The sequence below is a fragment of the Colias philodice genome, chromosome 6 (genome assembly GCF_061535455.1).
Source record: "Colias philodice isolate Cphi_HAF_F1 chromosome 6, ilColPhil1 Martin Lab GWU primary, whole genome shotgun sequence".
Classification (NCBI taxonomy): Eukaryota; Metazoa; Arthropoda; class Insecta; order Lepidoptera; family Pieridae; genus Colias; species Colias philodice.
The window spans coordinates 8189024-8477381 of NC_143091.1; the positions used below are offsets into that span (position 1 = coordinate 8189024).

A 288358-nucleotide genomic window follows, 5' to 3' on the forward strand; every position below is an offset into this window, starting at 1 on the left:
ATTATACTATTATTATACCATTATTTTTGAATTCTCCCCCTATGATATCAATTTCTCCCCCGGTGATAATAAAAATTGCATTGCATTCATTGAAATATATTTAAAATACATATTATGTTGACCAAGATTTCAGAACGTGCCATATCTAGGAAATGATTTCTGTTAACATATTAATAAATTATTATAACATTAATTTCAAAAATAATTATACACTTAAAAAAAAGAGCGTGTGTGCCGAGCACACGTGTCAGAAGTGAAACTTCTTTGGCAAGATTCAAAAATACCAAAATCGTCACCTTTTTGGTCACCTTACACCATGACGTGACGGTATTGCCATGACGCGACCTTGAAATTTTACTCAACGCGCCTGAAGAAGTTTCAGAAGTTTGTTTTTTATAAGTATTATTGTTTTTATAGTACATAGACGATGTTTTTTTGTTAAGTAAATGAAATAGACCACAGACAAAATTTCCTGACGGACTTTTTTATTTTTATGCTTGCAGAGGTGCAAAAGATTTGAATATATATTATGAGTTGTGCATGATTATTTAAGGTACACAACACAAAATTCATTTAAAAACAAATGTATCGGATGAAAATGCAAAATCGAAACATCGGTTCCAAAAGTGTAGTATCCAGATCATTTAAAATTAATTAAAAGTTTAGCGTTTGATGGGCTGACGGCTTGACGCTATACAATGACAGCTGACAGTTATGAGCTAACCTACTAAACTTTAAACAAGACTGATTTTTATACATTTTTTGGATTTATGAACAGTAATATCAAAGTCTATGTAGATTAGTTTTGTGAATACAGTGATAAAATTTCACCGGTAAGTGATAAGAATCATTATGTCATGTCTATCTTGTCCGTATATTTTTATTGTTAGCTATTACGCCCGTATCTATTTTTTTCATGGAAACCGGGTTTTTATGTTAATCAATGGAGAAAATTATAGCTTAATTCAGTCTATACATATGTACTTTGTCCTGGTATTGTTCATAATCCATCCTAATTCAATTAAAATGTAGGCTAAATTAATCACTGCGGCAGATTATAATATTAGAGGGTGTTGATGTCGGCACGAATAAATATAATAATTATAATACGATAATTTAGTATACGATACATACGAAGAGGATGTGTTAAAATTTATTAAAAGGCTAACATTATTATTGAAAATGCAGTATTTGCATTGAAATTTATAATGCACCAGGGATGAATTTAATTCAGTTTCACTTGTAAATTTAATAAGCCGGGACTGTTGTTCTGAATGGAGTTGCTGTATTTAAATCTGATAAAAATATTTTGAAGAGGCATTTTCATTAAAAGTTTAAATATAAAATTTTGAATGAATAGTGAAAAATTCATGAGAAGTATAACTTAATAAACAGTACTTTTTTTATAGTTTTTGGACTGATTTATCTTTGATTGCATGGTTAATTAGTGGTTTTGTGTTTATTTAGCTTTACCTGTGGTGCATATAGATACAGGGATCAGGTGCTTATCTAACAGTGAAATAATTTTTGTACCATTTGCTGTAATGATTTCAAAACGTCAAGTTAAATATAATGAATACATCACATTTTAAATTTGTTAAAAAGTCTTTAATTTCAAAGTAGCCAGACCAAATAACATTGTGTATTAGAAGCAGACATAAGTTATCCATTCTTCTAGACACATTTACTTCACATCAGGTAGGGTCAAACAATTAATATTAAAGTAGTAATTTACAATACCATGTCTTTTTTGACGACGCGGTTGGCGCAGTGGTAAAGTAACTGCTTACTGAGCCGACGGTCCTGGGTTTGGGCAAATATTTGTGTGATGAACTCAATTATTTGTTCTTGGGTCTGGGTGTTATTATCTATATACAATGTGTCTGTGTATCGGTGTCGGAGACTTTAGGGGGGTGAAATATGGGGATTTTTATCGACAAATCACTATCCCAATTTTCTCTTGGCCCCTCCATACTAAAATGGCAGCCATTTTGTTTTTTTTACTTCGCAGCTCAGGCGCCTGCACTGTTTTAATCATTGCTATCGATGTAGACGTCTTAGGAAGACAAAAGAGGTGTCATTTGAAAGCTAACAATGTAGACAATCAGTTTATGATCCATTAAATTCAATATAATATTCAAAAAATAAGAAACACGAACTAATAAAAAAAACCTAATTTTATATTGCATTTTTTTTTTAGTTTTTTATCTTTATCTTGAAAACGAATCTGTCAAGCAATATTTTTTTTATTGTTTTTTTGTAATACAGGACATTTTCATTAAAATAATTTTTACATCAAGGTCCTAAGTTAAATAGTTTTGAAGCTATGATGATTGAAAAAAGGTAGTGTTTCTAACTATACTATGGGTAAAGACAAAACAAATTAAAACCATTAATCATTTATTAATGTAATCTTACTTAAACTATTACAACCACGATTCAAAATGTCCTCCATTATGTTGCAGACAAGCAGTTGCCCTAATCGACACATGTTATTAGTCCATTTCGTTAAATTGAGTCTAATCGCAATGCGACGAACACTCAGTTGTGGAGCTTGCGTTATTAACTCAAACACCTCTTCTTCCGCGGAGATACCAAATGAGTACGTTCATTAGCGGGTCTTCTAATTCCATATTCGGAGAGATTCGAGTGTAATCTGATGAACGTGCGAGCATTCAGCGTAGGTTTATTGGGGAATCTTCTCGTATACTCTCTCACAGCAGCATTCGCATTCCCGTTGCAAAATCCATAGACAAAATGGATGTTGGCCACGTCGTGGCTTGAAAAACGACGCTCTTCCATTAGATAGCGAAAAAAATAACAATGCACAGTATCTTTGACAGATGAGACTATAATCACAACGCTGGGCGAGGGACGACTGCCTGTCAGTGCGTCCTATTCTGAGTAGAACCGAAATTTTGTCTTACTCAAACCCTATACACGTCTCTTTCTAACATGTTGTCACAAAGCAGAGCTGTCTTAAGACACGCCCATTAAAATAATACTTGTAATCTGGGACCTGGAGTCTATTGTTTGACATGTGTTTTTTACTAACGTTTTTATAGGTCATATTTAAACCAACACAACTTTTGAACTATCTTACATATGGCTTTGAAGTAAGATTTATTTTAAAGAAAATATCTTATACTTTTAGAAAACGTTAAAAAAAATATTGCTTGACAGATTCGTTTTCAAGATAAAGATAAAAAACTAAAAAAAAATGCAATATAAAATTAGGTTTTTTTTTATTAGTTCGTGTTTCTTATTTTTTGAAAATTATATTGAATTTAATGGATCATAAATTGATTGTCTACATTGTTAGCTTTCAAATGACACCTCTTTTGTCTTCCTAAGACGTCTACATCGATAGCAATGATTAAAACAGTGCAGGCGCCTGAGCTGCGAAGTAAAAAAAACAAAATGGCTGCCATTTTAGTATGGAGGGGCCAAGAGAAAATTGGGATAGTGATTTGTCGATAAAAATCCCCATATTTCACCCCCCTAAAGTCTCCGACACCGATGCACAGACACATTGTATATGTATTTATTAAATATTATATTTATCGTCGCCTAGTACCCACAACACAAGCCTTAATTGAGCTTACTGTGGGACTAGGTCGATTTGTGCAATAATGTCCTATAATATTTATTTATTTATTTTATTTTAAAATATTACACTTATAAAAAGAGCCATAAAAAATAATAAACGACAATGATCAAAACTAAAGACAGCATAAATTTTAAACAAGAAACAGCTTAACTTGCAAATAATGGCTTCTATTGCTACCCAATCTATCTTTAAACCAAAACATTTGAAACAAAATCAGATCATACATATCAAAAACACAATATAACCATAAAATCTTTACCTGATATTGTGGAAAGATGACTAATAAATTATCTTGTTAGTCAAATAATCTACAAGAAACTACAAATACATAATATTAAATGTTGATGACTCTTTTTTAAAGTTAACCCAACATAAGGCTGTGATTTTTAAACATTAATTTGACCTGCGGTATTCCGGCAATCGTTTTGCAGAGTAATATTGGAGTATTGAATTTGTCGGATGCTCCCCTTATAGTCTGACTGTTTATAACATAATTATTCATACTATACTTTTTAAATCTATCTAATTAAATAACTTAATTATAATATAATTCAGTTATTAATGAAAAAATTAAGTTCACAAATAATACATTCAATCATTTTTTTTTTTCATATACCTACCTACATTAAATTAATTGCTTGTCAATGTTGCAATTTTAGATGGGTTCTCTTGTATACAGAGACTGTTAAACGATAAAGATACGGTATTAAATGAAACCATATATTCCGAAAACATAAAGCAATATGCATTAACTTAAATCAAATGAACACGAAACAATCTGCAATTTTCTCATCGTTTCATCTCTATAGTTTCTCTCTTTACATTAGATGCTAAACATTCATCTAGTAATTTTGCCACACGGTTAGAATTTTAAATTTTAATATCTGAAATAGGTTAATCACAGCCCAATTTAAAACGTATATTTTATTATTAAACAATATTCGTCGTTAATTAATTTTTCGCTTACTCAAATTCATACCGCTCAAGTTATTAAAAGACATCTCATTACCAGTCGCAAAGTTTTTTTTTATTCGCTCGTTTTATTATTACTCTTTTAGTTTTTCAACATGAAACTAATATGGTCCATTGGTCCTTTAAAAACTTTTAATCAGTAAGAGTTGATTTTGATGCATTTGATTTTCTGGCGGGCTTACTATAACTTCCGTAAAACAATCTAAAATCATATTCTATCATCCGCCCTAATTTTTATCGATGATTAAGTTTGTTGTCGATCTTCAATCAACTTATAAATTCTATTACGTGCCCCAAATATTACTTTGTGACTAAAATATTAATGCACCGTGTGTACACAAAGATTTGTGGGCCGTTGAGAGCTTTGGGCGCGGGGAGCGGATGGTTAAGGATGCGCCGGGCGGGCGGCGCATCCGCCCTGCGCCAGTCGCCCGCCGCCGTTCGCCCGGCCGGCCGCCGACAACCCTCAGTAGTTCAATATGCTTTACAAGTAAATGACGGCAATGAATTAAAATAACACAAATATTTGATAGTTGTTGACATAAACTATTTATTAAGGTTCTCATTATTAATGTTGGATTGTTACAAAGTTTATTCTATGTTAAACACGAAGGCACGTATGCTGTTTAGTTTCCTCACCTAATAATTATGTTCAAAAGTTGCTGTGCGCGACCGAACAAAAAGAGTAACAAAAACAAAACAAAATCTAATAGTATGGATTCCTTGAACAACTTGAAAGCTGACGAATGTGTAGAAAAATCCGAAAAAGATTTGTGTACCCAAGAAAAATCTGAGAAAGTTAATCAACCCGATAATTTAACTAAAATCGATTCAAATACATCGAAACTTGATACTGAGATGAAAAATACTGACTTGGAACCTGACACGATGTCTGTTGAGGCTGCGTGTGTAAAAGACAACGAAAACAACGAAGAGTGTGACCAACCAAAACCGGAAGAGGTAGAAGATGAGGGCGAAGAAGTTGATGAAGATAGCGTAGATGACGTTTTTCGCAAGCCAGATATAGTCAAAAAGCGATTCTCCGTTGATTATAAGAAAACCAGATTAGATTTTAAGCGGTATTCTGTAGATTGCAGTCGAAACGCTGCTACTTTACAGGAATTAGCTAACCTTGAACAGGAATTGGCTCGGACTAACTTCGATATTCGGCCTACCAGACGTAAATCAACGGGAATATTAAAATCTACGACAAGTAGTACAGAAATTCCTGTAACTACAAAAGATTCTTGCTCGGATGATGACGATGTTTTCGAAAAAGACGCATCTGTTATTGACATGGAAGGTCCCAGAGTACCACCCGCTACTCCTGTCGGTCGTGATGAGCTTGCTCTACGTAGACACAGATTCTTCTCAGATCTTGTTTGTGCCGCTAGAGCTGCGGTAGAGCATCGTGTAAGATTTGATCCTCTAGGACCAGTTGTAGCAGAATCAGGTAAGTTATCGCACTTTATGGGTGATATTGGCGACTCTATTTCTTTGGATCATTAATCACATATTTTAATACCACACCACGTCAGATTCAGTTTCGTCCATGTCGATCCCAATCGCTCTTTATGAACAATTAAAGCAATGAACAAAAACGCATAGGTTCATTGAACTTATAAATTATTTCGTGAAGTTTTCTAGTAAAATAAATTCACGTAAATGCATAGTTGCGTACAATAGCAAAAATCAATGCACTTGGCCTCAACCCAAGTGGCCGCTCGCTTTATAACTTGTTAATTTCACTACAACTGAAATAAATACATTAATGTTTAAATTTAAAACCTAATTTTATTGAGGTCATATGATAAAAAGTTTCGTTCAATACAATTACATAACCGCATACTAAATTGTATAAAATATTACCATGAATACGAACTTGTACTTTTACGGTATATATGTGAAAAGTATATTACTGTTGCGATAAATTGTAACATTATTAGTTTAAAAGGTATGTTATGGAGCGATGCCGCCTGTCCCTTGGGATTTTACGAAACCCGAAATAGTATTTTCTTTTTCAGTTATTATTAGAATGTATAAAATAAATGACGTTGCTTTGGAACAAGTACATATAATATTATGTATATTCTATATATGTAATTTAGTTGGAATCTAGAAAACTTTTGTAACGTCATTGCACGCAAACTTTTTCCTTGTGACAAAACTTTTGAACTTTTATTTCTTTATAAAGACTGCTTTAGGTTTAAAATTTTGTTTTTATTATAATACATTGAACTATTTTATTAAAAAATCATCGTCATTAATCATATTGACAATCGAGTAATAACGGTATGTGACTGTGACCGACGGCTTCAGAATGATTTTACCATGTAGGACATTTTAATGTATATAAAAATAAAATACTTACTTAACTTAAATTTAAAAATAAATCCCATTGAGAGAATGCTCAGTTACATTTTTTTTTTTTATTAGAGAAACAGTGGGAACATTGTCATGAAATAGCACAAAAATGTCGCTTAGTGAATTAGAATTAACGGTATTAAAAAACGCGTGTGGTGACTGGTGACCCAAAAATGTACCCATTTACTGGACAAAGTATATGCATAATATTTTAAGTATGTTTATCTTTTTCGCTACGAACTTTATCTTAAGCGTTAAGTCGGTCTCCGAAGGTTTTTGGCTCGATAAAATGTTAAACAAATTACATATCATGAGTACCTGAAGCGTATAAAATGACATGTTCTTATAACACTAACACAATAACTTCTGAACACTCGTTCACAGTTTTGTACTCACAAAAGCTCTCAAAGGTAACTCAAAAGTATCATTGTATTTCTAACTTACTCTGGTTAATGGACATTAATTGCTGCTTCTGTTTCTGAGAGATCTTTTCTTGTGAACTTGTAAAATTACATTTCATCGTTTAGTAAATGGGGAATTCGATTACTGTTACCTTTTTTGATCAAAATTTTTTCTTTCATTTGTATCTAAAATTTAAACTAATCTCATTAGTCTTCTTAATTATTCTAAATATACTGAGTTGACCATTTGAAAAGCAATTTATAAATGTACCAAGCCGCTGATACGCGCACATGTGCTACAAATTGAAGGCATATTATGATACAATGCTTCATTATGTTGTAAGTGCCCAAATGTTAAGTCTCCTAGCAGTTTTTCATGCAGAAATATAAAGTTCTGCGTCATAGCGGGTGACGGCACGGCTCGCTCGTGAGTCACCGACTTATGTGTACGGACTACGGAGTCTCGATCGCGGTAGAGACTGAACAGTGAACAGCCGGTTGGTTTGAGTCACAGTAACATCCGTCCTCGCCGCTAGTGGCAAGTGGTGATCGGCGCAAGCGCTCGGCTTTACGCTTATGTGCTCATTTTATCAGTGCATGAAAGAACGGTTTTTTGATTTAGTGAATTCTTTGGATTATTTGCAAAACTTTTGTTATTAACGGTGAGTTTATCTATGTTTTCTATAACATTTATATCTATTATAGTCATTATATGCTTTAAAATTGATTGCATTACAGTTCTTCAGTGTTGACGTTTAGTGATAAGAAGCATACATTGTAATATTTATGTAAATGTGACTAAGCGTTCAATTTTAAATTTTATGGATTATATTTATTATTATACCATCGTGTTATTTTCGTCGTTTCGTATTCACATATGTCACGGATTAAAGCACCTCTATTGAAAAAAGTGCATGTGTTAAAGCAGTGTTATATGTCTGCTGTTTTGATGTCATTCAACTTTATTCAAGTAGTGATATCTCTTTAATTATGTTCGCGAGTTACATTCGTATAAAACTTTACCGACCATAAAAGGTATAACTGTGTAAACACGTTATCCTGTTACTAAAATACAACAACATTAATTATGTGTTTTTCTTTATATTTTATAATTAAAAATAAAGTCCATTTTATTCAATTTATTTCACATGTAAATCTTTCGTACGATTTGAGCATCAAAACAGACGCTACAGCTGTTATCGGAAGCAATCACCCGGTACTCAATAATTATTTCGCGACGAAACAACAATAGACTGCCAATATAAACTAATTCTCATAGTGTACAGGATGTTACGGATGATACGGTATATTAAACACGCATTGTTTATAACTTCACTGGTCTGTGAAACTCCCGATAGTATTCAGCTATCCCAAATCAGCCAAATGATTCTGTTTTGTATTCTACAAACATACATGAATAGATTCTATGTTAATAATGTTTTATTCAGTTTAAGAAAACTATTTTCTGCTCCAAATTCATGTTAGGTCTGACCTGGCTGGCAATTCTCCCATCTAATACATTATATAAATTTAGAACAGAGAATATTACTGTAAAGCCAACAGTTCCTAACACTTCTCGTAATAACTTCGAGAGAGCTTTCATTGACGAATGCAACATATATTTCTAGGTCATGTTTACTTCAAACTTTTAGTATGATTAAATGTCAAGTACACTATTAGAAGTTTCATAATTATGCAGGTGCGGTGAAAATCATTTTTAATAAAGGTATAGAGGTTCATAAAAATGTAAGTACTTTTAAAAAGCGAAAGGATCATTTAGTATAAGTAGGGCAAATGTTAAGTGCTCTTATATAACCTGCCTCGATGTTTTTAATCCCCAACAGCTTAACTGCCGATATTTTATATTAAACACGAAATATTTTATACTGCTCAATTAAATATTTTTTTTTCTTTTAGGTCTATATTTAAATTATATCCATACTAATACATATTATAAATGCGAAAGTAACTCTGTCTGTCTGTCTGTTACTCAATCACGCCTAAACTACTGAACCAATTTGCATGAAATTTGGTATGGAGATATTTTGATACCCGAGAAAGGACATAGGTTACCTTTTATTGCGAAATATGTACCACGGGCGAAGCCGAGGCGGACCTCTAGTTCTTAATAAAAACGTACTGTACTATAATTTAACGCTTAAAGTTTCATTCTCAGTCTCATATTTCTTATTCTCGAATACTCTCACTATTAAATCTCTGGCTCTACTGAGGCTCAAAAGTACAAAAGTATTTACTTGTAACCTAAAACACATAATAAATTTATAACACAAGTTGTGGTATAATTTGACAGTCTGTCTCTAGTCGGGTCTACATGGCCTTTTAATGCCCTAATTGGTCGAGAGAGCAGCTCGAGCGTGACACACATAATGGTATCGGTACTATCGGAGCAGCATTGTTAGATTCCTATTATGGAAGATTCGAGAACATGATGTGAAACTTCAAGCAACAGATGGCCAATAAGTACCTGCTATTTATTTATTGCACGTAGATTTAAGTGAAGCATTTCCATGGCTAATTCGAAAAGCATTTTTGGTGAATCATAGAATCGTTGGTCTAAACATAGAAAGTAAAAAATACAGAAGTAATTATTATTAATTAGTAGAATTTGATTGGTTCCTCTTTTATTTACCTATTCATACAATTTTATCTGTTTTGTATTCCAAATTAGCTAATGAGATTTCAATTAAGATAAGTTCGCTCGTAAATAATGATCAAATTACAATAAATGGGTCATTATCATTATAGAATAACATTATCTGTATTATATATCTTCACGCAACCGCATTTCAAACTTGGTTTAAGTTGCGAGGAAGGATCTTACAACTATCAAATTCGTTGTCTTAACTTCAAATTTGCGGTTGAATTGTGGTTTATATTTCAAACAGATTCGGAGTTATAGACTTAGGTTATAATGATGTCAATGTAACTGTTTTAAAATCTGATTTAATATGACGGTCTCTATTCAGCTCCGTAGGAAGGTAACCTCATCCTCATTAAGAGCGTCTTCATTTCGCGGGTTTATTTACTCACTTATATGGGGAGGGTATCATTTATCTTCAATGGAGCTAGGGCCCTACAACACGCCGATATAATTGTTTATTCAGTAATGCTATATGCGCGTGCCGATAAGTCGGGAGTTCGAGACCAGGCGAGCGTGCAGGAAATAAATTGATTTGATAATTTTCAATTTATCTGCTCATGTGAATAACATCATCTCGAAACGGCGAAGGAAAACATTCAAAATCAAAAACTAGGTATAGGAAGCAGGTGTCCAGTGGGAACGTAACTGGGCTGATGATGATGACATGCCGTACATAATTCAAATCATAAATATTTGAACACGAACCATCACACTACTCGAAATACAGTTCTGCAATTAGATTACTTATCTATTATTTCAGTATCACTCGATACACATGGTTGATCGTGAATCGATGCTTGTAAGATTTTCCATCTCATACGCGTATATATTGATGTTTTGATAAAGTGTACATCGATAAAATGATACTGGAATGCTGGATAAAGACGAGCAAAGTTGCGTAACTCCGTTAGTCATTTAAAGACGGCCTTGGCCATGCAGCGTTACTAAAATAAATGTGAGTACAATGTGTAATTTTTACCATGTACCTTGAAGGAAAATTAGGTTTTCATTAAGAGTGTTTAAATGGTAATAAAAAAATATAACTTTCGAGAACATGGAATTTAATTTTGCATGAGTAATTTATTATATTTGTTGATATAAAGATTACTAGGTGTTTTACGTGCTGGATATTTTTATTCACTGTTATTATAGTTATACATAAATAGAATCATTAAAATAGAATTTAGATTCTAGAGCAAAACCGTTTCTGAAGCTTATAAAAAAATATTCATTTTAAAAAGTCTTATTGATTTTCCATACAACATGACACAATTAGTTAATTTTAGTTGTTATTCTGAGCTATATTTCCTATTATTTGTTGTTGTGTTCATACATTTAATTAGGAAACAAAACACGAATACAGTTTCCGCTTATCAACACTTAAGCTGCGTTTATCATTTGTCAGCTCGCCAATGTGTCATTGACTTGTAATTTTATTACATTATTTATAGAACCCTTGTTGAAAAATAAAATCTATTTTGTTTCAAATATTATTTACCTATTCTTACGCTATAAATTATACAGGATACATAGTCATTAACCATGAAAAATAAAAGTTTCCTTGTACCCCAATAGTCAGTAACTTCTGGAACGTTCATTCATCCATGACCTCAAGAATAGACAATCGATGTCTTGACAAAATGCCAAGTTATCTAAATATATGGCCGTGTTTTGAAAATATTTTGGCAAAGCGAGGAAAAGTTGTGGTTATGGTAGTGTTTTATGGTACCCCTCCAAAATACGCGTTTATTATCCTTTATAAATCTCATAGCAAGTATGTGCGTCGAAAGCGACGAGGAGTACGAAAAATAGCAAATAATAAATGAACAATCAAATAAAAAACGTTCATCTCTTGACATAATAATAGGCTAAAACATGAACCTTCATGAAACAACATCAAATGTGCGTAACAAGAAAACCCATTATAACTTTACTTATTTACAATATTTTCCATTTATAACTTCTTTGCATTTCACAAAAATAAATGTCTCATACATTGAAGATACGTCATGTTATGGTATCATATTTTTGCTGATTGCATTATCATCACTTTTGTATTTCTACAGAACTCACTATCGCGTGATATCTTCAGACTTAGTCGTTTAATAGTACTCAACCGGAAGGTTGGTTTTTGATTTAATAAGTGATTGTGAAATACAATATAATAGTTATTTACAAGTTTTTTTTTATTTAAAAAGTATACTTTATGATGGAGCAAGAAAATGCTAGTAAAAATATGAGAAATTCAATAAAAATGTTTGAGGCTCGAAGGAAAATGGCTGAGACCGCGGAGGGTGCGGTTAATGACGTTCTGCTAGAGAATACTCCAGAGAATGAAGGTGATAAATGTTCACATGGTATGGCTCTTCAAGTACAAACAATGTATAGCTTATGAAATAATAAAATCCTTTATTGTCCCGCACTAAAGTTTAGATGTTTTTATGAAAAGAAATATTATGGTCAGGCTCTTTGAGATTAAAATGTGTTACCTGCTTAATATTCTTTGGAAGTCGCTGCAGGGTGTAATTTGCCTTCAGATTTAAGTCCCTCGATTAAATTTACCAAGTTTAACATGAAAAATTCATAAATCTAAATAATTAGGGATCTTTTATTATATATTATTTATTTTACCATACCATACAATATACATAATATAGTTAATTGTCTATTTACATAATTAAAGATTTCTAGTTTCCACCAAATACGTAACACTGATAATGACTAATATGTAGGTTTTATTAATTTTATTACCGAGAACAGATTGATAAAATGCCATATAAAATACACAAACAACATCGTCGATTAGACTTCAGTACGTTCTATGAAATCGGCATACGTTAACATTGCTGAATTGGATATTCTATACATAAATCAACACAATATAGAAACGTAAATATGACAAACATGATGTATGTAAACACAAAACAACGTAGACTCGTAAAATATGACGAAGGGAAATCTCCTATAGGTATTGTAATATTCAGCTAATTTATAAAACCTTGTCCGCAGGCAGTGAAGCAGAATCAGCAGCAGCGGCGAACAAGCCAGCAGCTGATCTAGAAGCGCTACTAGACCGTTTGGAGCGTGTGACGTGCCGGCTGGAGCGCCTGCCGTGCCTGCGCGGACGCACCCCCACCCCGCCCAACTCGCCCGTCCCGTCGCCCGTGTGCTTTGTAACCCCGCCGCAGGAGTTCGTGCCGACTGACGATATGAGTGTCAACGGGTACCAGGATCTTATGCAGGTTCGTATTTTTATGCAGATATATTGTAGGTAGCTTTGAACAAAGAAGGTTTAGGAGTGGTCGGTTTGCTGAGCGGATAGCAATACGAAATTTGATTAGAGTCATGGTTGCGGTATTTAATTATTCGGTATCGAACCTAGAATTTGATTTGTGTAGGTATCTATTCATTGTTATTCAAAATGTATGCCAATTGTCTAACAATATAAGACGCTCTACGTTGGTAGGTACGGTACGCAAACAATATATTGTTCTGTCTTAACCTGTATGTACCTATATATATTTACCTATTTCCAAATGCATAATCTTAAATATTATAAGTGTTTATATGAATGTCGCGTTGATTCCGCGTATATAATTAGAAGACGAATTGACATACGTAAGAGCTATTTCAAGAGTATTTATGGTGTCATATAAATAGTCGCTTTAGAGCTCATAATACGAAATTACTCAACAATAAAGTTTGTGTCCATCGGCTTGATACGTGGCAATACTGTCACAGCGTGACGCCCCTCGTTTGCGGGGTGAAGCTCGCCAATCAATTACCCCGTTACCATTGTCTAAACAATGTGACTCTATTGCGTGTCATTGATGTTGATAAGCCGCGGTTTGGCGGCAATTTGGGGTATTACGATTGTTACGTTGTAGTTGATTGAGAAACCGAAGCAAAATAGATACCACGATGATAATAAGCTTTTTGATTTATCAATTTCCAAAAGACTAGATTGTTTTGGATGTTCAGGAATTATTTATTTGTTGTTTACCCTAACAAGCTACATTGCACTTGGACTTCAATACATTGTGCTTCTCAAAATTAAATAGGTTACAAAATAGACATCTTTTTTATTTTTCATTTGTTACATTCCATCGAATTCATGTTATACTTAATTGAAACATCACCCGAATAGAACTCGCAGTTAATAAGTCCCCTTTCATTATAACTTGATTAACGAAGTTGGTACTAACGAGGCTGTTTCAAATAGCTCTGTCGGCGTTCTCACAATATGCCACGGATGTAATAAATGAACCATTTTTAACCCAATTAAGGGAAGATAAGATGAATTTCGATTTTCAGATACACCCTTTAATTAAATATAATCGTAGCTTGCGTTCCTTATGTTTAGAAAGTATTGACAAACTCCATACTGTTTAGACACGTATTTGATTTACATTCATTATAGATAATGTTTTAATTTTGTTTTTATCCATAAAGAATATTAAAAGTAAAATGTTCTGTACAGGGTCCCCTGCGTACATACTTGGAGCTGTCGAAACAAATCGGCGGCGATGTCGCTACACAGGCGAACCTCGTCAACGAAGCCTTTCAGTAAGTTTCCTTTGACGAATAAATAAACAGCTAATTAACACAATTTTAACTTATGCAATTTCTTAGTTTAAACTTTAAAGTTTCTGAAGTCCTGCAACGTTTCAGTTCTGCTAATTACCACTTTGCAAAATTTTCCATCTTGAGTATACGTACTTAAGTATATTTCACAACCTCTTCAAAATAAATCTAGTAATTTAAGAAAAACATTTGATTAATCCTGGTGTTCTTGTTTAATAGGGCTCAATACGGCTACATACAACTAGCCGCGGCCAGGAGCAAGCCGTCCCAACCCGAAGAGATGCAACTGCTAGCGCCCACAAGTGAAAAGATATCCGCTATTCAGCAGTTCCGTGAAAAGAACAGGGCGTCTCCGTACTTCAACCACTTGTCTGCGATATCTGAGAGCATTCCCGCTTTGGGCTGGGTTGCTGTATCACCCACACCAGCTCCGTATGTCAAGGAAATGAATGACGCCGGCCAGTTTTATACGAACAGAGTGCTGAAAGACTGGAAGGAAAAGGACAAGACTCATATAGAGTGGTGCCGCACTTGGGTGCAGCTTTTATCCGATCTGCAGGCGTACGTCAAACAGTATCACACTACTGGTCTGGTTTGGTCTGGTAAGTAGACAAATGTTTGAGAATTTGTATAAGCTAGAAATGGGTTTAAAGTATTGCTAATTAGGATTAGATAAAGCTAGGGTACAATTTTTCCTGGATAAAATGGAGGCTCATAGTAGAGGTAATTTTAAAGAAAATTTTCTTTCTGTAACAAAAGTGGCGTTACAAATTAAATCTAATTTTATTATTCTTAAAAAATTGTAATATCATCTTGCGAATAAGTTTTCAAGAAATTGCAATTAGCTAGAGAATGACAAAGAAAAAATTAATTAAGAACGCACCAACCGTTAACTTGTTTCAAGAGCGGTATATTAGCTTTGAAACGGTACAAAGTAAATTTTGTTTAACGTATCGTTACTTGATATTGTTATTTATGGCGCTCGCGTTAAAGAGCTACGTGATGCGGTTTCAACAAACATTATTATAATGAGAATTCATATAAATTGCAAAAACATTAATTCAGGATCTAACGAACCACAAATGATAAAATTTACTCGTCTTTTAAATTAGAGAGATATTCAAGTTGTTTAATAATTTCTGTTTGTACTGGCTTAAGCTTTATGACTGATATTATGAACAAGTATTCCTCGTATTTCACTAAAACCCAATAAGATAGTTTACTGTATAATAATAACAGCTACAGACATAAGATGTGGGTTTGACATGAGCAATGAGCATCCGTACCATTCCAAATAGATTATCCAATATTCACATGTCTCATGATATTTACCAAGTAAATAAATAATAGAAATGGCTTTAGTCAGATCCAAGCTGCCCTCAATTTGTCAGACTATTCAAGGTATTGATCTTTTCATGAATATCGAGGAAAGTGGCTGTAAATCGTATATAAACGAACTTTTCTTATAAATGGTGATAAAATAACCATAAAACTGTGTAATAAAGTGCTTGTAAAAATAAATATAAAGACAAGGATCATGATTGATGGATTTGTTTACTAGTTACGTTTAAGATTTTCCCTGGGCCTCTTTCTTTATGATTGACGCATAGAAAAGGTAATGCTTTTCATAACTGATTGATTACATGGCCCTTAATTAATTAGGTTATTTACCTACATAACGACAGGGAAAAAATTCTAATTATTTTTCACGTCCATCGCTCTAGACATGGGTTCGATTTCATTTCTTTGGCTTCGAACTCCAGAATGAGAAACTTATTTGGTTAAAATTGTATTTTATCCTGTTTCGATATTTACGAGGGAAATAATTTTCCTTAAAACAATTCAAGTATGAAGCGTAAAAAGTTATTTCGAACGAATATAATGAATGAATCGTGAATCTTTTCCAAATTCTCAATTTCTATTACTATTGTCTATTTCGCACAACAAAAGTTTTGCTGAGTTTGAAGCTTCATTGTTCTAATTATTTGGAATCGTGCTAAGGTGGCTAATAGGTGCATTGGGGTAGTAGCGTATGGTGGGGTAATACTAATAAGTAATAATAAAGAAATTATATGTAGTTTTGAAAAATATATAATTAACCGTGCACACGACCCGTTTCTTATAATAAGTAAGACGGTCTTCTGAACTAAATTCACATTTCGAAATTAAAACAAGTACCCCACATTCGCACTTACCCCTACGCACTATTTATGATAGATTCATGCACCAAGTAATTATTTGAAAGAAAATAACGGCCACTAGGATGTTCCCTTGTATTAGATTTCACGTTGAAAATTGACCATTTAAATTAAGCAATTTAATTGCTTACATTGTGAAGGATAAACTAGTTGGCAAATGCCAATAACACAGTGGTGGCCATTATTTTTGCCCAAGTATGCTACCGTGCACTATGTAGACACGTGTGTATATAATACGGGGCACGTAGGCAAGGGCGGCGCCCCCCCTCCGCCCCCCGGCGGGCTCCCCCCGCCGCCCCCCGCGCTGCCCGACGTGGACTTCGCGAACCTGTCCGTGGACGACCGCAGCGCGCTGTTCGCTGAGATCAACCAGGGCGAGGGCATCACTAGCAGTATGTTCGCTATTTGCTATTTGTTTGGTGTTTTTTGCATGCTTTTTGAACTGAAACTTCTTTAGGCGCGTTGAGAGTAAAATTTCAAGGTCACGTCATGGCAAAACCGTCACGTCGTGGCAATACCGTCACGTCATGACAATACTGTCACGTCATGGCAATACTGTCACGTCATGACAATACCGTCACGTAAAGTCGAGTAAAGCCGCGGATTTTGGTATCCTTGAATCTTTCTAAAGAAGTTTCACTTCTGACACGTGTGCTCGCACACACGCTCTTTTTGCACGCCTCATAAGCGAAGCGTTGAGGTGGGTACTACTGTCACTTCGCGCAAAACATCTGATTTTTCAAACTTAAAATGTCTTTATGTATCATACATTGCACTTGTAAGATAATACATACACACACATATTAAGAAAAAACACTATTTTTAACGTTCATGATATTTTTGATGTCATTTTTGTTATTTAAACTAGTTAAAAAACAGTTTAAAAAAGTTCTGTCTTGGACGTCCGTGTGTCTGTATGTGCGGATCCTTTTTCTTGTTAACACGATAGCGACCGAAATAATTTACTAATCGAGTCTTTTTTTTTCTCTTACGCTTGAGTATGCTCAGGAATAGAACCCTTTCATTTTTCAGGGTCTGATTCGATGTGGTTTAATTGTTATTAAATAAACAAAAATAATAATTAATAAATATTTATTAAAAAAAAATTATGAGGCGTGCACTTTTGGATTTTCCAAATTATTTTATAGTGGTGGTGGTAAGAGTATTACAGGAGTTGTGATATAAGGACATGTTTCAGGATTCAGATGGCACTATTGGCTGAGAATAGTTCTAGTTCAATTTTAATGTTAAAAGAAGTGTAGAAAATAGGTGCGTAGGAGCTCAGAGGTGATTGTTGTGAAAACAGTTATTTATTTCAATAATAAAACGACAGATAGAAGTACATAGTCTAAAGCGAAGATGCACGCTATAGTTATTGGTTATTAGGATATCTTTATTTATGTGACAAAAAATTGCAATGGGCTTTAAAAACTTTAGCTTGGTGGTAATTTTGCGCAGGAATTGCACATGCTTAGAATAACTCTGTGTGTGACCTGGGTTTCACGCCTACTTAACGGAAATAGAAGAACCGCTAGTCATAAACCGCAGCAACTTTTGTGGTTGAGTTAGCGTTATTGGCGCATTAGATTTCTTCGTTAATATGACCCTTGACATCATTTGCAAGAAATATCAAAGACATTATCAAATTTCTTTCTCTAATACACATACTCCGGCACAAAATGGATTACGCTATCTCTAAGATTATTATCATGTTCACGAAAAATACAAACATTTTTCGTGTCTTCTCAGTGTCACCATGAATTTTTAAATTCCTCTCAGAGATATTACAAAAAAATAAAACAGAGCTGGTCTCAGCTGGATCGTAAATACAAATTACAATACCGCTACTTTATTATACCTTACTGTTTCAATAATGCGACTCAACAGAATTAATAACTTTATATTTATCTTGAAATGTATATGAATAGAGCATAATCTATGAGATTGCGGTTCCAACAATCCTGTGTGAATAAAACACGCAAACTTTATGCATTGTGTGAAATATCTACAGCAGATTGTAGATACAATGCCCTTCACGGCAATACGAGCGCAATGAGTTTAAAAAAAATATTGTTTGTTTGCTCGTTAAAATTTTAGGAAGCCTTTGTCTAGTAACTAGTTGAATAAGTAACTTTTAATTAGTCGTAGCCATAAAATATAATGCATGGTGCTTAATTTAATATTTGTACTAAGTAGATTCATCCCCGTATAATCCGAATACAATAATCATAATGAAAATTGTTCGGGCCCTCCGAGCTCAATTTTAACGAGGCATATCATCCTATCGATTAACATGTCGTACGTGAGCGTATCCGTCATGAAGATACCTATCGTATAGGCCTATTTGTCAGTTCTGAAGAAAGACAATATATGTTCCTATTTGTCGAGTGTTTCCGAGTACAGTAGGTAAGTAATATTAAATTAGACAGTTTGAACTCTTGGTAGTCCAATGTCCTACGTAATCCTTTGTGCGTACAATGTTATGTACATTGTACTTAATTGTAATTTCTCCTTGAAGTTAAATTAAGTCTTGGAGCCGTGGGATTACTGCCCAACTCTTGATGACTTAAGGGATTTCAGCATGGAAAATATTGATCACAACTCAATAATAACCGTGTAGCATGCTTGTACGTGTTGTGTTTTTTAAATTAGATAAAGTATAAAAATTATTCATTTCACAACAAATATGATAAATAATATCTGATTTTGAAAAATAAATAAATTAATAAATAACACAAATGATTGAACAGATTAAGACAGACAAAACGACAGCTCCAGTTCTATATCAGCTGAAAAAAAATGCGTGCCTAATTACATATTTGCATTTGTGATCTTACCGTAACTACAACAAATTTTGTAATAATGTTCGATAACTCCATGAATTCTAATCAAATAGAATAATTTTTATATTATTTTTTTATGTTTAATAAGTTCGTCAATAAATTGTACTGTTCATTCATCTTTAATAGCAACTAGACTCACATTCGCCTATTCTTATTCGTTGTCAAAAAATGTCCGAGCGGCCGCGGCGCTGTATGAACTGATTATAAAACTATTAGGCAGAGTTTTATAACGCATAGGTAGAGTTTTGCTTTGGACAGTTTTTGAGCGTGATTCTGAGTCTAGTTGTTTATTTTCCAGTGGTTCAACAAATTGTAATACTTGTATTCCACAGTTGCTTATTGTACGTCAATCAACAATCTACAAGCTGTAGTGTGTGTATTATATTTTCATCAATTGTTCAGATCAACAAATTGTATCCATATCCTATAGACCTGCGCAAAGTGACGTCCGACATGCAGACGCACAAGAACCCGCAACTGCGGCAGGGCCCCGCGCCGTTCAAAGCGGCTACATCTCGCGCGCCCGCCAAGCCTCTGCCGACACCCGGCGCTGGGGCGCAGGACAAGTCGCCCGTGTTCGCGAGGGACGGCAAGAAGTGGCTGATTGTGAGTATACTGCTTTATGAATGGGTTTAATATGTGTTACGTAAGATGTGGTTTGCGCGGAATGGCAAGAAGTGGTTGGCGTGAATACGCACCCTTACACACGCATTCTGTGGGTACACGATTTAGCCGCTGTTTATTGTTATCTTCTAAACGCAAACTATACATCAACTGCCGGTGGTTACGCGCCTGCAGTGTGTTAGTGTTGTAAGTATACCTACTATGCATTACTCATACTGGTGAGGTGACTGTAATGGTGCATCGTGAGTAGACCCCCTTATTCACGCATACTACGAGTCAAAAACTTCAGTGCATACAATCTTAGCTAAAAATACATTGAACCTTTTCAGACCTGAAAAAACAAAGAGGGAAAAGGAAAACAAACCCTCAACGTTCACGCGAAGTTCCTTTCATTCATAGCTTGCTTTTAGTCTAATTATTGTCAATGAACGGTGGTGAGCGAGCAATATACTCCCACTCAAATAAACTGATAATGAACATTACAAACGCCAAAATACCGCCATTTAAATATTTTATGTATTTGATATACCCAGAAACTCATATTAGACTATAGCAACAAGCGATTTTTCAGCAAGGTCATGGAACATGCTATATTACCTTGAACTAAAAAGAACTAAAATGTTGACTTTAGTATACCGCCGCTGCACGTAGTTGAATAAACCATTTCGATTTACTGCTGCAAAGTGAAACATCAAAAATGCATCAGTGTACACACAGTTTAAACATGTTTCGCTACATTTACAAGGAAATTTAAATATATACGAATACATTATATAGCTTTTACGTGGTAGGAAATTCGTCAGAGTTTTCAGAGATAAAATGAACAACTATATTTAAATTTCGTTACTTAATATGCCGTTCAGTGTACCACTTAAGATATTTTTGAAGCTTTTAACACGTTTAAAGTGGTGATCTTAACCGAAACAACACACAAGATGGCATCGCTAAAACGCTGACCCAGTAAAATCGCTCATTTTATGCAAAAATGTAGCAACATCGTCTCGGATAAGCTTTTGTCAGCTCGGGACGGGGATAAGAGCGTATTTATTGTGCTATAGCCTTTCAATTCAACCGTTTTACGTTATATTTTTATTCATAGAGAACGAGTGGACAATCGTAATATTCTCCCCTTTATAAGGGACATAATATTGTTCCTTTATTGTTGATTCATAACTTGAATGTGATTGCAAACAAAGAGGGTCGTTCACAACTCAGATATTAAATTAATATTGGTCAATGAGCTTTGTGGTTATAAAATAATTTACTTTGTTGACACAAAACATTGTTTGTGAACGGAAAATTGGTTGACAAATAACGACATACAGAGTAATTTAAAGTCAATAAAAAAAGAATATAATTACTATCTCAGTTTCAAAGGAACATGGTAATCTATAAAAAGACCGGACAATTTTCGCTCGCTACCATTCGTTTAACGACGTAATAATCGAGAAATTTTCAGATAAAAGCGGGGAATTAAAAAACAGCACTCGACGTTATAAAAGCAACTCTGGAGTAGGAAGCGTAATTAAAAAATATTCCAGTATACATACTCATTACGATAACCACTGACCACTCAGTCGTCGACGAAATATCTAATCGCAAAGCTTTATATTGTTGTGACACAGATGTCTACGGAATCGCTGGCAGGTGCAATTATAAATTATTCGCCCGACTGCCTTCCTAAAGCTTACCTGCCTACCTTCCAAGCCCCTTTGAATCCCAAGCTTTGACGTTATTTATCCAATGTATCAAATAACCAATTAAGAAGTTTCTTTATTAAATGAAGCTATAATGGCATCTTTGTTGTGAGGAAAGTTTGTCTTAATTTCAAGGTCGATAGAAATTGTAGTATAATAATTATTTGTTATTGTATTCTATTAATTGCCTTTTTATTATTAGAGTATTCATAAACAAAAAACAAATATTTTACATCCATTCTATCAAATTATAAAAAGAGGATGTATCCCTTGATCTTCTTCCGGACAAATATAATTTAACATTTTCTCAATATCATGATGAAAAGCGATATATAATAATCAATTAAGTACAAAATTCTATCCCTCGACGAATTCCCTTTTTATTTGATATCGCAAGATCAAAGCATGAACAAACATAACATTCACTAGGCAAATAATATGTATAATGAGATTGTTGCCTTTCTTTCCTTCTTTGACTAAAATAATGATAGAAAACATGGTATGTATAATATTCTTCATAATAATATATTTTATAACATAAGGGGAAGCATTTGTTTTGCAGAATAGTTTGCTAGACAAACAGGTCAATAAGAATATGGGGTACAACTTAAGAAGTCAATACTTCGAAAGTATCTATTCATAATGCTCCGGAGACAGTTTCGTAACAAATGGGTCCCGTAGTTTCCGTCTTGGTTGAACTTTAATTAATGCTTCTTTTACTTTATTTCAAACGTAAATAGAATACAACTTGATAAATAAATTATCCAGCATAATTTTTAATTCATGCGCTTGAGAAAATTGTTTCTCTCTGTAGACAGATGTCCTAAATTACCAAAGTGACGGAGGGTTTGTGATCTTTTTAAGAACGAATATTTTATTCTATTATACGGCATAGAAAATTAAAGTCAAATATTTCCTCTTAATTTCGACTAACGTTGAACAAGTTTTAAATTGAATCATTTGTTAAGCCAGTATTGCTTTTGACGTTGTTTGTGAATTATTCTGCGGTGTAGGTACGGGGCGATGCTCGAAAATGCAGGATTTTAATATTCGCAGCGGTAAAAGAGGTTGTTGGTCAAAGCCGACAACGAAATATTTACAGACTGCTGTATTTTGAGGACGACTTTTGTTCGAAGCTCGTTTTATGAATTGCAGAACTAGAATGAACTCTATTCCAAGTTCAATATAGCCATGCGACGTAAAATGTAATTGGAATGTTTTCGTAAATTAGTTTATTTGTCCTTGACTGTTGTTTACGATAGGAAGACCTAAAAAGGCCTTGTCAAATTAAAGTTGTTTATTACCTAACGAACAACGATCGATTTTAGCTACTCTTTTTAATTAAGAATTAACTATGAAGAATAGGGCCAAGTTTTTATTGATTTTTTATTTGTCAGGAATACCAAAAAGGCAACACAAATCTAGTGGTCGAGAATGCAGACATGAACAACATGGTGTACATGTACAAATGCCGCGACTCTGCGCTCACAGTCCGTGGGAAGGTAATTTTTTTTTTCATAAATTTTAATGTTTATTTTTGTCAATATTTGATCACAAAGTTAAATTTGCAAAACAAAATCTTACTCCTTTCTTTATTTGTTCGAATATAATTGTTTTGTTACGTGCCCAATAAATCTAATTATATTATTACTTTTTCTATAAGGCTTACTTTTTAAATACATACCATGTTATAAATCAGCTATGAAATAATTATATTTTACAAAATAAATGTTTTTTCTTCAAAGGTAAACGGCGTGATTCTCGACTCTTGCACCAAATGCGCCGTGGTGTTCGACAACCTGGTGTCCAGCATTGAATTTGTCAACTGCCAGTCTGTGCAGATGCAGGTAAGATTTTATAATATATTTATTTATTTTATTTATTTATGACACTTTATTGTACAATCTACATATAACAGGAATTTAAAATAAATGAATACATAAAATTGGAAAGTGTACAATAGGCGGCCTTATTGCTTAAAAGCAATCTCTTCCAGGCAATATAAGTAGTTTGTATTTATTTTTTAGGTATGAATTTTCAATGTGTACACTCTAATTGAGGAAAGTTTGAAGGTGTAGATTTTAAGTGTTTTATTGTACTTTTTTAGCAACATAAGGTTATTTCCAAAGAATTTATGTTTAAAAAAATTGTCATGATGCTATCAAAAATCAAAGTGAATCATTGATGCCGAACTCTCTTATCAAATTCAATCAGAAATTACTTAACGAGGCAATGTATCCAATGATCCGTGCACCGTATTACAGTAATTGAATGAGGGAAAATATAATATTCCATGTAATATTCGCAGCACTTTCATACATTCTTGAGAGTGCCGACAAACAGTTCAATATAAGGTCGTATTAGAGCAAACAAAGTAATGTTTTCCCATAAAATGAAATCTCCTACCGTTAAAGGTGAGCTCTAACAAAATGAACATTATTTTATCGTAGAACGGGTCAATTTACTTGCTTAATGGCTTCGTATATTAACCGCCGGTATTATAACGAAAACTAAACTTTTATTATATATGTACTGACGAGAAACAAAATTTCACATTCTAGGTCCCACTTTCTATTAGCAATGAAAGCTCATTAGATTTGGATAGAATAATAAACTAAAAATAAATTATAAAACGGTTACTTATATTATATTTTAAGTGATTTCTAAATTACTTCTTGATGGGATTACATATTAGATTATTAAATTATAACAGTAATCTGTACTAAAACTAGGAAAATTACTTCATACAAATTCATAACGAACTAGAAGTAAAACAATGAAAAAAAGTGTAGATTTTTAAACATTACATTTTAATTCATAATCTACATAGCTATAAGAGTCACATTGCCACGAGATCACGACAGTCGCCGTCTCCGCTCGCCTCGCTCCCCAACTCCTCTATCGCCATCTGACTCGTAGTTTCTTCGGGAACTACAACTAGATTACTGAGTTGCTTTCCGTTACAGTCACAAGGTTTTAGAGAAGGATATTTATCGTTAAAAATAACTGGATGATCGTATAGCTCCTTGGAGACAGCCGTTTCATAATCCTGAAATTGTTAAAATTTAGTTTTTGGCAAGCATAATAATTTAACATTTTGCGGACTTTTACTTACGTCGAAGTTGCAGATGCACATATTTTGCTGTTGCATATAAGAGTTTTGGGTCCAACTCAAACTGTACTCGTCTGGACCGTTATCAACACTATTTCTGAAATCACTGTCTGAATCCGAGAAATCTCGACAATTGGAATTAGAGTCACCCATCGCCTCTTGAGGCGTCATTTCTATATATTGAGAGTTCATGTTTAATAACGATAGCTTGCTATTTATGGCCATGTTCAGCGTCTTTTGCCAATCGTCTAGTAATTTTTTAATGCTGTCCATCTGAAAAAACGAAACAAAGTTTACAATAGAATTTAATGAACCTCATACACTGAATATATTGGAACGTTCTAATCGTTACCTTTTTCTTTAATAATGCTTGTTTATTAGCGCGTCGCAAGCGTTTCTGTTTAATGTAATGCTTAAGATATGCGACCTTGTACACATTGGTAACTCGGACGATCTTCACGTGACACTCCTTACTGTCGCTGTCGCTTATCGAGGAGTACACGCTGTTCTCTTGGCTCAACGGCTCGCCCGAATCTTCTCCGCACGTCTTCTTCGGCTCCCACTCTGCAATCTGGTCGCACTTCAGCTCCTTTAGTAATTCCACTATGAATTCGCTTTCTGAAAACGTTTCTATGAGACATAACGTGCACTATAAGCACTAAGGATGTTAATCGAGCGATTTAGTTTCCCGTTTTTATGTCAGCCTAACTATTCCTTTGTATTGTTACGTATGATACGAACGATACCTTCTTCGGGGGTGCAGTGCACGTTGATATCCGAGTCGTCGTCCCAGTTATTATTACTATTGATGTTGCGGCGCAAGTCTTCGTCCGCAGCAATAACTTGTCGCACTCGCGCACGCACTCTCCTCAGTCGTTCGACACTCCTCCTTAATTGTTCTACTCTTTCCGCAAATTCTGCATCCCGTACGCTTAGTTTTGTTGTTACTATTTGAACCTAATAACGGAAATCTAACATAATTTTGACGTTTTATAAATTCTATAATCATGCTAAGTAAAAATAATATTTCAATCCAACTAAGGAATGAATTATTTACTAAGTAATATTCTTGGAAAAAGCTTATTAAACCTGCAATTGAAGGTCTTCAAGCTCGCTTTGTTTCTGTTTTAAACGCTCCCTTGAAGTTGTGTAAATACTTTTAATGAATTTGTGCATATAGATTCCTGTCGGGACGCACTTAATTAAAAACATTATCTGGAAATAATTTCGCATTATCATAGAGAACCAGAGGTAATCACTAGTTTCATTAGTAATAGGCCAAATTACGTACGTTACTGTAGTTTGCTTACCACATTAAATAGAGTAAATCGTGCATATATTGCGTAACAAATGCTTATAATATATTGTCCAAATGGTATCCCGTATTTGTTTATTATGATTTCCCAATATTTATCAAAGTGTATCGTTTCTCCGTTTGTAAATTCTTCCTTGAGCACAATCGAATCTTTTTCATTTATCATTCTAAAGCAGCAATCGTTATCTATTCTTCAGTAGGTGTGGCGAAAAATGTATATCAAAGAAAATAATCATTAATTAAAATATTATCAAAAATTAATAAGAACATGACATATGCATGATAGTGGTTGTGACATCTGAATTATCCTCTGTCAACAAAATTCTTTGTTTAAATGTTGATAGCGGTAAAGAGAATTTAATATAACATTTATGTAAAATAATATTTCACAATAATAATATAAGAGCCCACGACGGCCAGACTTTCCTTTCTTTCGGAAAGTTGAAAGTTTCTCTGTATATGTCTCCGATACAGATAAGAACGACTAGCGATTATCAAGTCTGGGTTGTGGTTACTTTGGCAGGAAACAGGTAGTAAGGGTGTATAAAATTGTACCTAACTTTCATTATAGTTTAAAAGCTAAATTTTATATATGTTACTTGGGGACCTATAAAAAGACATTACCTTAAGAGCCAGACAGTTTTCATGGTTCTTACATCTAGCCAGACACATTTAAAAAATAACTAACATATCATCAAATTCACATAACTACCTAAAAGCGTAACAAATATGAAATAACCCACTAAAACATTAGTTAACTATAATTATTAAAAAAATAAAAGTATAATATATAAGTAATAAAGTTATTACTTATCTTTTACGGGGGTTTATGTTGATGAAATTTCACGTATCTCGATGACACAATAAAAAAGTCATCGGGATACGTGAAATTCCATCAACATAAGTCTAAGTAAAAGATAAGTAATAACTTTATTACTTATATATTACACTTTTATTTTTTTAATAATTATAGTTAACTAATGTTTTAGTGGGTTATTTCATATTTGTTACGCTTTTAGGTAGTTATGTGAATTTGATGATATGTTAGTTATTTTTTAAATGTGTCTGGCTAGATGTAAGAACCATGAAAACTGTCTGGCTCTTAAGGAAATGTCTTTTTATAGGCCCCCAAGTAACATATATAAAATTTAGCTTTTAAACTATAATGAAAGTTAGGTACTATTTTATACACCTTCACTACCTGTTTCCTGCCAAAGTAACCACAACCCAAACTTGATAGTCGCTGGTCGTTCTTATCTGTATAGGAGACATATACAGAGAAACTTTCAACTTTCCGAAAGAAAGGAAAGTCTGGCCGTCGTGGGCTCTTGATCTATAAATAAGTCACATAATTTATGAATGTAAAATTATGATAATGTGAAATATTTGGATAATAGGCTAAAACTACATATTTTCATTTAAACAATATTTACAATTTACATACAACATACGAATATGTTCAGATAGCGGTCAAATAAAGCTAAAACCTCGTGCTCAAATATCCCAATGGAACTCAACGATGCGTTAAATTGGTTTATCTCACCGACACTGATACTCTTCTAGTTTTACGGTGTATCCTGTGAAAAAGCATTTATGCATATTTTGTTTCCCGCTTTTAACGGTATTGAGGTTTTAAAATGTAATCTTAATATATTGCATGAGGATTTTCTTTATATACCTATATCTGTGAAGTTCTAGTTACATATTTAACAAGGTTTTATATTAATCACCTAATTATTGTTCTTGAAATGAAAATACCTACTAAGTATTTGTTTAATACTTCTGTATTTTCATGTGTAAGTCCCCAACACAAACATAAATAGGAATGTAGCATCTGCTATGCAAATGGCTTTAGGGCTTATTAAAGTAATTCAACTTAGTCCAAACATGAAACCGAAATTCTACATACGCTTTGTGTAACAGACTACAGTTGAGTACGGGTTTAATTTTGCGCTGTATTATTTGCTACGTTAAAGACAAGAACAATAACAATAGGTATTGCGTGGGAGAGTTCAAAGGAATTTATAAAGTATTTGGATGTCATTTTTTGTTATTAGGTAAAACTCTGAGATTTGGATGTCATTTTTTGTTATTACGTGAACTCTACTCCTTGTACAACACATTCTTACTTTTTTGTTGTACTGCTCCATTGCTCTTTTCTTCCTTGAAGGACCAACAAAAACGTAAAAAAAAATTGCCGAATTTTTTGACTTTGATGTCTTAGTGATTTCGCAATATATTTGGCGATTCCTTTTGATGTGTATAGATATTATGTACTAATATATAATTAAATGACTTTTTACTAAAACAAACCACAATTACCCAGGTACTAGGCAAAGTGCCGACCATATCGATCGACAAGACGGACGGCTGCCAGATCTACCTGTCGCCCGAGTCGCTCGAGGTGGAGATCGTCAGCTCCAAGTCGTCTGAGATGAACGTGCTCGTGCCCAAGGGGAATGGAGATTATGTATGTAGTAATTGTTTTATTATTTTTTGACGTGACAACGTCTTATAATTCGATAGAGCCGGCTGCACGCACGAAAAAACATGACTGATGCGGCGTTACCTCGCTCTGAGGCGTTCCATGTAAAGTGCAAGCGAGAGCGCGGAACGAGCGACAAAGAAGCACAATCGGACGTTGTCACGTTCAACTATTGTCAGTAAACCGACTTTACAGACAACCAATTTTTTTTAATTATGTGTGTTACAAGTCGTATGTACTCTTTTGGTGTATGGAGCAGTTGCGTTATATACTGATCACTGATCAATTTTATTAACAGACAAAAGATTTTTTGGGTCAATTTTAAAATTCTTTCCTTTTGTCTTAGAAACACAGAGACTTTTTGTAAAAGCCCACTGGGAATAGAACCCATGATCCTATGGTTTCACGCCCACACGGTAACTGGACACAAATATAATGAATAAAAGTTGATAACGTGTCAAAGAACCGATATGATTAATATTAAAACTTTGTAATTAATAGGCGAGAGAATTGCGTGATATAATCGAGATTATATCGTCTAATATCGTCATGTTATATTTTTGTCGTCCTTTATTACAATTAAAATTGTGTAATGTAAAGACAATTTATACAAATTGTCTTTATTATATTTTCCTTTGTCAGTGTTATTTTAGTCAAAGGAAAATAATAAAGTTAATTTGTTGTTTCGTCGTTTTATACAGTTTATTGTATTGTAATAAATTATACTAAAGTACAGTTATGTATTGATCTATACAAATATGTACTATAGTATTATATAAACGAGAAAGTACTGTTATTCTCTCCCGTTATAAAGTTTTAAAAGTCATCGTCGTAACACTTAACTAATGTTGCCATCAATATCGTTATTTTTAATTACAATCCATTATTGACACTTAATGTTAATCGTTCAGCTTAAGAAGCCCGGAAAATTCGATTAAGGATAACTGTAGTAAGAGGACTAAATATTCGTGCCTTGTCATTAATAATTATTAATGTTGTTTTTATTAAAATACATATGTTATAATGGACTTCATTTAAACTTTATGTACTATGACTGAAAGAAATTTTATAAATTACGTGTTAGCAGTGGAGTGGTTCTTTCTTGAATTAAACAGACTTGTATAAATCTATTAATAATTGATTATTTTTCTCAATATTAACAACAGATATAGATGGAACAAAATCACTATTAAAGATCATAGTCATCATTCTAGTCGTGGTTTCTTACCTTAATTTAAGTTCCTAAAATTACCCTTTTTGCTACATATCCTCTCAACATTACATCAGTACAGGTTACATTTCCAACTATCTTGTACTATATATTGATTAATTATTTTCAGACGGAGCACCCGATCCCCGAGCAATACAAGACGGTTCTGAACAAGCCCTCAGGCCTCATCACAACTCCAGTCGAGAACAAGGGTTAAATAACATGCATATAGAGCAACTGCTAGGTATCTCTGCAAGCTTATATTATTATTTTATTAATTTTTTTTTGTTTTGTAGTAATCGGGTGCCAAAGGAATGGGTATTTTCATGACAAGTTTTTGTTACATACTAATTGTATGCTTTTCTTGATCGAACTATTTTAATGAAACATTTTGATTTAAATTATTTTTTTTATTATTATATTGATTTTCACAAGCTTGCGGAAATACGTCGTCGTAAGCTCGTAAAGTAATAGCCCTATTTGGCTACGGGATACATACATCTCATTTTCTATCTTTATAGCTCTACTAACAAGCTCGGGACGAGATTATCGTTTAAATTAGTCATTATATGCATATTTTGCACGGTCTAGTTCAATTAGTTCACGGACGTCCCGAACTAGTTCAATGCACAAACGTTACTGTAAGGACGCTGGCTCCGGGACGCCATCTGCCCGAGAGCTACGAACTAACCTTCGTTTCTTGCTCATTTCGCTCGATACTAGTGTTAAGGTATAAATCTAATATGACGTAGATAACTTCAATATTTACTGGCCTTCATGTGTAATGTTCCTTATATTGGTGTTTTGATTTTTGACGTTGGACGGATAGCCCATATTGCTTGAGTACCGCTGTGTACGGAGTGTAGGCTTAGTTTAGTTTAAGCAGTGTGAATGTCTCGAAATTAACATAAGGATTCGTATCGACTCAAACCCCGGCGAGCGAGAACCATATAAGGGCTTTTCTAACTGTATTACGTACTACATAATCTGTAATTATATCTTGTGACGGTTTCTCAGTAAACATTTTAATCTAGGACATATTGTATTTTAAATCGATGTTTGTAATAAGTAATTTGTATTATGTTAAAGTATTATAATTGAATAATATGAATCAGTATAATTTGTGTTTTTGATATTCGATATAACGATCACTACGTCTTTAAGAACTGTAATTATTTATTATGCCATCATTATTTTGAAATATTATAATTTATTTGTCAAGAGATTAAAATACTTTTTAAGAAACGCGCGTTTTATTTTGGTGACCTGATCATATTTACTCTACATCTTAAGAATGTTCTTCCCATCTTATAAGTTTTTTTGTCAGGATATCTTTAATAGAGAATAAAAATCACTAGTTTGCCCTACCAGTTATTTTATATTATAAATACTAGCTTTCCGCCCGCGGCTTCGCCCGCGTTTTCAGAGAAAATCCCGCATAGTTCCCTTTCCCGTGGGATTTCTGGGATAAAACCTATCCTATCTCTCAAGTTGGATCGAACTGCACATGGTGTGCGAATTTTATTATAATGGGTTAAGTGGTTTAGGAGTCCATTGAGGACAAACATTGTGACACGAGATTTATATATATTAAGATTAAACGTATCTATACATATAATAAATCTGTAGAAGGGTCAATTCTGTACATTGAAAATATTGAAAAAATAAATAGCAGGGGGTGTTACTGGATCGATACCAAACCCAAATATGTGATTAAAAAAATTTTTGTCTGTCTGTCTGTCTGTCTGTCTGTCTGTCTGTATGTTCAGGCATCACGTAAAAACTAACGGTTCGATTTCGATGAAACTTGGTATAATTATACCTTATTATCCTGGGCGTAAAATAGGATACTTTTTATCCTGGAAAAATACGTAAAAAAAAATTAATCTTAATTTTTCAGTTTTATCCATAGACGTTGTTCTGTAGAACCGCGAACACACGTTGCGTATTATTATAGGCCTAGCCGTATTTGGGTCCAATAGATATTTATAAGATGTTATTGTCAGAGTTACTCAAAATGGAGAAATAAACCATCCACGCGAAGACCGACATCCGCGCGGACGGAGTCGCGGGTGGAAGCTAGTACATAATAATAGTCCGTCGACCAAGGGGTGGATGATGTTACAATCCTTGGTTAAAACTTTTTCGCAAAAAATGATACCTATAATAATTGTAGAGTTGAAAAGGAGTTGTAAAGTGGAAAAAAACGAAAAAATAAGCAAGTTTAATTAAGGTTAGCAAGAAGAATTCCATCATTCATCATCCTCATCATTATCATGGGTATAAATAAAACAACAAATCGTGTAGAGTCGGATTTTATTCATGGCTCACATCGTCCATTTGAAAATAATAAAATACGCTAGTTCAAACGGAAAAGGTTATCCATGATAACGCAATAAATAATATCTCGAAGCACTACAAAGTATCGGGCGAAAGTATAATATTACAGCTATATGTACAAAGCCCAAAGGTAAATATAGAATACAAGTAATATGAGATTCGGCTCAAATAATTACGTATCTAGTTCACTTAATCTACTTATAAAATATCAGTCGAAGTCGATTTTAATCTATCATTACTGGCTTATAAACTCTCAATCTGGATTAAATCTAGTGGAGTTAAGTTCTAATTGGCTACATTGCCACTCGTCACTGCCGTCGGAACATTCCAGAAAGCCGTTACACACGCTGGACGCTGGAAGACATTCTCCAAGAGGACATCTAAATCCTCTACAAGTATCAAACGTCTTCGTAACTTTAGGCCTTTTGTTCTCCGCAGTTTCCAAATCAGCGTAGAAATCTTCATCAGATTCCGTTTCGTTGCTTGAAAATGTCGTTTCGCTCTTTTTAGGTGTGTACATATCCATGACGCTATCGATCCAATCAATGTAGTTGGAAACTTTAGTGTACACTCCGGGACGATTCGCTCTGGCGCATCCGTAACCATTGCTCGTGACGCCATAAATAAACCACCGTTCTGATTCCTGAAAACATGAATTAATTTATAATAAATGCTTAATGTTTTAAAACAATTTATTGTCTTCAAATTTTTGTTATAAATAATAAATTACAATTTTCACAAAGCCTTTTCACGTTCATTATAATCGAGTAAAATAGATATTGAGTGTTATATTAGAATCTCATTACGTATTTAGGGTTAACAAATACAAGTGAACACTCGTTATTTATTATAACTAAAACAAAATACTCATCAACTTATCAATACTAACACCAACCTGACACATAAGCGGTCCGCCCGAGTCCCCAAGACACGCATCTCGACCGCCCCGCTCGTAGCCCGCGCAGAACATGTCCTCTGTCACACGGTATAGCGGCAATAGGCGCGTGCGACGACGACACTCTGCTGTTGATATCACTGGCAGTTCTACCTCTTGGAGCGTGTCCGCTGTTGGAATAATGATATATGATTTTTTAAGATTGACGTATTATTGTCATACTGGGAGTTAAAATAACTATAATTTAAATAACTGGCTTAAACGGAAAACGGATGTCATCTTTATACATTTTTTCAGTTCTCCGAAACGAAAATCGTTATGTCAATAAAATATTAAGAGAAAATTGAAAATAATTTGGAAAATCCAAAAGTGCACGCCTCATAATTTTTTTTTAATAAATATTTATTAATTATTATTTTTGTTTATTTAATAACAATTAAACCACATCGAATCAGACCCTGAAAAATGAAAGGGTTCTATTCCTGAGCATACTCAAGCGTAAGAGAAAAAAAAAGACTCGATTAGTAAAGTATTTCGGTCGCTATCGTGTTAACAAGAAAAAGGATCCGCACATACAGACACACGGACGTCCAAGACAGAACTTTTTTAAACTGCTTTTTAACTAGTTTAAATAACAAAAATGACATCAAAAATATCATGAACGTTAAAAATAGTGTTTTTTCTTAATATGTGTGTGTATGTATTATCTTACAAGTGCAATGTATGATACATAAAGACATTTTAAGTTTGAAAAATCAGATGTTTTGCGCGAAGTGACAGTAGTACCCACCTCAACGCTTCGCTTATGAGGCGTGCAATAGTTTGGAAAATCCAAAAGTGCACGCCTCATAATTTTTTTTAATAATTATTTATTAATTATTATTTTTGTTTATTTAATAACAATTAAACCACATCGAATCAGACCCTGAAAAATGAAAGGGTTCTATTCCTGAGCATACTCAAGCGTAAGAGAAAAAAAAAGACTCGATTAGTAAAGTATTTCGGTCGCTATCGTGTTAACAAGAAAATCCTCCGCACATACAGACACACGGACGTCCAAGACAGAACTTTTTTAAACTGTTTTTTAACTAGTTTAAATAACAAAAATGACATCAAAAATATCATGAATGTTAAAAATAGTGTTTTTTCTTAATATGTGTGTGTATGTATTATCTTACAAGTGCAATGTATGATACATAAAGACATTTTAAGTTTGAAAAATCAGATGTTTTGCGCGAAGTGACAGTAGTACCCACCTCAACGCTTCGCTTATGAGGCGTGCAAAAAAATCTCTCAAAAATAAGTTAGTAAAAAATACGTACGAAACACCCGTTCATGTTCATACAGCTGTCCCCAACCAACAACAGTGCAGTGTTGTCCTGCGGGCGGTTGCGCACGTGGCGGGGGCAAGCACGCGGGCCGCAATCTCGCGTGCAACGGGAGCGGGTCCACTCGTAACAGAGCTATATCGTTTCGGAAACCACGTGGCGCGTATCGCGGGTGTAGGACCACTTGGCGGACTCGCGTGATTCTTTCCCAAGGCCCACGTGGCCATGCACCTCGACGGAGAGCGCCAAGTCTTGCTACCCAGTGAGCTTCGGTTGCTCTGAAAATAAGAAATATTACGAATTACTCAAACCACGCCATTCTTAATTGATAGTTCAGTCATTTTTTTGCGTATTATTTGACAGAGTAAAATATTAAATCACATAAAATAAAGTTACATATCATCCAGCATCCAGCGTTTTCAATGGATGCTTGATAGAAATAGTTGCTCTCATAGTAAGATGCTCTTTAAAAGGTATTAATTAAATGAACCTCGCTTTCATCAAACACTACACAAAATATTTATTTATTTACTAGCGGTCCGGCCCGGCTTCGCCCGTGGTACATATTTATGTTTTCTCTACATAAGAACCATCCTGGTACTTCAAGGAATATAATAAAAAAAGAATTATCGAAATCGGTCCACCCGTTCTCGAGTTATGCGCTTACCAACACATTTTGCGATTCATTTTTATATTATAGATTTATTTATAATGCTTCATTGTACAAACATGAATGGACAAAGCAGAAAAAAGAACAAAATTTCAAAGGCATCATTTGTACAAAAGGCGGCCTTATTGCTGAACAGCAATCTCTACCAGGCAACCTGGTAGGAAAGGAAATGTAAGAAGGTCCTGGTAGGAAAATAATGTAAGTTGATCTGTTCAAAAACTCACTGGTAGAAACAATGGCTAGCAGACAGCAGCCATTCCGCCGATATAAGCGTGGCTCCACACTGGAAGTCCCCATCTCGATACAGCGCGGCCTGCCACGGCCACGCGCCGGCCGCCGCGCCGCCACCGCCGACCACCCTGCCCCACCGATGGCGATTAACATCCCTAACCAACACATACCAGCTGCCGATACTGACTAACTCGCTATAGCTTTGTAATCAGTGACCTTCAGCGATATCACTGGTTAGAACTTATGATATAATTTTGATATTCGTTTTTATGATAGAGCAAGCAAAGAAGCAGATGGGCCGCCTGATTGTGAAGTGGCTTTTATGGTCTTATTCCTTCTTGCTTTCGTATTATGTGAAATTTTTAAAATTAAAATTCAATTTTCAATATTTTCAATATTTAAAATTAGTATTAATATGTTAAATCAAGCTTACCTTGGTTGCTGCGCATCAGCATGAGGTCGTATACCGCAGTCCAAGTCCTTGCAGCGCACGCGCAGAGCCCGGTGTCTCGCGCACGTGGCTCGCTTGAACGTCAGTCTTGTGTCAGCAGCTCGCGCGTTTGCGTTATGCCACACCTCCCAGTACCCGACTGAACTGACTTTCCTGCCTTCCCTGGCTTCACGTACTAAGGGGGCATCCCTATAAACCAAACGACGTTATTTCATACATGTACTAAGTCTTTTAATAGAGCTAAATCTTTTTGATGCTAACCTAAACAAATATTATTGCGATAAATATGAAATGAATATATGTAAGGTAAGCGTTTCGTGTTTGTTAGGCAAGCGATTAAACTAGTACCAACTAACTTATTCGTTATGGTATGATATGAATAATTAGGTAGAGATTTTAATTAACAAATTGTATCTTACTGGAATGTCATAGCTCGGCAGACCGCTCGACCGAGATCAGGTAACTTCAAAGAGCTATGAGCTTCGTTCACAACGTCTTCAAAGCTTTCAACACAAAGGCGTCCCCAAACACCACGTTTTCTGACCATCACGAAGCCTGAAAAAACAAGTTAAATGATGTAATGATGTATTGTTATGTTGTTGATGTGATTTAAGTGGTTATTTTACGTCTTTAAAAATGGTGGAAATGGAAAATAAATATACCTTCTTCATTATACGGTATAACTTCATTATCCTCTGTCATTTCGTCCCCTAGGGCGACGCAGCTTTTTTCATCATCGCCCAGAGGACAATCAGGGTTACCGTCACAAACTTTATTCATTTCCACGCACTGTTGAGCGTTCGCACAAACAAACTGGCCTTCACCACACCATTCTGCACAACAAAATACAATTGAAATTATTTAAAAATAACGGCACATAAATCTCTATTATTATTATTTTGACAAAAGTAAATCTATCTATAATTCTGTATTGTACAGTTTATTAGTAGGTATAAACCAGTGAACAAATTTTGATGAACTATTATAGTATGTATATAGATTATTATCAATGACGTCGTTGTGATTATCCCTACTTGAGTAAGTTGCTTATAAAACCGTTGTTATGCTTGCGAGCAAAGCAACAGCCAGAATAATTAGTCTTAGTTGTCCATAAAATATTCAGTTTTAATCATGCTGGTTGAAGCTTTAAGTTTTGATGACATAATAAATTTTACCACATTTTTTCTCATCCGAATAATCCCAGCAGTCCACGACACCGTCGCATATTTTTGCCTGAGAAAACTCAGCTCGTAAATAGTCCGCGCACGAACACGCTCGCTCATCCTCTCCGTCCGGGCAATCTATGAGTCGATTGCATCTAGACGTTAATGGTAAACATGTCCCTGATGTACATCGAAAAGACGTTGCGTTATTGCATTCATCTGAAATAAATGTGAGTATTAAACAAATGCATACGGTATAATCTTGTGTATATTTATGCGGAAATAAGTAATTACCTTTTTCGATTTTTTCCTTTTCTTTATGAGGTTTTTCATAATAAGGTTTACTATTACTTTTTTCTGAATTATCAAAATTATTTTCGTCTTGCTTTGAAGGTTGAATTTTATTATAAGTTTTTGTTAATATTTTAAATCCTGCTTGATTGAGGGTATAACTAGATGGAATAGCTTTCGTTGATATAACCCCTCCAGGTGAACGGAATAAAGTGTTATTATTATAATCTGATATTGTAGCAAGACTTGCGAGTTGTTTTAACTTATCCACTGTCAGTGTACTTGTTTGGTTTACGGGTATCTCCAAAACTACATCAGGTTCTAATGCTAATTCATAGGACGGTAAAATTTTAGTTTTGTTTGCTTGTTTACTGCTAACGCTTCCTGTTACATGATAAGAAACTCTATACGTTCCTTGAGGAACAAAAGTTGTGTTGTTCTTATCAGTTCCAGTAGGAATAAATTTTGTGAAATTATCATTCGATTTTGGTAATCGATTGTTGCTATGAATATTTTGTGTACTATCATCAACTTTTATCGCGTCTCTGACGCTAGTCAAATAACTTTGTCCGTCATATTCATAACCTTCGTCCATATTTGTAGCAACTGTTATTATTTCAGAGGCTTCTGGAATAACTTCTTTGAAATCATTTAAATGGTCTCTTAAGTTTGGTTCATGGACGTCGCTGTAAAAACCACGAACACTTTCTTTGAATCTTGGTGGTTCAATTTTGGGTCTGGGTCTCAATGGTCTGTTCATACCAAGATTTGATTTCGCTGGTAGTAGTGTAATAACAGCTGGTGTAGTTATTTCCAGTTCTTCGTCGGATACTATCTCAACAGACCCAGTCATTGAATCATCATCATCTATATTGGAGAGATTCGTTTTTGAAGTCTCTTCTTTCGCAATATCAAATCTGCGTTCCGGTGGCTTTTCAGATGTAGTTTGAGTGTATTTCTTTATAATATCGGTCAAATTTCGAAGAATTGAAATTTTACTTTGAAATTTTGGTGTAGTATTTGGAAACGAAGCATCATTTTTTGTAATAATGGCTTGTAATGTGTCGTTGTAATACTTATCAGGTGCTGTTTTGTTCACCGAATCATTATTATTATTAGTAGAAGTATTTACTAATTCCCATGTGTGAATTGGTGCACTTGTGGAAGGAATCAATGAAACTTTGTTATTTGGTCGTTTCGTTGAATGTTCTTTAATGTGTTGTTCATCGTTTCTTTTAGTTGTCGAAATATTCAATGGTGTTTCACTTATATTATAATTATTGGTACTTGTACTAATAATTTCAATAGTTGTTGGAGTTATTGTACTCGTAGTAGATGTAGATGTAATATTTCTTTTTACAATAGATGTTCCATCGACAAATATTTTTTCCGTATCATTATCAATGCGATCAAATTGCATAACATTGATAGAGACTGAAGTTGTCTTATCTTTAGGCGGGCGCTCAATGGGCTTACCGTCATTATCATCAATACTGTGCTTTGACTCTGATACATCCTCAACTACTCCACTTATTTTGTCTACAGGCAAAGGGTGAGGTTTAGGGTAACTAGAACCTAAGGTTTCCATGTCTTTAAGAGGAGGCGCATATGTAGGTAATGTAAAGCTTGTATATACAGGACTTGGAATGTAAATATCTGCGGCTAGATTAGGATCTACATTATACAAACCACCAGGTCTACCACCTGGCTTTTCTTTATGTTTTGCAGGTGGTATTGGTGTAAGCATGCTCTCTAAAACAGAAATGTCTTCCACTACTTCTGCAACACCAATCCTCTCTTCAGGACCTTGTTCGCTTATTTCTTCTTCTTTAATTGGCACTTTGCTACTTGTTTCATAGTAAGGTCTAGTGATAGGGCGCCACGGTTCATTATCAATTACATGCGGCACCGTAAAAAGTGTATCAATCTTGGGAAGATCTTTATCGTGGTTTTCATTTGTAAGTAGGTCAAATAATATTTGAGATACATTATTTGTTGTAGTTAAAAATGTAGTACTTGAAGGAGTTGTTGTACTTGTTGTAGTAGAAGTTTTAGTAATCGGTTGTGATTTGCTTGTTGTTCTTTCAGTTTCTTTTTTTATCGTCGCTTCCGTTTTTGGCTTTATATTTAGTGCTGATTTTATTGTAAATGGGCGGTTAGATGTAGTGACTGAAAATTTTCTTGTTGTAGTTGTTTTAGCAGTAGTTTTCGTTGTAGGTTTTAATGTCGTAGTTGTAGTCGATGTGTTTCTTGGTGCTTTTGTAATTGAAGTGTGTTTACGATTGTATTTATCATCGTGCTTGGTTTGTTTATTTTCTGTTATATCAGCTTCTGTCTTAGTAATTTGAAAAGATCCAAAAGATCCTTGTACTACTGGTATATTTTCTGTATCAATTTCAGGTTCATCTGGATCTTTATTTTTATCTTGATTTGGTTTTACTGTTGTCTTACGTACAACACCTACTCTGCTTTGTTTATCTTGTCCGTTTTGAGTTGAAGATATTTTGGGGTGACTAGTAGCTAAGCTTTCATTAAGAGCTTCCTTTACATATTGCTCTGAGTGATATGTATGTTCTAAATCTCTTTTTATAATAATACTGCTTGGATCAATTTTTATTTGCCCAAAAGCAGAATGTTTCGATTGTATGTCTTGTATTATTACATTCTTCAATGTTTCTTCAATGTTCGACACGGAGCTGTAAAAATACAAACCATTTAATTGATACATTAATTAAAGTATACAATATTCATTTAACCCATTGACCACCGTAAGCCCCGATCGGGGCGCGACACAATAGATTTTCTATTGTGTCTGTGATTCCGAGGACTGATGGATTAACTTGCAGGTTTTTTATTTACCTCGGTATTTTTCTTCTATCTAAATATAGTCTGAAATGTACATCTAAGCGTCGATCACCAAAACCAGTTACGATAGCCCCAGCAAAGGCCTGTCGTAGTGGCGAGGGGGCAGCGAACACCTGGCGCAGTGAGACGCCGTACCGACGCGCTCTCTCCCTCCACGCGGGACTCCCGGGAGCCCCGCCGTACACGTCCCCGCGGGTCACTCTTAGCGTGCCTTCGAATGTCATTATGGCTGAAAATTGATAATAATAAATTTAAAAATATAGTTCTTTAACTTAGTCAACAATTTTTCTTTGAAAACTTTGAAATTTTTTTTAGATTTGAACTTTCAGAAGAAGCTAATTTCGACTATAAAAAATATCCATTCGATCATCATAAGGATGTTCAAATTTGGATGTAACTTATTAAAATTGTTTATTATAAGCTCTATATAAAGTTACCTACTTACATTAATTATAAATTTATAACCATACCTAATACAATACATTTTCTAAATTCGCAGTGATTAGAATAACTTACGTTCTCCATTGTCTGGTCTCAAAGCTCCCATATAAAACGCTAGAGCAGCAACAGCCAGGACTGCAACAGCGGCAAGTAGGGCTCCCCCAACCAGCGCCGCAGAGCAGAGACCACCTCCTCTACTACCTCCCCCGCTGCCCACTCTCGGGTACCCTCCACCAGCAAACCGGTATTCACTCTGCAAATAATCACCAATAATAAGATCAAACAAATGTAGCTTCCATTTACTTTTATTACGTCACATACGGAGATACGTTAATATAACCTTAAAGTTATTAAACACTAAACATTATTATTATTTAATAATACGTGATGCGTGGTTTTCAATTCGACATTGACCCGGCTCATGAACTTCAACATTAATTGCTTAAATAGCATAACTAAAACAAAAATAGTTGTTATTTAATTGAATATACATTACTGGTATGTAAATAAATTATGAGTAGTCTCATATTTGGGGTTCGTCAAATATCTACGTCGGGAAATGTGGCCAAGCAGTTTAACCAACGATTACCGTGCCAATGCCGCTGGGAACGGTCTAATAGCTCTCTGGGAAACGCCGCCGGTGGGCTGTATATCAATCTGATATATATTTAACTACAACATTTCAACGTCTATTTGGTCGATTTAACATGCATTGGCCTGATTTAGCTTGTTTTTAGTTCACAAATTGTCAGGGCGTTGCAATCTTTTTTCTAACGTTAATCGCATCTGCTGCTTGTATCAGTGTAGGTACAATAAGTGAAGGAGAAATGCAAACTTATAATATGTAGAGATAGGCTTTTAAATAATTGCTTCTTAGGCTTACATTCTCGCCAATATTTTTATAAAAGAGGTATCATATAAGGGATGCAGAACTCCAGTTAATCAATAAAGAGTGAAAGTAATATACATGTGAGTTAGCTGATTCATTATACTTAATACTCTGTACAAAGTGCCAATACACCATGTGACCTCAGCTTAACCTAAATGTTTCGTTTACAATTTGGAAGCATTTTTACAGCTCTGTCTTAAAAACGTAACATTAATTGCAATATTTTGTTCAAGTTTTACCATACATATTTCAATGTTTTTACAGCCTTTTCTTGTAAGTAATTATGTGCATAATATCAAATTATACAATCAGTACAAAGGCACAAACGCACCCGCTGTCGCAGCGGAAAATTTCCCGGAATGGACATTAAAAATATAATGGTGGTTCAAAAATTCTTTGTCCGTGTTATGACATTCATTTATTTATAAAACAATTTAGAACATCCCAGATATTTCAGGGACCCTATGCTATTTGCTTATATAATGCATCACTTTCAAGAAAAAGCTCCGAATTACGATGAGACAAATATTTCGGACTGATGAGTTTTTGCAGCAATAATTACCGCGTGGCAGCGGCATCATTAAAAGGTAGCATCGCATTTATAAAGACGAAGAACTGAGACGTGAAGATACCTTCCTGTCGCATCCAATAAAGAATAATACGGTAAAGTGTGACTGCAGTCATTAATGTTGACAGAAAGAAAGTTTCGTCAACTAATAATTCACTGATGATCCAGACCACCCAACCCAAATAATATTGAAAAATGTGTCTGATACATTTTAATCAACAGAAAAGTTTTTAGGTATTTATGCTTGAAGATGAAAAAGTGAGACATTTGAACTTTTTATGCTAAACAATCTCTTTTATTTGTGATCCGTATTGAAAATATTTAATTTGTTTTTTATTTATTGTCACTAAATTCATTTATTTTCAAATTAATTTAATTTCTGTATTCAACAATCTAGAAATCTCAAAATTATAGAAACAATTGAAATACCTCAAGCCTGAGCCGAGTTGTTATGCTAATTTTTATGTGATTATCGGATCATTGACGAGTTATCTCGTTCGACCATCGATACCGGAGTAACAACATATATTTATTACAGACATACAGCATACTTTATACTTATCACTGTACCGAACATTCGTAAGTAATTGAGCCAATTTAAATTATCCTTCGAGTAATGAGGCTTTTGAGTCTTACCGACATTTCGGAATCTTACCATCAGGCATCACCTGATCTTAATACAAAGAAATGTGTTGAAAATTTTGTGTATGAAAAATAAATAATTAAAAACGACATTGTAGAATATATGTATTTCGTCATACATAAACGTTAATAACATGTAATGGTATTGTGTATGCGAGAATTATGTATCTATTAGATACGACATCAGGTATTCATTGCATTTATAATTAAACCACGTTTTCAATGTACGGAGCATAATTTGTACAAAATAGTTCGTAGTTAGATATTGACTTAATAAATGTTTGCATGTTTATTCAATTACAAATTATACTTAGATTCTAAAATGTTAGAAACCGGCAAGTACTATACTATCTATAATTTGCAAATTGCATTAAGAAAGTAGCAAAAATATATAATCTAGTGACTCTGATATATAAAGTTAAGACATAAAGTTTAAAAAAGGAAAACAGAAAGAATCATCATATTAGAACAAAAGTCAGGTTCCACCGAGATTTGAACTCGGATCGCTGGATTCAGAGTCCAGAGTGCTAACCATTACACCATGGAACCGGCGATGTATCATCTCTAAATTGTAGATAATAAGTATTTTTACAGGTTATTATTTTTGGAAAAGCTTGACCTTATATCCTTAGGGTGTAGTTCAACGACGTCATAGTGTGGTTTGAAAGAGATGTCCATTACACAAGCATTGAAAACGTTGATTCAATAGATTTTATCATCATTTCATTATAGAGAGATACATTACGTACACCCTATCTAAACAACATTTTTTTTATTTATTCAGTATTAGTAAATAATATGTAATACTCACATTGGATTTTATTATTACAATGGCCTAGATTTCTGAGTTAATGTTAATCTATTCAAACAAATCTTTCAGTCTGCCGCCGTTTACTACTTTCCTTCGTCTTTTACGGCCTATCAAATTTGAATAGAACTGTCGTTCACTATGTTTTTAGGGTGAGATTCTTTAACACTGCCTTGACATGTTTATCATCTCGTTTTCATGGTAGATCATAATAATTTAAGTCTCTTGTAGATTATTTACATTTGCGTGTCACCGATACAGAACGACTCTCTCGGCAATTTGCCAACGCGAAGCACCGCTATCGCTAATGTAGGTTACATTATACATTTGATTGAATACCAAATGGCTAGACTGTTTGACACGTATCTTGTTGCACGCTTGTTAACGATATTCTCCACTTGATTCTTTTTATTTGATTCGATCCATGAATGGCACACCGGATGACCCAAATTTCATATTACGCAATTTAATTATGGGCTTCTTATTCTTATTACCTATGGCCCTTTATGGGCTTCGCTGAAGCCCCATGTGAATAATAAGGTTTTTGCTCACAATATTGGTATTCAGTTTATTCATCCTGCTACATTATCGAATCGAAGGAACAGAATTACGGAACTATTCTTTTTCCTATGTGTTAAGCTTACTTAATTTACACTTTTACAATTGCATGAAAACTTACGGCTTGTTAACTTTCACCTGCTACATGCATTGAATGTTCGTTTTCTTGTTATTTATTTTTAAGCCTTTGAATTAAAATCATTAAAATATACATAGGATAATAATGCCTTACAAATAAACCTCAACTTTATTGAATTACATACCAACTCATATTTTAATTCACAACCGGCTTTGGAATGCGTCCATAGCAGACACGATAAAAATAATCCGAACTCCATTAAGATAGCCCCTAAGGTGTAATTATCGTTATCTCACGAAGAGTTACGTGTTCGTTAGTCTCTACTTCAAGATGCACGGAGCTGCCCTTGCATACAGTGATACAGCGCACACTGGTCGGCCTTGTGGGATGCATGACCTCATGAGATCTATGCGAGTACCAGCTATAATACCTCCCTCAGTTTATCCTATTACCCGTCTGACATGTGAGACTGAGCATAGATGTCTGTTAATTGAGAGACACTAAAGTGCACCACTACCACATCATTCCTTATTATGTATTTATAGTAGCCCATTTAGATGGTGCATTTTTCACATTTCCATACTGTCAATTTAAAATATTAAAAGACAGGATTGTAGTTCATGCTCTACAAATATTATGTATCTTCTTAATTAGCTAATTATTGTTTTCGTGTAATCAGTCAATCGATCATTATTTTTAAATGCTGTTGTAAAATAAGTTTCGTTAAATGAATAATTGCTATTATAATAATTAAAGGGCAAGGCTTTAAGGTCATGGGTGAGCACTGAGCATGTACCTAACACTTCGGACACACTTACTGCCTTATCAGTCACGGCACTACTGCGTATTATTTAACACATGCAATTAATCATTTATCCGTGTTTCATTCACGCATAACATAAATATGATATAAAGACACTTTTCGTACAAATTCATTTGCAATCGAAGCAGATATTACGTATGTTTTTTCTAGAACATCTGTCTCTTGAAACTTCAATGGTCGATGTTTGTGATATTCATACGCTCATCATAAATGTTTGTACACACATATAAACATACATGTTATATCTAGTAGCCTTCTGAAATGATTACCTGTAATAATCATTATTATAACTACAATTCTACCATGCACGACAGGAAGAGTTTTTGTAACAAAACCTTCAATTTTTATATAATATCTCTACGTATCACAATAATTATTATTCTCATAACAAAAGAAGCTGTATGTTATTCCATGAATGACGTTGTTTTGTTTCATTTTGAGATAATCGTCGTCGTCGATTATTTGAGATAATAATTAAAGCAATTAATTCGAAATATAATTTCCTAATATCTGGATTAACTAAAAGGCTTAGAAAACGCATAGAGCTTCTGGCAGAAGCCTGTAGGTACTAAATAAGATGAAAAAAATCATTATAACCAATCTATCATCAGCTTATCATATTTTTTAGCAACTCATTCAAATTACATTAATCTGCATCTTTGATATAACAATGCAGTAAGATAAAGTTTTTGTTAACTGTAACAGAAAAAACTATAAGCAACAAACAATGCAAATCGTGTTCATGGTACATGATTGTAATAAAAAGACCGCCAACTGTTGGGAACGGTATAAGTTATGAATTATGATAAATCAGCTGGTCAGTATTGAGATCTTTTTATTATTTATCTCCGCCCCATATAGGAGAATAACTATTATTATATTGCAAAAATCATAAATAATGTTTGATAAAAATAATTAATGAGGCGGTACAGAGTTCGTCGAACCAGTAAGTGTAGACTAAAAAAATATAAGTGTAGGTATTTTATTTGCCCACACTTCGTTATACTCGTTAGATTCAAGTCAATAAATACCAAAATCATATTTGACATATATAAGAATTTTAAATATATTAAAATTCACAATACCTGCTGTGTATTTTTCCTATTTTGATAACAGAAGTTAGCGCTGTGTAATCAAAACTTTCTGCTAATTTTGCCAAGTTGTCCGATCTACCTCCGTAAATTCTTATACCAATTGGTCTACTTCGAAAGTTTTGGTTTATCTTTTAAACTTTATGCGCGTCTTTCAAGTTTCAAGTATTGTCTACTAGGTTTCCGCCTGCGGCTTCGCACGCGCAGTCAAAGAAAAACCCGCATAGTTCCTGTTCCCGTGGGATTTCCGGGATTGCGTCATTTTCCCGGGATAAAAAGTAGCCTATGTCCTTTCTCGGGTATCAAAATATCTCCATACCAAATTTCATGAAAATTGGTTCAGCAGTTTAGGCGTGATTGAGTAATAGACAGACAGACAGATTTACTTTCGCATTTATAATATTAGTATTAGTATTAGTATAATATTAGGATTCTAGTGTTGTCTTTAATTAAAAAAACCAAGAACAAAATCATGTTACATTTGTCGGTTACAATGTTGTGTTATGTATTTTTTCATCCATGATCTCATATTTAATTTAGCATCACTTTGATTGATAGAAACAAAGCACGGGGGCGACCGGTAAGTTTTGAAGTATTTATGGTACAAAAAAACCACATACAACACCTGACACAGTAAAAAATATCATGAGTTAGAGGCTTTGAACTGTATCAAGATTCAAGGTTAATTATTGTGTTGAAGATGGATTGTTGAAGCACTGAATCGTAATACCTCTACCTAATACGATGTAGGAGGAACGGCCGGAGTCACGAAGCTCTTTTTCCCAAGCGCTGCTGCTGCATACAAGGTAGTCGGGAAAATAGACATCACACACCACACCACACAAGTACTGACTGGTCACGGCGGATTCGCCTTCTACTTGAACAGATTCAAGCTGAAGGAGAATCCGTCGTGTCTATGTCAGCCCGGAGTAGAGGAGACGGTTCCTCACCTGTTACTCGAGTGCCCAATTTTTGCAAGCAATAGATATGCTATTGAGCAAAAATTGGGCATGGCGATGACGGGTGAGAATCTGCCTTCCGCCCTGGGGGACAAGTGTAGGGATACTTTCTTTAAATATTGTAAATATATTGTAGAAGTAGTCAATAAGCGTAAAAATGGCGTGTGATGTGATTCTGTGATATTAGTATTAGGATAGTTTCAATTTTTGTAGCATTTATTTTATTTACCCAGTATTTTAATATCTTTGACTTTGTATTTGTAATATTTTTAATTTAGTAATAATTTTATTTTTAATTTATTATGTGGCTGAAAATTATGTATTTGTAAATAAATAAAAAATGAAAATAATGTCTCTGGACAATATTCCAGAGGTGGCGCGAACACCCTGTGATGACGGGTGCCTTTTAAAAAAAAAAAAAAAAAAATACCTCTACCTATATCCAAAGCCATGTAATTACGAAAATATCTCCGCCTCTAGTTAAGTCTAAGTGGATATGTTTCATGTATGTAATTCTGTATTTCTCAGGATAAATTATTTTTCCGGTTTTGAGTGGTATTCCCTAAAAATATGATAACTAGAAGATCTTGTTTACGTCTCGGCGAAATTGAAGGATAAAGTGGATTAAGATGGATAACATTACCGAACTTGTAACTCAGATTTTCAGAATTCATGTGCGTAGGTATTTAGAAAGATAGTATGAGCATCTGGCTTTGCTTACGAACACTGGATATTCGTACTTTATATGCTTATTCTAAATAGGTTTCATTCATTATTTTAAAGTTTTGTATTCTGAGCAGAAACGAGCTTCTCCTATTTCAAAATGCTAAGGATCAAAATAAAGGCGTTTATGTTAAATTGTAACATACAGACAAAGGGAATTACTCCCGACATTATGAATAATATGATAATTCATCTTTAACTTCAACAATCACAAATATTTAAACGAAACTTAACATGTATAACGAAAATCATTAGTCACTGAGGTTCCAAAGATTCCAAGAGCAGATTTAACACAACAGTAAAACAAAAGAATGCCGGAAATACTTGTGATATTTGTTACCCGTCATGTACCTTCATAAGACTGATATTGTCATTGTAAAGCTAAGTAGAGCAACTACAAATAGGTACATGTTATGGTTGTTTTTTAAACGTAGGTGTTTTTTAAACATAGGTTTAAACTATGTTATATTGTGGAGAATATAATAAATGACATATGGATATTTTTTCTTAATTTTTAAAACAAAGCAGTCTTTTTTTATTTTTCTTTTTATGTATTTGAAAAAAAAAAAACAATTCTACAACATAAAGACTAAGATATTTAACCTTGTTGTAAGCATTGAAGAATGCGTTTTTGCAAAAAAGTGGAATGCACCGCGAAGAAGTGCTGTCAGAGTCAGACCGTTGTATCGGAGATTGAAGATCACATTGATTACTTTAATGTCTCGTCACATTCCACAATAGATTGCTCGTGATTTTGATTTTATGGACATAATATCAAACGACATCATTCTTATATATTGTATTTTCTAGAAACTGTATCACCTTAATCTATCGTTTGAATGTGGGAAATTAAAATCGAAGTTCGAACAAAGATTATGACAAAGCACTTTTCCACGCCTTTAACTCTAACACACATAAGCATTAAGCATTAGGATTAGACCTTTTACAATATCTATTTATATGGTTTTTTACTAAATGTAGAGCTACGAGAATAACGCCAGGTATTGATTTCTACAATTTAATAGGATTCGATTTGTGGAATTCGATGCTCATATTCGTAAGCGTATTCATGGAGAGAGCTGCAGTATCTGCCGCAAGCTTGCCTCGTCAGAGTGTGTCGAGTAACGGGACCGACGTCACGCCGTGCGATACGCCTCAACGATAAAGCTATACGCTCTGACTCTGATTAAGCTTACATTTTTTGTTATATTTTCCACCTAAAAACTCCAGAATTATCGCCTCATTGGCTATATGAATTAATAATGTTTATGCGTTTTTCTATGATCAGCATCGCAGCTACTAGAAGCTTCGTGGAACAAAGAGGCTATAGTTTACGATCTCCATATAGATAAAGAAATCGTTAACAAATACCAAGTACCTATTATTAAATATGTGATTAGTTACGAGGAATTATGACAATATGTTATCAATGTTAGAGGTATTTAATAATTATATAACGCATTATAACTCATGTTTGATACGAAGTTAGAAAATGTGAAATATGTATTTTCAAAGGGACTGGACTGGAGAATATAAGGTATATTCAAGTACAAGAAAATACTATGTACATTGTACTTAGAGGCAGCTAATGTGTTAACATTAATTATTCACGTATAGATGATAATATATAATTATCAAAGTATAACTTGTAACAGCTTCCATTTGGCTTCATGTCTGATATATATAATTTAAATATCTTGTTATGGGCATATTTAGAGCTATTCTTTTAATAAGGTAGTTAATATTGTATAATATATTGAAATGAATTGTCTACAAGGATTTCAAGGTTTTTCCAATAGGTCAAGGACTCGGTCAGTCACCCAGCCGCCTACGAGCCCATCTTGGAAGAGATTTAATGGTATCGATGGACATAAATATATCCACGCATGATATAATGAAAGTAATGGGGTGGCCTTGGCCCGTCTCATTTAAATTCCATGTTGCCTTTTTGGTCCAAACCAGGTTACTGAGTTATCGAATGGTCTACATTAGTTAATTATTTCTTATCGACTCCAGTAGGTATTCTCTTCAACTCTAATTTGCATTTTGGGCTTTATTAATTAAATAAATTTCTTTAATTTTGTTTAGAAATTGTTAATAATTTATTTTATAAAAAACAGAAGACGAAGCGAATTTAGTAAGTTAAGTTTAAAACTTTTTACAGAGGACTCCTGTTACATAACATGAAAACAAGAGAAAGTTTACTTTTTTTTGCGGTCAGACTAATGTGAAAGTCTAGTCTAGACTAACAAATTTGGTACGATAATATGTCAACATCCTTCGAATATAAGTTTCGTTTTATAGGAATGTATGGCATCCCCTTACAAAATATTTATTTTATTTATGAACACATATTTTCGCACTTCGATATAGTAAATTTTCAGAAGACGAAGAAAAGTTAAAGCTTCGTGCATTTAACTTTTCGGCGTAAAGCTTTCACCTAGGTATTTGCGCGAACGGGGCTACAAGGCCTCGGGGGTACAAGGCCTGGCTGTTAACCCCTGTCGCCGAAGATGAACGGTGGCCACCGTTGGGTTTTAGTGGGTATGGCTTCATGCGAGTTCCACATACCCCCCTCGTTCAGTTCAGTAAAACTGTAGAGGGGGATGCGTAAATGTATTTCCCAACGTAAAAAAAGGTATTTGCGCGAAGTCCCGTCAATGGATATAGGTACAATACAATGCAAGAACATAATGTATTTTTTCAACAAAATGATTTTTTAAATAATCGCTTTGTTTCAAGAGTCGTAAAGTAACTAAGAATTCTTGTATTTACGAGACACAACTCTACATATTTTGAAATTATAATGCAAGCAACCCTCACTAGTTACGGGCTACTCTTTCTGATGGGACCGTATTTTTCTTTTATTTGTAAATCCAACCTCAATCTACTATATCATTAATTTCCTTGACAATTTAAGGGTTAACTAATGGGAAATTACGATATATTGAAGCCCGAAAGTAAAGTTAATGATAAATTTCGTATAAGATGGTATAGCAACAAGTTTGATTTGCGATCCTTCATAATAAGAAGATTTATTACCCAATGATGAATGGGGAATAAATATACTTATTGGTGTATCGTAATTATGGTGGGAATGATTTAATGTCGATACACGAAAACACGTCACTTTTACCTCTTTTTATTAAGTTATATTAGCTTCATATAGTACTTTATTTTGTTTTATTTTTATCAACGAGTTAAACTGTCTTCTTTATTATTTATTCAAGATAAATTTAGCGGATGGTAAATTAATGTAAATGAGCCGCATACGTTCCGACTACTAGAAATGTAAGTAAATATTTACTCTATATTTCGACGCTCAGGTATAAAACTGAACAATTTTAATCAATCACAAGCATATTTGTTTTTTCAACGCAAATAATGTTTTAATTTAAGAACCTCTTATTCCTTATAATTCATAGGTAGGTAATAGGTATGCATATTTGTTATTAAGTCCTCTTAAGCTATATTTTATGCTGCAGAAATAATTATAGCCGATGATCTCTGTAATTATAACTTAGGAATAATAGCTGTTATTCTTTGCATTGTGCTAAAACACCTGCATAGCTAAGGGCACGCATTGTAAATAAATGCAGTTACTTTGTTCTGTAAATAATGACTTAGTAGAACCGATCAATACATAAAGTATTGTTTATTCGCACTTATCCATATACAATACATATTTATTTTACATTATATTGAACTATTACAAAATATAAACAAGAGTATGAAAATCGTACAAAAAAGATCAAACAATATGGAACATGCTTTCGGGCTTCATACTACAAGACATTAATTATTTATGATGTAAATAGGGCCCGGCTTTTCACGGCAGCCGGGCCCTATGACTTGGTTTTTGCAATTACAAGCCGCGAGAGTAAATCACACTTAACGTATTAATAAATGTTATAAATTGCTTCGTATATTATAATAAAATGTTTAGAATGTCGTTACAACGCAGGACCTAATGTGCAGGTGTAATTCGCAAAGTGTTTAATTAGCAAGTTCGGACTAGGTGCGTCGTTCGATCAATGAACCCAGTAAGGTCAAAACCCTCTCAGTACGAGATCTTCTACTCACAGCTTTTATTTGTTCTTATTCATTTCATTTCTGAAGTTTACGAGCGACTCGTTCACAGTTTCGTCCTTACTCCGAAGATCGTTTGTATTTTATGGCAGTCCTTTGATATTCTTATGTCCAAGCGCCAGACTCCGATATTGTGACTACACTCAACCGTCTGTTTGTAAAACGAAATAGGATGCTTCTGCTTGTGTTGAAGTCAATATAGTTTTTTTCTATCGTTATATTTTAAAGTTTCATTAAAATTGCATAGATATCTAATAAGTACTAGCCTGTATTACTCCAAATGAGAATAAAATTGTATATAAAAAGTAAATACATATTAAACAGAACACACACTGTATCTACTTATATTAATTACGCTATATACGCAATAGCTTTTAGTTCACCATAAAAATATAGAGGTGATTTAACAGTTCATTGTTCTCTTTACAGCATCTAAAGCATTGTAAGTATGTATGTATTTACGTGTATGTATGTATTTATTTTATTAAGTAGAGTAACATTAATATCTGTGGGAAAAGCTCTTAACGCAACCGACATCATATTAAACCACAAAAAATCAGAGCACGAATACATTTCTCTGTATCAAAACTAAGCCACTTTCATTTGCTATTGATGATATAAGTATTGTCTTGTTTGCGAGTGGAACTGAAATATTTTTTTGTTTTCAATCGCAGGAGAAAGGCAGGGCCCACTGACACAGTTGCGGTCATCACTTTCCTTGGTCACAATGGTCTAAACTTTAACCAAATATTTGTATATTGCATTTATATTTAGCCTACTCATGTATAACGCTTTAACGCTACAAATCTCAAAATGAAAACGAATATAAAATAAATTCATGGTACAATTTCTAAAGCTTTTTCAAATTGTTAGAAAATAAAAACTTTTCTTGGTTGAAAGATACCACCATATAATAGGTATTACAATAAAGAAGTTTATTGTAATAACCTATTATATGGTGGTAAATGTTAAAAATATGTAATGACGTTTCAAAAGTGCTTCTCGAAGAAGTCTAATTGAATAAATAAATGTTTGAGTTTGAGTTTGAGTATACTTAAAGGTTAATAAGTATTAGTATATTATTATAAGTATCGTTTATATATAATGCTTATTGCTCACTTAATGTTTTGTAATTATCAGACCAAAAAACAAATAAAAACAATTTACATTGGCATATTCTTTTAAAATTACTTAAATTGGAGTAAATATTCTAGACAACATTTTCCAAAAGAGACAAAAAAAAATTATTACTCGTACTAAAGTTATATCATAACTATTTAGATATCTGTGGTTGTATTAAGACTGAATTGTTTATTACTACGACAACTACTATTATAATTAAAATACTAATCTCTCATTGTATGTTACGTTTAATAAAAACAATTATTCATCATAACAACAATTTACTACAAAACAAATCTCCTTGAAAACTAAGGCCATTATTTTTTATCAATCATCGTTATATAATCACAATAATGAAACAACAATATTATTGCAAGCGTAATGTAATATTAACATCATGATAGTTGACATTTCAGCTGCGGCCGCTTGCGTTGTTCAAACCTGCTCCGCCACGGTCGGTTGTTGCACTGAAGATGATCAGCCAAGTGCAAGGCAAACTTCTCGGCAACGTAACAACATTACGATAATGACGAGACTATCGGACGCATTTTATACTTTTTTACATTTTTCAACGTCTATAAAAATAGAGCTGGTAAGCCTGATTGCGTTCGCGGTCTCAACGCGTTTTTCTAGTGAGGTATTATATTCAACGCAGCGTGAACAGACATTCGTTTTAATATTTACATGAATACAAGTCCTCCATATATCACTAATAATTGTTAAAAAAATATACAACTTCGATAAGTATGTGCATATGGGTTTGATTAAGCATATAGGTAGATGTGTAGAGCAATTATTTTAACGTCCAAGAAAATATTATTTTAATTTTACCATAAAAATTTAGTCAATAAAAGATCAAAAATTAAAAGAAAATACATATTTGGTAAAGCGTACTTTAACATTTTTAAGAACTCAACATTATTATCTTGTGGTACGAGTATCTTTTTATAATTATTTTTGATGGCTGAAGGAATATTTTTTGTTATAAATAAATTGTTTGAATAGATAATGACATAAGAATCATAAATAATGATAACTCTCATCATTGTTTTATTTTTTCCGCAGATTTCATTAAAATTAATTTTTAACTGACGCGGTATGCTAATACAAAATTTATATTTTTTGGTAATAACTAATTAAAATAATTGTAGTTTTTTATATCAAAATAATATAATTAAATAATAATTTGCTCACACCCAGTATTATGATTGTCATTGGTGTACCTTTTAATTGGCGTATTGAATTGTCACTTATAATACCATAAGATAATTTTGAAGCTCGTGTGGTATTCGGGAGATAATTTTTCCGTCCCAAATGTCGGCCAATAATTTCACAATAATTGAATTCAACCTGTCAGTTTGACGTCAACTACCAGAGAAAATTTTCAAAAAATTATCAGTATAATACCATGTAGGTTGTACCACGTGACGTCGAATGGTGCAATTCTATTGGTCGATATTTGGGTCGGAAAAATAATCAATGTTATATCTAGTGTATGATTAGCTGTAAGGTACCTCTACAAATAAATAAATAAATAATTTCTGGACTCTATTAATATTCCTCATCTCTATACTTTATACTAAAATATATAATATTTATGAACAATATAACATCATACTACGTAGATTCCTACCTTAATAATATCACATAGTTTAAGCAGATACTTCAATGTCCCTAATTTATAATTCAGCATAAAAAAGTCGATATAATACAGTCGATCGTGCGTGTTGTTCCACAATAAAACTGAAACAAGGCATCCTCGAAGGTCGGGCTGGTTAGCAAATTAAACAGCCACGAAGCTCGCTTTAAATTATACAATGTGACACTAACAAGATAACAATTAAGTGTTGTCTCACGTTCTGGATCTCACCTATACGGAGCCAAAAAGTTATGTTTAGGAATGATAGAATTCCTTATTATAGGAATTTCATTCAAGAACCCCACTTGGAGATGTGTTACGAATGGAATAAGATCGCTTCTAGAAACAAGAGTAGACGCGCAGATGTTAGTTAAAGGATAGGTGTAATCTAAATGCTCTGACAAGATTAAAGTTATACCTATCATAAAATTAGTATTCAACCTAGAGAAAAAAGGAAGAGTAAAAAGCACATTTAGTAAACACTCTATCTACCTATTTGATTATATTCACTGTTCGTTGTACTGTTTTTTATCGCATACAATTATTTAAGCTGACTATAACTTTATCTCCACACCAATTATTATACCGAAGCCAATTATCAATAAGATGCAACGGAAATGAATAATTTCTGATTAACATATTATAGTATACGCGACAAATTGGAAACCAGTTTATCGACAATAATTGAGTAACTGTAGTTTTATTGGGTCCAGAAAAACCAGTTCATAGATAAACCGTTGGTCAGAAATCATTTTAGTGGGAATGTAGATTTAGCTAACATAAAATCTGGCTTTGTTGGTCTACCGTTAGTTGACACCTGACCTCGCTAATATATTTCAACAGGGCTTAGAAAAACGTGCATGTCGTAAAAGTAAAATTTAACAGTAAATGCTTTGGTAATTATGATATTTTACGTTTCCCGGTTGAGAAGTAACGAGCGTAGTTTCTCTAGCATTTTCCCATTAATTAGTTTGTTAAACTTTAAGCACGGTAGTACTTGTATACGTAGTATATTATTATTAGTCTGTGGTAGTACTTATTTTTTAAACTAAAAAAGCGTAATCGGTCATGGAAAAATGTTAAAAAATATTTCAGAAAAGTATGTTAGGTTCCAAACTTTAACCTTATCCTTTAAAAGCCACTCCTCCTCCCACTTCCACTTGACAGGTACAGTCTTCACGTTTTAAACACATGCTATCGTAAAATTAATAAAAATAATTGCAAGTTAGAAGTATTCAATCAATATTAAATTCCCATCGAAATCACAATAAATCTTTATTACGGGTAATTAAAGAATATGTTGTGAGCGTTTACGGTCAGTCGCGTGGCATGCTACAGCGCGCGCACGGGTATGGTGTATAAGGCAATTAATAAAACATGCGGAAGATTATTCATTAACAGCATCTCGGGTAGGCTTCCTGGGTTTTTAGGTGCGGACCGAGCTGGAGCGTCGCGTGCGGGTTACGCTTGTGTGCCGCTGACGCATCAAATTACATCATTAGATACTGTTTAATTCATTTCGTTGTATATTATTAGTTACAGTCTATGATTTTATATTTAATGTTAACAGTACTATTGTTCCATTATGACATTACCGTTTAATGGTTACCCCAGTTTACGAGTTTAACAAAATCACGCCTTATGTGCGTAAATTATAAACATTAAACAATACGCAAAGCTATCATAACAACTTTCGTTAAATAAATTATAGTAATATGTTATTCGTGAAAAGTTCTTACCAATTTCGAATTCTCAAAATAGTTATGTCCTTCTAATCAAAACACTATCATTAATCGATTAACGAATTATGTAGCTAACGGCTGACGGCGGTCAACATTGGCCGATTCCTTCCGCCGATTTGAGCTGAACCGTCTAAAGTAATTATGAAATTGTAGCAATTTCACAGCTTCAACCTTAATCGGTTATATCAAAGGTTAACAACCGAACTACGTCCACGGATATCTTATAGACTAAACTTTGTTATACTATCTTCATTTTATGATATTATTATATGATTATATCGAAAACTTTAAAAGCTCAAATTTGGCTTAAAATAAGCTATTAATTTGTAGAACCTTTCTTCTTCTTCTTTGTTAGTGAATGACATAATTGAATCCTAAATACAAATTACCGATAAAACTACCTTATATGTTTGACTCTTTTTAATCAAAGAGTCGCATGGCTTAATTTAATACTCTTCAGCAATCGAAGTTATATACCGTTGCTAGTTGCGTCTAACGGTACCTTCCCACTGACCGGCCCTAAGGTCGCACCCGGATTCATTTCATGCAATGATATTATTATTTTTGGTTTAGGATTACTTTATTATGGGCACCTAATATTAAATTATATCATTTTAAAAAACATAAACCAATGAAACTTATCCAAAAGTTTACGATTATTATTATTAACGATATCTTATAAATGTCGTTTATTATAAATTGCCATAAAATATTTTATCGTAAATCGTACTATGGAAATTGGCAGTAAATTTACTGAGTGAGTTTCCATGTAAGCAGAATAGATTATTGCGATATAGGTACCTACGTACGATGCGTAAAAAATACTAATAACATTGTACCTACTTAGATAAAATCTTAATAATAAAACATGATTGGCAAAATCTTTCGGCACACAGAACGCCTTCGAGCTATGTTATCGATTTACCAAATTATCAGTGCGACCATGTAAATATGTAATTTCATATTTCAGTGAATAAATACGCGTGTAAATTCCAAGAAAAGCTCGTATTATGTTCTTACCTGAGGCCGTAACGTCGTATGTCTGGAGTAATAATCATGTTGGTAGAAGCTGGTCGGTGAAAGTGGTGGCCTGTACTTCTTATGGCCGTAGCCCAAGGTATCCATGGTATGCATTGTGATTTGTATGCTGTTCACACTTAGTCCAAGAACTTATGCCATGTCCTTACACGTCACATATTTATCTGAAACAAAATAAATACTTTTTTAAATATTTGATAACGGTCTTACATATGTACAATTTGAGTGTCAGAGACATAAGACATTATGCCAATTTCTTAGCGTGTGTACAGTTGTAGTTAACCAAACAAAACGTAGTATTACGTCGTCAGCCAGCACGCGGTGAGCACTGTTATAATTGCCATCTTGTTAACGGAGATTATTAGTAATTTACATGAGGTGGCTGCCCTATAACTAGGTTTATCAGAGCGTGTTTTCAAATAGAAGAAATATGTAGCGCACTGTTAATGGCTCTCGAAGTTACGGGAAAGATTATTATGCAGTAGGTATTGCATTAAGTTATAACTCTGAGTATAAGTTATATTATTTTGATAAGTAGGTATCGATATTCCAAGTAATATCCGCCATTTGCAAGCTATCGTCAGTACTGATTCATCGATAAGTTAATTTTCAGAATTTGTTTCTGTTAAGGCTTTCCTAATTACCATATATTTATATGAAGTATAATATGAAATAATAATATAAATGCCCGATAGTATAAATAATATATACCCGGACCATCTTAAGAAAGACCTAAAAAATAAACGCATAGTGTACCTCATTATGTACATTACGCTATCTAGGTATTCTTTAGTGGATAACAATTACATCAAAATTAGATAGACCAATCATGTAAATATTAATTTAAACATCTATGTAATCAATTTATAATTAACCTTAGAATATTCTGTAGCTTAAATTGGAAAGGCTATTTATATTTATGTCATATGAATCTCGGAATGCTTTCAATTAAGGCAGTGCCAAAGACGTAAACTTAACATTGAGTTATGTTGTGTCAATTAACAAGGCATTCCGTATTCTATCTTAGACGGGAATCAAACTTGAGAGTAAAGAGTTCGAAAAGATTCTTCGAAGCATTAAATTTAATTTTCCAGCGATAAAAAAAACAAATTTCGAAAATAAGTTTAAATTTTCATCAAATCATCGTAAATTATTCATTAATTATCGAAAATAATAAAATTCGCTCTATTTCTATCATAAAACTATTAATAAAACGAAAACGTGACCCAATAGTCAGATGTTGTTTCTCAATCTGTTACTAACAAGAAACACTGCAAAAACGAAGGAATTTAATTTTGCCCATTACCGAGATAGACCCAGTTAATTGAAAAATTTCGGGCCACACCAATCTTGCATAGGATTTCTTAGCATACATTTTTTGTTGGTTTTTCTCAAATCCATACATCTTCAGTGAAATGTCCCATACTCTTGGAGGATAACTATGATGAATTTTATATCAAATTCTAAAACAGTAGATATACTATGCTATATCTACACATGTAATGTTACAAGTCGTTTACTTTTATTTTAAACACAACGTAACCTACTCAATTCCTAACGGGATCGATTCAAAAGAAACGCAGTATCCGGTTGTCTCAAACTTTATTTATCTGCATACTTAGCTCTGACATTGATTATACAGCTTTTTTTACTGCGTTTCGAAAAATGTTAGGTCAAACACCTTACATTATTGAATATTATATGTCTCGTTAGTACGTAACTGTACTTAACCACATGTCATTGTGGCTCCTCCTATTTTGGTTGCATAATTGTACAAAAAAATGGTGCTTCAATAAAATGTAAATAGTTCTTAACATCAGTATAGGTGAAATGAAAACGTCAATAAAATATAATAGTTCTTAACATCATCAGTATAGATAAAATGAAAACTTGCTAATAAATACACGGAATAATATTATCAATTAGTATTAAACTACAACATTGATTAGAAAAAAATTACAAAAAAATAGATACTAGACAAACAAACTTATACACATAGGTAATGTTTAAAAATAGAATTATTTTTTGTAAGTTAATTACAATAATTAGCAGTAGAATAACGTACTGAATAAAATGTCGGTTATAAGTCGTGCTTCAGTTTTTCTATGCGTTTTTATTAATTGCGTACAATCCTATTAGAACATCCAAGCGTGTCGGTCTCAATCGTAATTGCTTTCAGGAAGACGCTGATATCATCACTACTCACTACCATTGTAACTAAATCCTCTAAATTATTGCACGCAAATTGAATCATATTTTTTACTCGTTACTACAATATATTATTGAATATTGTTGAACTTGAAAAGAGGAAAATTAATCAAATTTGATATCCCTATACAGGGTGAAAGGTAAGACGTTTGACGAATTTAGACAGGAGCTTCTACTCATGAAACTGAACCACTTTTGTTCTAAAACTTTGCTGAATTCGTAAAAAAAAATTGGACTTTGTAAGGAAACTTCGCTAATCAGCTGACCGATTTCCATACAAAGTCCTAAGTAATTTTTTTCTACGAATTCAGAAAAGTTGTAGAACAAAAGTTGTTCAGTTTCATGAGTAGAAGCTCCTGTCTAAATTCGTTAAACGTCTTACCTTTCACCTGGTATACCTCTTATAAAAATGAATAGCCAAAAACGGCTCGACCAATTCGGCACAAATTTTGTGAACGTTTTTAATTATTATGTAGAGAATATTTAAGTATTATGTAGATTATTTTTCCGACCCAAATATCGACCAATAGAATTGCACCATTCGACGTCACGTGGTACAACCTACATGGTACATATTATACTGATAATTTTTTGAAAATTTTCTCTGGTCGTTGACGTCAAACTGACAGGTTCAATTCAATTGTGAAATTATTGGCCGACATTTGGGATGGAAAAATAATCTCCCGAATACCACACGAGCTTCAAAATTATCTGGCATTTCCCTCAAGGTTCCCTGCAAACAAATAAAGTCGTCAAGTTTTTCAGGAAAAATTACTCGCGCTTCGCGCTCGTGATTTTTTAACCTTGACTAAAAACTTGACTCCTTCATTTGTTTGCAACGAACCTATCGGAAAATACCCGATAATTTTGAAGCTCTTGTGGTATTATAAGTGATTATTTTTCCGACCCAAATATCGACCAATAGAATTGCACCATTCGACGTCACGTGGTACAACCTACATGGTATTAAACTGATAATTTTTTGAAAATTTTCTCTGGTCGTTGACGTCAAACTGACAGGTTGAATTCAATTGTGAAATTATTGGCCGTCATTTGGGACGGAAAAATAATCCCCCGAATACCACACGAGCTTCAAAATTATCTGGCATTTCCATTTATCAATTTTGAAGCTCTTGTGGTATTATAAGTGAGAAAACACAAAGAAGGGACAATAGGGCAGAACGACCGCGACGTCTGCCGGGGCAGCTAGTTTGATACAATAATTACGAGTTGACTTAATTTCGTCTATCAGCCTAAATTATTTAGAGACAGTCTTTCTATCTATTAGATGCCTTCGCAGATATTAAAGATATCTTATGATCATTTATCATTCCTTTTGATAAGGCATGCCAAAGATTAAATTATGTTATACCTAATTCTAAATCTTTTACATTAATAAATATAAAATAATTATGCCTTTATTAATCCTAAATACAAAGTAGAATTTGTGAAATAACAAAATCGTTTTTACAAAAAGTTCCACTAGAATGTAGAATTAATTGAACTTTGATGTTATTATTACTCATTATGTTTGATATAATGTTCGCAATAACTGATTTATGATTATCTCATTATTTTCAAATTTAATTATAAGATGATATTATTAACGAATACACACAGGGCAGTTTTATTTACCTGTGAATAACAGAACCTGTATAGAGCACTAAGCTGTAACTAGAAGAAGGCTTCTATGACAAAACCTGCTGCATTACAAAAGTTATTTATTTTAAGCCCTTGTTACTCGGTAGAGCTACATAACTTTCAAATTTATTTATTTTTTAATCTATAGAGTAGCTTTTGTAATAATTTCTTACATCGAAGATACAAATCAATTAGTAGAATAGAAAATATAAATAATTCTTAAATTATTGTATAACTGCAACTTTTTTACTTACGTTCTCATCATATCAAATGAATGACCACCCTTATAATTGTATTCTTTATTAGCACGAGTTGTGCGTCACGCTGCGTTTGTTACTCCTCGTCCTGTCGTGCATGAAGTTAAGATCCAAGAGCTTTTCATAGAAGGTAATATCTTATACCTGGATTTAATTTATATGTATTTTTGTTAAAGTCTAATATTTAAACGCTGACTCTACTAATCTGAGACGACCATATAGACGACATTTAAATTGATTACAATTTTCTTAACCAATTTACTTAAAGGCGTTGCCGTTGTCGCTCGGCGATCGTCGCAATGCACATCACTGGCAAGTGACATCTATAAATAACGCCCTTAGATAATAAAACACTTAGCACAGTTAGTTTCTTGCTCAACCAGAGCGGAACCTTGTCCCGTCCACTTGACTCAGCTCACATCGTGGGAACTAATTGTTGATTGTTTATCAATGGACCTTCGCATCAGCAAATTAAAGCCACTATTGATATGCAATTAACTAATGAATGAGTCGAGTTGTTCAATGAATAATTAGTACATAACAAAACGTATTATCATGTAGGTATTATTACATTACAAGCTCCAATGAATATTTAACACTTGGTAAATATAAAGCAATAGATGTGATTGATATTACCTATTTATTTATTACTAGTTACTACTACTATTTAGCACTTTATTCGAAAAAATTAATCGCTTCCATTTAAATTTTAAACAGTAGTTTATGATTTAAGTTAAGATATTTAATAATTTAGAAATTTCGTCTCTCATAAAGGTTTAAAAAAAAAGCTTGCTTCAAGGGTGGCCTTTTTAATTTTTGCTGCATCCCTCGGCAATGATCTGTAAATGCTATAAAATTAAAGAAGTTAAGGGATTTCAAGTTTATTGGAAAAAAAGTCTTAATATTCAACCTTACATATAATTTATCTAATCTAACATTGGGTAAACAACTAAACAATGGGCCTTCAAAGTTCAATGCTTGTGTTCGTTGACGCGTGGTCCGTAGGGTCTCGGACATGCTTTTCTCAATGTCAATGTCACCTTACTTAGGTACCATGAGATATTGCATTACTGTGACAGCTGACCCTCGCACACCTTCGAAGGGTTTCTATATTATCTGTTGATGCTAAAATATACATCGTTGTAGTTCGATAAGGTAACTCTTAAGAGTAAACAAGGAAAGACACTTTTATCTGTACCTTTTGATGTGCTTATTTATATTGGTAATTTCTCAATAGTCTTAAAAATGTTTTCAATGTGTTTGTTTTTAAATAAAATAAAAATGTTTTCAATGTGTTTGTTTTCAAAAAATTAAGTAAATTCACGCTCACGTTAATTAGCCAATTTGCTGGTTCAATTTACATATAATTTGCATTAACCAAATGATTTAAAAAGTATAGGTCATGTGTGAAGGGATTAAAGATATCCCCAGTGTTTTCATTTGCAATAGGAATGTAGGTGAAGTAACGCGAAAATGACTCGGAATTCGGACGTGTACGGTATACAACACATGCGCTGCATTAAACATTATGTTATGCGAACAGCTAAATTTCATTTCTGAAAAAGATGATATTTGTTTTATTTGCTCATAATAATAAGTGTGTTTATGACTACATATTATCTACCTTTATTGTCATCGTATGTGCAACGTATAAAAGAAGTTTGGAATACTATAAAACAAATATAATTTGTATAGTATTTATTTTACATTCGTTCAAGGTATTTAACCCCTGAATTAATGATCAGTATCCTCGTACACCTTTCTTCATATTTAATCATTCCACACTTAATAAGAAGGAATGAAGATTAAAAAGTTATAATTATTTCACCGAAACTCGACCCTGCTCAGGGTAAACAAACTTATGTTAATTGGCAGACAACTTTTGGAGACGTACATAATATATATGGGCGTTTATATAATATAAGTTTATACATAGGGCATTCATATCTTGAGTCGGAGAACACACGTGTTGTAAGCTCGTTCATTTTTCATTCCATTCAAATATTATTGTTCAACAGGAGTTCAAAATATTATAATTTACATACTTCACGAAGTTTAGTAGTTCTAAAACTTGTTAATATTTTTTACAATAGGTACTTCATGTTTCTAACAATTAAAGAAACAGAATTATTTACTATTTTCTATAAGACGAATTTCATTGCGATTCTCCATATAGGATAGGTACAAATTATATTATTTACTTTGGGGTCGAAAAAATTGCGTCATGAATTTTAGCTATAAAAAATACTCTATAATATATTGCCATGATAGTGACGCCGTGCAGATTTATGTAAAGAATTTTATCGTCTCAGAAAAGCTACTTGCAATTTTACGTCGCACTTTGTCACAATCACCTTAGAGCTGATAACATAAACATTCCAATTTCCGATATGCAGTAGCATGACTATAGACATTCTTATACCTTATGACAGAACTATTTAGCTAACAGTAATCTTCATATATGTATTAACGTCACAATGAATAAAAATATAATGGCTTTAAGATTACGTATCGAGCGACGAGCCTATTCTTTATGACATTCTACTTCGATGATATGGTACAAATTACAATACATAGTGCAGTAACTGTATGGCTGGTGTACAATAGCCGTGACGTCACAGAAAGCAAAGTCATGGTGGTTGCATTAGTAGGAGCGGGAACGGTAACCGACGATGAATAACAGTGTCGTGAAGCCCTATGTTATCGGTTGATTGACGTATTATCAGCATGCGTAGTGACACTGCATTATATGTGACATTTCAATGTTATCAATCTGTTACATTAACCTAAATAAAACCTGTACTTTAATAATTGGGTATAAAGTTGTTATTTCGTGTTTGTTTATTCTGCATAAAACCACATTATTGTAAACAGAAGGCGAATTATTACTTTATTAAAGGGATAAAAGTATTCTTGATTTACTGATATTGTTAGTTTGGTCTACTTCTACATAAATACTAGCTAGCTGAAATTCATTCCCATAATTCAATTATGTGTCACGTAGAGGTTTGTTTCATTGAAGTATATAGATTAAATGTTTGTTGAGGAAAAATATAAGAACATGTTGATAACAAATGTAAAGGCTTTTGTCACGAACAATTATCATTTAAACAGGTAAATTACTAGATAATTGTATGTTATATAACTTTGTATATTATGTTAGTTATTAGTGACCTCCCACTATATTGAGCTCATGACCGAGTTTATTGTTAAAAATATTATTTTTTATCTTATTCAAGCTTATCATTATGTTAATGTAATGGCTCTCAAAATGGTAGGTATGTGAATAAGGAACAAGGTAAGAAATTTAAAATAAAAATATGTTACATTTTTGTTATATCAAAATATATGTTAAGATTTATGTAGAGTGAGGATTAATTGTATCAAAAAAACTAAGTAACATAAGTAAAATCAACTACATATGTATCAAAACGCTTCATTTCCTTGGTTCCACAACGTTGCTTATTATTAAATTATCATATTATGTATAATATTTACTTATTTAATATAGCGTGCTTTGTTTTATTTTGTTAAAATAATAATTACTAATAATAATTTAAGTCGTTCGTATCATTGTATATTAAAAAGGTAAAATGTGCAGTTTATTGTTCATCTGAGTGTTTGTAAAATACATTTTTTTAATATTTATTAACAGAAAACACATTGATCTATTTTTTTTTAATCTATTACATTCCCACTGAGTCCCCATAGTTGTACCAATCAAAACTTGATCTTGGTTCCTTAAGGTCGTGACATCTATTAAATGTCTGCAAAGCTTACAGAGCTGCAAGTTATCACATAATACAACTTGCGTGACTCACCGGATGTTATTAAATCCCTCGGAAATTTAAATTTTGCTGTCGTGTAACGGCGTTTATTTGTATTTATAGAATTAATCACACAATAGCGAATTTGGTTGGTGAGGTTCATTTATCATTTGCGTTATTATTCTAATTATGATACATTGTTTTGTGCAATCAAATTAATAGATTTTACGACAAATTCGTATTTTTGATAGAGGGATAAAAATCCTCATACGATAACATTTGTATAGGAATTTACTATTTTATTGGGCTACTAGCTTTCCGCCTGCGGCTTCGCCCGCGTTTTCTAAGAAAAACCCGCATAGTTCCCGTTCCCGTGGGATTTCCGGGATAAAGCCTAGCCTATGTTACTCGTGAATAATGTAGCTTTCGAATGGTGAAAGAATTTTTAAAATCGGTCCAGTAGTTTACGAGCCTATTCATTACAATCAAACAAACAAACAAACAAAGTTTTCCTCTTTATAATATTAGTGTAGATAAAAAATATTTCATTATACCAAATAATATTTAAAAATTAATTTCTCAGTTTCAAGTATTATCCTGTAAATAAAGAAGTTAGCACTTTGTTATAAAGTAGTTAATTTACGGTAGGTTATCCAGAAGTGGTTGACTGGAGTGACTGTCGATTAATTCCCTAATTAATTTACGAACTCATGGCCTTACTTGACCTTTGACTTTTCAAACAGTTATATTAATAAGTTTTGTATCCATTTTAAATTTTTAGTTCAAATTCCTGTTTGAAGCTTTCCTTGTTTTTACTGTTATAGTACTTCTTCTTCATTCTTAACTTACAAAACTTAAATAATTATATATGTATAATTAATAAATAAATATACATATATGTATAATGTATATAATAGCACACAAAATCGTGTATCATTCATTATATTTGAACTTGTATGATCGTATATCAATGCTAATATGTCGGCGTGCGTTGAAGTCTTTTCCTTGCAAGTTTAATTAATTTAATTGGTATTTTTAGAGATAAGTTCTTTAATACTTTTATAAGATTTAATTGAATCTGTTTATCGCAATCTATTTATAATTAAACGTATATCTTTTTATTTTATCAATTAAATTTACTCATTTAATGTATATCATTATAATACGTAAGGTACTTAGAATCATATTAAATGCATTACTTTGATTATATTATAAAAATATAATGAAAAAATATGAATTCGAACTTATAAATAATTGTTGACTTGACCTAAATTTGGTATCTATTCTATTAATCCAAAAAACTTTTGTATCAACTATAAATATAGAAAAATTACCGTTACGCATCCTTCGAAACGGGAACCTGTTCCAATAGTCAACAAACACTTCACTTTAGTCTGTTCGAATATAAACAACAATGAGACACCGCGGTTCAAATGTTTAATTTTTTTAAATGCGCATGCGCAGCCGAGCGCCGCAGCCGAGCTCTGGGGTGTGCGCGCTACCGACGTTACAACCCGACCGAGTTCAAGCTCACACTACACCAGCACTACTCAGAAAATACATCAGCCTCTTTAAACATAACGGGGTCATCTTGAGTCAAGCGATGGACAGACCACAAAGTACGGAAATTGTGGTCTCACAGAGATAGCTTAATCGTTAAATCAAAATTTATCGCAATCTACGATAATGTTATCTGGCGACTGTCCACCGATTTGCACTTCGGTCAAGCAAGAATTTTGGTTCCCAATAGTAAGATACCATACCTACCATATTACCTAATTTTATGACATCAAATATAAAAATATTTATATAAGTATAAATAACAACATGAAGATTTATGCAATCGAAGGTAAGAAACGCTAAATTACGGACCGTTACGAATGGCATTAAACGAATGGTGATTTCAAATTAAAATTTAAGCAGAGTCGTGAGGAACAATGGCCGTTGAAGGTTCGAACAGTAATAGCATCCTGCGATCCTAGCTGCGGCCGAGAGACCGGACGTCGAACCCGGGACACGACGCGCCTTCGCACTTCTAACACGTACTCGTACAATGCACTTATAATTTTATGTTTAAAACGATACGCCACGTCAGCGATTACCCTGTTTTTTTTCTGCATTACATTCGTACATAATACAATTACAGCCACATACAAATTTAATAATATTTTCATTTATTCTTATGCGAGCGCAATAATACCATCCTGTTATTTGGATGCAAATAAAAATTGATGGTCACTTTTTGTTGTGGACTTTTTGTGTGATTATAAATGAAGGATAAGTTCATTGTACCCTTGAGCTATAATAGTCGTTGTAGAGACCTATCTTTCTGCAGATATTTATGAGTTAGAGCCGCAGAATAAAATAGACCGAATCATTAAAATAATATCATTTATTACTTTGTTCACTAGGAACTAAAATTGAGCAAATTATTCCTTATACATAATGCGAATTGATTTATAAAATTACATGTAAATTACTCTTTAAACCCGATTTAAGGACTTATAACATTAAGTTCTATCAAATCGTTTTTAAAACTTCTAATATAGGGAAACAAGAGCGTTATGTTGACTTAACTTAAAATAGAGATGCTGTCGTTTCCTCATATTGAAGAATTTATAAAATGACTAAAGATTACTGCTCCAAGTAATGTTGAGAAATGGCATTCAAAATAAATTGGAACATAGTAGGGTTAATCCAACTTAATCCTGATGGCGTCTCTGACGGGTCCACACTCCTTGCTTTTCTACCGACGGTTCTCTCCAGGAAATAGTCGTCGTATTCCATGGTGTAGTCAGGCAATATAGGGTTGAATTTTGCGTAGTAAATAGCAGAAAAGCACGCGTACAACAGAAGGGCTGCAGTAAATAACTGAAATTGAAAATTATTAAATTACTATTATTATTTAGGTAAAATGGGTATTAATTAACATTGTATTGTTATTATTATACTCTACATGTTTATCAATGCGTTAAAATAATGTTACATATTCAATGTAATATACATAATATAATTGTTAGATCATACAATTAATTAATAATTGTTTATGAATCGGGAATGCAATTTATACATGCTTTTGATGATTTCATTAATAATACATGTCACGTTTTATTAAATATTCCACACATTGACTTAATTGGACATTGGAATATACCATACCTGTATAATAACAGATTATAAATCAGTACGTATGCTATACTTCATTATATTACGAGATAAGTAACATTATTTATAAAGTGTTTGATATAAATACAACCAAGCAGTTAACGTTGGGATCGATAACCGATTGCGAATAAATTTAAGAAAAAAACCATCGATTAAATATAAATTTACAATCAGTTTTCTATGTTTACAACTTGATAAGAAAACAACCGCAACATCGATTAATTAAAGACAATTCGCATTAACTACCGTTATTGTTCATTAACAATCAAAGCGGAAATGTAGGTACTACTATATACTATAATACTCTTGAATTATATGTGTTTATTTTTTGTCAGTAACAGATGGTTTACAGGCTTTATGGGAAGTTCAATAGCACGACCTGCACGCTCGCAGGCCGCAGCCTGCCACCGAAATATCACGGAGTACAACATAATAGCTCCTTTGACTTCTAACTCAATAAAGATGCGGTTAGCACGCCGCACAAATAATAATAAGGAAATAATATATGGACGTGATGGTTACGCAGCGTCTTGAAACAATAAAAGCTTTTTTGCAATTTGTCGATCCTAATACGAATATGTAATGAAGAATTTTATATTTAGAAAGCATTGAAATTATAAAACAGTTCAAATAATTTAATAAATTTTATGGGAAATTGAAAACGAACTGGGAAGATAGTTTGAAAATCTAAAGTGGATAAATACCATTTAGGTAGGGTAGGTATGTGAAATTAAAAATTACATGAACAGCTCAATTTATGAACATATTCATGAAAATTATTTCATAATTTTAGCTTATTAATAGTACGATTATGAAATTGTTATTGTATTGAATAAGAAAAATCAAATTCAAGGAAAGATTATGCAAATAATATTTGGTTGTATAAACAACAATGACTACTGCAGGTGCTCTTGTAACTAAATCCAAAAGGAAGACATGAAGATTACCATTATAATCCACTCAACAATAAGAAGAGACAAAAAATCCGGAACCATTGAAGTAAGAAGCACTTAAATTATGACCGTGAAAATAATATCACGATGGCTGACAACATCTCAATTGACGACGTGTTTCGATAACTACACCGTCATAACATATTATAATTCATGTAACGTGGGAATTCTATGTAATAACGACAATATGAAGTCACAATTGCTTTGTCCTCTGTCATAAGTGTCTCGAAGACGCAGTAAACAGGTAAATAGACAATAATAGCGCAAACAAGGCCCTAGGCAAAGCAATATTTCGCCCTGTGTGATGTGTTCATGTTGCGTGAGGCCATCAACACGAAGTGTGTCAATGTTATGAGTTTAGTTCGTCGCTAACTTTCGGTTGGACAGCGGGATCTTTGTTTTTGCAATCAGTAATTAACAACAATAATTTTTCGCTACGATGCGCTACAATGCGTTAGAGGTCATATCAATTTGTAACAATAACTTTGGCCTGCGACAAAGGATTCCGTTTAAAGCATTATCTCCAAAATGACATTATTAAATTTTACAAATGTGATCTCTCAATAGAGACAATTCCACCTTGGTTAAGTTGAACACTAATACATAAAAGCCTACAAGACTACTTGATAAGTCTATTTCTTAAGATATTAATAATAAAAAATCAATCGAAACTCACTTGAAACACGCTCCAAAATTTGAAAGAACCTTCATTGATGATCCAGTCATAGTATCCAGCCCACGGGTCGGTGTATCTGCCCTGTTTCATGGGTTTTGGCGTAGTCGTCGTTTCGATGTCGTGGTGGTAATGGTGGTCATGGTGCTCGTCGTAGTAGTCCTCAAAGCCTCTTCCACTGACAGCCGTGCCATTACTCGGCTTTCTGCGTCTGAGCTGAAAATTTATTTTGAAGTAATATCTTCTTTAGCGGCGTTGAGCACTTTTTCTGTAATGGGTATAAAATCTTAAACTCGCGTCAGGACACGTGACCTGATCGATAAAGCGTAAGACGGATGGAGAGTAGACAGCTATACTATACTTTTACTATTCTCTACTACGCGCGTTTTCACTTCTGCCAGCATTCCCAGAGTGCGACCCGTCTTTTTTTAAAGTTATTACACAATTTTCTGGCACACGGGTTTAACGTTAGTTCTTTAATTCTCCCGCCACTGCACATTAAGAGAGTAAAGCTAGCAAATTATTAGAAATAGAATTATTTTTAAATCATAATAAAATTAAAATATTTTGTGTAACAGAACATTGGCTTAAACAATGTCAGTTGTTAATAAATATTGATAATTATAAATTAAAAAGTATATACTTTAGGACAAATGCTATTCATGGAGGTTCTCTTATTTTTGTACACAATAGTTTAAAATGCAAGGAACGAACTGACATTGTTAGCCTTTCTGTAGAACGCACCATTGAACTGTCCTGTGTTGAGCTTGAGCGTTACATTATTGTTTGCGTATACAGACCTCCTTCCAGTGACTATAATTTGTTTGAGACAGTCATGGAAGAAATATTAAAGCGTTTAGGCAGGAGTAAAAAGAAGGTAATAGTATGTGGTGATTTTAATATTGATTTACTTTCACACACACAAACGGCAACACGAATAGTTAATTTGTTTCATTCATTTAATCTGTATAAACTTTTTGATGAACCCACACGAATAACACCTACTTCTGCAACTTGTATTGATAATATATACTGTGATTGCAAATGTTTAGAAAAATATATTCTCAACACGCTAACTTCGGATCACTGTGGCCAGAAAGTAGTTTTTGAATGGGATTGCATACCTACAATTAAAAGAATTAATGTTAGGCCTATAACTAGGAAAGGCATTCATACATTCAGAAATAATATTGATAATAAACTGCCTGACCTGAATGATCAATCCTTTCATAAAAATCCTTGTGAAATGTTTACAAATCTTTTTAAGTTCATTCATAGTGAATATGAAAAAATATTTAAAATTAAATCTTTAACTATTACCAAGGATTTACCATTCAGCCAATGGGCAACTCCTAGTATACACAGATGCAGGAACGTTCTTTACGAGTTATATGGTATGAAACAATATAACAAAGACTTGTCATTTCTTAGTTATGTTAGAAATTATTCAAAAACATTTAAAAAAGTTTGTCTCACTGCCAAGAGTTTGTATGTCAGAGATAAAATACGCAACTCTGACAATAAAGTTAAAACGGTTTGGACAATTATTAATGGTGAATTGGGCAAAAGCCAATCGAATGATAGTACCATAAAACTTGTCAATTCTGGTAGGGTCATTGACAAAAGTGCTGATGTTGCGCTTGCTTTTGAAGATTTCTTTAGTAATATCCCTGCTAGTATAACTAAGAATTTAAATTCGTCTTCAGCGCTTGCAGAGTCTTTATTGAGGGATCATGTTGCTGAGTGTAACAAATTATTTGAATTGCGACACGTGACTGCTGATGAAATTGTTAAAACTTTTAAAACATTAAATTTAAAAAAAACATGTGATCTCTGGGGTATGTCTGTAAATTTAGTAAATAATATCATAGAAAACATTGCCAATCAACTGGCGTTTATATTTAATCAGTGTTGTGACTGTGGTATATTCCCTGATTTACTAAAATTTAGCAAAGTTATTCCTTTATTTAAAAGTGGTGACCAAGAAGACAGTAATAACTATAGGCCAATTTCCATATTACCAACTTTGAGCAAAGTCTTCGAGAAACTAATTTTAAACCAATTAAGTAGTCATTTTGCATCAAATGGTTTACTGCACGCCAAACAGTATGGTTTCACAAAGGGGCGCTCTACCACTGATGCCGGAGTAGCTCTTTTGTCACATATATACAAAGCATGGGAAAATTCAAAGAATGCTTTGGGGATATTCTGTGACCTTTCTAAGGCTTTTGACTGTGTAGAACATTCCACTCTATTACGGAAACTAAATTTTTATGGTATCAAAGGTTTAGCTCAGGATCTCATAGCTTCATATCTTCAGAACAGGGTACAAACCGTTGTCGTTAATGGAGAGAAATCTCGCGGTGCGCCGATTAACATAGGTGTTCCGCAGGGATCTATCTTAGGACCGTTTTTGTTCTTAGTGTATATTAATGACCTACCTTATTATTTGGAGGATATGTGTGAAATAGTACTGTTTGCAGATGACACCTCATTAATTTTTAATGTGGATAGACATGACACAAATGTTGACGAAGTAAACTCTGCTCTTTTACGCATATCCAATTGGTTTAATACTAATAATTTACTATTAAATACAAAAAAAACAAATTGTGTAGAATTTATCCTCCCAAATGTAAAAAAGGTGAAAAGGAATATTATTTTAAACGGGGAGGTATTATACCCTGTGGAATCGACTGTTTTTCTTGGTTTGACATTAGATGAGAAGCTTCAATGGGGGGCCCATGTTACCACCACCGCTGCTAAGCTCAGCTCAGCTGCATATGCAGTTAGAAGAATAAGGCATCTCACCGATGAAGAAACGGCTAGATTGGTTTACTTTAGCTACTTTCATAGCATAATGTCCTATGGAATTCTGCTATGGGGCAGGGCTGCAGATATAGAAACTATATTTATATTACAGAAAAGAGCCATACGCTCTATATATAATTTGCGTGCTCGAGACTCACTAAGAGATCTCTTTAAGAATACTGGTATCCTTACTGTACCGTCGCAGTATATATTTAATAATATTTTATATGTACACAATAACGCTTACTTACACACAAAAGTCGGAGATAGACATTGTTATGACACAAGAAACAGAAATAAAATTGAAATGCCATTTTTCCGGCTAGCTAAAGTTAAAAATTCATTTATGGGTCAAGGTATACGCTTTTACAACAGAATTCCTCATAATATTAAAGAGTTTAGTTGTTCTAAATTTAAAACTTATATAAAAAATGTACTAGTTCAGAGAGCCTATTACAGTATTAAGGAATATATGGACGATAAAAACCCATGGAGGGTTGTCGCGTAAAAACCACAGGACAGTTCTTTGGCATATTATGTTAATATAATTATTATGATGTTACATATGTAATTTGTAAAATTGTAAAACTGATATGATTAAAAAGAGCAACTATGGAGTTTCTTGCCGATTCTTCTCCGTAGATACTGCTTTCCGAATCGGTGGTAAATGTTAAAAATATGTACCTAATGACGTTTCAAAAGTGCTTCTAGAAGAAGTCTAATTGAATAAATAAATGTTTGAGTTTGAGTTTGAGTTTAAAAAAGAGCATAGTAGAGCTAACTCTTTGTGAAGTTGCCTATGCATTACAGAGTTTACAGAAGTGTCGAAACATTTATCAAAAAATTTCCAGCTCGAATACGGGAAAAACTATGCTCCTTTTCGAAAAAGAAAGTTTTTAGGATTACAATATGCGTTCAGAATACTAATAACTTATGTACATTCAAGTCTCCCAAACCACAAAATGGACAAAGAAGTTAATTCATTAAATTGTAAGATAACACAAATCCTATGCACGAAACGCAAACAAGTCGACAGCATCTTGCAAAGTGCCACAACTATTTATACAAACAGGAATGTCTAAACTGGACAATTAGCGCCAAAGACACCTGGTCACCTACTTCAAGTGGTCCCGTTAAGATGACCTGGTTTTCACTTAACGAATTCTATTGTTACACTATATTATTGAACATATTGAATAAATAGTATCATTATCAGAATTCTATACCTATTATAATATTTGAAAAATATAATAATGGTATGTGCAAGACATGATTAATAATAACTTATTCGTGTTTCTTTGCTCATTACTGACACGTGGCAAATTACTAAATAATATAAAATTGTTTGTCCCTATTTCAATTGTTTGGTTTAAATAGGTTTACAAATAAGTTGAATTTGAAAATGAATCAACGTTACAGCATTACATCCGAAAGATTAATGATGCAAAAAAATCGTATAATTAGGACGATTCTCGGCTTATTTCTGTAATATTCACTAAAAACATACAAAAGAGTCTAATAATAATGAATTCTAATCAACTTCGTATCGATTATTGCCTATTCTATCATATTGTTATGAAACACAATATTTTCATTTAAAAACTGCACATACATCGAGTTAGGTACCTGTTTTAGCCCTACATAGAGATAAATAGACAAGATAAACTAACAAGATTATACAGTATACACCCTATCGGATCGAAGTTTGCATCGGAGCTTAATAATAGATAGATTCTCATTCTTTTATTCATTTATGACTTACCTTATTAATAACTGATGAACTTGTATTATTAGCAATAATCGGTGTGGTCTCCGCTTTCTTCTTATTAATATTCCTGACTATATCCAGGGCTGTCCTTAACGCTGTAAGTATCAACTCTGATGGAGGCATCCCTGACGATGCCGGTTCTTCACTTGGCGCTGATGGTGCATCCTCGACGTCACCGCTGTAATTATTTACGTATAATCCTAATGAAATAGTTGTATTGAATCGATGAACGAAAGCTTTAGTTGTTAAGACTGTATATTAACACAATGTATATAAGCTTTAAATATAATTATTAAGTTATTTATTACGCTTATTTTAAAACTCTACATAGGTACCTAATAGAATCAAATTAAAATGAGTAGGTATGTAGTCGAACATTAAAATTGATCAATTAATATATTTATTTCCGAATAAAATAAATAAAACAAATTAATGTTTTTATGGTATGTTTATGTTAACTTCACACGCTATCTACAGTAGCTGTACAACACGAAAGCTCACCAAAAGCATTATATTTTGTAGTAATATGATAGCCCAAAAATGAACTTGTATTACTATCAAGTCTTCAAATTCAAAATATAACCAAATAAAATAACTTACTGCAAGGGTATGTACTTGTATTTCGCGTAGGGCGGCGTGTAGGGCGTAGCGGTGTCGTAGTGCGCGCTCGCACCTGTCGCCCAAAACGCGAAACATATCGCACCGACCAACACTAAACCGTGGAAGGACATCACTAATATATTCTTAGCCATAGTCTTTTTTTATTTCAAATTTATTATGTATCAATGTGTACAGCTAGGTGATGTCAAACAGACTGACTTCTTGAAAATGATACATCTCACTTAACGCAAAGGGAGCACGCATGAAATAGATTCTGCAAACAATGTCGTGTTGCTGTCAAGTGGCTTGTAAATTTAATTTGCGTGTTCCTAACGTCTAGTAAAATTTCTTTGACTAGTATGTGGTACTTACTTTGCTTGTGTGGATTTAATATTAAGTTATTCATTTATACAGGAAATTGGTTTAATGATTGCATACACAAGCAACGACCTTATCGCTAAAAAACAATGGAGTCATACTCCATTCTTTTGTCGCTTTTTCGAAAGAAAAAGCGGCTTTTGATAGTTTCTCGCTTACTTCGTTCAACAAATATATCAATAAAAATATATTTTACTACGTTATAAAAAGGCGATGGTCTCTTTTATAGAGAAATGGCTCAATCGAACCTAGCCATAGTCCACGATATTCAGTTATCGTTCAGGATCTAATTGTAATAATTTACAAGGCGACGGTAAATTTCTTATGTCTGGATACTTATCACTTTATGTGGGCGGATTATTGAGTTTCTACATTTTTACTTTTTAATATAGCACACCTGTGACAAACGGATCAAATCTTATGAATGAATCTTGAAACTTGTTCTAGTTTTGCAATTTTAGTGTTGTTGGTTCAATTTTGATATCTAACTAGCTCAGGCGCAGTACGTACTACCAGTATTTAATAATTATATTAAACCACTAATGGCTAAACCTTATTTAAATCATCTGTAAATAGTTACCTAATTAAGCGTGGTGTAGGTCAGATATGTAATCTTAAGTTAATGGTATTGCTTACACACTTTTTATGAGATATTAAAGTAATCATGCCAAATCTATTACCGATTACTATTCACATATTCACTATTGTTATGTATTTTTTTTTTATTCTTTATTTATATTGTTATGTATTACAAAACATAAATATTACCATATTTGTCTATGATATTACTAATATAGTTTCCATATTTATTCAGACAGCAAGGATCAATAATAGGCTAAATGAGAACCTTTCTAAGAAGTAGTTAGTTTTTTTTTCACAAGTTCGATGCGTATAACAACACCTAAATGAACCTAGGGCCTCTTGGTTCTACTAAAAGAATTCAGTATCAAATTATACTAGTTTATATAAGCTCGTAGCATTAAATCTATGGTATTAAGCAGGATCATAACAATACAAAAGTGTGATATTCGTATAGTGTGTTTTATGCTCTATCAGGATATGAACATCTTTTATTAATTTGGGCTAATCTAACGACAATTATTGAGGCAATCGACCATCAATCAACTTTTAGGATAATACTAGGAATAGCTTCTGACTGTCACTGTGTACTCTAGATTAATCGGTAATATACAAATCATACAACCCTTCTTGAAATTTTGATAAAAGCTCAATGATGAACTATGCTATATACCCAGAGTAAAGTATTATACAAATAGTGGCAAAAATTTTATCTTCCATAGACTTGAATATGTATGTGTTGTTAAAATTTTAATTTTATAATTATTTTACGATGTCACATTACTTATATGAAATCGACATGAGCTGCAACCAGAAATGCTCCTATTCAGTGTTTCTACACGAATACGCAATGCTTCCTTATAATTTCTAATAATGAAAAGATTATTGCTAAGATTAATTTATATGCACAATTAGTATTTTCAGTACGCGTGGTAATGTTCATCAGGAAGTTTAGGTCGAAGTCGAATTAAAATAAATCATCATCATCATCATCAGCCCATATACGTTCCCACTCCTGGGACACATTCCTCCTATGAGGGTACAGGCCATAATCCACCACGCTGGCCAAGTGCGGGTTGGCGGATGACACATATCGTCGAACTTTTGATTCTTCGATATGTCGGATTCCTCACGATGTTTTCCTTCACCGTTCGAGCAGTGGTGATGTTACAACATGCGCAGATAAATTGAAAAATCAATTTATTTCCTGCGCGCTCGCCCGGTCTCGAACCCCGGACTTATCGATTCGAAGTCCGAGGTCTCACCACTGAGCCACCACTGCTCTAAAAAAAATAAGATTTAAATCCATACTAATATTATAAATGCGAAAGTAACTCTGTCTGTCTGTCTGTTACTCAATCACGCCTTAACTACTGAACCAATTTGCATGAAATTTGGTATAGAGATATTTTGATACCCGAGAAAGGACATAGGATAGGTTTTATCCCGGAAATCCTACGGGAACGGGTTTTTCTTTGAAAACGCGGGCGAAGCCGCGGGCGGAAAGCTAGTAAATAATAAGATGTATATTTAATATTTATTTATTGATTGCTCTACATTTTATTTTATTTTTTTTTTTATATTTATCATTTAAAAGATGTACACTAGTAACGATTTAATTATAAGTAGGTAACTATATAGGTACCTATCTGTATAAGAATTTAAACCATCAAAGACTGGAAATGAACGAATTGAATGGACTACAGTTTGTGCTCCAAGCTGTCTTATTACAAAATAAGTTTATGTTCATGTGTAATCTGATAATAATTGTATAAAATGCATCGGCATTTTATACATTAATAATTTAAATTAATAATTTAAAGGAATCTGGTGAAATGAGTTTTATAATCACAAAGGTGCTATATTTGTGTTACACCATACCTTCCATTTAATCAAATAATTAAATTTTCAAATAATTCTTTAAAAATATTTTTTTTTACCTACTAATCAAATTTATACATCCAATTTTACAATTTAAAAAGATTGTTGTGAAAACTTACAAAAGCTTAAATTTGTTTAAAAAGCATAAGCCATAAGGCAATTTAACATTACATATAGTATAAACCAGGAAACTGCTTGCTTTACACTCGACTACAATTTTTGGTTGTATTGGAGTGTGAAATTATTTATAAAAATATCAACAATCTATTTCATTTTCATTTTCGTATAAAGGTATAAAATGAAAACAAAACATTTATGTAAAACTCTATTTATTGACGTTGAGTAAATGAACAAATATTCAAAAGAATCATTTTGTTTTAAATATGTCCAGATCGCAACATCATATTGTATTCATAACCTAAAATTCAATATTTTTATATACACTTAATTATCCCACATGGAAATATTTTTTTAAATAAATTATTCAAGCTTTTTCTTTGTATTCATGTATTTTTCTGCGGCAGTTGCGATCGCGTGGGTTACTTTTCCAGCCATTTCATGAAGATTTTCGTTAGAAAGAAATTCGTCCACAGATCTCTTCGAGAAGAATGAGGCAGTTGTGTCGTTCGGTCTCCAACTGTTAGGATAGACAATTTTATGACGAAGGACTGCTTTTATTACTAAAGCTCCTACGTACACAATAAAATAAGCACTAAAATACAGTGGTAAGTAGTACAATTTTTTTCCTAAGTAGTAGTAACTGAATCTGTTCACTCTTGGCATTTCTGTAGTGGTAGGTTCTGGATGGTGATGATGATGATGGTAATCGTGATCATGATCATCAAAATCATGATGTAATTTGAAATCTCCAGGGAAATCACTTGGAAACCCATGAAAGTCGGATGGTGGTCCATAAGAATCTGGTTTCATGTCTGGTGGAGGCATCATACCAGCACCTTTAACATCACCACCACTGTCATCCCCCATATGTCCGTGATGCTTATTGAATATTAACTCTGGGTAATCTGAGTCATGATGTTCCGGTGGAGAATCGTCATGGCTGTAACTGGGACCTGAGTCAGAAGAACCATAACTTGGTGGTGAATCATATTCTTTAGTCGGTGCCTGAGGTCCTGAACTAGGTTTGCTGTAATCATATCCTTGAAAATCTGGCATATCATCCATTGACATAGGCGCATCGTTGCTTGGCATCGGTGGTCTATCATATGAGTAACCCTTAAATGGTTTGCTTTCTGGTGCTATAGTTGGTAAAAATTGTGGAGGCGATGGTGCAGATGGGGGTTTATAACGGTATCCAAGATCCATTGACGGTCCGTCATTGCTGCTTGGACCTGAATATGAATCGATTGAGTCGCTTGGTGGGGTATCAATAGGCAGTGAAGGCACGGGTGCTGGTGGAGAAGCAGGAATTTTTGCTGGCGGTGATGGAGCATCAAAATCAGGCCCAGAAGGTGCATAAGGTGGGAAAGACTCATAGTTGGTTGGTGTTGGAAAATCATTTCCTTTAGGTGGTGGTGGTGGTGGAGGAGGTACTAAATTGGCCGTGGCTTTTGGGGGTGAATAAACTGGAGGTGCTGGTTTTGATGCTTTACTACCATAAGCTGGAAAATAAGGCTGTGCTGGGTTGTAACGATCAACGGGTTGATTATTGGGAACAGGTTGATTTATAGTTACGGAACCAATGTCCTGAGCTTCCCCTCGTACGGGATTTTTCAAATCAAAGAAGTTATCTAAGTTGCTGTACAAATTATTTCCTTTTTTACTATTCGACAAAACATCTAATATTGGCTTCTTCAAAGATTTCATTTGGAATGGTTTCAAATTAATGTAGGGAAATCGAATGTTTTGTTCGGTACGGATAGCTCTGGATTCATTTTCAGCTGCGCTTCCAGGATTAGTAGCAAATCTAAAAGGAATAAAAAATTTGTAATTTAGTAATCAAACTTTAATCGACATATTATAAAAATTATTTATATTATGTTAATTAACTTTATTTACACAATTGGCTGTAATTATTTACACAATTATAATCTATATAGAATACTAGGTTTCCGCCCGCGGCTCGTGGGATTTCCGGGATTGCGTCATTTTACCGGGATAAAAAGTAGCCTATGTCCTTTCTCGGGTATCAAAATATCTCCATACCAAATTTCATGAAAATTGGTTCAGTAGTTTAGGCGTGATTGAGTAACAGACAGACAGAGTTACTTTCGCATTTATAATATTAGTATGGATTACAAAATATACGTACCCGGGCAAAGCGAAGTTGTCATCTATTTTCACTTCTTCATGGTTATCAATATTCTTGTCGTCACTTTCCTTTTCGTTATGATTATCGCTTTTTTCTGGATCATTTTCATTGGCATTATTAGATGTATCAACAAAGACTTCGTCCCAATCGCCAGAATGTTGATTAAATTTCTCATTGTCAATAATATGCCAGATATTTTCCACGTTTATAGGTGAAGATGTCGTCGTGGTTGTAGATGTTGTCGTCGCCACAGTTATAGGTCTTTTTGTGGTCGGCATATATTCAGGAACAGAAGCTTCATTGTAAAAGTTTTCATCCATGGAAAAATAATTATTGTTATTATTTTTAGGCTTTGGGGTCTCATTCTTTTCTTCTAATTTTGTAACTGGCAATCCATAATTAACAATTCGTGTAACTCTTTCAGTTTCTTCATCGGGAACATAAATTGGCTGTTGTGTTGTAGAAGTCGATGGTGCAATTCTTTCTTTTTCCAATAATTTCTTTATCGATTTCTTCATGCTTCCATCCGACTCGAATTCCGCAAATATTAAATCAGGCGTCTCCACTTTTGGTGTTGTTGTAGTAGTAATAGTAGTAGTGGTTGCGTTATTTTCTTCAGAGTCCATTCTGCGCATCCAATTATGATAATAGAATGGAGCTGAATTGGCACTATTCACTTGGAATGGTCGTGGTGACGGCGTGACAACATAGACTCGAGGGCCGGGAAAACTTAGAGCATGAACATTTATTTTTAAAATATACACTAAGAAAATCGTAAGTATCTTTACAGTTAACATTTCAACTGATTATAACTACAATTTTCATTTAATATTCGCGGCTGCGAGCGCTCAGCTCGAGGATCGATTCGTAAATGTACAATAAAATGAAACGTACTCATATGCAATATACTAGGAATTGTCAACTCTGAAATAAACTGTGATAATTGTTAGCGGTACTTTAGTAAGTGGAACGCCTGAAGCATGAGATGACCCGAACGCCGTAGCTTGTTAGCGGGATAATCAATGTCACTCGCAACTGAAGCTTCATGGAAAGTGTTACATATTTGAACATCATATTATAGGTAAATAGAGCAACTTAGCAACAGCAGAACGTGTAGTCAAGCGCTTCTTAATCTAAAACAGCATTTTTTAAGAGACTAATGGAAAACTTAAACTCTCTTTAAGTTACACACACATAAAGCATTTTCTTTCGGATCATATTCACTAATATTATTACATAAACGAGGATCAATGTAACAGCAGACAGAAAAGCTGGCATTGATGAGACAAATGTGAAATAATTTGGATCCATACACCTGGCAGTAATCGTCAATTTTAAACTAGATGTTTGCGTTTGAGCATAAATGCTTAAGAAGAGAAGAAGAGCTATAGTATAGCTACATCTTTGTGCAAGAATTTTGTGATAGGTTTGGCATTTTATATACAACTTTTCTTTTTCTTTTTTTTTTCCACTATGTCTTATCCTATATTCGTATGTGACAGTTATGTTAATTTAGTAGTTACTGACTTATTATGCTTAATTACTATTTACGACGTAGCGTTTGTATGAGATAATATATTACATGTTAATATAATACGTTGGTATAATTGAACATTTTTAGGTATTACTATTACTACACATAGATATTATTAAAAATCATTTAAGGTCCGAATACAGTGATTCTTTGTCCTCACGAATTGCAGCCAATGTCTAGAAGACTATATTTAAGGTAAATAAAGCTGAAGAAGCTAAAAGATGGAGCTATATAGTTCATGATTTGTCATTCAAACAATTATAATACCTTTAACATAATTACCTCAACTACAATAAAATCATCGGGCTCTATTATTGGCTCTATTATTGGATCTATTATTTTAAAACTAGTTAATACTTTTCTTGTTTCTTGATATATAATAAAAACAAATAATAATTAGCTATATATTCATTTCATGTCACAATGTTAATTTGTTTTTAATGTTAGGTTTTAAATAATACGACAAGTACCAATACTTTTTTTTTTCAAGTATAAGGGTATATAATTTACTTCGCTTTCAATAAGACCATTATTATTTATATTCACAATATTTATTATAAATAAACATCTTAACAATAACTTAAAGCTTACATGCGATTTAAATGTATGCTATGTAAATATCTAAAATTCACACTTTTTCTTTGCTCTCTTCTCGTTTCACGTTTTCAGCGGCTGATCCTTCGTGTTCAGTGTATGCCGGGTTTTCTACACCGGAGTCACTACCGCCATCTGTACTATCCGTGACTAACTTCAATCGGTCCAAGTTTGACATTTCATTAAGTTTCGACGCGTCTTTAGCGACATCTGTATTTACTTTGTCTCCGCGTATCGTTTCAACGCCCTCTACGTCCAAAATGTTGGCCTTTTTACAAGCATTGTTCTCTCGATCCTTTACCAACTTTCTTATGCAAAACCTGTTGAAGAGGAAGTATATGCATCCCGTTACGAGTGTCGCGCCGGCGAAAAGTCGATACGTAGTTCGTGTGCCGAAGTATTTCATCAAGTAACCACCGCTTAAACTTCCTGCACCTTTACCTGTTAATAAACAATAACGTACATTAATAATTATGCAATCACATTTTTCAATTATTTTAAAATAAGTTTATCAAAGGGAAAGAATTGTTATAATATTTTATTGATATGTATTTCTAGTAGACCGTAATACAAAATTTCGTTAATTTATACATCTATTATAATTGTGAATAGATCTTTGATATCTAGCGCCATGCCACTTAAGTATATCAATGCAACACAAAATCAAGCCTAGCGATAGTAAGCATTTAGGACTTTAGTAAATCTATTTCTGTCTATCTTAAAAATAATAACAGTACCATTTTAGATATAAGCAAACGATGTTGCTTTGCTGAAAATCTTTTCGAAAGTTGCCATTTGCACAAATGGATCCCACTTATACTTATCCATTATCCCTCTAAAACGAACGCTACATTTCCCTTACACTCACGAACATCGCATACCCAAAAACAATATACTAAATCTATAATTGAGGACAACAGTCACGCACCAACACCATAATAGAGCCCTCCGAGCAGCCCTTGTACGGAGGTGTCGGTAGTTGTGGACGACAGCAGCGCCGCGTACGTGACAGCGGCCGTGAACGACAGAGACAACGTCACCGACTCCATGGCCTCGAATATTAAACTCAGCCACGGATTGTAGATCAATGAGTACCCTGGAAATATAGAATTATGCTTAACCCTATTTAACCTTAGCGATTATGTATTGGCTTGGCCATTGTGCAAAAGTAATGCAAATTTTTTTATACAATAGAAACCAGCAAACGAGCTGTGACTAAAAATATTAAAACTATAAACTGCTATTACGAGAATATACTTAATATAGTATGTATATTGATCACTTACCAAAAAGCCTGATTGCATAAAAGACGAAACCAATGAAAAGCACATTGGAATGTCCAATTTTACTGATGATAGGGCCAGAGAGAACGAGTAAAGGCAATCCAGCCACACCGCCAACAGTGATTGTGATCCCCATGAGTGACTGAGAAGCTCCCAAATCTTGTAGGAACCAAAATAGGAAACTCTCTAAGTAGCCCCATGCAGTTCCTGAAAGACACGAATTAAAAAATTAAATCATCATGCCTACGGAATTTATTAATTTTGATCCAATATAAATATATATCAATAAAAATTCGATATCAATTATATCCCCTTAAAACATTATAACAACTAAAACTGAATTATGTATGTAACTAGTCTCTAATCTTTCATGAAACAAAGAGAAGTAGATACCACCTTAACCTTTGTGAACTTTTACTTCAAATGCCCCTATAAGTATAATACCCATTTATCGAGAAAACTTAAGATGGAGAAGGTTGAAAATAACTTTTAAGGTTTCAGTTTACAATGTGGTATTAAGAAATTAAATGAATTCTTCATTAACTAAAAAAATATGCATGTCTAATAATAATGTTACTTATATACTATATGTTAATGACAGCGCAAGTGAAGCTAGTATAAAATTAATTAGCAGTTTATTTAACCGTCTAATCTTTCAAGACAAGATACCATGGCAAATAATTAAATTAATTAGATGTCATAGTTTAAATGGCCCTCCAAGTAACTATTACAAGAAAATTCGCAGAAAATTATGCGTGTTGAGACTAGACTAGCCTAATGATTTATTATTACTCTAAACTACATATTATTTGAAAATGAAAAGTTGTTTGAAATATGAATCACTCAAATCTGAAGCGAACGAAAATGTGTTGCAGGTCTTATCTATCTTAAAAATAGACAACTTAAAAATAAAGAATACTTCTGAGTCGTTTTTCATAATAGGTTATGTTTTCTCCTAAACACACATTACCTAGAACAAACTTTTATATTTCTTAATAGCGAGAATTTAGTACATAATATTTACCCATGACAACACACGCAATAAGAAGGGCAAGAATTTCGAAACTCTTGAACACTGTGATAACATCTTTCACGAGAGTTTTGGCGGGTTTCTTGAACTCGAGGTCGAGGCTCAACATTAGAGCCCCGCAAAGGACCTTCAGTACTGCATACAGATAGAATGCCGGTCTGCAAGATAAAGATTAGGTACTTTATGTGAAATCTGCAAGAATAAATATTATTACGGTTTTTAATATCAAAATAAACGTTTGATTTAATGCTCAATGAAGGAGATATGATTACGATAAAAATAGCAAAACAAATAACCTAATATGGGATGGATTTTAAATTTTTAGGAAGATGCTGAATAGGAATAATTGTAGCAATCTTGAAAAAAAGGATTAAAGAAATTTTTTTATCTGCGATTCAAAGTTCAGACCAGACTAAAAATAACTCTTTTCCTTTCTGTATCGATCGATACTTTCGCATTTGCCTATTGGTAATCCCATCTCCTCGCATTTGCGACTTAGATGAAAACTACCCGATTTACATATCCTGGAAGCGAGGTCCCGATACGAACAACTTTCATATTATGAATCAACTTCCTCGTATCAACATAGGTACGATATTAAAAAATAAAATTAGCATACTCAGGTAGTGTCATGGTAGTGTTGTTTTATAAATATCAAAGGTGAAACACTCATCCACTGCAGGAGGAATTTTGTTTATGTTTAGAATGAGTATCATTGACCTGAACTTTTTATTTTTATTATAGAATATACGAATATAGATAATATTATCATGCACTTAAATAACGTTAAAATCACATATTTAACAATTTTTTTCTTTACGTTTGGGGAAACATCTTTAGCTAAGCTTTACCGGTACCATATTTGATAATAGACATTGCAAGGCAATATTTCCTAACACTTTTGTAAAGTTATGCAATACCTAAAGTCCCTGTATCCTTTCCCTCTACTAGCATAATCGATGAGCAATCCAGATAGGGGTGAAGATAGTATGCCACCGAAACTGCCGTAGACTTTCTGCAGCCCGTAGTCCGCGCTCTGTTCCCTGATGATGGCGATCACGGCGCCTTCGAACATCGCGAACGAAGTACCACCAATGATGCCCACGAAGACACGAACCTGAATTAATCGTTAAATAAACTTTTATGTTTATAAATATAGAGGTAACGAAATAAAGAGCGCCTGTTAGTTGTTTGCTACATTCAGTCAGACATCATTTACAAAGATATATACATATATCTATGTAGATTCAAAAGATACGATATTAACAGCCAATTTCAAGTCTAGTTCATCTCGTTGATGAAGCTTTTCAGTGTATACGATCTAGATGTAATCATAGATATTAAATCTCTTCATCACTATTGAATGCTGTGTTTCCATTTATTTATGTTTATTTCAATACGATGTTGAATTTATCTAGTAAACATAGCAATGTTATCAAATTTTCATTAATTTAATAAATTAGGTACCTAACTATAGATTTCGAAGTAGAGCAAACAAATAAAATCATTTTATTGATTGTAATTACTTAATTTAGTAGGTACATACTGATATAAAATTTATATTTAGATACCAAGAGAAATTAGCAAACACATAATGGAAGATATCACATACTAAAACAAGAAAAATAAAATAAAGCGGTTGTAGAAATCAATCATGTGTGCTTTAGAAGGAATCCGATATGACCACGAAAGGTAACTAGCGATATGAAATGAAGGCAATGGGTCGAGACTCGAGTGTATCTAGGTTTTACTAATACAATTATTATAACATTCAAAATAGAAATGATTCATTAATGCACATCTATTTTTAAATGATTTCATATGCAATATTTAATTTTCTCATTTAAATTTTGATTTTACTTCCAGAAATCAGTAAATAAATTGCGAATAGGTATATGCGCTACAATTTACTTGAATCTAAAATTAACTCGAAGCATGTTTACTAATTTAGTAGTTTTTGAATACATGAATCAAATACCAGTTTGGATTAAGTTCAAGATCTGCAAGCGCTTATGTAATTATCGTGTATATTTTTACATACAGCCATGTAAGTCCAAAATGTTAGAGCTGGGTCGATTTCAACTTGCTCTTGACTGTTCTCGCAAAGGCTTGTCCTTGGAGCGGTCGCCGCGCAAGCAGAATAACATTTTGAGAATCGTTTAGAGTTAACTTGCACCCACACTGAAAGGTCATCCACGTTCTCTGTCTGAAAACATACATATTTGTAGTTTTATACATAGCACTAGATTTCCGCCCGCGGCTTCGCCCGCGTTTGCAAAGGAAAACCCGCATAGTTCCCGTTCCCGTGGGATTTTCGGGATAAAAACTATCCTATGTGTTAATCCAAGTTACCCTCTATATGTGTGCTAAATTTCATTGTAATCGGTTCAGTAGTTTTTACGTGAAAGAGTAACAAACATCCATACATCCATACATCCATACATCCTTACAAACTTTCGCCTTTATAATATATATACATAGCATTATACCTACATATTTAACGTGTTGCGGTTTGCGCCATACCACAGATTACTTAGTAGTTTCTACGTAAACTACACTCTAATATCACCCCATATTTACAACTAGGTATGTCAAAAAAAACAATAGACAAAAACAAATTACTATCTATTACTGATAATAGCTAAACTGACCTAACCTAATATTGGCCTTGAAAAAGAATAAGTCAACAGAATAAAGTGCCTAAAAAATAGTTGCACAAGTTTTAAACTTATATGGGTCAACCCAGGATGAAGGAACTTTTCAAGGAATATATTTTAATAGATCTGAACAAAACTCGATGTAGTCGATAAAATAAATATACGTAAAAATAGCAGCATACATATATTAAGTTTTCAATTAAAATCGTCGTCTTTTACAAATACAAAATATAAAACTATTTAATATCCCTACTTCTTAATGTATAATTGCTGATAATGTGCAACATCTATACTGCAGAAGATAAAATTACATATGGAAAGGCGAAGCATTCAACCTTGGCCTTTAAAAAGTGTATTCATAATTCTATCGCATTATATTAGGTATTATGTAATTGAACGTCTCTTAAATGATAATAAAGAAAATTATTGTATATTGATTTTGTTGCAAAGTCGTAAAGCATAAAAATAAAGGAAGCACTTACTTGGCTAAATTTATCAATGCACGTAGTGCTATCAACTCCATTAAAGTCATCACCATATTTGGTTTCATTCTCTTTTAATATGGATCTAACTTTATATTCATGAACTTCATTATTTCCAGTTTTTACGTCATGCGATAATCTCGCACGAAATTCATATTCCGCACCAGCGTCTGTCTGAGATAATAAATCGGATTTTCCTAAAGTACAAGTTGCATTCGTGACTTCGTATTTACATTCCATCTTATATAATTGAGGCACGGGAAAAAATATCTTGTTATCGGTAACTTTTCTCATCGTAGAATTAAAATAAGGATCGTTAGTCAATATTCGAACTCTCGTTTGGTCTTTCACTGGATTGGAATCTCTTGACAATGAATTGTAAATGTTTTGGTAATAAAGTCTCGTTGATTGTTTCGGGGACTGTAAGTTTACATTGTATAAATTACTTCGAAGTACCGCATCCATCTCTTCAGGTGACGCGTTTGGTAACTCGCAAATATATCCGCATGACTCTACCCTGCCAATAATGTATGTATTATTGCGTTATAAACACTATCTCAATAAATATCTTACATGATGAATTCTTAACTAAAGAATTATAAGATTTTTCTGAAGCATCAGATTAAGATTATTATACCTTAACCTTATATTTACTACGTCGATAACATTAATATAGTTTGTAATTAACTTTAGATGTTAATGCAAATATTTTTACAATTAATAATTAAAAGACAAGTACTTACGTAAGATTAGTTTCATGGGCATACTGATGTAGTGGTTGGCAAGAATATTGACTGACATGTTGAAGTCGCAGGTTTGGGCCGTTACATGACGCTACAAGCTCAACAGAAGGTGGATAGGTGACCATCAATCTTCCTACTGGTACAGTCAGCATTAACAATGCTGATAGACCTCCCAAGACTGATGTTAGCGCCAATAATAACTACAATATATAGGAGTAAATTAAGTATTAATAATGTGTTATGGTCTTTAGATCCCTACCCAAATTGTCCTAAATAAAACTTTGAATAAATTCCACATGGTGACAATAATGTAGATTGTAGTAATATACATTATCATTTTTAAATACAAAAAAATTTCTTTTCCAACCTGATTACATAAGATGTGTGATTTATGAAGCAAAGAGAAAAAAAATGTCAAATTTTGAATGATCAACTATTTTTTGGACATTAGTAATTACTTTTAACCACAGGATGTAACGTTTAAGGGAATTATTAGCGAAACTAGTCTACCGACATTTGACTCTCAATTGTACGTCCATCAGCAATAAAATGACATTGAATAATAGAGTCATCGATTTAAGCGCAGAGACCGTAAAATCGTCTCGTGAAAATATTGCCAACGTCCACCATTGCGTGCTGAGATACCTATTAAAATTTTGTATTACATCGTCTAATAAATCATGATTACTGTTAATATCGTGAACGCTGACCGCTGTAGAACTTAACAAGTTAACAAGTAACTGAACATAAAAACAAAACATAATCTACAAATTGACAATCTTCTTCGTTCCCTGAGAACGTCGATTAAGAACTAAATAACTCATTACCCAGCTATTATATTTTATTTTTGCATAATTTATTTAAATTCTCATCTCAGACCTTCATGTAGGCAGTGATATCGATACAATAAAGGAGTTAGTTACGTGTGATAATACCAATTACTCAATATAAATGTCAGTGAGCATCCGCTACAAACAATCCCTATTGTCATTTGTGACGCACGAAATTTATTGTCGTACGATTTTCCTGTAACAAGCATAACGTTAATAAAAATGACCAAATTGGACTCAGGTACAGTTATTCATTGTTCATTAATTCTAACCCTGTCCAGATTAACCGGAGCAGATAGGTACAACTCTTTGAAACAGTAGTTAAATATAAGTAAACTATTGTTTCTCAATTAAAAACAGTGTAACAAATACGTGCTTGTAAGTACCTATGTAAAGAAACTTCTAACGTACGAGACGTAGATATGACTTTTATCGCTAACTACAATGTATGTTATACCAACAAGCCGCAACATACATGACAAGCTAAATTTAATTTTTCGACCTGCATTTAACGTCACGATACACGAACAATAACCTACGTTCTCATAAATAAAAACAATCTAGTTGCGCTATTCAGAGGTCAAATTCTTCAGTCAGTTTTAAAACTCGTATCCTATGTGTGTTTTTTCCTCAAAGATTAAATTATTTTTTGGCTAATTCTGTAAACACATACCTACTTCCAGAAAAACATCTTTTGTGATATTTTAACTTATAATCCGTTTTTACTTACTCTAAAGTTGCCAATTTTGTCCGCAAATAATCCAGCAAGCGGTGGTATCATGATCAAAAAAAGTGGTGTTAATGATGACATAACTGCTGTCTCTTCTACGCTTATGCCTAATTCTCTCATATGAATCGTTAAATATGGATATAAGACAACGTGTGCTGAAAATAGAAAAAAAAAACTTAATAAATTGGTTATTCTATACACAAAATAGAATCATTCACTTGTTGTTTTCGTATCAATAATATAATAATACCTCAATTTGATGAATTTATAAAAAAAAGGCATTTAGCCTGTTAACCATAAAAAATCACATAACATCTTTAAATGGTTCCGTATTGTTGCATAATGGATGCTTTGCAATTTTGCAATCAACTGACAGACGCACAATACACGTTGAGTGGCAAATGGCAATGTTATTGGCTAATCTACAATAGCTTTCGAATAATATTATCTACTCACTAGAAGCATGCACAAAGCACAATATCTTGAGAGGTAGAAGTTTCTTCTGCTTTAGATCATCGAGGATCCTTTTAAAGAATGACCGTATCATCTGCATTTTGATTTAGTTTTCAGTTTATTCCTTTAAAAATTATGTTGGAAAATTCGTCATTCGTCCTTTTAATTGAGAGGCCTCTCTTGTATGGAGTTGATTCATGGAAATTGTATATTATTTTGTCCTTCCTGAAAATAAAAGTTGATACCATTATTTTGTCAATAAAACCTTTAGGTAAAAATCACATTATACTGATAATGCTCAAATTGAATTATAAATATACGAAAAAATTTAGGAAAATCCAAAAGTGCACGCCTCATAGCGGTTATTCAATTAAAAAAAATTGTTTAGATTTACTCGAACTCTACTTCTACGAATGCTATAAAAAAAAATTAAACACTCAGTTTAAAAACTCTATTGATTTCTGTAAGGAGAGAGTAGGTACCTAGAGCACTACCTCAACGATCCGCTTAGGAGGCGTGCAAACTTTAAAGGTATAAATAGACTAGTTTTTGACTCACAGTAGGTACAGCTACTACTAGAGAAGGTACCTACTTGTAACCTAAATCTGGTTTTCTTAAATTAATTATATTATTCTTGCTTGACATTCACAGTAGGAACCGAAATGCAAGATAATATTTTGTTCCATAGGCAAAATGTGGGACGGTAATAAGTCGGACTAATTTCACATGGTAGAGCGTAGACTAAATTCCCTTCTCTCAAATCAAATATAGTCTTTAGGTAGGTACCTACCTACCTAAAGACTATATTTTCATAATTACAATGTTACAGGTAAGATTATCTTTAGAAAGCATTGCTTGTCTATACATATAATAAAATCGTAGGAAAGTCAAAACTGTACATTGAATATTTTTTTAAAAGAATACTTGATCCATGATCTATAATCGATATAGAAGCCAAAAATATAGTTTTTAGAATTTTTGTCTGTTTGTCGGTTTGTCTGTTTGTCTGTTTGTCTGTATGTATTTCCGGGCTAATCTCAGAAAGTACTGCATAGATTTACTTCAAATTTTGCATGAATATTCCTAAGAGGTCGGGTGAGGATAGTTTAAACATATTATCATGATATCACCTTCGCGGGAGGAGCTGTGAACCTTTATTTTTCTTACATATTCCGTGTACTACGACAGCGTACAATCTAAAGACTCATGTTTAAATGTTGGTTTCGAGTAAGCCATGCTATTATCTAGCTTTACAAAATAAAAACTATGTCATTTACGTAATTTGGGCAGAGAAACAGTTTAATGAATTTAGTAGTATAAAGACAAATTTGAAACAGCGCCATCTATGAGATTTCGTAAAAATCAAATCAATTTACATGTTATCACTACTGAACAACTGTTGAAAATTAATAATTTAAATATAATCATGTTATTTATTTAACTCTTTAACCCATATCTTCCCTTCCCTATAAGGTGCGCTTATATTTCGTGTGAATATACTACATTTTTAAAAGTGAGGGTAGATGTTTATTATTTTAAGTCAAACTAGACACCATTACAATTAATCTAATATTGATTGTGTTCATTGGTTACATTTTTAATCTTCGTGTTTTATAAATTTATAAAGAATAGAAAAAATTCGATCACGAGGCGGGACTCGAACCCACATAATTTCGTGATCGAATGTTTCTATTCTTTATAAATTTATTATTTATAAATTTATATTTATAAAGCATTTGAATAAATAAATAAATAAAATTAAAATAAATGTCATAAAACCAAAAATATCAAATTCAATCTTCGTGTTTTGTGAATTTTCACCATGCGTTCCCACAAAAGGTAAGTTGTTACTTTTATAGGTATTTATTTTTATAATGATAGCAATTCATGTTTTTTATTGGTTTTATAATGGTTTTATATTACACTTTTAGAATGAAATAATAAAATGATGAATTCTTTTTGACTTTTACAAGATTTTGAGGTGCGTTGGGAACAGTAGTTTGTTGATAAAATTTTATATGTAAGTAGCTTTTTTTATTGATTTACAATTATTAACGTTTGATTTTTTATTTACAGATTCAATGTTCATAAAATTATATCGCCTTTGGAAGACTATTTCTGCTGACAATTTTACAACAACACTTGAAAATTGATGATTTGATGATGAAGATAGTGGCAGCAAGGATTAAGTGGAAATTAGTAATCATCCGCTTCGTCAATTTTTGACTGAAGTTAATGTCCAACGTATGGTTCAATCATTGGAAGTATCTCGGGTAATTTTGGAGGATATTTTTCAGGAAGGAGAGGAGGGGCAGCCAACCACATATCAAACTACTACGTTATAGTACCGAAAAAAATGTTATTGCCAAATGAAACATAAATTTTGCACTCACAACTGTACAAGTTATGATTTTTATTCTGACTTTGCTGTTATCTGATTATAATATTTATCGTTATGGCTATCGAGGTACCGACCGTACTGGGATGAGAGTACATGATATTATACCTACTCATCATCCAGGATTGCTTAGAGCATTTTCACACTGAAAAATATGTTTTCTTTGAATCGTAGTTGCTTCATTTATTTATTTTTAATCATTTTACATAATATGTTTTATATTTGCCCATTTTCATTATATTTTATAAATAAAATGGAACCAACATAACTTTGTTACGTAGGTATCATTTCTCTATTAATAATCCGTAGGCATATTTTCCGAGCACCCCATTTAAGGTGCGGTCCTGAAATTATAAAAAGTTAATGTATACTTTTGCCTAATATAAGCTCAAGATCATTTTTAGATAAAAATAACAAAAAGAACTTATTTATTAAAATTTAGTAGATAAAAGAAATTATGTTACGATTTTATAAGAAAACACAGTATATTTATTAGGCGGCGGTGATCTCTTCCAGGCAAAAGATATTCATCAGCTCAATAAAATTGAATAGTTGTTGTTAGTTATTCTTTAAATTCACTGATTGTAATGAGCATTTCCGCATGCAAGTTGTATCGTAGTTTAGATATATCATAGTTTTGACACATTACAGTTCCAACAAAACCCTCAAATTTTTGAGCAGAGTTGAGCAAGATAATTTAAAAAATGTGCTGTGTTAAGTATTATAGAAAAGGTTAGTTCGTTGATAATTATCATTTCTTCATCATTTACATGGGTGTTGTTAAATGTTAGTAAAAATAAACTTTGACTGTTAGTACTTTTGTTCAGTATTTACCTGTATGATTATTGCTTGGTAATTAATATGTATATTTTCATGTCGTATAGCTAATTATAAACATAAGTGTGATGTGAAACTAGCTGGATTTATTTTTACACACTCACAGCCATATATTTTATATTAAAATAGTGTAAATCATAATATTTTTTCACAATTAAAAATATTTCCTTTTTTCTGATGGTGTTGGCATCGAATTAAACCGCGCTGTCGTTTCGTTCACTAAAAGTGATGTTATGAGGACCGAATATGTAGCCGCCTCAACTTACGGAAACGAGAGTAACCTGCGTTGTCTGTTAGTTATTGTATAGTCGAATTTAACGTTACATGGAAATTGGAATCTAAATATATTATGTATACTTAGGTATATTAAATCTGTACATGAAATATATTTCCTAAATAACTATCACGGGGTGATTAGGGATCGACACTGATGCCAAAGAAGCAAACAGTAAAATTTTTGTCCGTATAACCGGTATAGAAACAAAAACTACTCGACGGATTTAAACGAAACTTGGTACAATTATTTTTCATATTCCTGAGCAGAGCAGTAACTCCATTTTTAAGCTTTCGTCGCGTGTGCAACCTTAATGGTTAAAGCTACACAGAAATCATGTATTCAGAAAGAAATGTTCTCCTTATTATATAAAAAATATCTCCCGACATCATAAATGTCTATCTTTTATGGTTGACTCACAATAACACGTGTAACTTCCGATAGCTTAGGAGTTCGAAGCTTTCTGATTATATTTGTCTATAACACTCTCAGTCCGTTTTAACTCAATTTTTATTTTCATGCATCAGTGCCACCTAAAAAATCTTTATCTCGAAATTCGAGCAAAGCTAAGAAAATGAGAAATAAGAGTTCTCAAGAATCAAGAAACAACACGTGTTGTTTTCGGCCTAGAGTATACCTCTAACGTGTTATGCCGAGAACCTGAAACCGCTTCACAACGAGAATTGCGGCTCACAGCTGACCGCGAACGGCATGTACTATCCCGTGAGACCGAAACCTTCACTGAGAGGGTATAACGTCTCACAGCTGATCACGGCCGTCACATTTTATCTCGAGAATCTGAAACTTTTACTCAATATGAAGACCGTTTGACAAATGATAGGGTGCACCATAATATTATTCGATCTCTTGAAGATGAACATGAGCATAAGCAATGACTAGAGTAGGGACGCGAATATTACAATTAATTGAGACAAAAACGATTATTAAGTTTGTTTAATGAAAGATTAAGAATTGAAACTATTATTATTCGGTCTCTGGAAACGGACGAATAGCGAGAGGCCCCTCTTACTGCAGACAGATTTCGCATAGTCTTAATGACTTAGAGGTAAACAAAGAAGATCAATCTACGAATTCGGTGGTGGGGTCCGACAAATATAAAAGTGGGTTTTCTTATAACCTCACAATTGATTACAGATCATCTTCTGTATAGGCGATATTAACGTAGTATGTTATTTTTGTAATGCTTTAAAGTGGAGTAAGGAGTCGGCTTTCGTTTGAAGATACACCGGAACCTTTGAAATCACTACTTTTAGAGGAACATGACGTGCAATCTAAACAGTTCTTAGACAATATTCGCTCTTATAGTAGTGCGTTTCAAATGATCCTTTGGTGCTCAACAATTATCAGAAGGTCCTTTCATGCTTACTTTTAAGATACAAGGTCAAGTTTACCATTTGATAGGATCCCTTTTGCCTGAAGGCCAACCTAAGTTTCTTTAAATATATTTTGTATTCGACTACAACGAATAGTCGCATACAAGAATTATCAATATTTCTCGAATTTAAAACTGAACTCATTTCACAATTTTAGAACATGTTTCATCAGGTTAATTCGTATGTATGCAGTTTTAAATCGACATTAGAAGCTTTTCCTCCAGATGGTGATATTAATATAAGATTGTTATAAATGTCTATCGGCACTCAGGAACTCCCTGGGCGTGTATAACGCCCAGGCCACAGTATTACAATTTTTCCTACAGCAGGGCGACGAATGTATTTTCGCATAGCAAAGGAGGGGAACTCGCGGGGGGTCAAGTGACGCGGGCCACGTACCATTAACATGCTTAGTTTGTGGTACCGAGCGCGAAAGAAAGTCATCGTGTTTTTGTTTTGTTACTATGTAAACTAACGTAATTTAATACTTAGGTACATATTCTATAACGGTGCGCTCAAACTGTTAATCTACATTTAATTTAGATTATTATTTGAAATACTAAGTAATGTAGAATTTAAATCACATTCCTTCATGTTTTCCTCAGATTTTCAATTTTCTCCGATTTTAAGATTTTCAGAGTGTTCAATTTTAATGTAGTTAAATTTTATAAGAGACAATTAAGAACATTCAAAAATAAAGTGTCACGTATTTTTTTTAAACGACGAATGACCTAAAACGACGTAATCGCGGACGAAGTCGCGGGCAACAGCTAGTTATTAATAAATCACGTAATTAATATTACAATTTAACTATGTATTCAGGTTATGCATGTGTTATGTTACCCTGCTTACCTACTTGATACTTGAATAGGCTTTTACAAAGGAATTATTAATCATACTAGCTACGCGCAACATACACACGTCTGTGCTCTTTCACGAAACGCCACCTGAATACAATGGCAGTTTCAAAACAATGTACCTTTATTTATACAAAGCTAAACCAGAATAAGTACTGTTTAGGTACACTTAATCACTGGGTACCTTAACTTCGACTCGTCATTGTTGCTATGTTTAATATTATGGTTCAATGCATAAGTAATGGTTAAAATAGATAATAACTTTGTTATGCAACTGCAAGAAAATATTTTTAACGAAAGGAAATCATTTTTAAGTATATCAATGTTTTCTGGATAAAATAAATTAATGGTAGTTAAGTAACTATGAGATCTTAGAGATTTTTACATTTAAAAAAATAGTAAGTACCTATAGTTACATGGTACACCTTACGTTTGATCTAATTATTAATTCTTATATAGACTATTTTCTCACACAGGCAAAAGCTTCAACTTTAAACGTGTTTTGACCTTAAAATCCGATCTTACGTAAAGACAAGATGATGAACGTGAATAATGACGTTTATTGTTTCCTGCTTCTATAATCTTATTTTATTTTTAAATGTAAAATCACATCCACAATGTCGATAATTTACTTTGTAGGTTTAAGGTAGTACCTTCCTAATGTCTATCTATACTTGAACTCGCTGATTTCATCTTACTACTTACTAGTCTGATTTCAAAAAATTATTTCAGTATTAGGTAGCCTGTTTATCGATTAAGGCTCATCAATACGATCACCATAATATTATCGATACCTAATATATCATCAATACAAGCTGATTAATGCGGGTAAAACCGCGGCGCACAGCTAAATATTATATAAAGAAGGATTTGTTTGATTGTTTGTACGCGCTAATCTCCGGATCTACGATACCAATTTCAAAAATTGTTTCAACATTGAATAGATAGGTACGTGATTCCTGAGTGCTATACCATTATATTGCACCTATGTAGGTACCACGGGTTAAGCCGGCGCGGGCGGCGCGAACCGCACGCGCTAGTCAAAAATATAAAAATTAATGTAGAGTCGAACCTAATTCAACGGTTCTCATCCCACATTGTATGATTGGTTCGCTTCCCTATATAAGTATATTTTCAATGGTTTATAGTTAGCCATATCTAATATGTCAGTTATATAAATATCCTGAAAATTAATTACCTATTCATTATTGCTATCATCCCAAAATATAAGTTTCATACATGGGCTCTACCCTGTTACCCAACATGCAATCACATATGCATTATGAATAAACATATCTAAATAGAATTTTCCACCGGTAAAGAATTGTTATAGATGCAATAACGATAACAATTCTTACAATTTTAAATACCTCTCGACATTTCGCAATCTCGTCTCTCATTCTTCAGAAGGTAGATTGTATATTTAATTTATGATATCTCATAAATAAAACAAATATTACTGAATAGCACACATTTCTACTGAGCTATTTTTTATTTTATTTTAACATTTATTTATTGTATCAATTTCGTGAACTGGGTTCTTCTAAGACGATAAAGAACAGGGTGAAGAGTAGCCTATATATGTACCTATAAAATATATAGTTACTAGGTTTCCGCCCGCGGCTTCGCCCGCGCAGTCAAAGAATAACCCGAATAGTTCCCGTTCCCGTGGGATTTCCGGGATTGCGTCATTTTCCCGGGATAAAAAGTAGCCTATGTCCTTTCTCGGGTATCAAAATATCTCCATACCAAATTTCATGAAAATTGGTTCAGTAGTTTAGGCGTGATTGAGTAACAGACAGACAGACAGAGTTACTTTCGCATTTATAATATTAGTATGGATATTAGCTGTGTTTAATTATTGACATAAAACATATTATTAATATATGTAATTACACAAAACAGTGCTTTTTATTTTCTTTGGTATTTGAAAGTCATAATAAACGGAAATATAGTGAAAGGAGAGAATGGTACTACTTAAAATCTGGTTAAGCCATGACTCTATGTGGTCATAAAATACGAGTTATGCATACTTATCGCATACATAAGATACACTCATTTTTCACTGTTAAATATGTATGTAATGTTTATATGTTAATCCTTATGTGTTGTAGTAAATAATTGACTAATATTCATTCAAAACCAAAAAGCCAAACTATACGACAATAGGAAAGCAGGCTAAAATCTTAATACTTTCACGTTTAGAGGTCAATAAAACAATTTAGCACGATCAGAAATTCCTAAAATTATCTCTCTTTTTTATTTCATTGATAAAAACCATAAAACTCTTCTAAGAAACAAGTCATTTACGATTAAAAAATATCTGATTTGTATAGAACAATGGAGAACTGTTTGTTTTATTTTATCACAAAAAATTTAACAAAAGTTAAGTTAAACATTATAACCTTACGAATTGTTTTGATAATTTGTGGCTACCCAACTCTACAACATAGTATTTGAGTACCTACTCACCGCTGCAAAACAGTTTTATTTTCCAATTATTATAAAAAATAATAAATCACTTCACAAAACACCCAAGCATTGTTAGCATAAAATTTTTAAATATAAAAAAACACAAAATAATCAGCTAAAATATATTGGCGTTTTTTATTTAAATTATAAAACGGAACGCAATTACACGGTGTACTCGGTAGCGTGTATTATACGGTCTCGGCGCGTGCGTCTGCCTAAGTTTTGCTGAACACTAGCGGAACCGCAACTCTGCGTCCTCCTCTCACATACAACTGTGAAGCCTGTGTACTCTGTATGCATTCAAGATTCGACAAACCTCCAACTTCCAAACAATTCACGACATTAAATTAAACGCATACCGCAAGATTGAGCAACTTTGCGAATGCAATAAAAGCATGCTAGGACGAAAATTCTCGATAATCTGCAATCAACATTTTGTTAATCTGTTTGATTTTATTATCTCTTACAAATATTTGCATCTAATATGCATATATACACTTTACCTTTACACCTAGAGACACAAACAACTACCTACCTATCGAAATATCCACCTAGATAATAAAGTCATTGGTAGAACTGCCGTCATGCTGACATTTTTAAAACTAGCTATACCCGCGGTTTTACCCGCATTGCTCCGCTCCTATTATACATAAATATACAGGGTTACTTGTAAAACACCAGCAACCTCGCAGGACAAGATAGCTAACATCATAAGTAACAACATTTGTTCTACGACTTTTGATAATTTGTTAGATTTTATTTTCATACAAATATAAATATTCATTTAATTTTCTTTTTGAATATTATAAACTCTATGCGCATCCCAAAAATTACGTAAACAAGAAGCGAACGAGAAGGGGAAGGGGGCGTCGCGTCGTTCTTTCGATAATGATTAGAACATAGACTTACAAATGTTAAGAGAGTAGGTACAATAAAAGCTAAATCATTTAAAAATAATTTATTGTGTTATGCCAAAAGTCGTAGAACAAAATGATGTTAGCTATTTTGTCCTGCGAGGTTGCTGGTGTTTTACAAGTAACCCTGTATAGTCCAGCCTTCTTCGATATATGGGCTATCTAATACTAGAAGATTTTTTCCAATCGAGCCCGTAGTGCACTGAGACTAGCGCGAGCGTGGTCAACCAAACAAACCAGCCAACTCTTCAGCTTGACGAATAGTAGATTCAATGTTACTTTAACAGACTTAATAACTTTATTGCACGCCTCATAAGCGAAGCGTTGAGGTGGGTACTACTGTCACTTCGCGCAAAACATCTGATTTTTCAAACTTAAAATGTCTTTATGTATCATACATTGCACTTGTAATTTTTAGAGTATACTTAAATCCTATTATTCACAAATCACAATACATATTTTATACATATCTTGAAAAGGATATGCTTAGGTGGAAATACGACTACGCTGAAAATTATGATCAATATAGAGGTAAAGCATAAAAATATGAAAGGCAAGTCAGTGTTTACATTATCACTACATAGTACATTTTAACATTATCACTACATAGTATTAAACAAAGTCATTTCCCGTTATCCGTTTATCCCTAATAATAATAGAACACGCTTTATTTCTCATGGTCATTGGTCGATAACAATGATATTTTGAGTGTCCAAATCTTTGCACTGCAGGATTTCTCTTTTTTTATATGGTGGTTCAAAAGATATTTTCATGTGGTTTAAGAATTTCAGTTTGAATATATCCTTATTGTTTGGTTTTGGTTCCAGGTCTACATAAAAGAGGGGTAAGGGTTCTTTTGATAGTCTGTGACGCACATTTTCTAGTTGCCTTACTTCATGTACTATCTTGCAATGGTATTTCCTATTGCATTTGATTTGAATGTTATCGTTACAAAACCGCAGATATCGATTTGTTGTTCGTTGTTCGTTGCTCGTTGTTCGTTGTTCGGTGTTCGGTGTTCGGTGTTCGGTGTTCGGTGTTCGGTGTTCGGTGTTCGGTGTTCGGTGTTCGGTGTTCGGTGTTCGGTGTTCGGTGTTCGGTGTTCGGTGTTCGGTGTTCGGTGTTCGGTGTTCGGTGTTCGGTGTTCGGTGTTCGGTGTTCGGTGTTCGGTGTTCGGTGTTCGGTGTTCGGTGTTCGGTGTTCGGTGTTCGGTGTTCGGTGTTCGGTGTTCGGTGTTCGGTGTTCGGTGTTCGGTGTTCGGTGTTCGGTGTTCGGTGTTCGGTGTTCGGTGTTCGGTGTTCGGTGTTCGGTGTTCGGTGTTCGGTGTTCGGTGTTCGGTGTTCGGTGTTCGGTGTTCGGTGTTCGTTGTTCGTTGTTCGTTGTTCGTTGTTCGTTGTTCGTTGTTCGTTGTTCGTTGTTCGTTGTTCGTTGTTCGTTGTTCGTTGTTCGTTGTTCGTTGTTCGTTGTTCGTTGTTCGTTGTTCGTTGTTCGTTGTTCGTTGTTCGTTGTTCGTTGTTCGTTGTTCGTTGTTCGTTGTTCGTTGTTCGGTGTTCGGTGTTCGGTGTTCGGTGTTCGGTGTTCGGTGTTCGGTGTTGTTCGGTGTTCGGTGTTCGGTGTTCGTTGTTCGTTGTTCGTTGTTCGTTGTTCGTTGTTCGTTGTTCGGTGTTCGTTGTTCGTTGTTCGGTGTTCGGTGTTCGGTGTTCGGTGTTCGGTGTTCGTTGTTCGTTGTTCGTTGTTCGTTGTTCGTTGTTCGTTGTTCGTTGTTCGTTGTTCGTTGTTCGTTGTTCGGTGTTGTTCGTTGTTCGGTGTTCGTTGTTCGTTGTTCGGTGTTCGTTGTTCGTTGTTCGGTGTTCGGTGTTCGGTGTTCGGTGTTCGGTGTTCGGTGTTCGTTGTTCGTTGTTCGTTGTTCGGTGTTCGTTGTTCGTTGTTCGTTGTTCGTTGTTCGTTGTTCGATGTTGTTCGTTGTTCGGTGTTCGGTGTTCGGTGTTCGGTGTTCGGTGTTCGGTGTTCGGTGTTCGGTGTTCGGTGTTCGTTGTTCGTTGTTCGTTGTTCGTTGTTCGTTGTTCGTTGTTCGTTGTTCGTTGTTCGTTGTTCGTTGTTCGGTGTTGTTCGTTGTTCGGTGTTCGTTGTTCGGTGTTCGGTGTTCGGTGTTCGTTGTTCGTTGTTCGTTGTTCGGTGTTCGGTGTTCGGTGTTCGGTGTTCGTTGTTCGTTGTTCGTTGTTCGGTGTTGTTCGTTGTTCGGTGTTCGTTGTTCGTTGTTCGGTGTTCGGTGTTCGGTGTTCGGTGTTCGTTGTTCGTTGTTCGTTGTTCGTTGTTCGTTGTTCGTTGTTCGTTGTTCGTTGTTCGGTGTTGTTCGTTGTTCGGTGTTCGTTGTTCGTTGTTCGGTGTTCGGTGTTCGGTGTTCGGTGTTCGTTGTTCGTTGTTCGTTGTTCGGTGTTGTTCGTTGTTCGGTGTTCGGTGTTGTTCGTTGTTCGGTGTTCGTTGTTCGTTGTTCGTTGTTCGTTGTTCGTTGTTCGTTGTTCGTTGTTCGTTGTTCGTTGTTCGATGTTGTTCGTTGTTCGGTGTTCGGTGTTCGGTGTTCGGTGTTCGGTGTTCGGTGTTCGGTGTTCGGTGTTCGTTGTTCGTTGTTCGTTGTTCGTTGTTCGTTGTTCGTTGTTCGTTGTTCGTTGTTCGTTGTTCGGTGTTGTTCGTTGTTCGGTGTTCGTTGTTCGGTGTTCGGTGTTCGGTGTTCGTTGTTCGTTGTTCGTTGTTCGTTGTTCGGTGTTCGGTGTTCGGTGTTCGGTGTTCGGTGTTCGGTGTTCGGTGTTCGGTGTTCGGTGTTCGGTGTTCGGTGTTCGGTGTTCGGTGTTCGGTGTTCGGTGTTCGGTGTTCGGTGTTCGGTGTTGTTCGTTGTTCGGTGTTCGTTGTTCGTTGTTCGTTGTTCGTTGTTCGTTGTTCGTTGTTCGTTGTTCGTTGTTCGATGTTGTTCGTTGTTCGGTGTTCGGTGTTCGGTGTTCGGTGTTCGGTGTTCGGTGTTCGGTGTTCGGTGTTCGGTGTTCGGTGTTCGTTGTTCGTTGTTCGTTGTTCGTTGTTCGTTGTTCGTTGTTCGTTGTTCGTTGTTCGTTGTTCGTTGTTCGTTGTTCGTTGTTCGGTGTTGTTCGTTGTTCGGTGTTCGTTGTTCGTTGTTCGTTGTTCGGTGTTCGGTGTTCGGTGTTCGGTGTTCGGTGTTCGGTGTTCGGTGTTCGGTGTTCGGTGTTCGGTGTTCGGTGTTCGGTGTTCGGTGTTCGGTGTTCGGTGTTCGGTGTTCGGTGTTCGGTGTTCGGTGTTCGGTGTTCGGTGTTCGGTGTTCGGTGTTCGGTGTTCGGTGTTCGGTGTTCGGTGTTCGGTGTTCGGTGTTCGGTGTTCGGTGTTCGGTGTTCGGTGTTCGGTGTTCGGTGTTCGGTGTTCGGTGTTCGTTGTTCGTTGTTCGTTGTCCGTTGTCCGTTGTCCGTTGTCCGTTGTCCGTTGTCCGTTGTCCGTTGTCCGTTGTCCGTTGTCCGTTGTCCGTTGTCCGTTGTCCGTTGTCCGTTGTCCGTTGTCCGTTGTCCGTTGTCCGTTGTCCGTTGTCCGTTGTCCGTTGTCCGTTGTCCGTTGTCCGTTGTCCGTTGTCCGTTGTCCGTTGTCCGTTGTTCGTTATCGTTGTTCGTTGTTCGTTGTTCGGTGTTCGGTGTTCGGTGTTCGGTGTTCGGTGTTCGGTGTTCGCTGTTCGGTGTTCGCTGTTCGGTGTTCGCTGTTCGGTGTTCGCTGTTCGCTGTTCGGTGTTCGGTGTTCGGTGTTCGGTGTTCGGTGTTCGGTGTTCGGTGTTCGGTGTTCGGTGTTCGGTGTTCGGTGTTCGGTGTTCGGTGTTCGGTGTTCGGTGTTCGGTGTTCGGTGTTCGGTGTTCGGTGTTCGTTGTTCGTTGTTCGTTGTTCGTTGTTCGTTGTTCGTTGTTCGTTGTTCGTTGTTCGTTGTTCGTTGTTCGTTGTTCGTTGTTCGGTGTTCGGTGTTCGGTGTTCGTTGTTCGTTGTTCGTTGTTCGTTGTTCGTTGTTCGTTGTTCGTTGTTCGTTGTTCGTTGTTCGTTGTTCGTTGTTCGTTGTTCGTTGTTCGTTGTTCGTTGTTCGTTGTTCGTTGTTCGTTGTTCGTTGTTCGTTGTTCGTTGTTCGTTGTTCGTTGTTCGTTGTTCGGTGTTCGTTGTTCGTTGTTCGTTGTTCGTTGTTCGTTGTTCGTTGTTCGTTGTTCGTTGTTCGTTGTTCGTTGTTCGTTGTTCGTTGTTCGTTGTTCGTTGTTCGGTGTTCGTTGTTCGTTGTTCGTTGTTCGTTGTTCGTTGTTCGTTGTTCGGTGTTCGATGTTCGTGTTTCGTTGTTCGTTGTTCGTTGTTCGTTGTTCGGTGTTCGGTGTTCGGTGTTCGGTGTTCGGTGTTCGGTGTTCGGTGTTCGGTGTTCGGTGTTCGGTGTTCGGTGTTCGGTGTTCGGTGTTCGGTGTTCGGTGTTCGGTGTTCGGTGTTCGGTGTTCGGTGTTCGGTGTTCGGTGTTCGGTGTTCGGTGTTCGGTGTTCGGTGTTCGGTGTTCGGTGTTCGGTGTTCGGTGTTCGGTGTTCGGTGTTCGGTGTTCGGTGTTCGGTGTTCGGTGTTCGGTGTTCGGTGTTCGGTGTTCGGTGTTCGGTGTTCGGTGTTCGGTGTTCGGTGTTCGGTGTTCGGTGTTCGGTGTTCGGTGTTCGGTGTTCGGTGTTCGGTGTTCGGTGTTCGGTGTTCGGTGTTCGGTGTTCGGTGTTCTTAGTTATACGCAGTAAAAAATGATTTTGGCTCAAACAATTTCCCCATACTACACATCAATCGATCAAAAAATATTTCTCTCTTCCAAAAAACTCAAATGTGCAACTTGTGACCGGTACTGATAGATTGCTCATAATTAGGTCTATAATTGGTAAAATAAACACATTCCTCCATGGAAGCCTTTAGGAGGAATCGATTGTCAAAATATTATATTAGGGTAGTTTGAGTTACTGAACTTGATCTTTTTATTTTTTTCTTCCAAAAAACTCAAAAGTGCAACTTGTGACCGGTACAGATAGATTGCTCATAATTAGGTTTATCATTGATAAAAATACTAGATTCCACCACGGAGGCGTTTACGGGGAGTTGAATTTTATTAGGGTAGTTACGATACTTGAACTTTTTTTTTTTTTTCTTCGAAAATACTCAAAAGTGCAACTTGTGACCGACACCGATAGATTGCTCATAATTAGGTCTATCATTGATAAAAGAAACCAGATTCCACCATGGAGGCGTTTAGGAGGTATTGAATTTTATTAGGGTAGTTACGATACTTGAACTTTTTAACTAACTACACTAATAAAATTCAATTCCCCGTAAACGCCTCCATGGTGGAATCTGGTTTTTTTATCAATGATAGACCTAATTATGAGCAATCTATCTGTAATGGTCACAAGTTGCACATTTGAGTTTTTTGGAAGAGAGAAATATTTTTTGATCGATTGATGTGTAGTATGGGGAAATTGTTTGAGCCAAAATCATTTTTTACTGCGTATAACTCAGAAACGGTAGGATATAGGAAAATATAATTGAGGTACAACTTGTAGATAATTTTATGGCCTTTCAACTTTTCCTTGAAAGTTTTTCTCTAACATGTACCGTTTTTGAGATTTAAGCGAAAAATGAAAAAATGGACCCATTTCCCCCCTCCCCCCACTCCGGGGCTCCTCCTAGTGTCCCGGGGTTTTAGTATGTTTATTACCTAGGGACTCTTGACATGTTTCCGAAGAAACATCTTACGTTACTAACTCTAACTAACTTGTTCGTTGTTCGTTGTTCGTTGTTCGTTGTTCGTTGTTCGTTGTTCGTTGTTCGTTGTTCGTTGTTCGTTGTTCGTTGTTCGTTGTTCGTTGTTCGGTGTTCGGTGTTCGGTGTTCGTTGTTCGTTGTTCGTTGTTCGTTGTTCGTTGTTCGTTGTTCGTTGTTCGGTGTTGTTCGTTGTTCGGTGTTCGTTGTTCGTTGTTCGGTGTTCGTTGTTCGTTGTTCGGTGTTCGTTGTTCGTTGTTCGTTGTTCGTTGTTCGATGTTGTTCGTTGTTCGGTGTTCGGTGTTCGGTGTTCGTTGTTCGTTGTTCGATGTTGTTCGTTGTTCGGTGTTCGGTGTTCGGTGTTCGTTGTTCGTTGTTCGTTGTTCGTTGTTCGTTGTTCGTTGTTCGTTGTTCGTTGTTCGTTGTTCGTTGTTCGTTGTTCGTTGTTCGTTGTTCGTTGTTCGTTGTTCGTTGTTCGTTGTTCGTTGTTCGTTGTTCGTTGTTCGTTGTTCGTTGATCGTTGTTCGTTGTTCGTTGTTCGTTGTTCGTTGTTCGTTGTTCGTTGTTCGTTGTTCGTTGTTCGTTGTTCGGTGTTCGTTGTTCGTTGTTCGTTGTTCGTTGTTCGTTGTTCGTTGTTCGTTGTTCGTTGTTCGTTGTTCGTTGTTCGTTGTTCGTTGTTCGTTGTTCGTTGTTCGTTGTTCGGTGTTCGGTGTTCGGTGTTCGGTGTTCGGTGTTCGGTGTTCGGTGTTCGGTGTTCGGTGTTCGGTGTTCGGTGTTCGGTGTTCGATGTTCGGTGTTCGGTGTTCGGTGTTCGGTGTTCGGTGTTCGGTGTTCGGTGTTCGGTGTTCGGTGTTCGGTGTTCGGTGTTCGGTGTTCGGTGTTCGGTGTTCGGTGTTCGGTGTTCGGTGTTCGGTGTTCGGTGTTCGGTGTTCGGTGTTCGGTGTTCGGTGTTCGGTGTTCGGTGTTCGGTGTTCGGTGTTCGGTGTTCGTTGTTCGTTGTTCGTTGTTCGTTGTTCGTTGTTCGGTGTTCGGTGTTCGGTGTTCGGTGTTCGGTGTTCGGTGTTCGGTGTTCGGTGTTCGGTGTTCGGTGTTCGGTGTTCGGTGTTCGGTGTTCGATGTTCGGTGTTCGGTGTTCGGTGTTCGGTGTTCGGTGTTCGGTGTTCGGTGTTCGGTGTTCGGTGTTCGGTGTTCGGTGTTCGGTGTTCGGTGTTCGGTGTTCGGTGTTCGGTGTTCGGTGTTCGGTGTTCGGTGTTCGGTGTTCGGTGTTCGGTGTTCGGTGTTCGGTGTTCGGTGTTCGGTGTTCGGTGTTCGGTGTTCGGTGTTCGGTGTTCGGTGTTCGGTGTTCGGTGTTCGGTGTTCGGTGTTCTTAGTTATACGCAGTAAAAAATGATTTTGGCTCAAACAATTTCCCCATACTACACATCAATCGATCAAAAAATATTTCTCTCTTCCAAAAAACTCAAATGTGCAACTTGTGACCGGTACTGATAGATTGCTCATAATTAGGTCTATAATTGGTAAAATAAACACATTCCTCCATGGAAGCCTTTAGGAGGAATCGATTGTCAAAATATTATATTAGGGTAGTTTGAGTTACTGAACTTGATCTTTTTATTTTTTTCTTCCAAAAAACTCAAAAGTGCAACTTGTGACCGGTACAGATAGATTGCTCATAATTAGGTTTATCATTGATAAAAATACTAGATTCCACCACGGAGGCGTTTACGGGGAGTTGAATTTTATTAGGGTAGTTACGATACTTGAACTTTTTATTTTTTTTCTTCGAAAATACTCAAAAGTGCAACTTGTGACCGACACCGATAGATTGCTCATAATTAGGTCTATCATTGATAAAAGAAACCAGATTCCACCATGGAGGCGTTTAGGAGGTATTGAATTTTATTAGGGTAGTTACGATACTTGAACTTTTTAACTAACTACACTAATAAAATTCAATTCCCCGTAAACGCCTCCATGGTGGAATCTGGTTTTTTTATCAATGATAGACCTAATTATGAGCAATCTATCTGTAATGGTCACAAGTTGCACATTTGAGTTTTTTGGAAGAGAGAAATATTTTTTGATCGATTGATGTGTAGTATGGGGAAATTGTTTGAGCCAAAATCATTTTTTACTGCGTATAACTCAGAAACGGTAGGATATAGGAAAATATAATTGAGGTACAACTTGTAGATAATTTTATGGCCTTTCAACTTTTCCTTGAAAGTTTTTCTCTAACATGTACCGTTTTTGAGATTTAAGCGAAAAATGAAAAAATGGACCCATTTCCCCCCTCCCCCCACTCCGGGGCTCCTCCTAGTGTCCCGGGGTTTTAGTATGTTTATTACCTAGGGACTCTTGACATGTTTCCGAAGAAACATCTTACGTTACTAACTCTAACTAACTTGTTCGTTGTTCGTTGTTCGTTGTTCGTTGTTCGTTGTTCGTTGTTCGTTGTTCGTTGTTCGTTGTTCGTTGTTCGTTGTTCGTTGTTCGTTGTTCGTTGTTCGTTGTTCGTTGTTCGTTGTTCGTTGTTCGTTGTTCGTTGTTCGGTGTTCGGTGTTCGGTGTTCGTTGTTCGTTGTTCGTTGTTCGTTGTTCGTTGTTCGTTGTTCGTTGTTCGGTGTTGTTCGTTGTTCGGTGTTCGTTGTTCGTTGTTCGGTGTTCGTTGTTCGTTGTTCGGTGTTCGTTGTTCGTTGTTCGTTGTTCGTTGTTCGATGTTGTTCGTTGTTCGGTGTTCGGTGTTCGGTGTTCGGTGTTCGGTGTTCGTTGTTCGTTGTTCGATGTTGTTCGTTGTTCGGTGTTCGGTGTTCGGTGTTCGTTGTTCGTTGTTCGTTGTTCGTTGTTCGTTGTTCGTTGTTCGTTGTTCGTTGTTCGTTGTTCGTTGTTCGTTGTTCGTTGTTCGTTGTTCGTTGTTCGTTGTTCGTTGATCGTTGTTCGTTGTTCGTTGTTCGTTGTTCGTTGTTCGTTGTTCGTTGTTCGTTGTTCGTTGTTCGGTGTTCGTTGTTCGTTGTTCGTTGTTCGTTGTTCGTTGTTCGTTGTTCGTTGTTCGTTGTTCGTTGTTCGTTGTTCGTTGTTCGTTGTTCGTTGTTCGTTGTTCGTTGTTCGTTGTTCGGTGTTCGTTGTTCGTTGTTCGTTGTTCGTTGTTCGTTGTTCGTTGTTCGTTGTTCGGTGTTGTTCGTTGTTCGGTGTTCGGTGTTCGGTGTTCGGTGTTCGGTGTTCGTTGTTCGTTGTTCGTTGTTCGTTGTTCGTTGTTCGGTGTTCGGTGTTCGGTGTTCGGTGTTCGGTGTTCGGTGTTCGGTGTTCGGTGTTCGGTGTTCGGTGTTCGTTGTTCGTTGTTCGTTGTTCGTTGTTCGTTGTTCGTTGTTCGTTGTTCGTTGTTCGTTGTTCGTTGTTCGTTGTTCGTTGTTCGTTGTTCGTTGTTCGTTGTTCGTTGTTCGTTGTTCGTTGTTCGTTGTTCGTTGTTCGTTGTTCGTTGTTCGTTGTTCGTTGTTCGTTGTTCGTTGTTCGTTGTTCGTTGTTCGTTGTTCGTTGTTCGTTGTTCGTTGTTCGTTGTTCGTTGTTCGTTGTTCGTTGTTCGTTGTTCGTTGTTCGTTGTTCGTTGTTCGTTGTTCGTTGTTCGTTGTTCGTTGTTCGTTGTTCGTTGTTCGTTGTTCGTTGTTCGTTGTTCGTTGTTCGTTGTTCGTTGTTCGTTGTTCGTTGTTCGTTGTTCGTTGTTCGGTGTTGTTCGTTGTTCGTTGTTCGTTGTTCGGTGTTGTTCGTTGTTCGGTGTTCGTTGTTCGGTGTTTGTTGTTCGTTGTTCGTTGTTCGGTGTTGTTCGTTGTTCGGTGTTCGGTGTTCGGTGTTCGTTGTTCGTTGTTCGTTGTTCGTTTTTCGTTGTTCGTTGTTCGCTGTTCGCTGTTCGCTGTTCGTTGTTCGTTGTTCGTTGTTCGTTGTTCGTTGTTCGTTGTTCGTTGTTCGTTGTTCGTTGTTCGTTGTTCGTTGTTCGTTGTTCGTTGTTCGTTGTTCGTTGTTCGTTGTTCGTTGTTCGTTGTTCGTTGTTCGTTGTTCGTTGTTCGTTGTTCGTTGTTCGTAGTTCGTTGTTCGTTGTTCGTTGTTCGTTGTTCGTTGTTCGTTGTTCGGTGTTCGGTGTTCGTGTTTCGTTGTTCGTTGTTCGTTGTTCGTTGTTCGGTGTTCGGTGTTCGGTGTTCGGTGTTCGGTGTTCGGTGTTCGGTGTTCGGTGTTCGGTGTTCGGTGTTCGGTGTTCGGTGTTCGGTGTTCGGTGTTCGGTGTTCGGTGTTCGGTGTTCGGTGTTCGGTGTTCGGTGTTCGGTGTTCGGTGTTCGGTGTTCGGTGTTCGGTGTTCGGTGTTCGGTGTTCGGTGTTCGGTGTTCGGTGTTCGGTGTTCGGTGTTCGGTGTTCGGTGTTCGGTGTTCGGTGTTCGGTGTTCGGTGTTCGGTGTTCGGTGTTCGGTGTTCGGTGTTCGGTGTTCGGTGTTCGGTGTTCGGTGTTCGGTGTTCGGTGTTCGGTGTTCGGTGTTCGGTGTTCGGTGTTCGGTGTTCGTGTTTGTGTTTGTGTTTGGATCAATAAAGAGGTAAAGCATAAAAATATGAAAGGCAAGTCAGTGTTTACATTATCACTACATAGTACATTTTAACATTATCACTTAATGTCCCAGCAACCTCTACTAATTACCTCAAACATTCTGAGAATTCCGAATAATTATAATAATAAATTCTCCTTGGCAGATCCCTTTCAATTATCTCGCTCTAAGTTTAAAAAAGTAATACTACAGCTTATTGACCAAAATTTGTAAAGAAATTCACAAACAACACGCACACAATTACACTCACACTTGTACTCACTCATATATTTTATTGTTACCTTTTTATTTAACTATAATTATATATAATATAGGGTTTGTAATTGTTAATATCGTTCTTTATCTTTTATACTTTGCTCACTCACAGTATTATGATTGTTATTGGTGTACCTTTTAATTGGCGTATTGAATTGTTAATGTAATACCTAGTGTAAGTTTAGCTGTAAGGTAACTACCTTTACATAAATAAATAAATAAATAAATAAATCACTACATAGTATTAAACAAAGTCATTTCCCGTTATCCGTTTATCCCTAATAATAATAGAACACGCTTTATTTCTCATCTTTGCTCTGTTGAAATGTTTTAGGAGATGATGAAAGCAGTTATGCTAATCCATAATTTATATCATTCTCAACCTTTTATATTATACCCTTTATATTATATCTAATATCTATAGTATTCATTACAAATGATTACTCATTGTATGCCACCTAGCAACACGAATAACGATTATACGATACGAGATTACCTATAAATAACGAGGACACTATACCTCCCAACCACTACCAACAAAAGATTCAATCATTTCAATTTTGTAGCCAGATAAACGCTACAAACATTTACGTATAATATTTATTTTAATTGTTTCAGAAATATTTTGTTCTTTTTGAATACTGGTTACAACATAATGTATTTAGGTACTTACATACTAATTTTCACTAGTATGACATATGGAAACCTTTTTAAATTAAAATTAACTGCGCCTGTGAATTAATATTAGCAATAGATAACAATGGCTATAAACTCTACAAAATTATGCTCAATATTACCAGCTACCTAAATTATCAATATTACCAACCTAAATATTACTAATTCATATTCATTACAATTACAATGTGCCGATTTTTAATCGTCATTGTTGTTTGCACATTTATTCGCATTCTTGAAGATGATCGATATCGAATATATTTGGAAACTTAAGGGGACAAGTAGCTACTGAGCACTGTCGTCAATAATTTTACCATCAACTCTTAGTAGATATACTTATACAATTCAATGGGTATTTAAATATACTATCTTGCAATGGTATTTCCTATTGCATTTGATTTGAATGTTATCGTTACAAAACCGCAGATATCGATTTGTTCGTATGGCAAATAAATAATAGTTTAAAAAAACTAAAAAACACGCTTTTTATATAAAACCGAACTAAAAAATAGAAAATAAATTTAAATAAATAAATTAAGAAAATATATACCATTATATATATCAAACATGCTGAACGTTAATCCTCTAATAATTAAGGCGTGTTATATGTAGGTACATAACACGTGTTTGTGTTTGTTGTTTGGTGTTTGGTGTTATGTGTTTGGTGTTTGGCGTTTGGCGTTTGGCGTTTGGCGTTTGGCGTTTGGCGTTTGGCGTTTGGCGTTTGGCGCGTCTCGCATCTCGCGTTTGGCGCGTCTCGCGTCTCGCGTCTCGCGTCTCGCGTTTCGCGTTTCGCGTTTCGCGTTTGGCGTTTCGTGTTTCGTGTTTCGTGTTTCGTGTTTCGTGTTTCGTGTTTCGTGTTTGGTGTTTGGTGTTTGGTATTTGGTGTTTGGTGTTTGGTGATTGGTGTTTGGTGTTTGTGTTTGTGTTTGTGTTTGGATCAATATAGAGGTAAAAGACATTTTTGTATTCAAAAAATTTTATTAAAGCTGCAATCGAAAGAGCAACAAAAATCGAGATCAGTCTTTAACATTAGGTAGATAAATTATCTTATAATTTTCAGACTAGCTTTGTACATATAATAAGTATGTACTTTGTAAAAAAAGTTGCAAATAATTTTATAAAATAAAAGCTCAAATTTCATTGGGTAGTGTTAACTTCACTCTCCATTAATTTTAAATTCAAAAACAAACAGTGCATTTTAAAATCCTCTTTGTGATTTTTAAAAAATCTGAAATATCAGCCTCTTCCGTTCATAAGTCTAAAATCTTAAAGAAATATTCCACTTCTAGCAGACCATCTTCTGCTAGGTCACTGCAATGGATTGCGTTTTGTACTTTAGTTTTACCGAGTTTCGCTCTTATAGTATGTGGACGTAATAGCCTTGCAATATCCTGTAAAGTTTCATAAAAGTTTATAAGCTGAGACACAATATAGTCAAGAGAACCATCTCTACAAATCTATAATAAGGTTTATCTGCATAGTTTTTAACTTTGAACAAAATAAGTTAACAATTTTCATTAGATGAATATGAAATTATACCCAACAATAAAACAGAAATAAAAATAACCAATACAATAAATGAATTAAAAACTTACTGGATCTGAAGGTCCAACCAATTTTCTAAACTCTACAGCAGTATTGAGATTTTTATCCTTGGCCACTATTTCCATTGCTACACAAGGACCACTTGCTAGTTCTTCTACCATACCCTAAAACACACATTTATTCTTTAGAATCATAATATCTTATCAATGTTTAATATTATAAATGCGAAAGTAACTCTGTCTGTTTGTCTGTTACTCAATCACGCCTAAACTACTGAACCAATTTGCATGAAATTTGGTATGGAGATATTTTGATACCCGAGAAAGGACATAGGCTACCTTTTATTGCGAAATATGTACCACGGGCAAAGCCGGGGCCGACCTCTAGTGTTTAATAAACTATCTTAATTTCACATACATTTCTCTTGTGTAACTTTCTTAATGAAATTATTTTTTAGGTAATAGTACTTAGAAGTTGACAATGTAGTATTTTACAAACATTTGAACACTTTAAACTACACCTAAATATAGTAATAAGTAACATATTAAAAACTAGTATACCTTATATTCTTGTACTATTCCTTTATAAACTTCATAAAACTCAGAAGCATTCACATTTTCTACCATAAACATATTCAATGCTGTTATATCAAAGCCTCCTTCATCAATGGCTTCTAAAGCTGCTCCTAGTTTTCCCTCTCTTATTGCATGAGGCTTGATAATACATAATGTACAATTAGACAATGTAGCTGTAAGTCTGAGTCTTGATAAGTGTTGTGGTGGAGGTGGGAAGAAGTATTCAATATCCTGAAAAAATAAATAAATAAAAACACTGCAGTAACCACATTTAATTCTTACCTTCTGTGTCAAAGTTTTTTTGATATGTATTTAAACAGAATTTAGATTAAACCAATTAATGTATTAACCCATTGACCACCGTAAGCCCCGATCGGGGCGCGACACAATAGATTTTCTATTGTGTCTGTGATTCCGAGGACTGATGGATTAATGCTTGAACAAATGTTTATCCCTACTTTTCACATACCTGAATAGCACCATCAGGGTCTGATGAAACATGGACACAATTTCTCACTGGATCTGACCCATAGAGGGCTCTAATTGTTCCTGGTTCAGCCTTAGATGGGTCTTTATCACCAAGGACCTTCATAGCAACTGCAACTGCATCTTTACCCACTAATTCCATACCATAAACTTGATTTCCACTAAGATATTCTAGAAGGAATCTTGTAAGGATTTAAGTTGTTAGAATAGAATTAGAATTATGTTCCATAATATTGAATGTAAAAACATGTATATTAAAAAATAAAAATATATTCATTGTGTAAAAGATATAAATAAAAACTTACGGAAATGTATTGTCAGAAACTTGGGATCTACACAGAAATGATACATCGTCTGATGTAACACAAGCTTTCTTCATCTTCGTTATCTTTAGACCATGTTCATGGAAATGAGTTATTACCTTTCCTGCAATTCTCGTTGGTATTGGTTTTATTAATGCAAATGTTCTAAAATAAGTTATTCATTAATTTATTAATAAAATTTTATATTAACTAGTAATAAAATCTTGTCAAAGAAGAATAAATAAAAATGAGATTGAGATAGAGGAAAACTATTTTAAAAAATCCTTACACTTGCATATCCTTGTGTAACTTTTTCTTTGTATCCTCACATGCAAAATCAGTGATTTTAATTAATCTACCTAATATATAAAGAGTACTTCCAATAAAAAAGTTATCTAGAGTTACACCATTCACTTTCACTCTCCTGAGAAATGTTTTCCTATTTTTAAGATCATACATTTCAATTGTATCATCGGTAGGATAGTAAAAAACATTGAACCGCCTGATAAGACTTGCTTGATTATCGTACCATTCCCCTATAAATGTATATTTATCTTTGTAAGCACCCTCCTGGAATCAAATTCATGAATGAAGTAATGAACCCAATATTTTCTAACATTAATTATAATATAAAAAGTAATTGAAGAAAAATTATATACCATTGCGTTTAATGGTATATACTTCTAATTTTTGTAAATAGCATAAAGCACAATTATTTTTAAATTCACTAAAAAGGGCTGAAAAACCGTTTGTTTTGATTTTTCCGTTTTCGCTTCAGCTATGACATTTGCCGTTTGCGTTTTGTTTGACGTTTCCATGGCTATAACAAATGTCAACTAGAAGGAAGTCTTTTGGTTATTTGTGATTTGTCAATCTGTCTAATGATCTAAGGTCTACGGTCAATACTGACCCCACTTAGACCTTAGAGCTAGCGCGCACGAGCAACTTTGTCTCCGCAACTTTTTTGTCTCCGCAACTATTTTGTCTCTCCCACCTATGGGCTAGTATGAAAGTGCGCGCACGTAGCGACGCAACTCCCCATACAAATTGATGGGAGAAACAAAAAAATAGTTGCGGAGACAAAGTTGCTCGTGCGCGCTAGCTCTCACTTAGACCACCTAAAGCCTGACTAAGACCACATTTAAGACTCATTTTCAGTTAAGAACTATAGTGTAGTCTACAGTAGTCTAATTTAATTATAAGGACCTGTATTAATATGTTTTGTGCATTTAAATTTTAAACTAACTAATTAGGTATGTGTTAAAAAAGTAAATAAATAAAATGAAAACGTCATTGTCATGGACGTTTCGTATGTGTAATTCCTACGAAACGAAACCTCAGATCAAATATTTTTAATAGATCCGAGAAGGAAACATACACCAAAATATTTATAGTTTTAGATGCTTATATTTTAACGTAATAAAGTAACCTTTTATTAGCAGGATTATTCCTCTAAATCCTCCTTCAAAATGGTGGGTATAAAAATATATTGATGATCTAGCTGCGCTCCGCGGTCTGTGGTTTCTCCCACACTCGTGACGGAATCTTTCCTGTAAATCCTAATGTTCCTATGGGAATATCGGTATAAAATATAATAAATTTAATAAAAATCTGTTAACTCAATATTACAAACAGAGACTACAATTGCACCACTGATGCAGATGCGATAAATAATTAGATAGTGCTTAGAGAGTGCTTTACCATCGAAAAATTTGTTTTGCCTTCGTTACGCAACTATTAAATTAATTACTTACACGATTGGTAATCCACGTAATATCCTAAATCTGCACATCATTTTATAGAATATTCAATGGAGATTAATATTGTAACTGGTAAAAATATTTTTTTTTTATTATTGGTATAGATTTGATTTAAAATACAAGACAATGCTGATTGCTGCATTGAAAAAGGAAATCAATATTATGCAGCATTTTGCTATTCGAAATGATAGCAATGCAGTGGAAAAAAATCAAAATAACTTATCATTTAGTTCTCAACAAGATTAAATTAATAATGAGATGATATTAATCAATTTTTAAATACTTCAGGTATATGATTACTTTGATAAATATACATTCTTGTGTGAAATGTATGATGAGGAAGGTGATGAAATCGTCGAACTTGTCTTGAACTTCTATCCATTTGATAATTCAGTACAAATAATCAATACCAAGAAGGGGAAAAACCTTCTAAAACGCGTACAGTTGCCTCCGTTGAAACTTGAAATGCTACAAATAGGCAACATTGTTAACATATTTTCGAAATTACTATACATAACAGATTGTGCGCCGGCCACTCGCAGAACTTTATTCAATAATGTGCAAAGGTAAAAACAACATAATATTATAATATTTACCGGATAACTTATTATCTAAAATCATATAGTTACCTAGGTAGTTTCTCAAATGATAATTTTATTTAATTGTAGCACATTTGCTCTAATCAAACCAGTTCCACCTAGTGCTCATGGGAAAATCATCACTTTCATAATGAAAAGCGGTTTTCGTATCGTCCGTATGAAAAATGGAAAAATTAGTAAGGACTTTGCAATGGAACTTTACAAAAGCATATCTGGAAGCAATATGATGCCGTAATTATATTGAAGCACTTTTTAGTTATAATTATTAGAGAATAAATAGTTATTGTTATAATAATGTGTATTCTATTAGAATAATAATAGATTATGTGACCGCCTCGGAAGTTATCGGACTGGAATTAGTGGCTCCGGATGCGGTCAAAAAATGGCGTAAATGTTTAGGGGCGACAGATCCGGCTGAAGCAGCACCAGGGACACTTCGAAAATTGTACGGAGAAAATAAATTAAAAAATGTTGCGCACGGTTGCAATACTTTGGAAGACGCTAGTCAGGTATTTATTTATAAAATTTATGCGACTCCGACTAGCACGTGGCTGATTTTTTTGTACAATAATATATAAGATTTGTCTTAATCTCGTAGACTTTAATAACATATTTTATCGTTTATTCATTATGAGATGATCACTTTTGTGTCGGAAAATGCTACTGCTTATAGATATACATTTAAAGGTACTTCTTAGCGTGAATCAAAACCGCGCGAAGTTTAAAATTAGATTAATCGTTAATAGTACATAGCTAAGCAAAAGTTATTTTTTTATTACTCACGCCTTGAAGTTTTTTACGTTTATTTGTGAAGGGAAATAGGGAAACATGCAGTTTGCCCCTGCACAAGCACTATTTTGATAATATGTATATCAATTTTCAATAATTCTAATTCGTAGATGCTCGAGTTATTCTTTGGCTTCGACAAAGGTATTCCTCGAGTGCCGTTTAGAGCTACCCTTAAAGACTGCACTTGTTGCATTATAAAGCCTCATGCAGTGATAGATGGAAATCTCGGCGCAATACTGGAGCAAATTGCGACCTCGGGGAAATTCTATATTGCAGCTATTGCGATGTTTTCAGTGAAACTCGCAAATGCCCAGGAATTTTACGAAATATATAAAGGGGTACTTCCTGAATATGAGGTAAAATTATGGTATTAGGGTCTGAGGTCATGCACATCCATTATATTTACAATAGAATTATCACTTGAATATAATATGATTATACATATACAGTTTAAATAACAGTAATTCCTAAGTTTTATGATAAATGATAATATCACAGATAATATTATATTGTACTAGCATATAAATATATTGATTCACTAATTCAAAAATTATTAAATATAATTCACACATATTGAGTTTCATAAATTCTCTTCACTCACAGGCTATGTGCATCCACTTGGCTGAAGGTAAATGTGTTGCTTTAGAAGTGAAATCCTTAGACTCAAATATGAACTGTGTTTGTGAATTCAGGAAACTATGTGGCCCTCGAGATCCAGTAAGTAATATTCACTATGTTGTGAGCCAGATAGATCTTAAGTTATCATTTATCTTGGCTACATCTCTTGGCTACATCAAATTAAATTTAAGAACACCAACCTTTCCCATTTTGTGGTAGCAGCAATATTCTAATATCTTTAACTGATATCAATCATAGGTAAGAAAACTCTCTTTCAAACAAAATCAAAATTGGTTTATCCGTTAAGGACAGCATAATAAAAAGATAAAAGTTTTTTTTTTAATTCTGTATTTATTTCAGGATTTAGCACGTCAGTTATATCCAGAGTCCATTAGAGCACATTATGGTAAAAGCATAATACACAATGCTGTTCATTGCACTGATCTTCCTAAAGATGGTGAACTTGAAGTTGAATATTTCTTTAAACTATTGGCCAATGATTAGATTTATTTTCACTTATTATTAAATGTATTTTTAACAACCATGTCATTGCCTTCTATTTCTATTTTATCATACATCCATTTCCTATTGACTCTGCAATATAAACGCAAGATAAAATAGGTATCATTTACTTAAATAAGGAATTTAAGAATTAAATACTTAATATCCACAGAAAATACACAAAATAATTCATAAAATATATAATGTTACCTGCATTCAAGACCACATTTATTAGAGTTGCACTTTGGACAAGGAAAGTGGCATCCTGGACATTTTTCATCTAAACAATCACAACGATCCTCACCAGTCGCGTTTAAATGTCCTCGCTCGTTGTATAATTTTTTACATTTGCGACTAAAATAAAATATAATAAACACAAGATCATAACATTTTGACTGATGAATTACTAGAAAGATACTTACTTAATAAAATAACTTTTTCGATTTAGTTTTCTTCGCTCACGAGTAGAAGTTTCAGGATCAAAATTGTGAAGGAAATGCATTTTTTAACTACCTATTCAATGGACACAAACAATTTTTCACGGTCGGTAATAAAAGAGCAGTTAGTTGATAATGAATTGAAAGTTTGGAGAAGAAATTAATCCTAATAGATTAATTTACAATATGTTACTTGTATTATTGTATACCTAATTAATTTGATTTTTATAAGTTTTTGTTTGTATAATAAAAAATATATCAATTGACAGCAAATGTCACGCAAATGTCAAAGAAATTTATATCGATGGAGCACAGATGGATAAACAGATTGCACCTTACCATAGAGTAAAATATATAAAATAAAGATTATATTAGTTCGCTATTAGTGGAATCCCACAATCTATAATGTTTATTGCTGAATGCATTTTAAAACTTAGTTTCCCAGTAATTGTGGATAGTAGAATACATGCGTGTTCAGAGGGGGGGAGGAAGTGTCACGTGACACGTCCCATCACCCCCGAAAATCTAGATCCCAAAAGCTTCGTGGTCTGCGCCCTTTTTATATAAAGTTATAAAATGGTCCTTTAACAGATTCTAATATCATCTTGCTCTACCGAGAGTTCGAAAGCAATTTCATGGTTTCCTTAATTACTGGACACCCTGAATTGTGCCCTGAATAATACTTCTCAAGAACTTTATGAAATCAATCAGTTTCAATTATATTTCAAACTGTGCTATTATTCACTGATTAAAAAACAAAATTTCTTATTTGTTTATCACGATATAATATTGAAAAGTCTAAGTTTAGTTTACATATTTGATAGTCAACTGTGAATGGGAATTTTACCTACGGTAATTTCATAATACCGCTGTGTGTTCCATTGACAACCAATATACTATTTTACTCTGTGATGACAGCTGTCAAATATGGTTATTTAGCGGTTATAGTTTTATTGTGTGTGCTAAGTGCTTTCTGTTATATATGTGTTTCGCACATTAACTTTCACGTTTTATTAAATTTATCAACTATTTATAATGGCGGATACCAATAAGGAAACGTCTGCAACTAAGGCCCCCATGATATACGTGTGTGGAGGTAAATTTTACTATTAATAATTTATAATGAACTAGGTTTCCGCCCGCGGCTTCGCCCGCGCAGTCAGAGAAAAACCCACATAGTTCTCGTTCCCGTGGGATTTCCGGGATTGCGTCATTTTCCCGGGATAAAAAGTAGCCTATGTCCTTTCTCGGGTATCAAAATATCTCCATACCAAATTTCATGAAAATTGGTTCAGTCGTTTAGGCGTGATTGAGTAACAGACAGACAGACAGAGTTACTTTCGCATTTATAATATTTAATATTAGTATATTAGTATTAGTATGGATTAATAATGTTAGAACTACATACTTTTGTCAAGTAAAATTAATTTATCTATGTTATTGCAGAATGCCACAGAGAAAACGAAATTAAACCAAGAGATCCAATCAGATGTCGAGAATGTGGTTACCGAATTATGTATAAGAAAAGAACAAAAAGATGTATCCTTTTTAAAACAACTTTAACCATATGACCCTGAATTTGGCAGACAGCAGACAAAATGTAATTTCAGATTGGGATATCTCTAAGTGAAATTAAGTTTTACATGTTTACCAAATTGGAAATTATTTGTCGTTGATTTACCTACAGGTGATAATAAAGTAAATTTTATTTTATTTTTTTTTTAAATAAAAAATAAAATTTTGGGAAGCTCTCACCGTGTTCCCAATTGCTTTATAAATCTGAAACTTTCAAATTTAGTTTATTATTGGATTCTGAAAAGGTGATATCAGTTAGTTTTTTCATTTCGGCTTGGAATATTCTGGGACGTGTATCTACCAGAAAAATTAATTTTTAGTGGAAAAAAGAAAAGTCATATTTTCGTCTTTAAAAAATCTAAAGGTGATATTTTTTTAATTTTAAATTTATCCGTCGGATCATAAGATATCCTAATTGCACGCCTCATAAGCGAAGCGTTGAGGTGGGTACTACTGTCACTTCGCGCAAAACATCTGATTTTTCAAACTTAAAATGTCTTTATGTATCATACATTGCACTTGTAAGATAATACATACACACACATATTAAGAAAAAACACTATTTTTAACGTTCATGATATTTTTGATGTCATTTTTGTTATTTAAACTAGTTAAAAAACAGTTTAAAAAAGTTCTGTCTTGGACGTCCGTGTGTCTGTATGTGCGGATCCTTTTTCTTGTTAACACGATAGCGACCGAAATACTTTACTAATCGAGTCTTTTTTTTTCTCTTACGCTTGAGTATGCTCAGGAATAGAACCCTTTCATTTTTCAGGGTCTGATTCGATGTGGTTTAATTGTTATTAAATAAACAAAAATAATAATTAATAAATATTTATTAAAAAAAATTATGAGGCGTGCACTTTTGGATTTTCCAAATTATTTATTTTTAAATTTTGATGCCGGATATCAAAGTGAAAATTAATAAAAATAAAAATCAAAAAAATGTCATGTCTTCATTTTTACTTTTTAGTAAATCTACAGATGATATATCTCGGATTTTATATATTCTTGTTTATTTGTTGTATATCCTCATCTTTCGATTTTTTATCCGAAATGGAATATCAGGCATGAATTACTATTTTTTTTTATTAAATAAAGAAAAACATATTATCAAGGCAATTCAACTGTTAATATTCAGCCCATAATAAGAGTAAATTATGGAATAAAATATTTTCAGTCTTTGTATCATAGCCCGGTCAAATTAGACCTTTGCAATAACAATAATTCCTACAGAGGCAAATTTTTGGTGGAGAAATTTTCGGATAAAAAATCGAAAGATTATACAACAAATAAACAAGAATATATAAAATCTGAGATATATCATCTGTAGATTTACAAAACATTTATATTACCTATGTGATTATATAAAAAAAGCTTATGTCCCAGAAATATAGATAGAAAATCACTTACATGTGAACAAAGTCTTAGGCCATTCTCCCATTACGATACGCACAGGTGATTCTTCTTTTATCTTTTAAGTAAGTATGTATATTGTATATCTTAGTAGATTTTGTTATGAGGAAAAATTCAAATGTCATCTTTGATTGTATTAATTAATGATAAAACATTCTTAATTCTTATTTTTCTTCATATATTATTTAATTTAGTTGTTTTTATCCATTTCCTTTTATTTTTTTTCCTTAGGTTGCTTTCATAAATTGTGACAAAATAATTTCCTGAACAGTATTTCAGTGGTTGTGTTTGATGCGCGATGAAGAGGACAATAAATAAGTAGAGGTTAAATATAATTTTACATTTACTTTAATCTTACCTTAATAAAATATCCATTCATTAAATGTATAATAAACAATAAATGGGTAAATATTTGACAAGTTTGTATTAATTCAATACATTCACCTAAAGTTCACAATTTTCTTTTTTTATTATTAAAAATTATAAGTTTAAAGTCTTCATAACAATTGGATAATATAATATAGTTACCCCATGTTGGTAGTACATATTTGAAAGTGGTACTGTTGTAACTACATAGATTGAACACAATTTACTCGATATAAAGCATTTACACCTTCTAATTAGGAATATTTTCACACAACATTTTAATTTTTATTAATAAATTCCTTAACTTTATTTTAAAAAGCATATTTGTCACCTTGACTTATTATTACGTAAAAGTTATCACATTGAATAAAATACAAGTTAAGAAATAAGAATCTTAACACACTCATAACTATTTTGATTATTCTTTGATATTACAAAATATATTTTATCAAATTGGATGTTTATCAAAATAGGCCCTTTATTATATAATATTTTTTTGTCAGGAAGACAATTTATAACTTAAATTTTTAGATGCCATGTCAATATTATAAATTTTTATTTACATTCTATATCAAGACGACTAAATGATGTACTGATAGAGGGCATGAGTAAAATATTCACATTGTGTATCGGTATACATTGGATACAAATACATTGATAGATTTTTGTTTCTGATTATAAATATAATAAAGAAGCTATGTATTGCCCATTTACTGGGTTTAGGGTCATGTATTTTTGCCCCATTTTATAACAAGTAAACAATCAACTTACAAGTTATTTTGGGGCGATACAGAAGCTAATTTACAAATTCAATCGGAAAATTACTGAAATCATTCCTTTGTTTTATTTTATTTTAAGTAATAGTTTTTATCCTTAGCATGATTGCATTTTGACATAACTTCCGAGAAAAAAGTCAAAATCCAACTATGCATAACTAAAACAAATAATTTTACATTATCTAATAGACCGAGGAAATTAGTAAAATTAGCGGAAACAAATCGTGTAGTTTTGAAAATCGCTACAGTTATTCCTTGACGTGTCCAGATGATCATATCAAAGTCCTCGAGGTTGGGGGGCGAGCTGGCGGTGTAGGGGGGTTAGAAGGACCCTTTTTAGATTTTTGCTTGCTATGATCATCTGGACATGTCAAGGAATAACTGTAGCGATTTTCAAAACTACACGAATTATTCCCGCTAATGGTCAATTCGGCTCGGTCGGCTTAATTTTCTCGGGCTTTAAAAGAAACAAGGCATTAACAACTTTTGGCTGAATAAACATAAAAGTTATAGACAGTTTTTGAAAAAAGAGTTTTAAATCTTCACCCTCGTTTTCATGGTTAACATCTGTTTACCAACAAATTTGAACCAACAAATTCATTGACAAAGTTCAGCACATTGGCAAAGTTTCGCAAAAACATTAAACAATGTCAATCAGCTTTTGATAAACAAATTTTCTCCATGATTATATTGATGGCTACGAATAATTATAGTAATTTTATAGGAATATAAAAATGAATACAAATATCCCTAAGATATAATTAGCTTCTTCTCTTGCTTACTCTATAAAATATCTAAATAATTAATAAACACCTGTACAGATCGACTTATAAACACGCAAGTCAAATATTCACCCAAATGATGAAGAGTAACTAGTAATAAATCAAATATCTAGCACAAAATCTATTTTCGATATGGAAGACTTTATAAGTTTTACAAGGTTTTGACTACATTTCGTTTATGGATGTTGATATGCCAATTTTTACATTTAAAGATATAAAGGATTTGGAAGTAGATATTTATCATTGTAAATACATCATAGTATATATTTTATAAAAATACATACAAAAGTGTTTCAATAACGGTCTTATCAAGTTTACTACAAGTTTTTAAAATTTGTAATATGTCTCATTGATATTTCAAGCTTTCTTGACTTAAGAATATGGACCACAAAATCTATATAGATAACATTTAAAAGACGAAGCTACAGGATGCTCCTATCATAAAACGAAAAACATTAACAAATTCACTCCTTACTTAATCCTTATCTTATCAGCTATTTATAACAGATACATATATAATATATAAGCTTATGCTGGAAGCAAGTATAACAATTTTATATTTATAATCAATATGAGTTATTTACAAGTCCCTTCACTTTGCTGAAATAAAATACAGGATTGTATATTATAATTAAAGCGCTTCATTTTGTTTTTCACACATCTCTGAGTCTTAAGCAAGGAATAATAATTACACCTTAAAATAACCATAAAAACAAAATTGCACATAAAATATTCTACTTAGAAACATTTTGGCACTAATTATCTGTGGCACTAAAAGTATTTCGTTCAGTTTCCTGACAATCACTATTTTCAATAGTTTTCATCTCACTATCATTCTCATTTTCACATGACTTTTCTGAAGCTACTGCAACTTCCTCTTCTTCAGAAGACTCCCTGCCTGCAGGAGGTATGGGTACCCCAGAAGCGCTCGGTTCCCGGTATTCTAAACGCGTTGGATCTTTTTCGTGAAGTTTACGAGCTAGAGTTTGTAAACTAGCCAATGAACTTGCACAATCTGTCGTGTCAATATCAGTCAGGCTAAGACCCGCGCGTTCTATCTCCGTAAAAGTTCCAAATGGTAATTTAAATAAACATTCCAAACGCATTACGTGCATTTTGCTACGCAAATGTTTTGCCAGATGTCCGTGAATTCTAAAAGCTATGTTGCAATCAGAGCATCGGAAAGGCCTAGGATTAAAAGATGTCGCAGCTCCGAATGTTGATGTCATCGAAACTTTATTGTGATGCGAACCGGAACGTTCATGTTTCTGTAAATGACCCTTTGTGCGGAAACTTACAGCGCATACGCTACACCTAAAAGGTCGTTCCATATAATGGATATTTAGATGCAACTTTAGTTGCGATGGTTTTGTGAATGTTTTATTACAAAAATCACACACTCTACGACCATCATCCATTAATTTTCCAGGGGAATAGGGAATCGTAGAATCATAATCTTTATCTTTATTTACTTTAAACGCTACTCCGCCAATTACAATTTTTGGAGCTATGGAATCGTCTAGGGGTAATTTTGCAACTTCACCTTCCGACATATTATCTTCTATTTTTGTTTTCTCTTCAATACATACTTTACTACCATTGCTGTCATCACTTGAGGTCTCATGAATACCTGATTCATCCAGTGTTTTCATGAGACTTATCCTAGCATGTTTTAAATATTCAGAAACAACTTGTTTGGCATTTTCCGGGTTAGAATTGCTAGGTGTACGAGCTCTTTTGGTTTCAATGGAACCATTTATAGTCACTTGACATTCACTACTCGGGGTTATATTTTCTTCTTTAGCTACAGAAGTTGAGATGGATTCATTTCTGTTTATATGAAGAACCAATGTAGTACTTTTACTAGAAATGGGCTCTATCTTGTTCTTTTGTTCCTTTACTTCATCTCGTTCGGGAACTGAAGATTTTTCCAATTCGATTTTTTTAACTTTACTTATATTACTTGTTAGTTGACTTTGTTTTATTTTCGAATCTAAGAGGGCCATTTCTGTTAAGTATGTATGTAGCATAGGTTCTCCGTTCACCCACTGAGTTTGGTGTTGAGGTAATTTTGCTGTATTAGAAGCTAAAGATGCTAAAACACTAGATTCCCTAGCGGTCGGAATTTCCGGCAAATTCGTAGGCGTATTTAAATCACTTTTACTAAGATCCATTGGCTCATTATTGTCCATCTCCATTCGAGTATCGATTGTTAAACTCTTGGAGACTTGTAATTTTTCTGTGCTGTAGTCCAGTGTCATACTATCCGAGATAATAGGTGTATATGGATAAGTAGACGGCCTGGCACTGGTTATTAATCCGGGAGTTGTTGTTGTCGCAGGTCTATTGCCTCCCAATGACAACAGACAATGCGCAGCCTCATGTTCAGGTAATCGAGATTTACAAAACTCGGTATCTGAAATGAAGATTAAATATAAGTATTGTACGAAAAGATCCTTTTAAAATGATATTTATAAGTACAGCAAAGAATTGTTAACTTTTAAATAGAACTTTTTAATAGACATTTCAACAATAGAAAATCCAAATTATTTTAAAGAATTTTTAAAATTATTTTAAAGAAAAGTAATTTCTTATTATGAAATGATACATGTATTAAATTATGTGTATTGTAATTAAATTTTTACATGAATATACTGTAACATTGTTTACGTTAATTTATTTTCTAGTGTTCAATGTAAGTTGACATACCACTTGATTCCGTTTCGCCTTCGTTTCCATCGTCGCCATCAGAATCAGTCTCATCGTCGGTTTCTTCGGGACATGGTGTCATTTCTACACCTTCTGGGTTAGAGTCATTACCTTCATTGGGATTTATCCCCAACTCACAACATTTCTTATAATGCGCTTTACTTTTCATATGTTTTGTTAAATTCCCTTTTGTTTTAAAACTGAAATTTATAATATTAAGTTTAATAATTTAATACTAAGAATAGTAATTAATCCGAAGTTAAGGGGTTAGGGGAGGCTCCTAACATAATTTCTGGCACTGAGAGACCGGTTAGACCGCTACGCGGTGCTAGACGCTAACACAGCCGTAATAAAGTTTAATATCGCGTGCGCTCTTTGATCGCGTTCGAGCTCGAAACTAAATCTCACAAGTCTCAATTCTCTTATTTCGTTTATAAATAAAGTAATAATTGATCTAGAGAAAACATATCTTGGGATTGGATAGTAAACTATATTTTCTTAATGTTAACATTTATTTTAGACATAAAGTCAAAGTAAATCTTAAAAAAAAATGTAATTACACTTTAATAAGGCATAATTTTTAAAAATACAAATGAATCGAGTGAAATGTTACAATTACGTAATTGTCTTGTACATGGAAAGAAAAAGACCCAATAAATCATATAGGTACTAAAGTTCCATTTTGATTGTATGTGTGACTGTTTCAGAATATTAATGCAAATTCACATAAAATTTAGGGAGTCTCTCCTTAACTCGAACTTACAGTAATGTAGTACTTATCGGTTTATAATATATCAGCATTCCGATTTTACCTCACCAGTTGTTTTATAAATATAAGAATGGTATGAGATTATACTGATTTAATCTGTTTTATAAAAAAATTTGCACATTAACATTATTCCTTGTAATTATAATTGAAGGAACTAAGATTATACAGCTCATGCTATCATTAAATATTTATCGAGTGAAAAACGACATACTTAAACATAATTAACAGATTATAAAAAAAAAATCTTACCTAAATGCGCAATGTACACATGTATACGGCCTTACGTCGGTATGAGTGCGAATATGTTTTTTCAACATCGACGGTTTTTTACAACGTATTCCACATTCTGAACACACATAGCGCCCTCTTCCGCGACCCCGGACGTACGTGTATTCTTCATTGCTTTCAAAACCTCCAGTTAGTTCTTTTTTTGTTGTCATAGAACAATCCATTGAATTTATTTTATTATCTTCTCTTTTTGTATCAATTGCCATCATTGCCTGAAATTTAAGACGAAAATCTTTAATGTACAATTTAAATTATAAAGCACTTTTTGTACTTGATTCGAATATCCAAAGTATCAATACCAATACGATAACATAGTTGCAATTATATAACTAGCTTTCGCTGATTTAGGCACCAATAGTATCGCTTTGTTACATAAATAAAGCCATAATAACTTGTAATTGCACAACTACGCAAATCATCATACTGTCATAATATGCAAAACATACCTGTTTATTGTCCTTCAAATTTTTATTCCATTGTGATGAATGAGTCAATATGAGATCCTGTTTAATCACAGCGACAGCCACGTTTTGCGGTCGATGACGTGAGTCATATAAAGACATAGCAGACGATGCTGACAATCCCAATGGGTCTGGCGTCAACTCAGATAATAACTGTAAACATTCAATCATTGAAATAAATCATTACCTCAATTTGAACAAATACTATCGTTAATTGCAAGACAATAATAATTACCTGCCAATTACTATACATCGAGAGAAAATGTTGATTCGGGACGTAGGTTGGTTGTGGCCGATTTATTGTGCAATAGAATACTTTAGTTGAACATTTAAGTCCTAAGTAAGTATATGCATTGCCATTTAAATAAAGCTGTCCGTATGCTTTAGCAGGACGCGGTGTTTCTGGTGAAACTAGTGGCATGGTGTTAGCATTAGGAGTTATACCATGGTGCCTTTTGGGTGTAAATGTACCCGGTTTTAATGGTAGAGTAGATGGTCTTAAAAATTTTGGTTTTCTATCTTCAGATGCCGATGAGGCAGTTAAATTCTTTTGGAAATAAGATGTTTCTGACCTCTCATTGTGTAAAGACACAGCTGAAGTATCTTGGGCATTTGTATTTCTTTGTACTTCAGATGAGCTTTGGATTTGATTATTGTATATTTCGGCCTTTGTGATTATATTTTCGAAATTAAAAGGTTTAATTTCATTATCTGAATATTTTTCGACAATTTTGTTTGAATTACTATATTCTTTGCTCTTATTTTTGTTCAATAAATAATTACTATTCTCTTTAAGAACTGGTATTCTACTTCCATCGGCACTACGTTTTAGGGGATTATCTTGTTTTGTAATTGTGGTTCTTACATTAGGGGAAAAATTTCTTGAAGTAATTATGGGCTCATCAACATTTTTTACAGTAATTATTGGCACGCTATTTATAGTTTGCATTTCAATGTTTATGGTATCTTTATGATCATATTTAACTGTATCAGGCATTGACAATCGAAGTTTCGAATTCCTTGAACTAAATCCTTTATCATAATTTACAACGCAATTCTTATTTGTAACAGGGCTTTGTGTAATGTCTTGAACTCCGTCCATAGATTTTAGGGTACCCTTGAAGATATCATTGCCTTTATGCTGTGCATTTGGGGTTCCTACAAAGATACCAGTTGTATTTGGCCCTGGTATTCCGGGCACGTGTGGAATAAGTTTTCCTCCATGCAAAATAGTTGTTGCACCATTAGGCGAGGATGAAGGGCTTAGGGGGGGTAATGTCAATGGATTATAAGCTGTAATTGCGCTGAGCGGTGGGAACTGAAAATGGCTTATGTCGTGCATATTTAATATACCACTTTGCATACTCGGCGTAGATACTGAAATTCTTGGTGTTTGGGGAGTACTCATATTTTCCTTAGGTGTCGGTGGATTATGAACTATAGTCCCGCCTGAATGTAAACCCGATCTAACAACAACACTGCTGGCTTCTGAGTCGCTTGCAAACTTAGATGGAGAAAGATTTTGTTGGATCATTATTGGTGATAATTGATTCTTACTAGGTTCTATTCGTAAGGTCGTCGTGCTTCCGGAATGATCAACAATTTTAACTTCTCCACCAAACATTTGAAGAGAAGTTGAATTGTGCCTCATTTGCATTTCATCGATAGCTCTTAATGTCGCAGTTGTAGAATCAATGCATCTTATTTTAGGTTGTGTATATAAATCCAGAGAACGTGGAGATACATTTTCTATCAGCCGTGGGCTATAAGTATCCGACCTACTATCCAATCTTCTTTTCGGACTGGAGTCTTTACTTCTCATTCTTAGGCTTTCATTTAATCTATTAAATTCAGTGGGTAATCTAGAGTCGACAAGACGTGTATTTCCAAGAAGCGGACCGGGAGATGGTAATGGCGCTATAATGTCACTTTCCGGTTTTATTATAACAAGATTCTCTGGTTTGTTCCTTAAAGGCGGCGATTTAGTAGAAATGGTACATCTTGTAGCTTGGTTGTTTTGATTTTCAGGCAATCTAACATTTATGGAGTTGCTCCTAACATACACGTTTTCTGGCCGTGTATTTTTTAAGTCTTTGTGAGGAATAGAAACGTTATTAGATAAATTTCCTTTGCAGTAATAAAGTCTATGAATCTCCAAATTATCTGCACTTCGGTACATTATCTGACAGAGAGGGCAGATAAACACAGGTCCAATACTATCTTCTATTTCACCCATTAAGGAGTTTATGCCATTCGCTTTTGTTTTTAATAGGAGATCTTTTATAATAGAGCCTTCTGGATTTAGAGGATGCTTGATTTCATCAGTATGTGTAAAACTTTCAGAGTGCGATCTTTTTCTGACTAGACTATCCATTTCATAAGTATTTTTTGTTAAATTTAATGGTGTTATTTCTTGTTTTATTTCTCGTTCGCTATGAAATTGCTTACTTTCTGCTATTTGTTTAATCTTATTATATTTTTTTTGTAAAGGTGTTTCAATAACATCAACAATGGCTTCATTATCTGATATAATTTTTGAGATATGTTCTGTAAGAAAGTCAGCATTTGATGAAATAGTTTTCTTTATCTTATCTTTTTCATCATTTCCTTGATTAAATGCACCGCTGAACTTCGGCTTATAAATTGTTTTTAATTTATTATCACTGTACGTAGAAGAAACACCCATTAAATTACTTAAACCATCGTTGGTCAATTCAGGCGAAGAGAATTCATTATTTCTTGTATTTTCAATACGAATTATTGAAGCATCTGATCCTGTGTCTGAGAGTGATGTAGGTGGGATGGATGTATCACTTTCAGAATCTCCAGATAAATCCTCATCATTTAGGCAATTGGATATATCGGCGCCCTGTAGACGTAAGGCGTGTGTTCTCGATCTTCTGTGTTTATATAAATTTGATTTTGTTTTAAAGGCAAAACCACATGGTACACAAGGATAAGGTCTTTCATTTGTGTGAGCTCTGATATGTTTTTGGAGAACAGAAGGCTTGGCACATGATAATTTACAATACGGGCATATATATCGCCCTGACACTCCACTGCAAGCATCTTTGCTAAAATCATTTTCATAGTTCTCAGTCTTTTTAAAAAATTCCTCTGAATAACTGGTTTTACCAGATACTTGAATATTATTTACATCACTTAACCTACTATTTTCATATTTAAAATTAGTTTGTACATTGTTTTCGACTTTCATAATTTGATTGTCGTATATATCTTTAATTTTTTCAATTTCTGGGTGTGCAGCTGCAATACTTCCATTAGGTATTGAAGTACAGCTAGCTGACTGGATGTTATTGTCCCTTTGGACATTTTCATCGCTTTTTGGTAAGCTTACTGGAAGCACTGAAATGGTCGAAGCCATTTTTTTGAACTTCTTATGGAGATAGCTATGATCATTGTTGTTTGAAAAATTGGAATCAAGACGTTTCTCCTGGGTCAACGGCATCTTAACCGCGACTTGTATACCTGAAAGTTAAAAAAAATGTTTTCGTAAAAGAAATGTTCTACTAAGTCGTAATGATTAATTAATACGTCTCTATGAAACGGAGCAATCTTGTTTTTATTTTATGTGTTAAGCTAGTATAACAATAACCATAAAACGTCAGTTCGAGAATATGTTATGAATCGCTAACTACTATCAAACAAAGTATTTGCGGGGAGGAGCAGACTCAAGGCGCATGTGCCGTGCTGTTGAGTCTATTAGTATACTATGTGACATCATCATGACGTAGGTAGGTACAAACGCGCTAGCGGACGAGGATATCCCCAGTCTTTATAATACGTGTTACGCAAGCCAAGTTTTTGTAATGCCAATTTGGTACTTATTTCGTATTTCTTATTTATAGAAACTTGAAATATAATTGTAAATGTTGTATTATACGTAAATTTTACTTTAACTTTAGGTATGTATTTTCATAATTTAAGACTCAAACATATAAATAATAATTTCGTATGTAAGTAGTAAGTACATGTAATATGTACATTGATCGACACTATCGCCAATGTTTGGTTCAAATAAGGCATGCAAGTGTAATGCGAACAAGTGCGATGAGAGAATGTTTAAAACAGAAATGTGAGTGTATCTAGACATAAAGTCAATGCATGTAGTAGTGCGAATAGCGACCTCGCTTGCGCTCACTCGTGGCATTTGTGGACGGCTGCGTTACTGCGTTCCAAGAAGGCGTTACAATTTCTGAGAACCGGAGACAAGCAAGCCGCTCCACTAGTTTATAACGAGCGAGCAAATAAGCGCAGTACGCACTACGCACACAGATGTAAATCGGCTTTTCACCGGGGATCAGTGTACCTACCGAGTATCTAGGTACTTATGTTACTGCTAGGGTGCGTTTTTATTGCAAAGTTGTAAATATAGTGAAGAATGGTATCTTGAATTTATACATTATTTACTACTTCCGTTTATATAAATACGAATTGCATTTATCAGGTATTATAAACGTAAAACTGGAATTATTAATTATTTAAAAAGCAATCAACATAATAAGAACCAAAACATTAGCAGGGTTGTTAGAAACAAAGGAATCCCAGCGAGCGACCGCTACCCGCCGGCCTGGCGCCAAGCCAGGCGGCCCTGGCGACGCCTGTCCCCTGGTCGCCGCCAGCACGCCGCCGCACTTTACCTATCTCTCACAAAATACTCCTACACTAACTACCATACACGTAAACCTATCTTATCTAAGCTTTGATAACGTTCGGCAATGATGTGTTTTATCTAAAATTGACTTTAGTTTACTAGGAATTAATTTTCATTTCTGCAAATTTTACATTCTAATTGATTGCTTACTCGTTAAATGTCCATTACCTTGCATGATTTATTCATAAAATTCATTACAAATGTAACAATCACGCAGGAACTTGGCTTGCATATTAACAAAAAAATAACCATCGTATTAAAGAGCAATAAAAAATACAATTAGGTGTCTATTCTTATTTTACATTCTATGTTTATTTTCATATGTTTATAATATTATCACAATGTTAGCAAAAATTTATAAGATTACCGGATTTACTATTGGTATTGTGTTAACAAGCAAGTCCTTGACCCATCGATCGACCGACTGTCAGATGAAACAGTATGAACACACGAGTTCAATCTTCCAAAATGTTATTGTAAATGTAGGTGCTCCTCATATAGAGAACAGACAATAATAACATGATAATATAATTCTTACCGGCCGCGGAATTATGAATCAGTCCACCATTATATTATGAATTTGATATCATTTGTTTACGCCTCCTGAACATATGTCAACAAGTCCGATAGGCTGCATTTCACCCGCGCACAAGTGAATCATCGTTAATAATTGCGCGACGATCCACGCCACCACACACACATAAACACACCTTTTATGTTGTCACACGCGTTTAACCCGAGCACGATCGGCTAAACCACTCTCTTTTTCGAATGAAACAATTACTACGTAAAGTACACTCTGTTAGCGAATTATATTTGTGACTATATCGGATGAACGCACATTCCAGAAACGAGCGACGCACGTTACCGCGCCGCAGATGACTGTTCAACTGTTTTTAGTTGTACTTTGTCGTTAGTTCGTTTCGTTCCGTTCGGCTGTACAATCCGTACCCCTCACCGCCCGCACACCTCCACCTCTACGGCTGCGAGTTGCGCCCGTTGTGACTTGTGAGAAGTGATTCATGGCGCGTTGTATCTATCTCATTCCTTCACAACAACCGGATCGGTCGCTCTTTGTAAATTAAAAGTATACGTAATACGTGTATAAGCACGGACTTTAACACTACGTTTTTAGAAAATCATTGAAAGTTGCAGTAATATTGTTTATTTGAAAATAAATTAAATAACAATAAACCATCTTGAAGTATAATAATTAAAATTACCTAAGTATAACCACAGTATACTGTATAACACCTAAGTATAACCATATAACTTAGCTACGCCTTTTTTTTATAGTGGGGAAATCTTCCAAAGATACCCACAGCCCCCGGGGAAGGAGCCGTGGGTTATGTCGAACTTAGCTAGGTACGCCTGTCGCCTACGTGTCAAGTACACGTAAGTTACGATAATTATTATTTGTTTTTTAATTCACACTAAGTTTATATTTTTACGCACTACACATATAGGTAAATTACATAATAATTTTCGAAAATAAATTAATATGTAAGTATACCTTACTGTCCCTAACGACACAAGGACATAATATCATTCATAAGATACGTACGTACCTACTAAAACCTATACTAACTAGGTATCCGAGTACCCTATACGTGCCTATACCCAGAGAACAAAAATCACGATGTAACATCGAGATAGAATGTACTACGTACTAGAGAGGCGATCGCTACTACACTCTCTTTAACACGAGCTAGAGGTAAGAATCACAAGTCTCTTTAGTCTGTGTCGGACTGTGCCCCCCGCTTGCCGCGTCCACACGTGTTATTGCTCTGTTCAAAATGCCTTCGTGTTTGCTTAGATATTGTTTTAACAGTTCCCATAATACAAACAAAGCCCGAGGAGTGACTTTTCACCAGTAAGTTTCCTTATTATGAGTAAGTCATGCATTTTACTAATATTGTTATCATTTTGCGAAAAATCACCACGCGTTCTGCGTTTCGCGCCATTTTTCATAGACTAACAGCACAGACGTGACACTATCGATGAGTCTGTTAAAAAAATGTAACTGGATTTTTTTAACTATGTATATACAATATCTACTAGGAAAGATTACCGTGGTGTAGTACCTAAATATTTATACTTTTACCCGACTACGCAAAGTAAAACGGTAGGTTATATTAAGTAATATTTATTTATTTACCTATTTTTATTTATTAAAAAAAGGTTAATCAACAGTTGTTCCAATAGGATTTATAAATTATTATGCACAACAATTACAAATAAACACAACATTCACAGAAACTAATACAGTAAAAGTTCCTTAATCGCGCTTCCTTTATTCGTGTTTTCACTATTCGCGGATTAAAAAAATGCGACCCAATTTCTATATTCACGACTAAAAATTTTTTTTATTCGCGGATTTAATAAGTACATACATAATAATAAAATTATTCCAATAGGTATCTTACCCAATATCCTTGTCAAATGGACTAATAAGAAAGTAAAATAGAACTTATTACAAGTTTGCCTAAAGTACATAATATCATGTTCTTAAATGATATCGCCAAGGCCTTTGACACAAGCCGCCTTTGTCGCAAGCCACCTCTGCGGCGATTGATGTTTTTGAGAATGTAAATAAACAGAATGGAAGCAACCTTATAACTCAATAAATAAAGTATATTTTTAAATATAGTTCCGTTTATAGTAAAGTTACAAAAATTGTGATCGAGTAAGGGGGCGTCCATAAATTACGTGAGGTGTTTTTTAAAACTTTCTGCACCTCCCTCCCCCCCTGGTGAGATGTCGTGAGAATTTATTCAACCCCTCCCCCATCCTCGAATCTCACGTGAGATTTTTCAAAATGTGAGTTTCTTATACGTAAACGCCATCAACATTGAATCATCGTATCCATTTAATTAGGGCTATTATAAACCAATACTCCAAAATTCGATTACATCATGAAGCAAAAACTGATAAAACTATTGATTACTACACAAAACGACAAAAGCTTACTAAATTGATATTATTTAAAGGAAATTAAAATACATAGTTTAATATAAAATCCTCGTTTTATTAATTCCCTAGTATCAGTACCACCAGATAGTACCGAGTAAACAGATTGCACAATGTGTCGCATCTGCACGCATTGCTTAATCTTTGAACTTGAAGCCACGCCTCACTTGTTCCACACGTACCCCACCACATCGGCCGCGCGCAATGTTTTTGTTTGGAATAACCCCTCTAGTAGTATATCTCGATGCGATGTAAATAATTTTTATGCAGCATTGATTTCGTAACGGTTGCGTTCGACTAAAACGGGTATTGGCTTCGTTTGACTTAGTTTATTGAACAATCTCCGCAGTCCGTACTATCATAGTTAATTAATAATAATTGAACATTCAAATTCAAATTACATTTGAATGTGTGTTCCTAATAAAGTGAGAGAAATGAATTAACTACACTCTGTAAGAAACGTTTTGTAATTACAAACTTTAACCGATATTCGATAGGTATTTTCCTATATTTAACTTATCGCGTGAACTCTCTATCGCCACAGACCTCCTTATCGAATTTCTGTACGAAGTACCATACCTACATACTTATTTCGTTCAAAGACAAATAAGTCTGGTGTCATTTCGATCATTAATCGTGGTGTTTAGTTAATAAACTGTGATAATTCTGTGGAGAAACTCCTCGACACTCATGTCACATTCGAATGTATAAACATTTATTATTTGCAATGATAATTGTAAGCGCTTATCAGAAGTGCGGAGGCGATGACGCACGCGTTTTGCCGATAGCATGCAGTCGCTCGGTTCTTGCTCAGGAAATGAGTGATGATACATTATGAAATAATATTATTTAAACTTAATTTAGAATAACCTGCCCAAGATAAAATTCATGTAGAACATTTTTTTTGGAACACAAATAAATCATTCTAATTCGAAATACACCAGGTGTACGATATAAGCATTTTACTTAAATATTTTATCATGTTACCGATCATTACGTGCAAAATGACTCGGCTCTTATTTAAAATAACAAATTTCATTTACAAGGCGAACATAAAATAATGATAATAAAATTTGTATGTCTCGTTTTACGCGATTTTAATCTTGTTTTTTTTATTTATAAAAATCATGACTTGATTGATTTTGGGAAAATCAATGATTTATTTATTATTATTTATTTACTACCAGTAATCACTGACTACTGAGTGATTACTGATTAGGCGCATCGTCGTGTCGTGCATATCTCACCGCCTGTTCTTAGAGATTTTTAAGATGTGTATTTTCTGATTTCTCCAACAAAATCTACTTATTTCAAAATTATATGAAGAGTTTATTTAGGTACTTAACTTACTTACTTATGTTTACCAAGAATATCTGAGGAGTCAATACGTCGCGTTAGGGTGCACTCACACACATCAGTCACCGTCAAGTCACCGATGACTGATCGGTGACGGTTCGTGTACGTATCCACAAACACCAGTCACCGTCATGTTGTCCGTCAGTCACGTCGCCGGTTTGACTGAATCATTGAACACATACATCAGGTCAGTCAGTGATTAGACGTGTGTCACGCTAGAGAACATGTAGCAATTGACGGTAGCACGACGCTGACTGAACTGAGACGTGACGGCACCGGGTGAGTGGGGATAAAAGTATGATACATGTATGGAAAGATTATTTGACGTGCCTGACCGGTGACGTCACTGATAGATTTCGTGCCGGCGACTGTCGTGTGGGAACAGAGTCATACTAGAACTATTGATACATATTTTTTTTTAATCCTGTCCGGTGACGTGCCGTGACGGTGACTGATGTGTGTGAGTGCACCCTTATAGTGTAATATCATTATAATTTATAATATAGTATTGGTCCGGGAGCCAGCAGCAGATTTTATGACCAAGTTCCTCTCAAGCGGTAATTAGTAAAATGCATCAAAGTATAGTATTATGAAGCCTCGTGAACGTCAGCTGGAGCTCGGTTGGGGGGAAGAGCGGTTGTAGCCTCCCGTATCAGCTGACGGTTTTTCCACCAAGATACAGCCAGCTGACATATATATTTATCCACAGTTACATATAAGCTATCATCAGGTAAATTTTTGTTTGAGAGGAAATAACGGAAAATAAATTTTTCTTTAAATTTAACTTTCATGTTTGAGACACCAGCTGACGTATAATACACCATGTTGTAACCAGCTGACTATTTTTTTTCGTTGAGATATTGGGTTAGCTACAATTTGACAAATTTTTAGCTGAGAGGAAATGAATGAATGAATGTATTTTTTTTCCTATGTGCGTGGGAGGCTACAACCGCTCACCCCCCCAACCGAGCGCCAGCTGACGTTCACGAGGCTTTATAATACTATACTCTCATGCGTCTGACGAATTATCTCTTGAGAGGAAATAGTTAACCAAATTTGCACCTGGCTCCCTAACCAATATATACCTATTCTATGTCACTACAGTCTTTAGACAACGATGCCCTCAGATGACCTAGGCGAATTTAATAATGTACACAATGCAAATGGTGTCATACGAAATAAAATCAGGGTCATGTATTCAATATCAGTCAATGTATTGAAAGTATTGAAACCTATCACGCAGCAGTAGCCGTTTCGCTAATGGTATGTGCGCGGGGGCGCCGAGCGCGGGGCACTTGTTGCGTTGTTTAGTTGGCGTTCTCGCCTGTTGCCGCTGGTGACGTCACGACACGACCTTGCTCCACGCGCCACTGGGAACGTATACGTGTTTTTTTGATACTACATACTATACTTTCCATACGTCTATTGTTTTTAAAAAATATTCATAAACTAATCTTCTATAAGGAATAATAGCAATAATAGTCAGTAAGTATCTATTCATAATGTGTAACGATGCAATTTTTAAATTTAGTATCGTTGTACCATTTGAAACTGCTATTGAGAAAATATGTTGGTCCGGTCGGCGCCATAAAGTCGCGTGGGCGGGAAACCCGTCTTGGCGGCAAGCGTTGAAATGAACACACAATATTTATCCACACATACCTATCTACTGCCTATAGTAAACATACTCATCTTAATATTACATATTATATACCTTATTATAGTACTTTAATAGTATAGTTTTGATTTTTTTTTTCAATAAGTATTTAAACTGTGAAGGCTCATATGTACGGAATATTCTATAAACAAAGAAACGTCTTTAAAATAACTTTGCTAAGAGAGGGCATGGAAAGGGCTCTCCCCTCCTCGTCGGACTTCCCTAGGAACCAGGTCAACGGCTGACTGGCTCGACCGCTATGTCGACGTTGTGACGGACCGCAGGCCGCGCCTTAGTTGCTTATTACCATCTCCACTGTTAACTGCTTCTGAGATCTAGTAACTAGGTACGTAACGCCCACTCACTTAACTCGTGCTACAAAAACCTTACTTACCTATGAAAAAAAGGAATGTAAGTATCCAGAAAACTTATGTCGACCTTTAAATCGCACATTCTCTTTTCCAAAAATAAATTCGTGAAAGCTGGCTGGAACGTAAAGAAGGCGGTACCTGTGCAGTTGGTGACGATCGATGTATATAATATGTGTGTCGTATGTTAATAGTTACTGCCAAAAATTTCTTTCTCGCACAAAGCACACACATAGTGTGTACACAGCCTTATTACCTATAAGCTATAGATAGGAACACCACCCAACACTGTAATTTTAAAAGAAATCAGAAATGTTTTAAACAAATTCACATAATAAAAATTTACATATAAAGTAATTTGTTATCTTTACAATGCTTAAAAAAATATATGTACCTACCTATTTGTTTATTTCCCATAAATTGTAGACCATTCAAAATTGTAACTTGGTATATTATTTTAGTGCTAGTTACACCTGTCCTAAGAGAATGGCGTCATTCTCTGCAAACTTAGCCGACACATATCAACAACAAAAATCTACCTTTGCATATGTGCGAATATGACAATAATAATTTATGAGTGAGTCAGACGGAGCCGAGAACCACTTGACCAAATAAATAACTACCTATTCATCGTCGCTAGTCTCTTCGCTAGCGACGTTTATTGTAATTCGTTCTTATTCGTTTTATTACGATACTTTTCATACCCGAAAATAAGCTTATTATTTTTTCCGAGCAAGTGCCATGTTCTTAAAATACATTTGGCGTACTTTCCTTACATCACGGCGATTGCAGAATATGGTGGAGTGACAGGAACGAGCGCAGATCACCATTTGGCTTTTCGCCAAATTCCGAGCTTGGGTGGTGTTTCTACTTCCGAGCATTCTTAACAAATAAACTCATCGCTTTTAATTTACTTTTGTGTACAGTCTATCTAACATTGTATAGTATTTCTGAAATAATTTAATAATCTTAGTACTTAGATTTATACCTAATCATAAAATTATACCTACTGACTGAATAAATATTATGTTATTAAAATTATACGAAAAAATGAACCACGTAATTTGAATTGTGCTTCATTCACTGATAATGATATGATAAAAAAGATAAAAAAGCCTAATAAAATAATATCTAAGTATTATAATATCAAATAAAAATGTTATCCATCAGCAGAAATGATATCACGTCATGCAAATCTACTTAGATAGTAGATACCTACTTACTATCTTTGATAACATTTTTTGTATAGGTATAGTATTATATTAGCTGTGGTATAAGTATATGTATTTTTTAAACTTAAAAATTTTTGGAGTCAATCTGGCTTCTCGTGAGATGAATATGTTCAATCCAACAATTTATACTTGTAGTTACCTACTAGGTATAAAAAGATTTTATGGACTATCTTATCACATAATATAGTTTCTCTACAATCTAATCTGTATGTAGTATAATTATTAAGTAAGTACTGTAATAATTAATTATAACACACTTTATCCTTTATGCACTCGTGCTTGTTGTTTGAATTGTGTTGACAATAATTATAATGCGAAATAAATGTAGACATTATGCTTGTTGATTTGATAAGTAGTATTCTTTCTTACTATTTTTGTTTACATTTACAATGAGTACAAAAATGAGAAAGATTGTTTCTTTCACTTTGGAACAGTGTCTTTTGTGGCAGGAGTACCTACTGGAGACACTGAGAACCGCCTGAGAACTAAGAAGGCTAGATATAGACATTAGACGCTTAAAGGGCTACTTTTTAAAGCTAAATAATTAAATATCTTTCTTCAGTCAGCCGCAGTTGTAAAGCTAGTTAATAATATTACTTAAATAATCGTTTTTAAACCTTTGACAAAAAAAATGTGTGCGTGTACTAGAGTACACACGTAAGAAGTGAAACTTCTTTATGTCTTTATTTTTCAAAAAACAATTTACTATATACAATATTAAAGAAATACGTTAGTCACACGCTCGTCGATACCTACTTAAATATTTACACCGGCCGCTGCTGCAACTCGCTCGCTTCGCTCGCTCGGCTCGTGCGGTAGTTCAAAAGTTAACCTAAGATGCTCGTCGCTTCGCTCCTCGCTACCTATTTGAATATTTACGCCGGCCACTGCCGCGACTCGCTCGCTTCGCTCGCTTGGCTCGTGCGGTAGTTCAAAAGTTAACCTAAGATGCTCGTCGCTTCGCTCGCTCGGCTCGTGCGGTAGTTCAAAAGTTAACCTAAGATGCTCGTCGCTTCGCTCCTCGCTACCTATTTGAATATTTACGCCGGCCACTGCCTTTTTCAGCTTATAAAGGATTTCGACTTAGGCGGATTTTGATTGGACAGAGAGTTTGAGGTTTATTCTTATAAATTTTGAATTCATAAAATTATAATTGAACACCTGAAACCAATCAAGCAAACACGTGTTTACGTGAGTCATAGATTTATTATCGTATACTCCTAAAATGTTTTCTAAGAAACAATAGTGTACAATTACATTGTCGGCACGTTCTTAAAGTCGGTAACTTATTTTTGTTCGAACAATAGAGGTAATAAATTCCTAATGATCAAGTTGTAAAGGTTGTAAAATAAAAAATATTCTATATTAAAACGTATATATAATATGTGCGTCATTAATTTCTGACTGTTTCGAAATTTGGTGCAAAATAAAATAGTGTGTAAATAAAATTTGTAAAAAATCAATAAAATAAAACCATTGAGTAAAGATCTATAGGCATATTATATATGTATTTATACAAGATATGTATATAATATATTTATACAGGGAACTTCTCAACGTGTTATCTATGAAATTATACTTTTACTCAATTGTTTAATTTTATTTACACACTGTTTTATTTTGCACCAAATCTCGAAACAGTCAGAAATTAATGACGCACATAGTACCTAATATATACATATTAAGACAGAGGTTAAGCTTAAATAACTTGAAAAATAAATAACATGATCACGCCCACGTGTTGGTGTTTTAAAAAATTCAATCAAAAACTGAGGTTAACTTTAAATACAATTTTAGAAAAATAAATACCACAATCAACATTCAAGTATTAGAAAAAATTGATACCATAATTCCACCCACGTGTTAGTGTATTGAAAAATACAATCAAAAAGTGAGGTTAATCATAAATAACTTAGAAAAATAAATACCATTATTACACCTAAGTATTAGAAAAATAGATATAATTACTTATTTACTTTTTTTAGAAATTCACTGGAATTAGAATTAAAACAAACCCTTTGATTTTGCTGATCACTTTAATATAACATGTATATAGTCACGAGTACGGCGTAACGCAAAAATGTAACGCGCGCGGCGTAACGCAAAAAATGTAACGCGCGCGGCGTAACGCAAAAAATGTAACGCGCGCGGCGTAACGCAAAAAATGTCTCACAAAATTTTTGTCCACCCCCGATAAAGAAGTTTCACTTCAAAAATGACAAAAAAATCAACCGCTCGAGCGGTTGGTAGCGACGGCTCGAGCAGTTGACGCCGACCGCTCGAGCCGTCCGTGTACGTCGCTCAGCCGTTAACTGCTCGAGCGGTCCGTGTACGGCCGCCCTGAGTTCAGCCGATCGTCAATTGTCACCCTTTTGTAGAGATTACAAAATTAATAAAATAAAAATACGTAGATAAACAACGTATCTACCTAAAAATCTATATCATACTATTACTCATTCATCCCCATTCACTCATTCTTGCCAGGAAACCCCATAAAATCAAGGAATATTATTAATATTAGATTTGTGTTTGCTCAAGAGTCAAGCAAGTAACTATAGGCAGTGCCGTCTTTAGGATCAACGAGGCTATGGGCCAAGGTACTGGCTGGGGCCTATGTAAGGGATGGAAAATCCTTAAATTTTAACTTTATCATTTTTCAGTTTACAATAACGCAATAGGCTAAATCGTAACCCCGTCTCTTAACACCCCACATATGAGAGTTCAATAAATAAATTTTTTGAATCTTGTTTCTATTTTACCAAGTGTGTGATTTGATATTTTTCTTATTATGTTATAAAATTTGTTGTTGTATATCGAAAATTTTCAGAATTGTGGGGCCCCTGCCTACCTCGGGGCCTCGGGCCAGGGCCCTGCGGGCCCTGCCTTAAAGACGGCACTGACTATAGGTACCTAACTGATGAAATAATATTATAGTAAAGAGAAACTTACACAGCCATAGATAGATCCAATTCTACTAGCGATCATTATTGAATTTGCGACAGCTTCTATTACGTAACCCTTGTTGCTATACAATTTGTGCTAAGGCCGGCGGGGGCGACAGAGATTGGAATGTCTTAAGAATTAACACTTTCTTAATATGTCTGTTAAAGATACTTACGGGCACGCACTCCCTAACTTCCTTTATAAAATTCATGTTACAAATATATAGTTAAGTATAAATATATATAACTAGCAATGCCCTGCGGTTTCACCCGCATAGATAGCGATATCGTTACAGTGAAAAGTCTACTATAGGTCGGACTATAGGTTTAATTTTTAATCACATGAAAATCACCTTTACCCCGTCCCGCACTACGGCCTTTTTTTTTGTTTTAGTGGGGAAATCTTTCATAGATACCCACGGAGGGGCCGTGGGTTATGTCGGATTCCTACCGACCAAAACCCCACTGTGTTCCGTCAAGACGCATATTGGTAGAATTCCTCCGCATTACGGCCTGCTCGAACAGTATACCTACTATTTTCTGTAGATTGACACTTTTAAAAATATCTTTTGAATGGAATATCCAATTCTTTTCATTTAAAAAGTATTTTGCTGGTATTGAAACAGTCTATAATAAAACATCATTTAATGGGATAATGATTAATATGTGTGTATGGATAACATGGTTTGATTACTGTCGGCACTTCTATTTACTTTGAAAACGTAAAAAAGTTGTTGTAGTAACATAACTCCTGAAGATGGACATATGGTATCGCGGACTTTCTTGTAGATATTGATCCATTCTATAATATGTACCGTAGAACATTTTTTTGTTCTATCTTCAATAGATTCCGCAGCGCACGCGTCGACAGAAGTTTTATTGAGGATTTTTTTACACCTTGGGTTACATTATTGCATTTTTGGTAAGGATCTCTAATTTTTTTCAAAATGCAATATAGCCTATGTTGCTCAGTAAAGATGCAGCTTTCTAATGGTGAAAGAATTTTTGAAATCGGTCCAGTAGTTTAGGCGTGAAAACCATACATACATACATACATACATACATACTTACAAACTTTTCCTCTTTATAATATTATTATTAATTATTAATTATTAATTATTAATTATTATATTATTGTATACGTAGTATATTATTATTAGGCTGTGATATTAGTATAGATATGACGTGGCCATATCGTAGATTTGCTCATTTCATGAAATGATTGATCATTTCACGTTCATAGTTTGATCATCGTTAAATCGTCAATGTTTCACGATATGGCCAGATCGTATAAAATATACAGAGTCCATAAAATATTTTTTAAAATATCAGAATATTTTAAGAACTTGTACTTAGTTAACTGTTTGTTAGTGCCGCGTTCATTGAATACCTAAGTAATTACGTACTATCATAAAAAACGCAACTTCTCAATTTCTAAAACGCTCTAACTACCTACAAATTAAAAATAAATAAACAACTATAAGTACCCTTTGGAAGCTTTACCGCTCAGCCCTTTAAAAATTAAAGGCATTTTTGGCTTACATAAAAAAGATTCATTCAAAATACAGTTTATAAATATGTATAAGCGAGATGGCAACAGATAATGGAGAAATGTCTGCTATTAGCCCCGGCCTGCGCCGGTCCCAGAGCGCTGTTTGTTATGAATTTCTCAGAACACCCCACAGCACGCGCCGTCGCCCCACCACTCCGCGCCTCAGGTTACCAACTTTTTCACGTTCACAGTCCCTATATTTCCGAGAAACTACCTCGCTTCTAATAAACAACTCGACGTTGGAGTCAGCGGTATTATTATTTAAATAGTAAGCAACCATTTGATGATTTGAACACTCAGCTTCGTCATACTTGCGACGTTACGTCACACGGTCAAAGGTTCAATACCTATTGTGTACCTAAGTATGAATAAAAGGTACCTATACATATTTGATTTTAGATTCTGCTACACTAGAGCACTTTTTAGCTAAACTCCAGCAAGTCGTAAAATTTAAAGAAGGTAACCTACCTTTGCTACTTTTATGACCTAGAATGGAAATAGGTATTTTATTATATTATCTGTTAGGTAAGTAGTAAGAAGAAAAAAGTCCAGAAGAAAAGAAAGAGATGCGGTATTTTCTACGTTATCAAACTATCGAACTAGTATCAAAAGTATGGGTTTATTCTTATATCGTCACTCCTAACTCCTAAGTCCTAACATATCGACAATGACGGAATTTTAGATATTCAATAGGGGGCACTATATCTATTGTATGCCTATGACACTCAACTATAACATGTTAAGTATATTTTTATCTATTTCTATAAAACATGTTTACGATGAGAATTTGGATTCGAATCTAAAAGTGATCCATAGATGGGTACTGCATAAGTCATGCATAAGTAGGTACTAAAATAATGATACATATACTTGGCACATGACTTTGATTTTACTCAATGAGGAATCTCAATGAGGCCTACGCGATGGTTTTAACACGCTTTTAATAGCTTCACCTATATTATGTTAATTGTATGTAAAATGTAAGTAACCGAATCCTATATCATCTTTTAACACTATAAGTACCTAGTTATATGTGAACAAAGTTTGAATTAAATTTGTCCGTTATGGTTCTAGTGGCTTTTGGATCACTTAAATGAGCCAAAATCCAAATCGAGCTTAAATCGAGTCTAAAGGAGTTAGTTAACTAATTACATACAAATCTATACTAATATTATAAAGCTGAAGAGTTTGTTTGTTTGTTTGAACGCGCTAATCTCGAGAACTACTGGTCCGATTTGAAAAATTCTTTCGGTGTTAGATAGCTCATTTATCGAGGAAGGCTATACGCTATAATATATCATCACGCTACGACCAACAGGAGAGGAGCCACGGGGGTGAAACCGCGCGGAGCGGCTACTAATATAATAATATATAATAAGCGTGTTAAAAATATAGCTAATACACTGTATTGTGAATACACTGTATACTATTAACTATAGTTTTTGCCAGGTAATATGAATACCTTTATAGTCATAATTTTAGAACATTGGCTAACAAAGACAACTCATCTAGGAACATCCGCTTGCACCTGCTCATACAACTTCGTTACTTGCCAGTGTGTCAATTATAATTTAGTACCTACTTAAATATCTAAACGTCATAGCAAATACTTTAATACCTATCGTATAATAATCATATTATTATGTTAAGTATATAGACTAGAGTAGATAATTTTTGAAACAAAAAAAAATCGCAGTCGGATGAAACCCATTAGAAAAGGAGGGGAATATGATAAAAATGTAAGGAAAAATAAATTACGGTCAATCCGAGTTCGGGAAGCGGGAGGGGGGAGCTTTTAAGAGAAAAAAATGGTTTCTCTCGATTTCCGACACAACTACAAGTCCTATAGAAAAAAGTTCAATGGCAAAGTTGTCGGTAATTAAAAGTTCTACAACTTTTGTATTCACAATTTTTTCACATAAACTAAAAATTTAGGTGAAAAATTCAAAAAACCAAGTTTTTGGTCTTTTATTTCTATCTACTTCAAAATTTATTTTTTTTCTACGAAATTTGGTGGAAACTTACTTTATTATGTCCCAAATACACTGTAATTTATTTGATTGAAAATATTAATTTTTTCGCCTTATTTTGAATTAATACCAAAAAAACAACCTAATTTTCAATCGAAAAGTCACCCGTAAAAATATCAGATTTTTTCAAAAACTTGGGGTGCCTTTTATTCATTGAAATCTCTACTTTCATATGGTGTAAAAAAAAATAAACACCACCATAGTAAATGTTCTCAGGAAATGCATACAAACAGTCTGAAAATTAGCTTTTACTAAATCAGGCACACTTCTCGAACTACCTGAAATGTTTTTATCGACATCATTTTGCTTTTGAATATGCTGTAAAATATTAAACTTAGAACAGATAATTATTTTTCTTTTGAAATATTACCGAAAAGCCGATACAAGAGAAGATATAGAGTTCAAGACGTGTGCCTGATTTAGTAAAAGCTCATTATCACACTGTTTGTATGCATTTCCTGAGAACATTTACTATGGTGGTGTTTATTTTTTTTTACACCATATGAAAGTAGAGATTTCAATGAATAAAAGGCACCCCAAGTTTTTGAAAAAAGCTGATATTTTGACGGGTGACTTTTCGATTGAAAATTAGGTTGTTTTTTTGGTATTAATTCAAAATAAGGCGAAAAAATAAATATATTCAATCAAATAAATTACAGTGTATTTGGGACATAATAAAGTAAGTTTCCACCAAATTTCGTAGAAAAAAAAAATTTTGAAGTAGATAGAAATAAAAGACCAAAAACTTGGTTTTTTGAATTTTTCACCTAAATTTTTAGGTTATGTGAAAAAATTGTGAATACAAAAGTTGTAGAACTTTTAATTACCTACAACTTTGCCATTGAACTTTTTTCTATAGGACTTGTAGTTGTGTCGGAAATCGAGAGAAACCATTTTTTTCTCTTAAAAGCTCCCCCCTCCCGCTTCCCGAACTCGGATTGACCGTAATTTATTTTTCCTTACATTTTTATCATATTCCCCTCCTTTTCTAATGGGTTTCATCCGACTGCGATTTTTTTTATCTTTTCATTATTTTCAAAGGCTTCTACCCCAGTCTAATATATAAATATACTTAACATAATAATATGATAAGTTCAATTTTTACACATTTGTTGAGGTTGTGGGAGAAGTTAGGTAATCCGTAATGGTCGGGCTAAATTAATGATTCCATTGCATTTCTGGATCATTCAAAAATAAAGGTTAAGGATACTAGTTAATCCTTTCTATTTGTAAGTTATTTCTGTTGTCACCATCACAAAAATATACATACACATACTTAGTTACATAGCTTTAAATGTTTGATCTAATATTTTTACGACTCGTTTAAATTATGTTATAATCAGACTACGTTATCATTTCTACTGGAGGCGAGGTTAAGCGAATATCATTCCTTGACCTTATGAGTTACTTATATTATTTTTTGCACAGTCAAATTTTAAATTTGAGGTGTCTGTAATAATAAAATAACTGCTTTTTACCAAAAATACACGGCAAATTAATTACTATAGCACGATAATTAGCATTTTCCAATTTTTTTGTCTGTTCGTCTGTGTGTTCTTCCAGCCAATCTTGAACGAACATGACTAAGACTTGAGAAGAATTTTTTGGTTTTACTCGTATGAGTGAAACCGTGGGACGCTGCAGCTACTACCTATACGTATATATATTATACTAGCTGCTCCGCGCGGTTTCCCTCCGTGGCTCCTCTCCTGTTGATCGTAGCGTGATAATATATATATATATATAGCATAAAGCCTTCCTCGATATATGAGCTATATCGAACACCGAAATAATTTTTCAAATCGGACCAGTGGTTCCCGAGATTAGCGCGTCCAAACAAAAAAACTCTTCAGCTTTATAATATGTATTAGTATAGATTTGCGCCAGAAAGTGCTATTTGGAAGAATAGATTTTTTAAGCTAAAATTATTCGGTCTAAATGTTGACACTTTTTGTGCTTGTTGGAATAGTAATTGTAGTTAATTATAATTTTTTTATCACCATATCATTTTTTTATTAGTATGGGTTTCTTATTTATGTTGTGTATAGTATTTTCCTCAAAAATTAACTGAACTCTACCTTATCGTTGTTTTAGTATCATATAAAAGCGAACTAAGAAACAGCGGTATTTATTGAATTTAATCTATGATTCATCAGCAAGCAATCAACAATGAGTCGATGTAGGCAATCAACTAAAATAATTCCTGTTACCTTATATGGAAAATCGTCAGATATAATTAATATAACATACATAGTATTTTATGATGAATGGAGAAGAGGGCACACAAGCCTACCAGAACCAGCGGGACCGGTCGGTAGGCGGCACTTTTAGTCCCCCTTCGACTGTCGCTCGCTAATGAACGATCTCGCATGAATATGAATCGACGGATAAATAATTTCGAAGCAGATGTATCGAATAGATATTTTTAACCTTAGCGAGCGCACTGCGCAAGATGCATTCATTTATTTCAGCTTAATTACAATAATGTTTATGTTTTATCGTTACCAAGAATTCTCGGGTTCTTTTTTTATAAATAACAATCATTATTTGATAACGTAATGACTTCACCAATTAATGATTGTCATCATGAATAAAAATGAAACATTATCATTGAAAAGTGTACTATATTTTCTTGTGTAGATATTTCGAATTGAACGTTTTCTTTGAGTAGGTAGACAGGCAGGTATGAATTGCTTTAATTGACAATTTCCGATTATGCGATCCGCAGTCATTATAGCAGAGCACCGATGGAAGGCATGGTCACCTTGAGCGCGACCGATGTTCTTTCTAAATGTGAAATGTTCGCTACGTCATCCATGATCCAGCACGCGCATTTATTGGACGTGGTCGCGATTCCTCGGCGCGTACACCCGCGAGCCGCGAGCGACGCGGCCGGTGCGGGGCGCGCGGGGGCGGGCGGACATGCCAAGGTAGGCGAGCAAGCAACATATTTACTCATACATCGGAGGCGTAAATCACCGTGCATCTATTTCGAGTGGGTCGCGCGGGGCGGGGGACAGACGCCGATGCCGGTCTGGCGCCAGGATTCCCCAGCGCCCCTCGCCCTTCGCCCCTTGCGACACCGTGCCTAACCTACCATGAATACCTCGTTTACCGTGTTATTTTACTCTGCTCATCATTTTCATATTGAACAATGGGCTTGAAATAAGCGTTGGTGAATTACACAGTATTATATGTTAAAAATCAAACTGGTGCAGTCAACGTTTGTATGTTTATTTACAGATATAAGGATGGTGGTGTTTTCAAATTAAATAAGAAATCCAAATCTAATTTATTTAATAGCATAAAATTTTTGTAGGTACATAATGTAAGACGAAGAAGACGTTAAAAAAATTACAATTTCACACACATCTTCACTTTACGTTCAATAGCCAATTAAATGACTTACAATAGAACGTTATAGGGAATTATTATACATTAAAACACAAAATTACTTTGAAGTCAAGAATCTAACAAAAAGACTCGATTGATAAAAAAACCGGCCAAGTGCGAGTCGGGCTCGCGCACAAAGGGTTCCATAGCAGCAAATATAATAAATTACAGTTAAATCAACCTATCTCAAAAACTATAAGAGATACTTTGATCAAACCAAAAATCGTTGAAAGAGTTAATTAGCATGCATCACCTCTATTTTTTTTAGAATTTTATACCCCGTAGTTATAAAAATAGAGGGGGGGGGACATACTTTTTACGACTTTGAGAGCTGATATCTCAAAAACCGTTCACTTTAAGAAAAATGTTTTTTAGAAAACTTTATATCATTTTAAAAGACCTTTCCATTGATACCCCACACGGGTATGTACATCGAAAAAAAAAATTTCATCCCTCAGTTACATGTATGGGGGGCCCCACCCCCAATTCTTTTTTTTACTATTTAGTGTCATATTTTTGTAGCGGTTCATACAACACATATTCCCATCAAATTTCATCACTGTAGTACTTATAGTTTCCGAGTAAATCGGCTGTGACAGACGGACAGACGGACAGACGGACAGACGGACATGACGAAACTATAAGGGTTCCGTTTTTGCCATTTTGGCTACGGAACCCTAAAAATATACATGAATTATGAAATTAGTCAAGCGACATTCCGGCGTCACCGTCCTTCTTATCATTTTTATTATCTTGCGGTTTGTCTTTTTTCTTATCATCCTCCTGGGACTTGCTGGCGTCGGAAGTTGAAGAGCTCTCGAGAGCTTTGAAGAACGCCTGCATGTCTCCTGTGTTGGCTGCTGACGTCACCTCCGACGGCAAACCGAATTGCGACATCACTGGACCCATTTGGCCCGATGACAGAGCCGAGGAAAACTGATTGGCCGCCTGTAAAAACATCAATTGTAGCAACATATCTTATAAGAACACAATATTTTGCAATATCTATATTTTTCTCTCGTTATATTATTTCTCAGTGCAATTATCTTATAAACGTATGCGTAGTTCTAATGAGTTGTAACGTTAATTACAGGAAAATTAGTTCCTAGTATAGAAGCAATTAGTGTGTTAGTTTAGATTAAAAGAAATCGCTAGTTACGTAACATGCAAATGTGAAAATGACCTCACATACACTTTTTAAATTATAAAAAATACAAAGTATGATTTGATTGAACAAACAAATAAATTAAACAATTATGAATATTTTGTAATAACATTGTGCTTGAAAAAAAAAATGTACATACAGTCACAAACATAAATATATTACTATGGGGAGATTAGCAAAAATATCTGACACAAGAACGAGTGTGTGTTAGATAACTAAAATAATTATAAATATAACTCTGTTTTAATATAATCACAACGCGGTTTTTAATTTGCGGTGATATTTCTTCACAAGGAACAATGCATTCGATTCTCGATATCAGCTTTCGATTTTTAGAGTAACATCTCTGGTGTTTAAAAAGAAAAAGCGTTAACTGACGCAACATTGTAACGACGTTCAGTTCATTAAATCAGTATTTGTTTATTATGGTTTATTAGTTAAATCCAATCTTAAAATTACTCGCATCGGTCATTATAACAATAAAATATAAAATGTAATGTATTGAAAAAAGTTAAACAATTGTGCAGTTTTAACAAAACGAAATTATGTATTACATATTTTTATCAATGCCCGACGGAACAAGGTTACGTTATTGAATTTGGTTGGACTGTCAAATGTTGCCTATTAAAATGACTCTAATATAGTAACATATTTATGCTTGTGACTGAACTAACACATAAATAAAAAATAAAACTATGGGAATTAATTTTCCGTGCATACACATCAATATTCAAGTTAACAAGCCATATACTGCATTCATACAGCTCCCAACACAGATGCACAAAAGCTAGCTCAACACAGTAACCCCGTGGGACCGGGCGGGCCGCATGCGGAAGCATCGCGCCGGAAGCGTCGGTCGGTGGTCGCGCGACTGGTTGGTTCACCTGAGCGAACTGCGGTGAGAGCAGTGTGGTCCTTACATCGTCCTGGGGCACGGTGGGCGGCAGGTGCGGCGTGAGGCGCTGCGCGTGGGCCGGCGCGCTGGCCGTGCTCACCACCTCGGGCGCCGCGAGCGCCCCCGCCAGGTCCACGCGCTCCTCCGGCGCGGTGCCTAGCCCAGAGAAATAGCGTTGCAAGTCCGATAGTACTATTTGCCCACCTGAAACATAACCAAGAAGCTTACATCTAATACACTGGAGATTTCAGTATGAACATTAACTTGTAACAAGAAAATATGACCTTGAATGACGCCTGTATGTTTTTTTATCCTTTTCACACCTAACTAACTACCTAGGTGTGAAAGGGATAAAAAAATACAGGCGTCATTCAAGGTCATATTTTCTTGTTACAAGTTAATGTTCATACTGAAATCTCCAGTGTATTAGATATAAGCTTCTTGAACATAACCGCCACGTTGCGCGCCCGTCTCCTGTGATCCCTGAGCGTATATTAATTGATTCCAGGGATTTAACGTTGGGATCACAGTTATTTTAACCAGAGGATTGGCGATTGGATATAGCGTATCATGTCCATATTGAAAGGCGATTGCAGAATAAAAAAAGAGATACGTAGGTTGATGGTTCATTGAGATGCAGTTTTTATTTATTTTACTACTTTTGTAGTGTTCATTAAATTTAAAACAGACTTATATTAAAGAAGTGGGGTTAAGCTTGCTTGCTTTCTATTAAATGGAATATGTTATATAATACAATACATAACATTATTTACCCAACTACATAATATGTGGGTGGTGTCAGATTTCATATTGGGATAACCCCAAATTGTGCTGAATCACTGTTTAGTTATGATAATTCATAATACATATTATATTCTTTCAACATTTTGATACTTGAAAGTATTGATGTAACAATTTATCCAATTATTTTACACATCACATTATATGATTTATGTTAAAACTTGACTGACACATTGTAGTAACTGACTCATAAAAATAAAAAAAGACGGGTTGCACTCCGGGAGTGCCGGCAGAAGTGAAAACTTGATTATTAACGTTGAGCATGTTTGATATCCATCCGTCTTACGCTTTTTCGATCAGGTTACGTGTCCTGACGCGAGTTTAAGATTTTATACTCAACACCGCTAAGTTTTCACTTCAAAAAGGTCTATGTATTTGTTTGAAAGGGATATATCCGATCCATGTTTCCATCATCATACTCACTTCTGGGTTGAGAAGCAGTTGCAGTTGCAGTGTTGGGTGGTGTGGCAGTTGGGGCTGGCACATCTCTTGCGCGGGACGGAGTCCTAGCCGCTGGGGCTTCAGTAGTGCGAGGGGCACTACCACCACGGGAGCTGCTGTTACTGCCCGCGGAGGGGCGGCTGCTTGTAGTAGTACTGCCACTGTTGCTGCTGCTGTTATTTCTGAAAGAATAGTTGTTTATCTGTTGCTTGTTACATAAAAGACAGAATTAGGTTAATGTTACAAAACGCACGAGATAGGAATAAGTCTTGACTAAATGCTTTCTGATTAGCAAGGTAACATGAATTTAATTAAGTTAAGTAACATATATAAAAAAATTATTAAAGTGAAACTTTTATTACATCGTCTCAACTTTTTGGTCTGTGTAGCGCATGTCCCGTGATGGTCGGCTGCCGAGTAGGTATAAAGCAGTGTTCGGAACTGTACGATATTATTATCGTGGTTTCATAAAACCACACAACATTTTTATTTGTGTATTGTGTATAAATGTTGATGCTATATACATATATAACATAACTCTTACCCCATTGTTCCCAACAAGGAAGACAATCCACCAATTTGACCAACTCCACCAAACAACTGCATCAACTGCTGCTGAGACATATTGTTGAGCAAGTTCTGCAGTTCACCATCCTGGGCCCCGCTGCCACCACCTCCCCGACCACCTGATGTGGGGGGATTGTTCAGTGCTTCGTTGATGCGACGGCATAGTTCATCATCCTTGTCAGTTTTAGGCTCCTACAAAAATTATACTTTAGAAAAATCCAACCTGTGATTTTGTAACATTATAAAACTTACATTTATAAACATTTATGTTTGTTTGTATTTATGTAACTTAAGAGTAAAATTTATTAAAATGTACTTACTTGCATCCAAAAGAAATACTTCTTTGAAAATGATTTGAATTTCAGCACATATACTCTGCCTGTAGTACATTCATTGACTCGCACAAATTCACAATCATCAGGGAAAATAAGCAAATCGTCCTCGACTTCGCCTGTAGTGCGATCCTTCCAACAAAAGTGCATGAGGGAATCTTCTCCTTGGTAGACATAAAGAAGGCCCTTCCTCTTGTCTGGATGGACCATACGCCCTTTCAATGTCATTCTACCAGCTCGAAATTCTACCAAGTGTTTGTTTCCACCAGAACTCCCTCCGAGACCCGAAGTATTTCCAAATAAAGCAGTAGCAGACATTGTAATTGATCCTATGATTTCAAATTGTTTACTTTGAAAAAGCCTTAATTGAGATTGGCCGGAAAAGGTTTCGAAATTTAATAAAATCTTACAAACATAATAACAATCAACAACTTACCTTGTGAAAACTGGATTAAAATAAATAAATCTGTGAATTAGTTTTATAATATAGATTGTATTTCTTACAGAAAATTATTTTCAAGATTTGACAAAAATGCAATAGTAATTGTCACAGTGTTACCAACTTGTATTAAAAAATATCCCTCTGAAAATAAATCTTTCTCTATGACATAATATGTACCTATGTACCTAATTTATTTTTTCAAATAAATGCTAAGGATCTAAAATGTATTTAATTTTTGTATTTTTTTAGAAATATGGTTCTAATCTAATCACAATTACATGTTTGAAGTTACAAAAATCAGGTCCCATAAAGGTTAGTTTTCATTTATAATGATTCCCTATATTTAGGGAAATTATTCATTTGCAACACTAAATAACCATAAACTATGAACATTTTTTTAAATTTACAAACGGATGCAGCCGATGACAACATGCACGACTTTTGGAAAGTTAGCATTTTTATTATTTCTTAGCTTTTTCCTGGTACAGTATGTAAGAAATTCTAAAAAGCTATTTCAATAAAAAATTGCAACTCAAATTATCGTTAAATATCAAAGTAGATTATATAGTCATAAATAAATTTTGATAATCTAACTGCCTATAAGTAAAATTTAAGTGAAATACTTGTAAAATTGTACTAATACGAACTTATTACGAAGAGCGATGCGTAAAGTGTTACAATTATTAAATAATAAGTATTACAAATTAAAATAATCACAAAAAAAAGAAACACCGTACTTTGCTTTATCTGTGTTGACTGTCGTTGACATTTGTCATTTAACAATTGTCAATTCTTTGTATTCTATCAATATAATTTTTCATTAATTTTTCACGTTGTTGATTGTTTCTTGAGCCCCGATTGTCTTGTGAAAATTTTATATGTTAGTTTTCCATTAACACAATACTAATTTTTATTTGTAAATGACAATCTATTTATTGTAATAGAGATATAGTTGAAGTTTTGATATAAACAAAAGTGATAAGAAGAAAGAAGCATTTTCATAAAGTATTAATTGCTTATAATTAAATTGATTAAAATGAGCGGCGTTCAGACAGGTCAGTGTTCAATATTTACAACATACTTATCTATTCCTCTTACTTTTAAAAAGTTGTGTAATTTTCTTTTTTCCGTTCTCTTTTATTCTTTTATCAATTGGCCTACTTTCGTATTCCACGATGCGCCTTCAACAAGAAAACGAAATGCGAATATTGTTATATTGATGTTTGTTATGGAAATTATCACTGTTATTATTTATACATTTCATAATCTTAAATCCATAATTTAATGCACAAGACCTGCATTTTGTATGTATATTTAGTTATGGTATACATAATATAAGATAAGTGCCATTGGAGTTCTTTCCTCAATGAAACATGCATGACTCATAGCATGTATTGTGTGTAAGTCTCAAGCCTGTTTTCATCTTCTGCTGATAATGACTATGATAGCCTATTTGGCATGGCTTTTTAGAAGTCATTTCCTTTTAAAGGGTTACATAAGCTGAACAATTTATTTAGCATTATCAGAAAGCTGTAAAACTGTCCTAAATGTGTAGTTGGATATGATGCAGTGTTAAAATCTGATTACTTCTTACATATACTGCAACAAAATACACCAACAATTTAATTATTAATTCCACAATATTGTAATAATATTGTGTGCTGAAATTGATTCAACTAGTGTCCATTACTAGTTGCGCCCTGCATTACCACCCACATCATGCATGATGTTAGATATCCTATAAACCGCCTACATAAATTGACTATCAAACATTGAAAGAATTTTTCCAATCAGTCCAGTATTTTTATTTCCTGAAATTAATATATTCAAATAAACAAAGGTTTCAGTACAGCTATATTTATACAAACTAAACAACTGTTTACGGTATATAAATGAAATAAAATATTTTAATATCAAATTATTCAATATTAACTATGTAGGTACCATAATTATTCTTGTTTTGAAATAAAAGGTCACATCAAAACATTATAACTCAATACTTGAATTTGAGACTATACTCTTTTTTTTTAATAATTGCAAAATTATTAAAAAAGTTTTCATAGCAAAAAGCATTATAATTAAAATTGAAATTTTAATTATTTTCACATTTGAATAATTATCATGGGTGCTTGCTTCTTGAAGAAAAGTCTTGTATAAAGTATCGGTTAAACAAAAATCTATTTTAATGGTTCAAATTCAATTTTATAAAACCTCTATCAATAATTTAATGGAAGATATTTTTTTTGCAAAAAATAAAAAAAAAATGTTAAATAATAATAAAATCACCTAAGTACCTGATTATGGTATAGATATTAATTATTAATTATAATTAAGACATATTGTCTTAATTATTATATAAAATTAATATAAACTCTATTATGTTGCCTGGGCTCATATAAATAATAAACCTGAAAAAAAATCATAGTAAAAAGTTGCATATTTAGCTCATTTCTGATGCATATTAGATTTAGATAAAATATGTTATTTTAAATAAAGTTAGACATTCAAATTGAGAGCAGACTGAATTCCTTTATGAATCACAGTGACTTGAGCAATTTACCATTTTTTGTGGTATATTGCCAAGAGGTGACGTAAGGAGGTTTTGTTGCGAGTTCGGCGGTTCAGTGGCGAGTTTTCGACGCTCACTTGCCTCCGGCGCTGTCAATAAACTTTACCATACACGGCAAGGTTACTTTTTTGGCATTATTTTATGTCCCGCCACTATAGACGTCGTATGCGCTTAGGTTATACCGAATTCGACATAGGTACATAAAATACTAAAGTGATTTGAGAATATACGTCGTTTAAGGTCAAGAACATTATAATATACATAGAAATAATAATGTTTAAAGCTCGCGTGGTAGGTGGTGAAAGTGGCTAATGCGAGCACTCGGGCAACGGCGCGAGACGAGCGCGGGCGATTGCGCTAGCGAGCCCAACGTGGCGGAAGAAAGGAAACATATTGCTGCCTTTATCATCACAGCGAATATATTTAAATTGTATTCCATGAAACTATTGTGATCAAATAAAATATGTCAGTCATATAATTACCTCAGGAACAATTATTGTTGCAGTGTCATGTTTTATGTTTAGTGTTTTTATTTTTGTTGCCAATGTGCGTCCGATCACCTCGCTCTTTAGGAACATTTAGATTGGACAGTTATTTTTTTACAATTAAAAATATGCAAAATTGCCGCGGCAGACGAGGTAGATAGTCGAAAGGATGGCGGGTCTCGGAGACAGAAGTACCGGGCCAGCGAGTTTGGAGTATATGGAAGATCCTTACTTTGTGCCACCTGATGATGATTCCACTCCTAGCTTTGACGTCGCAGTAGATGAATTGGATGAATTAGAAGAAATTGTGAACTGGACCCCTGATGATGCGGAAGCCGAATGGCGTTCCTTGCCAGAACTAGCCGAATCTGCCTTATGTATAGAAACAGAATTTTACATGGACAATCGTCGCCGTCGACTTCGTATATTTAGAAAAAAAATGCGTGAAGTCCGGGTTACATTTCAAGATTTAACAAAACCGTATCTTGCCAAAGTGTCGAGCCACACAAATTACAAAAAGTTTTTAGGAATAACTCCAGGAGGTTAGTGTTTGGGTGATCTCATTTCAAAGCATCGTTACTTTGTGAAGTTTGTCATGTTTATATAATAGGCCCTTCATTTGCTGAGAGTTGTCTTAAGTTTACCACAGATAAAGAATACATTCACATTATTGTAGGCTGTAGCAATACAGTATAAATACAGTACACGTCACTATACCCTGTCGGGTAAAACTTGTTATTGGTCTGTTCTCTCAAACTGGTTATATGAATAGGTAGCAATATGTTTTCATACGAGCATGTCATGGCAATGTCTACAAAATTTAGAAATTGTATGTATTTTTTACCTACTATAATGATATTCTATAAGTTTTCACGGTGTCAACAAAGTATCATAATAAGTTTGTGCACTTTGTGTTTGTGTTTATATCCATATCATAATATTGGTAGTGTGTGCATAAACGTCACTTCAGGCTCCACATTAAAGTTGTGTTACAACATTGCGAAAAACTCGAATAATTAATCGTCTGTAGTCACTGCGAATTACGAAGCGTTAGTAAACACGTATGTATATATAGATGTCGACTCTTGTTTTTGTTATGACTAATAAAAGATAAATCAAGAAAACGTCATTGTTAACACACTTGTGTTCATTGAATCTATGTACACAAACTTCAAGTCAGTTAATGGCAACGTAATCAATGTACCTGTATAAATTAATATTCTATTAGTTTCTAGTTATTATTATTAAGTCGAGCACAGTAATTAAGTATTAATATTTTTTTCCGAATCGAATAGAGCACCTTAACCTTTAGTACCCTAATATTTCGAATAGAAAATATTCCTTACTATAATTATTATTCTATTACTTGGTAATTCTTTACATGTCTTACGGGCATCTAGTTATTATGTTCAAAATACTTTATTATATTAAGGTGTCCACTAATTTGTGAAAGTACCTTCAAATTTATAAGTCTACATCGAAATTGTAATCTGATTTTAATTGTCTTAATTTGTTTAACTACTATGTACATCGTGCAAGCAATATAAATCAGTATATTTTTATATCAGCTGAAGAAGCGATGCCTGGCAGCGGCGCAGGCGACGCGCACGTCGTCGACGAGTTAGCCGGGCTGACCCCGGAACAAGCGGAGCAGCTCAAAGCTGAGTGGAGCCGCGAGCTCGCCAGGGTGGAGGACGAGATCGCGACACTCCGCACCGTGCTGCAGAGTAAAGTGAGTTTATCACATAGTAAAGGTGCTTCCCGCGTCTGTCCTAATGTCTGTTTGTATGTATGATACACAACGGATTTTGATGCAGTTTTTTATAGATAGAATAATTCAAGAGGAAGTAGTATCTAATATTTTAATATTATTACTGGAAAATAAAAAAAATAATTTGGAAAATCCAAAAGTGCACGCCTCATATTTTTTTTAATAATTATTTATTAATTATTATTTTTGTTTATTTAATAACAATTAAACCACATCGAATCAGACCCTTAAAAATGAAAGGGTTCTATTCCTGAGCATACTCAAGCGTAAGAGAAAAAAAAAGACTCGATTAGTAAAGTATTTCGGTCGCTATCGTGTTAACAAGAAAATCCTCCGCACATACAGACACACGGACGTCCAAGACAGAACTTTTTTAAACTGTTTTTTAACTAGTTTAAATAACAAAAATGACATCAAAAATATCATGAATGTTAAAAATAGTGTTTTTTCTTAATATGTGTGTGTATGTATTATCTTACAAGTGCAATGTATGATACATAAAGACATTTTAAGTTTGAAAAATCAGATGTTTTGCGCGAAGTGACAGTAGTACCCACCTCAACGCTTCGCTTATGTGATCCATTGAAATGTTACATTTTTTAGGCCTGACCTTGAGTTTTTTAGAGGACGCAATTTTATTTTTTTGATGTGTAGGGGGGGTCAGTGTGAAGCTAAAACCAAGTTTGTGGGGTCGCCACCCTTATCCCATGGCCGCCATCTTGAAAATAGCGGTTGAAATGGTTTTAACGATATATCTCTTAAACTATTTATCTGATAATAAAACAATTTTAACATTATTTGTTGCAAATTAAATTCTCTACAACTTTGATTCAGTAACTTTTTGTCGTAGAACTATAAATAAAAAAGTTATAAGCGAAAATGTTCAGAAATTAGAGCTATTTATATTTTTCAATAAAACTTTTTTTTATCATTTTACGAAGAAATGATATGATTTTACGAAGAAATGAATGGCTTATAGCCATAAGGCCGCCCACTGTATGCCGATTGTATCTTTTATTTTGTGTCGTCTTAATCTTGTATTTCCTATACAGTGAAGAATAAATAAAAAAAATAAATAAATATAAGACTATTTTTGTAGATTGTTTTTCGAGGAACAACTTTTATATACAACATTTTTTCATTACGTCAATAGCTAAGGTTTTACAGCGCTCAGAAGTGAGTACTATTTTTCAGTAGTAACTATACATAATAAATTGGCTATTGGCTCTTTTCCCAGACTCCACAACAATGGAAGCACACTGCAGAACATTTCAGCCCTGCTTTTCGACGTAAAAAAAAACGCACTTCCAGACTCTACCTCCTGGGTTGTGGGGAAAAGATTCAATAATTAATTATTAATAATATTGTAAAATTAATTATTAAAAATATCATTATAACAAAAATAAAATAATTACTGGTGACAAATTATTATTAGTACACACATAATATATCGTATTCTGTATAGTAAAGAGTACTTAAAATAGTACTCACTTCGGATGGCTGTAAAACCTTAGCTATTTACTTAATGAAAAAATGTTGTAAATAAAAGTTGTTCTACGAAAAACAATCTACAAAAATGGTCTGATATAATTTCTTCGTAAACTTATAAAAAAAAGTTTATTGAAAAATATAAACATCTCTAATTTCTGAACATTTTCGCTTATAACTTTTTTGTTTATAGTTCTACGACAAAAAGTTACTGAACCTAAGTTGTAGAGAATTTAATTTGCAACGAATAATGTTAACATTGTTTTATTATCAGATAAATAGTTTAAGAGATATATCGTAAAAACCATTTCAACCGCTATTTTCAAGATGGCGGCCGTGGGACAAGGGTGGCGACCCCACAAACTTGGTGATAGCTTCACACTGACCCCCCCTACACATCAAAAAAATAAAATTGCGTCCTCTAAAAAATGCGACCCCAAATGTAACTTTTCAATGGACCAATGAGGCGTGCAATAACATCTAGCCTCTAGGTAACCGTATTGTGCTTTATGCTGGTTTTTTTGACAAGCAGTCTTCTCGTTAGTCGAATACAAGTGTTTCCTCTACTGATCGCAATGAAGCAGATTGTTATCTTTGTATTGATGTTTATTTAGACTTTCCAAAAGTATGTGTCATCGATATCGAAACTGATGAATAGAGAGTTAGGAGTTAGGACTTAGGACCATAACACTGATCCTAATTTATAGGTATATAAATTTTGAATTCTTTATTCTTTTCGAGACCTGAACGTAATATAATAAACAGAACGTTCACCATTTTGCCCTTTTAGCCTCAGATACACATTAACAACAACATTACGTAAAACCTTTAAATACGTGTATCATGTATTTCTTGAATATTGATAGCATTAATATTACAGTCCCATGTTTCATGATTTCTTAGACATGTAAAAATCCAATTAGACAATAGAATACAAGTTTATTTTCACATAATGCCTCCGTATGACGATAAAGAATCGATAATCCTATTATAAACACAGACGTAGTACCTACTTAATTACCTTAGAATGTATTTATTAAATGTTCTTCCAAAATTTCAGTATAACATTGAATATATTACCCACTTGTGAAAACGTTTTATACCTCTCTAATTGAAACTAATTATGTACCGACTCAGTAGATTATGAAAACTTTCGGATTTCGGCCCCAAACCTCCTTTTGTGTGTCAGAGCAGAATCTACAACATATTGTGCTAATAAACTGGGTTTTTTGTAGTTGACTCTTATATTTTATATATTTATAACTAGTCACTTGTTAAACTTGTAAGGGGAAAAGTTATGATTTATGGAATGCTTTCATACTCATAGGTAGGTTCATTACATTAATCGTTCGGTTTCATAGGCAAAAATTTTAAACTACATGATAAATATCCTAACAGATCAAACGATAAACTTAACATAGTGATTAAATTTTGGATACGTTATCAAGGCGAAAATTTTATCAACTGATATTGTACTACTAAACTTACGTTGCTCAACTTGGAGGATAAGGAATTTAGATATAAGTATGTATAATTATTTTTATACTTACACGCGATAAAATTTCATTTAGTTTAGGACTTTTCAAATATGATTAAAATGTAAAGTTTGAAAAAACATGCATATAAATATAATAATTAAAGCATATCTATAACTGGATCAAACAATTTATGAAAACGTGGATAACGTTATTATTACGAGTCTGGTGCATAGGTATTACAAAAAAAAATGTACTGTATTATAATCCATACCGCTATATATGCTAGTAAAAATGTAATTATAATTATAGAAGTGTGAACAATTCTAGATTTTTAAAATAAAAGGCACAGTTTTATAAATTTTTAAATTAATCACAAAAACTACAACCGGTTTCGATACATCATCCTCAGGTAGATTTCCCTAAAATTCAGTTCTATTCAAAAAATGGTGTGATGTTGTTGAACAGAATTAAAAAGCCAATCTAAAATTAATGAAACATCCGCGATACATCTCGTCGATAAGTAGGTATTATATAATTACTAGAAATTATTATTTTATCATATAGCGCAGTAATATAGCCTGAATAAATTTCTAGTGTTATGAAAGTCGACGAGACTCGAAGTTATCATCGATCAAACGTTGAACAACTTGTCTTACAAAATTATATAAATGCATATACCTAATTTGTGTTCTCGTTGATCTATTATTGCAACATCGTAGCCGATTAAATAATAATGTACATGTTTATCTCATGCATAAAAGGTTAATTTTTGCAACAACAAAATGTTCACAATTAGAATGGAAATGCGATAAGGCCAAATACCACACATATAACATTGAATTATGGGTGAAGGTCGTATTGCAGTGTTTAAAATTAAGTACTTGCTCGCTTATTGTACTATGGTCGATTTTATCAAATTCACCTAGAATGACTTTACTCTTTTATGTGCAAACAAAGGTTATCAGATTATATTAAATACAAAATAAATAAACACATTTTTATAAGCACCAATGCAATTTTATAAAAATCTTGTGCTTGTTTTGCATTCAGTATTTGATATAAATTATGCGAACTAATTTTAGAAAAATACCTATTTTTTATTAGGCAGAGTGTTATAAGCTAGCTTTATATGTTTAACGATTAATCTATTTAAACATTAATAACTTATACAAATTCCTTTAGATCCGCCAAAGTTCCGAGTTGAAACGAAAGCTTGGCATCACCGTCTGGAAGGAGATCACTGAGGACGTCAATCAAGGATTGAAAAACGTTAAAGAGAGCCAAGTGTAAGTGATCATAATATTTGTTTAATATAAATAATTCAAACAACAAGAGGTCTTCAATTCGATTGCCGATACAAATACATGTTTACTTTTTAGTCCGATAAGAAATAGAAGTCTAATTCACTGCTTGTCCGTCATTGTCGAACAAGAAACACCTAGACTCACAAGTCACAATCAGTCCGACTCAAAACTCTGCCTACGCGTGTTTGCAGGCCAGAGTTTTCTAATGAGCTATATAAAAGACTAAAATAAGGTGTTAATTTTTGCCTACCTTTAAATAAGCGATTATGATGCTAGATGTTTATTGTACCTACATCAAGTTTGTCCTTAAAGAAAATTATTGATCAGTGAAACAGGTGTGAAATATACCTGTATTTATTTTAGTTCGTCATCAATATCTAATAGCTACTTGCTAACATTTTACGCATTTGAACATTGATAACACACTCGTAAAGTCGGCTTGAATCATTAGTCATAATTGCTATTGATAACGAACATTATTTAACGGCGCAATCGCTTGTTTATTCGTATCACGCGTATGCAAATTGTCTAACCTTACGTCAATTTTAATGTAATTTGTATGAAATTTGTACTTTGCTTTTCCCATTTTTTAATTAATTTTTAATGACAACTTACTATAAATATGGATTGATAGAAAATATAAAATTTAACTTCATGTTGATGTACGTGCACCTTATTTTAATAGATTTACTTCAATGAAAGTTTTTATGTGTAGCTAATTAATGCGGATTATTGTAACGTAGATATAGATTAAACGTCATTGATAGAAAAGTAGGGTTTCACTATTACAGAATTATGTAAATGTGTAATGATGCAATGAAAAGGCGCGGCTCCGCCCGGGCTAACCCGGAATCATAAAATATAGCCTTTGTTCATCAAAAGACGAAAGTTCTTTATAACATTAGTGTAGATGTAGATTATTCTAGCACTTGATTTTAGGAACCATTTTAAAATCCTACAAAAATGAGCGTGTGTGATGAATGAAACAATAAATAGCAAATAAATCTAATACATAATTGCCAGTTGCCACAAATGGATTATCTACTTCTTATCTCCTAATAACGGGAAATTTCTGTTCTATTGATATCTGATGTCGTAAAAAAGATTATTTGGGGCTTCATTCAGCCTCAGGCTTAGTTTTCTACTACTACATATTTATGTATACATACATAACATAAGCCTTACATAATATTGTCTCTTCAAAAATACCCTGTATCTTCTTATAATCACATTTTCAAATGCACGAGAAAGATATTCACGACAATTTAATTGTTTTATTAACGTCTAGTCCGCGCAATGGGTACATATATTTTTTGAGAACATGTCCTTAAGTCGCAACAAACAAACAAACGAATAATCAATTATACATCCTCTCTATAGATTGGCTTAGACAAGCGATGTCATCAAAGCATCCAAGTTCCATAGAAAGAAAGATTAAAATTATTAATGAATATTCCAGATACCAAAAAACCGAATCTGTGATAAAGTCGACTGCGGAGAAGACGACCTCGATCCTCGGCGGTCTGACGGCCGGCGTCACGCAGAAGATCGGTCAGATGCGCAACTCCGACTCGTTCCGCTCCATCGAGGAACGTATGGGATACGCGTATGAGAACGTTAAGGTATGCGTTGTTGAGAATATTTGACTAGTTATCTTCTTAATATATATAAATATCGTGTCACAATGTTTGTCCTCAATGGACTCCTAAACCACTATAATAAAATTCGCACACCATGTGCAGTTCGATCCAACTTGAGAGATAGGATAGTTTAAACATGTAGGTACCACGGGCGAAGCCGGGGCGGACCGCTAGTAATACTATATACATGTGTCGATAAAGTGTAGGAAATTTTTGAGGTATTCGTTTTCGGATAATTTATGGTGTGTTGATCCTACACGTGGAAGGCTACTTTTATGAAAATGATATAGTGAGGTATCAACCTCATTCACCTGAATCGTTTACGTTAACGTAAGAAACGTGCAGGCACCTATTGTTTATTTTACTTTGTATTATTTTTAAATATGAAATTCTGTTACTTTTTCAAAGATCTAATCGAATTTGAAATTAAGCGAAGATTGATTTTAGTTTAGATCACCAAAAAGGCTACTCTCATCTAGAGATCAAGTATGTACATAATAAAAGAGTTTTTTCTTCTGTTATGTATGTCCGAATGTGATATTTAATTTGCATGAAGGAGTAACAAACAAACTCACATTTGTAATCTTACTAGGATTTGAATGTAATATGTATAAGGGCTGATTTTTCAATCCTTGGTTAAAACTTATTCGTCGAATAATGTATAGAACTACCATTTTAAAAACGTATTCTAATTGCCCGTATTTGACAGTTTACGTGACATTTTAATATTATCGTGTAATACTTTATTGGACGGATAAGTTTTATCCAAGCATTGAAAAATCGGTCCTAAAAAATATATGAAACGGAACAAAATATATTGCAGGGTAAAGTATCGTCCAGATCGAACTCGACGCAGAGCTTCGACGAGGCGCTGCGCGACGCGAGCCGCAGTGCGAGCGGCGCCACCTCGCCCTCCATCCCCGAGAACAAGCCGCTGCCTTAGTGCGAGTGCGACCCACATACCCCATCTCGCTCCCACACACACCACGCGATACTATGTACTAATAAAGTTGGAACACACACGAGTTTTATTTCTATGTAATGACAGTTTTTTGCAATTTCAACCCGTTTTAACAATTAATACTTGTAATATAAACATGGAATAAATGGGCCCCATTTCGAAATACAATTTTACCTAGATATTTTTTCATCGGAACTTCTAGGATAAATGAACTGACAGGGATTTTTCTATAATTATTAACGCAACACTATAAACCCCACAATAATTATTGTAGACTTAAGATTATTGTGCCCCGGGTCTTATGAACGGTGTCTAGTGTACGATTAAAAAGTACTTCATCTGTCATTGACGCGTCTTGTGGCGTGGTGAACTAACGGGCGAGCCTTGAATTAAAATGGGAGTGTATTCTGTTTCTTTCGTGGTGTGTAGTCTTGCATTCCGACTAATATTTATTGAAATCGTTATAATCTATGTGTTATATGCGAGAAAACGACGTAAAAAAGAAGCAGGATCGAGGCACGGTGTCCACACTTAAAAGCTTTGCAAAAGAATTTTATATACTCTATATACTTGTTGGTATCACATTGTTGTAATTTAATATAACTATGTATAATAATTGTCAACTTGCCCGATGCCTGTGTGCAGTTCAAAATGATAAAGATATTTTTATAAGATGCTTAGCTTTCCTTATAAATATTTCCATTATTTACATTGATACATTTTAAATGGAAAATAAAGTTTATGTACTAAATGACATGTGTTTTTTATTTCATACTAGATTTCCGCCGGCGGCTTCGCCCGCGATTCCAAAGAAAAACCAGTTTTATATATCCCGATTTCCGGGATAAAAAGTAGCCTGTCTCTGTACACAACAAACATTGTAATCAGTTCAGTAGTTTTTACATAAAAGAATATCGAATATAAATCCTCACAAACTTTCGAATTAGGGACTGTCTATATATACAGGCAATGGCTAGCAAGAGAGTCAGAGCCACGTATCGTATCGAGCCTGCACGAAATATTTTTTTTTTAATAATATTAGGAGGATAACGAAAAGAAACTTAATAAATCTGCTCCAAAATATTAAATACCTACCTAACAAGTTGATGTCAACAATGAAAAATACAATACAATCTTAGCAGATTATAAATATGTATGATGAATTATGTTATACGATTTCATTTGATTACATAACATACCGTTTACATTTTACTTGATGATATAATAATGCATTATGAAACAAGGTCGATATGAGCTGGCGACACAGGGAAGTCTTCTACAAAAGAAATAAAAAACAATATTTTAAATAAACAGTTTTATTTAAACCTATTACATATAATATGTCCATCATGCGCTACATTATCTCTATACCTATTTGTTACCAATGTGTAAATGGATATGATATAAAAATAACCAAACGATTATACAGTGGCAATTTTGACGGTTGTGTAAGATAATAAAAATATGTAGTATAACGATGGCGTAATTTTATCATTAAAAACTCAAAGCATTTTCACAATTCACCAACTTATACATAAACCTATCAAGTATGTAACACAAGCTTACAATAAACGTTCAAGAAACGGTAGCTTCATTTTGTTCCAATAGGCGTTACATATTTAATCAAATTGTAAACAAAAAAATATATTATATGAAATCTGAGATCTACTATTTTTTAAAGAAAACTGAAGCAAATAGGCGCGTGTTTACATTAGATAAATCCTTGGTTATTAAACCTAATTTCAGGTTAAAAGAATAATTTTTCGTAACTGAGGCGGATGATGTTAATGGTATCTATAAACACCTCTATTATTATCAAACCAAGGATGCTTCTTACACTTTACAGCAAAAAAAAAATAATTTTGACACATAATTGATATTTTTATGCAGCTGTTTTATCAAATTCAAATAAATAAAAACAAATTTCCACTCTTAGTATCTTATACAATTATTTTGTAAGGAGAATAGTTCATACTTCTTACTTCAAGGCGCGTCGTTAAATAATCGAGGAGGGCCCCAGAATACATTTTATTTATTAACTATACAACTAGATTTGAGACTACAAATTATGTACAGTTTGCAATAACAATTATGTAAGGGTTATTTTTAAGATGGTTTGAGCTGATTTGGAGATATGTGTACATAAACCCAGCTTATTTCTCAGTAAATCAGTATAAGGGTTTGCGAATATAATGGTGCGTGTATATAATTGTCGTCCATTGTCTTTGATATGTTGAGTTTGTAAAATGTAAATAAGAACTTAAAAATAGATTCCTAAAAATAACATATTTCAAAGCCCTTGTATGAGAAAAACAATATCTAAGACGTTAACTTAATATTTATTTTTCACAATTACACTAATCGCAAAACCTTACATATAGAAAGAGTTACCTTTAAGCGTTATTAGACCAATACATAAAAGTTAATAACAGTAGTATATCAATACATGTTTGGCGTGCTCCATATAATATGAAGAAGACGAAGTTGTCTTTTTCGACTACGGACCTTTATTTCAACGAAATACCCTGCACGAAGAAATTTGGAATCTATGTTTACAATCTATATCAAAATCTTAATTAATGAAGCTGTTTCACACAATAACGTGCATTATAAAAATATCTTCTACTCATACCTAGTACATACTACGACACAAGAAGCGATATCTCTATCCGAGTGTTAATAACATTAAAAAAGCAAACAACGAAATTTTTATACTTAATTTAGTACATATTACAACTTTTTTATTATTACTATTTCACCTTAAATCCCTGCTGCACCTTCCTCTGGCCCCGACATACAACTGTACCAGGGAACCGACCATCGTTCATTAGTAAAAACTATATTTGTTCAAAAAACTTTTATTGTTAAATTATTTATGACTATTATTAACGTGTTGCAGGATAGGATTTCGTCTGATTTTACAACTAACTAGAATGAAAGCGCTGGTTTAATTAAGTATATTTTACACGATTTTGTGCCGATTTCAAAAGATGCTCATATTTTCGAGCTGTCAAATACATTTATATGATATTTCATATCAGATAATATAAAATAATTATAACTCAATAGCTAAAAATAAAAAAAAAATACTTATTACTAAAAGGCGGCAGAGAACCTTACTTTTGGTATGGAGGGGGTTAGTGGTCTTGAAATAAGTTTAATATTGCATATTGGACTAAAAATCTAACACTTACCTATACTACTTATGAATAAAGAGCTCTTTAAATTACTTACAACTAAAATCGATCCTCGGCATTAAAACGATCCCCACCTCGAGCATTATGTGGCACGTGCGAAATATTATCATTTAACCTGGGGTTCGTAATATTATACATGATCTTGCTACGACAAAATATAATTATACGTTCATCTTCTTGATTTAGTACAGATGAAATAATAAAAATTTGTCAATTTTCTTATTTCTATTTGTATGAAACTGTTTAATGAGTCCTCTTCACAATCGAGTGCGTTGGCCCAACAAATGATCGTCGATATTTGCCGCTGTTACGGCGATTATGAATAAACATCTACAATGACGGCCGATCAAAGACATTTAGGCCCTCTATCGTGATTGCCTCTACTCGCATTATGAAGAAGGCCCATTACATAACCAAATACATATAAATATGTTTATAGTTGCAACATAACTTATGAAACACATCACTATGTATTCTTTATGTCTTTATTGCTATAATGTATTTGGAAAATATTCCGTCATAACATGAAAATAAATTTTGTTCAGTTGATCTTTAGAAATGCAGGCGGTTAATATGATATTGTCGTTTATCAATACCTTTAGATTGAAATGTGTTTGTAGAGATTTTATATAGAAATTTTACTATTGTGTCTCGTTTTACTTTAAAATGTTTTTGACAATCAATGAAAATGAAGCTATTTAAAGTGATATTGTCTCATAGTCTCAACTACGAAATGGCGTGGTACCATTTTATGTCTTTAAGATATATTTTTAAACATTTTATTATAAATGATGTGGTCCAGAAAGGCGGTTTTTTAGTTAGAGTTACACACAGAGAGAATTATTTTAATCATACGCAATTTAATTATTATAGCAAGCAAACACATACAAAAATAAAATCCTATCTTCCTAATTGCAATCTATTTTACCATTAAGAGCCAACAAAACGAGTGAGAGAATTCAAAATTAGGTTTTCCTATTATCTATTGCTGTCGCGCTATGCCTCAAGCCTCCCCCGTAGAGCGCGACAGGAACAACTGCAGCTCGGGCCGAAAATACCAAGGAACATTACGCAAATTGACGTTCCGTAGTCCCCTGTTTCCTCCTCCAATACCGATTTATTTACTTTTTTCATAATTGAGTAGAGAAAAGTATAGGCTATGTTCCTACGTTTTGCTTTTTTAAGCTATTGCATAGCTTCTATCGCGGGCCTTGAGCGCGGGGACCGAATCGACAAATTGCGTAACGAAAAACCTCACGCTCCCCCACTCCGACGGGCGGAGGTGTGGCTTGAAGGTGTGGAAGAAGGAAGGTGGAATTCCTCCATCGAAAAAGAGAGAATTCACGACTAGTCTACTCGACTGGCCGGCCGTTAAGGCCCCAATGGATTATGTCGGAAAGTTGTATAATCTCTGTAACGAAAAAATTTCGCTTGCGGGATTCAGAGCGAGGTGTCGCTACAAAGGCATAACATGCAATAGCTTTACCGCGGCAGTCCCCGAGTGCCACACGTCGTTTTTTTATATAATGTTCAAAAATTAGTTTTATGGAAGATGGAACATAACGGAAAATCTATCCTATTTCTTACGTTTTGAAAGATTCTTTTTTAAGGTTGATGTTCCGACCGTCCCTCCATACATTTTTGATTACCTCTAAACACTTAACACAGACACTATTTCTTTAAAACTAATCATTTTATCACTTCTCTATAATGAAATGTGTGCGCGTTCGACCTTTTTAATCAATAATTTACAATATTTACTTAGAAAAACAACAGTAAAATACCGGAAAAATTTGACACTTCTACAGTAGTGTGCGTGACTTTTGCCAAGCGAAACACGACATAAAGCACGACATCTAGCGCATAGACTATATACTTATTACAGATCTAGCGCGTCAATGTCTAAACGAAAGGCGATGTTTAGACATTGACGCGCTAGATGTCGTGCATTCGCGTTCGTTATCTTATGCATAATGAGCATAATTCTAATAAATCAAAGTTCTGTGTAAAAATTGAGTAATTTCATTTCCAATCGTTCAAAGAAAATAACAATAAAATAAAATAAAACTAATGACCTTAGAAACTATGTTTTTTTTTATTTATTACTCATTATTGTTCGTCCGTCGTAGGTCTGTAAACTGTATTGTACACTGAAGGTAAATGGTACTGTAGGTACTTTAGTTCGGCGTCGTCGCTCGTCGGCTTGATATAAAATTACATTCTTGATTTCATTGACACGCGCTATGATTTGCGCGCGGAATTTCTTGTGTTGTGAATTTATTTTTGTATGCTATGCATTTTAATTGATTCAAATTGCAATGTTTCTCTAGTATGCATTTGAGACTATATTGTAAATTGTAATAATTGATCGTGGGTATAGTAATTAATTATTCTAATAACGCAATTAGTAATATATGTATTTTCGGTGGGATTCAAAACAAAAAATTGGCCCGTGATTTTTATGAAATTTCACCACATTGCAAATCACATCAATCATAGTTCATACACATGTATGACGAAAGTGATTAGTATTGTGGCTAACATTGACTCATCAGTTCATCACTGAAACCAGTGATAAATCAGTACCTATATCATATTGTGTTTGAATATTTTTAAACAATGATATAAGTATACAATTATTATAAATCGGTAAACTATCAAAGTAATCACAAACTTGCAAACATTGGTAAAATGTCCAGTAGTTTATGAGCCTATTCATTACAATCAAACAAACAAACAAAGTTTTCCTCTTTATAATATTAGTGTAGACAAACACTATGAATACGATCACGAATGCAAATTCGGGGATTTTCTAATTATTGCTAAATAATAATTGAATTCGTTTTGAAATACTCTATAATTTTTAGTGTATAAATAGACATTTATAATGTGGTGCTCATTTTTTTTGTACTGCTAACGCTATTGTAGGTACCTATTTTCGTTGTTTTATTTCAAGTGAACACGGCCATACAATTTTGTCACGAGCCGCCTATGATTGTAGGTACTTTTGTTAGGCTCCTTCGTCGTCCGCGTCGGCTCGAAAGTTCTTGATTTCATTGTCACGCGCTATGATTTGCGCGCGGATTTTCTTGTGTTGTGAATTTATTTTTGTATTATTATTATTTTTTTTTTTTTTTTTTATTTTATTGATTCAAATAAAATATTTCACTAGTATGCATTTGAGACTATATTGTATTATGTATAATTTATCGTAGGTATAGTTATTCTTATAACGCAGTTATATTTTCGGTGGGACAATTTGACCCGTGATTTTTCTGAAATATCACCACGTTGCAAATCACATCAATCATACACACGTATGACGAAAGTATAGTGGCTATAATTGACTCATCAGTTCATCACTGAAACCAGTGATAAATCAGTATATCATATTTTATTGTGTTTGAATATTTTTTAAACAACGATATATACAATATTATTATAAATCGGTAAACTACCAAAGTACTTCCGAATTTTCAGACAGACAAACAAGTAGTTTGAACACGCAGTTTTCTTATACTAGTAGCAAAAATCAAAACCATAATATTATGTTTACCTACTATATTTTACTAAAAGTCGAGTGCGTCGAAATCGTAAATAATAATATGTTTTTCACCTTCCTGGTTATTTTCCCATAGTAAATAGTGTTTTAGGTTTGTTGTTGTAGGTAGGAATAATAATAATTATTCTTACATGTTGGTTATGAAATGTATATTGAAATAATTTACTTTTACAAATCATTAGTGATATGAGTTTTGAGTGAAAATGCTTGGATCAGCATAATATTATATGGTACTACATGTTTTGATAAAAAAAACAATAGTGTAATAAAATAAAACTGCGTTTTATTGTAATCAATGTTGACAATTTTAAATTCCAAAATTATTGATCAATAAAATAGTTTACACCAACAAATATAACTTTTATTTTTATAACAATCGTTCATAATATAAACCGTAGCAGGTGGCGTTTTGAAGTTCTGTCTACTCATACAGAAAAATGGAAAACTTGTTTTTTTTTGTAAACAATTTATTACTCATGTTGTTTGGCAACTCGAAGCGTGGTCGTCCGTCGTAGGTACTTTTGTTCGGCGTCGCGTCGTCGTCCGCGTCGGCTTGATATAAAACATTCTTGATTTCATTGACACGCGCTATGATTTGCGCGCGGAATTTCTTGTGTTGTGAATTTATTTTTGTATGCTATGCATTTTAATTGAATCAAATTGCAATATTTCTCTAGTATGCATTTGAGACTATATTGTAATAATTGATCGTGGGTAGGTATAGTAATTAATTATTCTAATAACGCAATTATATTTTCGGTGGGATTCAAAACAAAAAATTGGCCCGTGATTTTTATGAAATTTCACCACATTGCAAATTTTATATTATACAATTACAATTACAATTAAGTATTATAAATCGGTAAACTATCAAAGTAATTACAAACTTGCAAAATATGCTTTTCCGAATTTTCAGACAGACACACAATTTTATTAGTTTGTTTTAGCAAAGTAGGTACCTATACCTATACGCTTACGTCGCGCGTCGCGTCGTCGAAAACGGTGCGCCCAGAAACAAACATACCTAATTCAGTTACAATCCTTTTTTTGTTCCGTAATTTATTGTATTTATTCTAATACGATTTTTTTTATTCGTCGGCCAGTTCTACTAGGTATAAAAAGATAAAATTGAAATATAATTATTGTAGCGACAGCCATATTATGTTACTATGTTTTCGTAAATATGTTTTTCACCTTCCTGGTTATTTTCACATAATCTTATTCTTATATATAAAAATGAATCGCAAAATGTGTTGGTAAGCGCATAACTCGAGAACGGCTGAACCGATTTCGATCATTCTTTCTTTATTATATTCCTTGAAGTACGAGGATGGTTTTTATGTAGAGAAAACGTAAATATTATGTACCACGTGCGAAGCCGGGGCGGACCGCTAGTATATATATATAAATGAATCGCAAAATGTGTTGGTAAGCGCATAACTCGAGAACGGCTGAACCGATTTCGATAATTCTTTTTTTATTATATTCCTTGAAGTACGAGGATGGTTCTTATGTAGAGAAAACGTAAACATGTACCACGGGCGAAGCCGGGGCGGACCGCTAGTCTAATATAAAAATGAATCGCAAAATGTGTTGGTAAGCGCATAACTCGAGAACGGCTGAACCGATTTCGATAATTCTTTTTTTATTATATCCCTTGAAGTACGAGGATGGTTCTTATAGCTAGAGAGCTAGTTAGTTTAGTTTTAGTGCAGTGGCAGTGTAAATGTTGTTGTTGAGGTTATGTAAATTTAACACTTTAGTTAACTACCAAGATATAAAGAAATGAGGATAGGACACAATAACTATTGGTTGAGGTATTTATAAACTCATAATATACTTTTAAAAAAATCACGTTTTAATAAATTTCTAGAATTAAATTAGAACAGCTGATTCAAAATAGCCTAAAAAATCTTAATAATAATAATTACGCTTCACAGCAAGAAGAAATGTACCATATGTACCCGCACAAAGTCGATATTGTGTTGCCTACCGTTCGACTCAATGGCTAGGGTTGTAACTACCTTTAATAATTATTACCAAACTAATAAACCGAGTGATGCGAAATAACCATAATTCTTTTAGAGTTTGATAAAATGATCAGGCAGGTTTTTTCTTTAATCCTCTGAATTCTCGGTTACTAAATTGTATCGTTGAAATTATTCTTAATCGCGTAAATTTAATAAATAATCATATGGAAAACACTTTTCATTTGTTTTTTTACTTTCACGCCCAACTACTATACAATAATTACGTTGTTTCGGTATTTTGACGAGAAAACGCAGGAAACATCCGTTGTATCATTTTAGATAGATTGTATATTTTGTATCTGTAGAATTGAAATCAAAGCTATGTATATGTTGTCTCCATTCTTTTCTTATCGGATTGTTGATCCCAATGCGAATGCGTCACTTAAATTTTATAAAAGACAATTAAGAACATCAAAAATAAAGTGATACGTAAATATTTCACAGTGCAATATATTATGTAATTAATAATAATTATATATTTATGAAAAAATAATTACATCAGATTTAATAATAGCAATTGTTTTGAATGTACATAATATGAATAAATGATTACATCATAATAGTAATAATCACAATTGTTTTATTTCCCATTTGTTGCAACCCTAGCATATTTTCATGTAGCAGCAGAAGTACCTACACTGGCGGCTAATAGTTCTTTTATTATATAATTTACGTTTTACTTTTACAGAATCCGATTCAATGGATTATGAAGACGAGTCACACAACGCCATACGATAGTGATGATGAATGAACATTTCAATGAATGCATGCGTGTTTTTTTATGTTGTTTTGTAATTGTTAATTGTTTCTTAAATAAAGAAATAAACTAAATATTTAAATGATGATTTGTTATTTGCAACACAACTTTATATTTGAGATTCTTTACAAATGTATATTTAGTTTTGTATCATCAAATTTATAAATTTTATTCCATAGTTTTCAAAATTAAATGTAAATGACCATAAAAACATTAATAAAGTAAATCATTGATGTAAGGTCAGGGAACGTAATACATATATACATCTGACCATGTAGAAGCTAAGTCTTGTTGACTGCTGAAGTCTGTAAAGTTTTGTTGTCTGCTGAAGTCTGTACGCAATGAAAATGTCTGCCGTTTCGAAAATAAGTTTTTAAGACCCTAATAAATAAAATATATGAATGGCAGATCTGGTCAAATACTTTCAAAATTGTATTTTTTTCAGCACTTTCATAAGTGTCTGCCAGAATGTTATCCGCGTGATAATGGTCTGCCATTGTTATTTTCCGATAGTAATAATAATCTATTTTCAAATATCAAAATGGCAGACGTGGTCAAATGGTTTCAAAGTTCGCCAAAAATTTCCACCTGTCTTACCTAAGCGCGCGCCCCGTCCACCACTCTGGGCTTAGTGACTCCTCATCTCATGTGTAGTAGGTATAGGGGAATCAACACACAAAAATCCAGGTCTGGTCAAATACATACAGGTAGCTTTGCGCTAGCTCTCTATTACTTCTTATGGAGAGAAAACGTAAACATGTACCACGGGCGAAGCCGGGGCGGACCGCTAGTAAATAATAAAATAATAAATAGTGTATTAGATTTGTTATTGTATCTTGTATACCTACGAATAATTATTCTTACGTCTTGTTGGGAAATGTTCAAATACCTACCTATTGAAATAATTTACTGTTACAAATCATTAGTGTTATTAGTTTTGAGTGAATAGGCATGGATCAGAAATTCAGAATATAATATGCTACTAACTACTCAAATACATACATGTTTACACAACAAACACCACTGACCTCTATAAGTTATAGAGGTCAGTGACCGTCAGTGACAAACACTATGGATACCTACGCTCGCGAATGCAAATTCGGTGATTTACTAATTATTGATACCTAGTCATTGAATTCGTTTTGAAATAGCCTGTACTTTGTAATTTTTAGTGTTATAGACATTTATAAAATGTGGTGCTCATTTTTTTTTGTAATAAATTATCCTGCTACGCTATTGTATTTTCGTTGTTTTATTTCAAGTGAACACCCATACAATTTTGTCACGAGCCGCCTCTGGCCTCTGGGTGAAATCAACCAGTCAAATGATTTTTGTTCTAATTGTATTTTGGTAGGTAGTAGTTTGTTTAGAATTTACATTACCATTGTTTAATTTTTATTTTGTATTTGCAGTAAAATAAAAAGATGAAAAACTTCATTAGGTATATTGTACGACACCTCACTCTGAATCGCGCTAGCGAAATTTTTTCGTTACAGAGCACATATACAACTTTCGGACAATCTTCATTGAGGCCGGCCGGCAAATCGAGTATGTCGAAAAACTTCACTTATTCGATGGAGGTATTCTACCTTCCTTCCTCCACAGTTGTGGGACCCCGACGTGCATTGAACACGCAGCTTTCTGATACTATTAGCTAAAATCAAAACCACAGATATGTCTGTGATCAAAACCATAATAATATTTTTACCTATTATTTTACTAAAAGTCGAGTGCATCGAAAATCGAAATCGTAAATATGTTTTTCACCTGAATTTATATTTTTGGTTTTATGGCATTCAAATGCTTTATAAATATAAATTTATAAAGAATAGAAAAAACTCGATCACGAGGCGGGACTCGAACCCGCATCCTTCGCGCCATTCCGGGGCGGATGCCTGACCAACTCAGCCACTCGTGACCCGCCAGAGCAATCGAATTTATTCTATTCTTTCAGTTTTATGTGTCTGAAGGGACACACCGCGCGCCATCTATTGAGATGATTAACAACCATTTCAACCAATATGAAGCACTTTTCAGTGAATACAATATTGTAACGATGGAACACGACCTTTTTTGTTGAATTTATATTTTTGGTTTTATGGCATTCAAATGCTTTATAAATATAAATTTATAAAGAATAGAAAAAACTCGATCACGAGGCGGGACTCGAACCCGCATCCTTCGCGCCATTCCGGGGCGGATGCCTGACCAACTCAGCCACTCGTGACCCGCCAGAGCAATCGAATTTATTCTATTCTTTCAGTTTTATGTGTCTGAAGGGACACACCGCGCGCCATCTATTGAGATGATTAACAACCATTTCAACCAATATGAAGCACTTTTCAGTGAATACAATATTGTAACGATGGAACACGACCTTTTTTGTTGAATTTATATTTTTGGTTTTATGGCATTCAAATGCTTTATAAATATAAATTTATAAAGAATAGAAAAAACTCGATCACGAGGCGGGACTCGAACCCGCATCCTTCGCGCCATTCCGGGGCGGATGCCTGACCAACTCAGCCACTCGTGACCCGCCAGAGCAATCGAATTTATTCTATTCTTTCAGTTTTATGTGTCTGAAGGGACACACCGCGCGCCATCTATTGAGATGATTAACAACCATTTCAACCAATATGAAGCACTTTTCAGTGAATACAATATTGTAACGATGGAACACGACCTTTTTTGTTGAATTTATATTTTTGGTTTTATGGCATTCAAATGCTTTATAAATATAAATTTATAAAGAATAGAAAAAACTCGATCACGAGGCGGGACTCGAACCCGCATCTCAGGCATCCGCCCCGGAATGGCGCGAAGGATGCGGGTTCGAGTCCCGCCTCGTGATCGAGTTTTTTCTATTCTTTATAAATTTATATTTATAAAGCATTTGAATGCCATAAAACCAAAAATATAAATTCAACAAAAAAGGTCGTGTTCCATCGTTACAATATTGTATTCACTGAAAAGTGCTTCATATTGGTTGAAATGGTTGTTAATCATCTCAATAGATGGCGCGCGGTGTGTCCCTTCAGACACATAAAACTGAAAGAATAGAATAAATTCGATTGCTCTGGCGGGTCACGAGTGGCTGAGTTGGTCAGGCATCCGCCCCGGAATGGCGCGAAGGATGCGGGTTCGAGTCCCGCCTCGTGATCGAGTTTTTTCTATTCTTTATAAATTTATATTTATAAAGCATTTGAATGCCATAAAACCAAAAATATAAATTCAACAAAAAAGGTCGTGTTCCATCGTTACAATATTGTATTCACTGAAAAGTGCTTCATATTGGTTGAAATGGTTGTTAATCATCTCAATAGATGGCGCGCGGTGTGTCCCTTCAGACACATAAAACTGAAAGAATAGAATAAATTCGATTGCTCTGGCGGGTCACGAGTGGCTGAGTTGGTCAGGCATCCGCCCCGGAATGGCGCGAAGGATGCGGGTTCGAGTCCCGCCTCGTGATCGAGTTTTTTCTATTCTTTATAAATTTATATTTATAAAGCATTTGAATGCCATAAAACCAAAAATATAAATTCAACAAAAAAGGTCGTGTTCCATCGTTACAATATTGTATTCACTGAAAAGTGCTTCATATTGGTTGAAATGGTTGTTAATCATCTCAATAGATGGCGCGCGGTGTGTCCCTTCAGACACATAAAACTGAAAGAATAGAATAAATTCGATTGCTCTGGCGGGTCACGAGTGGCTGAGTTGGTCAGGCATCCGCCCCGGAATGGCGCGAAGGATGCGGGTTCGAGTCCCGCCTCGTGATCGAGTTTTTTCTATTCTTTATAAATTTATATTTATAAAGCATTTGAATGCCATAAAACCAAAAATATAAATTCAACAAAAAAGGTCGTGTTCCATCGTTACAATATTGTATTCACTGAAAAGTGCTTCATATTGGTTGAAATGGTTGTTAATCATCTCAATAGATGGCGCGCGGTGTGTCCCTTCAGACACATAAAACTGAAAGAATAGAATAAATTCGATTGCTCTGGCGGGTCACGAGTGGCTGAGTTGGTCAGGCATCCGCCCCGGAATGGCGCGAAGGATGCGGGTTCGAGTCCCGCCTCGTGATCGAGTTTTTTCTATTCTTTATAAATTTATATTTATAAAGCATTTGAATGCCATAAAACCAAAAATATAAATTCAACAAAAAAGGTCGTGTTCCATCGTTACAATATTGTATTCACTGAAAAGTGCTTCATATTGGTTGAAATGGTTGTTAATCATCTCAATAGATGGCGCGCGGTGTGTCCCTTCAGACACATAAAACTGAAAGAATAGAATAAATTCGATTGCTCTGGCGGGTCACGAGTGGCTGAGTTGGTCAGGCATCCGCCCCGGAATGGCGCGAAGGATGCGGGTTCGAGTCCCGCCTCGTGATCGAGTTTTTTCTATTCTTTATAAATTTATATTTATAAAGCATTTGAATGCCATAAAACCAAAAATATAAATTCAACAAAAAAGGTCGTGTTCCATCGTTACAATATTGTATTCACTGAAAAGTGCTTCATATTGGTTGAAATGGTTGTTAATCATCTCAATAGATGGCGCGCGGTGTGTCCCTTCAGACACATAAAACTGAAAGAATAGAATAAATTCGATTGCTCTGGCGGGTCACGAGTGGCTGAGTTGGTCAGGCATCCGCCCCGGAATGGCGCGAAGGATGCGGGTTCGAGTCCCGCCTCGTGATCGAGTTTTTTCTATTCTTTATAAATTTATATTTATAAAGCATTTGAATGCCATAAAACCAAAAATATAAATTCAACAAAAAAGGTCGTGTTCCATCGTTACAATATTGTATTCACTGAAAAGTGCTTCATATTGGTTGAAATGGTTGTTAATCATCTCAATAGATGGCGCGCGGTGTGTCCCTTCAGACACATAAAACTGAAAGAATAGAATAAATTCGATTGCTCTGGCGGGTCACGAGTGGCTGAGTTGGTCAGGCATCCGCCCCGGAATGGCGCGAAGGATGCGGGTTCGAGTCCCGCCTCGTGATCGAGTTTTTTCTATTCTTTATAAATTTATATTTATAAAGCATTTGAATGCCATAAAACCAAAAATATAAATTCAACAAAAAAGGTCGTGTTCCATCGTTACAATATTGTATTCACTGAAAAGTGCTTCATATTGGTTGAAATGGTTGTTAATCATCTCAATAGATGGCGCGCGGTGTGTCCCTTCAGACACATAAAACTGAAAGAATAGAATAAATTCGATTGCTCTGGCGGGTCACGAGTGGCTGAGTTGGTCAGGCATCCGCCCCGGAATGGCGCGAAGGATGCGGGTTCGAGTCCCGCCTCGTGATCGAGTTTTTTCTATTCTTTATAAATTTATATTTATAAAGCATTTGAATGCCATAAAACCAAAAATATAAATTCAACAAAAAAGGTCGTGTTCCATCGTTACAATATTGTATTCACTGAAAAGTGCTTCATATTGGTTGAAATGGTTGTTAATCATCTCAATAGATGGCGCGCGGTGTGTCCCTTCAGACACATAAAACTGAAAGAATAGAATAAATTCGATTGCTCTGGCGGGTCACGAGTGGCTGAGTTGGTCAGGCATCCGCCCCGGAATGGCGCGAAGGATGCGGGTTCGAGTCCCGCCTCGTGATCGAGTTTTTTCTATTCTTTATAAATTTATATGTTTTTCACCTTCCTGGTTTTTTTTCCATAGTAAATAGTGTTTTTGATTTGTTGTTGTATGAATAATTATTCTTACTTGTTGGTTATGAAATGTATATTGAAATAATTTACTTTTACAAATCATTAGTGATATTAGTTTTGAGTGAAAATGCTTGGATCAGCATAATATCATATTTGCTACTTCAAATACATGTTTTGATAAAAAAAAAACAATAGTGTAATGTAGGTAATAAAATAAAACTGCGTTTTATTGTAGGTAATCAATTTTGACATTATTTATTTCCCAAAATTACAATAAAATAGTTTACGCCAACAAATATAACTTTTATTTTTATAACAATCCTACTTCCTACTAATGCGAAAGTTTGTGAGGATGTGTATGTGTGTGTTTCACGCAAATACTACTGAACCGATTACAATGAAATTTAGCACACATATAGAACGTAACTTGGACACATTGAATAGGTTTTATCCCGGAAACCCCACGGGAACGGGAACTATACGGGTTTTTTTTTGAAAATGCGGGCGGAAAGCTAATCGTTCATAATAATATAAACCGTAGCAGGTGGCGTTTTGAAGTTTTGTCTACCCATAATGTGAAAAGTAAATCGTAATTTAAACATTATTTCAAAATAACATCGAACAATGCGTCGAACACATTCATTTGACATTTCAAATAGAAACTATGACATATGACGTTTGCAAGAGAGATAGATATAGGTATGTGTCAAAACAAAACTTTTACTTTTATTTCTATTTATTCGGTATAATTACAACTTAATAGTGATAAATATGATCATTATAAATACAAATAGGAATTAACAATATCACGAACACGACACAACTAGTATTTTACCGATTCCATACGTAGTCATACATGTTTCAAAAGAAAAACTTTTACTTTTACTATTATTTCAATTTATCCGGTTTAATTAAGACTTAATATTGATACATATGATCATTATAAATACAAATAGGAATTAACAATATTATAACGAATACGTGGCACAACTAAAATTTTACCAATACCACCCGTGGTCATTCTCCTTTGTGGGTCATTTGTAACAGGATGGCGGTTCTACAGCGAAAAAAGAAAAATGATGGTCAGAACGCTGATACCGGATACCTTAAGATACTGTAATATAAAATATTACTAGATTAGATAAAATATTATAGGTAGTATCTTCACCGTGTGTGACGCGCTTTACATTCACGCCATCTAGAGTTAAATCTTTATCATTTTTGTATACGTCTGTGTGTGTAAACGACCCTGTATGCAATGACAGATGTTATAATGCATTTTTTTACCAAATTGGGTGGATTTTAAGGCAATGATATGACATATTTCAATAAAATATAATATTCAGTAACCGCCATGACTATTCCTACGACCTTAATCTTTTCCAATTACGCAAAAACTCAAATAAACTAGAAATGTAGAATTCAGCGCCATCTAGCGGGACATTGGCTGGGAACAGATCGTAGGAATCACCTTAAGAATTAATATACAGTAGAACTCCAATTATCCGAATTATATATCCAAATATTCGGATAATCGGATTAAAAAAAAAATTGCCATTGGAGAGAATAAAAGCTACGTTTTGATATTGCACTATGTTTTTATTGAATTAAATGAAAGAAACATGAAATTTTCACATGTTTTAAATATAAATAAAATGTACTTATGTAACTACAAGTTTAGAAATAAAAATCATTGTTTTTTTAAACATCTCCGTCAATGTAAGCTGTTTTGCGGTCTTCAACCGTTTTCGGGCAGCCAGCTCACGCATTCGCTTGACGGTGAGCAGTTGCAAGTGGTCACACTCGCGGGGGGAAGAATAATAGCGCACTTAGACTTTATTTGGACAATTTTTTGTGATTCGGATAATCGGCGATTCGGATAATCGGCGATTCGGATAGTCGGAGTTCGGATAATTGGAGTTCTACTGTATGACAAAAAGGAAAACGTAGGAACATGGCTAAAGTTACCATAGATTAATAGTAAAAAATATATTGCTCTAGTGGCACAATCCAGGGAGGAAAAAGGGGACTACGTTTGTATGGAAAAACGGCTCTTTTGCTTGCTCTTAATACAATGTTTAAGACGTCCAGTAAATATCCAGTCCAGTCTATAATGAAATGCATTTTGCATTTCTGTTCGAAGATTTTTTATTTGTTTAATATTTAAGGACAAATTATTAACTGGTAAAATAAATCAATGAAATCAGAATATTTATATCGATTATTTTTAAGAATATTAGTTTATTTGCTTATTTAATTTTTTTCTTAATTAGGAATGAACGGATTTCACCCTTAAGGCTCGTTCTCACAACAAATGTATCATACAATAAAGTATTTGTTTAATCGTAATTGTCAATTGTATTTTAATGTCGACACTTACGATTTTGTAGATTTAAAAAAATCATAATACCTTAATTAGTAAAAGACTCTTCTGTTATATATCGAGAGATTTTATTTACATTGCCTTCGATAGCAACCATCATTGAAGAGCTACCTTCTTAAGTTACAAGGAGATATTAGAGCAGGATTAATGAAAATATTTTAACTTTTGAGGAATAGCTGAAAAATTAACCTTTAGAAATAACCGTTAGAAGTTTAGTTTTTATTTATCCAGTTATATTTAGCTGTGCCATATCTCAATATGTCGAATCTCAATGACTCAAACAAAAATACAAATTTATATAATAAATGAGTCAAAAGCGCAGCACTAATATTAACAGCGAAGCGTCTGATCATCGTATCTTAATACTTGATTTTACGAACATTGACATTAAGCGCGAATTGCACTCGACGAAAAATAAAAAGTCCGTCACATAACCAAATTAATATTGCTACAAATTCAAGACCGGGCGGTCGTACGATTGCGGGCGTTAAGCGTGAATAAATGCCAAAGACCGCCCATAGACAATCGTGTATCAAGTGAGCGCGGGAGTCGTCGCCGGAGCGACGCGTGCGGGCGAAGCGTACGGCTCCTTGGCGACGTCGTTGCCATGGCGACGCGTGGGAGCCGTAACCATGGCAACGCGTGTTAGGCGAAGTACATGACCTTCTTGGTGACGGCGTGCACGGTGATGGCGCGCGCCATGGCGCCCGGCGTGCGGTCCTCGCTGCACGCCGACTGGTGGCTGCCCTCGCCCGAGTCGTGCTCCTTCTCCACCAGGTGGTACCTGCGCACGAGCACAAACATTTTGTAATTATTTAATTAGAAATGCTACATATATTTTGTCTAACGAACATATAGTTGTAAAAGCATTATTCATCTATTTACAACAAATTTGATCCCACGGCTTCACTCTACTTACATACCTGCAGGATAAAAAGTTTTTGGCATTTTTTAACCAAACTTCGTAAGCCAACCAAAATTCGTACAAAACGATCAGATGATTTTATGATCGCAGCATCAAGTGTGAGTAACAAACATCCTAATCAACACACATTCTTACAAACTTTCGCGATTAACATATGTATTAGGATAAATCCTAGCCAACTCGTACCTGGCTCGGAAAGCAACAAGGTGCGCGTAGTATGCCGGCGCGGGTATGGACACGGAGCGCGTGCAGCGCACGTACGTGTGGCACAGCTGGTACGTGAGGCACTGCAGCTCGTCCGACCCGAAGTGGTTGTCGTCCCACAGCACGTGGTAGTGGGATGGTCGGGATGTGCCCTGGATATTTTGAAGTGAAAATTTCTTTAGCGGCGTTGGGTATAAAATCTTAAACTCGCGTCAGGACACGTGGCCTGATCGAAAAAGCGTAAGACGGATTTTTTTTAGCCCTTATATTCCATGCGTAAGACGGATACCATTCCAAAATATCAAACATGCTGAACGTTATAATAATCAAGTTTTCACTTCTGCCGGCACTCCCGGAGTGCAACCCGTCTCTTTTTTGTTTTTAGTTTAGACAGAGCGCGCACGAGCAACTTTATCTCCGCAACTATTTTGTCTCCGCAACTATTTTGTCTCTCCCACCTATGGGCTAGTATGAAAGTGCGCGCACGTAGCGACGCAACTCCCCATACAAATTGATGGGAGAGACAAAATAGTTGCGGAGACAAAGTTGCTCGTGCGCGCACTGTCTAAACTAAAAACAAAAAAGAGACGGGTTGCACTCCGGGAGTGCCGGCAGAAGTGAAAACTTGATTATTATAACGTAGGTAAATAGGCCTTTGTCCCAGAAGTGGGAACGTATATGGGCTGACGATGAATAAAGAGGGTAGGCCACAAACAACATTTTTTGTATAAGCGACAAGATGGAACATTTTAGTTTTCCCATGACCACGCTTGCTGTAGTGTCCGAAACGTCGGGTTAAATATTATAGTGAATAATTTTTAAAATCTGTTAATAATTCTTTAGTTTCTTAATCGTTTCAATTTCATATTACAAATGGAACATTTTTACTGGGATGGTCTCTAAAATTATTAATTTGTAAGGCAATTTTTACCACACTGCTTTATAAAACACATTTTTTCTCATTCATTTACACATTTTAGATAACATTACCATAGATTAAAAATGATCCTTCGAGCCGGATCTTACCTGTATACCCTGGTGACTGCACAAATAGAAGTCGAACTCGGTCGGGTGCGTGATACCCAGGTCCACTGTAGTACCGGCAGGTATGTTCCCGGATTTACCCGACTGCTCGCGCTTGTCCGCGCAGAACAGCCGCGTGTGGTGACGCTTCTGCACCACTATGAACGTGATACCCGGCTTGTACTCCGCTTCAAGCTGTGGATTTTACGATTAATGCAAATTCATATTAGTATTATAAATCTTCGAATTTAATGCTGGTTAAATTATAAATATACAATTAATAAGATTGTTTAAATAATAAATATACAATATATAAAAGATACGTATAAACATTTTGATAGATTTCACTTGATGTTAATTTTACTGCAGATTTGGCTGGATTGGATGATTTTATCATCTTCAATAAAATCTAATTAGTTTTATATTTGTTTTAATTGGAATATAGATTAAAATTTACACCAGTAACGTCTATTATTGGAAATAGGTAAACTTGCCTACCGGAGAAATTACAAGATTTCAATAGCAAATACTATTATTTTTGTATCCAAATTATAGTCCAATAGTGCAAACATACCTTGATACAAGCTTCCCTCACGGCCGTCAGCTCATGTTGCAGCACATGTATGAACTGTCCCTCAGATATTCCGTCACGATACATGATGATACGGTGCGGCTTGAACCCGCCCGTGCTCTTGTAGAACATCAGCAACAATTCCTGCACCATGCTGCTTAACTCATGGACTATCTCCTGCCTGTCATTTTCACTATATTAATCGATGGTTACCCGTTGCTGCCATAGAACACCACAATTTTTGTTTTTACGGGAGGGACTTGGGACTCGGCTGGGAGAGCCGTAGACATTATAAAAAGTTTAATGGCGTCTGTATTTATTTTATTTAAAATTTAATTAGGCCGATTTTCATTTCATTCATTGAATTCAAGACTTGGGGAATATTGGGATCTTATAATGATAGTTTAATTTATACATTTCAAGGTGATGATAATTGAATGATCGTGAGTTCGATTTAAAGTTTCTCCTTCAAATGCTGAAAATAGGAACATCAAAAAAAAACTCCAGCTAACAAGCTTTTCTAACTAAAAAAAAATTATACATATTACTAATATGTAAATCTGCTCATTCTCTCTATTTAATATCGGCTCAGTAATTTAATCCTTAAAAGTCAATAGCGACCAATGTTTGTAACTTTGTAAGTTAAATTATTATATGTATTATAAATATATTAGAATACTGAAGAAACAAATTGTTTGAAAAATAGTAGTTTAAAAGTTCTGTACTTCAAAATTTTCAAACATGAGCACTTTAACACATGAAAATGACAAAAATCCAGCATGCGCAAAATCACTTTCTAAGTAACATATTATTATCAGCACATTCTAAAACTTTACTACTTACTTTTATTGACTTTTATCTTCTATACCAGTATATCAATGATTCACATGTGTATTTATGTGTGTGTGTACATATGTGAATCATTTATTTACAAGTAAAGCATAAAGTATTTTCTAAGAAAATGTGATTACTATTTTCCAGATAATCTCCAATCCTTCTTATCATATCAACATAGTATTTCGGTGAAGTGACGTAAATATTAAATTAAATAAAATAAACAAACTTAATAATTTATAAATCTTTCTATATCATAAAAAGATATATTCTAATCTAAGCAATGGGAAATTAATATCACTGATTTACTACTACAGTAGTTACGAGATACGCAAAAATTCTTACAAAAAGTTGTTTGTAATGTAAGACGGGACTACATTATTATAAATTTTACTATATTTTGCGATATATCAGATAGAAATAACATGCAATAATTTTACTTTACAATATTTAACAAATAGAAATTACACCACTACGATAACAATTGACGCCAAACTTAGAATGTCATGCCTGAGTAAAACTTACCAGTGTACTTCCAAGTTATTTTAAGCTAGAAGAACCTAGCTCATGTCATTACAAAAATATAAAATAGCGTTACGAATTGTTTCCATCTTTTTCGATTTTTACGTAATATTAGAGGGCCTTCACATTACGGCGCGGCGTTAGTAGCGCGGCAGCCGCGCTGCAATTTTGAAATGTGACGCACTTCATTTCAAAGATGGATACCGACGGGGAAACATTTCAACAAAAAAAAGTAGGAATAAACAATGCACATAATTCTTTGAAGCTTTTTTTAAAGGTTATTGACAATTGTCTCATCATGAGTCTCCAAGCAACGCTCATGAATGAATTTCCAAAATAAATCGTTCAGTATAGAACTCGCTCATTTTGCAGTACTATTATATTGACGTGCGGTTGCAACACTGGCTCATCGCTGATTAGACAGAACGCAGTAGCCGCGCCGGAACCGCGCATGAGCCGCGCTTTTGTTTATACTTTTCTAAAATTTAAACATTTATTTATTCAATTAGACTTCTTCTAGAAGCACTTTTGATTCATCATAACATATACATTTACCACCGATCCGAAAAGCAGTATCAATAGAGAAGACCATCATGTCAATATTACAATTTAATTATAAAATTTATGAAATCTTGACATCTCCACAGTCGCGCAGCTACCGCACTGCTGCCGCGCTGCTAAGTCGCCCAAATGTGAAGGCGCTCTTAGGCAATTAATTTGCCTAGTTTTATTTATAATCTATTCAAATGGCCCTATCGTAAAATCCATACCAGTACCATAGAGCATAGTACCCACCTGTGTTGCTGCACTCGCACTGTGGCCGCGTACCGCGAGGGGTGCGCGTCCATAGAGCCCACCACGGCGGCTATGGACGGCTTCTTGTTGTCCCCCGCGGGGGGGTGCGTCACGTCCACGCCGAGGAATATCACCGGCTCGTTGAATACCTAAAAATAAATATTTTTTTTGACGTGCAGTAAGGGCCTTTACACACGACATCGCGGCGGCAGCGATTTTGGCCCCCGCGGCATAAAGACTCGCCGTCGCCGCCGCGGCGTCGTATGTAAGGCTCCATATATAAATCAGGCACTATCGCAGCGACGCCGCGGCGGCGACGGTGCCGCTGCCGCTACGGGCTACGGCATAATGTGTAAGAGGCCTAAGATAATACGCAACTTAGGTTGAACAGCTAATAAAATTAGTTAATGTTTGTTTAATGTTTTGGAACGAAGTTCCTTATCGCGCGGTACGCTGACTTAAGGCTTGGCGAGCGTCACGAAAAATCCTCCCGACACTTTTTTCAAAGTCTATTAGCATTCCTTCACTTCTTTCATTTATCATTTAATTCCTAAACTAATATAATTACTTATACCCCCTGTAATACTTATTTCAAAACAAAAAGAACTTCGTTCCAATCAGGTGTCCCATATGTGACGCCTCAGGATTTTTTTTTTATGTTGACACTGATTGTAAACGATTTAAGAGCAATAATGCATCAATCATCATATTATGTATTCAATGCTTATAATATTCCAGATAGATTTAAAATTGTCTGTCTGTAATTTTTTTTTCTTATCAATTTAATTTTCACAATTTAAACATATAAAATCCCTGAAAACACCACTGAACACTATTTAAATTCATTTATGCTTTAGTCATACTTACTTTAGGACGTATTGAAGGTACAAGGATAGAGTTGATACCACCAAGTTTGACATTGATCTTCAGGCACAAATTGCTCAGGGTCTGTGGCGAAGTCTTGTTCACATTTTTCGCTTGTACACACTGTGTTGCCATGCCAAGTACTGTGTCGCCTACTCGCTTCACTTCAGCTAAATTAAAATAAACAAGAATTGATTAAGCTACAAATTATTGAAAACTATAAAAAGTGAAGTGACATAATAAAATGTACTTTAGATTTTTTTGATTATAATATACTTTTTTTTTTTGAAAAAGATACTATCAAACGGTATCAGTGTTCAAAATTATTCTTTTTTGCTCCTCAATAAAGATATTTACAAAAAATCCGACACAGAAATCACTATACACTATAACTAATTATTAATTAAATGACTAATTACCATAAACAGGTGTCTTGCCAGGCAATACGACAACAACAAGTTGTAGTTGTACAAAAGTGGACTTCAAATATTTGAACATAGGCTCAACTTGGTCAGGACCCGTTGCATACTTGCAGAAGCAAGGCTGGCCTATTATAGGCATTCCTGCGTCATTTGATATCCTTTGAAGCTGCTGGGTAAAGTTTCTATAAAAAAATAATAAAATATACAAATGTTTTCTATCTTAGCTATTGTTAAGTGACACTGTTACTATTTTTTTAATGATATTCGTATTTTTTTGGTATCACCTGTTGAACTGGTTTCCATTATTAAAATCATTTTAAAGTAGTAATTTATTTTAACACCTTTTATTAGATTGATATGTATGAATATAAATAATCTTTGAATGTGACTTTCAACCACTTAAAAACGTCTTATTGGAATTATATTTTTACACACACTCACACCAACATCTATACAATAATTTCATTTATAAGTTTAATTTGTTCAATTTTTTTGTATGTAACCAGAGACATAAAAATATAATGTTTACTTGTTGTTTTCATCAATAAGCATTTCTAATGTCATAAAAAATGTATTATTTTGCTTACTTAAGTGCATCCTCTCGTACTGTCCTTTGCGGTGCGAAACAAGCGATGGCCCACACTCGTATTTCAACGCCCATGAAGAATTGCTTACCGCGCATGTCCCATACACCTTGGTTGGGTAAAGCTTGCTGCGAAAGTAAACACCATAATGCAACTATTCTTTGACACAATATTTTTTTTAACTGTATTGAATTATAATTGTAAAAAAAATAGTTACTGTTTTTTTTTATTGTTAAAAACTAGCCCATCTTTTGTTAATTCAATGAAATTGAGCAAATATTGAATAAAAATTAAAAGATCTATTGGAAACTAATAAGAAATGGTAACAAAAAAAACATTTTTTTAATTTTTTTAACGTTTTTTATCATGTATTCAAAATAAAAAGAATGAAACGTATTACTTGTCCTCCCAGTGAGGAGACTCGGCCGCCATACTGCAGTTTCGGCGGCGGTAACACTCGACCGCGGACTTCCATCATGTTGTTAGATATTGTGAGACCAAACTCTTTTACATACAAGTCCGTATTGAAGTTGGCGCGACGAACTAAGTTGTTGATTTCGCGCTCCCTGTTTTATTAAATAATAGGGATACTATTTAGTTAAACAGAAATAAGATAATAAGCCTGTAGGAATAGAGATTTTTCAAACATGATTCAAGATTGTTCATTATTCAACTTGGCAAATATAAAAGATAAAATCTAGAATTATTTTTTCAAATTGGAAAAAAATATAATTTACAAATCATTACTCCAGGGAATTTTCGAAAACATACTTATATTCATAGTTTGTTGTATGAAAATTAAAATTAAAATAAATAGCAAATGTTAAAAAAACACTTACCTGTCTGGTGCAGATCTTGCCGTAGCCTTAATCATAGTAGAAGTTTGCATGTCCGTTAGTTTCTTGATACACCTCTGTCCTGGTACAATATTACACACTTCTAGAGGCAAGTATGTGTGCTTATGTTCTTGACCTACTTGCAAACAGGGCAAATGTGGGTATCTCAGTTTCATTTTGTATTTGTCTAGGAAATATTTAGCTACAGTACACTCAACCGTTTGACCATTCTCCAATTGTAGAGGAAATCTGTAATTTAATAATTAATTTAAATATTTATGTGAGAGTTAAAAATTAAGGATAACATTTATTGATCGGAATTTTTTTAACTGAGAATGGATAATTTACTGCAAAGTATAACACTGAATATTAAACATAATAAAAACCTAATAAGGTTTTAGTTTTTTCAACAAAACAAAACACTTTAATATATCTTTTTTGAAACTTTTTTTTCCTTTGTAGCATACACAATTTAAAACAAAACTTACGATTGCATCTGAGCCGGCCTTCTAGTTACATTACATACTCTATATTTTCTTTTCATTGTACCGCAGTGAGTAATTTCAATCTTTAGGCCTTTGATTTCCTTTGTGAATTTAACTCTCTGTGAATCCGTCAATGGCTTCCTTTGATCATTAATGTCCCGAATGTCCAATACTTCGCACATAAATTCTATAACTGGTTGAGCTTTGTAAAATGCAGTTGCCGATACTAAAAATAGGAAATAAAAATAAAATACGGCATTGAAAAACAACTCTAATAATACACATTTGCATCAATTAATAAGATATCAATGTGAAGTTAATGAGGCTTAATTAATTAACAACTTTTACCTTATGGGATACAAATTTTGCATCTGTTAATAATCTCAGAAGTAAATAACATGTTAACTACTTTTTCCCTAAATGTGTACGACATCCAAAATGATTAAGTCTGATATCACAGGAAAATTATGATATTAATAATAAGTGTTCGGTTTCTGCTTTTATTCTAATAAGATAAAAATCATCAACTGAATTTTAAACAAATAGCACATGGAAAATGCTCTCAATAAAGTTATATTTTAGCAAAAAAATGGAGACAATAGTTTTTAAATATACACAAAATTTACCATCAATATTCAACATCATTTTCCATTGGCTTGGTCTTACAGACTGATGGAAACCAAACCATACTTCACGACCACCCCCGAGTGGGTGGTAATATCCTTCTGGAGATGAGAAGAATGAACGTCCAACTGGTGTATACATCATGGATGGTAAATGTCTCATTACAACATCCAAGGCTAGAATTGCATCATATGGAATCTGTCTAGTACGCCCTTCCAAAGCTTCTTCCAACGCAAACAATGACACCTTAAATTGATACATAGTTTAAAACTTTGTAAAAAAAAACATAAAATGATTATTCTTATCAATCATAAATAAAACACATACCTGTGCAACCCATTTAATTGTCACTCTGAACACTCTATCTTTACCTTCGCCAGGCAAAATTACTTCCAATTCAACTCTATCATTACCAATGGGGAGCGGATCTCTGGTGTACAGATTGTTTCTACCATCAAACACTGGTTTCAAAGCACCAAATATTTTATTATAACAATGAACCATAGTTTCAACAATTTCTCTATTTACCTGTAATAAAATTAACCTTTATGAGTATCTTGTATGATATCACACAAAAATTTTCCCATTTGATTTGTACTTTACCTTTCTAGGACATTTATCTGGTTGTATATTCACATCATAGTGATGAACAAATCCTCTTGGCATGGATATTTGAAAATGGTTGGCACGTAGCATAATGGGTCGGCCTTCATGACCTAAATTAGGTCTTCGTGGGCAGGTGAGTACATCAGGCATGTCTGGTGGAGCAGCAACTGGCGATACTAAAGATAATCCCCCAACTCCCGCTGCAACTCCGGTGGGCGGTGCACCAGTAGTCGGCGCAGCGCTGGGAGCCCCTGGTGCTGCACCAGTTGTGCCAACTGGCGTGCTAGCAGCACCCGTAACACCCACCGCCCCTGCACTAGTCTCCCCCGCTGGAGCTAAAAAACATGAAAATTTATTAACGTTCGTAAATAATAATTCCGCATACCAATATTACCATACGCTTTATAAATTCTAACTTATTAGTACTTCTAAAACGTTATTTAGGACAACCAAACAAAGGATGTAGCTGCTTTCTGACTCGTGGTCGTAAATACATAATGGGTGAATACTTACGTTGGCCAACGGGGTACATCTTGTAATATGTTTATATCAATTAAAATATATAAAACAAATATTGTACAAGTTACAGGTTTGAAAAAATTCAACTATACATTAAAATTATGTGGCTTTGAACTACGAGTAAGCTGGAATTTGACGTCTAATCTAATGGATTGGAATAGCTAATAGCTATTTTGACATATCATAACCATTGTCAATCCATAAATACGTCTCATTTTCTTCTCTATGCTTTTCTCTCGGACTATGGCCGACTTTAAAGAACTAGGCAAGAAACATTTTTGAATTTTCATTACAATAAGATAATATATAAAAAAGGACCTTGTGTGCCGAGCACACGTGTCAGAAGTGAAAATTCTTTGGAAAGTTAGAAAGATACGAAAATCGTCGCCTTAAAATTTTACTCTCAACGTGCATAAAGAAGTTTCACTTCAATAACTTTTTATAATGTATCAGTCTGTATCAAGAAGCTTAACTACATCCAAGAAGCTTATATCTAATACACTGGAGATTTCAGTATGAACATTAACTTGAATGACGTCAGTTATGTTTTATGTCTCTTTCTGTGGGGTGACCACGCTGGTTTGTAAATTCAGGATTTTTCGAAATAGAAAAAACTAAACATCATGGTCTATAAATAATAACGACATAATTATATTTTTAACAGTATTTATATTATAATTACTGGTCAACTTACAAGAATTATCACCTTTATAGGTACATACAATTTTAATTGGTAGAGAATGATAGTTTTAAATAACGCTTGATAACTTTTGGCTACAAAGCTTGGAAATTAACCGATATACAGCATTAACATCCTTTGTAAATAGAGGAAAGTTGTGTTTTGCATCAGATGCTGTTTACCAAATTGTAAGTTACTCAGACCTTCTTTTTAAACGCGTTGCTTCGACGGGTCAACTTCAAGCCAAAAACATCAAAGAAAAACTGTTTATAGAAGCCTTGCAAAAATTTCAGCTAACGTTACAAAGTTTATTTTTTAAAAGGTATTTTTTTTTCTGGGTCGTATCACTCGTAATCCTCAGTAATTTTACCCTTGATAGGCACATATATTTCTTTTTACTTCATTTTTTCGGAAAGCTGAAATACGTAAAACAAAAAAATATTATGTTAAAAAAAGTATAAATTTCAATGTAAAAAAGAACAAACTTAAAACCACATGTGAGTGCAATACCGATGTCGTGTGTTGTTTCATTACTAGTATAAAAATCTTTAAAATGGTGTTCTAAATGTTCATCATAATATTGTTATAACAATATAATATTATTCTCTTCGCCATCCGTAAAAACCCGTCATCATGGTTACCTTAGGGGCCATCCATTAATCACGTGATGTTTTTTTTGGCATTTTTACCCCCCTCCTCCCCCTTGGTGATACGTGGTGAGGTTTAAGACTACCCCTCCCCCCTCTCCCCTATATCACGTGTATTTTTTCGTACCTGCAAAGAATCTATTTTTTATTTATAAAAAATTCTGGTATAAGTATCATCTAATTTTATTATAGAAAATTAAAGACTATAATAAACGATCAGAGGTAGACGGAAAGGTTGCAGTTTGTTTTTGACTGACATAAAAATAATGAAAGAAATGCGAAAAAGTTTGTTTGTACTAGTACATGAACATTATTTAATGTACAATATTTTCGGACCACGGATTAGCAAGACTTTCTTCAACGCGAGTAACTGGATAAGCATCTTATTAACTAAAGATAAATACATGTAACGCCGCTTTTCGATTGAGTATCGCGCGCTTGCCGAAAAAATAAGTACACGTGATACTTGGCTTTACCCCCCCTCCCCCTGATGATATTTCGTGATTTTTTACGGACCCCTCCCCCCCCTTTCGAGCCTCACGTGATTAATGGACAGCCCCTTACTTGTTAAATTTGTTTATTGAAAACTTGTTGAAAAATGACGAAAGTATTAGGAAAAGAACTTATTTAACATGATTGCTTACTAAAATGATGATAAATTTTACGATTTTTGCCATTAAAATGATTCTAAACAGGTAAATGCATGAGTATTGAGGAATATTGTAAATAACGTAAATATACACTTGCCTGTGAAATTATAGGCCAGAATTTGGTTTCCAAACACTTCTGCAATTTTGCACAATACAATACATTCTTTATTTTCGGAAAATATTTATTAAATACGCAACAACATGCGACGCAATTTTTTTGACACATATGCCATATTGACAAACCGGGAGTTGCTATAATTTTATTATGGTGACTACCCATTATCAGGGAGTGTGACTTTTTAATGATTGGCTCAGAAACTTAATTTATTTAGCATAAATAATAATTGTCTCATCCAACAACGCTTCTAAATGATGTTGTTGGCAATTTATCAACGAACTCATGTACAAAATCTAACCTTTTATACAGAATATTACAGAATAGTAGCCTTGGGAAAACTTCGTATTAACAGTGGCAATACCAAGTTAGGTGTGAAAGGGGTAAAAAACATAAGTTAGGGTCAATGAACTTCTCGTCAGTCGTCAATCCTAGACAATATCTCCAGTGTTTAGATATAAAGCTTCTTGGTATGTATCACTACTTATTAGTAGTCTGTATAGAGTACTACATAATCTATGGTACGATGTGACAGAAATCAAAGTCAGTCGATTTTGATATTTGTGAACCAGAAAAGTCCTGAAAATGTCTATCCCATACAGTGGTACTTTCAGGAGATCGGGGGGTGTAGTTTCAGCGATAGGAAAGCAATTACGGGCTGTAAATCTCAAAGCAGCCAAGAGAATAACTGTTAAATTTGATCCCTTCGGTGAAAACGTAACACACACAAGGTAACAATAATATTATTGGGTTATATTCTAACCCTTAAAACAAAGATAAACATTGCAATTATGGTGTCTATTTTTAACTAGCTATTTAATTTCAATGTGTTGAATTTAGTGCATTATATGTGTTTGTTTTACCATATTGTAGCTAACTTATAATATGTAATATGAATGTAGTCTTTTCAGAATAAGATAATATGTGAATTGAGAGTTTAAAGGTAATCCCACTGGCAATGTTAGATGTACACACCAAAATTCATTTATATTTTTTGTATCTAGTCATTTCTTTAATTTGAAATTTATACCAATGCATGGTTTATAAAATGAAATGTCATTATTCTCTTAATAATATGATTCATATAAAAAATAACCTTTTTAAATTATGTAGCTGTTATTGAGTAATCATTGCATTTGCAGTTGCAAATATTATAAGTTTTAAGACAAAATTTATTTTTTTCTTTTCAGAAATTTTCTACATTACATCAGCTCTCCTAAGATATTACTGACAAACCCAAACTGTGTGTTAAAAACTGAAGTTATCTGTGATAGATCTGAACCAACAGTCGACATAAACCTCTTGCCATCCATAGCTGGTATGAAATGATTAGTTGTAAATTCTTCAATTTAAATAAAATTTGAGTATATTTCCTCAGAGTAATCTTCCTATATTAATAATGACTTTTCAAATTTATTTCAGAAAAAGCAAATATAAAAGGTGTAACATTAAAAAGTGGAAATTTAACTTGTTTGGAAATTCTTCAACTGCTGAACAAACACGTCTCATCTTTAGCACCCCCAGAACAAGTTGTAACGCAAACCAAATTAGAGAAAAAGAAAGGTAAAAAGAAGTAATCTACGATGACCAGAAAGGGAAACCTGCATGTAGTTGAGGAGCTGTACAACCAAATACCAGCATTTACAGATGTCTTCTCTGAAGACAGTTTCTATGTTTTTGTGGTCTTTTTTGTTATGTCCACAATTTTGGTTGCCTTCATCCTGTCTAGATTTATAACAATTAAGCCTGTAGAATAATATAGTTATCAAAGATTAAATTTAATATGATTTATGTTTGTTTTTATTTTATTCCAAAATTATGCCCTAATTCAAAGTTGCTAGAAAGAGTAATTGGGAAAGTTCATCATAATAAAAAACAAAGTGTGGTAAGAATATGTATATTTTATAAAACTGTATCATTTTACAAAAATGAACAAATTTGAGACACCGTAAATTACACTTGGCTTAGAATTCTTGTGCTCCCCAGCGTATCTGCAATGAGAAAAAATCATATTATACACATGCCATTACCTTTTATTTTATTCCAAACCAAACTACATTTACTTTCCATGCTTGAAGTTATATTAATTTAACATAATATTATTTATGGTAAAATAAATTGAGACTATAATTCTTATTTTATGTAAATTTACAAACCATTTAGCCTACATAAGATATGCATTGTAATTTGTAAACCATACTATAAAACATTTAGGTCACTTACGTCTTGATTGCGAACTTTCTGTTTCCTTTCCACCAGTGACGTCAATGCTTCTGACCTTACGGACAGGGAGTCGATTCTCTCAACTAACTGTTGGTACGGTGACAGCGGCTGTGCGCCCATCACCACGTGGCCGAGCTTCGAGTCGATCTTTGCGTCTAGACGCGCGTTACGGATCAAATTCACGATCCAGCACTCCGCTTCGTCCGGTTGCATACTTAAGTTTTCTGCTAACATTCTGTAAAAGAATGGTCAATTATATTTTCATAAAAGTCATTTACTTATAGAATTTACCTATTTTAAGACTGCAGCAAATTTATACTATTATTATTAAAAACGAAACTATGTTTGTCTATGTATTACATTTTCTCGGGTAAACCATACCAATGATTTGGATAAAATTTGGTATGAAAATATAAAGACAAGGTCAAATATAATTTAAAAATTTGATCCTAAAGGTCTGAATACTTTTTCCCGTGGTTTTATACGAGCGTGAAATCGCGGGAAACATATAGTTTTAAAAATGTATCTAGTTAATTTGTCCAAAATATATCGATTATATTAATAACTTCAGTAAAGGGGAAGAAATCGAAATAAAGTTCCCACTTACCCAATACTGATAACTTGGTGGATACGGCAGAAGGTTTCGAAAATCATCAACCTAGCGTTCTCAACGAATTCTTCGAGACACGCGATAAGGAAGAAATCTGTGGAGAGCACAGCCTGGCACTGGTTCAACTTTCTGCGGGCCGCTTCGAAATCGAAATTGACGTATAAGTGCTCAATGAACTCGGTGATCGGATCCCTGAAATTTTAATTAAATAATAATTGCAGTTTGAAAAATATTGTGTCAATAGCGACATCTATAGAGATGGTGGAAAAAATCCATGCGAAATGCATGTTATTTTGTAAAATTCATATGCATCTACCCTAACACACGTACCTGTAAGTGTAAGCCTCCTGTTGGATGACTTTTACAAGATCCTTAAGGGCATTCCGTCTTGAACGGTTTATAATAACGGCTGTCGCCAAATAACGGAGAATGTGGGGACACATGGTTTGGATTGCGTTCAAATACCTGTTGAAAAATAATAAATGCGTAATACGGACATATATCATAGGGTAATATTTAAAAACTTGAAAATGCTCTATAATCTATATGAAATACTTTTTGATTCAATGAACGAAAGATTGTTATCAGAAAGCAACTTGCTTAGTTTTTGAATGGCTCTGGTATCCTGAAACTTCCGTTTTTCCTGAAACTATTACGAAAATCGCACTTCAAATACTCACAATGGTCTGTACAAGAACATCTCAATGATCAGGTCACGTCCCTTGACGTGGTTGAAGAACACAAACAGTGACCAGTGTACGAGCCAAGTGCGTTGCTGCAGAGCCTGCATGTTGCTAGCAGTGGCTCCCGCGCCACCGTTGTCGATGAATTCGCGAAGTTTCGTCAAATCATCGAGAGCTCCATCCCAATTTTGCACGAGAATTTCGCTAGCAAGCTTGCCCCACAATACAGGTAGATAGTTCTAAAATATGGTAATACATAATTGATTAAGGATATTCTTAAGATAAGTCATCTAGTAGTCAAAGCTTCATTTTAACTTTGTAACCTTAGATTACAACTTGTAACATTGACCATATTTATTTAGCCCACTTAGCCCGTTTGGCGTATCGAGCCGAGTTAAAATATCTTTCCCTAAATTAGATTTTCCCTAAAGTTTACCGTTCATGACTATGACACAAAAATATAGATAAACGTATTGGAAAAAGAGAAAAATATCCGGTCCATCATAATTGAAAAATTTTTATCACTAATTTCCATTTATAAAAACCTTTTTGTTATGCCTTGCTTTTATTTTTTTTTTTATGTTGACAGTCTCTCGTAAAAAAATATTGGACGTGACAATTTATCTGGTGCTGCCTGAGCAACATGTCGACAAAATTAATTATACACAAATTGGAGAACGGTATTAATTCAAAGTCATTATCAATTATTATCGGGCAAAATGAAGACGATGAATGTACATTTGGTGAATGGCTAGAAGGTAAAATTGAGGTAAAAAAGAAAGATATAGAAAAATCTCGATTGATTGTGCAAATCGTTTCAGTTGACGATGATACCAACCTAAACATCGAAAAATGTGCAAAAGAAATAAACAGTTTAAATATCAGCAATGTATCACAATTGCATATTAAAAAAAATGAAACAGAGAAAAGTCCACTTAAATTAACTTCCAGTAGTGAAAGTATATCCAATAAAAGAATTCAAGACAATCATGAACCAGATGTCAATTTACTAGAACACAGTCTTGAAAAAGTAAAAGAAAACAATGCTCGATTATTGGATAATATTCATAAGTTGAATAGAACGTTGATATACACAAAAAAGAAAGAGTTATTCGATATAAATTGCCCAAGGCCAATGCGATCGTATCCGTGCAATGTATGTGGAAAATGTTTCGTTTATGAAACAGGTCTCAGACGACATTATTCTATGAGACATGCGGGTATCGACAAGCAACCACGTTGGCAGATAATTTTTACTTGTACAGAATGCTTCCAAGTTTGGCCTCATCGGGAATTAGCGTTAAAGCATTCAACCTATTGTTGCAAGCCTGATAATACAGATTGCGTTAAAGAAATAAAGACATCTTTACTCCTGCAATGTGAGTTTTGTGAGAAAGTCTACACAAGTATACCAAGACTGCTAAAGCACACCAGAACCCACACAACCGATAAAAATTACAATTGTAATGCATGCAACCTATCTTTTGATTCCTATAACACGGCTGAAAAACATTGGATTTTATGTCCTTGGCTTCTCATGTGCTATAAGTTTTCTTTACCAAAAATGCTACTATGCAATGCATGCGATCGCAAATTTAGAAGCTATGATTATTTATATAATCACAGGTAAGGGGATTTGTTATTAACAAGATTTATATTACGATTGAAAAGCTTATACCAATAACTTTTTTTCAGATATAAAGTGGGCCATTTTATCCTAAAGGTATGTAATGAAGCAGAGACTAATTCGACACCAAATATGGTGTATCAATGTGAGACTTGTGCGCAATGTTTTCCAGGAGTAACGCATCTTCAAGCACATCGAAATCTATGCCACCCATCTTTCAATCAGCTTATGCTTTACAACAGCTTGTATGTATTTCTTATGTATTAAATAAACCTATTGTATGTTTTTAAATTAAAACTATTATACAATTCTTCATACTTTTAGGAATTCAATTGAAGACAGTGAAACTTACGATTCAAGATATAATTAAGCAGTGAAGTCATGTGTGACAATAATACTGATTTATTTACAATATACGAAATAAATTAAAGATTGCTGTTTTGTATCATTAAAAACGAGTAGAAGCCCAGTAACATCCTGCGTGGCATTTGCCGCGTGAAGCTCTGTTTCGTGCCTTGCTCGTATTGCCACTGTTAAACATATGGGTGGTTTGTTAAATTTCAGCTAAACAAACAAATAAATGGCTCAGGCTTGCAAATTGCAGCTGCCAAGTTGTTCAAGTACTGCTTTCCCGTGGCCAATGTATTGTGATATTGCACGCTGGGTGGTTTGTGTCACTACTATCGGTTTGGATTTATAATTTGAACGAAAAAGAAGTAACAAGCATATATTATAGTAATTGACAAAATTCAACCGGTTGCGTTGGAATAATCAACTGCAGTTTAAACTCAATTGTATATTATTTTGCAACTCTATGCAATTTTTAATGTAAATTTTTATGACAAATAGAAAATTGAAAATTTTTACCTTATCAGTAGGTGACATGACCAATTGGCAAAAGTAGAGGTATGAAGCAGACTCCACATAGTTACCACACTCATATCGGTATTTTGCCAGCCGATACATGCTGTCTATCATATCAATTTTGAACTGGAAAAAATTACAATTGTTTCATTTAATTAATCCTTTTCTTGTGTATGGTTATTCATTATAATCAAATAAACAAATAAGAAAAATAAAAATGTTAAGTACTAATTTTGAATAGGTATTTACCTCAAATTCCTTATTTGTTGTCAAGTAATTGATAAGAGTTTTAGGATCCCTCATGGTTTCCATTGTCTTCATGACATCATCACGTTGCATTAATCTCAGTACTGGTTCAACTGCATCTTGAAGCTCTTGCAACTGTGATAGTACAACACCTCTGCGGGATTTGATTTCCTGTTTCAACATAAATTTACATTTAAATCATGTTAATATTGCTACCTTTAATGTAAATAAATAAAAATAATGGAAATAAACAGTCACATTGAAATAATAAAACTGTATTCTGAAATGATAAGAAGTAAAGATATAAATTAACATCATGTATCTTACAATAACAAATTTAACGCAGTGAAATACTATCAACATAAAAATTATATTTATAATGACATTGTATGTGGCATCTTTTAGGTACTCTTGATTTATATAAATAATGCGATCATATAAAATATTTACAATCATAGAAACTTACTTCTGGGGTATCTTCATCAGGGTACAACAACCTTCTTATGTCTATCACGTAATCTATCATGTTAGTTTTACTTAAGATTTCCAGTTTTGCCTGCAGTAATTCTGATTGATCATACGTCTGAAAACAAAATACAAAGATTTTATAAAGACTTTATACCCGGTTATGCATCGAAATACGGGAACATGCATGTTACCTCTTTTGCTGCCAAGAATTCTAATAAAGGGAACACGAGATGTCGATCTAGGTATTGACCTATTTTAAACGTTAGATCAAATTTAGAATAACTCATGATTTACGTTATTTACTTTATCCTTTCACAAAATAACCAAAAATCTCTCGTGTTCAAGACAGAAGACTTGACAGACGACAGCTCACAAGATCGTCATGCGTCATTTATGTGTTGACGTCGATTGCCACAGAGCAACATAAAGCAATTTATTGTGTATAGTTTATTCTTGCTGTTTTCCAATTACAGAGCATAATGCGACTCAGTGGCGCACAATGCCGAATTATGCTGATGCTTAATTGGAACGTGAAACGCACCAGCAGGTTGCGCTAAGAGCATATATAGACGCTCCGATTTGGTTGGTGCCAACCATATTGGAACCGACATGGCAACCCGTAGATGGAGAATCCAATAGACACCGGCAATGCGTGTCGCAGAAAGGGATAGAAAAGATTACGTGTGTCCCTTCGTCCAGCATACTCACCACAACTCACCATGGAATCCTGATATTTCATGAATGTCAAAAAACTGTTCTGAAATAGTGCTAAATAGTGCCCAAAGGAAAAAAATAGTGCTCTTGTACTTGCGAAGTTATAGCCATAGTTCGATGAGTATGCTGGACGAAGGTTTCGCCCAGCATACTCACCTCCGTCCGGAGAATCTGTATACGCTTCAAACATAATTCATACTTCAAAAAATAGTTCCCAAATAGTGCCAAACGGTGCCCAAAAAGAAAAAACAGTGCTCGAATAACTTCGGAGTTACAGGCTTCGTTCAGTGAGTATGCTGGGCGTAGGTTCTACGCCCAGCATACTCACCTCAGTGCGCGAATATCGAACGAGCTATAGGAACAATTTACGTCTCAAAAAATTGTGCTTGAAATAGTGCCCAATATCAGTCCAATTTTTGCTTGACTTTTGACCTAGAAAACCATTAAATTTGATTGTAAACTTCTACATACATTACATTGAGTACAGTCGAATACAATATTATTAACTTTCTTTAATAAATAAATAAATAAATATTATAGGACATTATAATATCTTTCTAACAATTTTTGTCTTGTGTAAATTATTTGTTTTGTTATATTGTCTATGTAAGGGAGTATTTACTTTAGAATCGCAATATTATTAATTACACATTATTTTAATATTACTTTATAATAATATGATTAAGCCTTCGCGCGTCGCATGGGACCCCGGTAGCTAGGAACAATGATTTTATATATTTGTCTAGATCACGGCGCTTGAAGGATTAAGATATCAAATGAAGTAAATCATGCATGAAAAATAAAGTTGCTGTTATTAATGCTTACATTACAACTGACAAAATTATTCAAAATAATCATTTTCCGGATCAAGGACGGTACCACAACGTTTACGGAATTGACCTGTATTCCTCATGTGATAAAGTTCAATATAGTGTGGCAGTAATGGATGCACGTACGGTCAATAGGTATGGGGCTTACGACGCGCGGCGCCCGCGACGCTGAACATTTTTTTATATGTATATTATATACAATATTAAAACTACAATTTTTTCTATTTACATTGATTATATTATGAATGTTAACAAAAGCTGTGAACTAGTTAAATAGAATTCTGATTACTTTGGCCCTTTAAATAGTAATAAATAACGTAAGTAATTAAAAATGTTTTTTATTGCTAAACCTTTCATTGATGAAACTATTGGAAAGAGTTTTAAAAATTTGTATAACTATGTCACAGTACTAGTTTTGACTGGTTATAAGTTTTGCCTGCAACATATATACAAAAAGAAACTGTATAATTTCCTTTTTACAATTTTTCAAGATATTAATTTTATTGGCTGCAAATGACTGTTTTTATTCAGACAAACACACAATGCAATGAAGTAATAGACTTCATTTACGCTTAAAGTTTCTTTCATTTATTATTATTTATAAAATATATAATAATGCATTTAATCGAAAGTTTTTGACATGTGAGAAAATACCATAATTATTTCCAATAACATGAAGTCTACAATTAGAAAGTTTAATATTTTTGTCCAAAAACATGTGTCGACGACTGTACCCCATTTTACGTTAGTATGTAGAAGTTTACATTAAAATTTAATGGTTTTCTAAGTCAAAAGTCAAGCAAAAATTGGACTGATATTGGGCACTATTTCAAGTACAATTTTTTGAGACGTAAATTATACCTATAGCTCGTTCGATATTCGCGCACTGAGGTGAGTATGCTGGGCGTAGAACCTACGCCCAGCATACTCACTGAACGAAGCCTATAACTCCGAAGTTATTCGAGCACTGTTTTTTCTTTTTGGGCACCGTTTGGCACTATTTGGGAACTATTTTTTGAAGTATGAATTATGTTTGAAGCGTATACAGATTCTCCGGACGGAGGTGAGTATGCTGGGCGAAACCTTCGTCCAGCATACTCATCGAACTATGGCTATAACTTCGCAAGTACAAGAGCACTATTTTTTTCCTTTGGGCACTATTTAGCACTATTTCAGAACAGTTTTTTGACATTCATGAAATATCAGGATTCCATGGTGAGTTGTGGTGAGTATGCTGGACGAAGGGACACGATTACGTCACAATATTTAGGGTTACCGTATGAGGGAAAATTTACCCCACAATTTGTAAGATACAAATCTCTCAATATCATTATTCACATAAGTGGATAATAATGAGATATCCACATAATGATATTATGTAGATACATACTTACATGTCTATACTTAATATTATAAAGAGGAAAGGTTTGTAATTATGTATGTATGTATGGTTTTCACGCATGAACTACTGGACCGATTTCAAAAATTCTTTCACCATTAGAAAGCTGCATCTTCACTGAGCAACATAGGCTATATTGCATTTTCAAAAAAAATAGAGATCCTTACCAAAAATGCAATAATGTATCCTTAATAAAAATTCTGTCATCGCGTGCGCTGCGGAATCTATTGAAGATATAACAAAAAAATGTTCTACGGTATTATAGAATGGATCAATATCTACAAGAAAGTCCGCGATATTCCATTCAAAAGATATAACGAATTTTTAAAAGTGTCAATTTACAGAAAATAGTAGGTTTACTGTATAATTCAATGAGGAGGCGTAGTACGGGACGGGGTGAAGGTGAGTAGGGAAGGGATATTCGCAGGAACTACTTTGATTCCGATTTGAAAAATTCTTTCAGTGTTAGATAGCCCATTGATCGAGGAAGGCTATATTGTAATTAAATACACACTGCAGAATATATATTATTACTAGTGGTCCGCCCCGGCTCCGCCCGTGGTACCTACATGTTTTTAACTATCCTATCTCTCAAGTTGGATCGAACTGCACATGGTGTGCGAATTTTATTATAATCGGTTAAGTGGTTTAGGAGTCCATTGAGGACAAACATTGTGACACGAGATTTATATATATTAAGATTTCCCATAATAGTAGGTAACAATTTGTAGAAAAGTTGGCAACACAAAATTTTTTAGGATAAAATTTATAATTGTTATTTTTGTGGTTTTTAAACAATGTATTCAAGTCAATAGCACGTGATACACAATATATTAACACGCTAAAATATCATGAAGGCCTATTAACTGATAAAGAGTTGTATATTTACGAGTGAAAAGACAATCCAGGCATTTTCGTTCCACTATCACTTTTACACCCTTTAACACTACACCGCACCATGGTATTATTTTATAAGGTATTAACGGTAAGTTTAAATTATGCAAAACCAAACACAATGAATTACTTCTAACTTATAACATGTAAAAACTATATTTTTAGGGAAGACGATAGTTAGCTGTCAAACTTTGTTTAGCAAAGTAGGTTGCTTTTCTTGAAAAAAGTGGCACGCTGGGTGAAACAAAAAATTTTATCGTTCTCTCTCATTTCTTTACACAACACCGGCATAAGTTGCTCTTTTTCTTGTGTGAATGCGACATAAGATATCAATTTGTCTATTGGTTTCTCTGTCTACGTGGCAACCATTCCAACATTGCTACAGATTGTCGAGAGATTGTCCGACGGTTGGCCTTCCAGCTGTCAGTTGACCATAGAGTTATATGTCAGTTGACCATAGTAGAGTGCGTTTCACGAAAGAGTTCCCCTGCCGTTATGTTGGCATACCTGACTGTCAAAAACGAAAATATTTTTTTTTTAATAAAAAATGACAGAGAAAATATTCTCCTTTCTTCCTAGCCTTAGCCAAGAAGCTTATCTAATATTCTAATATTCTAATATCTTATATCTAATATATATTATAAAGGCGAAAGTTTGTAAAGATGTATGGATGTATGGATGTTTGTTACTCTTTCACGTAAACACTACTGAACCGATTACAATGAAATTTAGCACACATATAACTTGGATTAACACATAGGATAGTTTTTATCCCGAAAATCCCACGGGAACGGGAACTATGCGGGTTTTCCTTTGCAAACGCGGGCGAAGCCGCGGGTGGGAATCTAGTATCTCTCTTTTTTTATCCCTTTCACACCTAGGTAGTTAAGCCTCGTATTCACGGTCCATCTTGACGTACGTCCCGCCAAGGTCATACACGATGCACGACGCAAAACGACAGTGAATAGTGTTGACGTACGTCAATAATTATTATTATTTTCTTGCTGGATGTGCACGACCAATTTTTCATCCAGCGAGCACCCCCACCACCGCGAACGTCGTGCAGATGGACAGTGAATAGCGCGGACGTACAGCAGATCAGTGTTGCCAACAGTAACTAATGTAAATATGTACTTGGAAACGTGGCCTATTGATAAGATTTTTTTGTGATAACCTAGTGAGTACCTACATGAGCAAGCAAGAAACAGTTATTTTATATTTTTATGTACAGAGGAAATACCCAATTATCATTACTTTTGGATCAACCTAGTACATATGGACAGTTTATATTCAGAAGTTATTATTTTAAAAGAACTCCAAGGCGAATTGATGAATAACACAGATTTTATGCAAAAGTCCACTGCAGAAAAATGGCAATTTATTTAAAAAAAAGTCCTAACGAATTTGTTTGTTTAAAAAAATGATTAGCTATATACTCTCTGTTCCCGCCACTTCAGCATTTACTGAAAGAGTCTTTTCGGTCATGAATGTGAAGTGGCGGGAAGAGAGAAACCGAGCTTCATTAAAAATTAATTAAAAATGAGCTCTTGAAATATATAAATTTAGATTTGGAATGTTTGGATACATATAATTCATTTAAAAATAATGTTAGGTACTGCAAAAAGTACAAAAAAAATACATTTTTAAAAATATTTATTTACTCTATATTTACCTCCTTTAAAATCAGATATACTCTATAATATCTTAAAATAAAAGTTGGCAACCCTAGCCATGCTTGATGCGCGCACGATCGTCAGTAGGATACATCCAGCACCGCGGCCTTGAGCTGACGTACGTCGGGGATGGACCGTGAAAAGACGCTTGAGTTAGGTGTGAAAGGGATAAAAAAACATACAGGCGTCATTCAACGTCATATTTTCTTGTTACAAGTTAATGTTCATACTGAAATCTCCAGTGTATTAGATATAAGCTTCTTGGTTGTAATTAATAATATCAAATCTTTTTTTATTTATTACTTTTCCGTTTTTGAAGTAGGTTGTTTTTAACGCAGTTATTTTATGAAAACAGCGTTTACTTAATCTGTTTTATTTATAGATACTCTGTGTTCAAAATAATATGAATTTATGTTTTTTTAATGTTGGTATCTCGTGTAATGCTATCAAAAGTGCGTGTTTTCAGTTTTTTTTCGATTTGGAGGTTCTGTTAATTTTAATATTGATTGAGTACAAATTAATTATATAAATTCGTGATTTATTTGTGTATTAGTGTACGAATATTATAAAAAATACATTGTGTGTGCAGTGGAATAAAAATAAATCCCATCTTATGCTTGCTTGCGATTGTGCAAAATGGCGGCGAATGTTTTTATAGATAGACGCGATGCATGTGAAGCAAAAGTGGGCTAAAAATAGAGAACTTGCATAGAGATAGTTACATTAATAGTGAACTAAAATGTCGAACACCGTCATAACAAATTATACGGACCTAAATGGACCCTCAACAAAAACTGACAGCTCCGTTGTTGTTATTGTAAACAAAGATGGATCTCTTTCCGTGGACCAAAAATTACTTGGAACTTTAATGGGTAAAAGAGTTTATTTATCATTAAATTAACCATTTCTAGATGATCTTCTATCAGTTTAGTATACGCTATTGTAATACAAAGTTGGCTTAAAAGTTTGTTTTAGGAATATTAGGCATACAACACATATACTTATAATCACATTTTCTTTCTAATTTTTACGTTTATTAACACTTAAATTAAACAAATTAATGTTAATAATCTTTATTTAGCTAAATATTTATAATTTTTTGTCATTTAATGCGATAAATATGTATAAAAAATTTTTGGCGGGAATATAACTTATTTACTAGCTATGAAGTTAACGTTGATGTTATTCTGCAATAAATCTTTAATGAATCGAATTTTAATATTTATCAAAGATTATAAACGAGATTCTCGATATATGTACTAACGTTTATTCTATAAATTCCAGGAAGCGATGGATCCCAAGCTGCAGGGATTAGTGTTGTACGAGTTGGACATGAGGGTAGGCCTGATGATGCCACGGATTCTGAAAACGAAGATGATAAAGTACCCCATGTCACATTATCTGTAGACAGTTACTATGACGAACCAGATAGTATAATAAAATATGGTGAGTATTTATAGTAGTTATTACTTAGAAACCGTGTCTGTAAATCATCACTGCAGGGTCTTCTGCACTGCAGTCTTATGCTTTTGTGTTACAATATTTTATTTTATTGTAAGTATATATATTTATGTAATTTCAGATAGTGGTGCAGAGATGTTGCAATCATTAAGGATAGAAACAAGAGAAAACAGCCTAATCGGCTTTCAAAATGACCATTGTTATACTCCTTTGACTTCACCCAGTCAAACATTACCGCAGCGAAGTGAATCATTCACAACATATGATGATCCTATTATTGAAATTACACATCACCCACCCCCAAAACCAGTGACAACACCTAAGAAAATTACTATATTGGATCAAAAAATTATTGCCAAGGGTAAAAAGCTCATAATAAATCCATTAGAGCCTTCTATTAAAGCTAATGAAAGTCTCAATAAACCATTACCAGTATTATCAAAATCGAAAGCTATAAGTCAAGTTGAAAAAGCCTCCTTGCAGTCAAAATTAGAAGATAACACTGAATCATCTTCAGTAAGCTCTTCGGGTGATAGTGCTGCAGACAGAGATTCTGATTCTGACTATAAAGATACAAAGGATAGATCAGCTCCTCCAAAATTACGACGGCTAAAGACTAAGCCAAGAATTTTAAAGAGTGTCCAATTGGCTAAAGCTACGAAAGCAGATCCAAAAACAGCATCAAGATTAAAAGCCGGTAAAAATATATTAAGAAGAGAAATTAAGGAGAAGGTGCTAAGTAAAAATATAATTATTAAGAAACAACCAGAGACTGAAGTAGTAGCACCAAAGGAAACTATAATTTCCATGCCTACATTGGTACCCCTAGCACAGCCAACTAATGATCTGACTAAAGTAACACCAAAATTAGTTCCAAAAATAATAAAGAAAGAAAAGAAAACACCGGCTCATGTAACGGCACTTTTATCTGATATGACATCATTGTTTTCTACACCAGATGTCATTAGAAGAGTCTCAACTGAAACTAAGCCACCAAGCAAAGTTGAAAAAGAACCCATTCCAGTCCCTAAAAAGCCTGAGATACCAAAATCTCTCGATTTAAATAGTGACAAGACCATTGAAGTTGCAAAATCACTTGAAAATGAACATAATAAGATTCAGACATCTATAAAGACCTTTGTTAAATCAACAAAACCTAGCATTCCTGAAAAAGTTAAAGCTTATGAACCGATACCACAATTAGATGATGCAAGTTTAGCGCAAATACTGCAAGACACAGCACCCCATTCATCGAAAATTCATCCAAACATAACTGCTGCAAATGTTATTAATAGTCCAAATCTGGCCGGCCCACTTTCACCTACTCTAGATTTGTTGGCGGGATTGCAACCAGAGGAAGATGGTTTAACAGAAGATTTGCTGATGCATGTTGCACAGCTTGTTGAAAGTTCTGAGAATTTACAGGAAGTTTTAGATAAACAAGTTCTCGGTAAAGTAGACACAATTCCAGCTAAAATTGTTCCAAATGTACAAGCTAATACATTTACTCAGACACAGCAACCACAAATAGCAACACCACAGCATGCAATACAAACTCCACCACAAGTGCAACAACAAATGCCAATACAGGCACAAACACAACCAACTCATAGTTTGTATTCACAAACCCCAGTGAAAGTAGCAAAAGCTGTGTTGCCACGGAAAGATCCCATAGAAATAGTAAGACGAGATGGCAGAGTTATTACATTACCACCAATTGAAGCTCCAGCTACAAGGTCATCAAAAAGAAAAACTCTAGTTGAACCTGCAGCTCCTGAAGTTGCAACCGCTTCCCCCATACCACCAGAGATCACTACCCCAGAACCAGTGCTTCAACATGTGGCTAAGCAATATTCAAATAAAAAGTTGGTTAATAAGAAGGTTGAGCCAATAATACAAACACCAGTCATTGAAAAATCAGCAGAATCTCAAGAGAGTTGGAATTCTGAAGATGATCCTAATAGGTAAATGTTATTTTTGTAATATTTTATAAGTTGCAATAGGAATAAATACAAATATAAATATTGTTTAAACAAAATTAAATGATTATATTTGCAGATTATGGTGTATATGCAAGCAACCACATAACAACCGCTTCATGATCTGTTGCGATGGCTGCGAGGACTGGTTCCATGGCAAGTGTGTGAACATCACCAAGGCTATGGGCCAGCAAATGGAGGAACAAGGCATTGAGTGGCGGTGTCCAAACTGTATTAAGAAATCTAAACCTCCTCCTAAAACACCTGCAAAGGTAAGAATACACATACTGTTGTCTATTCTTAATAACTCACAATTAAGTTAGTAACATATTATTAATACAATCTACTAGCTTTCCGCCCGCGGCTTCGCCCGCGTTTTCAAAGAAAAACCCGTTCCCGTGGGATTTCCGGGATAAAACCTATCCTATGTGTTAATCCAAGGTACCCTCTATATGTGTGCTGAATTTCATTGTAATCGGTTCAGTAGTATTTGCGTGAAAGAGTAACAAACATCCATACATACAAACTTTCGCCTTTATAATAGTATAGGATAGGATAGGATATAAGTATGTATGTTTATCAGCCATCTGGTTTCCATAACACAAGCAAAAGCTAAGTATGGGATCAGATTGTGCCGTGTGTGAAAATTGTCCTGAGATATTTGAAAAAAATATGCATTAAATGAGAAAATAATACATACTAAACATCACTGACACTATATTTTTTACAGATTTTTTCATTATTGTTAACTTTCTGATACCTGCACTTGTACTTAATCTTTGCAAATTCATTGTTTTGCAAATTCATAATAATTTAAAGCATAAAGTAGAAAAATAGGAATGTTTATTTTTAAGTGCTAAACCTATTGTGAATGGTCATCCTTATAGGCAACACCTATACAAAAGCAAGTAGAGACTACACCACAAGCTACACCAGCAAAGGAAGGAGGGAAATCAAATTGTATTGTTTGCAAGAAACCAGCGAGAGCAAGTAGCATATATTGCAGTGATAGTTGCATATTAAAACATGCACAGGATTCACTTGGTGTGCAGGGTGGTACGAAAACTAATACTCCTAGTGGCAAAAGTGCTGAGAAAGTTGCAGAATCTAGGGTAAGTGGATTTTATTAAGTAATGTTTAATTCAATGTTTTAAAATGTCACGATGAATACCACTTTGGACAATAAATGGTTCAATGACAGAAGTGAAATATGAGATATAAACATACAATAATAAACATTATGTTCTATATTTCATAAGCATTTTTTTTACGAAACATTGTCTAGCTGTGTATGAAAATAATATCTAAACTCGTTTAATTGCAGGTAATTGTTTATGAAAGGAAGTCAGGTAGGTTGTTAGCGGGACCAAATGCACCTACTGCAGAAAATCTGAAGAGCTGGTTGCAAAAGAATCCAACATTCGAAGTAGTAAGACCGGGCACACTCAGTGCAATAAAACCAAATATTGCTCGTAAAAAAACAAATGAAAGCAATAAAATTCAAACTACACTTAACTTTGCAAAAATACCCAGAAAAAATACGGAACAACCGCAGCCTGTAAAAACTCCACAATCAGAAACAAAAGGAAAAAAAGAAGAAATAAAAGGAAAATCTCTGCTATCTCCTCGGGAACAACAAAAATTCTCTTTTGTACAAAAAGAACCGAAAGTTCCACTTACTCCGAAAGAGGAACCTAAACCCACACCAACGCCGAAAATCCCAGTGACACCCAAACCCCAACCTCAACCTGAGACTCCAAAATCTTCATTAAATAGAAGCGGCACTGAAACACGAAAAAGTCGAGCTTTGAATAGGTCTCAATCATCTATTGATAAGGTAAGAAATTACTTTTCTTTCTACAGTTTTGCCTTATTTCATGTACATAAGTTTAAACAAAATTTTATAACTTTCCAAATACAACACACACTCAAAATTTGTAATTACATATATTTAATATTTATATTTAATTAATAAACATCTGTTCTTTCTTTAAATTATTATAAATGAAGATAATTAAAATTAAGGCAATTACACGGTTCAACGACCTTAATGATTCTGTCACTACATTTGAATTTGTTTTTTTAACCGCCCTCTATAAATATACATCGTTGTTGAAGTAAAAGTGACCAAAGATTATGGAATTGTATACTGTATCGTATTGTATCGTAATGTGTTAGTGGTTTCTACCTAATTTATGTTTTCTCTGAGAGGCAGTAACATATTACATTTATGAATAGTAAATATTGTGTACTATGTATGTTGTAAATGTAATGTAGGAAGACTCATCTTTCAACATTAACCGTTATAAGCAAAGTCTCTACTACATGTAACATGACCCATTCTGGAGACCTTAAAATGACTAAGCAAGTAATTATAAGTTCTAGAGTGGGGAACAGTTAAGAAAACACCGATTTAGAAATTAATTTTATTCAACACGGACTCTACTATATTCTGGAGACCTGATGATGGCTAGGGTGGAGAACATCTCACCTACAGAGATATAAAAGATGGAGTACATTATTTGACGTAATTCTATAGAACGGCCTCTACCATGTCATGGTGTATCGAATGGTAATGGTGACCAGGCAAATGTATTTAGCGTTCTCTGTATATCTCTTCATACCTAGTAGGAATATATGCATGCAACCTACACACACCGAAAAAAATAGGGGAACGGACAAGAAATCACGTTTTTTTCGACTTGTTATGTATTTTGTAGTTAGTTCGGGGTTAATTTTTTAAATCCCTTACGTCTTTGAAATGATGACGAGAAATAAAATGTGTTTCGATTTTTAAACATTAAAATATTATACCCCTTTAAGAGTTTGGTGCCTATTTATCGACTATATAGCAGCTTCAAATCAAAAATATTATAACGTGTTTTAAACTGAGTTTTTTTTTCTACTGTTTATCTTTGAACACATTACAAAATGAGTGATTTTCCTGCGACTGAAGTTACCAGAGCCTATGACTATGACTGATATGGGTCATACCTTCCGTACAAAGAATACAGTGTTAGTTGTGTCGGTATCTATAAAAACTCGCATAGTTCCCGTTCCCGTGGAATTTCCGGGATAAAACCTATCCTATATTACTTGTGGATAATGTAGCTTTTGAATGGTGAACGGAATTTTTAAAATCGGTCCAGTAGTTTATGAGCCTATTCATTACAATCAAACAAACAAACAAACAAAGTTTTCCTCTTTATAATATTAGTGTACTACGTGACCAAGCCAACTAGACCCTTTTCAACTGTGACGTCACCCGCCCATGTCTCGGGTACAGATAGCAAAAAAAAAATATTAATAATATCACTGTTCGCTCTCCGCTATGAATAGTCTTATTTTTCCCCATTTCGAGGGCTGTCTATGAATAACAACACAGTAAAAACTTAAACAAATAACAACGAAAAACTTAACAGTCAACAACAAGCTTTAACGATTAATAATAAAAAGTACACAAATAACTAGCGATGCGAAACGTACGAATGCGTCGATGCTGCGAACCGTACTAAGGCGAACGCGGTACCTGAGGCGGTAAGCGGGCGGGGAGGCCGCATTCCACCCGAGCGTCTAGTTGGCTTGGTCGAATAATAGAAGAAATCATCGGTTCACCCAGTTAAAAGTGCGGAGGTAACGGAACCAACAAAAAATTCAGTTGAATTGAGAATTTCGTCCTATAATGGCGTCGGCTAAAAATGTTGCTATACGTTTATGTCAGTTTTGACTTTCCTACGATTTTATACAATAATATAAAATTAAATGATTTTATACAATATAAAAAAAAATTGCTGATTTTCGGCGGTATGGCGACCATTTGGAACTGTCTGAAAAGTATGGCATGGCGATTTTCGTACATGGCTACTGGACGATGATTACCTGTGCAAAAATTAGCCTGGTACAAATGGTTGAATTTTTTTTTAAAATCAACGCATTCACGTCGGTATTGTGGGCTGTAAATTACACCGGAAAAGTATGGCATGACACTACCGCCTACTTCTTTTTTATGGGCTATCGGTAAATCCTAAAATTTTTGTGTTACAAATCGTTTGCCTTCCGTAATTTATCCGACGAGTTCGACTAACGCCCACGTGACTAGTACTTATGCCGGTACCACTGTTCTGACCATGATTTTTCTTTTTGTCATTGCGTACTAAGACCACCACAAGAACCGCCATCCGGTTACAAATGACCCAAAATTTTGTGTCAGTATCTCCCGGCTTTGGATTGTTTTGGACCCTTAAAATATACGATAGAACAGCAATTAATCTTTTTTAAAAAATATTCAAGGCACAGGGAAAGTCTGGTTACTGTTTTATAGGTATGTGTTTTCTGATAATATTTTACTGTCAAAAATTATCAACACTGGATATTATTCAATGACGCCTTTCAAAAACAAAACTAATTTACAAACAGATTTTTATATCTTTACATACCTATTTTTAACTTTCATTTCATGAACTGCTCATGTAAATACCTATTACAATCTGGTTTAATTTAACAAAACATTCAATTCGGTGAATTTTAGCGTTATTTTGCAAAAAAAACCGCACGTACAGTCCCCCGTCCGAGTCGAACTGACACCGTCAAATTTCGTCGAAAATATGCAATAGAGGTGAGGTTTTATGTGGGTTTTATTATAAATTCGAGTTTTTTCTTGATAATTTAACGATAATAATGAAAATTGAAAAAACAATCAATACAAATTGTTACAAATATCATAACATATTTTTTGGTATAAATTTCATGTATAAATATGTAGCCGTTTTCCTAACAAAATGCGTTTTATGTTCAAACAGGGGTTGATTTCTATGTATTTTTTTTATGTTTAGGCCGTTCTAAACTGAAAAGTAAACAATACACTTTGTTAATTATATCCTTGAGTATCACATATATTTTTTTTAAGACAATCGTACCAACAGTTTCCTCAACAAAATTCAATATGTATAAGGTGTTTTCCGGTTTTGACCATAGTAATCCCCTTAAAACTGGATTTAAAGATAGAAATAATTGGCAATACATTTTACAAATTATACAAGTACATTTCATTTTAACACCTTCCACAATGATAAGATATTCTACAATATATTCAACAATAGGAATATTTCGTACCATGTGCTCCTATGAATAATTATAATCTCTTGTATTTACGACTGAAAACTTCCGCGCTTTGCTATTACTCATCACCTTTACAAACACTATGAAATGACGTAACATGAATAATCTACACTTCTACACTAATATTATAAAGAGGAAAACTTTGTTTGTTTGTTTGTTTGATTGTAATGAATAGGCTCATAAACTACTGGACCGATTTTAAAAATTCTTTCACCATTCGAAAGCTACATTATCCACGAGTAACATAGGCTAGGTTTTATCCCGGAAATCCCACGGGAACGGGAACTATACGGGTTTTTCTTTGAAAACGCGGGCGAAGCCGCAGGCGGAAAGCTAGTAGTAAAGCATAAAATTGTATCTTGTTAACATAATAATAAAGGTCTGTATTGTTTGTACATATTATATAGTTGTTGATTATGTGTTGTGTTAATACAATTCGTAATCGAATTGTTGTTGTTTGTGGTGTTGAGATTTAAATTTAGTCTGCTAGGTTGCTCATATTTCTTCAAAAATTATAAAATTGTTTTTAATAATACATGATAAGATTATTGTTGTTTTAGTCAAGCATTTTTTTAAGAATGAGACGAAATAAATTTCGTTAGTTGCATAGTTCGCAAAACAAGGTTTGGGCACACATTATACAGTTTTAATGACCAAATATGTATGGTCGTATGGTGCATGTATGTATTTATTAAATTTAACAGCTCTTATCAATCTATGGCATAATTTACAAGTAGTATTAAAACACATCCTTATATAATGTCGTTGACCTTGAATTGTTTGCTCTCTGATTACAAGTTAAAATTTGCGTGTTTACGATAATCATTTCATCGCAGGCTGCCGTAGCATCACCGTCGACATCGAGACGGAAAGATTCTCATGACAAAAAGAAAATGGACTCGGAGGAGGAAATACGGGAAAATGTGAGGAAAGCTTTGCAGGAACAAATCAGTTTGCGCATGGCGGAGAGCGATGGATTCAAATTCAGTGAAGAAGAAATACAGCAATACGCGTATGACACGGAAGAGGAACTTTTCGAGTTGTTCAACCACGATGTAGGGATGAAATATAAAGCGAAATATCGATCACTTATGTTCAATATTAAAGATCGCAAAAATCTATCCCTTTGGGAGAAAATATGTGAACGAGTTTTAAAACCGAGCGAATTGGTAAGTTCCTGATTTTTTTGCTTGTGTTTTGTTGTTGGTTTTGCTTTTGTTGTTGGTGTTTTTTATTACAGGAGAACTTTAAAAAAAATCTTAACGTTTTATCTAATTTTAGGTGCGACTTTCACCTGAAGAATTAGCCAGTCAAGAACTCGCGCAATGGCGGGAAGAAGAATCAAAACATCAGTTGGAACTTATTAAAAAATCTGAAATAGATCTGTTAGCAGCTAGCAAAACATACGTTCTTAAAACGCACAAGGGAGAAGAGGTATATTATTATATCCTATTTTATTAAAATTTACATGCATTTTTTTCATGAAATTTATAACAAACTTTTATTGTTTTAGGTAATGGAAACAAAAGAATCAGTGTCAACAGAATTGGATCCAAATGTGCCTGTTGAAGATTTGGTTTCTGCTTTAAATGACGCAGTCGGTGATGGACTTCCACCACCCGCAGAAAATGTACAAACGTAAGTAATCTTCAGGGATATTTCTATTTAATACTTGAAGGATTTTTTAAGCATTATAATAAACTTTGATTTCCAATTATATAGGCCCAAAACAAAAGACACAAAGAAAAAGTCGAGTAACAGTAAAAAGCGTGAAAAGGAGAAATCAAAGTCCAAAAAAGACCGGGAAAGCAAACGGGATTCGGAAAAGCGAAAATCTAGGTCATCACGAGGATCGGAAGTGGAGAGAGAGCACAGATCGACACGACGGTCGAAAAAGTCGAGTAGATCATCGAGATCAGAGTCGAAAGAGAGATCGAGAACGGAAGAGAAGGAAAGAGTTGAGAGAGAACGTTCTAGACGACGGTCAAGATCTCGCGGGAAGTCGAAGAAAAGGTCTAGAGAACGTTCTAGGTCCGCGTCCCGTGGACTTCGGTCACGGTCCAAGTCGCGAGACAGCGCTAAGCGAACACACCGCTCGCGGTCCAAACACGCTAGCACTGAAGAGGTTAAACACCGATCACGATCTCAAGAGACTGTCAGTAAGAGTAAGAATGAGTAAGTATAATGTTTTAAAGTATATCCTTGGTTTTCATAACAGAACTATAGCATAGTAAATATTTGAAAATTATTGTTGATTTGTGTGTTGATAAATCTAAGTATAATAAAAGCGCGTATAATATATAGACTTTTGTGAAGTATTCTAAATTATACTTTTTTTATTTCAGTTCTACAGATTCAGATTCAATAGAGCGACCGAAGTCGGCTATGATGAAAGAAATTCATCCAGAGTACGATCCGCATGAACCAATGATTACTTCAGCATTTTCTGAAGAAGATTTGCGGAAGTCAAGAGAGGATATCGATGAGGATAATTATAAGAATGAAATTAGTGAATACGGTAATGTGGATGTTGATCCGGCGAAATCTTTCGCGATCGACTCCGATATACCTCTGCCGACTTCTGTGTATAAGGAAAAACCATCAGGTAAATATTGAATAAGTACCAAAAAGGCTAAATAAAATTTCCTTTAAATTGGCAATTTATCTAAGTATCTAATATATTATACCTATTTATGTTTATGATTACCAGCTGAAGTAGAAAGTGACCAGGAGCCCAGCAGTACGGTGGAGAACTCAGCAGCAACAGTATGGAATGGGTGCATTAATATGGTGGACGTCGCTAGGTTCTATGTTGCTGCGCATGAGGTATGCACTCACATGTTTTTGATATCTACGTAAATTTTACAAGTATTTCTTACTATTTTTAATGTGCCACAAATTGAAATCGCTAAATGCAACCCAACATTAATATTTTACTTATAATTTTAACTTTTTTTATTAGGAGTATCTATCTATAATACATATTTATGTTTTTTTTTCACAAAAATTATGTATAAGATCACTACTTCCTCAGGTTTCCGGTAATGCGATTGATTTAGAAGATGATCTCACAGCAGAGCTAGATATAGTAGGAAGAATAAACCCAGATACGGTTTGGGACTACATCGGCAAAATGAAGCGAGCCAGCAATAAGGATATTGTGATTCTCAGGCTACAAGCAGCAAATGATGAAGAGAGAATGCAATATATAGCTCTGTATAGTTATTTAAGTAGTAGGAATAGGTTGGTATTATTCTGCACTAATCTGTGTTTAAATACATTATATTTGGACACACTTTCTCTCTCACACACACTTTTAGTATATTTGTATTACCACTCAGTGTCAAAAAGAACTATTCTATCTATGTGAATAAAAGAATCCTATCTATCTATTATCCTATTTCCTTGCTTTCCTTTCTATTGACTTTCATGAAAATATATTAACTGTTAAACACTGAAACTTAAACAACATTATATACACCCATACATATTTATTTGTAAGCATGCTAATATCCTTAATCATAATAATATAATGCATCTAAATATATAGGTTAGGCGTAGTAAAAGTAACGAACACGGCTACAGTGAAGGACTTGTATATCGTCCCGCTGTCAGCGAACACTTCCCTCCCGGCGGTACTGCTGCCGCTCGACCCGCCCGGCCTCGGCGAACTGAAGACGCACTTACTTATCGCCATTATCATTAGACAAAGGAAAAAACGACTCGCCACACACATTCCCAAAGATATCGTTCCGGCTAAGGTCAGTTAACAAAAACGGTGCTAAGAATAAAGTTGTAAATAAATATATTTATCGATTATCATGTTATTTTAATAAATATGTTTGTAATAAAGATTGTGAATTCGTGTTTGATTGCTCAGTCTAATAAAGTGTGAGAAGCATGCGTCCCATTATTTTCCCAACCCTACCCAGTTCATAAAAGCTAAATATATAAAAATATGAGTCTTGCATTGTATAACAAATACCTATAAAATATGTAGCAATAAATAATGTATGTACCATAGAATTAAGATACGATGTCACCACAAAACCCTTATTCCTGATCTTATTAGAATAGAATATTCCCTATTCCTATTTCCCATACAGTACACGTATAATTAATAATTATTTTCTAAACACCCCCACAAGAAATTTTATTTGCGCTAAATGACTGAGCAATTAATATGCGCAAATGTGCATTTTATACAACGCCTGTTGGAAATTTATAAATTATATGTTTACACTATTAAATAAGGTATGAGAGATAAATAATTATCATGTTATCTATCCCGTGAAAGATGAATTAACTTTCTAATGAATTGATAACATGTTATAAAAGATACGAGCATTAGCAATTTACTCCCAAGTATTTTCCTTAATGTTAACAATAAGTGCAATTTATAACATTTTGATAGTTACTATAATAATAGAATAAATATAAAATATCAGGTGGCTCGTGAATCCCGCAAGAAGTCGTACACGCCGCCGATGTCGCCGCGGAACCGACCCTTGACGCTGCCCTCCTCGTACACTTCGTCTGCTCTCTCTTCTACTGTTAAGGACAAAATTGCAGCTTCCTTGGGTAATTTTTGTTAATTTATAATTTAATTGAAATTATAAGAATAGAAAAAAAAATTGATCATGAAGCGGGATCCGAACCTGCGCTTTTTCTTGGCTACCCGTGATCTCGGTAATCGAATTTATTCTACTTTTTCGGACTGTGAATATTATTCTTTTTTGGATTATTTATGTGGATACCCGACTTTATCGTGCCTTTAGCGTACAGTAATAATCACGATTTATGAAATTTTTGTTTATTGTTTTGTCACTGGAGAGTGGAGATGATGCTGTTCTTGTATCATTTTGTTCATAACTATGTTTACTATCATTTTCGCTGCAAATGTAATCTCATCAAAGCTAATTCAAATTTTATATTTACGTAGTCATAATATAATCATGATACTATAACCATAGAAAATAATTAAATTTGTCTATTTTAGAAATTTCATGTAGCATCATGCTTTTTTAAATAAAAAACTTGGTAATAATATATATTTTTATTTCCAATAGCTGCCGCTGATGACGACGAGCCCTACAGTCCGGGATCATCGAACAGCAGCAACAGTGCGCCCGCCCCGGCGATGCCCACACACAACTTGCGGAATAAAATGGAAGAACTTAATCGACAAATTGAAGAGCAAAAACAGCAAATCCTCAAAATGGCACAAGCTGATTCGTCAGTGAAGAGTGCAGATGTAAGTTTGCCTACTATTGTTTTTCTTTGAGTTTTTGGTATAACTTTTAGCTATGAATTGATTGTTATTAATTAAATTTACTGTAACTCTGAAGTTTATATAACTAACATCCGGTGAGTGAAAATGTATATTAAGCCATTTTGGTATAATAAATACCTAACCTTGGTATGTTCTATTTAAATTTATTTAGCTGATAAGGTGCAATCAACACATCAAAATCTTTACAAGTTTTCGTTAAATATAGTATAAGAAATATTGTAAGTAGTGACATAGAATAAACGGTTTATAATAAAAAAGACGTGTGGCACTCGAGGACTGCCGCGGTAAAGCTATTGCATAGCATGCCTTCAAGCCACACCTCCGTGCCCGTCGGAGTGGGGAGCGTGAGGTTTTTAAAGTGAAACTTTTATTACATCGTCTCAAATTTTTTGGTCTGTGTAGCGCATGTCGCGTGACGGTCGGCTGCCGAGTAGGTATAAAACAGTGTTCGGAACCGTACGATAATTATCGTACAAATACGATAATTTTGTGCCTAAGTTTCATTTTTACCGTGGTTTCATAAAACCACACAACATGTTTTTCGTTACGGAATTTCTCGATTCGGTCCCCGCGCTCAAGGCCCGCGATAGAAGCTATGCAATAGTTTAAAATGACTGTTATATTTCAGAACGAAGCCTACTCCCCCTCCCGGCCGCTATCGCCGGCCGCGGTGCCGCTGGCCGACATCGCGCTGCCCTCGAACCTTCAAGAAATTCTTGCCACCATCAAACAGAGGTCGGAAAGTAACGCCGACGTCGATATGCGCACAATTTCCATGCCTTGAACTAGCTATATCACATCAATTTAATTTAAGCATTGAAAATAATTATAGTGTATAATATTTTACGATAGTACTAGTAGACCGGGAGATACTGACACAAAATTTCGAGTCATTTGTAACAGGATGGCGGTTCTACAGGGTTCTTAGTACGCAATGACAAAAAGAAAAATGATGGTGTGAACGCTGGTACCGGCGGCTTAGTCGCGTGGGCGTTAGTCGAACTCGTCGGAAAATAGCGAAAGTCAAACGATTTGTAACAGTATGGCACTTATTTTTCCTGAAAGTTTGAGGATCAAAGATTATAAATACAAAATTTCAAAGATCTAGGTGTTGGAAATCTTCACTTATATAAATTAATACTAAATTAATTTTTCAAGTATGACAGCACTTTTTCCCCCTACTAGAAGTATGGCAAATATAATAATGGTCATATTTTATCAAATACTCTCCAAAAATCCAAATGCAATACTGGTACAAAAAGTTTGGCGAAATAAATTTTTTTTGCAGATTTTCGGCGGTATGGCGACCATTTGGAATCGTCCGAAAAGTATGGCATGGCGATTTTCGTAAATGGCTGCACGACGATGGTTACCTGTGCAAAAGTTAGCCTGGTACAAATGGTTGAATAATTGTTTTATTTAAATCAACATATTCGCGTCGGTATGGCGGGCTGTAAGTCACACCGGAAAAGTATGGCATGACACTACCGCCTACTTCTTTTTTATGGGCTATCGGTAAATACTAAAATTTTTGTGTTACAAATCGTTTGACTTTCGCTATTTTTCCGACGAGTTCGGCTAACGCCCACGAGACTAAACCACCGATACCAGCGATCACACCATCATTTTTCTTTTTATCATTGCGTACTAAGACCCCTGTAGAACCGGCATCCTGTTACAAATGACTCGAAATTTTGTGTCAGTATCTCCCGGTCTATAGGTTAAATAATTATCTTTAATTCCCAGAAATAATAATATATAGAAGTATGCATAGCATTATATTATTGAATTCACGAATGTGTGCAATATGCAAACGACATTTTAAAACTTCTGGACGTTAGGTAGAATGGACTGTAAAAATTATTCGATTTTAACTGTGGAATCGGTTTAAACAATTGAAAATTGTGTTTTAGATGCGTTTGAAATGTTATGTATATAATTAGTATACATATTCAGTGTTTTACAAGTTGTTTTAATGTACAAAATTTAGATTAAATATTTTTACTTAAAATATACTTTTAATTATAAGGTTTATTATGTTGGAGAAATGAAATAAATATATAATAATACATGTTGCTTTTATTTATATATTATCATCATCGTACAGGGACTTCTTGGATTTAAACTTCCTTTTAAATATACTTCTGTCTTCAACTCGTAGATTCATAAAACTCCGCATGTCCACATTCTTAAGAGATGATTTCTCAAATCTCTTTTGCATGGCTTGTATTTTTGTTTCCATTAATTTTCTCCTGGGTATGTGACGTAATGCAAATTCCCAATCTCCAGTCAGCTTAAGGTCCAAAAGAATTGGTATCATATGATTGATATTCAGATTTTTCTTTGATCCTGGAGCCCATTCTAAATAACGGTCTAGAGGTAGCTTGGCCATTTTTATACCATCTCTTTTTGCTTTAGCTAAAGAGAGTGGCTCATTGTTTATCTGAAATGTTAGCAATTAGTTTTGTCAATACTAAGAAAAGTTATAAAATTAATTAATAGTAAAATAAAAACCAGCCATAAAACATATAAATCTAACCTTATCAACCATACAACCCACAATATAAATAGCATCATGATCAAAACTTGTTAACTCCTCTCTGCAGTGTGGGGTAAGATATACTAGTTTATCTTTCGGGAAAATGTCTAAATAACTTTCTGCATGAATGTTCATAGGAAACCAGGGCTCATCTATTGATGGAACATTTCTTCTGAATTGATCCATGAAATCTCCATTATTATCTACATTACACAAATGTAAATTAAAGGGCTCTTTGTGCATTCTATTATCGCCAAAAACATATGTGAGTTGTTTTGCAGAATTTAAAATTTCTCTTTTTACCATATGAGTTTCATATGAACAGTCAATAACCATTGACTGTCCCCTCATTAAAGCTTGTAGGGCTCTGAAATAAATCAATAATTTAATAATTAATAAAGTTAGTCAAAACATTATAAATTCTTAATGTAAATTTCAACAATTTCATAAAAGTATCAATAGTAATTTTACCTGTAGTTGTCGAATTGATTGATTGATTGGTCGCGGATGCGTAAAAATAGTGTTTGATGTTTAATACCATACATTACATCATCTGGAAACTCTTTTGAATCTTCTGGGTCCATCTCTTCAACTTCCTTTCTTCTTGCCTCTTTTTTCATCTGAAATTTTTGTGATTAAAAAAAGTGTAAATATTAAATTATATTTTTCTATGAATTTAAATACCTTAACATTCTCTTTCCTCTTCTCATTTTTCCATAAATATGTGAGATAGTTTGCTCTCTGATTTCTTGATGGTAATTCCATCAAATACTGCCAATTTCTAAGATCCATAACATCCGGTGCTTGTCTGCCATCTTGACGCATGACTTCTACTTCCAACATTAAAACCCTTAGCTTTTTTTCAATTTCTTGGTTACCTTTACTTATTTGGCTTATAATGTTTTCTAAAAATGTAAACAATTACAAATTATGCATCGTAATGCTAATGAAACAGAGGTATCGCTCAATATTTACTTGTGCGAAATTTTTAACTGGAAATCTTTTTCACTCGTATTTTACCGCATCGTATATTTACCTATATCATCGTCTGCTTGCGATGCATATAATTTAGGAAAATTTATATAACTGCTGCTAATTTTTGCAGGTTTTACTGAAGCAGGTACAGGTAGGACATATCCTCGTTGACTTATTCGTAAAAATAATGATCTAAGACAATGCATATTTATATTGCTGAAAACAATTAAATAAATTTAGTTAATAATTTATTTTTTTATGCGTACAAAAGATATGTCGTAGTGATTTGAATCGATTTCGGGATATAACCTCAAATTTTTTGTTTATTGTACAAAATTTGTATTGATAATTATTGATATGTAATAAGATGTCTAAAGTTGAGACTCTCAACTGTCAACTGCCAAGTGTCAAGCACTTAGCACACTGCACAGGTGTCAAGTATAAAGGCTTTGTCAGACAGGACGCGTACTTAGCGCGCGTCAGAGCGTTAAGTTGACGCCGCGATATGACGCTAAGATGTGTTCTACTACCATCGTAGAATACCGTCAAACAGAGCGCCGGCGCTAGCAGTACGCAACGCTCTGTCGCGGCGTTAGGACGCTTTAACGTCGGGTGTTGTATTTTTTTACAAATTTTATTTTAGCGTCGGAGTTAATAGGCGTAAAATAATAATAAAATACTGCATAATGACCGAAAATTTGATAGAGTTGGTTAGAAAATATCATATAAACTATAAAGATATATCAATGAAGGCAAAATTGTGGGCACAAATCGGAGAAGAAATTAATGAAACTGGTAAGTAAAAAATTCTTCCGACTCCGGAGTTAATATCGCTGTACCTTGTTTTGTTCGTAAGTAATAATTATGTAAACAACATGTAGCTTTAATAATATCAATTGCTGTGTCCTAACGCGCGCTAAAGCGTTCTGTTTGACGAAGCCTCGCGCGACGTTAAAACAGGACGCTGTAGCAGGCCTCCGTCACTCGCTCAAGGTCGCGCTATAAGTGCCTACCGCACAGTAGGTCGGTACCGACCCAAGCGGCAGTTGGTTGGCACACGCGAGACTGCGCACCCGCGTCACGTTTCCCGCGCTCGCTACCAAGATGCCCGGTTATTGCGATGTAGACGGGTGTCGGAGTTCAAGAGTGAATAACAAGGATCTTTTTTTCAATTGCCTAAACAGGAACAGGCTACTTTTTATCCAGGAGACACATATAGCGGGTCCACGCGGGTGAAACCGAAGGAAACAACTACTATCAATAAGATTTCATTTTTTTTATTGTATAATGTAACAAATATAATTAACAATAAAAAATTAAGTGTTTCAGCAACTCTGTGTTTAATTTACGCGCTCGGTACAACCCTAAAGTTTTCGTTTGATGACGCAATCACGCGGCGTGCGCGGGAAACTCGCTTCTCGGTGCGTGTTCGTAGAGTACATTTCTTACTGCAGCCGAGTTGCGGCGCATTTTGTAGGTAAATATAGCGTAGGTATTTTAGCTTTTGTATGGGAGTGATGTATCTGTTACGAAGTAACTATTCTCTAATCTGTGGCTGTAGCGCTACTACGCAGCGCTAAATTAACCGTCCTATCTGACAAAGCCTTAAACTGATTGTGACTGTGATGAACGATTACCTACTTGCTCTGTGGTATTAACCTGTGGCTTATCTATACACTGGAGATTTCAGTATGAACATTCTTGCAAGAAAATATGACGTTGAATGACGCCTGTATGTTTTTTTATCCCTTTCACACATACAGGCGTCATTCAAGGTCATATTTTCTTGTTACAAGTTAATGTTCATACTGAAATCTCCAGTGTATTAGATATAAGCTTCTTGGTATTAACGTATTAACCGACAAGTGACAACCGCACTCCAGACTGCGCGACGCGACACATTTGCCATTTGCTCAAATTCAGTCAAGGTGCGTAGTTTCGGTGTCGCGTAGTGCGATCTACCTCATACAATTTCATAGAAAGAATATTTTGCTGTGTTGCGACGCGACGCGTATGTTAATAGGAAAAGAATTTGGGTACGAAAATGAATACATGACAGACAGACACTACTCTACATGGGGGTTCTGTAATTTTGTGATTTATTATCCCACAGTCATTCATTATCGCGGAATAGTTGGACAAGTTTTAAGTTTTCCGTGTCGTTCAATTTTCGCGTCATTTTTTGATGCGGTGCGACACAGCGTGGTCACCTGTGGTGGTCACTGGTCACCATACAACAGAGCGGCAGCGACTGACCAGCGACTGACTTCGGAATTTAGACGGCGTCAGTTGCACTGGCGCGGGTGGAGGGGGGAGCGGACTGACGGGACTGACGCCAAAAATATGAAGCGGGTATATTGAAGACAGTGCTATACTGACTTGAAATCAATTTACAATATGGCAGTGCCAGGTCAGCACTGACCCGGCAGTCGACTGACGTTAGCTACTGATTCAATGCACAGATTAGGTATTAGTACGAGACTCAATGTAAAACTGTCATTGTGGATATTGTGGTGGATATAAAATTATTTGCTCTGTGAATAAACAATTAAATTGGGAGTTATCCATAGAGTAATATAATATATACGGGTATAGAGAGCCCGCTCGCAGAATTTTTTGAAGACCGCTAATGTCAATTGATCTGATAAACAGCGCCATCTATTATCGGCATCCACAAACTTGTGAAATGTATAGCTATAGCTATAGACATCTACTATATTACATGCAAATATGGTACTTTGACTTCAGCTTCTTACTATTTTACATGTATTCAAGTTGAGAGAAAATCAAATAATAAGTAAAATCTTATCACCTTGAATACAGTAAAATAGTAAGAAGCTGAAGTCTAAGCATGAGTTTCAGAAAGGGAGTGCATACAAATAAAAACAAATTTTATTTTACAATAATTTATTTATTTACACTTACAGTAATTAACATAGACTTGTAAATTTTGACAATGGTACGGAATTTTTAAAAAATAATTGAATTTGAACAGTATTACATACCTATTTAAATAACAATATTATTTTTATTTGTTACATGTTTATGTTTATTTTTATATGTTTGTGCTGCTGTTTTTATTTCGTCCTCAACATGTTATGTGATTTTGCCAGACAAAATCTGTTGATTGGCACCAACTGTATACAACAAGTACATGAATTACTGTATTTTCAAAATAACTTTTTAATGTAGTTTTATGTTTATCACAATTAAAGGGATAATACACAAATATGTCAGTAAACATTTTAATTTTTTGTTTCAATCCTTTTTAGGAACATCTTTCTTCAAAAATAATGTCCGTCACAACTCACAGGTCACTAAATTTTGTTTGATGGATATATTAAAAAGATTTTTTATTCTTTTTATATTCTTTGGAAATTCGTACACTTCACTACGGAGGACTGAGGAGAGGACTCAACTCAACGCGGATCGGCGGATTAATTTCACGAATCACGAAGAACAGTACAAAAGGAACTAAACTACAAACAAGCGCAAAGCAAGTAGCAGTCGCCATATTTGTTTTGTGACGTGATTTTCACAATCAATATTGGAATCAATTCATTGTGTTGCTATCGTAATTATTACTCAACTTGTAAGTTACACAAAATTTAAAAATATTTATAATACAAGTTCAATTAAATAATTACATATTTAAATAAATGTTCTTTGTCTTTTTTTTATTGTAATAAATTATTTCTTATCGATTGTTTTGCCATCTGTGATCGTATAAAGCAACTAATTGTTTTGGATGCAGATAAGAGATGGCGCATTTTGAAAATAAAAACCCCAAATCTGTCATTGTAATTGTATGGAACTGTCCTACCCCTGGAGTTATCCTAAATCCTGAAAAATAATCTAAAGGTATAAAATTGCTTAGAATAAGTATTAAAAATTATCGCAGTGAAATTCAACAACAGTGATATATATTAGTTTTTCAAAATATGAATTCTGCCGTATTAATATAGTACTCTTTGATATGAATATCCTACTGATAGAGAGGTTATAAGCATGTTATAAATATAGTTTGTCTTAATAATTTATAATGACTGTTTGGATTCTGTGTCCTTTGTTATATATGACTTAATATCAATTATAATTTGCAGATTTTCTTAACAGCATGGCGCTCACTGCAATGTTGCGCCGAACCCTCATCAATGGGACGGTATACTCTGCCGCTGCAATGCGCTTTGCTTCAACACAACAAGAGAAGAAAGTTTTTTTCGACGTTACAGCTGATGGAGAGCCATTAGGTAGAATTGTAATTAAACTGAATTCTGACGAAGTTCCCAAAACTGCTGAAAACTTTAGAGCACTGTGCACAGGAGAAAAAGGGTTTGGATACAAGGGATCGTCATTTCACAGAATAATTCCAGATTTCATGTGTCAAGGTGGAGATTTTACGAATCATAATGGCACTGGTGGAAAATCAATTTATGGCCGTATGTTCCCTGATGAGAATTTCAAGCTGAAGCATACTGGTCCGGGAATATTATCAATGGCTAATGCTGGTCCCAATACTAATGGCTCTCAGTTCTTCATCACCACTACTGCTACTCCATGGCTTGACAGAAAGCATGTTGTATTTGGTGCTGTAGTAGAAGGCATGGATGTTGTAAGGAAAATGGAAGGTTTTGGCTCTAGGAATGGGAAACCATCTAAAAAAGTTGTAATTTCTGAATGTGGTGAGTTAGATTAAAGTAATGAGAATTGTGTATATCTGTTATGTAGTTATTATCTGTAGTTGTAAGTATATAGTAAAAATTGTTTAAATTAGAAATGTGTTTTCATTGATTTCATCCATCTCTGTATTTTAGAATATCTAACAGTTAGGATTTTCAGTATTTAATTTCTTATTACTGTATTTAATTATAATAAATTATATATGTATATAGACATATAATACACTCTGGCCTTATATTTGTTGTAGTTGTAATCAGTAATGTTGATAGCAATCTATGGGTAAGGTATTCCATGAGGGTAATTATGAGCAAAATGTAGAGGGGGCTTAGCATTACCTCTTATTAATGTTTATAAGCTTGTGATTGATGAGCTTCAAGGGCTGACAGATTTATTAAATAAAGTGTTGAATTAAATATACATAAAGGATCCAAGACTAAAATACTAAAATATCAGGTGACTGACTTTAATATGAGACATGTTAAAACCACACATTGAAGTATAGACTACTTAGTGTCACCTTTTTTTATTTGAAGGAAATGATTGATTCTTATTCAGGAAAATAGTATAATAATAAGTTCAACAAGCCAAAGAATAAAAAAAAAAAAAATGTAACATGTAATATATTGGGCCATTAATCTAGGACTAATTACTAATTACTACTAATTTATCATCCAATAAAAATGCTTGAGTTTGCATTCAAATATATTTATTGTGTACCTGATCTAGAAAATATTGTAGTCAAACTAAAAAAGCATTTCCATTTTGAATTTACTTAAGAATTATTTTTTTAACAGGTGATATGGATGAATATAATATTCCAGAGCGATAGGAAAGAAGATTGTATTGTGTTAAATAAAACTATGGTTTTAAAATAGGTATGCAATTTTATTAATCACTAAATGCAACAAATTAGTTTAGAAGTTGTCATTATCAAACAATTACTTTCGTGATTGAAGTGACAACGGTACAGCTAAATCAGTATCAAGTCTTAAGGCTATTTGTAAGGCATTTTTAGATAAACACTTTATTCATATCAAACTATTTCTCTCTTAACATTTATAAGACGAAAATTTACACAGACACTATCCATTGCCTCTTCCTTAACATCAGTGAATTATTTTAAAATATTTATACTAAAATAATATTCTACAATAGTAATTGAATTCTTAACTTTTAAAATATCAGCCCACAAATTGACAGAATTTTAGTAATTTTTCATGAAAAGAGGGGGTTGGCAAATACATATATTAGTGTAGACATAATAAACAAAAATTAACTAGTAAAAACAAACATATTTTCATCTAAAATATAACATTTTTTAATAATAAAAAATTTAAAGTATTATTTAGTGTTGTTTTATAACAACAAGGGTTATCCCTGACATAATCAGGTTTGTAGCTTGAAATGAATGGCAAGAAATATTAACCCTTAAAGCTTTTCTGTCACTTTTTTAGTACATGTACTTATTGCCGTGTAAATCTTGAATGTTCCAAAAAATCTAGAAAATTGACTACGTTGGAGAAAGTACGATAACAATCCTTTATTTTTCTCATACATGCCAATTATAGAAAACATTTCGTTCGTGTGCTAGGTGACTGTTTAATTTAGGGATTCCCGGAATTAGTGATGGTTTGCGTTTCTGGTCAATAATAGCTTTAATGAAATAGTTTCCATGTTTGATTGCTATTGATTTAACTTTCAGGTGAGATAAACTGTTGTTTTTGCTGTAAAGATTATGAAATATTCAAATAATTCTATGACAAAATATTCGAAATATAGCTGGTCCGTTTTTTGGGACAGTGCCGTAGATACAAGTAACTAAGAACCCATTGGCATGTCCCAAGAAACGGACGTTGCCATGATTCGTACTTTAATAAAATATCACTTTTATGGGAATTTCTTGCTTTAGAGTGTTTAATTATATGTAGAATTATTTTTAATTAAGTTCAAAATGACGAATATAATCTAAGACCAGTTTAATCTGTTGGATCGACAATAGAACCGGGAGTTCCTCGACCTCCACATGCATTTCGTCTAAATGTCCTAATCATCGGCCAAATATCACTTCACATTTTAGAAAAACCATTATTATTTGTATTAAATGAAACCAAAGGTTGCTTGACACGAAATAATAAATGTTATTTAAAATTCCACACAACTAAATAGTGTGATTGAGCTCGAGAGGGCTCAATTATCATATGTTAGGTATTTAGTTAAAATTGAAGAATTTTTTGTTATAATAGATAGTGAAAATACTGTGATACAATAAAACAATAAAATGCTACTTGAAATTGTTTTCAATTGTGTTATATTAGGTGAATTTTATTTTTTTTCATTCTTATTTTATAAGCTGTATGACAGCGTTGTCCGTTTTTTGAGACAGCAATGAAGACAGGGTTCTTGGCAAAGGCCGTTTTAACGGACATCCTGAAAAACCTACTTACAGAAAATTTGTTTTATTTTTTTCTCTACTATAGTATTTTTTAATCAATATCTATCACTAAAACCAATTCAGGTCAATCTGGGTACATTATTTCAGGGCTTGCCGTGTTAAGGGTTAAGAAATAAAAAAACGTATTCCAAAAAAGGGATGGAATCATCGAAAAAAGGGTAAGTTTCAAAATTATAAAAATTAATAACTTGTTTTGTCTCAAAAAAATAACTAATGTGTATAAATCTCACTCTTCATAAATAATTTGAGATCACATAATATTTGCATCACAAAATTTAATAGACAGTTGGGAGTGCTAGAGCTCAACTGATGAAACATATCAAGTAACAAGAACCATCATATTCCTTTAATAACTCAGGCCCTGGAATCACAGACACATTAGAAAATCGATTGTGTCGTGGACCGATCGGGCCGTTCGGGGCTCAATGGGTTAATTGTGAAATGGTACATTGCAAATTATTGAAATAAATATTTTAAATATAATACAACATTTCTAATTTATTTGTTTCTGATAAAAGCATTGGCAAATGTTTATTATGCATCAGATCAGGGAATACCAATACTTTTATAGCCACAAGTTAGAAAACAAAATGGCAGTAGGTGGACAATCCAACTGAAAGACAACATCAGAGGAATAAGTTAGGAAGGAACATGTATCTCTATATGGTTGTAGATGGCACAAATATCCAAATTAATCTTTTAAAAAGAAAAATTTTCGTTAACAAATCAAACCAGACATTACATAATCACTACACAGAGGGAATCACACTATGTAGTGAACTATTACTTATATTGAATGTGCATCTATATATCAACATTAGGGTTAGGGAATGTAATTCTATTTTCATGGTACAAATAAAAATTTTCTATCTAATCTTAACAGGTCCTTTGTGCAGATTTAATAATTTTTCTATCAAAACTTTTGTCTTTGTACCTAATTATACATATTAACGAGTCAATAATTAAACATTCTACCGTTTATCAATTGGGGTATTAATAAAAAATAAAAAGGAATAGTCTACAGGGCAAAAAAGTGATTTTACATTATCCTAATTTGGTTTAATAAATGCACTTTACATTTTTACAATACCAATTTTATTGTATTTTCAAACAGCCAATATTATGCAAGTTTCTGGTTCAAGCAGTTATCATAACAATAGCCGAATTATTAAAGTGCATTTAATAAACTTTTCTTTAAATATCTACTTTTATTCGTTTAAGGCCTTGTGATAATTATTCTTTAGTGTAAATATTAATTTGTGTTCTTTTGGACACTGTCCCATATAGCATTTAATCTGTATCACACTGAAAACATTGAATTATTGCTTATCAAAGGTTGTCATTAAGTACAGTTTATTAACATAAATAACTTGACGGTATTTACATATTTTTCTGTAAATATGGATATCTAAACTATTCTATTTTAAATACTACTCAAAGTAATAAGAAAATATAATCCTATAGAATGCAAACCAATATAGTGAATGATGTTGAGTCTTAATATGTACAATGCGCTAAAATTCTCCTAGATATGAATCCAAAATAAATAAATTTTGGTTTCATTTTAAAACACTAGGTACTACTTAAACTGCAGAAAGCAAGTCTCATCATTGGAAAGCTTTATTATAAATACTAAGATATGGTTTCGAATCACTTGCATTGGGATAAGCATAGAAGAAAATAATTTGTACAGTCTTCTCAAAACACATTCAATTATACACTGATATTTCTTATCAATCTTGAACATATAATTTTTTTTTCATTTATCACTCACTTTTTAATTTGTCTTTATTAATTAAAAATTTCACTAGAATGTTTTTGCAGCTGTACGGATAGGCATGGCAACCCGCCGATAGCTGCGTCGCGTTGAGATTCACTTCTATTTGAGCAAAGGAGTTCTCAGACTCGTGGATCGACGGTCGTAGAGGACAGCTGATCGACGCTGCGACCCTTCTGCATCTGAAGACTCAACTCGTTCGGTTCCATAGTGATGTGGTGTGACGAAGTTCGTTTGTGTTTCGTCTCTGGCGGTTTCATATCTTTGGAGTTGGTTCTTCTGTGTCGCAGAACGCCCGCGCCTTCGATGAGGCGCTTGCTCTCTTCGTCGACGCACTTGGTGAGCGGCAGGACAGTCAAGTCGAGGCTCTCCATGCTCTTGATCGCTAGGTGTTTGAGTTGTTCGAGGCTCAGGTCTCGCGAGTCTCCGCGGGAATGTACTTTGAAGTCCCTGGAGCCGTTCCTGGAGTGTCCGGGGAAGTCTCTCGACGTGGAGCGCGGGAAGTCGCGGGAGTGTCGCGAGTCACTGCGGACCGCGCGAGATCTCTCCGGTTCTTCGAGGGAATGTTGTCTGCCTCGCGGCTCCAGCTGGATCGTTTTGGAATCGTTTCGAAGGTGTCGAGACGCGACCAGAACGCGGGAGTTGTTGCCGACGGTGCGCGGCTGTGAGTCCTGCGAGTACTGCGAGTCGGTGCGCTGCAGTTTGGTGTGCTCGGTGTGCGCCGCGTCGGGCTCCAGGGGCGACGTGATGGCGGAGCTGGGGCCGGTCGTGATACCAGAACGGAAGCCGCTTGCGTTGTCCGCTGAAGGTAGCTCTTCGAATACTGTAAAGAATAAGTTTTAAATAAAGTACGTAAGAAACATTGAGCCATTTAACATGTAATTAATTAATTATTGAATTTTTTCACCCATTTGTTTTCATTATACTGTCTACAAATATCATAGTGGATAATGAAAAACAAATTAGGTTAATCGCAAAAGAAGTTCCAATTATTTTCTAAATCCATACTAATATTATAAATGCGAAAGTAACTCTGTCTGTCTGTCTGTTACTCAATCACGCCTGAACTACTGAACCAATTTGCATGAAATTTGGTATAGATATATTTTGATACCCGAGAAAGGACATAGGATAGGTTTTATCCCGGAAATCCTACGGGAACGGGTTTTTCTCTGAAAACGCGGGCGAAGCCGCGGGCGGAAAGCTAGTCATTAATAATTTATCATTCACAATAATGAGGAGGGAAGTAAGAAATAATTATTATAAAAAAAATCAGTAAAACATATGAACACTAACACTTATCGAGGCTGATGATGGAGCCGGCGATGTCCTTGTGCGGGTCGAGCGGCGGCGCGGTCTCCAGGTGCTTGCGGCGCCGCACCAGCCACCAGTCCACCATGAATATGCCCAACGCTACGATCTTTATCCCACCGCAGAGACCGACGTATCTGCCAATTGGATATGTGATATTGAGTTTTTGTAATTTTTTCAAGACATATTACGACTATTTTGAAGGTTAAAACAATTAGCGCGTGTAGTTTTAAATGTACAAAAATATCACACAGATATAGTTATGCAGTATGCTTATAAGATATTACTTTTTTTTGGGTAACACGGCAGTGAACACGTGGGACAAAAGCCAAAGAAGTTTAGAAACAATAAATAGATGTTTTTAGAAAATTATTAAACATCTTTTTTTAATCTTGAAATTGAAATAAAATAATGATTTTCACTAATTATCGATAATAATACTATAAGTAGCTATCATAAAATTAAATTCACACAATTCATAAATTTTGAGGGTAGTTGTCAATTACCTGTATCGGAACTGCTCTATATCGTACAGCAGACAGCGCCCGCCCTTCTCGCCGCTGCAGGACTGCTTCCACAATAGACACGTGGAGTCGATCAGGTTCCCGAACACTATGGGCGCGGGGATGTAGCCGAATAGACGGAATATCACGAACTGCATGCCGAGAGCGAATGAACGCTCCTCTTCACTGACGGATCTGTAAGAGGTTTGGAATTAGTTATTTGCGGATTTTTGAAGTGAAACTTATGTAGGCGCGTTGAGAGTAAAATTTCAAGGTCGCGACACGAAAATACCTAAAACCAAAATAAAATTGGGTAAGGCGACGATTTTGATATATTTGAATATTGCCAAAGAAGGATTGCTTCTGACACGTGTGCTCGGCACATACGCTCTTTTTTTGAAGTGGTTGTGTTGAATATCGATTTATAATGTAAAGTTTTGAAATAAAGGCAACTAACTATCTTAATATATAATAAATCTCGTGTCACAATGTTTGTCCTCAATGGACTCCTAAACCACTTAACCGATTATAATAAAATTCGCACACCATGTGCAGTTCGATCCAACTTGAGAGATAGGATAGTTTAAACATGTAGGTACCACGGGCGAAGCCGGGGCGGACCACTAGTAGAGATATAAAAACATTCACAACACAACATAAACAAATTAGTAATCTACGTCAATCGGTCTGATATAATTTATTACAAAGATATGATCAATGAAATGTGATTCAACAATGAATCATAAGTGATTTGAAAAGATAAATTTAACTTATTGACACTTCATATATCAGAGGCAATTGTATAATATTGTGATCAATAACTGATAACTGATTGAATGAAGAAATATTATACATACTTATTGTTTCATTAAATAGCCATGGTATCGAATTAGCCTAAGAAATGATTTAGTATCGGAGGTAAAAATTCTTGAATCTATTAGCAGACTGTTCACATTTCTACAGTGGCAAAAATAACTTAAAACGACTCGAAGAAGATCCTCTTCCGGTTATAGCAACAAAAATACATTATTGTCCGCATTTCACGATTTTAGTCGTCCTACGTTTATGTATGTCCAAAACGCACAGCATTTACCTACCCGTGCTTGAACTATACCACACCCCGGACACTCCATACAAAATTATAGTTTTGACAGTCACACTGTAGTGACTGCAAATGTGTGTGTTAACGCTTTATGGTTGGCACATTTTTGACTAGCGTAAAAAAAAAATTCGCGTTTTTCTGATGAAATACATCCGTAAACAGCACAATATCTAACCATTTTCTACGAAAAACGATAATCACAAATGCAAAATAATAAAATTACTTTAAGTCAATTTGATTAATGTTGTCAATCTTCGTTGCGTATCGTCCCTGTAGAAAAATATGGACCATTTTTAGCCTGATCGTGCGGGGTGAGGTAAGTGTTTAATTTTGGCGGGAGGCGGAGAGTGTCCGTTCAGTAGCGTTTAGCTACTATGTATTATGTATTCTGTACCAATACTATAAAACTAGTCTAACACTAACTTACCGTAGCACAATCATAAGCAGCGGCATCTGTGTCACAGCGACCACGAAGGTCATGAAGAACAGCAGCACGAGGAACGGGAAGATGGTCGTGCAGGGCGGGTTGCACGCGCCCGCGGTGGCCACGGGCACTACGGTCACCTCGCTGTACTCCCGGGCCCCGCCCGCGGTGAGCGCTGATGCGGCCGCGCCCACCACGCCCCCTACTGAGGATAGGACTTCGCCGCGGTTCTCGTGCACGCCTGTGTGGGGGAACTTTAATTAATAATAAATAGACACAAATACCTGTTAAGAGGTCGTCAGAAAATGTCAAAAGGGCTTTGTAGAAAACATTAATTAAAATTGACGTATTATTTGCATGGTAATAGTGTTTATATTTTGTTGTATCACTTATTATGAAAACTCTGCCTAATACACGCGTAGGCCGAGTTTTTACCACGTTCTTTTTAAGACATGTAAATATTATATCCGCTGCACTGCAAATGTGTGTAATTGGAATGATTTATAAATAAAAAAATAATGTGAGCGAATTGATAACGATCTATAACGATTTTTGCATTATATTTAAATTCCCTATTTTATCTTGTTCTCAAATCTTAATAACCGCGGATGGCAATACCTAAGTCAATTATTAGATGTGGTAAATGCTTTTAAACAATGTAAAACGTGTGAACAACAGGTGTTTCCAACTCACAAGCACAATTAGTGAAATTAGATCTGGATGAAAAGGCAGCACATCCCGCGTGGCACGGCGAGAAGTAAGTGAGCCCGTTGTTGCCGCACACCGGCTCCATGTCCGTCTCCGTGCACAGGCAGTTGAAGTTGCACGCTGCTGTTAGGTTCACTTTGAATGGTTCTAGATTGCTGGAAGATAAATAAGGATTACTTTATTTTTTTAAGAGTTGAAAAATAATACTCTTTCTGAGGGAATGAAATAAATGCATTTGCAAATGCATCAAGGAAATAAGAATTTCCCCTACAAAATTTAAAATGTTAAACATGCTAAAAACAGATTTCAGAAAAATAAAAATAAAATATTAAAAAAATATTAAAATTTGCTAGTTTCTTAAGGACATAATATTACAATTGACATAAAAAGCAAGTCTACAAGCTATCTTCAGGGAAAACCTCAAACAAATATCAACATTCTGAGACATTTTATTTACCTATTATTAGTATACGGTATCGTAGTGCCGGCCATCTTAATGTTATCGCAGCCGAGGAAGAACAACAGGGCATAGCACGAGAGACAAATGGTGTTGGATATGAGCACGAACTGTACTGCGCCTTTCGGCCGCAGCTCAAGCCGCTTGAGCAAGCAACCGCCCATGAATATGCCGATACATGCGCCTGGGATTGCTATGGACCCTGGAAATGTTTGAATAAGTTACTTATACGTTCAATAATATGGCTATGCAATGAGGTCATTAGTATGGAACGTCATTAAACGTTTGTTTATTGATAATAGTAAAAACAAATACTCCAGCACAATAGTTCTATTGAAACCATTACGACAAAATTAACATTGACTGATTAATATTCACATACTTGGACACCTACTGAATTTCTAAATTAGTCTAATATTTTAATTGATGATAAAAGATTAAGCTAAAACGCAGAAGTTAATAAGTTACCTGTAAATACGCTGGCCTGACTCTTTCCAAGACTGAACTGCGTCTCAAGATATTTAGGCAGAAATACAACGAAGCCAGATACTATCATGAGTTCCATGCACGCTCCCAGACAGGTCACCACGTAAACCGGGTTCTTTAGTAGGCGCCACATTGATACGGGGATATCTGCAAGTTTTTATAGTGGTTAGACATATATTTCTATAAAAAAACATAATCCCGAAATTTCTATTAATGTATTCAGAGGCCAAGAATTATTGAATTAATGGAAAAAATATTACGTTAAGTCGTGATTCAAAGAAAAAAAAAAAACTATTAGATCTATAAACATTACCGGACAGTTTTGTTTCGTTCTATAGAACGAAACTAAACCTGAAACGAATTTCAGAAACCAATTCCCAGTCGTATTCACCTTTAATATCCTTCCCATATCCTGTGTCCCTGATATCGCTCTGTGGTTTGGGCGGCGGTTTGCTCGTGCCGGAACCGCTGGCGGCCGCCGCTTTTTCCACTAGACGAATCTTTTCCTTCTCATGTACAAGCACTTTTGGGAACGAGAAGAACGGTATAGCGACTAGAATTAGTAGCAGACCACCGAGAAGGAATCCACCCCACCACATACCAACCCAACGATGGTCCCCAGGATCTGAAAAGTATTGTTATATAAGTTCAAGAAAAAGTCTGTTGAAAACATTCACTTCTGGTTAATAAATATGCCTCAGATTAATACGATGAAATAGATAATATTCTTAAATACGATGAAATAGTCAAATAGATAACATTTTTATTATTCATGAATATACATTTTTAGTATTTACGTATACTGATTCTTTGCTTTATTCGTAGATAAGAAATATAACGCAAGTAAATAAAAAAATTAGACTATTTTACAGCGATGTTATTGTTGACATACCTATAGATATAATAGCACCAGAAAATGAATCCATGTGAAAGGATAGAAGATAGGCACCGAGTAGAAATCCAAGAACTGGACCAAAAGCGCCCATACTGTACATACAACCTGTAAAGACATACATTTTGTTATGTATTTAAGTTAATTGTTTTACAATGATGAGTTTTTTTGCGATATCTTTTTATGATATTTATGGACGTAATTGCTCGTTTAATCCTGGAATAGGAACGAGAGTATAACACAGTAGAAGCTTATCTTCTGCGTTTCTTGTAAACAGTCAATGAGGGTTTCATAAGTTAATAGTTATGCTTCACTGAATACCATTAATTAAGAAAAAGCTATAAATTAAAGTTTAATTATAATATTAGTATCGCCTTAGTACTTGTCGTTTCCGAAAGTCGGTAGCTTACGTAAGGAAGTTACGTAATCGTAACGTTATGTAGACCATTATGATTCGGAATTTTACTTAGATTGCCACATTATGTAATGTTTTATTTTATGGTTGTTCTAATAAATTTCAAGCATCTTTCCAAATGTATCTTAATTTACTACATGATGATTATAATATTCTTATATTGTACATAAAATAGAAATCGTTCGTTGGCATTCTAGTGTACAAAAGTACTTAAATGAGCTTTCTGCTTTAATATAATATTATCTTCGGTAGTTGTTTAACATTGCACCTGTTTGTAGTGTTGATGTATACAGATACTGCATAAAAGTGGCATTCGATAAGGGCGCATTCAGTACGCGGCGGGTGCCGGCACTGCGGGATCAAAAGTGGGTCATACTTGGTTTCATGATCGCACTTTGCAGAATTCGTGCAACGATGCTAAGTATAAGTTCTTATCCTTTTTTAACTTTTGCAAGATTTTTTCTTAACCTCTAAGAAATGAAATACACGTTGATTGCTAAGATCCAATTAAAATCTATGTCGCGGTGGTCTTAATACACGAGCGCCTATCTAATGTACTTGACATTAAAATATATAGGCAAAGGAGAGAGGTTCCGTCTGAAGGTTATATGAGAGGCTCTCGTATTACTTTGCCAGTGGAGGGCGCTGCTAAAAAAAATCACTTGACTGACTGAGTACAGAAGGTGCTTTGAATGTGGAATACTAAGAGAAGTACACTTGTGCGGTTCAACGTGGTTCAAATTATTTTTAAATTATGTGAATTTACTTAATCCTACTGGTATAGGTATGACATGTTTGAATTAAAGTTGCGTGTCCAATTAATAATATTACGACCTATTGCGTTTTTGCCACATAACGCCTTACTCAATGTCAATGGCGACTAAAATAAATGAATAATATGTCCACCTACACGGAAGTGTCATTCTGTTAAAATTGCAGGGAACGTTAGTGGACAGGGTATGGCGGGTCAAGGTCACCGAATCGAATCAGGGTGGAATCGAGGTTGGCGCGAAAGACTGCGCCAACTGACAAATACGCGCATAGCATGCGATACTTCTTTGAGCCTCGAGGTTAAACCGAAAATTAATCAAACATGGAAAGAAAAGATTTATGAGAAACTATATGGAACTTGGCAGCTTATTGCATCACCATTCAGAAATATATTTTCTTTAAATATTTATACGCATTTGCAATACACGCTTGAAAATACATAAATATCGAAGCTAAGTAAATGTTTGCGTCATTATGAGTACTTACTTACCCATAGTTTTTGGTTTAATTAATTAAAATTTAAAGTTTGAACTTAACTTAATTTTACACAAAATATTTAGGATTCAATTAACACTTATAACATAAATTAGGTAAATACTTTTCACATTACTTCAATAGTCTAATGAAATATTAATATGTATAATATTATATGTGTATAAATGAAAAATAATTACATCAACTTATTCTTATTAAGAAATATTGGAATATAGTGCAGTTTAGAAACTGTAAAGTGTTCATTCTATTTGGTAGCTAGGTGCACTGTTTTTATCGTAGTTAGGAAATAGTTATTTTCACCTAAATCCGAACTAGTGAATGTTTCGCCAGAGGTGTATGTTAATTTTATAATAAGCTAAATATAAAAACAATATATAGAATATTACATTTATTTCGTAAAAGTTATAATAAATTAATAATTCTTAACTAAATATAATATTAAATAAATATTGATAAGATATATACAGGGTGTCCCACTATTGGTATACTAAGCGCGAAGGGACTTGTAGTTTTACATACACTGATCATGTAAAAAATACTTAAACAACAAAATTACGTCAAAAATTTTTTGCTAAATTTTTCCTGAAAATCCATGTTTTCTTCTCTAGCTTCGCGCAGCCGGCATATAGCGCTTCGCTAATGTGAGCATTTTGTCTATGAAAACATAATTTTAAACGATAGCTCACGTGCTGCTATCAAAGTTGGGCGGGTTGCTTGTTATGGGTGTACACATAGAGTTTTAAGAATTCATCTATTTGAAAAAAAACTGCATCTGGAATTTTATAAGGTTTTTTTTACGTACTCAGCGTATGCATAACTATAACCTCCTTTGAGCTTAGTATACCAACAGTGGGACACCCTGTATAGGAGAAAATTAAGGTCGGTGATGTCCAATTCAATTAAGGTCTCATCGTAGATGCAATATATTATTTATAGCGCATTTTTATCAATACTACCCGCAAACATTTGATATCGCATGTCACAACGCTGACAGGTGTCAAAGTTAAGCATAACATATTAAAACATTTATTTATATGGCAATTGAAAGCCGCAATAAAAAGGTAATAGCACAAAGGCGCGTCTGGGCTGGGTTCGTTGAACTGCGCCGTGTGCCGTCGTACTTCGCTTTATGAGACATCGTGTGGTTACAACGCACCGTTCTACATCACAATAAGTGCCGTGATGGGAAGGTCGAGCCCTATACGTTACATTTGTTAATACATTAGGGGCCGATTCTTAAATTCTTTTGGCAAAAGTTACCGGGACCATAAAGTATTATGGCATAATATAAAAATGTTACCTGGAAAATGTGGAAATGACGGCCAATCAGACACATTTTGAAATGATTGTCGACTTTTTGGGATTCGCTAGGATATGAGCTTCGTACAACGTATGGTACGTATTTAAAAGTTCAATAGAAAGTTCAAAATTCCAAATATGGTAGTTCAGAGCTCTACCGCAAAATACCCAGATTCACGGAAGGACAAATTATTGTGAACACGATGCACTTTAGAATGATTTAAGTAATACACTCATATATATTTTTTGTTCAATGACGGGGCTATTATTATGAGTAATGTAAATAAGTTTGTTGACATTACGAGTAATAAAAACGAGTTCAGTTTTTGTACGATTAAATAGTAAATGACAAAAAAGATTTTACAGAGAATAAATCTGATCTACGACAAAATTATGTTTGAGTATAGCCAGACATAGACACGGTTCACGATTTATTGGAAGCCTTACGTAGGTCACAGGGGGAATTTAATATTATTGGAAATCAGCCGTAGCAATATCCGCTTTCCAGGTAGTTCCTAGATGAAGTATGATACATTTGAAAATGTTATTTTCTCGTCTATGAGGATATAATGAACTGACCATTACGGATCGTTTTCTATTATTTACAACCTTGTAGATAATATGATATACATATTGCAATAATTTTACCGTTTCTATTATGATTGAACTTCCTGGCGATATCTACTAGACTAGACTTATGGCCGGTTTCACAACTTCTGCATATATTTTGTTTAGGATTTCAAATGGCAAATAATACGTATGATAGTAAACGTCAAAAAGAGTTCAATAGGCTTTCAGGAACATTAACAGCAAGTGGTGAAATCAATCCTTAGTATTTTCAATTGTTGAAAAAGATATCCACAAATTATTATTATTCCACCTGAAAATTAAGTTTAACTCACCTATATACATACTAGAAGACTCTGGCCTCACGTGGTCATCGACGTACGTGGTGCCGAGTGTTAGAAGTGGAGATCCCCCACATCCCAACAGTACTTGTGCCACTATGAACACCATTACTGGGACAAATGTGCTCGGAGAACTCTATTGGGATAAAGAAAACAACATAAATTAGTTTTTTTTGTTCAAGTAAAGAAAAAACTTAATTGACGATTGGTCCATAAACTGACGTTCAATAGAAATTCATCTTTATAGTGGAATGAATACTTGAAAGAGACCTTTTCACTTTCACCGTGAAAGGATCCAAGGTTAATAGAAACAATTAAATACTTAGCTAAAATGAGCTAAAGCAATAATACTAATCTAATAAAGATTTCATTGGATGAAGTCTAATAAAACTAACCCAATTTATTTTGTATAAACAATTTTGTCCGGCTGGAATCACTTAAAAATCCATAGGTTAGTGCTCTAAGATCCCTAGTTTGTCAAATAAGGAAGTTGGAAGTAAAGGATGATAAAGTTGAAAATCTCCTAAAAGACACAGAGGAAAACGTTAAAAACCTTTATAAGGCTGCTGAAATCCTTAGTCGAAATTGCAGTTACCTAAAAGACAGGAAAAAACGTGAGAACCTTCACGAGGCTGTCGAAAACCTTACCTTAATACAATTGTCGGGTCTCAAATTGGCAGGAGGCAGGCCCTGCGAGAGTCTGCCGAGGCCGCCCATATCCTGCTCGAGAGCTCGCGGGAGCCGGCAGATGTTATCGTCCGATTTATTATTCGACAACATTTCGCTGTTCGCTTCCGCTATAAAGTGCGGCACGACAAACACCAGCGATCCGATGCCCATGATAACGGCACCTAAAACGTGTGCAATAAACTCTTTATCGATGTTCATAAACATCATCGCGAGATGAAACGAGACACGTCAACAAAATGGATGGAAGTTTGGAATTAGCCGTCTGCCGTGATTTCGTATTTTTTTTTCTAAAAATTATAAAATGCATGCATGCATTGCATGCAGCCAATAATGGCTACTTCAACAATTTGTATACACTTTGTAAATGGTCTGAAGTACATGTATAGGAGTAGGGTCTATAGGGCTTGTAACTTAGGTTAAAAAACATGCTTAGTGCTTACCAACAGCAATCCAAACAGGAATATGTCTCCTGCTTCCCAAGTATGACACGAAAATGACTGTAATAACGTTGCCGATCTCGTAGCTGCTCGCTATGAGCCCCGAGAGGCTGGAGGGTATTTCGAAGCGTTTCTCGATTGTTGTGATCACAGAGTTGATGTAGCCAGAGCTTAGTGCCTGCTGCAGCGTAACTAGGAACGAAAGGAAAAATACGAATACCTGAAACATTTAAAACAATTAGTACCAATCTATATGAAATTAAAGCTATAATTGGTAGAAATGTTAGTGGCCTTACTTTAATACTAGAGAATCTCTGGATAAATAACGGCCTCCAAGATAGGATACCGCAGTCTCGTGAGTCATGCGGAATGTCTAATATTTCTGGGAATATCTGATGGGGTTTTTCTTTCTCCTTCTCGCGTTCCCGGTCTCTGTAATTAAAGGAGTATGAGCACGTTTTAAAGATACAGAAATTGCCCAATATGTATATTCAAATAAATTGACTTAATACATGACGTGGTTTATTTTAGTATATCTACAGGTCATAAAGATTTTTTTTATGGCAAGAACTCATAATAGTCACTTATAATACCACAAGAGCTTCAAAATTATCGGGTATTTTCCGATAGGTTCATTGCAAACAAATGAAGGAGTCAAGTTTTTAGTCAAGGTTAAAAAATCACGAGCGCGAAGCGCGAGTGATTTTTCCTGAAAAACTTGACGACTTTATTTGTTTGCAGGGAACCTTGAGGGAAATGCCAGATAATTTTGAAGCTCGTGTGGTATTCGGGAGATTATTTTTCCGTCCCAAATGTCGGCCAATAATTTCACAATTGAATTGAACCTGTCAGTTTGACGTCAACGACCAGAGAAAATTTTCAAAAAATTATCAGTATAATACCATGTAGGTTGTACCACGTGACGTCGAATGGTGCAATTCTATTGGTCGATATTTGGGTCGGAAAAATAATCTACTATTATTTTTGATATTGTAATACAAAAATATGGTAAACATTCCGTTTGAGTGTGAATTTTTATATTGTTTATTTTGTAAAATTATATTTACGAGAAATAGATTGTCATTTTAAATAATTGGTATTATCTTAAATTAAAAATAATGAGAAATTATTTTGAATTGTCTTGAATTATTACTAACGAAAGAAAGAAACTACGAGAATTTCGTCATCAAGATTTGATAACCATATCAATTTTTTTAACCATTTCTAAGTAAAATACACTGATATGATTCATTATAGATTTACTATCATTTTTTTAAGAAGTGCCTTGTTGTTGTGCCTAGTGACTTGATTTTGAGGTTTTTAGGACTCAATTAGATTAATTAAATTTAATAATATGTAAGTATTTAATATAGTAACATATAATTGTATCATACAAAAATATATAACTAATATCGATAACTAATAGATTTTCTATACCTATATAAAAAGTTTAAACAATTTACTCTTAACATGCATGTGTAAACAAAACGCGTATGGTAATAATTTTATCGAAATAATTGAAATAGAACAAGATAAACCATTATAATAGACGATAAAACCTTTTCAAATCATATTATTCAATACACGGGGAAGTCGCCCGGTGATCACGCTCGGTTTAAGTGTTCTAAACGTCAGGGTAAATAATATATGTAATGAAAAAATCGCTTTAAAAATCCTTTAAAGTCTAAGTATAATTTCTAAATGTATAACACTTGCGTAAAATCAAACACATGAAAATATCATACAATCATCATGATCATGTCATAGTACTAATTGTATGAGGTTTTACCTGTCACATATTCCAGCAGAGGGGTTTCTGCTGTGACATTTGATAGACTCCCGTGGGGGGTACGACGGTGGCGCGCTCGGTCCAGCAGCGTCGCTCGCGCCGCTTTCACCGCAACCCGACTCCGCGTATAGGCCCGTCATTGCATACATTGATTCTTGTCTCCTTATAGACACAAACAAAATTTTTATTAGTTTTAGACAGTCATCACATCACTTCACGTCACGTCACGAATCACATCAATTCACGGATGAAGGAAAATTTAAGTATAATACCCAAGTAATGTTTACAATTACCTCTCTAACAACAATCTCAACTGCTCAGCTGTTACATCCGACATATTGGCGACACGAAAACAGAACGCAACTTATTCAATACCAAAACAACAATGCTATAGAACACGGTTAAAGTTTTCGCGACCACTGTGACGTCACCTCAACACTAACATTTTGGCGATTTCACTTTCTCACGACACAATGGCGTTCGCGATTATAACTGTACGCATATGCTTAACGGAATATTTGGAACGTGCTCTTATGGCGTACTGAGATAAACGTGCAGATGATGACTAAACTTAAAGCTTTGTGTTAGGTGTGATATCAGTCGCGTGCGATTAGGTGCGAATGTGGGCCAGGTGTCGCAAACCAAATGCTATCTATGATGCCATGGTTATCGTTATCAGCCAAATATTTAGGAAAAAATAAAGGGTTACAAGAGTATTGATCGTTTCCTCGATGTTTACCGTATGAATGACATATCGATTTTTTTTTGCTGGAAAAGATAAATTAGTCACCTTATCTGTTTGTATCTTTCATATATTGATTCCGATTAGAAAAATTAACGCCCTATTGCGCTAATGTATCCCTATTTATTGATCCCAGAATGAGCAGCAATAATGTCAAATATGTGTTACGGTTTTAACGAGACCATGCGAAATATGGTTACATACTAGTTTTTAGGAGGTACTATATACAATATAAAATCTTTTGTATATGACTACTTACTGCTATTATGTAATTAATATGAATGCAATTTTTCATTTCGGTAACTTTGTAAAATATGCGTTCTCAACTTTTAACTGTAATTGATGTTATATAAACGAAGGATACTAAATAATTAATACAGTTTCAGCATGTAAGTAATAATTGTCTTCACTATCCGAATAATAAATATTTAACATTGGTTTATTGGTTCGTAGTTTTGGTTTTTATTTATGAGTTACAATTTGCATGATTTTTGAAAATCAAGACTATTTCAATACTTGAGTATTACAATTTACAATATTTTTTAAATAATTTGGAAAATCCAAAAGTGCACGCCTCATAATTTTTTTTTAATAAATATTTATTAATTATTATTTTTGTTTATTTAATAACAATTAAACCACATCGAATCAGACCCTGAAAAATGAAAGGGTTCTATTCCTGAGCATAGGTACTCAAGCGTAAGAGAAAAAAAAAGACTCGATTAGTAAAGTATTTCGGTCGCTATCGTGTTAACAAGAAAAAGGATCCGCACATAGTACAGACACACGGACGTCCAAGACAGAACTTTTTTAAACTGTTTTTTAACTAGTTTAAATAACAAAAATGACATCAAAAATATCATGAACGTTAAAAATAGTGTTTTTTCTTAATATGTGTGTGTATGTATTATCTTACAAGTGCAATGTATGATACATAAAGACATTTTAAGTTTGAAAAATCAGATGTTTTGCGCGAAGTGACAGTAGTACCCACCTCAACGCTTCGCTTATGAGGCGTGCAATATGATAGATTTTATCATAGATACAGCATCTACGTGTACAGGCGGATATCAATTACATTTCAGTAATATGTTTATAAAATAGATTAGTCTTATCACTATAAAACCAAAAATAGTTTATACATAGACATGAAAGCCAAGGTTATTATGCCGGACATAAAACAAACGTTAAAATCCGTATAATACGAATTGTCTGACGGCACCCGTACGCGAACGTAAACATGTAAATATTATCTTAGAGAACAGGCATCGCATGAAAATATTACGTAGTTACGTTTCAGCATTGAACAATTAATCATATTTGTTGCTATTTATTTTATAGAATAGACCGGAAAATATATCTATGATTATATAGTAGGTATAAATGTTATGTCGTTACACAATACAACCATTAAAAATGCGATATGGAAACTGAATTACATATTGTATGTACGGTGACTAATCGTTTGAAATCCGTAAAATAATTTGGAAAATCCAAAAGTGCACGCCTCATAATTTTTTTTTAATAAATATTTATTAATTATTATTTTTGTTTATTTAATAACAATTAAACCACATCGAATCAGACCCTGAAAAATGAAAGGGTTCTATTCCTGAGCATACTCAAGCGTAAGAGAAAAAAAAAGACTCGATTAGTAAAGTATTTCGGTCGCTATCGTGTTAACAAAAAAAAGGATCCGCACATACAGACACACGGACGTCCAAGACAGAACTTTTTTAAACTGTTTTTTAACTAGTTTAAATAACAAAAATGACATCAAAAATATCATGAACGTTAAAAATAGTGTTTTTTCTTAATATGTGTGTGTATGTATTATCTTACAAGTGCAATGTATGATACATAAAGACATTTTAAGTTTGAAAAATCAGATGTTTTGCGCGAAGTGACAGTAGTACCCACCTCAACGCTTCGCTTATGCCGGGTCCAGACTGGTGAAACGTAACATGCAATGTAACATTCTGCCTTTCATTGCATGTTCGCTGCTGGTGTGGACGCATAGCGCGCTCATAACGCGCATTCACTACGAACATCCCGCGTTCGTCTGTTTCCGTCATTCTGCCGCGAACACGGCCCTTCGATACACGTTTTTTTCGTGCGCGTCAAACCGGTAGATCACACGAAGCATGGAGTCCGAAGACCACGTTTTTGCTATGACGATTATCAGTACTTCATTATTAATAATACATCAACTCATGAAAACACGCCGAAGACCCTTTCTTTTGCTCATTCCACGCAGTCTCGTCCTCCATGTTCGTTGCGTTCTCAAACGACCGTCCACATTGGCTGCTCCGCGCACACAACGCGCCCCTTTGTGTTCGTCGAAAAACCGACAAATTTCGGATCGCTCCGCGCGCGGCTTGTAATGCTCGTAGCGTGCGCGTGTAATGCACAATTCGCGCGCGCAAGACGTCCAAACTATGAGAAATTGTTACAAAGTGTGTTACCTTTCATGATACATTGCAGCAATGTGGACGGTGAATTCTTTCATTGCATGTTACGTTTCACCAGTCTGGACCCGGCATTATGAGGCGTGCAATAACGAGGTGAAATACAAGCATGCCACAAGTTTTGGCCTATATACATTTTCGAAGATTTCCAAAGCTTAAAGGCTGTGTGGTTGAGAAAGTTAATAAGATGAGAATACAAATGTGACATAACATTATACATATACTAGCGACCCGCCCCGGCTTCGCACGGGTGCAATGCTGATACTAAATACACTACAGAAAAATTGTGAACGTTGTATAGGTATAAAAATATAGCGGCCCGCTCCGGCATCGCACGGGTATAAAATACATAGCCAGGCGGCCGCAAACGCTACGTCCCGCAATTTTTAAATCTGTAATATCTTCGAAAATAACTATTCACTTAAATCATACGGTGTACAGGGCCATATAGATCTATATTAAATGAACAATGTATTCATGGTATTTAATTGGTTAAGGATTAATGCTGTATTGGTTAAAATCGCTTCGAAAATTAGCCATTATTTGTCGTAAAAAGTAAATGACAAAAAAAAGTTATTGTGGGTTATCCATAAGAGATAGACATATACCATCGCGGACTTTTCTATAGACCTTTTCAATGTGTATAATACTTAGTACATTATTTTGATAAAATTCGTAGGGTTCAGCCTGCGTTTGCAATGTAAGCGGAATAAATGTAATTTTTTACGACATCACATTAGAAACCTCAAAAATAACAGTACTTACTACTACTTAATGGATCTTATTATACATATAAACCTTCCTCTTGAATCACTCTATCTATTAAAAAAAACCGCATCAAAATCCGTTGCGTAGTTTCAAAGATTTAAGCGTACAAAGGGACATAGGGACATAGGGACATAGGGACAGGGAAAGCGACTTTGTTTTATACTATGTAGTGATAGCTTTTAGGCAACACTTTTAGGTTATAGGTACCATTTGACACACATGTCGCAAAGGAAAATACAAGAAATGAAACTAATGGCGCATTACAAAATATGTAATAATGTGTGGTTTTATGAAACCACGGTAAAAGTGAAACTTAGGCATAAAATTATCGTATTTGTACGATAATTATCGTACGGTTCCGAACACTGCTTTATACCTACTCGACAGCCGACCGTCACGCGACATGCGCTACACAGACCAAAAAGTTTGAGACGATGTAATAAAAGTTTCACTTTAAAAATATAACTGAGTTAGAAGTATTTATTACTACATGATATTATGAAGTCATTATCTTTATCTATTACTAATATTATACAATTAAGTCATGAGCTTCTTGGTGCTCATGTACTCTGTGTTTTTGTTAGCTAAAGCTAGCTAAAGTCAGTGACGTCATTTTAATGTTGTTGGTCATTTACATAATATTCAACTTTTCAAGCGATAATTTTCCTTGACATTAAAACCAAATTCGAATACAATATCATTGTGTACCATTCTGTACTCTGTAATGAATGGTGGCTAATTTTTGACTTTATGTTATTGGGATTTTTATAATGTCGTCAAAGAGCTTAATTTTCGATAATGTTTTATAGCACTCAAATGCCTTATAAATGCAAATGGGTTCGGAACCCGCCTCGTGTTCGTGTTTTTTCTATTCCTTGAAAATTTTCCCAAGTAGCTTATTACCTGTGTCCTTTTCTGTGTTGAGGTGCGGCATTTGCGCCGCCAGCGCTCTGCTGTCTCTCGCCTTCTGTCATTGTGTTCGTTAACTTTGCGTCTCACCGCGTGCCCATACCAATCTGTCGCGTACACTCCACCACCTGTGTAAATGTAATAAAATATATTAAGTAATCAAATATAAAAAGACCGCGTGGGTGCCAAGCACACGTGTCATAAGTGAAACTTCTTTGGCAGGATTCAAAAAATTTTACTCTCAATGCGCCTAAAGAAGTTTCACTTCACTTTCTGATGGATCTATTTCTAATTTTATAGTTCACAGGTGACCGATTTCAACTTCGCCTAACGGATGCATATTTTTGTCTCGACTGTTTATAACCTCAATACAATTCATAATTTTATACAACTGCCTAATGGTATGTCATTGTTTACATCACATAATTGTGAGAAACATTTCAATTTAAAACTTTCAGGTCGCATTATTGACGGCGTTGTAACGGCACTAACAAAGTATTTAGCTCTCTAATTGAACTCGAAAGCTCTAACTATAGTGAGAATTAAACTGTTAAATATAAGTGCAAGCAGTGCATTTTATTGAATATTTTTCAATGACCTGGGTTGTATGAGATTTGATTCTTTACATAGAAATGCTTTTAGACCGTTAACATGAATGGTCGTCCTGTGGGTTACGAAGCTATAAACAAAACCGTTACTTATTGCATGTGTTTCTTTTGGCCTCCAGCCGTGCTCTATATTTGTTAATGAATGATCGATGTAAAATTGTTTAAAAATAAATCAGTTATTAATGTATTTGCTACGGTTGAAAAACTTTATTCTATTTATATATGTATCACATTGTGCATCAATATAAGTAACAATAACCTAAATCCCACTTACGCTTTTCGTAAGTTGTAGTGAGAAAATGACGTATATAATTACTATAATCACATTATTCTCATAATATTTAAAATCCCACGGTAAATGAATGACGCAGTTGCTGTTAACTGTTTATCGTGGTTTGCGAATCGGGGCTTATAACAGTAATTAGGATGAAAAAATTACGAAACTAATAACCTGCTCGCGCTGAAAACGTACGTTTTAAGAAGGAAATTAGTCATTTTTACCGCTATCGGTCATCCAAAAAACATAATTTCATACGTATTACCATTACATATACGTGTATGTGTTTTATTGTCATGTTTTTATTCTTACTAAACCATGTAACCGTATTATTATGGCATATTTGTTAATAATATGGGTAGTTTTTCCCCTTCAACAACATGAGATAGGTACATATAAACACTAGATGGAAAATTAGGGGTATATCATATTATATTTTAATAGAAGTGATCGTCAAAGCACATTTTGTTAAAATTATTTTATCAGACACCTATCTAAACTCAAGGCCGCTGATGCAGGTAGAGTCATTAAAGTTAAATAGCTCTACATAGCATAACGTAATGGTTACCTTATAGACTACAAGCCCGCATATGACAAAAATATGGGTCAAATGAACCACCAGGGGACATATCTAGAACGATAGCAGAGCAAAAAATAATAAGATTCATCACTATGCCGTCACTTGTAAGCTGTCCAACTGAGTGCAGATGAGAATTGAAAAGTACAGGTAGACTCGGTAAATTTTGGTCATATATTTTTGTACGGCATTCTTAACCATCGATAGATCCATTAAAATTAATAAGAAACCGCTCAGTGCCGTACAAAAATGGTGGTCCACCAAGTCGGAATTTTTATTTAATTTCCGAGAGTTACCGGGGGTAAATTTGGTCATTTGACCATGTACGGCATCTGTGTCATACTATTGCTATACTGCTTTTAATCCATAATTCCGCAACGCCGTACAAAAATCATGGGGACAAGGGGAAAAAATCGAGAGTTGTAATCCCCTCTCTTTCCCCACTCCAGGGGGTCATTTGACACAACACGAAATAAATTTATTTTTAAAGTATTTTATGCATAGGTAATATTTTTTCATGTGCCGTACATTTTCGTTGGTTCAAAGGGGAAAAATCTGAAAAAGAAAAAAATCCATATAACGAAATGTTTGCTTTATATTTTTATGATAAAATATAAATATACATTAATATTAAGAAGCTCGAGGTGGTTAATTATCACCTTGGAAAGTCGGAGTCAGGTGGAATGGACTCCGTTAAATTGATGAACTAATAAAAAAGCTATGAACGAAAAGATGTGAATTATATGCAATCAGTCCATGAATACAGGTAAAGTCACAAGCAAATGCTAGTAATATATACATATTCAAAATGTACAAGTAAAGCGCTTTCAAATGATACCAAACACTGCATATTTATCTTAACTTTATTTTTTTACTCTGTATGTTTTGTCCGCTAGAGGGCGCCACATTAGATTTTGTGAAACCCCATATAGCCTTTAGCTAGCTGGTCGTTGGTTATCCAGTGAACAATTCAGACGCCTCTAATGATATGTCATTTGTCGAATTCTGATAAGTAGTTTAGAAGTTACGAGGGAAAGGCGAACATACATACATGACCTGTAAACAACCATAACCCTCCTTTTGCTTTGCCGTAGTTGGGTAAAAATATGTTAATGCCGTACTGTATCAAATGGCCATAAAGCACTCTTAAAATTGTAGCTTTCGTCGCTTTCATCAGCCTAAAAGAAGTGGTCTGCACAAAAATGTACGGCATCGTTTTTTCCTAATTTATCTATGTTAATACTATTTAAAACAACGGATAAAGTGTAGAAAACTATTATATTTCATTAATCTACGATGTTTAAACTTTAACAAAATTTCTGGTTTTGCATTTCTCTATAACTTTTTTTAGAACGGTTTCTTTTGAACGGCAATACTATACAACAATTGAATTTTACAATATCATGTTAAAAAAAAGTTCCCGTACAGGGTCAAATGACCTTACAGCTCTTTATATCAAGAATTCGATGAAATTAAGATGATTATTGGTATACATTTAAAAGAACAATTATTTTTTGACGGCATTGCTTTTAATAGTACTTTTGAGTGCTAGATAATGTTTTGGAACCGAAGCCGTACTTAGTCAAATGACCCCCTGGAGTGGGGAAAGAGAGGGGATTGCATCTCTCGATTTTTTCCCCTTGTCCCCATGATTTTTGTACGGCGTTGCGGAATAATGGATTAAAAGCAGTATAGCAATAGTATGACACAGATGCCGTACATGGTCAAATGACCAAATTTACCCCCGGTAACTCTCGGAAATTAAATAAAAATTCCGACTTGGTGGACCACCATTTTTGTACGGCACTGAGCGGTTTCTTATTATTTTTAATGGATCTATCGATGGTTAAGAATGCCGTACAAAAATATATGACCAAAATTTACCGAGTCTACCTGTACTTTTCAATTCTCATCTGCACTCAGTTGGACAGCTTACAAGTGACGGCATAGTGATGAATCTTATTATTTTTTGCTCTGCTATCGTTCTAGATATGTCCCCTGGTGGTTCATTTGACCCATATTTTTGTCCTATGCGGGCTTGTAGTCTATTAGTTCTTAGCATGAATGAAAGCGGCACAGTGAATATTGTGTACTAGTCATCGAGGGACATAACAATTTTAAAACACCTTCTTTTTGTATTTTACAGGTAGGTGAATGGAGTTGTCAAAGAAGTAATATAGTTTGAATTTATTCTCTATGAATGAATTTACAGATGAATGGAAGCTTCAATGACAAAATTTTACGCTAAAACGTAATTGTGAGCACCTATTTACGCTAATTATTGTTAACATCAATATTTTAGTTGCTCAGGAAATAAAAATACATGAATTAGATGTACCTACAAGTTACTCCCGTTTTACCTGCAATGTTATATAACAAATTGCGGAGTGGATCAGATGCCAAAAGTTGGAGGGCGAAATATGCTGGTTTGAGGTATCCGTTCGTTTAGTTCAAGGGTATTAGTATTATTTTTTTTATAATTTTAATGTTGGAATCTTTGATAATGTTTACATCTCTGTATTATTTCAGAAATCCATTAAGATTGTGTGAACAAGTTTTAATATTAATGTACGCAGTATTATAAGTTATAACTTTGGACCATAATGTCTGATTGATTTCGTATAGGAATATACTACTTATATAGAACTGATTTTTATAAGAATTATAATATTACGACAAGACAAAAAATACATAGGTAGTATTTATAAATATGTACTTTTCATTTGTAAATGAGGTGGTATACAACTATGTACATTTGTAAATTGTCTTTTCAAGGTTGATTCAGCTTTTCTATGCGTAACGGTCGATATTATGATGGGTCGAACTTTCTAGTTCACTCAAGGTTTTCTATCGAAACTTTAGTGTTCAATATAAATTTGAACGTTTTATCTGTTAATTGACCCAATAAATACTTCTTTCTACAATTAGCTCATGTCAACAGCTATTATGTCATCTACAATTAGCTATTGTGTCTAATTAGGTCACCTTTAAAACATTTAAATTTTGGAGAAGAGAGAAAGAATATGTTCCTAAAATAAATATACCAACAACATTTGGTTATTGGATGTTATGGAGATACAATGCCACATTTAGGCACACACACGATAAATTCATAACACTCCCTTTTGCTTCAGGGTATAAAAATTGTATAAATTATTATCTGCAGTCTGTCTGTTTGCATACCCTCTCCCAATCAATAATCGTAAAATGTCCAATTGTACCAACATTTCATTTCCAATCAACATCCAGACACCGCCATCGCCAGTATTTGAGTAAACACACCATCTTTAGGCAAAGACATCTCACCACGTCATATAACGTTCTACTTATAAGTGACTACGTGTCTTATATGTATGTGCGCGTTTCAAAAAGCTTAATTTACACAATACGCACTTGTATTGTTTACAAGCAAATCTACGACGTTCCGTGCTGCAGTGGCAATGAACGACACGAACCGTCCGACGCGAGACCGGTTCCTCTGCTGATTCATCCGACGATCATCCGGCATGTTACTTTTTTCGTTTAAAAAATTCGAAGCAGACAGTGAACAGCCTGTCTGCTTTGCTGCTTGCAGTTTGTTCAACATTTTGTATTCATAATATTACATGCTGTTATAATTGAGAGGCAATTTACAGCCGGCTGGATTAGCACAGAAATAATTAATTAATAAGGCATGAACAATAATCTAATTCTTATTATTTCTATCGAATGAAATTTAGTTGGAACTTGTCGCTGCAAGCAATTGTAAAAATTCTGTAAAATATTTCCTCCCATAGAAATTGTTCAATTGCACTGTTATAGAAGTAAACCACAATGATAGCTTGTCACAGGCGCTCTATTTTTCCCATTTCAGGATGCATAAACTTTTTTATTATTTCCTACCCACATTCATTGTTGCCTTACATTGAAAATGCCAAAAACTGTGTCTAAAAATATATTGTTTTAAATATAGAACAAGCGCAATGCGTCATTAGCGTAGGCTCTAATGAGAGGAGTTGAGATTACAAATGGATTGAACAACTCTAATATTTTCTCTTATTTTTGCAGTTTCTAAATAAATAGATATATACCAGAAATTCAGAAGCACTAGAAAGGTAGTAACTAAAAATGTTTTTCACATATTATGTGCTATTGCTATGTCGATATTGCGCGACAATAATACATATTATATTATGTTAAAATGACTCATCAATAAATTCTTTTAAACATTGGAGCATCGTCCTAATCCTATAAAATATAGATAGTATGTACATGTTAACGTTATTTTATAACTAGCGGTCAGCCCCGCCCGTGGTACATATTTACGTTTTCTCTACATAAAAACCATCCTCGTACTTCAAGGAATATAATAAAAAAAGAATTATCGAAATCGGTTCAGCCGTTCTCGAGTTATGCGCTTACCAACACATTTTGCGATTCATTTTTATATATAAGAGAGAAGAAGATTAAGTCTCGTATAAGTATCATCAAGTACACATTATGATTTATGTCACAAAAAATAGTTTTTGTGCAATATCGTCAACACATTATATCGTACGCGTAATTTTTTTCATCCGTTTTAGGGCCGATTTTTCAATCCCTGGTTAAAACTTATCCGTCCAATAAAGTATTACACGATAATATTAAAATGTCACGTAAACTGTCAAATACGGGCAATAGGCATGACGAAAGATTTTGAAATCCTCTTCCATAATGTGTGTATACGTTTACTATACAAGAAAAACCCTATATTTCGGTAATATACTTAAATTTAACGAAGATAAAAGCCATTTTTCAAAAAATATTTATTAACTGTGCCAAAACAGCTCACAGGTGTCATGGCGTAGGCGTGACGTCAAACTTTGGTAAATACGTAATTATTTGTACGCATTGCGAAGAAAATTAAAAAAGTCTTTATTTAATATGTGTTATAGAAACGAATTTCAAAGTTTATGAGTGGTGTGCAGTATTGCAGTATGAATCCACATAAAAATAATGCTCAAAAATGTGTTAGTAATTATTTCAAGCGAGAAATAATAAGAAATGATTGTATAAAGTTGGTGCGGAGAACCCCGAACCACGTATTCGTGAATTCGCAATTGTATTTCTGTTCTGAGTCGATAAAGCATACGTGAAACAATAGAAAATAAATAAAAATGCGTATTCTCAACATATTCATAACAACAAAACACATCTGACGCGAGTTGTTTACTTAAGCGTGACGTCACGCGTGTTTTAGTCAAAATGGCTAACTGCAGAATTTCAATGTTTTATTTTATTGATAATCTCATTAATCTTAATGGTTTTAAGATTTCTAAGTCACTATATTGAATTTATTTATTGTACATTTTCCCTTAAAAACACTAATACGATCATTTATGGATACTGTCGTCATGCCTATTAGAATACATTTTTAAAATGGTAGTTTTATACATTATTCGACGAATAAGTTTTATCCAAGCATTGAAAAATCGGCTCTAAATGGACAATTTATCATACATATTATATTCCGGTCAAATTTGAAATAACCATAACTTTCGGAAAGCCAAATTTTGGTGTAGAGCTGGGCTGTATAGGACGTAGGTACCATAGCAAATAAAGTTTCAAAATCCCCATCGATCCTAATTCCTATGTGTGCAACATAAGTTATTCGGGGCCATATATATGTCGTGGCCATATCGTAAATTTGCTCATTTCATGATATGACTGGCCATTTCACGAAATGGTCGCATTTCGTGAAATGGCCAATTTAGTTTGGCCACATCATGATGTGGCTTGAGATCAATGATAAGAAATCGTTTCACGATATGGCCAACTAAACGCGCGGTTTTTTCATGAAATGATCAAAATTATTTGATCATATCGTAAAATAGTTACATTAATCATTGGTAGAGGCGCTGCAGCTGCAAGCTCTGGGTTTATGTGATAAGATGGCGGCCGCTGGCGAAAATTTAATTATTCGCAGTTAAAAACTTCATAATTCGTTTAATAACAATATGAAGAAAGTCATAGCAAAGAATTTACGACGGTTCGAGTACTATGGAAAATGTGGATATCTTATATGTATTGAAGAAAAAATGCGTCTTAAATAAGATGTCGTGGCCATATCGTAGATTTGCTCATTTCATGATATGATCGATCATTTCACGAAATGGTCGCATTTCATGAAATGGCCAACATAGTTTGATCAGATCGTTAAATCGTCAACGTTTCACGATTTGGCCATCCACATTTGGCCAGATCGTATAAAATATAAAGAGTCCATAAAATATTAAAAAAATTCAGAATATTCTAAAAACTTGTTTAATGTCATTTAAGTTAGTGCCGCGGCAGCGATCGGCGAATGCTAGAAGCGAATCGTTTTTGCAATAAAAAACAGTTAGGTTAGGTTAGACTTTGATAAACAACGCACGAGCTGAGCGAGCAAAGCGAGCGTGCCGCGGCAGCGGCCGGCGAGTGCAGTAAATAAGATAATTTAAGACGCATTTTTTCTTTTAGGATATATGTATATTTATATATCCTACTATAGTATTATAATTGTTTGTTTTTTAAAAAGCGATCCGCTTCTGGCACACCTATATTTCGGTAATATACTTAAATTTAACGAAGATAAAAGCCATTTTTCAAAAAATATTTATTAACTGTGCCAAAACAGCTCGCAGGTGTCATGGCGTAGGCGTGACGTCACTCTTTCGTAAATACGTAATTATTTGTACGCATTGCGAAGAAAATTAAAAAAATATTTATTTAATATGTGTTATAGAAACGAATTACAAAGTTAATAAGTGGTGTGCAGTATTGCAGTGTGAATCCACATAAAAATAATGCTCAAAAATGTGTTAGTAATTATTTCAAGCGAAAAAATAATAAGAAATTATTGTATAAAGTTGGCGCGGAGAACCCCGAACCATGTATTCGTGAATTCGCAATTATATTTCTGTTGTTTCGATAAATCATACGTGAAACAATAGAAAATAAATAAAAATTCGTATTCTCAACATATTCATAACAACAAAATACATCTGACGTGAGTTGTTTACTTAAGCGTGACGTCACGCGTGTTTTAGTCAAAATGGCGAACTGCAGAATTTCAATGTTTTATTTTATTGATAATCTCATTAATCTTAATGTTTTTAAGATTTCTAAGTCGCTATATTTAATTTATTTATTATACATTTTCCCATAAAAACACTAATACGATCATTTATGGATACTGTCGTCATGCCTATTAGAATAAGGAAGTAGGAATATAAGAAACATAATATTATAGGTATCCTGTATAAAGAATAAGTAAGTATAAAAAGCAACGGTTTTTAAAAACGATCCTACGCTGATAAACAGGTAGAGAGAATCACGAGCCAAAACTTCTTGGAAAAAGATTAATTGAGTAAAGAAATGGCGATACTGATGTTACCCAAAATGTGATTGTTCGTGCCGACTGCGGCACCTCAAAACTTTTTATCGTGGCCTAATATGTGATATGATAACAGAACACATTAAAATTTTTAATTTATTAAAACTGAACATCAAGAGTCACCAATTAGTTTAATTTGTACACGCAACCAGTTCATTGTACTGACGTTAAGATACATTTATGTATGAACGAAAACAAAACATGTAAACAGTTTACAGACAGTCAATAAGAGAAAGACAATTTGATCAACTACAATCTACATTATGAGTGATTACAATCATGGGTTTACCTTCAGTGTGTTGCGTGATCGACTGTTAGCATTCCGGAATCTAAAACAAAAGAGAAAATATACTTATAGCTGTTATAACAAATACTATTACAATGTATGACCATTATTCATCTCTATAAATATATTTTTATAAAAAATAAACTAGGTATATTTTTAAGTATTGTCCAACTTTGTTTATCAAAATTAAGTGATACAAAAACGTATGTATTTAGGTCAGGTAAAATCTATACTAATATTATAAAGCTGAAGAGTTTGTTTGTTTGTTTGAACGCGCTAATCTCGAGAACTACTGGTCCGATTTGAAAAATTCTTTCGGTGTTAGATAGCTCATTTATCGAGGAAGGCTATAGGCTATATATCATCACGCTACGACCAACAGGAGAGGAGCCACGGGGGTGAAACCGCGCGGAGCGGCTAGTACTAAATATACAAAGGAGGAGTTGTAGAAACGACTCTACATATATTATCTCACTTTATTAAAGGTTCCTTTACTTATATACATATTGACCTACATAGACCTTTTAAACAAGAAAATCTTTTTCTTTCTAACTATACAATCCACCTTGTAAGTAAAGAAAAAATCGTTCTTATAGACCTTGATGCGGCTAAACCTATGTATTAAGGCTTCGGTTAGAACGTGTAGGGCTTCGCGTTTGTAGAACCTATGCATGTACACGTTAAGAAAGGTATTAGTGCAAGTACGATGCAGATGGCCGTGGGTTGTGACATGTGCTCAGTAACAGTATGGCGTTATGTCACATGGCCCTTTTTCATCTTTTTACCTTGGCTCGTAATCAAACGGAAACAACGCAAGCAAAATGATCGCTCGTTGTAGGTACTTGCTAGTTTGTTTAATCTAGCAACATTAATGGCTGTTTACAGTACAGGAGATAACGATCATTAGGGACAAAAAGGAATACAAGAATAATAACAATAATGATGGCGGTTGACAGACTTTTGTGGATAAAGTTTTGTGTTAATAATTTTAGGTTGGCAAATAAATTGTGACGCACGCATATATGATAAATATTTGCCATATTATAATTTTCAAACTTTTAATACCTATATATGCATATTTATAAATAATTTGGAAAATCCAAAAGTGCACGCCTCATAATTTTTTTTTAATAATTATTTATTAATTATTATTTTTGTTTATTTAATAACAATTAAACCACATCGAATCAGACCCTGAAAAATGAAAGGGTTCTATTCCTGAGCATACTCAAGCGTAAGAGAAAAAAAAAGACTCGATTAGTTAAGTATTTCGGTCGCTATCGTGATAACAAGAAAATCCTCCGCACATACAGACACACGGACGTCCAAGACAGAACTTTTTTAAACTGTTTTTTAACTAGTTTAAATAACAAAAATGACATCAAAAATATCATGAATGTTAAAAATAGTGTTTTTTCTTAATATGTGTGTGTATGTATTATCTTACAAGTGCAATGTATGATACATAAAGACCAGTGGCGTGCCTAGGGTGTAAGGACTGGGCAAGCCCAAAGTTTTCAAAGTTTTTGCTGGGTACCCTTTTCTTGAATTAGAAACCTTCCTAAGGTACCTATACTGTGTAATTACCGAATCAAATCTTCTAAATTTTCACGCGCGCCCGCCAGTTGAGTCAAACGTTTATCATTAAAATCGATAAATTATAATTATTAAACTGTATGACATTATATTATTAATAAAATTGAACAGATCATTTATATTCTAATAATTCAAAACGGCGATCTTCTGAACGAAAGATTTTATAACATCGGAATCGGAATCGGAATCGGAAGAAAGTAGGTGATTGTTTTAGAATTCAATTACCTAACAACTTTCAATTATTGATAATTCAATAAGGCGTTCTTGGCTTTGTGTAATTCTTAAATACGTACCTATGATAATTCAAAATTTAATTCGATTTAACGATGAGAAAGCACGCTCCGTGGAAGAACTACCTTATACCTACTAGCAGAAATCATAACTACCAAGTACCAAATGTGCAAGTTTCAACAGCTGGGGCTTCTAAGCAATTCTTATTCATGAAATCGATTAATTCGTAAACATATTTTAATTAAAATTTCGTTTATGTGACTTACTAGCTGTTTGGGTAATGCACAAATCGGGAGTTGGTTTTTATGAAGAAATTAATTGATGTTTTTCAGTAAAGTTTAATGATTTTACCTTTCCCCCGCTGAGCACAAAGCAAACCATCACAATTTACAACACAATCTGCTGTCGCGACACTCATTTTATCACAAAATTCGAAAAACATAACCTAAATTACACCGATATAATCACCCGCTCAAACAAACTATACCTAATAACAATAATATTCACGACGTTCGTTCGCGCAATCGTAACTATCTTCACACTGTTAAAGCCGGGCTTTATCGTGGCTTTATTTTCCATACAGATTGCTATAGAATTCTATGGCTAGGTATGTAGCTACTTAGACGAAATTTCATACGTTAGAAGAGATGAGCGCAAAGCCCGGTAAAAGCCCACGCGTGCAAGCGAGACAACTACATGTTATAATCCATCCAATTTAGATTGTAACGTCAAAATAAAAGGTACGACCTTATTCTGATAGGAAGAAGGATGAAATTAAAAGTTTACTCGAATTCGTCATTGTTTTATGCTAGGCGTATTATATATTATATTGTAGGTGAGTTTTCATTGAATTTCGGAGCAAATTATGAACTGCTCATTGCGCGCGAATATTCAAACGTGAATTTGGTTATTTTCCTATCTCGTAGCGAATTTCTAAGGCAAGCCGGGCTTTTCGGCTTGTATGAACGTACCGCCACTGATAAAGACATTTTAAGTTTGAAAAATCAGATGTTTTGCGCGAAGTGACAGTAGTACCCACCTCAACGCTTCGCTTATGAGGCGTGCAAAAAAAGACGGGTTGCACTCCGGGAGTGCCGGCAGAAGTGAAAACTTGATTATTAACGTTGAGCATGTTTGATATTTTGGAATGGTATCCGTCTTACGCTTTTTCGATCAGGTCACGTGTCCTGACGCGAGTTTAAGATTTTATACCCATTACAGAAAAAGTGCTCAACGCCGCTAAAGAAGTTTTCACTTCAAAAAATCTTCATAATCCTATCCAATGGAACCCGTGTGTTCGTCTGTATTTTTAATGCTGACAGTGTTGCTAACAAATTTAAGTAATTAGTTGACAGTGGTGGTAGAACGTAACGTAAAATACAATCATACTTAAAACAAGTACATATTATACTTGTATAAGTCACATTGCTTGATACAAAACTAGTTTCAGTGTAAATTTACTAATTCAATCTTATCTCGAAATAAAAAATGCGTAGCTTATTCTACTCACCAGTATAGGTATATTTTGAAATACAATTTTTAAATTATTAATTCGCAAATGAATGGGGTTGATTAAAACTAATTTTGCAATGTGATCTGAATACATATAAAACTCGTTAAGCACGTTGAGTCATAACGGGCTAGCATCTAGATAGCTTTCTCCCATTTGGAATTCCCTGTGACTAGCCCGAGCTCGGGGTTGCATTTTTCATTGTATGTTTTTCGATCAAATAATGTACATTCATTTTATAATGCAGGCAATATCCACTAGAATCTACCTTCTCTAACAATAAGTTATTCGTAACATAACAATGTCAGGGAAGGCTAAAGAGTTCAAACGCGCAATGTAGAGAGAATGTTTTAACAGCCTTGAAAATATGTAATGTAGAGGTCACTTTTCAGCATTTAAAATTGGAACCACATTTGTGTATGTACTAGTCATTAGAAATACGATTGTAACTTATCTTCTTGGCGCTAACTTAAAATTTAACTGTAGAGGACTCATAAAAATAGTAATGGCTCATAAGATAATGCTAGATTGAGACAGGTTGAAGGGGTGAGCGACCGTCCAACGGGTCATCGTCGCTCAACAAACAGCAAACCACACTCACATGAACAGTACAGTTCTGATTGTTGCGAATGTACTGTAACAAAATATAATCACACGATACCACTTCTAATGTAATGCGGTAGTGATCTCGATAGTAAAACCATATTCGCCAACCCACATTTAAAATCTACGAGCGTGCGTGGGAATGGATTTAATGCAGTTCCCGGGAAAGGTTATGTAAAAAGCGCTGTTAAATTTTAGATTTATATTGAATAGTCGATGCCAAAACAACAAACGGTTTGCTGACGTCGGTAAAGCGAAATGTTCATATAAGTTGAAGTAATAATTGTTTTGTTGTATGACGCAGACTACTGAAAAAAATAATTATACAATATATTAAAAATCAAAGGGATTCATCCCCTTAAACGAAAGATTATTGTCCAGGGTGTATCTCATGAAGCGTGATACGGTGATACTTAGACAGTTGAAATTTTCCGAGATGATATTGTGTTTCTGTTGTCTCTCGGTTAATACGTTTTTTTATGATAATAATTACATTTAATTTATATATTATTATTTATATTTAAGGAACAAAATAACAAACCATTTTTTAAGAATTATAAACGATGTCGTTCAATGTCATTTCATGAAACATTTCAATGTACAATTACTATTTAATTTTGTTTTAATAATTATTACTGACGCCACAATAACTTTTGATAATTTAAAACCTGGATGACGCAATGACACAAGGACAACTGAAAACAATGTGTAGAATCATATAAAACTTTTACTATAAGGAGCAAGTATTTAAAATTTATCCATTTTCTAAAACAACGTGCGTTGTTGTCCTGCTATTTGTCGACCGCAACATCTAAACATTGTTCAGTATCTTCATTATAAAGGTAGGAATAGTTTTCATATTGTTTTTCAGTTCGTAGGGCGAATTCGGCCAAACATCTGCGCCTAACATCGATATGAGGTCATCGGCTTGCACGCTCAACCGATAGCGGAGCTCCAATTGACCTCCATTGCTAACTGTTAAAACAACAATAATGCAACATTGCCCTTTGTACCATTACGAGGGAAATTAGGACGCTTTTACTTGTTACAACAAAATATACCAACGTATAATTAATCCCTTGAATTGATACAAGCATTAATACTCAAGACATTAAAAAAGTTCTGCTTAAGCAATATACAGGGTGCCCCGTTTATAGTGGTCCAAAAATTTTTTTCAGCTTGAGAGCATCATGAGTAATCATTTAAAACAAACTTTAGTTAAGCGAAAACTTATGGTTTAGAAATTATGATTTTTTTATAAATAATCCGGAGTTTCAATATTTTTGTCACAAAACCACTCTGTTATGAAAACTACTGGACCGAATTGAATGAAATTTGGTATAGGTATAGCGCAATAACCTACCTATCGCACTATAGACTCATCTTGTGTAAATAATTAAACTGCATTTTTTTATTTTAACTTTTTCTGTAGTTTTTTGAATTTCTTGGCAAAATATTGATTTTTCGAAAAAATCCTGTGAAAAAAAAAATGTACCACCAAGGTTTTGCTGGTACTGCTAAAAACTACCTTAACATAGGGTTATTCTTGACACAAAAAATCATAGTTGTCCTTCGATTGTAACATATTCAAAAACAACATCATGTACATTAAAGCATGGAAATCGAAAAATTACGAAATTTACCATAATTTAATTTTAATCATTTGGAACGGCCAATTTTTGATTAAAGAACCATTTATTGCCATAAAAGTCATTACAAATCAGTATTCACATGGCTATAAAACTATTTGAATGAAATAAAATTTTAAACTGCCAGGCAAGATAACGTAACTTTATTCTAATGTCAATTTATTGAGTTTTTTTGTTGTTTAGTTTTTATGTTTAAATCTTAATAAAAGGTTTGGAGAATTAATAAAACAAAATAAATATTAATTAACATATTGTTTATTTTTTACAAAAGGTTTTCAAAATGCCGTCCGCCTTTCGCTAAACATAATCTGCATCTGCGTAAGAAATTTCTTCGCAGCCTATTAAATGGCTGCCGGCTTTCTTTAATGACTGTTATATCCACTTGAATTTTTAGGTATGAACCTATGGTAGTAAATGGTATAATACCATAAATTGGTATACAAATGTACCTATGTATAATGAATGTATGGTTATTTATAGGCATAAATTCAAGTGGCTATAACAGCCATTAAAGAAAGCCGGCAGCCATTTAAAAGGCTGCGAAGAAATTTCTTACGAAAATGCAGATTATGTTTAGTTAAGGCGGACGGCATTTCAAAAACCTTTTGTAAAAAATAAACAATATGTTAATTAATATTTATGTTGTTTTATTAATTCTCCAAACCTTTTATTAAGATTTAATCATAAAAACTAAACAACAAAAAAAAACTCAATAAATTGACATTAGAATAAAGTTAAGTTATCTTGCCTGGCAGGTTAAAATTTTATTTCATTCATTTTAAGTTTTATAGCCATGTGAATACTGATTTGTAATGACTTTTACGGCAATATATGGTTCTTTAAACATAAATTGGCCGTTCCAAATGATTAAAATTAAATTATGGTAAATTTCGTAATTTTTCGATTTCCATGTGTTAATGTACATGATGTTGTTTTTGAAGATGTTACAATCGAAGGACAACTATGATTTTTTGTGTCAAGAATAACCCTATGTTAAGGTAGTTTTTAGCAGTACCAGCAAAATCTTGGTGGTACATTTTTTTTTCACAGGATTTTTTCGAAAAGTCCATATTTTGCCGAGAAATTCAAAAAACTACGGAAAAAGTTAAAATAAAAAAATGCAGTCTAATTATTTACACAAGATGAGCCTATAGTGCGATAGGTAGGTTATTGCGCTATACCTATACCAAATTTCATTCAATTCGGTCCAGTAGTTTTCATAACAGAGTGGTTTTGTGACAAAAATATTGAAACTCCGGATTATTTATAAAAAAAATCATAATTTCTAAACCATAAGTTTTCGCTTAACTAAAGTTTGTTTTAAATGATTACTCATGATGCTCTCAAGCTGAAAAAAATTTTTGGACCACTATAAACGGGCCACCCTGTATATAAAACATGTAAATTTCTAACGTAGGTTTCTATTTTATGATGAAGTTTATCAGCCGTCAATACAAAGTTATACATAAGATCTATAGTCCCTCGAATGTTATTCCTAGCCACGGTGGCCAGGTCGGTTGGAACCAGACTTGTAATTCTGCTGTTGTACTAGCACGATTCAGAGACAGCAATTAGTCAGGCAGCAATTATTCTTGGATGACATTTAATACAAAAACGGCACTGTTGCATGGTTAGTAGTGACACTTTATCTACGGTCGTTTGTGAATTAAATCTTATACAAAAGAAATAAGGTCTATAATTCAACACGTTCCTTCTTTATTATCTAGAGAAAGTGCATCATGAATACCATGGTAAGAATTCTAATGAAGCTAACAACAGGATCTTCTATAAATATGCACACGCTCTTAGGATTAGAAAACTTGAAATTATTTGGCAAAGAGGAAAATTATTTTATTTGATGATAGGTAGGTACGCCGTACGATACGTGTGTCATAATATTCATTTATATTCACAGGAAGCCAATAAACGTAATAATATGCTATTGTTTTAAGTTTGCTTCTCCATAAGAATGGATTCGCCTTGGCCGAAATTAAATTAGCCTGGGCCTAAAAAATAAAAACAGATACTGCTGTATTTGATTTGAAACTATATTTTTATCATTATTAAAACATTTAATGGACCGGTTATAATTACTATATTACGGAAATCGATAATACCACTCATATAGGACAAGGCCGAAGTAAGATTTAATATACTAGTTAATTTAGTAATTTACGTACAATTTTTATCTCTGCTCGGTATGCCGTAGCCCGTACAGCCATTTTGCAAATGCGTGTAATTTTTACGTGTTTTGACGTGAACTAAATGTGTCGCATAAAAGTCACAGAAGTGCTGTTTGGGGTTCCAATCTGATAAAACTAATGTACGCATTGAGTTGAGACGTGCCTGCAGTATTTTATTGCGAAACCCACAGAGTCCACAATGGCAGTGTGGACGACGACCTTGTAAGGTCATTTATAAGGCAGTATCATTTTGTAAAAAGGTGAAGATTTCGTTCCTTAGTATGTCAAAATAGTTTAGCTGTTTGCTCAGATAACATATTATTGCAGATATGTTTAGAATATAATATAAGTACCATAATCATAGAATAGAAAATTTGGAAAATCCAAAAGTGCACGCCTCATAATTTTTTTTTAATAAATATTTATTAATTATTATTTTTGTTTATTTAATAACAATTAAACCACATCGAATACAGACCCTGAAAAATGAAAGGGTTCTATTCCTGAGCATACTCAAGCGTAAGAGAAAAAAAAAGACTCGATTAGTAAAGTATTTCGGTCGCTATCGTGTTAACAAGAAAAAGGATCCGCACATACAGACACACGGACGTCCAAGACAGAACTTTTTTAAACTGTTTTTTAACTAGTTTAAATAACAAAAATGACATCAAAAATATCATGAACGTTAAAAATAGTGTTTTTTCTTAATATGTGTGTGTATGTATTATCTTACAAGTGCAATGTATGATACATAAAGACATTTTAAGTTTGAAAAATCAGATGTTTTGCGCGAAGTGACAGTAGTACCCACCTCAACGCTTCGCTTATGAGGCGTGCAAAAGAGAATAATTAGTATGTGGCCAAAAATCTGACCACGTTATTCTTACGTGGGGTTACTCAAATAAATAGGCAGTTGGTATAATATGGACCCTGCATACTATTTTAAATAAGTGAATTTATTTATTTACTTTAAATTTGGGATAAATAACATGCCGTATAGTTAGGTTCGGTACTGCGCAGCATCTAGTCACAGGGACAATTTAGAGGGTAAACTGCGACCATAATAATATATTACTAGGGCGAGCGTGCAGTAAAAAAAAATGATTTTAAAAATTTTGCGTTTACATTCTTGTATGTAGAACCTTACCATTATTATTTTGAAGATATTGATTTTATCGACTGATCACTAAACCGGTCTCAAAGTTCTTATATTCTTCAAAAGGAACATATTGCGTTTTATAAGCACTTAAGATAAATGTTTAGCACTAACGGACAAGGGCCATTAAATGTAATTTCATAACGTGACATTAAAGAAGTTTAATGTGTAATTTAACATTAAATAGCGGCTTCCTTATAAAGCAGATCGAGGCGATACTATAAGTATGTTACCACATACTTACAGAGCCGTATGTACCTTATTGGGGACAGGTTAGGATAGTGGAGCCTCTTTGACCTCATTTGCCGGATAAATTAGAGGAGAGTTATAAGAATATGAATTTTTAAATCTTTGGAAAAAGCTATATTATTTTCATAGGTTTTATTTAAAGATGGATGAGATAAACCCTTTATGTATATTGACATTCAATGCATTTTTTAGGTTAAAAAAAAGCACAGGGTAAGTATTGTTCAGTTTTAATGTGGGAGTCAAGTACACTTTGACAAGAATAAGGCCAACTCGTATCGTGGATGGTAGTTATCACACCCACACAAAAACAAGATGCGCACTGTGTTTCGTGCGATGAGAAGGGGACCCGGAGGCCCGATTTCTTTTCCTCCCCATTACCAGTGTGGCGGAATTCAATCCTTTATTCATCATCAATCCTTACTTAACGGTAAATTAGTCCCTTTAAAGCGGTAAAGCATTTGTATAGGTTCTACCTTTGCAAATGGTCGTGTGCCGCGGTGACCGATTGCTAATAACATTAATCATTATCACAATAATAAATTCAATTAAATATTTGTAGAACCTGTGTCACGTTCTTAATTTCTTGTTGTTGTCAGATTAGGATCTGATTTCCGTTTAAATTGTGGGTGTGTCAAAATATTTGACAGTCTGTAAATATTGAAAATTATTAATTAAATAATTCATCAAAGAGACTGAAATTAATTCCGTTTGAGGGTCGCACTTTGTCTTTAAAATTATTAAAATCATGCTTAATTTTAATATTTGTCTCTAAATTCTTTACATTTTGTCAACGTCGATCATACCATACGGTAGGTAATTTGTTTTAAAATTTAAATCTTCAAAGTCCAAACGTCAATCAAGATGCTCGTATTTTAGAAATTAAACAATAACTTTACATTAACACAAAGTACTGAATAGATTCCGGATTTTTCTTTGAGTCGGTGACTGTCAAATTATCTTCAACCACCAAAACTTCCAGCTCTGACGAAGCCCACACGCGTTGGTAAATGGAGTCACATGCATTGTTTCATTTTGTTTTGTTTAGTAATGAGACCAAACGTGTGATAATTTACAGAATTGCAATTTATCTACAACTGTATTATGTAAGTGTTATTACTTAGATGTGTGGCATTTTATTCACAGTACATATATGCAACAAAGTTCTTCCTGATTATTATTATTCATCTTCTTTAATATTCTGCATCTGGCTCAAATTCGTCGTTTAACATTAATACGACGATTGCTTAAGTATTCGTTGTCCACATAAGTACAAAGCTACAAAACCAGTTTTCCAATTTATTCGCAGATTAGTGTCAGATGTTTTATTTCGACGCTATCATTTAATGAATACATAATAGGTATGCCAATAAGATGATTAGACTAGTTAAATGTCGGAACTGCGCGGAAAGTGGATTTCGCCGGTCTCTAGCGCACGGTCGGCCGACGTTACACAGCAATTCGCTTGCGCAACAACTCTTGCGTCAAGGCAAGCCTCCGGCTCCGGTTCAATCCTCTTGATATATACTTGACTGTTGCTTTACTTATGCGATATATTAGTGCAGTCTATACCGTCGCGTGTTTCACAATATTGTGTATTTTATGCTAATGTTTCTACTTAAACTTATGAAAATAGCTCACTGTATAAATTTATTTATAGTCCATTGAATGAGTCCCTCCAAGGGGGGTCTAGAGTGCGTGAGTTAGTAACGTAAGATGTTTCTTCGGAAACATGTCAAGAGTCCCTAGGTAATAAACATAATAAAACCCCGGGACACTAGGAGGAGCCCCGGAGTGGGGGGAGGGGGGGAATGGGTCCATTTTTTCATTTTTCGCTTAAATCTCAAAAACGGTACATGTTAGAGAAAAACTTTCAAGGAAAAGTTGAAAGGCCATAAAATTATCTACAAGTTGTACCTAAATCATTTTTTCCTTTATCCTACCGTTTCTGAGTTATACGCAGTAAAAAATGATTTTGGCTCAAACAATTTCCCCATACTACACATCAATCGATCAAAAAATATTTCTTTCTTCAAAAAAACTCAAATGTGCAACTTGTGACCGGTACTGATAGATTGCTCTTAAATAGGTCTATAATTGGTAAAATAAACACATTCCTCCATGGAAGCCTTTAGGAGGAATCGATTGTCAAAATATTATATTAGGGCAGTTTGAGTTACTGAACTTGATCTTTTTATTTTTTTCTTCCAAAAAACTCAAAAGAGCAACTTGTGACCGGTACAGATAGATTGCTCATAATTAGGTCTATCATTGATAAAAATACCAGATTCCACCACGGAGGCGTTTACGGGGAATTGAATTTTATCAGGGTAGTTACGATACTTGAACTTTTTATTTTTTTTCTTCAAAAAAACTCAAAACTGCAACTTGTGACCGGTACAGATAGATTGCTCATAATTAGTTCTATCATTGATAAAAATACCAGATTCCACCATGGAGGCGGAGGAGTTAAAAAGTTCAAGTATCGTAACTACCCTAATAAAATTCAATACCTCCTAAACGCCTGAAAAATTGTCCTGAAATATTTATTAACCGACTTAAAAAAAAAGGAGGAGGTTATCAATTCGGCCGGTATAATTTTTTTTTGTTATTAGTTTGTCTCATTATAATACTGTATGTTTGATAATGTATTATCATAATGTAACCCATTATCACACTGTATGTATGCAAAAATATATGTATTATGTACATATTTTAAATTTTGTATAATACTAACTAGTTATTATCAAACTCATGATTGTGGTTATTTGTCATTGACTTTGCTATCAGTGCTTCAAACTTAAATAAACAAATTAATAGTTATAATTATAATATTAAATATATTTTTGTACATTATACACATTTTAAAAGATTATTAAAGTAGATCATATTTTGTTGATCACTCTTGGTGTCTGAAAAGATTAAAATATGATTTGAGTTTTGACTCAATTAAAGTATAAGTGTATAACATATATATTATAACATATACTTATATATCAATTCAATTACAATTTTATTTTAATACCAATTTATCCCTGCACAATTTCACAGAGAATGTGTGCACAGGTAGAACCCGAATCAGGTGTTTAGTATAATATACGTACTACTAGATCTAATTAACATGTCAGTTTTATAGCTTGTGCACTATAATTATATCTTCTGCATAGATGACTAATCTCAATCGAGTTTGATCAATTTTTCAATAGCTGTGACCATAATTGGCTTAGAAGACCATTTCTATTTAACAAAGAACTTTTCAATCTCTGTATGCATTTAAAAAATTTGCAAACAAAATATGTTATGTTTTTATCGTTCTTTCATGTTTCAAGTTCCCAATCTTATAGTGTGATACATAAATCAAATTATACCAAACAGCTTTAATTATACACAAATTGAATGAATGATTATATTACCTAGTTCAGTAATAATTGTGTTAGAAGCTATTAAGTAGGTCAAGAATGTTTGATCATACACAAAGTTTTATATGCAATAATACCTAGAGGTATAGCAATAAGATTATTCCATATGTTACATATGTTATTTAATTAATACAAATAATTATAGATTTAGAAAACCTCATAATGTTAAATTAGAAGATGTCTTTGTGCGCAGTGAGTTTCCAAAAGCAGGTGTGACTTTTGTTGTTTTTTCAACAAGGCAGTTTAATTACGTGGTAATATGGAATATTTAAAATTGATAATGATGTACAAAAACTATTAAAATCAACATTCAAGTGACGCAAACGGCAAAACTGATAAGTAAGAAATAAAAATAAATTGTGTTACTTATAATAATAATTGAAGAACTTAATTCCAATAGGTTATATCATAGCATTCAAAAAAATAATTATTGTTTCCAATTAAGATAGTTACTTTTATTTTTACGCTTATTTATGTAGAAATACATACAGTACATACAAATATACAAGTGGTGATCATTGGTAGTAAAACCAAAACCATAATTACTAAAATCAATTGTATTCATTTAGCAATAAGTTTCAATAAATACATATGATTTGTCAATATTCATTGCTATTATTACTCAAATAATCTTACGAACATCCTAAGTCCTAACTATATGAAATAGAAACAAACAATGCAATCATTTTCCGGTATTGATGAAAGAACAATATCGCTTACACGCGAAATGGACAAGGCCAAGCACTGACATTTTTGGTTTAGAAAGTAAATAAAAACCTGATTAAAGCAATAAATGAAGTCAAAGATTTATTTTAAAATTGGTAAATTTCCAAATACATTACATTAGAAATCATAATTTTTGCAATAACTTGGTAGGTAATTAGGACATCTGTACATGGCTGTTATTATCCTTACAAATATGGATTGGCTAATAGAAACTGGTCTATATGTTTAATATTTTACTCAAATGTAATAAAATAAGTGGAGACAAATATTTTATTTACTTACTGACTGCTTTATCTTCAATATGCGCACAGGTAAAACAATTCTTTTGTGAAAGGATCTCACTAAACACTGGTTTTACAACACACTGACTTAGTAATACGTAAGCAAATTATTTTAACTGCACATATGAGATAATCTTGAGTTAGTTGGGATTCACATGTAGCAAAGATATTTTGGTATATGACAATAAATTTTTAAATTTTAATGAAGTCGCACTACACAACACACGTCGAACGAAATTCTCACTGAATATTTTTCTATGTATTCTGTTGTCTCTGGTTTCCAGATGAACGGTGTGAAGTTAGTTTCAATAGAAAGCAAAACAATCTCAGCTGTTAAATAGATACTAGCGACCTCTGGTATTAACAAAATCATTGCAAGTAATAGAATACTGCCATCTATTATTTACTTCCATGAATCTCTTTATTTGTTGCTTACTAGAACATTCATGATTTTTTAACCCATTTCATAGATGGCAGTTAATAGAAAATGTTCCTTTCCTTTCATTTCGAAAAATGAAAATTAAGGGCGTTTGTCCACTACAAGGAATTTTACGGTCCGGCATTCCGATTTTTTACGGTCCGGTATGGCACGCCATTAATCTATATACTAGCTTGTGCACTATACGTAATTTTACTGTCCGAAATTTTACTTTTCCCTATTCCGGATGGTTTTTTGTGTCTACGAGTCGCTGTAGGTATAATTGTTTTCGAATGCCCACTTGCTTGGATTTTACTGTTTTTACTGCATATGCCAATTAAAAGCAAGCTCTTGTTTTACTTTCTTTTAGTTGGCAATGAGATTTGAGAAGTCGGTATTGTTATTTTATATACATTGACCAAGCATTGACCTATAATTATTATCTAAGTAAGTGTTGGTAAGTTAAAGTTCAAGTGGGAATAGCTTTAGCTCCTCGTCACCGATTAAAATAAATAAGTGAAACACGCATTTTAAATCTCTTACGGAACTTTACTTTTTATTATAACGAAGTAATATAATATTTCACCTTCTATATTTTTTACTCGTTTCTTGTAAAATCATAAAATGCAAAAACAATCATTTATGATAGCATTATACCGCCAAACTTCCTTGAACTGTACCGCACTGATCCGAGTAAAGACGGACAGGTGCACAAGCAATTCATCGGTTTTTTCATGCCACACCGGACCGTAAAAAATCGGAATGCCGGACAGTAAAATTCCTTGTAGTGCACAAGCGCCCTAAAAAGGTTGATGTTCTTTACTTATGGATCATGGAAATTAATTTTTTTTCTTGCACTTAGATAAACGTTTTTAGGGGAGTGAGTATTGATTATTATTGGCTATTGAATATTTTGAGAATATACTATATTTTATTTTTTATATTAGTTATGCAATGGCCAATGCATAATAATAAATAATATGGTTAAATGAGTACCTATATAGGTATTTATCTAAAATCCATACTAATATTATAAATGCGAAAGTAACTCTGTCTGTCTGTTACTCAATCACGCCTTAACTACTGAACCAATTTGCATGAAATTTGGTATAGAGATATTTTGATACCCGAGAAAGGACATAGCGCTACCTTTTATTGCGAAATATGTACCACGGGCGAAGCCGGGGCGGACTGCTAGTATAAAATAAAATGATTAAATGTAACAGGGGAAAACGATAACTAGCTCAAGGTAAATAGATATAAAAGATAATATCTTCTAGTAGGTACGTACCTAACTACATCTAATATTATAAATGCGAAAGTAACTCTGTCTGTCTGTCTGTTACTCAATCACGCTTAAACTACTGAACCAACTTGCATGAAATTTGGTATGGAGATATTTTGATACCCGAGAAAGGACATAGGCTACCTTTTATTGCGAAATATGTGCCACGGGCGAAGCCGGGGCGGACCTCTAGTTTGACATAATTAAAAAAATTGATCAGTATAAACGTTATTCATGTTTAACTTTATTCCGTAACTAGTTACGCGTAAACAAATATCTAAAAATAAGGCTCCCCCGGGATTTGTATACAAGTCCTCCTGCACTCAAATCATGAATAATTATGCCAGTCCTAAAGATAATTAAAATTTAAATCTATGCTCCTCACAAATTAAATATAATGTTACGAAAATGTGTTAGAATCATTTAACGACATATTTTTACCTTTTATAAATGTAAATTTTATACATGTGGAATAACCCTATTTCAAAATAAACACGCAATTTGCGTTATCAATCCAACCGCCTATCGAATATGGTGTGTAAGACTTTTTAGTACTTAGTGTTATTTCTATTTGTAAGACAAAAAATTGTCCTTGCAGAACGAATGGTACATTTTTACAGAGACTTGAGAGGTTGCATGCAAAATAAAACATACTTTATTTTGTTTAGTATTTCGAGCACTATTCAGGTGTTGAAAGATAACTTCATTGTGCGTATTCAAGGAATAATAATAACATTGCTTTATACTACGTAACATAACTGATAAGTGATAATATATTATATAAGGATCAGACTGAGAGTGAGTTGCAAATGCAATGCTCTTGTTCTGAACGAGTTGACTAGTAGTACCTAATTCAAAAGCGTATTATGATATTATGATAGATTTCTATACCATCTGTTGAATATCAGTATCTAATATTTTTAATAGACCGTACCTACATACCTACTTTTCTTTTCTTCTAAATTAGACTTCGCCTAATTTATTTTAATATGTACATACCTATGTGTCATTGTTGTGTAGTCTATATTTGTCCTAGATAAATACGAAATATGTAACGACATAAATTTCCTTCACCTTCCCAACTTTCCTTCTATTGTTGCTGATAAAAATAACTTTATGGTAATATTATAATATTATGTAGGTATGTTTATCTATATCAATAGCTCCTTGTCCAATATAGGTAGTGCAATAAAATCGGTAAAAGTATGAAATTGCTGTATTGAATACTTCAGTACACATATAATTAATTTTTTTACGTAAGTAGGATTGAAAACAGTAAATTGAATAAATAAATTATTCGATGTTTATCAATTTAATGCAGTTTATTAAGCATTTTGTTACGTAGGTAGGTACTCACATGATTTAAATCTTTTCATTAGGTTTTATTGTTTTCATATTATACTACTGATGCATGGATGCGTGTCCACATAATATTATGTTTGCGTAAACATATTACATATATCTGTTCTATTTCTTACGAAACTAAATTTAAATTTATTTTATAACAGAAAACTAAACCGCTTTCCATAAAAAAGTGTCATCAAAATCTGTTCAGCCGGTCAAAAGTTCTAAGGTTAAAAACCCCAAAAAAAGTTCCAGGCGAAATGAGAACCTTCTGCTTTTTTTGAAGTCGATATATAATACAAGTAATTCATACATTATATAATACAAGTACATCATATAATACAAGTAATTCATACATATACATTTTTAGCACCTTTTGTCATATATATTGCACTCATATTCTCGACATCCATGAAAGATTTTTAGATAAAAGGAAAACATTTCAAGGAGCTTACGTGCATACAAACCTTAACATCACGTGGAATTAAGGTACCCTCACAATTTATGTGAGAAATTATTTGAAATCGTAATTTGTACCGGGGAAGCGTCTTCAGGCTTTATTTACATTCTTGGCATGTGCACGAGCGGCATTCGTTAAAGCGCAAACTGTAACAGCCTTATGTCACTTGAACCACGCAATTTGACGTAATTAGAAATTACATGTACGAAACACGAAACTGAACTAGCAAGTACATCGTTGTTTATTCATTGTAATCGATGAACCGGCTGGCGTTGCGTAATATACTGTGGTTTTTCAAACATGATCAATGACTAATGAGCCAAGCAACGTGGTTAACACCTTATCTGAAGGTAACAAGGATGTTTTATAGTCCAGAATAAATAAATGTTAATTACATAAGTTATAACTCGTGAAAAGAAAGCATCGTGAGTTATTATTGCGGAGCAATGACTATGACCACAGACATGCAGCTAGTACATGATACCTATTGGTTTTTCAACACTAAAGAAGTACAATATATAGGTATTATACCTATGTAACTAAAAGGGATTTCGTTTGGATAATTATTCGTTATATCAATGGGAAAGTATATATATACTCATCGCATATTTTATTATGTACTCTCTAAAATCCGTTTTGGTTCTAGAGTTTGTCAAGGATTGATCAGTAATATCCATTAAGTTTTACATGTCCTGAGAGTAAGGATGAAGGTAAAATTACGAAACTTTGTATAAACGTACCAAGAATTATTTTAAAAATCAATACCTTGGCATGAATCACTGCAGTTTCGAGCATTACTCTTATTGAGTAAGAATCATACTCCTCTCAGTAGATATATTTACACAAATCTCAGCAGTAAGCTAGTAAGTCCTATTTTGCAAGCCATTCGCACGAGCACGCTGTATTTCGAATATTTGCTTTAGACATCACTCATTTACATACATGGTAATATACACATACTCCCCGAATATTAAGTGCAGCTTGCATACATGTACACATACATTTAATTCATTAACTATGAATATGTCTCCGTGATTAACGGCAAACATTGCTCCTGGGAAAATTAAAATATTAAATTATAATACAAAGGTAGGTCCAATGATGCAGCAATAATTTTCAAGGACCAGAAGATGTTTGTCAATTGAGTTTGGTCTTTCATTACGAAAGTATTGATATTGACATTCAAAATATAAAGTGGAATACCAATTAATGGCTATTTTAATTTTAAAGTTAGCCAATTGGATTTTGGTCCGAGGCCCGCATTATTAGTAGATAGAGGTCAGGCATAGAGCCCTCTATAGAAAACTAGCTGCGCTCCTTTTTACCGGTTTCACCCGCGTAGCTCCGCTCCTGTAGGTCTTAGCGTGATGATATATAACTTATATCCTTCCTCGATGAATAGGCTATCTAACACCGAAAGAATTTTTCAAATCGGACCAGTAGTTCCTGAGATTAGCGCGTTTAAACAAACAAATTCTTCACCGTTATAATGTTAGTATAGATTTAAAACTGAGTAAACTTTTTATGTCAGTCAACTAAGTTATTAGCACAAAACTATATAATACAACATCAAAACAAGTGGATACTTTATGATATAAAAACTACGTTTCAAATTAAGATCCTCCTCTGTTATGTTAATTTCGCTTAATGAAAGCTTTTATGCTAATTAATCGAAAATGTATTTGTTTTGTAGGCACTAGTGTCAAAGTTTAAAATGTCAAAAGTATTCACTCGATTACACAAACATATTGTTTCTTGTGGTATTTTTATAAATATCACAATACAAAGGCCGGTCATTGCTACCCATGGAAAAAAGACTTGATTGTAATTTATCAGTGTGATGAATAAGATAATAGCCATCTTGGTGCATTCAAGGGACTGCGGAATGCACACACAAAAACGTCGATCGAATATGCATTACCGGAAAAGATGAGTATATAATTTTTGTAGTGTTGACGAATTCGTCTAGAATTCCTTGAACCCTATTGCTTTCTGTGCGTTACGTGTGATCCACCCTACCACAACTATTGCAGTCTATAAAAGAATACTTTACTTCTACGATGACATCTGTGTGTTAGTGCCTGCAGCAGTGTAGTGTTGTGTGCCTATCTACTTACCACTAAGGTATATCATTAATAATTATATTCGTTGGTTTGCGGTGATTTCTTATTATAGTTAAAAAAATTATCATTGGGGATTTAAAATTTGCAGACCTTATTATATCGGATGTATTTAATTTATTCAAATTAGACTCAAATTAGTTGTGAGTTTATTTCTAAGTAGATGCAGTTTTAGATAACAATTTAAATAAAATAAAATTATGCTTAAACTAAACATAAATATAAATTGCTTTGGGTGTTTTAAGTAATAGCAAACATTTTTATTTATTTTAATTCTTATAAGTTTGAAAGCTTATAGGTTCCAAAGCAGACCTATAATTTTAAGACATTGTACGAGTGAAAATTTTGTATCTTTTCAATATGAAAGCATTAAAAAGTAATTGAACTTTCAAAATCAAATTCATAAAATAAATAAAATTGAAGAAAAATATTTCTATATTTCATGTGCCAATAAACTTGAAGAAATCAATTGTATTGGTACTTAGTGAGTACCATTACTAAGTAGACGTAGCGCAACAAGATCGCGGTCGAGATGGTGAACGAAAACCAAATAGAAACGTCTCAATTTCCGACGGAATGCTTCCTTGCATCGTTCTCTTTTTGCAGAAATTTCTTACCGAAAAATTTTCTATTTTCACCTGCATCGGGAAATGGAAACGAAGTTGTGTGTTTTTTAGTATTTTAGTATTTCAATAATTTAAAACTTCTTGCGGTTTTATTGGAATTTAACTTATTTTAAATTATGTTTGGATTTGATATTGAGTAGGTATTATTTTAGTACAGTTACAGTACATAGACTACGTACATTTACGGTGTAATCACGTAACATCATGACGACTCTGTTGTGAATTGCTAGGTCAAGGATAAGCTGGTAGCAAATAAGGATTATATACTTTTCTTATTGACGAACAAACCCTGGAGGTTATTAATGCTTGCTAACCTTGTTCTTCTAAACACTGCTGTACACACTCGATACAAACTATTATGATAGTGTCACAATCACAACGCACGCATTGACGTCACCGTCGGTTATTGGTACAAGAGTAAAATAAAAGATTGCATAGATTTAGGACCTTGTATCTTAATGCGTTTTAATCGAGGTTAATTATGATCATTCCGTTTAATGAATTTGCATGCAAAGGATTGTTCGCAATGTCTATAACAATGGCTTTTAATCACACGTTTTTGTGATCGCATGAATAAATGACAATAAGTAGGCTCGGATATGTGATAGATGATTTCTGTTTATTTATAGCAAAAAACCGGAAACATGCAGCCCACCACAATCATCGTTCTGGCATGCCTCGTGGCAGTAGTAGCTGCTAACACTAAATATGAATACCCCGTCGAAGACTCCCTCAATATGCCAGCAGATCAAGTCTACGAAAGCATTAACGACACACCAGTACATGAAAGGAGTTCCAGAACAAAGAGAGGATTACTTCTTTTGAAGAAAAAACTACTGTTGGGTATGTTTACTAACATTTTGCGGATATTATTTACGTTATAATTTTCCATTATACATAGGTAAAATGTCGAGAACTACGATAATTATCAATTAGGGATGCTGACCATCATTTTAAAAATATTTTACTTAAATTTAAACTGTAGGTAGGTAATAACATTTTAGAAAAGGAAAATTTCAAACATTTATATGGAAAATATGTAATTTGGAAATAAAACATTACCTATATTAAATTTATGAATAAATTTTTTATTTTTAATATTCGCTGCGATTCTGGGAATAGTCGAATCATCCCGGCATACAACTACCTTGAAAATTGTGCAATCAATCGATTCCTTTGATGATGGCACAGACACGCTTATATCATATGTGGATTTATTTAAAATTATTCTGTTCTATCTTAGCATTATTTTAAAAGACGAGAAACATTTTAACATTTACCAATTTATAATCATAACCTATAAATCTGAAACGATTATTTGATTTACACAGTAATCGTAGGTATTATTTCATGTAAAAAAACTATTAATAATTTATATGATGATGCAAACCTTATAAAAATCCTGTTAATATATAAGTTCCCATAAATAAAATACCTACGCCCAAGGCGAGCAGCGAAATGACTATAAATTGGCAAAATTATGTTTATCGGCTCAACGCTTTTAATGATATTGATGTTAAATTTCTATTAAATTATGTTGATAGATAACTTATTATAAATTAAGCATTATCTTTACTTGAAATCTAGAAGGAAATTAATAATTATATAATCTATATTGATATTGTTTTTGCTGTTCCAAAGGTTGATCTGAACTTGCTGTACCTATCTAAGAATTCTTTTCAAGTCCTTTATTATTTTTTTCAAATATGAGTTGTATTAATTTAATTTTGTATCTTGCAGGAGCTCTCGGTCTGAAAGCAGCGAAGGTGGGCGCTGTCGGTGCTGGCGTCGCGGCGATCGCGCTAAAGAAACAGTCAGTACATCATCATCCGCGACAGACATATATTCACGGGTACTAACTTACTAACATTCCATTTACATTACTCTCTTATTAAACGATCATTTAACAATTTTATTAAATATAAGTATTATGCATTTCATAAGTCAGCTTTAACTAATTTCGTATTTGCTTTTAATCAACTGCGATTGTCCGCATTGCAGCCACGGTCCCGCGGTCGTCGAAGTTCATAGGTAAGTGCTAATATTGGCGTCATATCACTATAGCTTGTATATATCGCTACCACATAGTTTAATTAATAATTTTGGTGGATACCTAACTATCTCTGTCTATGTTGGTGATTGGTAATGAATTGTGATTGCACTTTGAGTGGGTGCACAATTTATTAAGTACGAATATTATACTATTTCACTGAACACATTTATGTTAATCATTATTATCAAGATCATTCTCTTCGATTTTTTTTATCATATTCGATTTTTTTATCTTTCTTTTCAAAGAATGGAAATTGGAATGAATGACGATTAAATTGATCACACATAATATCTATCTGTGGGTTTTTAAAGCACAAAAGCTACTTTTTGTTTTGGTTTAACACAAGCAAACCTTGGCAAAACAGTTAGCTGGTTTAACGACTCTCCTTGCTATTTCGAATTCAAATTATATGGGAATTGACGTGATGGGTGAAACGATTGCCCCATGTTTTTTTATCGTGTAATAATTTTAACCTATTGACATAATAGTCACCTTGGTAAATCTTCTACGACCATGATCGATACTTGCCTCGTCATGATTTTCTTTCATTTTCGCTTATTCGGTGAAATATTAGCAAGTATTATTTGTTCTTTATTTTATGTTGAGGCTGCAATTAGTACGACAGTGATATAAGGCCTTTAAAAGTTTGTTTAAGAAGATCACCTATTAACATTGTTTTGGTGTTATTTATATTTAACTAGAGGTCCGCCCCGGCTTCGCCCGTGGTACATATTTCGCAATAAAAGGTAGCCTATGTCCTTTCTCGGGTATAAAAATATCTCCATACCAAATTTCATGCAAATTGGTTCAGTAGTTTAGGCGTGATTGAGTAACAGACAGACAGACAGAGTTACTTTCGCATTTATAATATTAGTATGGATTTTATCATAAAAATAAACCTTCAACTCATTTCAATCTAATGCACCAATCAGCATGACTCTTTATTTTCTTTATTTAAACTTTTAATTTGTAGATATGTGAGTCATTCATATAATCTTAGTATTGAATATCACACAGAGAATTTATAGACTACATAATTGTATTATATAGGCATGCTTAATTGTGAACATAATATAGGGAAATTCATAACCTGTCCGTTATGTACGTGCGTTCGTAATCGCATGTATAAATAATACGAAATTGAATTTACACGTATTTCATCTTTAGACATAATTGTACAAATAGGTTGGTTGACTAATTTCGCATGCTTACAAGTTCAAAATGAGTCAATTAACGAGTCTCTTATTTGTCCAACAAACATTTCGTCCATTGACTGGTGTCTGGTCTTACATAATCCGAGACCCATCTGTGAACTATGAATAATAATTAGATTGAATTTATACCCATTTTGAATCATAATGTACGAATATGGTAAAACCCGTATTTGATGGTTTATGAGGAATGCGGATCCCAAAGAAAATGTATATTATTCTTTCCTAAATAGTTGTCATAACGTACAGAGTGAGTAGAAGACTAATGTTTTATTTTTTTTTACAGCTGGTCGGGTTAACCGCGTTTCGAGTTTTCTTATATAGTACAGAATGTGCTACAGAAAATGAAGACATCGCGTGTGGATTCAGAAATTTAGTTTTAGAGCATAAACCAAGGGGTATTTTAGTTTATCTTTAGTGTTATTTAGGTATATACCTGCCAATGAATATAGTTTTAAACTGTTACCATCAAGATGTAAATACTGCCATACGTAGAATGTAGAAGTAAATGAATATTATAAAATTAAAATACGAAAGCAAGTAAACTTTTAATCGATACTAGTGCTCCTACGTATGTACGATTTTATAATATTCTTTCTTTTCATTTTCTCTAACGTTATACAATCAAGAGATTCAAATGTTGTTCGTTATTTGTTATAATATTTATAACAAATTGAGACTCAAGTAAATGTTAGGGTGCTGTTTGTTAATAAAACTATAAACTTATTTCTTTTGTTTTATTTTGTTCATCTTTTCAATTCTTTTTCTCTTATGACGGTGCATTTTTTTTTTATGTTAGCTCCAACAAAAGAGCAGGCGACTCACTTTCTAGAGGTGTTGGAGACTTTGCGAACGTTTTGCTGGCCTTTCAGATACTTATGTGTAGGCTTTCTTCTTGAAGGTGCCCATGTCAAAGTTTTTAGGAAACACAGAAGCAGGTAACTTGTTCCACAACAGCGTGGTTCTCGGCAAGAAGTGTCGCGAGTATCGCACTGTAGACGAACGCCACGCATCCAGGTGGTGTGGATGGTATTTAAGCTTGTGTCGTGCAGTGCGGTTGTGGAATTGCGCAGCTGGTATCAATCCAAAAAGTTCATCAGAACACTCTCCATTGTATATCCGGTAAAATATGCACAGTGATGCGACATCACGCCGCAGTGCTAGCGGATCCAGCCGATCGGTGAGCTCGGGTCGGTCGACGATTCGAGAGGCTCGACGTTGAAGGCGGTCGAAAGGAAGCAGCTGGTATTGGGGTGCTCCAGCCCAGAGGTGAGAGCAGTATTCCATATGTGGCCTAACTTGGGCCTTATAAAGTTGTAGGCGATGAGCTGGCATGAAATAGGTACTGTCTCGCTCTTGCGAGCACCCCTAGTTTCTTTGAAGCTAGTTTAGCATTGTCTTCCAGATGACCCCTGAACTGAACGTCGCTCGCAATGTCGACCCCGAGGATTCCGATGCAAGGCGTGGCCTTAAGGAGAGTGTTTTGAAATTGGGGCGCAACGTCAAAAGGCTTCTTTTTCGCGGTGAAAGCGCAGACTTGTGTTTTGGAGGGGTTGAACACAACTAAGTTATTCTGCCCCCATATCGAGATTTCATCTAGCGATTTCTCAATTTTCAACACAAGTTCTTTTGGCATTTACATCAAACCAGCATAGAGCTAGAGCTAGAGCAAGAGCAAGAGCATTCTTTCGTGATAGTTTAGTGTAAACGAAAACTCGTTTTCATTGTTTTACAGCATTAGAACATTGCATAGAATATTTTCGAACGCACTAGAACAACGAAAGAATGCCCTTTGCCTGTTTACAATAAAATAATTTGACATGTCGGGTTAGAATGAGCATTCGCTCGTTTGATGTAAATGTATCGTTAGGTGTAACATTAAAGTCTTTATTACAGTTTTATGTTTCTTACGAATATATATTTTTCTAACCTTAAATATATTTGTCTTGTACACTATAAGCTATAAAATTTTTAGCATCGTATAAAAAGGCGTAATAAAAGTCAGTGACAGTTCATAGAAGCGACTTTTGTGGCTTTTGTAGTAGCGAACATCTTTTCACTTATTGTGTAAAAATCTCATAATACAACATACCTAAAACATAGCTTTTGTGTGCCGCAAAATATTTCACAACAGATAAACTTTTCTAGTAATGATACTTATATGTACTTATAGGAACGAAACCAAACAAAAATTCTAAAAACTATATTTTTGACTTCGATATCGCCAAGTATTCTTTAAAAAAAATATTCAATTAACAGTTTTGGCTTTGTATATAATATATCATATGAATTCATGAAGTTGTTATATTTAAAGCAGTGACCGTTTTTAAAAATCGCTATGAGTCGGCAAGTTTTGAGAGTGAGATCATCTTGGGATCTCCAAAAACTGAACGGGTTGTATGTAATTAATAATACTTAATATTAACAATTTCTAAATAATATTTTAGAAATAATTTAACATTTTGTTATCTTTACAATTACAGTTATGAAATAAAAAACGGAAGGTCAGTTTTTTCTTCTTATTCATAGGATTATGTGCTTATAATATTTTTATGTCTTTCAGTATAGTTTGTTAATTGCAAAATTTAGTAACTAATAACAAAAAGAGCAAAGTAGTTTTTAATCAACGATATCTGTTCCTATCCTCCAAAATATTAATACATACTTAAAAATGACTCTACAAAAGACTTTGCAAAATTCTAATAAGATTAAAAATAATGCATAATTGTTTATTGATTTTCATTTATTCATAACTTATTTTTCAGAAATATTTACTCGTTAAATTTGTATAAATGTATAGCTTGGTCCAGAAGCAGGGACACAGAGCCGGTATGTCTCCTGATGGTAAGCGACCATCGCTGCCTGTGAACAATTGCAGAGGTAATAATATCAGCAAATGTATTGCCCACACATTTGGATATAACAGAGATAAAAAATTTGACACAACGCGGTCTTTCGAGAATAGACGACGCGGATAAAACATTGGACTAAAATGGTTAGGAAAAGGGTTATACACCTCCGGCTTTTCCACTCAGCGACCCAAACACAGTCGCTTCTACCACAGATCATATAATACCTATACCAGTACATAGGTATACTATTTCTCGACCATCTTCTTTGGTGGTGCCTTTACCGATGCGAGCTGCTCTTATTCGTGATGAAGCGTAGCATTCAAGTATCTGTGTGTGAGTTCAAATTAATAACCGTGATTGTACATGAACACAAGTATTATACAATTTTTACCTGTTTGCTTATACTAAATTTTTTAGGAGACTGATAAGATTAAAGGAACATAGATGAGACTTTATTCCGGAATTCCCTCGAGGTCGGAATCTAAGCTAGAAAAAACTAATCTCATCACATAAATTAATCCTAGAAATATAATACCCGACCATCGACTCAATGCTCTAGTGATGAAAATGTGTAAAGTATTTAATAATACCGCTTAAAAGTTTAATAACCTCAACACATAAAATAGCATTTACACAGATAATATACCTATATCTAAATATATTATATCTATAATATGAAAACATCAAAACGATTGTTACGTGGTTCAGAAATTATCATAACGTGGCACTTCATGCGTAAAACTATATGTATTTTGTCTATAACTGAAGAATAGTGTTATAACGCGATGTTGGTTATAACAGTTAACGATAACTGTTATAAACAAACATCGCGTTATAACACTTATCGTCTGTTACGACTTGTTATATGTCATAATATAATTAAGGTAATTTTAGTCCATTGAATAAAAAGTTCTAGAGTGCGTGAGTTAGTAACGTAAGATGTTTCTTCGGAAACATGTCAAGAGTCCCTAGGTAATAAACATACTAAAACCCCGGGCCACTAGGAGGAGCCCCGGAGTGGGGGGAGGGGGGAAATGGGTCCATTTTTTCATTTTTCGCTTAAATCTCAAAAACGGTACATGTTAGAGAAAAACTTTCAAGGAAAAGTTGAAAGGC

General features: G+C 34.1%; 22 protein-coding genes, 1 long non-coding RNA gene, 1 other non-coding gene and 1 pseudogene across 40 annotated transcripts; 11 read left to right on the forward strand and 14 right to left on the reverse strand.

The window, feature by feature from the left end:
• Positions 1-678: 678 nt before the first annotated feature.
• capt (adenylyl cyclase-associated protein 1) lies at positions 679-31322 on the forward strand. 3 transcript variants are annotated; one of them, XM_089696587.1, is made up of 10 exons: positions 679-833; positions 13019-13251; positions 14490-14575; positions 14813-15195; positions 17040-17183; positions 20065-20240; positions 23353-23457; positions 23701-23802; positions 28709-28852; positions 30208-31322. In XM_089696587.1, exons 2-10 carry the CDS (start codon positions 13219-13221, stop codon positions 30292-30294), a joined length of 1260 nt encoding a protein of 419 aa, XP_089552713.1. In that variant the 5' UTR covers positions 679-833; positions 13019-13218; the 3' UTR covers positions 30295-31322. The 3 variants fall into 3 exon arrangements, with proteins under 3 accessions (XP_089552713.1, XP_089552714.1, XP_089552712.1); XM_089696588.1 differs by lacking the exon at positions 679-833 and adding an exon at positions 5216-6035; XM_089696586.1 differs by lacking the exon at positions 679-833 and adding an exon at positions 7827-8009.
• LOC149487872 (uncharacterized) lies at positions 24795-26591 on the reverse strand. The gene is made up of 6 exons (XM_089696564.1): positions 26378-26591; positions 26157-26282; positions 25814-26024; positions 25420-25685; positions 25071-25340; positions 24795-25004 (listed from the first exon to the last, which is right to left on the reverse strand). Exons 1-6 carry the CDS (start codon positions 26546-26548, stop codon positions 24795-24797), a joined length of 1254 nt encoding a protein of 417 aa, XP_089552690.1. The 5' UTR covers positions 26549-26591.
• Positions 31323-32376: 1054 nt separating the features above from the next.
• Positions 32377-66948, reverse strand: LOC149487873 (uncharacterized). Of its 3 annotated transcripts, XM_089696573.1 has the most exons (13): positions 66730-66948; positions 57505-57686; positions 40828-41005; positions 40306-40540; positions 37450-40142; positions 37168-37374; positions 36655-36825; positions 36412-36547; positions 35975-36181; positions 35535-35696; positions 34635-34918; positions 33313-33482; positions 32377-33060 (listed from the first exon to the last, which is right to left on the reverse strand). In XM_089696573.1, the coding sequence occupies exons 2-13, from the start codon at positions 57616-57618 to the stop codon at positions 32671-32673; spliced, it is 4947 nt and encodes a 1648-aa protein (XP_089552699.1). In that variant the 5' UTR covers positions 57619-57686; positions 66730-66948; the 3' UTR covers positions 32377-32670. The 3 variants fall into 3 exon arrangements, with proteins under 3 accessions (XP_089552699.1, XP_089552698.1, XP_089552697.1); XM_089696572.1 differs by having other exon boundaries at positions 35535-35669; positions 37168-40142; XM_089696571.1 differs by having other exon boundaries at positions 37168-40142.
• On the reverse strand, positions 34925-99297 carry LOC149487874 (uncharacterized). Of its 5 annotated transcripts, XR_016315764.1 has the most exons (12): positions 99044-99297; positions 90815-91036; positions 90359-90513; positions 88799-88998; positions 88056-88572; positions 86958-87122; positions 85837-86033; positions 84911-85074; positions 83890-84093; positions 83532-83699; positions 82584-83044; positions 34925-35354 (listed from the first exon to the last, which is right to left on the reverse strand). XR_016315764.1 is itself a non-coding variant. In XM_089696577.1 (11 exons), exons 2-11 carry the CDS (start codon positions 90909-90911, stop codon positions 82638-82640), a joined length of 2274 nt encoding a protein of 757 aa, XP_089552703.1. In that variant the 5' UTR covers positions 90912-91036; positions 99210-99297; the 3' UTR covers positions 82551-82637. The 5 variants fall into 5 exon arrangements, 4 of the variants coding, with proteins under 4 accessions (XP_089552703.1, XP_089552702.1, XP_089552704.1 ...); XM_089696577.1 differs by lacking the exon at positions 34925-35354 and having other exon boundaries at positions 82551-83044; positions 99210-99297; XM_089696576.1 differs by lacking the exon at positions 34925-35354 and having other exon boundaries at positions 82551-83044.
• Positions 43329-43400, reverse strand: TRNAQ-CUG (transfer RNA glutamine (anticodon CUG)). Its single transcript has one exon. It is a non-coding gene; the product is annotated as a tRNA-Gln (tRNA).
• Positions 67770-75570, reverse strand: LOC149487876 (uncharacterized). Of its 2 annotated transcripts, none has more exons than XM_089695904.1 (4): positions 75381-75570; positions 74760-74943; positions 70190-70402; positions 67770-68266 (listed from the first exon to the last, which is right to left on the reverse strand). In XM_089695904.1, exons 1-4 carry the CDS (start codon positions 75515-75517, stop codon positions 68030-68032), a joined length of 771 nt encoding a protein of 256 aa, XP_089552030.1. In that variant the 5' UTR covers positions 75518-75570; the 3' UTR covers positions 67770-68029. The 2 variants fall into 2 exon arrangements, with proteins under 2 accessions (XP_089552030.1, XP_089552029.1); XM_089695903.1 differs by having other exon boundaries at positions 75366-75570.
• On the reverse strand, positions 78516-81328 carry LOC149487877 (uncharacterized). Its single transcript, XM_089696580.1, has 2 exons — positions 80476-81328; positions 78516-80130 (listed from the first exon to the last, which is right to left on the reverse strand). Exons 1-2 carry the CDS (start codon positions 81270-81272, stop codon positions 78684-78686), a joined length of 2244 nt encoding a protein of 747 aa, XP_089552706.1. The 5' UTR covers positions 81273-81328; the 3' UTR covers positions 78516-78683.
• Positions 99298-112222: 12925 nt separating the features above from the next.
• nmdyn-D7 (nucleoside diphosphate kinase homolog 7) lies at positions 112223-114977 on the reverse strand. Of its 2 annotated transcripts, XM_089695905.1 has the most exons (7): positions 114832-114977; positions 114462-114742; positions 114176-114337; positions 113854-114052; positions 113370-113615; positions 112860-112973; positions 112223-112655 (listed from the first exon to the last, which is right to left on the reverse strand). In XM_089695905.1, exons 1-7 carry the CDS (start codon positions 114832-114834, stop codon positions 112515-112517), a joined length of 1146 nt encoding a protein of 381 aa, XP_089552031.1. In that variant the 5' UTR covers positions 114835-114977; the 3' UTR covers positions 112223-112514. The 2 variants fall into 2 exon arrangements, with proteins under 2 accessions (XP_089552031.1, XP_089552032.1); XM_089695906.1 differs by lacking the exon at positions 114832-114977 and having other exon boundaries at positions 113854-114041; positions 114462-114602.
• A 765-nt stretch (positions 114978-115742) lies between these two features.
• LOC149487879 (nucleoside diphosphate kinase 7-like) lies at positions 115743-118442 on the forward strand. The gene is made up of 7 exons (XM_089695822.1): positions 115743-115754; positions 116221-116498; positions 116601-116762; positions 116842-117040; positions 117431-117676; positions 117924-118037; positions 118299-118442. The coding sequence occupies exons 1-7, from the start codon at positions 115743-115745 to the stop codon at positions 118440-118442; spliced, it is 1155 nt and encodes a 384-aa protein (XP_089551948.1).
• LOC149487880 (ARL14 effector protein-like) lies at positions 118256-119156 on the reverse strand. The gene is made up of 3 exons (XM_089696565.1): positions 118862-119156; positions 118650-118793; positions 118256-118532 (listed from the first exon to the last, which is right to left on the reverse strand). The coding sequence occupies exons 1-3, from the start codon at positions 118939-118941 to the stop codon at positions 118451-118453; spliced, it is 306 nt and encodes a 101-aa protein (XP_089552691.1). The 5' UTR covers positions 118942-119156; the 3' UTR covers positions 118256-118450.
• Positions 119157-119788: 632 nt separating this feature from the next.
• Positions 119789-122286, forward strand: Polr2K (DNA-directed RNA polymerases I, II, and III subunit Rpb12). Its single transcript, XM_089696567.1, has 3 exons — positions 119789-119972; positions 120323-120415; positions 122147-122286. The coding sequence occupies exons 1-3, from the start codon at positions 119912-119914 to the stop codon at positions 122167-122169; spliced, it is 177 nt and encodes a 58-aa protein (XP_089552693.1). The 5' UTR covers positions 119789-119911; the 3' UTR covers positions 122170-122286.
• An 805-nt stretch (positions 122287-123091) lies between these two features.
• Positions 123092-133689, reverse strand: shn (zinc finger protein schnurri). The gene is made up of 6 exons (XM_089696566.1): positions 133232-133689; positions 128254-131507; positions 128004-128171; positions 127519-127769; positions 126501-126700; positions 123092-126207 (listed from the first exon to the last, which is right to left on the reverse strand). Exons 2-6 carry the CDS (start codon positions 131485-131487, stop codon positions 124547-124549), a joined length of 5514 nt encoding a protein of 1837 aa, XP_089552692.1. The 5' UTR covers positions 131488-131507; positions 133232-133689; the 3' UTR covers positions 123092-124546.
• Positions 133690-150878: 17189 nt separating this feature from the next.
• Rpn13 (regulatory particle non-ATPase 13) lies at positions 150879-154987 on the reverse strand. 3 transcript variants are annotated; one of them, XM_089696570.1, is made up of 6 exons: positions 154831-154987; positions 154383-154723; positions 154040-154254; positions 153478-153677; positions 152243-152409; positions 150879-151141 (listed from the first exon to the last, which is right to left on the reverse strand). In XM_089696570.1, exons 2-6 carry the CDS (start codon positions 154710-154712, stop codon positions 150896-150898), a joined length of 1158 nt encoding a protein of 385 aa, XP_089552696.1. In that variant the 5' UTR covers positions 154713-154723; positions 154831-154987; the 3' UTR covers positions 150879-150895. The 3 variants fall into 3 exon arrangements, with proteins under 3 accessions (XP_089552696.1, XP_089552695.1, XP_089552694.1); XM_089696569.1 differs by having other exon boundaries at positions 152279-152457; XM_089696568.1 differs by having other exon boundaries at positions 152243-152457.
• A 2722-nt stretch (positions 154988-157709) lies between these two features.
• Positions 157710-167286, forward strand: LOC149487884 (tumor protein D52). The gene is made up of 5 exons (XM_089696591.1): positions 157710-158432; positions 159459-159622; positions 163810-163913; positions 165391-165553; positions 166395-167286. The coding sequence occupies exons 1-5, from the start codon at positions 158060-158062 to the stop codon at positions 166512-166514; spliced, it is 924 nt and encodes a 307-aa protein (XP_089552717.1). The 5' UTR covers positions 157710-158059; the 3' UTR covers positions 166515-167286.
• Positions 167287-183694: 16408 nt separating this feature from the next.
• AGO1 (protein argonaute-1) lies at positions 183695-194120 on the reverse strand. Of its 2 annotated transcripts, none has more exons than XM_089696575.1 (15): positions 193957-194120; positions 193441-193778; positions 193165-193365; positions 192840-193083; positions 192217-192439; positions 191732-191977; positions 191293-191458; positions 190896-191020; positions 190306-190490; positions 189890-190056; positions 189023-189171; positions 186875-187052; positions 186304-186495; positions 185260-185429; positions 183695-184932 (listed from the first exon to the last, which is right to left on the reverse strand). In XM_089696575.1, exons 1-15 carry the CDS (start codon positions 193973-193975, stop codon positions 184794-184796), a joined length of 2742 nt encoding a protein of 913 aa, XP_089552701.1. In that variant the 5' UTR covers positions 193976-194120; the 3' UTR covers positions 183695-184793. The 2 variants fall into 2 exon arrangements, with proteins under 2 accessions (XP_089552701.1, XP_089552700.1); XM_089696574.1 differs by having other exon boundaries at positions 186875-187064.
• Positions 194121-196593: 2473 nt separating this feature from the next.
• On the forward strand, positions 196594-197844 carry mRpL53 (mitochondrial ribosomal protein L53). Its single transcript, XM_089696593.1, has 3 exons — positions 196594-196784; positions 197244-197371; positions 197476-197844. Exons 1-3 carry the CDS (start codon positions 196639-196641, stop codon positions 197628-197630), a joined length of 429 nt encoding a protein of 142 aa, XP_089552719.1. The 5' UTR covers positions 196594-196638; the 3' UTR covers positions 197631-197844.
• LOC149487887 (uncharacterized) lies at positions 197637-197844 on the forward strand. Its single transcript, XM_089696594.1, has one exon. It carries the CDS (start codon positions 197637-197639, stop codon positions 197808-197810), a length of 174 nt encoding a protein of 57 aa, XP_089552720.1. The 3' UTR covers positions 197811-197844.
• A 90-nt stretch (positions 197845-197934) lies between these two features.
• Positions 197935-203154, reverse strand: eIF3e (eukaryotic translation initiation factor 3 subunit e). The gene is made up of 9 exons (XM_089696595.1): positions 202966-203154; positions 202773-202889; positions 202310-202477; positions 202064-202186; positions 199567-199808; positions 199217-199351; positions 198884-199078; positions 198277-198511; positions 197935-198044 (listed from the first exon to the last, which is right to left on the reverse strand). The coding sequence occupies exons 1-9, from the start codon at positions 203059-203061 to the stop codon at positions 198018-198020; spliced, it is 1338 nt and encodes a 445-aa protein (XP_089552721.1). The 5' UTR covers positions 203062-203154; the 3' UTR covers positions 197935-198017.
• LOC149487889 (uncharacterized) lies at positions 199931-201580 on the forward strand. The gene is made up of 3 exons (XM_089696596.1): positions 199931-201195; positions 201265-201441; positions 201521-201580. The coding sequence occupies exons 1-3, from the start codon at positions 200213-200215 to the stop codon at positions 201564-201566; spliced, it is 1206 nt and encodes a 401-aa protein (XP_089552722.1). The 5' UTR covers positions 199931-200212; the 3' UTR covers positions 201567-201580.
• Positions 203155-208714: 5560 nt separating the features above from the next.
• Positions 208715-224202, forward strand: pps (protein partner of snf). The gene is made up of 18 exons (XM_089696597.1): positions 208715-209156; positions 209569-209730; positions 209867-211709; positions 211804-211996; positions 212612-212836; positions 213049-213561; positions 217679-218011; positions 218124-218276; positions 218356-218480; positions 218565-219017; positions 219188-219447; positions 219553-219668; positions 219877-220085; positions 220393-220603; positions 221291-221423; positions 221912-222096; positions 222764-222990; positions 223853-224202. Exons 1-17 carry the CDS (start codon positions 209024-209026, stop codon positions 222917-222919), a joined length of 5403 nt encoding a protein of 1800 aa, XP_089552723.1. The 5' UTR covers positions 208715-209023; the 3' UTR covers positions 222920-222990; positions 223853-224202.
• On the reverse strand, positions 224197-226032 carry rswl (tRNA methyltransferase roswell). The gene is made up of 6 exons (XM_089696599.1): positions 225959-226032; positions 225711-225865; positions 225359-225579; positions 225146-225294; positions 224675-225041; positions 224197-224578 (listed from the first exon to the last, which is right to left on the reverse strand). The coding sequence occupies exons 2-6, from the start codon at positions 225853-225855 to the stop codon at positions 224219-224221; spliced, it is 1242 nt and encodes a 413-aa protein (XP_089552725.1). The 5' UTR covers positions 225856-225865; positions 225959-226032; the 3' UTR covers positions 224197-224218.
• Positions 226033-228134: 2102 nt separating this feature from the next.
• LOC149487892 (peptidyl-prolyl cis-trans isomerase pseudogene) lies at positions 228135-230426 on the forward strand (annotated as a pseudogene). 3 transcript variants are annotated; one of them, XR_016315767.1, is made up of 3 exons: positions 228135-228205; positions 229477-229510; positions 229753-230426. The product of XR_016315767.1 is annotated as a peptidyl-prolyl cis-trans isomerase pseudogene, transcript variant X1 (transcript). The 3 variants fall into 3 exon arrangements; XR_016315768.1 differs by having other exon boundaries at positions 228154-228216; positions 229478-229510; XR_016315769.1 differs by having other exon boundaries at positions 228190-228205; positions 229766-230426.
• Positions 230427-231193: 767 nt separating this feature from the next.
• Positions 231194-275139, reverse strand: Oatp30B (Organic anion transporting polypeptide 30B). The gene is made up of 18 exons (XM_089696622.1): positions 274875-275139; positions 261277-261316; positions 252127-252260; positions 247246-247407; positions 245753-245888; positions 245460-245676; positions 244978-245180; positions 244324-244465; positions 240442-240549; positions 239941-240174; positions 239532-239696; positions 239064-239265; positions 238592-238761; positions 237902-238139; positions 236376-236567; positions 235855-236006; positions 232904-235381; positions 231194-231768 (listed from the first exon to the last, which is right to left on the reverse strand). Exons 3-17 carry the CDS (start codon positions 252195-252197, stop codon positions 234681-234683), a joined length of 3093 nt encoding a protein of 1030 aa, XP_089552748.1. The 5' UTR covers positions 252198-252260; positions 261277-261316; positions 274875-275139; the 3' UTR covers positions 231194-231768; positions 232904-234680.
• A 5205-nt stretch (positions 275140-280344) lies between these two features.
• Positions 280345-285116, forward strand: LOC149487894 (uncharacterized). Its single transcript, XM_089696632.1, has 5 exons — positions 280345-280504; positions 281756-281969; positions 282867-282978; positions 283128-283157; positions 284677-285116. Exons 2-5 carry the CDS (start codon positions 281771-281773, stop codon positions 284687-284689), a joined length of 354 nt encoding a protein of 117 aa, XP_089552758.1. The 5' UTR covers positions 280345-280504; positions 281756-281770; the 3' UTR covers positions 284690-285116.
• Positions 285117-285231: 115 nt separating this feature from the next.
• Positions 285232-286326, forward strand: LOC149487895 (uncharacterized). Its single transcript, XR_016315771.1, has 2 exons — positions 285232-285659; positions 285796-286326. It is a non-coding gene; the product is annotated as an uncharacterized LOC149487895 (long non-coding RNA).
• Positions 286327-288358: the final 2032 nt, after the last annotated feature.

Coding starts and splice junctions, on each gene's coding strand:
- capt (XM_089696588.1), top strand. CDS start 5,231: ATGTTCAAAAGTTGCTGTGCGCGACCGAACAAAAAGAGTAACAAAAAC. Junction 15,196..17,039: donor TACTGGTCTGGTTTGGTCTG/GTAAGTAGACAA, acceptor CGGGGCACGTAG/GCAAGGGCGGCGCCCCCCCT. Junction 23,458..23,700: donor CGCTCACAGTCCGTGGGAAG/GTAATTTTTTTT, acceptor TTTTCTTCAAAG/GTAAACGGCGTGATTCTCGA.
- LOC149487872 (XM_089696564.1), bottom strand. CDS start 26,548: ATGATAAATGAAAAAGATTCGATTGTGCTCAAGGAAGAATTTACAAAC. Junction 26,025..26,156: donor TTGAAGACCTTCAATTGCAG/GTTTAATAAGCT, acceptor TTCCGTTATTAG/GTTCAAATAGTAACAACAAA. Junction 25,686..25,813: donor GCACTGCACCCCCGAAGAAG/GTATCGTTCGTA, acceptor AAACGTTTTCAG/AAAGCGAATTCATAGTGGAA.
- LOC149487873 (XM_089696571.1), bottom strand. CDS start 57,618: ATGCATACCATGGATACCTTGGGCTACGGCCATAAGAAGTACAGGCCA. Junction 36,548..36,654: donor TATACCGTATAATGAAGAAG/GTATATTTATTT, acceptor TTGTTTTTTCAG/GCTTCGTGATGGTCAGAAAA. Junction 33,061..33,312: donor GCGGACCGCTTATGTGTCAG/GTTGGTGTTAGT, acceptor TCATGTTTTCAG/GAATCAGAACGGTGGTTTAT.
- LOC149487876 (XM_089695903.1), bottom strand. CDS start 75,517: ATGGCTAAGAATATATTAGTGATGTCCTTCCACGGTTTAGTGTTGGTC. Junction 74,944..75,365: donor TACAAGTACATACCCTTGCA/GTAAGTTATTTT, acceptor AAATAATTACAG/CGGTGACGTCGAGGATGCAC. Junction 70,403..74,759: donor GTTCATCAGTTATTAATAAG/GTAAGTCATAAA, acceptor ATAAATTTTCAG/CTCAGACGCAGAAAGCCGAG.
- LOC149487877 (XM_089696580.1), bottom strand. CDS start 81,272: ATGTTAACTGTAAAGATACTTACGATTTTCTTAGTGTATATTTTAAAA. Junction 80,131..80,475: donor GACAACTTCGCTTTGCCCGG/GTACGTATATTT, acceptor TATTCCTTTTAG/ATTTGCTACTAATCCTGGAA.
- LOC149487874 (XM_089696577.1), bottom strand. CDS start 90,911: ATGCAGATGATACGGTCATTCTTTAAAAGGATCCTCGATGATCTAAAG. Junction 84,094..84,910: donor TATTGCGTGTGTTGTCATGG/GTAAATATTATG, acceptor CGTGTCTTTCAG/GAACTGCATGGGGCTACTTA. Junction 83,045..83,531: donor AGGGCTCTATTATGGTGTTG/GTGCGTGACTGT, acceptor GTTTATTAACAG/GTAAAGGTGCAGGAAGTTTA.
- nmdyn-D7 (XM_089695905.1), bottom strand. Junction 114,338..114,461: donor TTACACAAGGATATGCAAGT/GTAAGGATTTTT, acceptor AACTTATTTTAG/AACATTTGCATTAATAAAAC. Junction 113,616..113,853: donor ACCCTGATGGTGCTATTCAG/GTATGTGAAAAG, acceptor TTATTTTTTCAG/GATATTGAATACTTCTTCCC.
- LOC149487879 (XM_089695822.1), top strand. Junction 116,499..116,600: donor TTATTCAATAATGTGCAAAG/GTAAAAACAACA, acceptor ATTTAATTGTAG/CACATTTGCTCTAATCAAAC. Junction 118,038..118,298: donor TATGTGGCCCTCGAGATCCA/GTAAGTAATATT, acceptor TATTTATTTCAG/GATTTAGCACGTCAGTTATA.
- LOC149487880 (XM_089696565.1), bottom strand. CDS start 118,941: ATGCATTTCCTTCACAATTTTGATCCTGAAACTTCTACTCGTGAGCGA. Junction 118,794..118,861: donor CGAAAAAGTTATTTTATTAA/GTAAGTATCTTT, acceptor ATTTTATTTTAG/TCGCAAATGTAAAAAATTAT. Junction 118,533..118,649: donor AAATGTGGTCTTGAATGCAG/GTAACATTATAT, acceptor TTTATATTGCAG/AGTCAATAGGAAATGGATGT.
- Polr2K (XM_089696567.1), top strand. CDS start 119,912: ATGGCGGATACCAATAAGGAAACGTCTGCAACTAAGGCCCCCATGATA. Junction 119,973..120,322: donor CATGATATACGTGTGTGGAG/GTAAATTTTACT, acceptor ATGTTATTGCAG/AATGCCACAGAGAAAACGAA. Junction 120,416..122,146: donor TAAGAAAAGAACAAAAAGAT/GTATCCTTTTTA, acceptor ACAGTATTTCAG/TGGTTGTGTTTGATGCGCGA.
- shn (XM_089696566.1), bottom strand. CDS start 131,487: ATGCCGTTGACCCAGGAGAAACGTCTTGATTCCAATTTTTCAAACAAC. Junction 128,172..128,253: donor CGATGTATAGTAATTGGCAG/GTAATTATTATT, acceptor GAATGTTTACAG/TTATTATCTGAGTTGACGCC. Junction 127,770..128,003: donor ATTTGAAGGACAATAAACAG/GTATGTTTTGCA, acceptor CTTAAATTTCAG/GCAATGATGGCAATTGATAC.
- Rpn13 (XM_089696568.1), bottom strand. CDS start 154,712: ATGTCTGCTACTGCTTTATTTGGAAATACTTCGGGTCTCGGAGGGAGT. Junction 152,458..153,477: donor AACTGCTTCTCAACCCAGAA/GTGAGTATGATG, acceptor GTTATGTTTCAG/GTGGGCAAATAGTACTATCG. Junction 151,142..152,242: donor TCTCACCGCAGTTCGCTCAG/GTGAACCAACCA, acceptor ATGTTTTTACAG/GCGGCCAATCAGTTTTCCTC.
- LOC149487884 (XM_089696591.1), top strand. CDS start 158,060: ATGGCGGGTCTCGGAGACAGAAGTACCGGGCCAGCGAGTTTGGAGTAT. Junction 163,914..165,390: donor AACGTTAAAGAGAGCCAAGT/GTAAGTGATCAT, acceptor TGAATATTCCAG/ATACCAAAAAACCGAATCTG. Junction 165,554..166,394: donor ACGCGTATGAGAACGTTAAG/GTATGCGTTGTT, acceptor AATATATTGCAG/GGTAAAGTATCGTCCAGATC.
- AGO1 (XM_089696574.1), bottom strand. Junction 191,978..192,216: donor AGGCCGGCTCAGATGCAATC/GTAAGTTTTGTT, acceptor ATTAAATTACAG/ATTTCCTCTACAATTGGAGA. Junction 191,021..191,292: donor TCTCCTCACTGGGAGGACAA/GTAATACGTTTC, acceptor TTACTTTCGCAG/CAAGCTTTACCCAACCAAGG.
- mRpL53 (XM_089696593.1), top strand. CDS start 196,639: ATGTCTATCCCATACAGTGGTACTTTCAGGAGATCGGGGGGTGTAGTT. Junction 196,785..197,243: donor GAAAACGTAACACACACAAG/GTAACAATAATA, acceptor TTTTCTTTTCAG/AAATTTTCTACATTACATCA. Junction 197,372..197,475: donor CCTCTTGCCATCCATAGCTG/GTATGAAATGAT, acceptor AATTTATTTCAG/AAAAAGCAAATATAAAAGGT.
- LOC149487887 (XM_089696594.1), top strand. CDS start 197,637: ATGACCAGAAAGGGAAACCTGCATGTAGTTGAGGAGCTGTACAACCAA.
- LOC149487889 (XM_089696596.1), top strand. CDS start 200,213: ATGTCGACAAAATTAATTATACACAAATTGGAGAACGGTATTAATTCA. Junction 201,196..201,264: donor GATTATTTATATAATCACAG/GTAAGGGGATTT, acceptor ACTTTTTTTCAG/ATATAAAGTGGGCCATTTTA. Junction 201,442..201,520: donor CTTATGCTTTACAACAGCTT/GTATGTATTTCT, acceptor TCATACTTTTAG/GAATTCAATTGAAGACAGTG.
- eIF3e (XM_089696595.1), bottom strand. CDS start 203,061: ATGAGTTATTCTAAATTTGATCTAACGTTTAAAATAGGTCAATACCTA. Junction 202,187..202,309: donor CAACAAATAAGGAATTTGAG/GTAAATACCTAT, acceptor AATTTTTTCCAG/TTCAAAATTGATATGATAGA. Junction 198,045..198,276: donor AGAAAGTTCGCAATCAAGAC/GTAAGTGACCTA, acceptor TTCTCATTGCAG/ATACGCTGGGGAGCACAAGA.
- pps (XM_089696597.1), top strand. CDS start 209,024: ATGTCGAACACCGTCATAACAAATTATACGGACCTAAATGGACCCTCA. Junction 212,837..213,048: donor AGAAAGTTGCAGAATCTAGG/GTAAGTGGATTT, acceptor GTTTAATTGCAG/GTAATTGTTTATGAAAGGAA. Junction 219,018..219,187: donor GTCAGTAAGAGTAAGAATGA/GTAAGTATAATG, acceptor TTTTTATTTCAG/TTCTACAGATTCAGATTCAA.
- rswl (XM_089696599.1), bottom strand. CDS start 225,855: ATGCATTGTCTTAGATCATTATTTTTACGAATAAGTCAACGAGGATAT. Junction 225,580..225,710: donor GCAAGCAGACGATGATATAG/GTAAATATACGA, acceptor TTACATTTTTAG/AAAACATTATAAGCCAAATA. Junction 225,042..225,145: donor AATCAATTCGACAACTACAG/GTAAAATTACTA, acceptor GATTTATTTCAG/AGCCCTACAAGCTTTAATGA.
- Oatp30B (XM_089696622.1), bottom strand. CDS start 252,197: ATGACAGAAGGCGAGAGACAGCAGAGCGCTGGCGGCGCAAATGCCGCA. Junction 245,677..245,752: donor AGAGATTCTCTAGTATTAAA/GTAAGGCCACTA, acceptor TAAATGTTTCAG/GTATTCGTATTTTTCCTTTC. Junction 240,550..244,323: donor GTCTTCTAGTATGTATATAG/GTGAGTTAAACT, acceptor ATGTCTTTACAG/GTTGTATGTACAGTATGGGC.
- LOC149487894 (XM_089696632.1), top strand. CDS start 281,771: ATGCAGCCCACCACAATCATCGTTCTGGCATGCCTCGTGGCAGTAGTA. Junction 281,970..282,866: donor GAAGAAAAAACTACTGTTGG/GTATGTTTACTA, acceptor TGTATCTTGCAG/GAGCTCTCGGTCTGAAAGCA. Junction 282,979..283,127: donor CGACAGACATATATTCACGG/GTACTAACTTAC, acceptor TCCGCATTGCAG/CCACGGTCCCGCGGTCGTCG.